The 231,323-nt window shown below is 37.9% G+C and overlaps 4 protein-coding genes and 1 long non-coding RNA gene across 13 annotated transcripts; 2 read left to right on the forward strand and 3 right to left on the reverse strand.

Annotated features, from left to right (window-relative positions):
- Nucleotides 1-2,070: 2,070 nt before the first annotated feature.
- Nucleotides 2,071-5,425, reverse strand: LOC125802273 (uncharacterized). Of its 4 annotated transcripts, XR_007439306.1 has the most exons (5): nucleotides 5,253-5,425; nucleotides 3,957-3,994; nucleotides 3,081-3,187; nucleotides 2,925-3,004; nucleotides 2,071-2,783 (listed from the first exon to the last, which is right to left on the reverse strand). It is a non-coding gene; the product is annotated as an uncharacterized LOC125802273 (long non-coding RNA). The 4 variants fall into 4 exon arrangements; XR_007439307.1 differs by lacking the exon at nucleotides 3,957-3,994; XR_007439304.1 differs by having other exon boundaries at nucleotides 2,925-3,187.
- Nucleotides 5,426-18,047: 12,622 nt separating this feature from the next.
- scn1lab (sodium channel, voltage-gated, type I like, alpha b) lies at nucleotides 18,048-103,471 on the reverse strand. Of its 5 annotated transcripts, none has more exons than XM_049479144.1 (27): nucleotides 103,236-103,471; nucleotides 82,732-83,054; nucleotides 81,716-81,834; nucleotides 81,520-81,609; nucleotides 80,295-80,423; nucleotides 76,786-76,877; nucleotides 71,271-71,504; nucleotides 68,405-68,468; nucleotides 68,084-68,225; nucleotides 66,523-66,729; nucleotides 63,621-63,905; nucleotides 61,939-62,280; nucleotides 59,485-59,614; nucleotides 58,964-59,202; nucleotides 57,037-57,210; nucleotides 55,268-55,624; nucleotides 53,519-54,010; nucleotides 47,056-47,188; nucleotides 41,477-41,631; nucleotides 39,343-39,516; nucleotides 29,841-29,963; nucleotides 26,298-26,570; nucleotides 24,784-24,837; nucleotides 24,032-24,169; nucleotides 22,872-22,976; nucleotides 22,313-22,583; nucleotides 18,048-22,177 (listed from the first exon to the last, which is right to left on the reverse strand). In XM_049479144.1, exons 2-27 carry the CDS (start codon nucleotides 82,999-83,001, stop codon nucleotides 20,979-20,981), a joined length of 5,991 nt encoding a protein of 1,996 aa, XP_049335101.1. In that variant the 5' UTR covers nucleotides 83,002-83,054; nucleotides 103,236-103,471; the 3' UTR covers nucleotides 18,048-20,978. The 5 variants fall into 5 exon arrangements, with proteins under 5 accessions (XP_049335101.1, XP_049335099.1, XP_015461200.3 ...); XM_049479142.1 differs by having other exon boundaries at nucleotides 61,924-62,280; XM_015605714.3 differs by lacking the exon at nucleotides 76,786-76,877 and adding an exon at nucleotides 77,131-77,222.
- An 8,755-nt stretch (nucleotides 103,472-112,226) lies between these two features.
- Nucleotides 112,227-136,597, forward strand: cobll1a (cordon-bleu WH2 repeat protein-like 1a). Of its 2 annotated transcripts, none has more exons than XM_049479681.1 (12): nucleotides 112,227-112,379; nucleotides 123,145-123,239; nucleotides 123,317-123,467; nucleotides 123,578-123,782; nucleotides 125,351-125,576; nucleotides 125,747-125,791; nucleotides 126,435-126,538; nucleotides 127,798-128,028; nucleotides 129,195-129,309; nucleotides 131,728-131,944; nucleotides 133,363-134,581; nucleotides 136,273-136,597. In XM_049479681.1, exons 3-12 carry the CDS (start codon nucleotides 123,379-123,381, stop codon nucleotides 136,294-136,296), a joined length of 2,475 nt encoding a protein of 824 aa, XP_049335638.1. In that variant the 5' UTR covers nucleotides 112,227-112,379; nucleotides 123,145-123,239; nucleotides 123,317-123,378; the 3' UTR covers nucleotides 136,297-136,597. The 2 variants fall into 2 exon arrangements, with proteins under 2 accessions (XP_049335638.1, XP_007248911.3); XM_007248849.4 differs by lacking the exon at nucleotides 112,227-112,379 and adding an exon at nucleotides 119,316-119,379 and having other exon boundaries at nucleotides 136,273-136,596.
- A 29,429-nt stretch (nucleotides 136,598-166,026) lies between these two features.
- Nucleotides 166,027-199,945, forward strand: LOC107197615 (fidgetin). The gene is made up of 3 exons (XM_022673475.2): nucleotides 166,027-166,232; nucleotides 169,999-170,021; nucleotides 198,044-199,945. Exons 1-3 carry the CDS (start codon nucleotides 166,225-166,227, stop codon nucleotides 199,231-199,233), a joined length of 1,221 nt encoding a protein of 406 aa, XP_022529196.2. The 5' UTR covers nucleotides 166,027-166,224; the 3' UTR covers nucleotides 199,234-199,945.
- Nucleotides 199,946-218,722: 18,777 nt separating this feature from the next.
- LOC103031295 (serine/threonine-protein kinase pim-1) lies at nucleotides 218,723-223,296 on the reverse strand. Its single transcript, XM_049479933.1, has 9 exons — nucleotides 222,762-223,296; nucleotides 222,288-222,401; nucleotides 221,779-221,892; nucleotides 221,204-221,298; nucleotides 221,047-221,097; nucleotides 220,550-220,922; nucleotides 219,705-219,881; nucleotides 219,358-219,458; nucleotides 218,723-219,128 (listed from the first exon to the last, which is right to left on the reverse strand). The coding sequence occupies exons 1-8, from the start codon at nucleotides 222,943-222,945 to the stop codon at nucleotides 219,364-219,366; spliced, it is 1,203 nt and encodes a 400-aa protein (XP_049335890.1). The 5' UTR covers nucleotides 222,946-223,296; the 3' UTR covers nucleotides 218,723-219,128; nucleotides 219,358-219,363.
- Nucleotides 223,297-231,323: the final 8,027 nt, after the last annotated feature.

Below are 231,323 nucleotides of genomic sequence, written 5' to 3' on the forward strand. Positions count from 1 at the left end.
AAATACCTGGATGTTGTGGTGGGTATTTCATGTTAGTTTAGTTTAATCTGATTTATATATATATCTGGTATCCAAATACCTGGTTGGTCTGGCGGGTATTTCATGTTAGTATAGTTTAATCTGATTTATATATATCTGGTATCCAAATACCTGGATGTTGTTGCGGGTATTTCATGTTAGTATAGTTTAATCTGATTTATATATATCTGGTATCCAAATACCTGGATGTTGTGGCGGGTATTTCATGTCAGTGTAGTTTAATCTGATTTATATATATCTGGTATCCAAATACCTGGATGTTGTGGCGGGTATTTCATGTTAGTATAGTTTAATCTGATTTATATATATCTGGTATCCAAATACCTGGATGTTGTGGCGGGTATTTCATGTCAGTGCAGTTTAATCTGATTTATATATATCTGGTATCCAAATACCTGGTTGGTCTGGCGGGTATTTCATGTGCAGGATATGTATCTTATATCGTTTTCATGTTCATGCACTCTATAGTGCTAATAACTTTATTCATATACCTCAATAGCCTGTGTTACTCATTGTACTGGTCCTGATATTCAGGGTACATTTACTCTGTTAGTTGTAAAATCTGTGTATTTTGTTTAAAACTGTGATTTTGTAGTAATCTATATTTATTTACTATGATTTTTCCCCAAATAAGTCATAAATCTTGTTATTGTTGAATTTCTTTGTGATAAATAAATGTATATATTTTTTTCTAGGTGGCGATCGTGTGAACAGTCAATCATGAAGATCCATCAGAACTTCTTCTGTACTGTCAAGAACATACTCCAGTGCCTTCTTGTCTTTTAGAGAAAAGTTGGTAAAATGTCCATGCAGTTTTTCCTCTTAATTCTGATACCAGCTCCACAGTAACCGAATACTAGTCTTTATTGCAAGTGAAAAACTTGCTGCATCCTAAACCTTAGACTGCAATGTACAGGGCCATCTCACAAAGTTACTATTTCAGTAATTCAGTTAAGAATGTGAAACTCGTATATTATAAAGATATATTACACACAAAGTGATCTATATTTTAAGCGTGTGAAATGAAAACCTAAAAATCAGTGAATCAGAAAATTAGAATATTATATAAGACCAATTGGTACTTTCTGCAGTTTGGGAAGTGTGCCAAGTCCTGCTGGAAAATGAAATCTGCATCTCCATAAAAGTTGTCAGCAGAGGGAAGCATGAAGTGCTGTAAGATTTTGGGGGGAAACAAAACTGCAATGACTTTAGACTTGATAATAAAACACAGTGGATCAACACCAGCAGATGACAGACATGTCTCTCCAACCATCACTGATCATCAGTAAATTTTACATTTTATTTGGAAATCAAGGGAGAGGAGTCTGGAGGAAGAGTGGAGAGACACACAGTCCAAGCTGCTTGAGGTCTAGTGTGAAGTTTCTACAATCAGTGATGGTTTGGGGCGACATGTCTGTCATCTGCTGGTGTTGATCAACTGTGTTTTATTATCAAGTCTAAAGTCAGTGCAGTTTTGTTTTCCCACAAAATATTACAACACTTCATGCTTCCCTCTGCTGACAACTTTTATGAAGATGAAGATTTCATTTTCCAGCAGGACTTGGCACACTGCCCACACTGCAGAAAGTACCAATTGGTTTTAAATAATATTCTAATTTTCTGATACACTGATTTTTGGGTTTTCATTGGCTGTAAGCTTCATAATCATCAACAATAAAATAAATAAATGCTTAAAATAGATCACTCTGTTTTAATACATCTATATAATATATGAGTTTCACATTTTTAACCGAATTACTAAAATAAAGTAACTTTTCAAAGATATTACAATTTTTTGAGGTGGCCCTGTACACTCTATAGCTAACTTCAAGTAATAATTTTTGTACACAGTACTTTTGATGTTTGATAGTGCACATGTAAAATGTTTAAAATAAAGTGTCTTTTTCTTTTAACTGGGTGAATAAAGTGACTATTTTTGCATAAGAGGTTGATTATCGTTGGTTAATATTTATATTGTGTAATATAGTAGAAAATAATGCAACATTCAATTTGAGACCACATTAGCCAAAATGTATATATTTTTTTTTTATTGGATATACTTTCATTGTTTTATATAATTATTTTTTCATGCATTAACTCTTTACACTGGGACTACAGTTATCCTGAGTCAGAACATAGTTTGCCTCTGTGTCAGATGTATGGGATTTAATACAATCAAGATATAAGGCATGAAAACAATGTTAACAATAAAAGTATGTTTATGAGCATATTGTTTCTAAACTCAAATAGCAAATGTATTAAATTCTGAAGTATACAAAAAGAGAACATTATATTGACCTAAATGTAGTTTCGTTGCGGAACATATTTTCCAGCTTTTTCTATCTAAAAAGGGCACAAAGTTCATTTACATTCTTTAGTCTCAGCAAGTGAGGGTTAGCATGTGCTGTGTCAAGTAAGTAGTTGAATTGGCAAACTGTAATTGATGGAAACTATAAAAGGTATTGTCTTTAAAAAAAATAAACAACCTCCGGTGAAAAAGTCTACAATAAAGTTATGACATACATTTTTAAGGTGTGTTTTTTTTAACATAAAATGAAAAAGAAGTCTGATTAGAGTTGTTGGAAAACAGTGGTAGCAATGACATTTAAAAGCAGGGTCAGCGGATGAGTTAGTTGGTAGGGGCTGTCTTATATCTTGCACAAAGGGCAAAGGAACTCCTCCTCTTCAGGTGAGTTTCCGACACATGAATGGTGGAACCACTTGTTGCATCAGTCACAGGCAATCTAAAAAATCAAGCAATAATTAAAACAATTAATAACATGTCAGATTTTAAATGTATGTTTTCTGACCTTATTTTTGCATTTAAAATCTGTGACAACCAAATAACTCATATATACAGAAACCAAAATTATCTTCATTTGTACCCATTTAGAAGCAGTAGCAGTGTCCACAGAATCCTGTGTAGTGGCTTCCCCACAGAGTCTGCAGACATCAGACAAATCTTCTGCAAAACAAAACATTTTTGCACACTTCAAATATAAAGTTCTTACTAATTACTTGTAAGAGTAACATGACTGTACCTGATTCCTGTAGACGTTTTACTGCAATCTCCTTTCTTGAGTTCTTTGACTGCATCTTCTGTGCTTGAAAAATGGAAATTCTGATCTTCCAGCATGCCTTCTGCAAACTAAAAACCATAAAGTGGTTAAGAAACCTATTTCTTTAAATTGGTATGGGGGGCATACTTATATTTTTAGATTATCAAACAAACTTTAATATCAGACAAAGCTAACCTAAACAAAGACAAATAGTTTTTTAAATTATGACCTCGATCAGTATAAAAAAAAGGTTACAAAGTAATTTGAGGGTTTGGAAATTTAGCAAACTACAGTGAATTATTCACAAATCAAACATGGAACAGTGGTGAACCATCGACAGAGTGACCAGTTGACACAACTTATTCCAAAAGGGCATGGACAACTCATCAACTTTTGCTTAAACATGCTAAATCTATGGTCATGGCAAAAAATGTTGCTGTCTTTTCTCTTTGAAAACGTAAAAATCACACAACTAAACTCTTACCACACAGTGAAAGACGTCATAGTTGCCCGCTTATGGCTCTCCAGAACAGTGTCAAGATCATATTGGTTTGACACAAATCCCGATAAGTGGGTATTGCTCATTGTGAGGAACGTAAACAAAATAATAATAAAAAATAAATAAAATTGAAACGTGATGTAAAATATTATATACAAACTCTCTAATTCACATTCCAAAAAACATCTGAAAGAGGCAATGATCAAAACCAAAGGCTTTGTATATAACCATGCAGATGGTAGTCATCATGACTCAAACATGTGTTGGGGTTGTGTCGTGTTGTTATAGAAAGTTGTGACACTGATGTGAAACATCAGAAAATGTGGATCTATAAAGTATTAAAAAGATTTAACTCTTACCCAAATCAACACCGCTTTGTTCGGCCATTAAGGAAATGCTTAATTTTAGGGAAGAAATAAAAATGAATAGAAAACATATACACAATATTTTATAATAGATATAATATATTACAAAATAGTACACAAACAAATTAACATCTTATCAGTTAATACCAATGCAGGTATTTGGATACCAGATATATATAAATCAGATTAAACTACACTAACATGAAATACCCGCCACAACATCCAGGTATTTGGATACCAGATATATATAAATCAGATTAAACTGCACTGACATGAAATACCCGCCAGACCAACCAGGTATTTGGATACCAGATATATATAAATCAGATTAAACTATACTAACATGAAATACCCGCCAGACCAACCAGGTATTTGGATACCAGATATATATAAATCAGATTTAACTATACTAACATGAAATACCCGCCACAACATCCAGGTATTTGGATACCAGATATATATAAAACAGGTTAAACTGCACTGACATGAAATACCCGCCAGACCAACCAGGTATTTGGATACCAGATATATATAAAACAGGTTAAACAGCACTGACATGAAATACCCGCCACAACATCCAGGTATTTGGATACCAGATATATATATAAATCAGATTAAACTAAACTAACATGAAATACCCGCCACAACATCCAGGTATTTGCATACCAGATATATATAAATCAGATTAAACTATACTAACATGAAATACCCGCCACAACATCCAGGTATTTGGATACCAGATATATATTAATCAGATTAAACTAAACTAACATGAAATACCCGCCAGACCAACCAGGTATTTGGATACCAGATATATATAAATCAGATTAAACTAAACTAACATGAAATACCCGCCACAACATCCAGGTATTTGGATACCAGATATATATAAATCAGATTAAACTGCACTGACATGAAATACCCGCCAGACCATCCAGGTATTTGGATACCAGATATATATAAATCAGATTAAACTGCACTGGCATGAAATCCCCCCAGACCAACCAGGTATGTAAGCAAGATACTAAACAGATATGGTCACCTCAATCGAACTAAATTAGGTGTAATTTAAGATTCAGATGCCCCACCACTGCTGTACATTCAATAATATTGTTCAGCAAAGCTAACTTTGGGGCGTTTTGGAGCTTTACATTGATAAATAAATGGAATTGAGCCTCAGATATTACACAGCAACATAAATAAACACTGTTCTTCCTAGATTTTAATAATTGTATTCGTTACGTGCATTTTTTATTTCACAAACAATGTGTTTTAAAGCTTATACTGTACCTTTCTTGCTCCAGCGGTTTCTTTTTTCGGCAGCAGATTCACACCGGCCTTTTGAATTGTGCGGGTTCCTCTCTGCGCATGCTCCTTGACCCTATTCAAGTCCCTCCCCTTACGACAACAGCCTTCCCACAACTCCGCCCCCAAAAATACGTCATGCACGAAACCCCTGGTTTTTAGTGAGAGCCACCTCTGGACAGCGAAAGAGCTAGCGCTTAGTGTGATTAGCAGCGAATGCTAATGCCGATCCAGTCTCGGTGCTGGAGAACTTCAGCGGAGTAGATTTACTGCTCCTTACAACCTGACAGGTAAAATTTATACATAAGGCACACCGGATTAAAAGGCGCACTAATAATTTTTTGGGAAAACGAAAGAATTTTAAGTGTACCTTATAGTGTAAAAAATACGGTAAACTAAAACTTGAGCACAGCACAACTGTGCATGTAACAGTTCTGTGGCTACCTGATCTGCAACCCATGGTCAGTTTATTTTGGTCAAAATTCTAGATCTTTAAAACTAACTGTGAAAAATGTATATGTTTAATTTAAGATTAGCAGCACCTTGGTTGCTCAGGTAACCTGGAAACGTGTCATAGCCAGAAAAAGTTTCCTAGAACCTACCAGACACTCTGTTTTTAAATGAATAAATTCAGATTTGCAGGAATGGTAGCAGAAGCACATTGATAGGAATTATTATAATATGTTTTCCTCTCCAGAACAGAAACACTACTACTTTTAATTTAAAAGAAAAAAAAATCTCATTGTCTGCTGCTTTAACCAGGCAGCACTGCGGACAGGGCCGCCGCTCTGCATACGCAGACAACGCAGCCAGCATTAGGCCTCAACCATTTTGCAGTTGCAGGGAGCCAAATTGACTGAGAATGAAATGTGTTGAAATTATGACATTATTAAATTTAAAACCCAATGTGAATTATTTATGATACGCTCATCTTTTTTGTCTTTAAACATTGCATGGGGCACCTACTCTACTACTTAAAAGCGGCACGTTATTATTTTTGTGCATAATATAATGCCCCCACCCCTATTGCCTGAAATGGCACGGCTCGGTTTGCTCTGTTGGTTGTTGCCAGATGTGACATTTTCCAGTCAAATAAATAATCAAAAAATGCATGGAGGCGCTAAATCTTGCGCATGTTTAACCATTTTTAAAGTGTATGTGGCCATTCTATACAAAAACTCGTCCAGTGCAATATTTGTGTAAGTTAAAAACTTAAAATAAAATAAACAAATAGGATGAAAAATCGTAACTTATCTGGCAACCTTAGTCCTAACTAAAGTAGCAACGCTACTTGAGTTTGGCAGGAGACAAGTTCACAGCGCGAAGTTGCTACTAAATGGTAATTCATCTATGAAGCGACGGTCTGAGTCTGGAGCTGAGAAGAAGAAAAAGAAGCAGAAAGATGAGGCCCATGCATCCCTTTCTGGTGAGTAACTTCGATGATAAAGGTTTAAATAGTTTTGATTACTTCATGTTCAGTGGTGTTGCCTGAGCTAGTTACGTTGGCTTTGCTGATTTGGTAGCTTTAAACGCTTAACTAGAAACTAATCTGGGTATTGCAAGGCACGTGGCACGTTTGCAAATAGTAGTAGTGTAGTTTGAAGATTTTTAGTGACTTTAATAAAAAATTAATAAACAGAGTAGCCTACCTATTGACTAATGCCGTCAGTGCACTATCCAAATGGTCTGTATGACAGCAGGATCAGACAGCTCTATAGATTTTGACAGGCTGATATAAATACACCACGAATATAAACGATAATTTCATAACCTTTAAGGCTGGCTTGTGTAAATGACGTGTCCACTGCTTAAAATAGACATGCATCGTTTCATTTATTATTTATACATTATAAATAGTACTCTTGTGCTGTTCTTCACTGTTATTGGCCTTACTTATAACGTTGTAAATATTCACAGTTACATGTGTAATTTTAATAAATAGTAAAATTTTGCGTAAACCTTTTGTGTTTGTGTGTGTGTGTGTTTTTTTTTTTTTTTGGGGGGGGGGGCCTCCCTGACCAGTTATGCTTAGGGCCTCCAAAACCTTAGCAGCGGCCCTGACTGCGGACATGCCAAAAAGACAAACAATAACAACAGTATACATTATTACAAATAAAAACATTGAAGCTGCTTCTAAAAAATAATCCATGTCTGGACATCATCAGAAATATATATTTTTCTTAGTTGAGATGTGTTGTCAGTAGCATGTTAATCTTCATTATAATCTTTAGTCTAAATAAAGAGTTTTAGGAAAATGAGGAGAAGGTAGGAGCATAGCAGGCTATAGTTAGCATGTTTAGCTTGGGACAATGCCTGCACTTTTCCTTTAAACTCTAACGCAGATGGCGAAATAGCAAAAGCTGTTTTTTTTTGTCATCAGGATTTTTTTGGAGGGAGGATGGAAAAAATGAGCCGGTCGCATTCTGCTGCACTTATTCATGCAAACCAGAGCGCAGAAAGAGGCTCAGTGAGGAAAGAAAATACACCATTCTCTACTTCATGTGGTTTAAAAACCTCTGTGGCCACGTTCTGCTCTGCAGTAGCCTAGCAGCTCTGAAACACGGCCTCGTCTCCACCACTAATTTCTGTGACCTATTTCCAGAGGATGGTATAGTAACCGGTTTTACCCACAGGATCATGCAATACGTGATATATACCCATACTGAGCATAACATTATGAACACCTCCTTTTTTTCAGCTCCACTGATCATATAGAACACACTGTAGTTCTCTAATTACAACATATAGTGCTTTATCATCCTCCTTTCACCCTGTTCTTCAATAATTAGGACCCCACTGGAGAGAACAGCTATTACACTAACACACCACCACCACCATACCAGTGTCACTGAAGGCTAAGAATGGCTCACCAGTAGAGGTGGGCGGATCGATCCAAATATCGATAATATCGATACCAACGCTGGTATTGGTATTGAGCAATACTTGTGTAAAAATATTGATATTCAAGCTTTTTTCTCTGCCGCACGCACTGACTGCTGCGCACGAGGATTCACCACAGTCTACTCTCTGGTCTCTTGTTGTTGCACATGCATCACATGGCTTAGCAAAGCCAGCCAAACCGCCACGCAGGTAGGCTCAGCCTGGCCCCGCCCACTCAGCGCTCTCCTCGACACGCCTCTACCTCAGTATGGAGTGAATTTTGTGCCAAAAGTTTTACACAAAAAAATAAAATCCGCAATCAAAATGTTAGGAATCAAAAGCAAAAATTATATGTTACAAATTCAAGAGAGAGAGAAAAAATATATAAAAAAAAAAAGAGAAAAAATATATAGCAAATATATATTTTTAAATATACTTGGTTATTTTATTATCCTTTGCAGTTATTTGAAAATTATTTCAGTTTGGTCTTTGCTTTTATTTTTGTGTTTTTGTGAAAAAGTATCTGCTGCTGTTGCTGTTTGCTGGAAGCTGCTGTTCACTCCGTGTTTGGAAGGACGCTTGAAGCTGGCGGGTGTTTGGGGGCGTGGTCAGTCTCAGACGAGGGTTCAGGGAACCCGCCAGTCCAGAACCAGCTGACCAATGGAGATTCAAGGGGAACCCCTTCTTCTAAGCCCCGCCCACCCGTGAAAACTGTGCCAAAACTCAGAAGCAAAAAACTGAAGCAGAAGCAAAAGAGGGATTCCAGAAGCAAAAGTCTTTAACAGAAAAATCCAAAAAAATCCACAGAAAATTCACAAAAACACAAAAATAAAAGCAAAGACCAAACTGAAATAATTTTCAAATAACTGCAAAGGATAATAAAATAACCAAGTATATTTAAAAATATATATTTGCTATATATTTTTTCTCTTTTGAATTTGTAACATACAATTTTTGCTTTTGATTCCTAACATTTTGATTGCGGATTTATTTTTTTTGTGTAAAACTTTTGGCACAAAATTCACTCCATACCTCAGGAGATTAGTGTTGAGTGATATTTTTTTACACTCTGTTTATTTAAGAAAAACTTGCATTTGAATTGCACTGAAAGGAAGACAATTCCTTATTTTTTATTGTTTTTCCAAATGACAATTCTATTAAAAAAAGAAACAAAGAAAGAAAGAACTAGAAAAGATGTCTAGTGAGGGGAGAATTTTTATTTTATTTTTTAATATTTTTTTACTTTATATTTAAACTTTGTTTTGTTACTGTTCCATTGTTTCTAAACAAAAAATGTGGATTGTGATACTAACGTATTTTGTTGTCACTTACAATGTTTGGTGAAATTATATCCTAGGTTTTTGGATCATTTGGATCTATAAAGCTTAAATATTAAAAAGTATCGGTATCAGTATCGATATCGGCAATACTGGCCCTGCGTTTACTTGGTATCGGATCGATACCAAAATTCCCGGTATCGCCCACCTCTACTCACCAGCCAATAATCAGTATGATTTTGCTATATATAGGTATATGTTTGAGTAAAATTAACATTGTTGTTTTATTCTATAAAATACGGACAACATTTCTCCCAAATTCCAAATAGAAATATTGTCATTTAGAGCATTTATTTGCAGAAAATGAGAAATGGATGAAAAACCAAAAAAGATGCAGAGCTTTCAGCTCTCAAATAATGCAAAGAAAACAAGATCATATTCATATTTAAGTTTTAAGAGTTCAGAAATCAATATGTGGTGGAATTACCCTGGTTTTTAATCACAGTTTTTATGCATCTTGGCATGTTCTCCTCCACCAGTCTTACACACTTTTTTTGGATAACTTTATTCCACTCCTGTTGCAAAAATTCAAGCAGTTCAGTTTGGTTTGATGGCTTGTTATCATCCATCTTCCTCTTGATTATTACATTCCAGAGATTTTCAATTTGGTAAAATCAAAGAAACTCAACATTTTTAATGTTCTCTTCATTTTTTCAGAGCTGTATATAAGAAATTGAAAATGTACTCTGTACATGATGGTCAGATGGGACCTATGTGGAATTAAGATGGACTGTATTGACTGATTGAGTCAATTTGGGAAGCCCAACTGAGCCCCAGTGACAATACCTGTATAAACCCATTCAGAACCCATGACCACCGAGAACCCAACAAACCCATGACCCACCTAGGAGCATGCTGGCTAGGAAACAAGCAGGCAAAGAGAAATGTCTCCCTCTTGTGGCCTCCTGTAACCAAACACACCCAGTATGAAACACACACACACAGTATAAAGTGTGAGTTATTGCAATAGTTGTCTAAAATTTGTAACAGTACATTTTACAAGATTCACTTTTAATGAATACAGTATTACAAGTATTAATTACTTTTTTAGATATGTTATACAGTTTTCTTGAATGTGGAGGGTGGGGTATATTGTCCACAGTGTTGCCTGGTTAAATAACACAAACATTCACTCATATATTCATATGTCCTCATATGAGGACATTACATTTCTGCTTCTCTGCACCATTATACTTTTTTTTTAAACTGTTGACCCTTTAGCCTCACGTGGAGACACTACCTGTACTATCTAGTGGTCAAATGACAAAATTACACTTAAGTGTTTGAAAACAAGATGTCGGGAATCCCAGTCAAACGTTTCTACAGCCAGTCCAGAGAGAAACATGGGAAAGGTAAAAAGTATCAGCAAATTTTAAGTATGAAGATAAAATTTAGTTTTTGGACTAATTGGGTCCTTCTGATCCTTCAAATGGCAAGAATACATTGTGAAATGTTAATATGAGGACATTGTTTTTTTCTTCCTTTACAAAGACAGTTAAGTTAAAAAGTTAAGTTTTTATACTTGTTAGGTCCTTCCAAATAGCTTGAAGAAATTAATAATGCACATATATATGCACATATATATGAGAACACATCCAAACAAGCAATTAAATAATAATAATTAAAATAAAATAAAATAAAAATAAAAGAGCAGTTAGGCATCCTCTGTAAACAGGAATGTAATGGTTTCCAGATCCTCCAAATTTTTTCTGATTTGTGGTTAAGGTCATGAGTCAATCTCTCAAGAGGGATAAGAGCAGAAATCTGTGTTATACACATGTCAGCCATGGGGACCTGGGGAGCAAGATGCTGAGATTTTTTTGCAAGAATAGTCAAAAAAGATTTGGTCTCTGTGTCAAAGTGTGTGACACAGTGTGATTAAGGAGACAGAAGATTAAGTTATATATCTTTAAAGTTATAAAGATGTTTTTTTTTTTAAATAGGCCTTTTTTACTATTCAATATGCATTTGATTATTTTCATAAAAATATCAAGCAATTTCCAAATACATGTTCAAATATTCCCTGTCATCTTGGGATAACCCTGCCCCTTTAAGAAAAAGATCTACAGCCTGGGAGAAAAATAAGAGGCCACTTGACGATGATGATGATAATGTTTTTCCTTGATTTTACCAAATTAAAATCCTCTGGAATATAATCAAAAGGAAGATGTATGATCAAAAGCCATCAAACCAAAATGAACTGCTTGAACCTTTGCAACCAGGAGTGGCATAAAGTTATTCAAAAGCAGCGTGTAAGACAACATGGAGGACAACATGCCAAGATGCATGAAACCAGGGTTGTTCCATCAAATATTAATTTCTGAACTCTTAAAACTTTATGAATATGAACTTGTTTTCTTTGCATTATTTGATCTGAAAGCTCTGCAGTGGTCTGGTTTTGTTCTTCAGCCACTAGAGGGCGTATGGGACCAACATCACTGTCTACAGTAATGTCTTGTTAATGCTTTTCGCCAGTGTTTTAACTATGCATGAGTGCAATTTATCACTGCACTAAGAGATCCTGCCTTTCTTTTAGCCAACAAATACACCCACCCTTTCTCTCTCTCTCTCTGTCTAACACACACACACACACACACACACACACACACACACACACACTTATCTTAGTCACCAGACCTGCTGGTGGAATAAAAACACCACTGCCTGAAAGCTTCTTTTAACCTGACCAAAAGATACACATGAACACAGAATAGCATGAATGGAGTGTGTGTGAGAGAGAGAGAGAGAGAGAGAGAGAGAGAGAGAAACAGAGATATTGATAAAAAGAGATCAAGATTGTGAAATAGAGAGACAGAAATAGAGGGTGTGAGAAAGAATATATATTGTTTGATATTTTTTATGAAATCATTTACATTCATACTGAATAGTGAAAGGCCTAATTTATTAAAAACATCTTTATAACTTTAAATATATATCATTTAAATGTTTGTTATTTAACCACTTATATATAAAAGTATTCACTTTAACCAGGCAACACTGTTCATTCAAAGTAAATATTGTAAAAAAAAGAGAGAGAAAGAGAGAGAGAGAGAGAGAGAGAGAGAGAGAGAGTATATATAACAACAATTGCAAACAGATATTTGTACATTTGTATATTGGTATAATTAGAAGAATTTCTACTTCCAAAATCAATACTAATCAACCTGTATTATACAATTATTTATCAATTGTGTAATATAATCTGGTGCAGTACATTCAATAGTAATATCAGTTGTTTACACACAATTCAGAAAGGCTTTGTTAGAAAGGTTACTGGGTAGAATTTTTAATCAAGCTCCGGTCCATTATTTCAGAACCTTTGAAATGAACCAATTGCAAATATGTCATTTTCTTATTTCTTATAAACACAATCATCTTCAGAACAGCTTTCAAAACACAATTTCAAGTACACAATAACTCCACAAGATTAGCCAACAATCTCTATACAGCTCGTCTGTACAGCTCTCTACAGGACGTCATTCAGACAGTTTCCCCTTTCTCACAGAGGACCCTCACAGAGGACGCAACAAACTTAATCATTTAAAAAACACTTCTGAAGGCTAATCTCATGTGTGTGAAAGACTCAAGTACTGATCCTTTTCTCTTTCTGTAGTTTTTGTGTTTGGTTGGTTTTTTATTAATATGTGACAGAATCAAATTTTTTTTATTTCTTTTTTGTTTATTCTGAGGAAAAATAATGCATATAAGCCCCTCTGGGTTTTTCACTTTTCCTGCACATACAATTTTCTCATTATGTACTTCACAGTTTGCTTCTTCTCTTCTTTTGTATTGTGTGCTAATAAACAAATAAAAGGGGGGAGGGGGGTAGATCAGGAGGTAAAGAGATGGAGAGGGAGGGGTAAAGCAAGAGAGGTAGAGAGAGAGAGAGGGAGAGATAGAATGTGTGATAGAGAAAGAGTGAGAGAGATAGAGAGTGTGAAAGATAGAGAGAGACTGAGAGAGGATGGTGTAGAGCAAGAGAGTTAGATAGAGTGAGAGAGAGAAAGAGAGAGAGAGAGGGGGTAGCATGTGAGAGGTAAAGAGAGCATAAGAGAGAGAATGTGTGATAAAGTGAGAGATATAGAGAGATAAGGGGAAGAGCGAGAGAGGCAGCGAGAAAGTGTGATAGAGACAGTGAGAGACGGATAGAAAGAAAGGGGTAGAGAAAGAGAGAGGTAAAAAGAGAGTGAGAGAGATGGAGTATGCAAGAGAAAGTGCGAGAGAGAGAGAGAGAGAGAGAGAGAGAAAGAGAGAGATGGGTGTTGGCTGGGAAACACTGCATTGAATTCTGGGTAGACGTTCTGTGAGACTGATCACCACAGCGCTGTGATGTCAGGTTGCTAGGCAACAGGAGAAGAGAATCTCCAGCAGGGTCACTCCTGATTACAGAGTGCTTCCATACACACACTCAGACACACACACACACACACACACAGAGAGTTAAAAACAGCTGAACTTTAGCTAAAGTTAGTACATGACATCACGGTGGGCTTGTTGATAATGTGGCCTGTGGTACTCCTCTGAATGAGTACCTGCTGTTAGAATATTGACCTAAAATCACCTCGCTGAGGCACCGCTGTGAGGACGTTTTTAGGAAACAGACAAGTCTAGTTTAGCTGGACCACAAATAGCAATAGGAATTGAATATACATTTTTCCATCGCTAATCCACTAAAACAATGTGATATCATCTTGTCAGAACTGATTTGTTTTTTATTTGTGCACATTGATTTTTATGTTGATTCCACATTGATTCAGTGCTATGTTTTTATATGTACAATACCAGTTAAAAGTGTAGACACGCCTTAAATTCAATTATTTTTCATTATTTAAAAATGTTCTTCTCAGGAACACCCGAAGGAAAGTAAGACCAGGATAACTTCATCAGAGTGACCAGCCTCAGAAGCCCCAGATATTAGCCCACTTAAATGCTTCAGAGATTTTTTTTTTTATGTTTAACACTTTTAAGTTACTACATGATATGTGCTCCTTCGCAGTCTGGATGACTTCAGTATGTATTGACAATGAATGAAAAAAGAAAAAAGAAAAACTTGGTACTTTATGCTTTGTATTAAACTTTACTTTAATTGTACATTAAATACAGCTCTGGAAAAAAATAAGAGGTCACTTCAGTTTCTCTGATTTTGCTATTTATAGGTATAGGTTTGAGTAAAATGAACATTGTTGTTTTATTCTATAAACTATGGACAAAATTCCTCCCAAATTCCATTATATTGTCTTTTAGAGCAGTCTAAAATCTTGGCATGTTCATGCATCTTGGCATGTTCTCCTCCAGCAGCACCACTTCTGGTGCAAAAATTTAAGCAGTTCAGCTTGATTTGGCGGCTGTAATTATCCATCTTCCTTTTGATTATATTCCAGAGGTTTTCAATTTGGAAAAATCAAAGGAACTAATCATTTTTAAGTGGTCTCTTATTTTTTCCAAAGCTGTATGTATAGTTTGTTTGTGTTGTACTCTTGTAAGGCTGTGTTTTAACGCAATGTTGATTCAAAGTCAGAATTTTCCTCGGATGCCAGAGCTGGGAATGACATCACACCCAAGTTGACTGTGTGCCGGTTAAACATTCAGTCATCTTTGTTAACATTGTCCCAGGTTAGCACTGCTAGTGATAGATAGATAGATAGATAGATAGATAGATAGATAGATAGATAGATAGATAGATAGATAGATAGATAGATAGATACTTTATTTATCCCAAAGGAAATTTAGGGTGATATCAGTCGATAACATACTATACAACGTTTTGTGCATCTAAACACAATGGAAATGCATCTACAGATAAAAACTGAACTGTGTGTACGACTGATTTAATGAGACACAAATAGATAGAAGCACTAATAAACTGCAGAGAACTTTTAAAGAGGATAAAACCCAGGTTTGTCAGACACCAGAGGGCGCTCCAGTGTGAGTCCAAAATAAATTGATTCATATGGACTTTTTGAGAAAATTTCTGAACCATTTTCATACATTTATACATCTCAACATGGAATAGTATGGAAGCCCATTCCCGCCACCTAAAAAAAATAAATAATCCAGCAAAATGTTTTTTTATTATTATTAAGTAAACTGCTATCTCAATATTTTGAGATACTAAGTCAATATTTTGAGATACTAAGTCAATATTTTGAGATACTAAGTCAATATTTTGAGATACTATCTCAATATTTTGAGATACTAAGTCAATATTTTGAGATACTAAGTCAATATTTTGAGATACTAAGTCAATATTTTGAGATACTATCTCAATATTTTGAGATACTAAGTCAATATTTTGAGATACTAAGTCAATATTTTGAGATACTAAGTCAATATTTTGAGATACTATCTCAATATTTTGAGATACTAGTAGGCTGTACAGAGACAGAAGCAGGTGAGACAAAGATGCAAAATGGATACCATCATTGAGGACTACTTCAGACGTGGATTCACAAATCATGAAATATTGGAACTTTTAGAGGAATCACACAATATCAAAATAAGCCTCCGGATCTTGGACGAGGCTGAAGTTAGCTTCTTATTCGCCAGTGTCTTATTCAGATTTCCGTTCCACCTTAAATGCTGGCTGAACATTCATGCGGCCGCCTGTAGATGTCGCATTTTAACAGTAAAAAACAGCATGTAAGCAAAGTGCTGTGAAAACGCTCTGAATAAAGGGGAGAACACAATGCGAGGGACAGAGTTTAACTCTGAGTGAAATATAATGTAAATAAAATTAAATATGAATTAAAACGTTATTGCTCTCACTTTTGGCCTAATTCCCAGGTCATTATCTACAGGTGGCCGCATGTATATTCAGCCAGCATTTAAGGTATCTCAAAATATTGACTTAGTATCTCAAAATATTGACTTAGTATCTCAAAATATTGAGATAGTATCTCAAAATATTGACTTAGTATCTCAAAATATTGACTTAGTATCTCAAAATATTGAGATAGTATCTCAAAATATTGACTTAGTATCTCAAAATATTGAGATAGCAATTTACTTAATAATAATAAAAAAAAATTGCTGGAGTATTTTTATTTTTTAGGTGGCGGGAATGGGCTTCCATAGAATAGAACCCGTTCCAGTACCAAAAAAATACTAGCTTTTACACTCCAATTACAAGCCTTTTAAACGTGTTGCTGCTGTTACTTAAGCATCAGCTCACCAATTAGTTACCTCACAGTACTCAGTAATGCTAGCAAATATACAGGCAAGTTTACTTTGATTTTGAAGCGAAAAACTTTATTCTACCTTCCACAATTTAGATTTTTAGCCACATACTTAGCTCAGTTAGAACAGATAATTTCCTTTTGTACTGTCCGGGTCAACCCGAGGGGCTAAACTGATTATATAGCATTCAGTCTAAACTGAATATATGCTAGCTGTGGCTAAACCAAATATGTACTAGCCTGTCTGTGGTAAACTGAATATATGCTATCCTGTCTGTGGTAAACTGAATATATGCTATCCTGTCTGTGGTAAACTGAATATATGCTATCCTGTCTGTGGTAAACTGAGTATGTACTAGCCTGTCTGTGGCTTAAACTGAATCTGTACTAGCCTGTCTGTGGTAAACTGAACATGTACTAGCCTGTCTGTGGCTAAACTAAATATGTACTAGCCTATCTGTGGCTAATCTGAACATGTACTAGCCTGTCTGTGGCTAAACTGCACATGTACTAGCCTGTCTGTGGCTAAACTAAATATGTACTAGCCTATCTGTGGCTAATCTGAACATGTACTAGCCTGTCTGTGGCTAAACTAAACATGTACTAGCCTGTCTGTGGATAAACTAAACATGTACTAGCCTGTCTGTGGTAAACTGAATATATGCTAGCTTGTCTGTGGTAAACTGAATATGTACTAGCCTGTCTGTTGTAAACTCTATATATGTACTAGTCTGTCTGTGGTAAACTGAATATGTACTAGTCTGTCTGTGGTAAACTGAATATGTACTAGTCTGTCTGTGGTAAACTGAATATGTACTAGTCTGTCTGTGGTAAACTGAATATGTACTAGCCTGTCTGTGGCTAAACTGCACATGTACTAGCCTGTCTGTGGCTAAACTGCACATGTACTAGCCTGTCTGTGGCTAAACTAAACATGTACTAGCCTGTCTGTGGATAAACTAAACATGTACTAGCCTGTCTGTCGTAAACTGAATATGTACTAGCCTGTCTGTCGTAAACTGAATATGTACTAGCCTTAAACTGTCTGTGGATAAATGGAATTGTTCAGTTTACCACAGACAGGCTTGAACAATTATGTTTAAGCACATATTCTAATTAACCACAGACAGGCTAGTACATGTTGAGTTAAACTGCTGAATTGAATACTGACTTCTTGTAGCCAGTGTGTGGATAAACTGAATTATGTACAAGTCTGTCTGTAACTAAAGTGACTTTTATGCTAACCAATCTGAGGCTAAATTAAGTAGCTCTCTAGCCTGTAGCTAAATGTGAACCTAGCTAAGTGTACTAAGTAACTCTTTTTGTGGCTAAATTGAGTAATATTCAACAATGTAAAAAAAGAAACACATTTCTTAGACATTCAAAGGTATTGGCTTCCCAAAATATGCTTTATTTTGGAAAACTACAGTGTACGTCTGAAACCTCTTTTCTCTGGTTCAAAGAAAAAAAAAGCATTTTGCACATTTTGAAAAAACAAAACAAAACCAAACGAACCCAAAAATAAGGTCACAGATATTCAACTCAGAATACATTTCGATGTAACAAAAACAAAGTATGCATTTCTCAGAGATAGAGATAAAAATCTTTCGGTACATTTTGGGGATCAGTGATAGAATATTGTGTGACAGATAGTGATGAGGAAATTAAGTATACTTTGGTACAAAAAATATGATCTTTATTCTTTTGGCTTTTTAAAATAATGTCACCATGTAGTTGGTTAGTATAGTGCATGCAGTTTACTACAACACTACGAATGAAATATGACCACCACTGATTGCTTCATAAATTTCATATTTACATTTAAAACCGGGACCTGACCCTCACACATACTGTAGCACTGTGCAAAAAATGTAAACAAAATCGGTTAATAAATAAAAGAAAATAAAAAGAAAAGAAAAACATGAGCTTTAAACTACTATTTACAATATAAACATTGAACAAGAGAATGGGAATAAAGCACATCAATGCTGGTCCCAGTACAGTCACATATATACTAGCTCTCTGTCTCACACACATATATACTATATATCTCTCTGTCTCTCTCTGTGCATACACTCACACACACCCTCACACACACACACACACTCACATAATATGGATAATATGCATCCAGATGGCAGTTTTAGTGGCATGTAAAAGTGCTCCTCTACAGTGTTGAGTACAGAGGTGAGATACAGAGTGCCAATATGTACATACAGATTCACCACCGGGTCACAAGTTCTAACAGAAGAGCTGATATCATCACTGCAATGTTTAAAACCAGCCGATACTGCTCTGCTCTGCTTTTTCCACGAGTTTCGAAACAACGAGATCGGTTGTTCTTTGAGCTGCAAGTTTTCCCACTAGCTGATAGGGGTGTAAGAAAACAGCGATACATCAAAGTATCGGAATATTGAGTTTCGCAATACTCTATCGATTTTAAAACACAGTATTGATTTTGAATTATTTGTTTATATGTAAAGATTGGTGCTTTATTTTGTGTTCAAACCCCGAGCACTAGAGGACAGCGTTGTAATCTGTTGTTAGATGCCTCTGTTATAGTTGCATAAATAGATACTTTTCTTTTACTTAGATTTTATAAACATGATTTTATACTATGACAGTTCTTTTTTTTCTAAAATGTGATTAAACATTCGCAATATATCGCATTTCTTACAGTATCGCCATATATTGCAATACATTGAATCGTATCCCCTATATCGTGATACATGTTGTATCATCTAGTTCCTGCCAATACACAGCCCTAGTAGTTGACCTGCATGGAATGCTCGTTTTTGGAAGCTATTTTCTCTTTCTTTCTTTCTTTTTTGATCTGATAAAAAACAAAGAGTCTAAGAGAGAGGTTTGAGAAGAAAGACATTCAATAAGGTTACATTACTGTTGTGGACTTTGGGTTCCCAGAAGCGATGCAGCACAGTACGCAGATCACATTAAGGACGGTAGAGAGAATTAGTACCATTTGAACACCCTCTTTGTAGCCGTTCTGATGATCTTTGTTACGATGATCTTTGGGGAACTCTGCCCAGGGATTTTGTTCGGCGTTTCACAGGAGTGGACATTCAGGCGTGAGTTCATTAGGTGAGTCTGCCAAACTTACGTTAACCAGGAGGGGGAGAGCATGTGGTGTTTTACTCCTAATCAACTCAGAATTATTTCCCATACGTAAAAGGTTGTTCTTTGAGGAGTCTCAACCACCATAGTGAGACATATTTACCTTGCTGACTCACTTGGTGAAAATACGTGAGATTTGAGCTTCCCTCGCTTACTCTAGAATCGACTGCTTGTTACACTTTTTGTTTTTTGTCTTTTCTTGTTTGTTTTTTTTGTGTTAAATAAGGCAGCGCAGCAATACATCTCTAGCTATGATTATGTAAAACATTCCCGCTATCCCAGAGGCAGCAAAACACCCGAACCTCAAAAAAAGCCTTGTGCTCACAACAAGGAGGCCATTCAACCTCAAGAGTGATTCAGAGACACAGACACACGATCCTGTAATTGAAATTTTTGTGTTCCACATGTTAACAGATGTCATTCATGTGTGATCTGTTAAAGATGGACCATCAGATGCCTTCTTTAGCTTCCGTTTCCCATATCCCTTTTCACGGACTTGCCCTTTGTAATGAAACAGTGCACACAATCAAACTCATGACTAGAAAATTTGACATGGTGTCAAGTTTAAAAAAACGAGCTAATGTAACAAAAATGTGCAGGTATATATAATAATAATAATCAGAAAGAAGAAGGACACCAGTGGTAGTGGCAGTACTAGCTACTGATGACCGCGTAACAGTTCCCTACAGTCCTCAGGATTGTTTCACAACACTCGAAATGAAAAGACAAACCCACACGCTCTGCACAAGCCAAGCCATTCCCTATAAGTCCTGTCCTTCTTAACAGTCACAGTCACACTCGTCAGTGTGCACGTCCACGTGTGTGTGCGTGGGAAACAGCGTGTGTGTGTGCACGTGAGAGCATGTGTGTGATCGAAATGTTAAGTGTTGAAGTCCTTGTGTTGTGAATGTGTTGTGCTCTACCTTCCCAACACAGACTTGGGGATCAGTCCGTCCCTGTGCACCCACACATCCTCCACCACACACAGCAATACGTATACGTACACACACACACACATCCAAGCACACGCTCTGTTTGGCATGGTCCCACCAAAACCTTGTAAGGAAGTCCACACACCATGTCTCCGATGGATCTGTAAACAGTGTCTCATTGAAACAGCGAAGTGTCCCTATTTGGTCCTTCCTTTCGTTTCTTTCTTCTGCTCAAATGCGGACCTTTTGAAGTCTTCATTTCTTCTTTCCACGTGCATTGTCTTTCGCATTGTCCTCCTTCTCACGCCTCTCCTTCTCATACTTGTCCTTCTCTGACTTTGCCACGCTGTTGTAGGAGGGCGGCGAGGCAGAGGATGGGGTCATGTCAGTCTTGTCCGACGCAGAATTTTCGTGGAATTTGCAGATCACGAGCACCTCTTTCTCGGCCGGCTGTTCGCCACCGTCCTTCAGCCTCTGCCGGTACATGTCCGAAGCTTTCTTTACGGTTAACCGGATTCGGTAGTGGCGAAAGGCTCTCTGTATGATGATGGCCGACATTTCCTCCTGCTTGCGGCGCAACGTGGTGGTGATGGGCTCATACGACACCTTAGAGGGATTGGAGGCCATGAAGCGCTCCTCCATCTGGCCACGCAGCGCATCCATCTCGCCCTCCTCCCCGAGGACCCGAAGGGTAAAGGCAAACAGGATGTCCAGGCAGTGGATGCGGTCACCGCTGACCATGGGCAAGTCCATGGCGATCAGCTGGATCTTGTTAGGCTTGGGTATGCGCAGCGGAGGGTCTAGAGAGTCGGCAAAGTCAGACAGCTTGTCATACTCCACAAACTGCGTGGCGTTGGGATCAAATCGCTCCCATACCTCATAGAACATCTCAAAGTCATCTTCACTCAGTGGTTCTGCACTCTCCTCAGTGGCGACGCTGAAGTTCTCCAGGATGACTGCGATGTACATGTTGACAACAATCAGAAAGCAGATGATGATATAGCTAACAAAGAAGAAGATGCCCACCGAGGGGTTGCCGCAGTCGCCGCGATACGAGTTGCCTGGGTGCTCTGTCTCGCTGTCGCAGTCAGGCTCACGCTTGTTCAGGATAGGCGCCAGCAGACCGTCCCAGCCGGCCGACGTAGTGATCTGGAAGAGGCACAGCATGGAGTTGCCGAACGTCTCGAAGTTGAACATGTCGTCGATGCCGGCCTCGTGCTTCACAAAGGCAAAGTTGGACATGCCGAAGATGGCATAGATGAACATGACCAGGAAGAGTAGGAGACCAATGTTGAAAAGAGCAGGAAGGGACATCATTAAGGCGAACAAGAGGGTACGGATGCCCTTGGCCCCCTTGATGAGACGGAGAATGCGGCCGATCCTAGCCAGACGGATGACTCGGAACAAGGTGGGTGATACAAAGTACTTCTCAATCACCTCCGAGAGGAACATACCTGTGAACAGAAGAAATGTTTTTTTTAAAAGTACGTTTTCATTATTTCTGTCATGCATGGTTTTAATAAAATTAGGAGAGATCCCTCCTATTATTTGAACCCATAATTAGAAATATTATCTTCTTAAGCACTTACCAACAATTGACAAAATCACAACCACAAAGTCAAACACGTTCCAGCCAACAGTGAAGAAGTAGTGTCGCAGGGAAACCATTTTGAGCACACATTCGCCAGTGAAGAGAACGATGAAGACCAGGTTAATCCAGTACAGGATATTGTCCATCTCTTTCGTCTGGTCATCTGTCTCCACCATCATTGTCACCATGTTTAGGCAGATCAGGATCATGATGATAATGTCAAAGGCTTGCTTGGTGATCAAATCAAAAATAAGGCCTTGGAACTTATTCTGGAAGAAAGTCAGACACAAAACATAAAGGCTTACCACCTACATTAACATTTAAAAGGCATTTAGCAGATTCTCTTATCCATAGCAACTTATAAAAGTGCTTCAGTCTTTACTGTTATATATTATTTTAGCATATTTTTCAGTGTTTTCTTCATATTGCCAATAATTTTTTTATTGCAAAAGTACCCTGAACTACCTTGATATTATTTTCTATATTATTTTACTTACATGGTTCACATATTTAACAAATTTGTTTTTAAAAGTCAATTAGAAATATAAGAAACATACCGTAGGTCTGGGGATGGGTTTCTGCGGTTTCTTTGAGCCTAGCTTCTTCATGGCATTGTAATACTTCTTCTGCTCTTCTGTCATGAAGATATCCTGACCTCCAAAGTAAAGGGCAAGAAAGAGAAACTGGTTACAACCAAGTCTGGTTATACTGCCCTCAGACCTTCCTGCTATTCACCTCTGAACTGGCAAATGTCAGTGTAGGAGAGCTCCCTCCACTGCAATATAGCAGAATTATCCTTTAGTATTCAGATTTTTTTCTATAAATAGAAAACTATGGTCTGTATATCTCCATATTTCTATTTTTTCACATTTTACATAATGTTCTCTAAAAATGCTTAAAAACATGAATGGTACACACAACAGCATTTGAAAATTAACAACTGATATACACAGTCACAATATTATGAGCAGCTCCTTGTTCCTACACTACCCTAATCAGTTAGGACACTTTATAGTTCTATAATCACAGATTGTAGTCCTGTATCTGTTTCTCTGCATACTTTATTATCCTCCTTTCACCCTGCTCTACAATAGTCAGGAACCCACAGGAGAGACCACCACAGAGCAGCTATTATTTGGGTGGTGGATCATGCACAGCAGTGCTGCTGGAGTTTTTAAACACATGAGTGTCTCAACAGATATCTGCATCATTGTTAAACACACATTACATGAGTTCATAAACAATATAATTTTCCTGTATTCAAAAGTCTCTGATATCTGAGCAGCATTAGATTATACGTGCAACATTTATATAATATAAATCTCTCTTCAGTTTCTCTCTCTGTCAGTTATGGAAGTTTTTGTTGGACACACTGTAAAAAAACTCTAGGTTGTTTGTCTAAAAATCTGTCTAAATTGTCTAAAATTGTTGCAAGGGAAAACCAGGGTTAAATTTGTATAATGTATGCTAGACCTAAGTTGACTTGTCTTAAAGAAAAAAAAAACATTTTGAATTAAAGCTCATGAAACATCCAAAATCAGTGTTAGTGGCATGTACAATGGTGATCCATGAGATCTGACCTATTTGATTTAAAAATGGTTTCAAACTAAATAATCTTATTAAAACTTTTATAAAGAACAATAATTTTAAGTGTACATGTAAATTGAGGTAAAATAGAGACTATAAACACCCCAACTAAGCCAGTCTAAACACTCATCTTTTTCTTCTGCTGGTTGAAGTTATCGATGATCACACCAATGAAGAGGTTGAGTGTGAAAAAGGAGCCAAAGATGATGAAGATCACGAAATACAGATACATGTAGAGGTTCACTTCATAGTCTGGCTGATCCTCTACCTGCAATGGGAACACATTTATATCAACATTTTTTAATTGATCTGCTTTGGCTTTTAATATTTAGTCACAATGCCACTGCATAATGTTGGCAGAAATGGCAGAAAACAACAACACAACACAAATTGTTCAGTCAGTATATCAATCTCAGCGCCGGGAGACTACAATGGTAGAATTGCTTGGCAGTGCTTACAGAATAGGAAAAAGAAATCGTTACATATTTCTGATATAATTATTCCTAAAATAAAGCTTCACGTACTCCCACCTAATCAGACCTGCCACAGGCAAAATATCAGTCTGACTGACTGCCCACAGAGTGTCAATAATTATCTAAAAATAGAGTTCAGGAATACAGCAAAATTTAGTCTCAGCTTAGTTTCTTAAAACTACTCAAAAACATCCAGCAAACCTCACCAAACCATCTTTCTAAAAGAACACAAAATGAGAAACAGAAAAGGTTCCTAATTGTTAAGGACAACTTTTTATTTCACTTAAAGACTTTTATCATGAAATCACAATACTCTTTTTAAAAGTCTATTTTTGTCATTGTAAGGTTATTTTCCAGAAGAAAAAAAAATCCTGAGAAAAGGATGTTTTATACTGCTAGAAAGACTTACATTCCGAGAGTCCACTGCTGCATACATGATGTCCATCCAGCCTTTAAATGTAGCCTGAATAATAAAAAGAGCCAATGTAAATAGTAATGTAGAACCATTTGGTCCATACTGTACTCTCTACCCATATGGATATTTGATAATAGTCAAAATAGTCAAATAAACACATATTGGCAACTCACTAAGAAAAAAACATATAGCTTGCTATCATACCATACAGATAAATCAATTTCCTTTTGTGGAGTTAGTTTGCTAATTCAGAGGGGTGTACTCTTGGTGGTTATCAAGTTATGGGTGTTAAAAAATCTTTACTCTGACTCTTCCACTAGACATGGTAAGAAAACTGATAGATTGACAATAATTTCTATCGAAACTCAAACACTCAAACAGCAAAATCAAACACGGCAGTTCTGCAAGATGGGTGTGAGATCAGATACAGTGCTGTGATTTCTCTTTGTCTTACATTGGAAAATATGCTACAAATATCCATGCGTGGCTTGATAAAGTGGTGAGAGAGACTACAGCAGCAGTAAACTGTATTTTGCACTAGGGCTGTGTATTAGAATGAACTTGGCAATTCTAAAATCTTAATAAAAGAAAAGTTTACTTTTTTTTATCCCATCAAAACAGTGGGATCTAACCACAAAGTACAACACTGTTATCTTATCTACTGGGTGAATGTTTGAGCACAACACTAAATGAACCCTGTCTGACACTAATCTTTACATGTAAACTAATAATGTAAATCAACACTGTGTTTCTGAATGTTAATACAGTATTGAAAAACACTGCAATAAAATGCAATATCGATATTTTTCTACACCCCTATTCAAACCCAGTTCAACTAGCATATTTTTCGAACTATAAGGCGCACTTAAAATCCTTTAATTTTCCGAAAAATCATCAGTGCGTCTTTTAATCCAGTGCAACTTATGTATGAATTTTACCAGTCAGGCTGTAATGAGCAGTGAAGGCACTCCACTGAAGTACAGCGTTATACAGGAGTTTCAGTTTAGTTCTCCAGAACCAGGGCTGGAAATCACTAGCGTTAGCTGCTAACCGTGCTAGCTCTTTCTTCATTCAGAGGGGAGTATATCGAACTGTAGGCTGCTGCTAACCCCGGCTAGCACTGCTGGAGCAGCTCTTTCGTCGTTTAGCCATATTATCGGCTTGTAGTCTGTGTGTTTACTGTGTTAAACGGTGTGCTTTATGTATGAAAATAGACCAGAAAATAGACGTTTATTGATAGTGTGCCTTACGATCTGGTGTGCCTTAGTCTGTAAAAAATATGGTATATGTGTCTCAGGCAGTTCTGTCTGTATGGAGGACCGTTATTGATGTTTTAGTCACTGAAATGCACTCTTTTTCTACATGATAGGTGTCATTGTCAGCTCATGGTTTTGTCTTTGCCTCCGGAAAAGAGCAAACAAGGTAAAATAAACTGCATGACCGGCTGAAAGTTAGGTCTCTGCTAAAATACATGCAAGTAAACACCAATGGGCAGAATATGTTCTTACCACTTGCAGCAGGGCCAGGTATCCAGCTCCCACATTGTCGAAGTTGATCTTGACGTTTTTCCAGCGAGCGCTCTCGTTGAGGGCCAAGCACTCTGATTTGTTGTTGACTTCACTAATGGGAAACATCTCGTCTGTGGTGCTGTTGACACAGTGGTAGTACTTGCCGGCGAACAGGTTGACGCCCATGATGCTGAAGATGAGCCAGAAGATCAGGCACACCAACAGCACGTTCATAATGGAGGGAATGGCGCCAAGCAGAGCATTTACCACAACCTGTGAGTGACACACATTTAAATCTTATTTACTGCACTCTTGAGAAATTTATTCACACCGGTTAGAAAGAGGTTAGCACTGCACTCAATCACTCAAACTGTATTATCATGATGTTAATAGAATAGGGGGCAATGATTGTTCACGTTTATTATTTAACATCATTACAGGAAATGAATGACAAGTAAGGGGAATCTAAGCTCACATATTCACAAGAAGCAGGTTTACTAATGACTGTACACTCTTAAAAACAATGGCGCTTTAAGATATATTCAGACATATGTAAGTGTGAAGAACGTTTACACCGATAATGAACCCCTACATCAGTGCTTACACCATTAAACCTTTAAAGCCTGTACTTCTTTTTCTCACCCTGAAGCCGCATTATTTACAAGTTACTGAATCGTTTATAACAGTTATTAAATCATTTATAACAGTTATTGATTCATTTATAACAGTTACTGAATCATTTACATCAGTTACTGAATCATTTATATAAGTTGGTGAATCACTTATAGTAGATACAGTACAATTTGTTTATTTAGATTCGGATTAATTTAAAGAAGTGAGTTAGTAATTAGTTAATTACTTATAGTAGACACAGACTGTTTTATAGCAGTTACTGATTTATTTATAGTTGATACTGAATCATTTGTAAAAAACACAAAACACTTTATAGCAGTAACCAAATCATTTAAAGTAGTTTTGGAAGTATTAACAGTAACTACCGTATCCATTATAGTGCCGACTCTGTTATAACAGCTACTAAATAATTTATATCAGTTATGAAATAATTTTAGTAGTTAGTGATTCACTTATAGTAAATACTGAATCATTTTGAGAAGTTATTGTATATTATATTAGGTTTGGGATTACTAACAGTATATAACATTTACAGTAGTTATTTATATTATATATTTAAATATTAATATAATATACAGAATTATTTGTAGTAGATTTCACATCATTTTATTACATTATTTATAGTAACTAATTAATTATTTACAGGTAATACACAGTGGCGTGAAAGATTTCTTTTTGCTTTTTTGTCATACTTTCGCACAGCACTGTACATGACTAAAATATAAAAAAATATATACAAAATTGAATTATTATGTCTTAAAATTAAACTCAGAATGAGTATTGGGTTTAAGATTCTTCACACTCACACATTTCCATCACAACCATGGTTCTTTAGGGAACCAAAAGTAGTCCTTCCATGGCAGCACTTAAAGCAGCTTTATTTTTAACAGTGTAAACAGCACAGAGGTTGAGATTAGTGAGCCTGTTTGAGAACGGGATAAACTGGTCACGTTAATTACACAGCACAGCCAGCGTCTATCCTCGTCTATACAGCAGCTGCTGGAGGGGCTAATGTCTGATGTTTGAGTTCAATAAACATTTCTATTGAGAAGCTGTTTGAGCTAATAAAATGGTGGGCACACAAAATAGAACCAAAACAAAAACCAAAAACCTTGTGGAGACACGATGATGTCACTACATTTGTTTACTGCAAATGAAAAAGACACATAACAGAGAAAGAAATTAAAGGTCAAAGGCACAATAACACAACATCACAACAAGCACCAGAAATCTACCAGAAAAGATTCAAGACTTTCACCACAAGAAACATAGAGAGCCATGCAGTCACTTACTGTAACCCCTTACAATATTACTGTACTCTATACACATTTCTGCTGTATAATATTAGACAGTAGATTTTAATAATTTAATATTATGACAAACTCTATGTTTCTAAACACACTGTCCATCTTGTCAGCTCTACTGACCATATAGGACACTCTGTACTTCTATAATTACAGACTGTAGTCCTGTATCTGTTTCTGTGCATTCTATATTATCCTCCTTTCACCTTGTTCTTCAGTGTTCACAACCCCACAGGAAAGATCACCACAGAGCAGCTATTATTTGGGTGGTGGGTCGTTACTCTCAGCACTGCAGTGACTGTACTGGCTAGTTAGTGTATGTTGTGCTAGTACAAGTGGAGCAGACACAGCTGTGCTGCTGGAGTTTTTAAACACTGTGTTCACTCACTCCCTGTCCTCCACTCTATTAGACACTCCTATCTAGCTGCTCCACCTTGCAGATTCAAAGTCGGAGACAGAAGCTCTGTATCTGTTGCTGCACAGTTTGTGTTGGTCAACCTCTACTCAGTCCTTAATTAGTACTTACAGGATGCTGCCCACAGAACGCTGTTCACACTGGGGTTGAGGGTATCAAAATTCAATAACAAACACCGACCAAAATGTTTTGGCACTACCAAGTACTTTGCATGAAACACGCAAAACGCTGTGCTAAAATCTCAGGCACGCTCTCTTCAACTTGCGCTGTCTCTATGACTAACTCGCTCTGTCTTTCTCTCACTTGCTCTCTTTTTCCTAAGAAATTATAATACAGTAAAAACTATCATCTGCTTGACCTTAACTACACCCCACTATTATTACTGACCCATAAAAAAATCATTATTATAATTAGTTTTTAAGTGACTGACATCACTAATATTATATAATTTAATTTTGTCAATGCAATGATGAGAAAGAACTAAAAATGCAATATGCACAGTAACAATATTTGTAGTTTAAGCACAAGCAATGTTTGCTCACTGTTTGTTCCAACAAGATTGAAAAAGATGGAGTCTCTCTTGATGACAGTATGAGAGTGAGATTATTCATGCACGCTGTTAAATTAATAGCTTGTTAAAGAATAATAATCATTTTTTGTATTTTTTGTTTATAATTTAGAAAAAGGTATTGAAAAAAGTATAGTTTGGGTATCGGAATTAATTTAAAGTGTTGTATTGAAAATTTTAAAACGATACCCAGTCCTAGTTCACACAGTGTCCAGAAGTGACACTGATGTTTTTAAAAACTCCAGCAGCACAGCTGTGTCTGATGGGAATCACCAGCTACTCAAATAATAGCTGCTCTGTGATGGTCTCTCCTGTGGGGTCCTGATCATTAAAGAACAGGCTGAACGGAATATAATAACAGTATACAGAGAAACAAAAGGACTACAGTCTGTAATTATAGAACTACAAAGTGATCCTATATGATCAGTGGAGCGGGGAGATTATATAATGTGTGTAGAAACAAGGAGGTGGTCAAAATATTGGCACTTGACTGTGTTACAAAAACTTTGCAAGTGGCATTGAGCTTCATTGGCTTGTGTCCTGTATACAATGGTATGCAGATTTTACTATGAATGAAATATCAAATCTGAAATCTCACAAGAAGCTCTCGTTTTCATACTCACCCTCATGCCCTCAAAACGTGACAGCGCTCTTAATGGTCTCAGAGCACGCAGGGTCCTCAGTGATTTAATGGCACTTAGCTCAGAGTAACCTAAAGCAGTTGCAACCAGACTGACCAAAGACACCTGAAAAAAAAAAAAAAAATCAGTAAAGACAAAATCAAACAAGGGCACACAATGAGAATAAGAGTTGGCAAAAGAAATGGTTAAATTATCAGAAGTTTTGAAAAATCTCCTTATTCTGTCCCGTCATTTCCTATAACCCACACACCCTGGCCTCAGTTCCAGCAGTGACTGCAAGTTCTGCAAATTAGGGCCAGATTCAACAGTGTCACTACAGATCAAACTGCAGTGACCCAATTGATTCACGGATGTGGAATGACTAGACTCTTAACACTTCAGCCTCCACATTTTTTTTTGTACTTCTTCTTAAAGATAAAGCTGCTACCAATGGTTTTTGAGCGATACCATAGAAGAACCTTTTAACTGGGGAAGAACCTTTATATCCAGTGAAAGTTTATTAAGGTAATGTTTAGACTGTGTAACCTTGCGGTCAGTTTTACCCCAACAATTTAAACCTCCAGATAATTAGTATGATTAAACATGTTAGCAAAGTTTATGTAAGGTATTTAATGTTTCCTTGTTAAATGAACAGTGGTTCTCACACTACTACAAATATTGTGGGTCTTATTTTGTTGATTGTAAAATCGCAGGTTATTGTCCAACACAAATGTGTGTGTACACAAATGTGTGTGAAATATTGTTATTTCTCATGTTTTACACAAATAAAACAGCCTGGCGCTGTTTAAGAACATCCTGTCAAAGAACATTAATGCGTACCTTTGTAACAACTTGCAATTCCTCAACAGACTTTTCCACTTTTATTACCTCTAAGTCCCAGAATGCATTTCTCATTTAAGTGTCTCAGCCAGCCAATTAGCATCTAATTGGTAGATCAGCTTCATCTGGGTTTTGATTTCATTCAGCTCTTTGTCTAGTTCCATGCATTACCTATTTTTGCTTCAACTGATATTGTCTTGCCCTTTTTTAGTTGTTTACCTGGGTGTTTCCTTGATGGTTATTTTGGTTTTGGCTCAAATGTTTTGGTTAGGTCTCTCTTTAATTTTTACTCTGCAAGCATCTCACGCCAGTCTTTGGCATTATACTTATATTAAACAATATATCATGTTAATTTTATGCTTACTTTATTGTTCTCATTACACTTACTGGAGCTGGGGTAGCGCTGCTACCTTTAGTTGGCTAGTGCTGCTAACCGGAAACGCTTTACTAACACAAATAAACAGTTTTTAGGAGAGAAAACTGTGTAGATTAACATCCAGCACTCTGACTCATAGACTGTGTATGGCTGGACAGAGCATTGTCTCTCAAATGTGAAGTCACCACAGGTCGGGCGTTCCCTGCTGTTTGGTTGCAGAAAGATGTGTAACCCCACCCATCCCCATAGGTTTCAATGGCAAAACAGACAACTTTCAATCACGTTTTTTTCCAATATACTGTAATTCTACCTCCATTATTTAAATGCAACAGCTAGTGTAACCTCTGCTTATATTGTAAAATTTTTATATCCCCACAGAATTCGTTTTTAAAACGTTATTCAGCTCTATTCAAAAAGGTGTGGTTATTGTAAAAGGGCTGGTTATGGGCGGGACCAATAACAGACTGTAAGCTCTGCTCCGCAGCCTGTGACCGCGAGGTACCCTCAGGGGCGGGTTTATTCAAATACTCAGGTTTCAGGATCACCAACATGGCGGAAGAATTTGGCTTCATTTTCATTAAATGAATGGGAACGGCAACACGGCGTCCAACTTTTTTACAGTCTCTGCTCTGACTTTAAAAGACATTTTTTTACAGTTTTGTTTATTTAGGTGCTTCCTCATTAGAAGAGAAACATGGCAACAACCTTGCTCACTTCGATGTAGCCATCCTTGCTAGTGTTGCATGATGCGCCTTATAATCTGCTGCACTTTATGTATGAAAAAAGACTTTCATTGACAGAGTGCCTTATAATCCGTTGTGCCTTATAGTCTGAAATATGGTAAATACGATTTCACATCCATTTCAGTTTGTTAAATTCAGAAGACAACAACCACAAATAGCCTTTACATTCTCTGACATATTTTCAGATCTGTACAGCAACAATTAGAATTCCTGGATGGAGTCAGGTGGTGCTTGGAGAGTGGGTGTTGGTGTCCCGGTGACAGGCTGGCACTCTCTGAACACTGAGGAGCACAGATCCTAATAGTGCAGTCCCGCACGCCCAGTGGCATGTGTGAATGAGGCGGGAATGAGTCACCAGTGAGTCAGCAGATAACACACAGCTACTGTCACTGTGCTTTTGAGCAGTGCATTTAACCCCATGTGGACTGGAGAGACTCTATTATGTTTCCCTGCCTGCAGTACACAATCATCAAATCAGTCAATCAGAAGTGCAGTGCATGATATTTGTACTGATACTGACCAGCAGCTTCAGCTAGTTGATGTTCACATCGACCTTTTGATTTTGAGGGTGTCAAGATCATTTATGCCAGACGTCTTAATTCTGGCTCAACTGCTTGGTTCACATACAGGATGAGTGCTACATGTGCCATCACCCAGGTTTCTGAGTGTAATATGGCAATCACACAAACCATATGTGCTAACACCCCAGTTGTTGAGTATAATATGTGAATTGGCCTGAGCTGCTTTGGCCAGCTCTCCATTGCAGAGTATAAACTACACTACCTGGCCAAAAAAATAATAATAATAAATAATTAAATAAAAATTGCCACCAAAATAAATAAAAATATTTTACTTTAGCTTTGATTGTGGTGCATTCACTGTTTCATTAAGCTTCTACAATGTTACAAGATTTATTTCAATCCAATGTTGCATTATTTTTTCACCAAGATCTTGCAGCACTGATTATGGTAGAGTCTGACCACTGCTCAAAGTCTTCTCCAGCACATCCCAAAGACTCTCAATGAGGTTAAGGTCTGGACTCTGTGGTGAACAATCCATGTGTGAAAATGTTGATCTCATGCTCCCTGAACCACTCTTTCACAATTCCAGCCCCATGAATTCTGGCATTTTCATCTTGGAATATGGCCGTGCCATCAGGGAAGAAAAAATCCATTGATGGAATAACCTGGTCTATATTCAGTATATTCAGGTAGTCAGCTGACCTCATTTTTTCAGCACATACTGTTGCTGAATCTAGACATGACGAACTGCAGCCCCAACCCCACATCATTTACTTAGTTAAATCCAGGTGGTGAGTTTTTTTGGCCTTGTTCCTAAGTCTCGGACAATGCTGTCATACATCACCCGAGTTTGGGCAAATTCTTGAACCTTTCTTTGGGATTGGTTTGAGTATTATTGAATTGTCAATAACATGGGTTTTTTTAGCAGAGTAGAATGTAGTGTTTATTCAGAATGGTGGAACAAAAAAAAAAAACAACATCCACTAAGCATCAGTTTTGCAGATGATGACAGATAACACAGTTAGAAGTTAAAACTGGATTCCACTTTTGTCAGCCAAGAACAGATACCAGAGGCTGCAGTAGGCACAGGATCACAAAACTGAAGAACCTTTACATCCAGTAAGCCACTATTTGGAAGACTGGGGTTCCATTCCCAGCTTAGGTGACTATGCTGCAATACATCAATAAGAGTCACTGGGCGAGATGCCAAACACCACACTGACCAACCTCTAAAACTAATAGCCTTGAAAGTCACTCTAGTTTAGGGAATCAGCAGACTGCAGTGGGCACAGGCTTATCAACAACACCAAACAAGACTGGAAAAACTATGTTCAGACTGCAGGAAAATTAGAGATAATTTAAATTAATTCTGTTGAATTGCATTGCTTGCTGTGGTTTCAAGCTTGACTCTTTTAGGACTCCTGCCCTCTGGATGTGATGAGGTCACTGTTTGTCATGTTGTGAGTAAAGCAAAAGAGACACTGAAATATGATTTTAGGGTCCAGAGTATATACATACTAGAGGCCGACCGATCGATCGGCCAGCCGATTTAATCGGCCGATTTTTGTTATTTTTTTATCAATCGGCATCGGCCGATTTTCTTATTTGGCCGCGCCGATTTTAATCCGGCACATCTGCGGGCAGCTACTTGGAACGCAGCGCAAGGTTTCAAGAGTGAGCAAGACTTTCAACGGGTAAGGCATCCATTTTTACAATCCAGTGTCCCAAAGTCTATATTTTCTCTCATGATTAGTAATCTGTGATGTTGCTTCATTTACTGAAAAAGAATAGAATTTCAACTGCATCGGTGTTGTAGCATTTCTCTCCAAACGAAACTATGCTTAGCGTTGATGGCAGGAGTGCATTTGGAATGCGCCCTGACTATGCAAGGCAAGCCCTATCTATAAGCTCTAGTATAAAATAACTGACGTCTCTTCTTCAGAAACGAAAATCTAAGTAAATAAAATCAAATTAACACTTGATATTTTCAGTATTTAAATTATTTTTAGACGAAATGAAAAAGGGCAGGACTAAAACTGTTTAAGGATATTCGCAGCATCAGCTGCGCTGAAATAATAATTACTGGTTAGTCAGGATTATTAGAGGACTGTACTTCTCCTTATATATAAATAAGCTTTATTGTAAACGAATTAATAAAACAAATAGTTTCTAAAATAATGGAGTTAAAATAAAACATCTCTTTTTCCTTCACTACAAACAGACATTAAATCATGCCGCCTCCTGCTGTTCTGCTGTAAAACTCACCCGTTTAAAGCGGTTTGCGCTGTTAGATATTAAATGAAACGATGAGCAGAATTTTCTGTTTTGTCGGGTTCTACTTTAGAACCCCCTCCAGACTTTTCTGATAAAAGCTCATTTTATCCTGAACCTATAAAGCCAGGCGGACACTGTGCGATTTTTTTAATCGGATGCGTTCTGGAGAGCTCAAACAGCACGTTTGAATCGTTTGTCGTGTATGAACAACGCCTGCGATTCATCTGCACACACTGTACGGTCCGACTGACCTGCTGCGACGGGGGAGCTTACACTGCACGTCTAAACGCAGCCCGTAGGCGGAGCTTTCTTTGCGTACAAACTCTCGCTTCAACACAACGCCTTGCAAAAGAAAGCGCTTAGCTTTGCTTATTTGTGCCCTGTTGTGCGCTGAAAGTCCACGGAAGAGACGTACATGGACTCGCAGGTGGCTGAGGCGACGTGGACTCTACGGGTTGTCCGTTTTACAGAAGGAGAGCGCATAGAAAAATGACTGCGTGTCAGGCTGCGAAAGAAACACCAGCAGCTTAAATAAAATAAAATAATTTTATTTTTTATTCTGTTTATTGTTTATGTAAAAACTGGTTTTGCAACACTGAATATTAAACAAGCAATCGGTTATTCACACTGGATAGGGACCCTCATTTACAGTGCCGCTGAGCATTAACAGTTTAAAAGGGATTAATAATATATATAAAAAATAGGAATAAAAACTGACATTTATTATAGACGAATAAAATATATACGTAAAAAAGGAAAAATAGGACCTTAAAAAAAGATCATAAAAATTGACATAAAAGGGAAAAAAATTATATCTTATGAAGATATATATTTAATGATTTGATTAATAAAAGAAGAAAAATAATTTAAATGAATAAATAAAAAATATAAAATATAAACTCATTAAAAATTTGTTTAAAATAACCCAGGCTTTCTGCAGAATAATCAAAGTTTCAGTTAGTTTCAGTTTCAAATCATGAAAACAGCTCACCAAAACCTCAAACTATTCTTTATATTTGACTATATTTACTTACAGGTCCTTTGCTTGTACTTACAGGCCCTTACTTATTTTTATTCAACTGAACTGAGTTCCTGTAGCCTCGCGCTGAATTCAGCTCCGCGCTGCGAAAGAGAGCGAGAGAGAGGCGCAGCGCATTTTGTCTGATTTATCTTGATTAATTATCAGTACATTTATTAGCTTTAGTAAGTTTAATAGCACTAATTTTACTACACTTCTCCGACGTTTATTTTAGAAGACAGAGGTTATTATGCGGGCAATGCCGCGCGCAATGCCACGCGCTGCGCTAAGCTGGCTTTGCGTGGCTAATATTCTGGAGCACTGGACGAGATTTTAATTAATAAATTAACATATTTATAATTTTAATAAATTTGCCCTGGCGAAAAGAAACGAATTATAAAATATAGCTTTATATTTCTGTGCATGTTTTAAGTTTTATATAATTGACGGGCAGCACCAGACGCTGACAATGTGCTTTATTTTTCAGATATAATAGCAAAGTGAAATAAAATAAATTTATGTTTGTCAAAGATATTTTCTCTTTTAATTTTTCTTTTCAAAAACTCCAGCTATTGACTGAGAATAAGCATCTGTTGAAATTCTTAAACAGCAGAATGCCTGTGTCTGCTATATTAAGCTATAAGTCTGTGTACCGAACATAAATATAAATCCTTATAACTGACAGAAATAAATATGACTAATAATTATTTATAGTTACTGTGCAGATTTTTGGAAAAACAGGTCGACGTTAAGAAATCGGCCCGCAAAACAGCTCACACTGTGAGACAAGCGACCAAAATTTCTGGCATGTCAGAAATCCCTGGTCGCGTCCGACTGCTCATTCGCAGCTCCTATGGGCAATTAATCGGACATCGCTTCCCCTCTCACACTGCACGACAAACGACGCACGATCAAGCTAAAATTCGGCCCGATCATGAAATTCAGTCGCATCCGACCAGATCGGGCTTAAAATCGGGCTAAAATCGCACAGTGTCCGCCTGGCTTAAAGTCCGCGCTCTTCAGCTTTCTCAACTCATTTTCCGCTCACGCACCGAACCTCCAGTACAGCTGATGAGACACGTTTCTCTGGCTAAGGAGCTCATTTGAAGAAGAAAAAAAAACAGATAAAGCTATATTTAAATTACAGCACCTGTCTGTTTTTGCATTATTTATAATTTTATTCTTAATTTAAACGTCACCCATTTTTGTAAAATAATAGCTGCAGCCCTAATGTGAACATTTTATAACATTGTCCTCCCATGTCCATTCGTTTTCAACTGCATGGAGTTGAAGAAGAAATGAGCTTTGCCGTTTTGGAGTAACTATCTAAAGTTGTCACATTATGGAAGTCTTCTTGCACTCTGTTAAACATATTAAAATGAATAATTAATAGACTAACAGACTGCAACAAGTCATACATTTGTTAATTAGTAGGCCCCTACAGTAAATTTTATATAATAGCCAACATAATATTTCTACTATAAACATGAATATATAGTGTATATAGAACATATGTTATATAATGAATAAAATAAAATGTTATGGATAATACAATCTAAATAAAATTAATATTTTTTTTATTAGTATAATAAATTAGTATATTTATTAGTATAATACGATAGCATATCGGCCCTAAAAATCGGTAGGTCACATCGGCCATCGGCTGACTCTGACCACTAATGATCGGTATCGGCATCGGCCTTAGAAAAACCCATATCGGTCGGTCTCTAATACATACTGAAGTGCATCGGTCAGGATTCATACACTTTTTATTTCCACGATTTTTCATGATTTTTTCATGCCTTGGCTGCAAATTTTCATGACCATACAATCTTTAAAAATCAATGCAGATATAGAAATAAAACATAAAATCCATGTCAAAACTGATTATTGTAAGCCTATATCTTACCTAAAATGTTTATTTAAACATGGTTAGACAAAAAAAAAATCTTTAAGAAATGCTGACACATATTCAATAATAAAATGTGTGTAAAATCCTGAGAGCTCTATTGTGTGCAGCTAAACTACTGAACTCTGGTTCTTAGACTTATATATGAAAACCTGAGCTCACTCTGTATTAGTGTATAGTGTACATTTTCCCCTTTCTTCTAATTTTAATATTTATCTTTTAATGTATACAATGAAAAAAGTGTTTGGTTGTTTCCCGAGATGAAAATACCTAGGCTGATCTCACAGTTTCCATGGCAGCAACAGCCTGGTGTTTAGCTAGCTAATTCTAGCTAGAGCTGTATTGCTTCTCCCATGTAGAAAAATCACATGTTTCTGCATATTTTGCACGCTTATGTCCTTGGGTCTCTGTCTTTTATGTGTCAGAATTAGGGGTGGGCGATATGGCCCTAAAATAATATCACGAGATTTCCTGGTATTTTTGCGATAACGATACTCTTGGCGATATGTAACAAAACACGTAATTAAAAAAATATATATTTCAAGAATACACTACTGCAACAAATTGAAAATTAAATTTTATTATTGCATATGATATGATATGGCACACCCCTAACTGAGATATTAAAAAAATATCAGAATATCAGATTTGTAACAGAATGTCATGATACTAATAATGCACTACAAATATTTTCATATATCCAGAATTAAAGTAAAAAAATGCTACTGGACAGATATATTCGGTCTCTAGTAGATATATATTGAGAAATAAGAAAAGTGTGAATTTTTCTTTGAATAAAAACAGCAAAAAAGTTGCACCCTGATGTGATAATTAGGGGTGGGTAATATGACACAATATTTCAGGGTATAATATCGTTCACGATATTTAAAAATGTTGGCAATATTATCGCATACGATACAATATGGAACACCCTTAGTCAGAATAAAGCCAGACAGCATTAAATCAGCATTTTTCTCTCACTGTGTGAATTTACATCCGGTTATAGTTTAAAGTGAAAGTCAGAGTAGGACTCCATGCAGCCAGCTAGCTATTGCAAAGAGATGCGATGGATTTGACCATTTAAATGATTTTTAAAATCAAAACAGTTTTTCTCAGTTGATTAGCAGAAACATTAAGATTTGTAGAGCCAATCTGCACGACTTTTTCAAATTTCCAAAACTTATCCAGGCCTGAAAATTGCTATTTTCAAATGACTTTTCCAAGTTTTTTTTATGACCATATGAACCCTGATCGATACACATACAGTTGTAATTGCACTTCAAAATAACTGCAAATGTGGTTTGGATCTGATTTACAAAAAATCTGATTTCCGGTTTCTGGCTATCCAGACTACCAAAAATTAATCTGGATAAAATCTAAACATGCCGATAATCAGTTTAAGATTGGCATACATATTTGCCTGCAAAGGGAGAGTGCTTGGTGTGTGTTAAACATTACGCATTCCAGTGTTCCTGTATGCACTAGGCAAACAAATGCTACCTTTCCTCTCAATTAAAATTCCTTCCAGTCCAAACAACACAACTAGCTGGAAAATCACCAACACAGAAGTAAACCTTTTAAATGCTTTAGAGTCTAGTAGAAATACCACTAGGTGTCCTTATCATTCATCTTTTTTAAACATCCTGCAAGACAGCACTCAAGCACAACCAATAAATGATGAAAATAAAAATAGTTAAACCTGGTGTTATTTGAAGAACATATCTTTGTACATGCTCTGTGCATTTAATAACTGTCTCAGAGCAGTTTTTATCCATGCCAAAAGTCTAAGTACACACACCAGTGAAAAGTGAAAAGGTTACATACATCTACAATGAGGAAGTCGAGCCAGCACCAGGCATTGGTGAAGTATTTGACGAAGCCATATGCCACCCATTTCAGCAACATCTCCAGGATGAAGATGTAGGTGAAGACTTTATCAGCATATTCCAGAACAGTCTTTATCGTCTTCCGCTGCTCTATGTAGATATCCTCAAATGCCTGCATAAACACACACACACACACAAAAATATAGAATAAAAATATGGCGGATTATATCAATATTTGTATCCTCAGGGTTTCTGCAGGAATGGGGAAATGTAAAACTTTTTATAGCACACAAAGAAAAAAATAAGACCACTTTCAAAATAACAAAATTGCAAAACACACACAACACCAACATTGGGTTTCAGTACAGTACACTTGTAATGCTGTATTTTCTGAACAATTGTATCGCTTGGAGTATATATATATATAACTTGCCTACAGTACTGTCTATGCCAGCTAAAAGCAAGTCATAAGAATTTCTGAAAAAATATATATAATATTTGGACAGTGACACAAACTTCATGATTTGGGCTCTGTATGCCACCACACTGGATCTGAAATGAAACAAATAAGATGGAACTTACGTGTAGACTTCCAGGTTTAATTCAAAGGGTTGAACAAAAATACCCTATGAAGCTTTTAGGAATTACAGCTTTATTTTTCTACAAAACCTCTTAATTTTAGGTGCTCAAAAGTAATTAAACAAATTAACTTTACCATAGATAAAATCCTTTGCAGGCAATGACTGACGTCTTGAACCCACTAACATCACCAAACACTGGGTTTCCTCCTTTATGATGCTTTGCCAGGCCTTTACTGCAGCTGTCTTCAGTTGTTGCTGGTTTGTGGGTCTTTCTAATTTTAGTTTTGTTTTAAGTGAGTGAAATGCTGCTCAATCCTGTTCCGATCTGGTGGTTGACCTGGCCACTGCAGAGAATTCCATTTCTATGCCTTAAAAAACTTGTGTTGTTTTTCCAGTACCTTTAGGGCTACTGTTCAGCTCCATCCAATCAGCCTTGCTGCATTTGGTTGAATCTGAGCAGAAAATAAATCCCTGTTCACTTCAGAATTCATCCTTCTGCTTCTATCTTCTGTCAAATCATCATGAAACACTAGTGACCCAGTGTCACTGAAAGCCATGCAACGCCCATCCACCACCATGTTTTACAGAGGATAGGGTGAGCTTTGTGTCGAGCCGTTCCAAACCTTCTCTATGCTTTCTCCTTCCCATCATTTCAGTACAGGCTGAACTTAGATTTATATATCCGAAGAACGCTGTTCCAGAAGTGGGCTGGTTTCTTTCGTTTTATTTTTTTTAAATATAAAGTCTAATCTGTCCTTTTTATTAATGATTTGAATTTTGTGGTGAACCCTCTGTATTTGCTCTCATTAAGTCTTGTGTTTATGGTAGACTGAGATGCTGAAACACCTAGTTCTGGAGAGTGTTCTTCACCTGGGTGGATGTTGTGAAGAGGAGGTTTTCTTCACCATGGAAAGAATTCTGTAATCCTTGTCTTATGTTGACGTCTAGGCCTGTTTGAGTTCACAAACTCATTACTGTGTTTTTTTTTTTTCTCCATAACGTTCCAAACTGTTGGTTTGGCCACTCTTATCATCTCCGCTGGATTTCACCTTATTTCAGGCTAATGTTGGTCTGTTTTTACTTCCATTGAGAATTCCTTTAACTGCACGCTGTGGATTCACAGCAACAGCTTCTAAATACAAATTCCACACTTGGAATCCTCTCCAGATCTTTTACCTGCTTAACGGATGATAGATTAATGAGGAAATAGCTTATGAAGCCCATAAAATAGCTTTTGAGATCATTTGTCCTTTACGTTTGAGCCTCTGAAATGAGAAGGCTTTTGTGAAAAATGTTTGTAATTCCTAAACATCTCATCTGACTTTTTTGTTCAAACTTCAAAATCTAAATCTGAAAGTCTACATTTCAATTTTATCTCATTTGTTTCATTTAAAATACATGCAGAGCCCAAATAAGTATGTTTTGGTCTAACTGTACATTGTTGGTGTGTTTGGGGTGAAACTGCATTGCATTAATGCACTGTGGTCTGAAGGTGTCCACTGCATAAACAGAATTTTATCTGCAATTATATATTATAAATGATGCTCTTACCAGAGCGCCACTGCTCAGGAGGATCATGAAGATGATGAAGGACTCAAACCAGTTGTGCTCGACGATGATGAAGCACGTCTTCCTCAGAGTCCACCAGCTCTTCCATTTTCCCTTCTCTATGTCCACCTGGCAACACTGAAACCTCATCACACAGCCTGCCACGGAGAGGGAGGAGGACATTACCAGAGAGAGATGGAGAGATAATGAGAGAGAGTGAAAGAGAGTGAGAAAGTGTTATAGTATTATAATTGTTATAAAGTGTTACTCCTAAAACTAGGGTGTCAAATTTAATCACATAAAGGACCATATTAAGAATCTGAAAAAAGACCAATATGAACTGAAGTGAAGAAAATTAAAACAGCATCAGAAAAATATAGATAGACCTTGAAATAAAACAGTATAATAACAACAGGCTACTTTAGCTACAGATACATGTTAAATATCCTATTTAAAAAATAGCTATTTGCTCGAACAAGACATTTATGACTTTCTAAGCTACTGAGACCCTTAGTCAGAATGTGCTGCACCGCATTCTCTGGATGGTCTTCGGTGTTCCCAGGGTGCTGTTTTTGTTTTTTTATTTCTTTGTTTCTTTTTTGTAAATAAATGTTACTCGCATTTGCTTCTGCTCTCCGCATTTTATGATGATCACAAGCCATGAAACCAAGCTGAACTGCTTGAATTTTTGCACCAGGAGTGGCATAAAGTTATCCAAAAGCAGTGTGTAAGACTGGTGGAGGAGAACATGCCAAGATGCATGAAAACTGTGATTAAAAACCAGGGTTCTTACACCAAATATTGATTTCTTAAGTCCTAAAACTTTATGAATATGAACGTGTTTTCTTTACATTATTTGAGGTCTGAAAGCTCTGCATCTTTTTTGTCATTTCAGGCATTTCTCATTTTCTGCAAATAAATGCTCTACATGACAATATTCTTATTTGGAATTTGGGAGAAATCTTGTCCGTAGTTTATAAAATAAAAAAACAATGTTTATTTAACTCAATCATAGCAAAATCAGAGAAAGTAAAGTGAAGTGGTCTTTTATTTTTTTTTCAGAGCAGTGTGTGTATATATATATATATATATATATATATATATATATATATATATATATATATATATATGATCAAAAAATAATAATAATCATAATATATATATATATATATATATATATATATATATATATATATATATATATATATATATATATTTAATAACACTCCATACGTTTTTTTAACAGCAGCAGCTAGCTTGGGGGGAAAAATAGGAACAGGAAATTAAATCATCAGGAAAAGGAAGTAAGGATAACACTGATATATATATAATGAACTCTGATATATATATAATAAACTCTGATATATATATATATATATATATATATATATATAATGAAAGCTGATATATATGTAATGAACGCTGATATATATATAATAAACTCTGATATATATGTAATGAACGCTGATATATATATAATAAACTCTGATATATATATAATAAACTCTGATATATATATATATAATGAACTCTGATATATATATCATGAAAGTGATATATATATAATGAAAGCGATATATATATAATGAACTCTGATATATATATATAATGAAAGCTGATATATATATAATGAAAGCTGATATATATATATAATGAAAGCTGATATATATATATATATATATATATATATATATATATATATATATATATATATATATATATAATGAACTCTGATATATATATAATGAAAGCTGATATATATATAATGAAAGCTGATATATATATAATGAAAGCTGATATATATATAATGAACGCTGGTAGACCGTCCCCGGCTCGGGGAAAGCAGCTCGTGGGCCGGAGCTTTTTTGCCACCTTCGCCCCCTGACACTTTAAAGCCAGTCCGAGGCCGGTCGCGCTGCACCTCCGTGGAAAGAATGAGCCGCGCTGCCTGCCGGTGGTCGGCCTCCCCTGCGCGAGGAGCTGCGGCCGGCTGAACCACAACGCCACCTTCAGTCTCTCAGGCTGACTGTGCGGACCACCCGTTTACCTCTTAAAGGGTCTTAACAGCTTTCATTATATATATCAGCTTTCATTATATATATATCAGCTTTCATTATATATATATATATATATATATATATATATCGCTTTCATTATATATATATATATATCACTTTCATTATATATATATCACTTTCATTATATATATATATATATCAGAGTTCATTATATATATATATATATATATATATATATATATATATATATCGCTTTTATTATATATATATCACTTTCATTATATATATATATCAGCTTTCATTATATATATATATCAGCTTTCATTATATATATATCGGCTTTTATTATATATATATCGGCTTTCATTATATATATATCGGCTTTCATTATATATATATCGGCTTTCATTATATATATATCGCTTTCATTATATATATATATCAGCTTTTATTATATATTTCCTGTTTGGCTTGCCATAATATATATATATATATATATATATATATATATATATATATATATATTATTTTTTTTTTTTATCACCAAATTTAAGTTGCTTAGCTGGCATCACTGGGTTGGAGCGAACACAATGATGTAGGGAATACTGGGGATTGTAGTGTAGCATTAATATATATTAATATAATTAATTAATTTTGGGTAAAGATTTAATCCTGTTCTAGATCCTATTCACCCCTCCACTCAATCAGCCTTCAAAGAGCATCACTCTGCTACTGAGCTAAAATTTGACTTAAAGAGAGGAAATCCTCTCTCTTCATGTAGTTCCAGCAGAATATAATGCTAATAATAAGTACCTAGTAGTAAATCTAATAACAGTACCTTCTGATTATGTAAGACCACTGACCCTTCATTAAATCACACACTTTCACATTCAGTTTTTGGGCACTATTGAGTATGTCAGCAATTTTTTCAGGATGCCCAAATTGTAAAGTAAAATTTAAACATAATTTTGAAGGTAGTCTACCCTACGTACACCACGTTAGGCATGTCACAATAACTATGTTATCAACTTAAATACCTCACCTAGATAACGTCCACTGTAGTTACTTGAAAGTTTGTTTACATGTGAATTAACTTCATTAACACATAGCCAGACGCACATGACTATTGCATCAATAATGGCATCTCTATTTATACACAGTAGACTGAGACAGGTACAGAAAAAGTATGCACCTCCCAGACTATTATTAATTACAAAATCATTGCTCTGTAAAAATATTGTGATTGTGACATCATGTGATATCATCAGAGTTTTTTAAGAACAAAAAAAAAAACAAGTTCATATTCATAAAGTTTTAAGAGTTCAGAAATCAATATTTGATGGAATAACCCTGGTCTCAGATCTGATTTTTCCTGGCTGTGTGAACGTGCCAAATCCTATTTTTCAAATAAAATTTGAGTCACTTTTATATGTGGTCCTAAATCAGAGAGGTATCTGATCTATGGACATGCAACATGAATGTGAATGGTAAATTCAGAATTTGTGTGTCTTTTTGCTTTTACGCATGCGCTACGTGCTTCTCTCTCGTACCCACACATCTCTTGGTGCAGCTGTAGCTGCAAAAACAGCAAAAGCAAACGCCTGGCCTTTTTCCACCTCCTCGACCTGAGCATGAAGTTCAGACCAGCTGTTTACTCTCCACCCCAGCAAAAGATGCTCCACATATGAGCTGCTAACACATTCATTTCACCTTTATAAAGCTATTAGACGTTTTTTTGTTGTTGGTGAAGAAGGCGATGTTTATAGACTTGTCAATGTGCGTATGTGAGGCGTTTCAGGAACAGATTCGTTCACATTACACACAGATACAGCTCACTTACATTTGAGAATGTGAGCCATCAAGACAGCCAAAAAATCGGATTTGCGCAATGTGGCTTTTAATGTGAACGTAGCCAAAGACAACACAAAAGGCTTAAAGATTATTCCTTGAAGAGCACAATGATTTTAATAACTTTTGAACTTTTCACGTTGCCTTGCTATTAGCATGCTGGCCAGTCTACAAACCTCACTTACAACAACATAACACAACTTACACAGGAGGAGTAAGAGCAGGAGTTTTTAAACACTAAATGTATAAGTCAAGCAATTAAAGCACACACATATGAAATGCACTTTGCTAATATATAACTGAAGCTCTGGCTGGGTTGTGGTGAATTTCTCTGCTTAACTCAGTTCACACTGAAGCTATTAATTATGGCATTCTTGGCCTCCTAATATACTGCAAGTGGAACCTAATGTCTGTTTTAATCTGAGGTGGCTGAGTAATCTGAGAAGCTTCTTGGGATTCTACTGACAGATACCAACCCCTTTATTCTTCTGATTCTTTTCTCCTCGTGACCTGCTCTCTAGCACACATGCACACACACAAATGAGGGGTGTGCCATATCTTACCATACACACTTGGTGAATTTCCTATATGTTTAAATAAGGAGATATTATACTGGAAACTGAAGGTCAAATTATTGGTAAAATCTAAAAAAAAAAAAAACGTTTTTTCATGAACAGGTTTTTTTTTTTTTTTACAGCAACTCCCTCACTAGCAAACTTACCGTCCTCTACTCTCAGCACTGGGGGTGGGCAATAAGGGCCTAAAATAATATCACAATATTTCATGGTATTTCCACGATAACGATACTCTTGGTAATATGAAAAAACACTAAATTAAATTTTATTATTGCATGCGCTATGGAATGCACATCCCTAACTGAGATATAAAAAAAATATATATATATTTTTTCAGATTTGTAACAAAAGTCATGATACTAATAATGCACTCCATATATCTCCATATATCCAGAATTAAAGTAAAATAAATTATACTGGACAGATATAATCTTTAGTCTCTAGAAGATATGCAATGGGAAATGAGAACAGTGTGATTTTTTCTTTTGCTAAAACAGCAGAACAGTAGTACCATGATGTGGCAGTTAGGGTGATATGGCATGATATTTCAGGATATAATATCGTTTACAGTATAAAAAAATGTTGGCAATATTATTGTGTGCGGTACGATATGGCACACTCCTACTCAGCACAACCAGTAAGATTAATGGCTCTTTTTTGTTGAAGGATGGGTTTCCATCCAAGCATTAAACAGGCATCATATTTAGAAATAACCAGAAATACCATTTATATTTCAGTAAGTCGCTGGTCTCCTCATCTCTTACGATAATATCAGTATTTTTAAAATTATAAAAAATCCATACAGTGACAATAGCACCATTATGTATTGAAAGCTGTCTATTTTGCATTTATTTTGCTATTTACTGTGAAGCTTCAAAGGTTTTTCTTCTATAATTGTTTATGCCTGCAGAGTATATGTATGCAGTCAATCTGTAAACATTACATTATTTTTTACATTCCTGTTTTTGTCTTAGCAAGCTACAGTTCTTTTCCCAAAATAGACAAAATTCTTATTTTTAATCAAACATTTTTCAATGTTGTCATAATGCTAGGAATATCATCATCATCATCACAAAAATATATTGTGATATAATTTTAGGGCCTTATTGCCCACCCTTAACCTTTACACACATTCACACACCTTCAGTAAAGCAGTCCTCCGGGTCCAGTGACTCTTCTGGTTCTAGCTCAACAGATTCAGCCCCCTCTCCAGGAGGTCGGATGTCCACCGTGCTCCCTTCAGATGAGCTGAGTACATTGTCCTCAGGAAGTTTCTACACACACACACGTGCATGCAGACAGCCACACAACAAGCAAAGACACACACACACACACACACACATAACACACGCACACACATACATAACACACGCACACACACACAAACATGATTAAAACCTCTGCAGCAAGTTCACAGGTGTCTTCAGGTTCTTGCACTTTCATTACCTCATGCAGTTTCAGTCAGATCATACAAAAGTACCTACGAGCCTGTGGATTTCTTGATTGATCGATCGATTGATTTGATCAGAAAGTTTTGTCTGATTGGTAGCCGAGCTTCAGCACGGGCTCATGGGTAATCTCACAGTCAGCTGTGGGTACGTTTGATGGGCCTTCATTCCTTCCTCATGCATTTTTTTTTTAATCAAGGTGCAATTTTTTTTTAAGTCATCCAAGCTCGTGATCTCGTCAACAAATGTTGAGTGCTTTAGAGTATTTTCATGTCCAGTTAAAAGAACCAAACCCACCTGTTTAGGCCCCGCCCTCCCGCAAACAATAAATTACTGCTAATGGATTATTCCATAGGGGATCAATTGCAATAATCCAGATTGTTATACAAACAGATTAGGCCATAGCCCCGCCCCACTGAGTGCATTTCCCTTTGATTGACATGAAAACACAGGGTGGAAATCCATTCCGATAAGCAGTGGTCAAGCTTTGGTCCGCCAAGTCGGAGTTTGAAGAGGAGGGGAGCCGCATTAGCAAATATCTAACACCAGGACCACACACCGAGTCTGAGACAGCATTCATTTTTCAAAAGAAAAACACATTATTTATTGAAAAAATAAAAAAAATACTAAAGAAAATCTGTATCAAAAATAATATAGCCATTTAGTCTTAATTAGTATGTCTTAAACTGAATGCCTACTGATTTGCTGGCCTTTTTTTTTTCTTTCAGTTTTATAAATGTAGTTTATCTCTCTAATTAATTAATGAATTATATGAATTATCTCTTATTGCGTCATAAAAAAATTAAGGATGCAAACCTACCGCCACCATGTTTTACAATTTAGGCCTACTGATGCCCACAATAATAAAGGCCCATATCATGACCTAAAATTGTAAAAATACTTGAGGTCTACAGCCTTTAGTCTTTATACAGCTAAGGCCCAACTATCAATGTGGCATGATGAGTTCACCAATAGCCTCTTTTAAACCTATTATATCTGCTGTGAGCCACAGGAGTGATGCAATGGTGGCAGAACGCAGTCAGTCTGCAGAGCAGCTGAATTTCTACAGCGTGGGCGTGACTGCAGCCGGATCGATGCGAAGGCCAGCCGGAGTGAAAACAATACGCACAAATGCTGTCTGAAACCGAGCGGCAGCGCTAGTTGCTGTGGTACCCAGCTAATGCGGCGCAGGGGAATGATGTAAGCATGCTGTGTGCAGATCTCAGAATGTTCCAGAATGTTCCAGGATGCTCTAAAATGTTCTAGCAATGTTCTCTCACAGCTCCAGAAGGTTTTTTTTGTTGTTAATATTACAATTATTCAGCAGGCCAATTCAAGCAGAGCTAATGTCATCAATCAGGTTTGGATTGGATTTGTGTTTTTTTTTGTTTCTTTTTCTTGCCAATTTTCTCCTTTTCTGAGGTATATACAGTATGCTTCACAGCAGCAAAACTGTTTGGGAAATGGTGGTTTCTTTGCGACTCTCCTGCCACCCCCTCTTTATGCCCTTTTTTTTATCGTTGCTCCAATTAGGGACAGCCGTCTACGACTTTCCGTTACATTTGAGCGAACGTCTTCGTTAGAGCAAGCTTAGGGAAAATAGGCAAATTCATCCAAAAGCAAGGTTAAACAAAAACACAACAGGTTTCAAATTGAAAAAGTCAATTTGCGCTCAAATCAGTAGCTTGATGAACGATTAGCTTGGTTTCAATCAGGGTTAAAATACCAAACCATTTGGCAACACAACAATACAAAGTAGAAATATCTACTGGAATTCCACCCCTACTGGAAGTGCATAGAATAACACTTAAATTTTAACTTAATCAGAATAACACAACCGCAGCATTAAATCAAAGTATGCCTCTATGATTGTTTTTAGGGATGTCCCAATCCAATCTAGGATTTTTTCATGAATTGCGTATCGGCTTTTAAATTTCCAATCCATTTTCGATCCTTAGTTTTGTACTAGCATACCCTCTAGCGTCCTCTAGGCACTATTAACAGACATGATTTTTTGCTGCAGCAGCGTTTCCTTATTGTTTTTAAACTATTCTAGACTGTGTTCATTTGTGACAATATTTCGGTGAACAAAATATGTATTTTTTCCAGTTAAAGGCAAAAACCAGTTCACCTTAACTACATCAGCATGTACACTGTGTACAATTTAACAGCAAAATTTTGCTGCTGCATCATTTAGGGGGGAATGGAGAATTTGAGGAAATGGACAACTTTAACTTTAGCTAAAAGCCTTGTAAACGTGATGTAAAGGGGTTTTACATGCACATTTTGTTTTTTTTTTGCCAATTTTAATATAATATAATAAAATAAAAACCTAAATTAAAAAAGGACATATATTGCACTTAGACCAAAATTAAAAAGTGTGAAGGAATAAATTATAATGTATTAAGCCACAAATCTGCTGGTTTATCAGTCGGCATTGGTGTTTAGTGACTGCAAACGACTGGCTTTTTTTCAAATAGTCCAATCATGGCACATAGGTTTTCAAAGACTGCTTTTAAAATTGTAAAATGCAGAGCCTCATTTTAAAAATGGCCTGAACTGCTCTACAAAAACTGTCTGGTGTGTTTGCTTTCCCAGGTGGATGTAGAGTTTACATCCATTACAGCCATGATAAAAAGACTGAAAATAGATTAGTTATCAATTGATACAGTCTACAACTAGGCTTAATCCCTGTCAATACCCAATATGTCAGAGAAAGACGTTTTAAAAGCACTCTTAAATAACATGTTTGTCTATTTTCTTCCATTCTGCTAGTTTGGTTGTACTCATGAAATGAAACAGAGTTAATCTATTTCATTATATTCATTTGAAATGTAATATTGTGGAAATGCTTCATTTTATCAGCAGGTGAACCACGCTTCTTTCTTCGGGTCTAAAACCAATTCTAAGGCCACAACCCAGTTGATAAGCATAATGCACCTATGTTATAAAAAGCAATGATTTTTTTGGGCGGGGCTCAGTTGTAAAATAGATTTTTAATCTCAGACACAAAGATTGAATCGGATCGGATTGGAACCAGCCATCAGTCTGACAGTATTAAAGTACTCAAATTGAATTGGGTGGGGCAGAAGAACTTGTTCAGGACATCCCTAATTGTTTTCAAAGCTAAGAGAAGCTCCAACACTACAAATAATTATCATAAAACCCTGTTGATACCAAACTGATCGTTGTGTTAACTGGTTAACACAGCTGCAGTGATATAGAGCAGCTTTCATCATTCCATTATGGACCATTTTGATGTCAAGATGCAACCAAACAAATATGTGCCATGGACTAACTCTACTGAGGCAAAGTCATTCCTCGTTCCTCACTCATTCACTCGCGCAGTCACCCTCATTCACTCTCGCGCTGTTTTTTATTTCTCACGCTCTCGTTCTCACACGCTCAACGCACAGTAAACTTGTTCAGCTTTGGATGCTCGATGGCTGACTGATCAAGTCCAAAATGATAAAAAAACTGAACAGAAAGGAAATCAAATCCGAACACAAAAGATAAAACATAAGGATGCTATAAGGATGCTCGATGAGTCTGAACTATAGATGGGATGGTAATGGTGATCTTGCTCATTCCGTATGATTGTTGATACTGCAAAGAAGCTCAGTGCTAAAACAGAAACACAAAGGAAACCCAAGGGAAAAGAAGAAGAACAAAAGAAAATGAATGAAACAAACGCTAACAGCTGACTCTCTCCAGTGCAGGGGCGGGGGGTTTCGAAGGGGATTAGGGGGAGGGCACAGGCATTGAAAGAAAAGAAAGGGCAATCCGTTCCAAAAGAGAGAGAGACAAATGTAAGAGAGAAAGAGAGAGATATATATATATATATGTAGAGAGAGAGATAGAGCGAGAGAAGAGTTTGGTTGGGTTTAGATGGTAGAGGCAGTCTTCATGGTTAGTGTGTGGGAAGAGGAAAGACTCTTACAGGGGTCTCTCAGAGAAAACCTGGGGTTCGTCTCTCATTACGCTGCAATAACAGGTCACACACAGAGAGATACACACTTCACAAAACATGGATAACAACGTCGGCAACTTCAAACACACCACCAGGAAAAGATTTACAAGGAGGAGAGAAAGGAGGTTAAGAACAGTCTGACAGCATTGCTTTCCTGAGTTATGTAAATGCACTGAGAAGATTAGAACACACACACACTCACTCATACACAAACACTCACACTAGGGCAGTACAATAAATAGTATTTTGAGTGTTTTCGCGATAATGATATTGTATTAATTTTCAAAAACATGCCATTGTTTTTTAATTATTAGTTTACATGTTAAAAATTGGTGTCAGACAGTGGTGTGTTTACTGTTGTGCTTAAACCCCGCCCACGAGATTGGGCTTGGATAAAAAGTAAAGTTTTATTCAGATTTTAATAACTCTTTTTATACTGTAACATAGTGCTGGGCGATATGAGAAAAATCATATATCACGATATGGAATTTTTTATATCACGATAACGATATATATCATGATATACCACATTTAAGTATGTTTTTAGTTATTCTTCGAAAAATATGAAAAAATAATATCGTTGCTTACTTTTTTACATCTTTATTTCAAAGTGACGTTAAACCCAACTTTCACAAATGAGAATTACTACCTTTTAGTGCAGCAATATATATGTATCAAATAAAAAAACAGATGAGATGAAATGCGCGTGTCCGTCAAATAACGTAAAGCAGAATAATGTCGCAAAACCACATTATGAAGCTTTTTTTGCGAAGATTACTTTATTATCACTTATATAAACCGAGTTTATGCAAAGTTGATCACGTCAATAAATTTCATCGTAGCCTACTTTATATATTTGCATGAATAATTGATGAAATTACTGTAGAAACATATCACACAGCACTACTATGACAACTGTTTTGTCTATTTATTTTAATATGACAAAATATATTGTGTTGCTTACATTATCTCAATATATAAAACAGTAACCCCTATGTCCTGACACGTATCATAATAAATAACACGTAATAAATAATAAGAGCAAACTCAAACTGCATTAGCTGTGTGCAGCAACAGATGGACTTCTTTACGCTGCAGACTGTGATCATGTGATACAATAAAGCTGGAGGCAGGGCGAGGTAAAGTTTTACAGTATACTATTATACAGGATTTTGTATGGATGATAAACTGTCTAAGAAATAATCGCCAATAGAAATATTATCATACTTTTCACAACATTTTATGCAACTGATACTAATACTAATAATATTAGAGCTGCGTAAGTGAACGCTCTCGCTTAACAACATCTCGGTTTGAGAAAAAGGAGGAGGAGGAGCTTAAATTTATTTCTTAAATTAAAATTTATGATCTTAATTTTTAATGTTTATTTATCGTGTTTTATATTAATATAACTGTATCCTACTATCAAATTGTTATATCTTTTTTTTTATGCCGTACACCCCGAACCCCTTGCACACACACTAATACGCACAGACACACGCACACACACGCACACACACACAGAGCAGACAAAATATGCATGCACATACACTTAAGCACACCCAATTTCACCCTGGGCAAGGATGCTGCATTTAGCAATTACTTCAGCAAGCTCACTCCATTCACAGCCTGGCCTGAATCACTCCGCCCTGCTCAGTTGGTTGTGAATAATAAACATTACTCTGTGCTGTGTGTGTGAGTCTGTGTAAGTGTGTGTTTATTGTGTGTGTGTGTGTTTGCTGGAGTGTTTATTCTGATATAATGAGAACACTTAGCAGCAACTGTACCTGCCACAAGGCCCAGAGGCCTGTCTTAACTAGCTCACTATGATCTGGGTCATAAGGCAGGCTTATGGTATCACATACACCCTCACTCACACACACACACACACACATATATTGACACACACACTCGCTCACACACAGAAACACAATGTGTATGTGTAATAGATGATGCAATGCCAACATGAGTCAAAGCAACTGGGCTGTATCTTACAGGAAAAAAGTTCCACATTAATCCACTATAAAAAACTTCAAACTTCAAAATATATCCTTTAAAATAACAATAAATCACACAATAAATCAACACTTCCTCTCCAAACACATCAATTACACATCAGTCATCGCCTACAAAGAAAACAAGAAATCCAGATGATATCTATACCAACATTTCCATCGCTTCCTTACCTCTTTGCTCCCCTCCACGTCAGACGAGTCGCTGCTAAAATCTTCTGTGTTCAGATTCTCAAAGTCCGACTCTCCCACCGCGATGGGCACGGTGACCGTGAGGCTGGGGTTGTGGATGAACGACATGTAGTCCCCCTCCTCGATGCCGTACTTTACATGCCCTTCCACCCCGTTTCCAGGGGAGACACAGTCCTCCTTAAGATAGTCCTTGCCCAGGTCGACAACCACCGGTGCGTGATTGGTCAGGCAGTTCTCTTTGCCGTCGCTGTGGAGGTCGTCCAGCGGCTTCTCCTCATCTAGAGCCCCTGGTTTGCGGCCTGCCAGGAAGATGCTCTGGAGGAACTGCCGCACGGCTGACTTGATCATGGCGATGCCTTTCTGGATGCGGCCCACGGCGATCTGCAGATTGTTCATCTCGCTGTCGTCGTCGGTGGCTGCCAAGTTGTCGGCGCTGAAAGAGCTCAGCAGCAAGGCCAGGAAGAGGTTCAGCACCTGAAAGGGAAAGCCAGATACCACACATGGACCTAATGGCAGCTTGAATGGCATCAGTCAATGATATCTGGACTGGAACATCAAAAAGTACCAAAAAGCACATTCAAAGCAAGGACTACTGTGTTCGCCCAGCAATTTCCCCGATTCTCTAATTTTAGCAATTTCAAATTCCCTCCCAGTTTCTACGACTTCGTCATCACACCATGCTTCCAGCATTGAGATCAGGCTAGCATTAGCTTCCACCATTAGTTTTAGATATTTAGATGCCATATTTTCCCTGCTACCAGATATAATCTGTCTAGTATCTTTATCATTTATAAACTTATCAGCCCTAACATTACCGGTAAAATTAAGAAAATGGATAACTTGGTTACAGTGGATTCTTTTGAAGGGGTAAGATTTACATGTATACAGCATGTGAACAGTCAGTTTGTAAAGCTGATGTTATGTGCTTGAAGTCAGAAAACATGGAAATGTGTTTTTAATATTAAGGCCTAGTAACCCTAGTAAAACTTAAATTTCCTTTATTAATGCTTGAACCTTTTTTCACACTATAAGGCGCACTTAAAATCATTTCCCAAAAATGGACAGTGCACCTTATAATCTGGTTTATGAATTTTACATCAGGTTGTAAGAAGCAGAAAAGCCACTCTGCTGAAGTACAGTGTTATAAAGGTGAAGCAACATTAGCATTAGCTGCTAACTGCAGTGCTAGCTCTTTCGCCGTTCAGATGTGTATATTGATCTGTAGTCTACATGTTTACTGTGTTAAAACAAGCTACTTGGGAAAAATCGCAAGCCGATAGCACCCTGGCTTACCGGAACACTCAGAGTTCCTCAGTGTAGCCCTGTCGGGCTGCATTTACTAGCGCTAAGCTCTGCTGCTAACCACGGCTAGCACCGCTGATCTAAGCTTACTGTTAATAAAGGGAAGTGCTTAACTTACACAAATAAACAGTTTTCATTAGAGAAATCTGTGTAGATCAGATGCAACACCCTTGTTTCTTACTATTGTTGCTTAAATTCACCTTTGATAATAATTCTGTGCACCTTATGTATGAAAATAGACCAGAAAATAGACGTTTATTGAAAGTGCACCTTCTAATACAATAAGCACCATAACATGCTCTTACTTATGCAGTACTTTTAGTGCTCTTCCCCCTTCAATCTAAAGACACTCAAAACTAAACACTGCACCAAAACAAAATTAAGACAAAAAGAAGGAGTGACAGACAGGGCTCAATGTACGGCTCTTACCACCAGGTTCCCGATCACCATGACCAGCATGAAGACGATGAGGCACATGGTCTGTCCGGCCACCTCCATGCAGTCCCACATGGTCTCGATCCACTCTCCACACAGCACACGGAACACGATCAGGAAGGAGTGGAAGAAGTCCACCATGTGCCAGCGCGGCAGCTCACAGTCCTCTGCGATCTTACACACACACTCACGATAGCTCTTCCCAAACAACTGCATGCCCACCACTGCGAAGATGAAGACGATGATGGCCAGGACCAGGGTCAGGTTACCCAGGGCACCCACTGAGTTTCCGATGATCTTGATCAGCATGTTCAGAGTGGGCCACGACTTGGCCAGCTTAAACACTCTCAGCTACAGAACAGAGGAACGAGGTGAGAGGAAAGACATTAGCATTAGCCTTAGCATTAGAAATGAGCTAATTAGCCTAATTAGCTAATTATACCTTTCATATATAACAGGGTATCTGCAGGTATGGGGAGATTTGTCCTTTTTTAAACATTTTAATTAAAGACATTTCCATTAACCCTTGTAAATGCCTTGTCCTGTATAAGGGCTACAAGTGTAGATAATACAAAACCCCTTTTCTCTGCAGTAAATAATGTTATTCATATTCTGAAAACTTTGAGGGCTTTGAAGACTCCTACAGACACTTGAAGAAGCTGCTTGATTTCTACTCTACTACACTTAATAATTCCAGATCAGTAACAGGAATCAACCCAAATCCTGCAGGTTTAAAAATAGACATAAAAACTAGACAAAAATAATGAAACTAAAGGTTTGGAGGACATGAACTGTTAGATTTGTATTCAGGACAATACTGATTTTAAAATGAAGTGCCAATTTTATGATTATTATTCACGCTATTTTTAAAGTTGCAGATTTACTTACATTTTTTAATATAATTTCTATTACAATTACAATTAGGATTTGCATTAACATTTAACATCAAACTGAAACCTTTTTATGTAATGCTTGAACACAAATCTTCAAAATGTAGGTGTATAATATCAGGCAGAAAATTGACAAAAATGCTGCCCTGTTTAGGGGATTAATCTGATTTATCACAACATAATTCTGAGATAGTGTAGTGTTTTTTTTAAACTTTATACTTTATACCTTTTTACTTATAAAATTATTATTATAATATCTAGGGGTAGATTTAATGCTTTAGAAATTTTAATTTTGTAATGTGCTGAGTTAAAGCTTAACATAGAGCTTTAGCACCAAACACAAGGAAGTTTTAAAGCAGGAAATAATCACTAGTGTAGCTGCATGCAACCTTCAACAAGACGAAAAAAAAGTGGCAACAGTTTGTGTTCATATTTGTGGAACAGAGAGAAAAGAAAGAGAGATTTAATCCATATTTCAGCATAAATAAAAAGAAATATACTTGACAGTAGCAAGGCCATTATAACATCGCTGAATGAAACCGCTAATGCATCACCAGGCTCTGTAAAAATAGGCCAAACTTGCTAATGTGATTCATTTGCAAAAATTCAAAAAGATGCTTTAACGTTTTCAAATAAATCACATTTATTACTGTGTAAGGTTGACAGATGCAATACCTTTCAGAGACAAAATGAATAACACTTGGTTCACTTTGGTCTGTCGTTAAGTTAAGTTATTTAATTTGAATATTAAACTTGGAAACTGTGTAATGCCACAGACAATAAATGCAATTTAAGATATTTTAAGACTAATTCATATATTATTTAAGATGACCTGTATAAGCAGTACATGCAAATCATCACCAATTTCCTCACCAATCGGAAGGACCTGAGCACAGAGAGACCCTCCACATTGGCCAGGCCCAGCTCCATCAAGCTTAAGCTCACAATGATGCCATCAAAGATGTTCCAGCCCTCCTGAAAATAGTAGTATGGGTCCAGCGCAATGACTTTCAGGCACATCTCAGCTGTGAAGATCCCTGTGAACACCTACAGAGATAGATAGATAAACTCCACTCAGAACCAGGCAGACACTTCAGTAATTGTACCTAGTAGGGTACCTTAAGTAGGTCAGATTATTCCATAAATATATATTATTTTTAATATTTTATTTGTATATGTTTTCATCTCCACTCCATGTAGCTGTTCTTTAAAACATTCTGTCATCTTGTTGCTGCTCAGTGCTGCACTGCTTCCTAGTATTTTTGTGTGTACTGCACCCAAAAACACAAGCTGTGTTCATTTCTGAAGACGCCTACTTGAACACTTAGTTAACACCAAGTATACCTATATTTTAAGAAGCTTAAACCTCTGCCTGGAAAAGAAATCTTCCAAAAGCTGTGACACTTTAGTTAAGAAGTTAAGTAGGTGTTATTCCCTTATTCCCTCCTCAGTTCCACCTTTCTGAGGTAAGAACATGGATTAATGGAAGTAGCACTGCAAGATATTGGAAAAAAACTGACAAATTGTAATAGAAATCTCTTATCCAACATACACAGCTCCTGAAAAAAATTAAGAGACTACAGTTTCTGAATCAGTTTCTCTGATTTTGCTATTTATAGGTTTGTGTTTGAGTAACATGAACATTGTTGTTTTATTCTATAAACCACAGACAACATTTCTCCCAAATTCCACATAAAAATAGTGTCATTTGGAGCATTTATTTGCAGAAAATGAGAAATGGCTGAAATAACAAAAAAGATGCAGAGCTTTCAGACCTCAAATAATGCAAAGAAAACACGTTCATATTCATAACGTTTTAAGAGTTCAGAAATCAATATTTGGTGGAATAACCCTGGTTTTTAATCACAGTTTTTATGCATCTTGGCATGTTCTCCTCCACCAGTCTTACACACTGCTTTTGGATACCTTTATGCCACTTCTGGTGCAGAAAACTAAGCTTGACTTGATGGCTTGTGATCATCCATCTTTCTCTTGATTATATTCCAGAGATTTTCAATTTGGTAAAATCAAAGAAACTTATTTTTGTTTTAAGTGGTCTCTTATTTTTTTCCAGAGCTGTATAGAGGCTTGTTAGTGCTAGTATACGTGTATCAGACACAGCGGTGCTGCTTAAGTTTTTAAACACCTCAGTGTCACTGCTGGACTAAGAATAATCCAACAACAGCATCCAGTGGGAGGCGCTCTGTGGGCAGCATCCTGTGACCCTTGATAAAAGACTAGAGGTTGACCGACATGAACTGTGCAGCAACAGATGAGCTTCTGTCTCTTCCAGCGAGGTAGAAGTGTCTGACAGAGTGGGGTTTAAAAACTCCACAAGCAATGATGTCTAAGCTCTCATGAACAAGGTGAAAGGAGGATAATAAAGTATGCAGTGGAAAGTAGTGGAACAGATACAGGACTACAGTCTGTAATTATAGAACTACGAAGTGTCATATATGGTGAGTGAAACTGAAACAATGAGGAGGTAATAATGTTATGTCGATTTGTGCATACTATGTTAATAAATACTAGATTAACCAAAATTTATCAATCAAACATATCATGTTATTAATAATGCATTCAGTGTACATAAAAAAAATATATATATATATATAAAGATATTTTGTTTTTGGAATATATGTAATAGAACATAAAAACTGTGCGAATTATCCTTTAGCATTATGTCACATAATATATGTTATTTATCTTATATGAAATTGTGCACATGCATGGTATAGATGCTAAAACTATATATTTTAAGCCCTTAATTGAAAGTGTGTAGCATCGGTTGGGCTCTCACCAGGTTTCCAACAGAGAGCACGTCGTTGAACTCTTTGGTCATGGGGTAGTGCTCCATGGCCATGAAGAGCGTGTTGAGGACGATGCAGATGGTGATGGCCAGGTCTACAAACGGGTCCATCACAATCATTTTCACAATGGTCTTCACCTTCAGCCACATCGGACAGCAGTTCCAGATTAGGAAGCTATTTGCGAATTTGTACCAGCAGGGTGGACACTTCTGTCTGGACTCCTCTAGCTCTGTATGGAGGTCAGAAACAGATACAGGACAGTCAGGATTCATTATAACGCAACACAGCCATCAGAACAGACAGCAAAACTCAGATATGAATATCTGTAACAGGAAAAGTGCACATGAGGAAAGTGTGTGAAGGTAAGTGTGAGAGATGTGCGACAGACAGTGTTTAAAGGTCATTGAGAGTCTTAGAATGGTATGAGTCAGCGGCTGTGGCGTGTGAATGTCCTTAGCTTGTGAGCCTGTCTGTGTATGTGTGTGTACGTGTGTGTGAGTGTGTGTCCTACCCTCCATGGTGTTTGTGAGAATACTGGCCACACTCATAGCTCTCTTTCTTGCCACTGTTTCATCCAAGTAGTCTGAGGTCTGATGTGACCCTGACCGCTTCTTCCGAGCTTCAGACTCTGTAGTTGTGCCCTTGAGACAACAGAAAACTCTTAATAATAATAATGATAAAACTGTAAATAATAAAATAAATTAATAAGATGTATTAATATAGCACCTCTAATACATTCAAAATGTAGCGCAAAATGCTGTAGATACAGGTGTAAACAGGTGAGCATAACACAACATTACAAAGAGGTTGAGGGGGGAGGGATTTTTGATTCTTGGATGTATCTCGATTCGGACATGAACGATTCTGAATCGATTCTCAAATGACGTTAAATATATCTAAGATGATGACGGGACACAAAAGATGACACTCAGAAGTGCAGAAGTGTAGCACCCTGGAACAACCCTGTTTGCTTTCAGCAGCTAAAGTACTTTATTTTATATATTAACCACTTTTAATATCACTATATTAGCTGCTGTTACACTTTTTTCTTCATTGTGAATTAAATGCTAAATGTTGTTTTTATACATTTCAAACAAATAATGCAAATTATTGTCATCCTTGTGATATTATTAACATTATTTTAAGGGAAATTGTTCAAATTTACTTGAACGTAAAGATCAGGTAAGCCACACTGGGAGCCCATTCCTGTTAGCATATAAAGTATTACAAAGCCTATTAAAACTGTAACTTTCTATTATATACTTTGCATTGTACATTATTCAATTGCTTATCAAACACAGATCAGCCACAACATTAAAACCAGCTCTGTATATACATTACACTGGTCAGCTACAACATTATAATCAAATTATAATCTTCTTTCTACTTTTCTTGTAGCTGGTTTTAATATTACCCTAAAACATTAATCCTAGATGTCTGTATTAATCATTTGATTAATTAAAATAACTATGCTTTTTTTTTTTCAAATAAATAGAAATAGTGTCCAAAAAGCATGTTAAATAGCAGAATTCATTATGGATCATTACAGATACTTTACTTTACAAGTACCAAGAAGTAATGTAATAAGGAAAATTAAGATGCATCAACAATCATTTTATAGTTACATCGCAGACCTCTGAATCATAATGGAATCATAAGGTGCCTAGAGATTCCCATCCCTAACATTAAATTGAAAAGAAACAAGACAATTAAGTAAATTAACAGGAGATTAGCATAATTAATAAGGTACATATTAAAAACATAAAAACAAGTAGTACAACCCAATAACATCAAGATTAACCAAAACAACAATAAACTAACAGAAAAAGCAGACTTTAATGGGGAATGCAGAATTAAATGGGGATAATTTAATGCTAAATTTCATAGCGCAAATGTAAGTTAATAAAAAGTAAATTAATAAAATACAGATTACCATATTTTTCGCACTATAAGGCGCGCTTAAATTTTTTTCATTTTCCCAAGAATCCTTAGGACTGAAAAAACCTTATGTATGAATTTTACCAGTCAGGATGTAAGGATCAGCTTTATACAGGCGTTTCAGTGAAGTTTCTTCAGCACCAAAGCTGTAGCAGTATTAGCATTAGCTGCTAACCGCAGTACTAGCTTTTTCGCCATTTAGAGGTGAGTATATCGGACTGTGGCCTGCATTTTTGCAGTTTTTAAACAAGATACATGGAACGAACTGCTAGCTGATAGCACCCTGGCTTACCGTGACACTTAGGGTTCCTGAGTGTAGCGCTGCCAGGTGGCATTTACTAGCGTTGTTGAAAATATTGGAAATCTCAGCTTACTGGAAGTAAACGGAAGCACTTTACTCACTGTTTTCTGTGTAGATTAACATCCATTGCTCTTTTGACTTTGAAAGAAAATGTTTTTTTTTTAAGAATTACAAAAAGTTTTGTTTACTTAGGCACTTCCCCCGGCTTCCTTATTAGAAGTAAAACATGGTGACAACCCTGTTCCTTACTATTGCTGTTACTTAAACTGTGTCTTATAATCCGGTGCGCTTTATTTATTAAAACAGACCAGAAAACAAACGTTCATTGATAGTGCGTCTTATTATATGTTGCGCCTTATAGTCTGTAAAATACAGTAATACAAATAAAAGAGATGATCAAGAAAGGCTGCTGATTAAAGGTGATAAATATATTAGCCCCAAAATAAACGTTGTAATTGTATTTAAGACAGTAACAAGGAGGACTGATAAATTTCTGTTTGTATTGCGTTCCAAATCTTTGGCATATAAAAACAGAAAGCTATTCTCCACTCTTTTTAAATGGTTCTCGTGGAGGATATCAGTCAGTAATCCAGAAATGTATAAAGGTATGTGACTAAATAATTCATTTCACTCAATTTATGTTGAAGAAAGACAGTAATATCAACATTTTAAACAATTCAGTGACCTCTGCATCAGATGTGTGAGACTCACTAATGTGAGTTGTACCTCGGGAAGCAATCGGCCAATTGGTGATGTAGGCACAGAGGTCCCGCCCACCAACGAAACCACTCCATTGCAGTCCACTGTGCAGTGCATCTTCCCATTGGCTGGCAGCATGATTCTGGGGGCGGCAAGGCTGCACTGACTGACGGTCGAGTTCCTCCTTTCGATGCGTCGTGGCACGAAGAGCGACCCTCGCCGACTGTCACTGTCCTCAAACGTACTGTGCTCATCATCTGCGAAGTCGTTTTCAGAGCCGAAGTCTCGCGCTCTACCGCGAAAGCTGAACAAACTCGCGCGACTGTTCCTCCTCGGAGAAAACAGAGAGCCCCGGATACTGAGAAGAGACTGAGAAAAGAGCGAGATAGAGACATTAACATTCAAAAATTATACAAACCCCACCTCCTCATTAATCAGCGCTAGCCCTATTACCCAACTTTCATCTCTTCAGCATCCTATAACTCCACTCCTAAATGCACCATTACAACAACCCATCACCTCACCGTCCACCCCATCTCCTCAACTCCCTATTAATCCACCTTCATCTTTTCAACATCCCATGAATCCACCCCATCTCCTATATGTACCATTACCCCACCTTATCACTGCAACATCCTATAACTCCACAACATCTCCTAAATGCACCATTGCTCCACCTCTATCTTCTCAAAACTCCATTACTGCACACCATTACCTCAAGGTCCTATAACTCCACTCCATCTCCTTAACACCCCAATACTCCACCTTCATCTCTTCAACATCCCATGACTCTACCCTATTTCCTAAATGCACCAGTACTCCACCCCATCACCTCAACATCCTATATCTTCACATCATCTCCTCAACACCCCAACACTCCACCCTAATCTCTACAACATCTGATGACTCTACCCATTTCCAAAACTCACCATTACTCTACCCCATTACCTTAGGATCACATAACTTCACCACATCTCCTCAACACCCCAATACTCCACCTTCACCTCTTTAACATCCTGTGACTGCACCTCTTCTCCTTACTGCACCATTACTCCACCCCATCAGCTTAAGGTCTTGTAACTCCACCTTATCTCCTCAACCCCCTAATACTGCACCTTCATCTCATCAACATTACATGAATCCACCCCATCTCCTAAATGCCCCTCTACTCTACCCCACCACTTCAAGGTCCTATAATTCCAACCCATCTCCTCAACACCCCATCACTCTACCTCTGTCTTTACAAAACCCAATTACTGCACCTCATTACCTACGCACCCCATTACTCCACCTTCATCTCATCAACATCCCATGAATCCACCTCATCTCCTCAACATCCCATGAATCCACCTCATCTTCTCAACACCCTATTACCCCACCTCTTTTCAAAACCCCATTACTACACCTAAGCACCCTATTACTCCACCCTCATCTCATCAATATCCCATGACTCTATTAATACTAAAGTAAATAAATATAGATAGTTTTATATTTTGATGATGACCTGAATTTCCTGCACACTATTGTCAGTGTAGAAAATCTAAAATCTCTCTCTTAAGTCTCTGACTAAACAAAAGAGACCTCTGATTATTATGTAATATTATGTAATTTTTCAGATGGATGATTATGAACAGTGCCCACCACCATCTGACATTCACAGTTCTAACTACGTTACCCATAATGCTACGGCAGCATGTTCCAAAAGTCACCTGATTTGGGGTGGAACACTTCTTCTCATAGGACAGCCTGTTGGCGTCGATGGAGAAACGGAACCCGGTCCGGCGGATGCTGTCCTCCGACTCTGACTTGTGGAACTTTTCCTGGTCGGCCTTCTCTTCTTCCTCCTCCTCCTCCCTCTGTTTTCTTTTCTTCCGCCTATTCCGCCGCTCCTTGGCACTCTTGGAGCTGAGTCTGGACCCCCCTGAGGAACTCTCCTCCGACAGCCCACCCCTCCCGCTGTACTCGCCGCTCTCTGTCGCCGCTGCCGCAGCAACCTGCCAGCCAACCACAGCACAGGCACCGTTGTCAGGGGCAACAAGGGCTAGACTTAGTTCAAGCTTGCATACCAGGAGCAGAAACAGGCAGACAGACAGACAGACAGACGGACACAAATATCGGCTTTAGGAGACACAGTGTGAGGAGAGCAAACAGAAAGAACGAATGCATGAATTCAGTGTGAATGCGTTCTCCTTTCCTCCCTCCATTAATGTTTTAACATCGTGTTCTCTCCTCTCTGACTCATGAGTCATGGTTTGGACTCTTTAGTGACATCATCGCTCCCTCGATAGACTGCAAGTGCCTCTCGGTGCCTCTGATGACCTTATTGTGAATACCCAATTTGACCTTTCTAAAAGAGGGCGGGACCGAGGAGAGAGGACGAGGTAAAGGGAAGAGGGAGAAGGGGGGATGGAGAAGAAGATGGACCAATGGTTACAGAAAAAAGTGAGAGTGAGGGTGAGGCTAATTAGGCTGAAGACTCTAGACAAAGCTTTGACATCTACTAATGTACTAATCTATACATCTGGTATGAATAACCTTAAGAACCTCAGAATTTGGACACACCTCTTCTCATTTAATTTGGATTTCTTTCTTTTTATGATTTTTACATTGTACATTCTCATATATTACACATTAAAACAAAGAAAGTGTTAAACAACCCATACAATGTTTCATACTTTATTTTCTTCTAAGAAGCAACATTTAGGTTTAATGACAGATTTGCACATTCTTGGTATTTTCTGAGTGGCTTCATGAAACGTTTTTCTCAGTGTCAGGAACTTCGCTTAAGCTCATCCCAAATCAACCATCTCAGTTGAGTTTAGGTCAGGGGATTTTGTTTACTATGTAATTCCATACGTGTCCCTTAATTTTAATTTTTTGACGTCTAATATTAATCTACAATGTAGAAAATAAATTGAATAAAGAAATAAAGATAAACAATGAACAATAAAGTGTGTCCAAACCTTTGACTGAAACTCAATATATACAGCTCTGGAAAAATATAAGAGACCACTTAAAATGATGAGTTTCTTTGATTTTACTAAATTGAAAATCTCTGGAATTTAATCAAGAGTAAGATGGATGATCACAAGCCATCAAACCAAACTGAACTGCTTGAATTTTTGCACCAGGAGTAAAGGCATAAAGTTATCCAAAAGCAGTGTGTAACACTGGTGGAGGAGAACATGCCAAGATGAATGAAAACTGTGATTAAAAACCAGGGTTATTCCACCAAATATTGATTTCTGAACTCTTTGCATTATTTGAGGTCTGAAAGCTCTGTATCTTTTTTGTTATTTTAGCCATTTCTCATTTTCTGCAAAAAATGAGACAATACATATGACAATATATTTGGAATTTGGGAGAAATGTTATCTGTAGTTTATGTAATAAAACAAGAAACTAAAGAGATCTCTCAATTCTCTTCACACACATACATCAGAGAAATCACTTGAAAGGAAGATATATGTTACCAGGAACAATTAACGATTATTGTAAGTGTGTAATTCTTGAGTAAAGCAACATGCTAGAGGTAAGTAGTGGTGTCCTGCGATAACGTAAAAAAAAAACTGCGAAATCAAGAATATTTGAGCTGCAAGGGATTAGGATAACACCATTAGGAACCTCTACAACTCCATGCTAAGACACACCAAATAAATATTTCCCATATCAGTCCATATTTTTTATAATTTATTGTTCCTTTTAACCTTTTTTTATCTTTATTACGAATAGCACTGCAAAGCCACACTTTCTACTAGGTAAATATATATTTATATATGCATATTAAAAACCACCATCTGACGTATTTAGCATTTCTGCCTCTTTCGCTGTGTTTACTCTTTGGAAGGAGACTCTCTCGCTCTTTTCTTTTTCGTTGTTATCTGCTTAGGTTTCCATGGTAACAGAGAGGAACGTTAGCCACACCAGTGAACAGAGCAACTCCAGAGAGGAAGGGCAGAAACAGGAAGATAAAAGAACAAGAAGAAAAGACAAACTAATGAACACAGATGATGTGTGGAAAACCGTGGCTGGGGTCATGAGCACGGGCACGTATGTGTAAATGTGAGTCAGTGGTGCATTCTGTCTATTATAAGCTTCATTTTAAGATAAGAATGCTTTAAAAATAATGTTTCCATCAAACTGACAATCAGTTCGCTTTCAACACTATCTTGTTTGGTCTGGACCTTCAGACTTTTCAATTTGGTCTGAACCAAAATAGCAGGTGGGAAAGACATGGTTTGGTTCGTTTGCAGTGTGAGAACACATATATGATTCAAAATTTAAGATCAGTTACAATATACAATATACAGTTACAATATACAATATATTCTGAATACCAGAAAATACAGCTACAAATGTTTTGGAGACCCTTTTGTCTAGCCATAACAATTTTAACCTTTTCTATATTGCTCTGCCTTTTATTCATACTATTTGTCTGGCTTTGTATATATTGAACACATCCTTTTGCTATATATGTGATCACAACTTTCACTCAGCCCCCACATTGTCCAAATTTGCTTAACATTTTAATTTTGGGTTAATGCAGCTAGCTAAATGGTCCTAATATGTGCAAGTTATAGTCTAACATCTGTGTCTGTACATGAATTTTAACCTGTGCCTCCTCCTGCTGCCGTTTGAGCTGCTCCAGCATGGCCTGGAACTCCTCCTCTTTCTGTTGCGCCTCCTCAATGGTAGCTTGGTTCTGCTCATCGTAAGCCATGGCCACCACAGCCAGAATCAGATTCACAAGGTAGAAAGAGCCTAGGAAAATCACCAGCACGAAGAACACCATGTAGGGCTTCCCAGCAGCTCGCAGGGTCTGAAACAGAGTACATTCAGAGTGTTCAAATACGCTCAGTTACATTATGCTTCAAGTCAAAAACTAAAACAGAGGATAAATAAGAGCTTTTATAAAGACAAACTGAACAAAAATAGAACTTACTGGTCAGGTTTTGACATAGCTCCTACTACTGCCTGTAGCTATGTGTTGCAGTTGCACAAGACTGATATACAACTGTACAAATCTAAGGTCTGGTAAAATTATCTTGTTAAACTAGAGATGAACATTTGACTCGTTTTGCTATATGATTAAAGCATGCAGAATAATATAACAACATGCTGAACGTGTTTCATTATTTAAAAATCAGAGTAGGTTGAATAGGTTGTTTTATTTGCTAAAAAATATAATTAGATAAGCACATAAATCATCTGATGGGCTGGTAAAAACATCAGTGTTAGCAGAGCCAGATCCAGTTTTGCAGAAAAACTACAGTTCTTACATCACTTCCTTCGTGCTGCATTTTAACTGCTCCCAAAAACATTATTTACTAAAATTAGTTTATGTAATTATTTACATAAAATACTTTCAGGAAACGCTGGACTTCCTTTTAAACACAAAAAATGTGTGTTTTTTTGGTATTTTCACATGTTTTCATTTTATGTCTTCTAAAAACAAAAAAATACCAGAAGGTTCATTGGAAATGTATACATAGGGTCTACGTAACCCCTTTAAAACAGATCACTTGCAGTTTATGACCTCTCCCTTATATATGTCTCCCTTATAAGAATTGGGGACTTGTGTGCATTATTTCTGGTTCTGTCCAACACTCTCAATTTACTGGAGGCAATTTACTTCTCATACACCAATACTGATAAAGAAAAGGCTACCCCTAATTTCAGATATTTTTATTTTACCATTTTCTTTTTTTTATTATTTCAAGCTCTCAAGCTATCATCATGGCAGAGCTGCAAATTTTTTACTGGGAAACCCACATGTACAAGTAATTGGACCCTAAATCTGAGTTAAACATTATTAAACATTACTACATTTAATAAGTCATTAAGGCACTTTGGCTAGCGGCTAATGCTAATACTGCTCCAGCCTCGGTGTTGGAAACTGAAACTCCTTTATAATGCTGTACTTCAGCAGAGTGACTTTAAAACCTGACTGGTAAAATTCATGCATAAAGTACACTGGATTATAGGACGCACTGACGATTTTGGGAAAATTCAAGGATTTTAGGTGCACCTTATAGTGAGAAAAATACGGTACTTCTCAAGGTCAATGTTGATATTTGACACTGATTTGATCGTTCTCTTTATGTCACTGGATTGAACAAAAATAAATAAAGAAAAAACTGCTAAAATATTTTAACTGTGGATAGACTACGCACCTGCTGGTAGAGATTCTCCCAGAAGTCCTGCGTCATGAGGCGGAAGAGGGAGAGGAAGGCCCAGCTGAAGGTGTCAAAGCTTGTGTAGCCGTAGTCAGGGTTCCGTCCGGCCTTTATGCACGTATAGCCTTCGGGACACTGCCTGCAGAGTCCAGGCAAGTGAGGAGACACTCTCAGCATGTAGTTCACAGCAGCACACAGATCACACAGAACTGCTACGTAATCAGTACGTGGGAAAATGACAGTCTGTTCCAGTTATCAAAGAGCACATTACAGCTAGTGGCTAAATGATGCGTGCGTTTATAGAGCTGGCATTCCTACCCTGCATCACTGGCGTTCCCACACAGCAAAGCATCCCTGCGGTTGGGGAGGTAATAATAATTACCTGTGGAGAGAACAAACAACAGAAGATAAAATAACAGAGCAAAGAACAGGGATGACGCCATGTTTGACACAGTCAGGGAATTTGTTCTTGGACTGAACGCTGTAGCTGACAGGGAGTGTATCTCTGTCCAAACTGAGTCTGGTCTTTGAACTACACTGACTATGAGCTGGCTCCCTGAAGCATAGAGACTACACACACACATCCTCTAAGCACACAGTGACTCATTTGACTTAGATCAGTGGTACACTCCACATGCCCCCGAGACCCTTCTCGTGTCACCACACATTAGAGTGTGACATATGTACACTAACTAACTCACTCACAAATAGGCACTCATTGCTGTGCAATAAAACATGTATCTCCAAAAACAGTAACTTTACATAGAAAGGGAAAAAAATATATAATTGAATACAATTCAATGTTAAAAGATTGCATTTAATGTTGCATTTCTATTAGTCTATTGATCGTGAAATGAACACACTTTGAAGGACTGTTGCTGTGTTCAAATGATTTAGTAACCTAGAAATCAACAAAAATGGAGATACATGTTTTTTCTAAACAGTGACAGGCACACAAAAATGTATATCACAGTAATTTTCAAGATTCTAATATATCTGTTTTACGGTATATCACTATATTTTTATTATTTTAATTTATTTATATATTTTTTTGCAATGACTGGGCTTTAATATATGTTTGAGACTTTGTGACTGTACTGTTAGAAATTCATATAATATAAAACACTAAGGTTTTAAATGAAGGCTTTGATTACTATTAGGTTACTTCGTCCCTCAAAATTACACAATATATGAAGAAATCAGACTTCATTAGAAGAAAGAACAGCTAAAGAATGCAAACAACAGACCTTAAAAAGAGATACTTTTTAAATAGTTCCAGAAATGCTTAATGTTTAAGTATTCAAAACAGATATTTCTCAAATGCTCTATTGCAGTTTGATTTAGTGTGCATTCAAATTATTCGTTACGCTACAGTATCAATATTTTTAAATGGGGTTATAGTTACTGCTGTTGAAGCTTTTTTGCACATCATATCCAGTGTTTTAGGTAGTTTTATCTCTTGTGCTTACGGTAATAAATGATTCTGCACCCAGGTGCAATTCTGGGCTCATCTGGGGGACAAGAGGAATGTTTTCATAGCTGTGGATTGATTGGATTGATTGATTGAAAGAATAATTGCTGTTTGCTGTTGTTTTTCTATTTTACTCTGATAAAAAAACACTCATAGCGTGAGGAACATCAGCAGGAGCTTCTCAGATAAAGTGCTGTTCTCATTTCTCTCCAGACGGGACAGAGCAAGACCAGAGTTTGACTCCACAGAGCTGAGCTTCGTTACTCTAGTGTGTTAGCTTGTTATGCTAACTGGCTAGCGTTAGTTAGCAAGTTGTACCAATATGCTTCTTTGGTGCTCCGGAGTGCCTCTAGTGGTATGGTGGTATGTAAAAAATGCATATCAGTTTTAATTTCTCTTTCAGTACACCGGATGAGCTGGTATGCTCTGAACTGTCCAGCACCAACACACAGGCATATGTAGATACTGTAAAGGTCCATAAATATTTGGACAGTGACACAATCTTCATAATTTTGGGCTCTGTATGCCACCACACTGGATTTGAAATGAATTAAGTGAAATATCCTATGAAGAATTCAGCAAGCATTTTTCTACAAAGCCTCCTTAATTCAAGGGCTCAAAAGTAATTGAACAAATGATCTCAAAAGCTATTTTATGGGCTCCATGGGCTATTCCCTTATTAATTAATTATCAGTTAAGCAGGTAAAATGTCTGGAGGTGATTTCAGGTATGGCATTAGCATTTGAATGCTGTTGCTGTGATCCACAACATGCAATTAACTTAACGCAGAAAGACTCACAAACCAGCAACAACTGTCTGGTACAGCATCATAAAAGAGAAAACCCAGTGTTTAATGATATCCATGGGTTACAGACTTCAGGCAGTCATGGCATGCAAAGAACAACAAATTGGTAGAAATTAACATTTTATTTATTGTAAAGTTCATTTGTCCAATTGTTTTTGAGCCCCTAAATTGATGAGGCTTTGTAGAAAAATGGTTGCCATTTCTAAACGCTATAGAATATTTTTGCTCAACTTTTGTTTCCAGCTTACTTTTAAAGTAATGCTTAATACAGATTCTTCCATTTGTTTTACTACATACCCTACTTAACTCCTTTCATATGTTCTTTAACTTGTGTACACCAAAAAAAATACAGTAAAACAACTGAATACCCATGTTTATTCTGAACAAACTGGTTTAGAGGTCTGGTACCAAACACAACCCTTATATAAAATCAGACTATTTCAGACTGGTCTCTCATGCTTGGAGTTCTGAGTTTAATTAAAATTTGGAGGCTTTCAAAATCAACTTAAAATAAATAATCACAAAGTGTTTTTTGAATGAATTTACCTTACCCAAGTTCTCATAACTGATTTTGTACAGCATAGACAGATGCACACATCTACTAATTTCAGAAAAGAGGCAGATGGTGGGCACACAAATGTACCAGCTAAGCATGAGACACGTTTCTCAAATGCACTATATTACCAAAAGGATATTAACAAAAAAGAACAAAGAAAAAAAAAGTTTTGAGATGTTTGAGTTGTGTGCTTAAACAATGCGAAGCCTGAACATTCCCAATAAAACCTTTGCAGGTAATTTTGTCGATATGTTTTTCAAAGCTTGGGATCCCCAAAACGATAGGTGAAGACACACATCCCTAGAGTAGTGATAAAGAAAGGGTCACAGGAAGTGATGTCACGGGCACTTACGGTCATCGAGGATGTACTCGGTCCAGTTAAAGGTACTATTATACAGATTCAGCTCCATGCTGTAGTTCTGTGTACCATTGGACTGCGGCCACCTAACACACTTCTGCCGCAGGTTCCCCATAAACAGCTGCAGGCCAATTAGTGCAAACACACTGAGGCAGAAGACAGTCAGGATCATCACATCCGACAGCTTCTTCACCGACTGGATGAGAGCGCCCACAATCGTCTTCAGGCCTGCAGGGACACGCCAGACGTCATGCACGCACATACACACATACTTATGCACAACAAACTCTCACACACAGGGCTAGTTTAGAAACCTTACTTTGGCTTTAAGCAATGTTTCACAGCCACTGTGTTGAGATTTAAGTATTCTATCAGAATATAGTTTTTTTTCCTATAAGTTTAATATTAAGACAACACTTCATTTTAGGAAACAATAATCAGTGATGTATTAAGGGCTTGTTTTTGTTAAATTAATCCTGAATTAGTTGTTTATAAATGTCTTTTTCATTATGAATTACACTATAATAAAAGGAGGTATGATTAGTTGGTATTAATGCACAATAAGCAGTCTACTATTCTAGGCAACAACTAGGCACAAATTATTAACTGCATTGTGATGCTTTGTTTGAAAGGTAGAAGCTACATGTTTATAATATGTACAGGTGCATCTCAATATACAATATGAAAATGTACAATATATGTTCTTAATTCTTGGTCGAGGATCCTTTTGCATGAATTATTGCAAAGATACGCCATGGCATGGAGCCGTTTAGTTTGTGGCATGGCTGAGGTGTTTTGGAAGCCCAGGTTGCATTGATAGTGGCATTCTTCTCATCTGCGATTTCGGGTCTGGTGTCTCTCATCTTCCTCTTGACAATACCACACAGCTTCTTTATGGAGTTTAGGTCAAGTGAGTTCACTGGCCAATCAAGCACAGTGATATCGTGGTTATTAAACCAGGTACTGGTATTTTTGGAAGTTGCTGATGTAGTTTCTGGGTTGTGAGCGGCTTGACACAAGAAAAGTGACAGTTGTAGCCCATGTCCTGGATATCGCTGTGTGTGGTGGCTCTTGAAGCAGCAGTTCACTTCTTTTGATTTCTGAGATACTTTTGGGTTTTCATTAACTGTTAGCCATAATCATCAAAATCAAAAGAAATAAACATTGAAATAGATCACTCTGTGTTTAATGAATATACATAATATGAGATTAACGTGACTGAATTATTGAAATAAATTTACTTTTTGATGATATTCCAATTTATTGAGATGCCTGTATATCAGTTATAGGCAATGTTACAAAATGACTTGCCTTAAGATGCAATAAGCTTTACAGGCTGTTAAAATAACTGACATAGTGCATCTAGATGAAACAAAAATCACTGAAAAACTGTGGTAGTTTTACCCTACTTTCTCATGGTTCAGAGAGGGCCGAAGAAACTCTGGCTTTCCTCCCAACATATAAGTTAGGAACAACTCAGTTTTGTGAGCCAGTTTTCATTTTAATAGCTTTTAATCCTTAAAAATATTTGATTTAGGCTTTATTAAACCAAGATAAACCAAGATTTTAACCATAAAATCACTGTTTAAAAAACACAGGATTGTTTTTATCACCCTGTAGTTGGCAGGGTTCTTGCACCATTTTAAAAGTCAAATGTAATGCTTTTTAAGACCTTTTTTTAGACTGCAATAACTATAATCTATTCATTTTCTTTGGTAGAAAATTATTTGTTGTATTGGAAATCAAAATTTAATGTATCTTACTCGCCGCTAACTTTACTTTGTTATCTTGCCGCTAATGTCAGCTAGCTTGCCGCGAATCTTAGTTCTCTTCACGGTAACATAGCTAACTCGTCGCTAATGTTATTATGTTAGCATGTTAGCTAGCTCAACGCTAACGTTACTACATTACATTACATTACATTTGGCAGACGCTTTTGTCCAAAGCGACAAAAGTTACTATACTATGTTAGCTAGCTCTTCTCTAACCTTAGTTCTCTCCCCAGTAATGTAGCTACATAACTCACTGCTAATGTTAGTATGTTAGCTTGCTCACTGCTAACGTTAGCTAGCTCTCCGCTAACCTTAGCTCTCTCCTCTGTAATGTAGCTACATAACTCACTGCTAATGTTACTATGTTAGCTAACTCACTGCTAACCTTAGCTCTGTCCTCAGTAATGTAGCTATATAACTTGCTGCTAATGTTACTATGTTAGCTAGCTCACTGCTAACGTTAGCTCTGTCCTCAGTAATGTAGCTATATAACTTGCTGCTAATGTTACTATGTTAGCTAGCTCACTGCTAACGTTAGCATGTGGCCTTTCCACAGGAATTAAACGCACAGTCTGAAAATGTAATATCCTACAGCTAATTTACAGTAAAATTAAAACAATTTAAGACCCTAAATACAAGGGTTTATTTTAAGACATTTTAAGACTTTTCAAGGACCAGCAGGAACCCTGGTAAGTGATGAGTAGAACCTCCCTTTACACAAACAACATTTCTTTAAGTATTAGTAAGTAATTATAGTTTTATCAACTTAAGAAACTCATAAAAATCAATCCTCATGAATCAAAAAAGCTATCATATATATATATATATATATATATATATATATATGATAGTCAGCTTTTTTGATTCATGAGGATTGATTTTTATATATTTTTATATATATTTAGATAATGTTTCTTAACAGGGTGGTAGCAAAGTGGTTATTGCGCATTATTACAACTTATAATGTAATTACGAGTGATTTTCACATAGCAGACCTCCTTAAACAAAGTGTTACATTTCATAATGAGTTAATTAATATATTTGTGTTCCTTAAAATAAAATGTTACCAATATAAAAAGTACTACACTTCAATATCTAACAGCAAATGTGTAAAAAAACATAAAACCTCAGGGGGCAATGTACCTAACAGGGATTAAGCTTAGTTTGGACTATGCAGCATTTTTCATTTAAAGAAAAATATTTTCAACTAGGCTTAATCCCTGTAGAGGAAACTGACCCCACATTTTTAAACTACATCAAATAAGCAAGTATCTGTTGAGTGGTACCGGAACATGATTCAATTTTGCATTTATGAAGCTGATGAATGTCATATGCGAGCATGCAGATTACTCAGTGTGGCTGTGTTATCCTGCTCTCCACTGCATGACTGGCACTGCGACACAGTCATGCAGTCATAGAATATGTTTAGTACATGAGCAGTTTAGTATCTGCTAGTGATGGTAATATGTGGCTGCAGTATTAGTGCATTAGACTGGCGAGTGCTTTGCGATGCTGCTGGTTAAAGACATTAAAGCATGCAGTGTTTGTGGCTGTGCATTCAATACAGCTGCATTTGTGTGCTTGTATGCGTCTGCAGGTACTGCATGGCTTGTGTGTGTGTGTGTGTGTGTGTGTATGAAGGGAGAAGCATAGTGTGTGGGCATGTGCAAATGTGCTGTGTGTGTGCTTCATGTGTGTGTGAGTGTGTGTGTCATGGCAAAGTCTTGCCATGCTTCACACTCACACAGCACCAAATAAAACAGACTGCCGACGGAGCGCATGCACACAGAACTCAAACAGCAGACAGACAAAAGAAGAGAAGAGAAGAGAAGAGAAGAGAAGAAAAGAGAAGATGTTAAAAGAAATGAAAGGAGAAGAAAAAATATGGGAAGAAAATAGAAGAGAAAAACATTAGAAGAGAGGAAATTAAAGAGAACAGAAGGGAAGAGAAGAGAAGAGAAAAAAGAAGAAATGAGAAGGGAAGGGAACAAGTAAAAGGAGTGGAGAGAAGAGAAAAAATGAGTAAAAAGAGGATAAATAAGAGAGAATAGAAGAGAATACAATGAAGAGAAGAAAACAAAAGAAACGAGAGGAAGAGGAGTAAAGAACAGTAAAAGACATAATACAGAAGAATGATTAAGTGAATCAAGTGAAAAGCACAAAACTGAAGGAAAAATAAATGAGTAAATATGAGAAAAATAATTTTAAGAAGTGTAAAGAACAGAAGTTAAAAGAAACGTGCAAAAAAGTAAAGTTAAAATATAAGAAGTGTAAAGAAAAAAAGCAAGAATTTTGAAAAAGAAAAATCAAAGTACAGTGTAAAAGATGTGTAAGATGTGAGTAGAGAAGTACAAAATCAGAAAAAGAGACAAGAACAGTAGAGGAGAAATGTAAAAGAAGAGAAAATATAAGTGAGAGTAGAAAAGAGAAACATAGAGAATAATATATTTTAGTGTTGTAGAGTAAAGAGGAGAAGAAATTAGTAGACAAGTGAAGAGAAGAAAAGATGAGAGTAGAGTAGTGTAGAATATAGAAATGTAAAGAAGAAAAGAGAATGGATAAAAGAAAAAAGGAAAGAGTGAAATAAAGTAAAGAACGGCAAAGTAACGCAGTGTAGAGTATAGTAATGTACAGTACAGTGTTGTAGACTAAAGCAGAATAGAGTATGTTAGAGTAATATTGAGTAAAAATAGAGAAAAGAATGGCAGAATAGAGAAGAGTAGTGTACAGTAGAGTATAGTAATTTATAGTATAGTAGAGTATAGTACAGTATTGTATAGTAGAGTAATGTAAAGTACAGTAATGTATAGTACAGTATTATAGAGTAGTGTATAGTACAGTAATTTATAGTACAGCATTGTCGAGTAGAGCTGAGTAAAGTAATATTGAGTGAAATAGAGTAAAGAATGGCAGAGTATTGTAGAATAGTGTACAGTACAGTAATTTATATTATAGTATTGCAGAGTAGAAAATAGTACAGTACTGTAGAGTAGTGTAGAGTATAGTAATGTACAGTACAGTACTGTAGAGAAGAGTAGTGTAAAGTAGAGAATAATATAGTAATGTATAGTATAATATTGCAGATTAGAGCAGAGCACAGCACAGTAGAGAAGAGTAAAGTAATGTTTAGTATAGACTGGTATAGGTTTGTAAAGTAGAGTAGTGTTTAGTAGGGAAGAATATAGTAATGTATAGTGTAATATTTTAAAGTATTGTAGAGCAGAGCAGTGTAAAGTAGTGAAGAGTCGTGTAGTGTATAGAAGAATGGAACAGAATAGATTGGAATGGAAAAGAGTAGAATGGAACAGAATAGAGTAGATTAGAGTAGAGTAGATTAGAGTAGAGTAGAGTAGAGTAGAGTAGAGTAGAGGGTAATAAAACTCCTCCAGGACATCACGCTGTAGCCTTTAGCAATGTCTCATGCAAAACAATAACACAAATCAAAACGGCCCGTCTATTCCCCAAGACAGGATCTGTGGGGAATAACAGGGCGGAGTCTAACAGAAGGAGTAAGGAACATTACAACGTGTGTTCTACAAAAGCCTGGAATCCTTCTTTCATCCCTTTTCTTTTTTTTTCCCCCATTGCTTTTCCGTGCGAATGGATTCCTGCTTTTCTCAGGCCGCTAGGAGCGACAGAATGAGAGAGAGAGGCCAGCGGAGGAGGGGATGGCGTGAGCGAGAGTTCGGATGGATAGAGAGGCAGCCTCTGGCCTGGAGCTGTGAGCTAGCTCTCACCTGGGATGACTGAAATAGTTTTGAGTGCTCGTAGAACCCTGAAGGTTCTCAGTGCAGAGACATTGCCCAGATCCACAAATTCAGTTACATATCTGTAAGGAGGGGAGGAGGAGGGGGGAGGGACAGGGTGGTGGTTGGGTGGGCAAAGGGGGTGGGATCAAACACACAAACACACACACACAGAACGTTAGGACAGGACAAAGGCAGCAAGAAGGGAAACGTCACGCACACGCACACACACGGACGCACACCTGACTGACACCTTGTGCTTGCGCATACACACACGTGCGCAATGAGGAGGCATGCGCACGCCTACACGCACACACACGCACGCACATCCCTTACCTGGGATAACTGAGATTGTTTTCAACGCTCTGAGCACTCTGAAAGTGCGGAGAGCTGACACATTGCCTAGGTTTACAAACTCAGTTACATACCTGTAGGATCAAATAAAGAGTTACCACAGAGCTCTCGCGCACTCTCACAAACTCACAAACTCTCACAAACATGCTGTATCTATGGCGTCACATCAATGTCAAAAGTCGGGGCGCAAAAACAACAGGTGAAAAAAATTAACCAGCGTGTGTGTGAATTAACTTCTCGTGAGCACAAATGTGAAACTCGCGGGTAAAAAAAAGGGAAGTTGTGTGCGCACTGAACAGAATATTCCTCTCGAGCTTAATTTTTCTCCTCTGGGGTGTTTTTTTTCCCCTCTCAAATTCACAGTTTTCCTCGCGCGCCATGCGAATTACCTGTGGCTGCAGTTATGAAAGGGGTGATTTTGACAGTTTGGGGGCGGGGTCAGGGTTGTCTCCCTCAGCGAATGCTATTGGCCGATATCTCCAGGGTTTGTGACGGACAGGCTACTAACAACAGCCGGAGGAGGACGGAGAAAGAAGGACTGGCTATGCTAACATCCAAGCAGGCAGACTAGGCACTATACCTGGGCTAACAGCGCCGGAGAGCGGGTTGTTTGGATGTTAGCATAGCCAGCTAGCTAACTCTCCTGACGTCCTTCTTTCCCCGCCCTCCTCTGGCTGTTGTGAGTAGGCGGTCCGTCACAAACTCTGGATATATCAGCCAATAGCATTCGCTGAGGGTCGCGACCCCGGCCCTACCCCCAAACTGTCCAAACCACCTCTTTCAAAACTTGAGCTCAAAAAACTCACTTGAGCAAAAACTGTAGCTGCAGTTAATGCGCATGGCGCGCAAGAAGAACTGTGAATTCTAAAGGGAAAAAAACACCCGAGCGGAGAAAAATGAAGCTCAAGAGCGATATTTTTTCAGAGCGCACACAATTCCCTTTTTTTGCTTGCTAGTTTCACATTTGTACTCATGAGAAGTTAATTTACACACGCAAAATGTTAAAACACAATTTTGTTCACCTGTTGTTTTTGCGCCTCCGACTTTGACCTTGATGTGACGCCATATGTATCACACCCTCACAAACTCTGACAAACTCTCACATACACACACACTCTCACTGCATGGGCATAGCTCACTTTACATCACTCGTTTCCATTACATGCTCTCAATTGGCATCAACATGGCATTGTTAAGACAGCACCTAGTGTACACACACACACACACACACACATAAACATAAACACATGCTAACTTGTATATACTAGAGGTCTGTTATTTCAGCTTTCAAGTCTGGAATATGCTGACTGTATGACATGTGCTCTCGCAATTTCTTTTTCTTGTCTTTTTCTTTTTAGTTTCTCTCTCGTGCTCAATCAGTCTCTCTCTATCTGTTCATGTCTGCTTCCCTTGGGCCCTATTTAAGCGAACTATAGTGCACCAGTCAACTGCAGATTGCGCAGCTTGATTTAGTAGCTTGATCTAGTGTGTCTGTGGTATCGTGAGGACGCAAAAAATGCACCTTGCGCAGCTCGAAACACGCAAAAGATTTGTACTAATTCTTTAATTTGAGTTCATTCGACGTTATTGATAGAGGGTAACATATTTTATGGGTGTAATTTACCTGATGTTAGTGTTTGTGTGTTTAAACCAGGCGCTCACATGTCCCAGGAATGGGTGGACCAAAGACCAAGTTCCCAGCAGCATTATAATTTTTTTGTTAGGACATTACCTGTTAAGGATTACCTGATTTTCCAATAATTTTCTGCCTTTTTATAAGATTATTCATGGTACCTTTTTTATTTTATGTGATGATGTATGTTGTAAAATTAAAGAAGGGTTCCAAAACTTGTCATATGGTGTTTACCCAATGTTTGTGATGGTGTTACTTATTTTAACGTTAGTGTTCTAGGGTTAATCATGGTTGTGTTTTGAGCGTAACGTGAAATAAATGAAGTGAGCCACTTGCCATTCCCTTGAAGAGTCAGGTGCGCTCTGACTTTGGCACATTCGTACCTTACCAGCAAGGCGCTTTGGCACATCTCAGCAGAGGATACTGACCTTCGTGTTATTTTATTCTTTATTCTGTATATTGTTGAGTTAAAAGTCAGGTTTGAGATCTGCAGCGTGTGTGTGTGTTTAACGAGCGGGGGTGTACACTGGCGCATGGTGCACCTATAGGAATGGACTCTGATGGTTAATTGTTGTCTGGGTTAATTTTAGTCAGTGGCGCACCTGTGTTTTCCGCCACCAAAATAGAAACACGCCAGAAATTTACCTTAACACACCTCTCTTTTAGACCACCACGCCCATCAGCGTAGATTTATTTCTAAACTCTGACAGTATTTTAACAGTGTGGGAGCAAGGTATGAAATAGACTGTTGAGGGGGTGTAAGATAGCAAAGAGCATCGCGATGCACCTTGCGCAAGACGTACGATAAAGCCTCATATGTCTCTCTCTCTCTCTCTCTCTTTTGCATGCACGTGCACACTTTATTTCCCTTTATCTGTTTCCCTCTCATGCTCTCTCATTATTTCCATGTCTCATCCTCTTCTACTCTTACTATTGGTCTCTCTTCCTATGTGTCTTTCTCTCTCTCTGTCTCTTTAACGCACTGCTTCTCTTGAACAGTTTAAGTAACTCTTGCACTCTATTGCTTTTCTGTGTCCCTCTCTCTTTCTATCTTTCCATGTGTCTCTCTTGCACAGTTTCTTAGCTTAGAATCAATATCACACACCCTGTTTTTATCTGTCTCCCTTGTGCTTATTGTCTATCTTTCTATCTTTCAGTGTCTCTCATTCTCTCACACTTTCATTATGGCTCTACCTCCCCATATACAGCCCTAATCAGGCTGGATGTTAAACTCACTGACTTACCCTAACTGCCCTTACAGACCTCACATACACACAACACACACACACACACACACTCATACACACATATATACAGTCAAATACATGTTTTCTTAATGCAACATAATAAGGAGTATTAATGTTCATCCACAATCTGTTCACAGAACAAAACATCTATCATCTATCATCAATCTCTACAATATTAATATTAATACTCTACAGTCACAGCAAGCACTACTCCTATTAATCCACAGCATGTGTAACACAGTAAGAGACATTCAGGGGACACGCACGCCATGACGATGACACTGAAGTCCAGCCAGTTCCAAGGGTCTCGCAGGAACGTGAAGTGCCCCACACAGAATCCCCGGGCTAGGATCTTAATCAGAGACTCAAACGTGTAAATCCCTGTGAATGTGTACCTGCAGGACAAGCACAAACATCTCTTATCCACACAGACACACAATCAAATGGAAATATTGACACAGCAGTTTATTACTGATAAGAAAGCTTGTTATTTAGTTATTAAGACCTATTAAAGCAATACATACCCTCTTGACTCCAGTAAAGCAATAAAGCAATTTACATTATATAACTGTTTCATTAGTAAACAAAAGTGTTTCTACACTCACTGTCCACTTCATCAGCTCCACTGATCACACAGGAGCACTATAAGTAGTTCTATAATTACCGTATTTTTGCACTATAAGGCGCATTATAAGGAACTGGGGTATTGCCCTGTTTTCCTACTAATTCAGCAGGTCTCACCGCTGCGTGGTGAAAAAATAAGTTGAGTAAAGCTGAGCTAAGAAACACTCGCCACTACACGGCGAAAGAGCTAGCGCAGATAGCAGCTAGTGCTAATGCTGCTCCAGCAGTGCTAGCCGGGGTTAGCAGCAGGCTACACCTGTGATCAGCTGAAGAGCTAGCACTATGCACGCTTAGCAGGTAAGCATGTACTAACGACAGTTAAAGGGCGACTTGAAACGTGTAAAAATCAATCAGCATGTCACTTGCTCTTGCCTTTAAGAGCCAGGTGTGTTCTTTGGTATTTTATCAGAGCAGCCCTTCTGCGATTCTCAGTAGAGGAAATTAACCCACGCATTCACGAGGCAAGCAAGTCATTTACGGGAACAGAATTTTTTTTTTATTGTTCATTCTGTTTATTATTGATGTAAAAGTTGGGTTTGTGCACTGCTGCATGTCCTTATGTGTGTGTAATGAGTGGATGGTGTACGTATGGTGTGCCTGGGTTGCCAAGATAGCAATGAACCTCTGAAGGTTGTAGTTTTCTGTTGCCAATATAGAAATACGGCGGATATTTCCAGACCAACACGCCCATTGGCGAAGATATATTCAAAAGCATCTTTGCTATTGGTGTGAAGGCATGAAAAAAGACTGTTGGCAGGGTGTAAGAATCTTGCGTAGGGTGTAAGATAGCACCCAAGTGGCCCAAATTTGCTCTATTCAATACAAACACACACAAACACATTATAAGTCCACTGATGACAGACTTACTCCACATTCTTAGCCCATTCTGGGGGGTTGCTGAGCGTCATGAAGGCGCAGTTGGTCAAAATGGTGCACATGATCACAAAACTGAACATCGTGAAGGGCAGTTAAGGACCACAAATCAAGATGACTTTCAATCAGAGCACACACACTTTTAGCATGACATCAAGCTACACGGTTAATATCACAGGCTGAAGGATATGAATGCACCAGCACTTTAATGGCGACTCTCCTCAGAGGGTTGAAGGCGCTGAGGAAGTAGAGGGCAGGCGTGGCGTTAAAGCGGAATATCGCCTTCCCACGATTCAATACTATAAAGGTCTGAAAAAGCAAGTGAGAAAAAACAAGCAGCATCAGTATCGGTTCTTTCTCTCTCTATACCTCCTTCTCTTAATCTGTTCTTCTTCTCCTTACCTACTTTATTCTCTCACTTCCCATTTACCTCTCTTCCTACAAACCTTCCCATTTACCTCTCTTCTACCTGTCCTTTTTTTATTTACATCATCCTCATACCTCTCCCTGCATCCCTTCACCCCATCATCCCTCTCTCTCCTCTTCCTTAATACCCCCTATCATTTTTTACTTTATTCTTCTTAATCTCCTCATTTAACTCCCTTTTCTTATATTTTTTAATTTCACTTTTTTCTCTCTGTTTTATTTTCTATTTTTATACATTTTCTTTTACATTTTATCCCCTTCTCTTGCTCTTCACATTCCATTCCACCTCCGCCTGGTTTTACATCTTCCACACTCGATTTCTACCTCTTTCTTTTAATTTAATTTACATCTCTTTCCCCAAATTTTCTCCTATCTACTTAACGCTTTTCTTCCTGATCTTTCTCTTTCTTTTTCTCCCTCTCTCTTTAACCCCCTATCTCAACCCTACTTACCTCTCAGAATCTATTCTCTTTTCCCTCATTTCGTCTATAATTCCCTTTTTTCTTCTTCTGTTCCTTTCACCTTTCATATATGAATGCATCTTCCTCTTGCATTCCTTATCTCTTTCCCTTCTTCCTCAGTCCCTACCTCACTCTTTCATGTACTCTTCTCTCAGTCCAGGCAGTTCCTCAGTTCCCAGTTCCTCTTTCGCCTTGTCTCCCTCTCTTAATCTACTCTTCTTTCTTCCTCCTTTTTTCATTCATGTGTCTCCACCCCCCTGTAGCTTCCTCCCTTTATCTCTCTATACGTCCCTCTCATCCACCTCCCCCTCTTTCCTACCGTCTGGTTCTGGTAATAGGGGTCCAGGTCCTCCAGAGGGACGGACACCAGGCCTGGCGGGATGTCCCCATAGATGAAAGGCAAGGATTTCCCCGCCTCCAGGTCGCTGTTGGGCTTGGGCCCATTCTCATCATCGTCGTCGCTGCGTCTCTCTCCTTTTGGACGACGGGCCGCCTCCTCTGCGATGCACCGCTCGATGGCAGCAAGGGATTCAGGAACGAAGCGCCGGAAGCTGTCAGGTCCGGGAGGAACAAGCAGCGTTGCAGCCATATTGACATCCTGCTCCTGCAGCCGGACCAGCTAGCCTACTGTCACACGGGGGGCTGATCAAAACACAGGAAAAAGAACAACAACACAGAAATTTAAAACTTATGTATATTCATTTATAAACAGTTTCACTCTTCAAATGATAACAGATATTACAGTTGTTTAAAAAAAACAATAGGCTGTATGTTAAACACACACCATGAAGAACTATTAGAGTACAAAAAAACTTCGGCAAATACATGAGCAATTCTCAACTGCGATTTAAAAAAAAATAAAAAACAAAAATGTTTTTTATTAGTGATATCAAATATGCAAACTAATGTTTCTGTTACCTTTATTTTCAAGGGAAAATCCTGTAAGCACAAAGATGTAAAGTTTGCATGAAACCAATATAAAAACAAAAGTTTAATTTAGCTATTTTTTAAGAAAAGCACACTGCTCCCTTCAACTTTACAAGCAGCCTTTATATTGAACAAGGTGCAAAAATAACCTCCCTCCTCCCTATATGTCTGGCAAAGTGTGACAAAATATAAAAATCACAATTCTTTAAAGGTTACTGACAGAAACACAAGCCCATCTACTTAGATCCCTCTGACAGCTTCTACATGTAAAGATTTACAACCTCCATAACCCCATTATAAAAATCAAATTAAAACAGTAATTTAAATTAACTAAATGAATTTGAATTAATTGCTTAATGTCTGCCAATATTAGAGTGGTGTCCTGGAAAGAAAATATCGATAATGTAATTGTCTTGACAAGATTAGTCATGCTGTGTTAAAAAATACATCATTAACCAAGTATGAGTAATGGAAAATGGGATCTAAAGATTTTAAAGATCTCATTTCATTGTTTTTCATTAATTTTGCGATGGTCTCTAGTACGAATCAATGCTCTGTAAGCCGGTGCTCAGGCAGGTTTAGGCTGGTTTACTTCGGTGGAATAGTGGACGGGGAAGTGCTACATGATTTCGGCTCTTCCTTACTTATGAATATTCATACCATTCAAAAGTCTTGCCTCTGATTGGCATACAGCAGTTTAATACTCCCTCCACTGATCTGCAGTGGACAGCTGCAAGGCGATGTGAGCAAGGCCATGATTCCTAATTTAAAAAGAGCAAGTACTAAATGCTTTCTAGTGAAATGACACCACACATATGCCTGCCATAGTATTGCTAAACACTTTATACTAAATATATACAAAAATACTTTTTGTTTTTAGTATACTCCCATTACACAATAGATATATTTGTGTGATATAACGAAACACACGCTTTAGGGGTGTAAAAAAATATTGTTTCACTTATGTATGGCTATATTATGTTTAAGATAATAAGATACTGCCTTGAAATTACATTTTTTATTACTTCATTTACCACAGTTCATATGGATGAGAGGAAATCCAACTGCATTACTGCATACTGAATCTCTATTGGTGTATTGTTTGTAGGTTACTCTAAACCTGTGTTAGGAAACCTAGAATACCAGCAAGGCAAGCTTTGGGTTTAGTAAATGAATTGGTACCATCGATCAGACTACCGTATTTTTTAGACTTTAAGACGTAATGGATTATAAGGTGCACTATTAATGAACGTCTATTTTCTGGTCTGTTTTCATACGTAAGGCACACCGGATTATAGATTAAGATCTACACAGATTTCTCTCCTGAAAACTGTTTATTTGGGTAAGTAAAGCACTTCCCTTTATTTACAGTAAGCTTAGAACTCCAAACGCTTAGCCAGCCCCGGTTAGCAGCGCTAGCTGGCCCTGCTTAGCAGCTCTAGCGAGCCTGAGTTAGAAGCGCTAGCCAGTCGTGGTTAGCGCTAGTAAATGCCGCCCGATAGTGGTAGACTGAGGAACCCAGAGTGTTTTGATAAGCTATGGACCAATCATTTAGCGTTTTGTCCCATGTAGCTTATTTTAACACAGTAAACACGCAGACTACAGTCTAATATACTCACTTCTAAACAGTGAAAGAGCTAGCGATGAGGTTAGCAGCTAATGCTAATACTGCCCCAGCCTCAGCGCTGAAGAAACTTTAGTAAAATTCCCTTAGAACAATGTACTTCAGCAGAGTGACTATACTGCTCCTTACAACCTCACTGGTATAATTCATACATAAGGCACACCATCCATTTTAGGGAAAATTAAAGGATTTTAAGTCCGCCTTATACTCTCTAATAAATTGATCTAATAAATTATGAACAGAATGCAATATATATGTCTTTTTTTACATATAAACAGCGTGTTACCACACACAACGCTGGCCCTGCAAGTTTACTGACCAGTGATTTATCTGCACTAAATCAGCTGCCCTGTTTTAAAGCACTTCTATCCAGGGCGATTTGTCGAGCCTGACAACCCTGTGCGACACGAAACCTCGGCCAAAGCGACAGGCAGGAATCAGGCCGTGCCCACTGAGGTGCCGTCATCAGCAAAACACAGAGAAATGATGGAATTTCTCCTGGCATCTTCTGCAGATCTAGAACTCTCCTGCACACCGTTCTCCACAAAACCATTCTTCCAGAAGACATACCATGATAATCTGTCATAACGTTATGCATGTATGCGCTCGTGTACGAGTGTTTAGGTCCATGTATTCTTCGCATAATTCAATAATCCAGGTCTATGTGTTTCACCAGAGCAGGCATGCTAGAAGATCATCCAGGCATAAACGACCCCTAACTCGGGGAACAATCCAGGAGATGTGTGTTTTCTTATTCACTCTACATCAACATACAGAGTGCACTAGGTGTGTGTATGTATATATATATATATATATATATATATATATATATATATATATATATATATATATATATATATATATATATATATAAGATCAGATTGAAAGAGAGCAGGGCTTTGTGATTCAGTAAAAAGTTGCCAGATTGACAAATATAACGCTTGCAGTGTCTAACATAACCGTCTCTACTATGCTAGTGCTGGTGAGAAATTACCCACCTACGGTTAGCAATCTTACTGAAGCCCAGTGATTACCTGTTCAGCCAAAAAAATGTATGGCTGCAGTACACTGTTTGTCTGCTGTTGTCTATACCTGGCAACCCAGAGTGTGGAAATGGGACTGATGGAATGACAGTGTTAAAGTTCACAGGCTAAAACCCACATAGATTACTGTGCAGTTCAAGTGAGATAATACTGTATGACAATATCTGTCGGTGCTTTACCTCAGCATCTTTCCCTAATAGACAATGAAACATCCTGATCATGTTATGAGCCACTACAGAAAATACAATCCATCACATATTTAAGATTAACAAGCAGCTCTCTTTAACTGTATTTCAGTTAATTAAAAGTGTAAAATATGAAAATCATTGCCACACAAAAGAGTTCTTTACAGGTTTCTCACAGAAGCAAATGTCTCTTTAATGAGATTGGCTCTGGCAGCTTCTATATGTACAGATGTACAATCTCCATTACATCACAACAAACCAGTGATTTGATTAACTTCTCAAGACTAAGAGAGGGAAAGAAAAAAAACAGAGAGAAGGAGAAGGAAAGGCCTTCATACACTGCGAGTGGACTGAGTAAATTACTGTTACATTATGTAGTAAATGAATTGCCGGAGTCATTCTAGAAAAAGAGGTTTGGCTTATACATTATACATGGATAAATGAGCTCAACAAAGTGCTCAGTCCCAATGGAAACACAGACAGCGCCTGCCAGACTGAGTATTTAATCCCTCTTACAGATTTTAGGTGTTTCTGGTTATCTGTTATCTATAATAGCTTTTCACGTTTTTCTGTATTCACAGATAAAAACAATCTCCACTGCCTTAAACTCTATTTTTCTGTGTGAATAGACAAGTGACTAAAATCACGTCCACATTCAATGCAGGAGGCCCCACAAGCATATCTCACAGGTCACTGCAGGTCAGTACGTCTCTTTAGCCTTAGTGTCATGGAACACACAACTAATGACTTTTGAGAACTCCATCGCCATGAACTCACTGGAGTTTGGACTTCAAATCTAACCCTGTTATTTAAGCCCCTCCAACAAATAACCATATCAACAATTTCTCCCTTTTGTAAGAAATTAGTAATTCCTTCTTTAAAAAAAAATAATAAAATGAGCTTTATTTGAATTTAGATTTCTTAATTTATGAAGGCACTTAAAATATAATAACTTGCAATAGTAAAGAAAATAACTTTCCATATATGACTATTTTTAGGAAGCCAGTCTTCCAGAAATGTGAAAACATGGAGCACACCCATACCTGTATACATTGTGAGATGTTATCGTGTGAGTTAAGCTGAGCACTGGCCAGCTTCTTTATTTTCGAAGTTTTGACATTTAACATTTCTCAATCTACTGTGTCACATGTACACCAGTAATGCTATGATTGTGACTGGCAGCATTTGGCTAGATTTGGTCTTGCGAACAGACAAGAGACTGTGGATGAAATTCTCGCAGGTCACTGCAGGTCATTACATCTCTATAGCCTCCATGGGACATGTGGGCAATAGTCACACTACTAATTTATGTTCCATGACCTTTGGCATGTCGTTGTATAATTATGGATCCCATTGATCTCACAAACTGAATAAGTGGTCAGTGGTACATAAGGTGGAACGAAATTGTGATCTCACGATCCAGTTTACACCCAAGAGATGCTGTTAAAATAGATAAAATAAGATAACAAAAAAAAATAACACAATAATCGTTGCAGCTCTAATCTGCAGATTATTTGACTACTAAAATAGTTGCAACCCTAGTCAATAATACTGACAGTCAGCTCTGCATATATTTAGAAGGGCAAGAAGTTACAGACTTTTCAGTAGACTTGAGCTCCTGTAACACTAATCAGTCCCACCTGATCTATTTATTGCTTGGTCAGTTAAATAGGGTGGGCTAGATTTGGGATGGAGGTGTAACCTTCAGGACGATAGCTCTCCAGGAGACCAGTTGATGGCAAAAGTCAGTTCACCTGCCCAGGTAAATGAGTGGATGGATGGATGGAAGGATAGATGGACAGATATATACTTTTTTGATCAAGAAGGAAATTTAAGTGCAAACATTAGCTTTTGATGATGACAGTATAATGGAGAGTATTTACTTTCAGTTTAATAGTTGACTATTTCTGCTATAATCACTCTTTCTGCCATCCTTTCTAGTACTGCATCATGTGAGCACAGCTCCAATACCAATGCCTGTTTTAACTCATCTGCCCAAGTCTGCACACCTGTGAATGTCACCCTGTTGTGCAGTCTTTGCCTTACCATAAGTTCCCATAGTGAATTAAATAATTACAGCTGGAACTAAAGCATTAAACTTTAAGCTTACATTAAGCTTAATCAAATGTATTTGTGTGAATTAAGTGAGTGAGCAGCCTTTACCTTTACCACTGTGTTCCTGTTCTCAGCACTTTTTAGTAACTTCAAGTTACAAATGATTACACGCCACTGAAATTCAAGTCAATGAATTTTTATAATTAACATTGCCAAATCGTTGCAGCTCTACTAGGAGTGCAACGAAGCATCTTGACACTATGAATTGCAATGGAAAAAAATTGACAATGGGCATTGTGAGAACAGCCAATTTCACAATCTGTTTATTATGCCACCTCAGGCAAGTAGCAATATTTAATTAGCAGAGGCCAGAATTCCACTCGTGCAGGCCAGAGAACCAGGGGGCGTAAGCAAAGGACGGAGGATGTCAGTCATTTTTGAATAAAGCCAATCACACAACTGCTTTCTGATGACTGTTTATTAAACCAATCAGCAGCCAGAATTACCTGCACATATATTTTGCTGCAGTTGACTAAAAGGGTTTGTCATAAAGTGGCACAGAGAATTTGACTGTAGTTCTGATGTCTGTAATGGAGTTACCAGCCAACATACAGACACAAACTTGAGCCCAGTCTGTTGTATTTCTTGGTTTGTGGGAGCTGGTGCCAAGCCTGGGATTTATGCATGCCCGCTCCACTTCCGAGCAGCTCTCAGCTTCTACAGATGGTATTTAGAGGGACGCCTTAAGAATAAAAAAATAAAAATTAAATCAGCAATACGAACAAAATAAGTTCAGTTAACTGATTTTGATTCATTCAGTGAACCAGCTTCATTTTGTCTGTGTGACAATATAAAAGATACACACAAACATACCTGATATCTAATCCTTCTATTAGACTCGCCTACTATTAAAATCGCACACACCCCTGGCATAACCCAAGAGTTTAATGCTAAGCCCCTCAGGAGGATAAATGTGGTGTGGTTCAGAAAGACAAACACTTAATATGCAGTACAGTGGGACTAGGGGAACAGACTTGGGAAATACGAGCCAACATATTTCTCATTGCTGACTGCATCCAAATGTTCTATTAAATCTTAATTATCGGTTGACAGAACTGGTTTCCAAAATATATCAGGCTTGTTTAGATGTTCCTTTGTAAATGTCTGATTTTGAATATTGTGGAGAAAATGCAGGAAGGGTTTTCTTCTGATGACTTTCCACGAAGGTCAATTAGTGCAGGTAGTCCTAAAGGTCTTTTTAGGGTTGCCCCCCCAAAAAGTCAACATGACAAAAGCTTACAAATTTGCACAGAATGTAGTTCTTAGATATACATTTTTAATATTCTACTGGTGCTAACTAGAGTGCCAGAAAGAAAATCCATGTGTTGGCTGTTTAAAGCTGAGGAAATGCTAATACAAGGAAGCTTAAGCAGAGTGGGTTTAAGGTTAGACAAGCAAAAAAATGTCTTTGAATAAGAATAAAGTGTGGAAGCTTTTTAAAGGAGAACTCCTGTGTAAAATTGGGGCATATTTTGTCAATAAATCGTTTTTTGACACCGCTATCCAGGCTCAAAGTAGCTCCACACTAGGGCTGCACGATATATCGTTTAAGTATCATCATCGGTTTGTGCGCATCAGGACAAAACTGGTAGAGTTGTGATTATTATAGGTGTCTTAAACACAGCTAGGTGTGAATAAAGGCACTGGCACTGGCTGCTATGCCAGGAGGCAGGCTATGTGGAGTCTATATATGTCAGTACAGTGATGGCGGCATCAGGAGCTGAAGCTAGCACTATGGGATGTAAACAGTGCTTTTAATAAGCTTATTGTGCACTTTAAAAGTTATTAATGCCTCGTGCCTGTATGACGGTGTAAAAAATCATTTATTGGGGCAAAATATGCTCTGAAGCGTCCGTTGTAAAGAGTGCTGTGCAAAAAGCACAACATTACTGGATCTCTGGATTTTTTATCTTGTTTTACTACACCAAAAGTCAATTTAACACCAATTTTACACTCATCATTAAACAACACTGAACATGGAAAGCCACTACAAAAAAGTCAAGAAGCACAGATAGTAAAATGTGCATCCTGCATCTTCTTCATTTACACACATCAGAGTCAAAGTCTCAAACTTTACTTCTACAAAATAATGTGGACAAACTTACTTACTTACAATTACACTTATATAGCGCACTTTTGCCACTCAAGGATGCTTACAATTACATTCTAAACACACTCAACAAACACCAGTGAAAAGCACCAACCAATTACGCACAGCATACTCTCAACCTAAAACAACCGTCCACCAGGCACAAAGGAACTGACCCAGCACAGAGTGCCAATCCACATCTGGGCATACAGTCACACACCAGGGTATCCAATTTTTTCTGGGCAATTGCGAGCATCCAATTGATATTAGGGAGGAAAAAAGAGTCCTCAGAGGAAACACATGCAGAGACAGGCAGAACATGGTAACTCCAAGCAGTTAGAGGCTAATTCTAATGCTACTCTAGCCTTGGTGCTGGAGAACTAAACTGAAACTGAGCGGAGTGGCTTTACTGCTCCTTACAACCTGGCTGGTGAAATATAAATTTCAAGTTGCACTGACAATTTTTGGTAAAATTATAAGGTTTTAAGTATATTTCTCATCCTTTTTCTTAGTGTTTGCCCAATTAAGTTTTAATAACCAGCTTGAACTAAGCTTGTGTCTAGTGGGATGTTACTTAGTATAGTAGGCTGATGATCACGCAGCAGCATCACAAGAGTCTTTGATGTACGTCACTCATAGGACCTCTCTGAGTCACTGTCCATTTAAGCACCAGATATACCCTGCAACACAACAGAGCAGCACTCACCTCTAATACCGTGCCCAGTGGCAGATACAGAACATACAGTATTCCTATGTGTGTGTGTGTTTGTGTGTGTGAGTGTATCAAATGGCATACTCCCCTTGTGTCTCTCCCAGTTCGGTGCCTCAGTGGCGCCCAAGCGGTGCAGCCTGTTCTCCGTTGAGAGCACAGTCACAAACACTCCCTCTCCCTTCCTCACCAGTCTTCAGCATGCAACCCCCCAAAAAGAGCCTAATCTCAAGAGAGCCATTACCCTAAAGCCTGCCAGCCAGCAGCACTGCAGCTCCCAGTGGTCTGACCACACCTCTACTAGACAGGGAGACGGCGACCGAGACTATCAAAAAGATTATCAAAAAGTATTTTTTATCCTTTCATTACTGCTTTATCTCTGCATTGGCTTCATCCCCACCCATTCTCATTTGCTTGCAACAAAACTCACATACAGTATTTTTTGCACTATAAGGTGCACATAAAATCCTTATTTTTTCCCAAAAATTATTACTTCGCCCTATAATCCGGTGCACCTTATGTATAAATTTTACCAGTCAGGTTGTAAGGAGCAGTAAAGCCACTCCACTGAAGTGCAGCTTTACAGTATAGTTCTATAGTTTAGTTCTCCAGCACCGAGAATTAAGACTGGATTAGTATTAGGATTAGCTGCTAACTGCACTATTTGTTAGCTCTTTTGCCGTTTAGAGGTGTGTATTACCGGCCTGTGGTCTCCTCCTAAACAAGCTATGTGGAACAATCCACGCTGTCAGGCTAGCCTTACTGGAAACCTGTAGAGCTTACTGTAGACAAACAAAAGTGCTTTACTCACCCAAATAAACAGTTTTCAGCAGAGAAATCTGTGTAGATTTACATCCAGCATTCATTTGACTTTAAAAATAATGCACTTTATAATCTGGTGCGCCTTGTGTATGAAAATAGACCAGAAAATAGACGTTTATTGATAGTGTGCCTTATATTTTGGTGCGCCTTACAGTGTGAAAAATACGGTATTTCCTTTCATAAATGGTACACTATCTTAATTACTTTTAAAATAAATACTTATGTATTGGGGCAATTTAGCCCAATATAAGCTGTGGTGAATTAAAAACACAGTTATAGAACACCAAAATAAAATAAAAAAATAGCTGTCATTGAACCCCTAGACAAAGACCTGCAAAGAATTTAGACGTGACAAAGGCCTTAAACTCTCCCTCTATATAGTGCACTACTACTGTTCCATATATAGTGTACTGCTTTGCAGTTTTGCCCCTGTGTCAATATTAGCAATACACAGAACAATGACTTATTTATTTTAAGTCATATTGCTTCTAACCATAGTTCTATCCATGCTGTATACAATGCAGGGAGTGAGGATAGATTCATCAGGGAGAGCCAACAAACAGCAGGTTTAAGTTCATTTTTACAGTCAACTCACATTAGTTAAATGAAATATAAAATTTCGTCTGAACAAAAGATCCAGTCTCAGTTTAGATGAACTGAACTATGCTTTTGTTCATTTGAGGCATTGAAACTGAACTTATAGATCAATTACATGACAGGAGACTATTATCACCCATTAAACATAAAAAGAAAAAAAGAAAAGCAGTGTTGTGCCGAAATGCGACTCCCCTTCACGAGTAGTCAAACAGCAGTATATGTACGAACGATTGTGCTGGTGATTCCTGTATCTACTGTAACTGTAGATTACCCTTATTTATGAACAGAAACTGAGAGAAACCTGCTGCACTCTAAGTGAGTCAGATTCTGGCAGATTCAGATTTCAGCTCATGTAGGTGATGTTAACAGGATGTAGCAAAGTTGTTAAGTGCGCTCTGTCACTTAACTGCAGTGTATTAACTGCAGCAAATCGGTATTTGCTCTGTGCTAAATCGGTTGCTATGTGTGAAAGGCTGCATGATGAGTGCTGATGCACTGCAGGTATAATATCTAGACCTGTGTGAGACTGGTGATAGGTTGAAAGGTGTCTTGACTGAAAGCAGGTCAAAGAAGTTTCACTAGGTTTTCCAAAAATCAATAGTCCAGCATGTCATGATATTAATTACATATAATCAGATTTGTGAACTGTTACACCCCAATAAAACAGTGTGTTTTTTATTGTGTCAAACAGGATTTGAATGTATAAAAAGTAATATTTAATTTTTATTTTATAAATATGTTTGTCTGCACTCAATTAAGGAACGTGACGCATTAAGACTGCTGAGCTTCCTACACAGCTGTCAATTTGTTAATTCATCCAGCATCAGGCTGGCAGTACAGTATTATTAGCCTACATTACAGAGCATCTACAGTCCCAGTCTAATCACGTTACAGAGCTCAGGTAATGCAGCATTACATGTCTTTCCCTGAGACATTTATTGGTACAGCAGCATGAGCTTGACTGGGAGCAAAACTGAAACTGAAAATTAGTGATGCACCGAAATGAAATGAAATGAAATGAAATGAAAAAGTTTGGCTGAAAGCTCAAGTGGTTTAGTAAATTAAATCTGTATGTATTTTTTGTTGTGCTTTAAAATATATATATATTTTTTATGAATATTTGTTAGCATCCCAGCAAACACACCAACAAAGCACAATACAGTGAATGCCTAGAACTGCAAAATTATTGTTACCATCACTTCAAATTTTTATAATTTTTTTAAAATAAAAACTCATTATAAAAAAGTCGCTACTACAAAACCCTGCTCAGAGTGTTTAAGCCTTGGTTGCTAACAGTCAGGTTATAAGCACGATGCTGGCAGATGCAGCAGCATGCTGGAGCAGTTTACTTGAACTGTTAACTGTTTCTCCCAGCTGGATTAATGTTACGTTTATGACAGACTGAGGTGTCTGTGCTCACAGGCTCAATCTTTACATGGTCTTGATGGTATAGAGAGCCCTGCTATCTGTTTTTGCCTTTTTGACTCCATTTTCTTAGGAGTCTTTGTGGACTCCAGTAAAGTGGCACTTTATACCAGAGGAAACTCTGCAATATGACCTTAAATAAATGAGACATTGTATGTTATAATTTGTTCAAAAGAAAGTCTTTTCACTTATTTAAAAAAATCTTTTTTGCCATAGTTGCCAAATATCTGGTGCATCCCTCAGTGCAATCTGTAAAAAAAGGGGTAACCACCCTGTTATTCCAAAGTTAGTTTGAACACCATGTTTTTCAACTCTGTCCTGCAATCCCTGTCACTGACTTAACTAATCATTTCAATATGTCTCTAAACTACAAGTTAATATGTATTACTATTATCGTTAATAATATTGTTGTTATTTTGCATGCACTATATGGACAAATGTGTAAGGATACATGCTTTTGAAATCAAGGGTATTAAAAATAGTTGACTTTCTACTTACTAATTGGAACTTTGTTGTTATGATCTGATTGCATTCAGCATTACCAGAATGTTGAAAAGTCACCCCTCCACCTTATCCCAAAAGTAATGGGTGGAGCTGGCATTAGGCATGATTTCAATAGGTTCATGGCAGTCTGCTCCAGAGAGTGCTAATCTATTATCAATAATTCCCTACAGGGACTAGACAAGCTGCGTGTGTGCATTTGCACACGTGTGTCAACAACTAGTACAACTAGAAGCAGCTCAATGCATTCGTTAAAAAGTGTGCCCTTAAACATTTGAAAATATAGTGTAAATCTGAATTGGTGAACATTTGTAAAGATTTAGGGGTTGTAGTTTAGTCTGTTGCTAATGGATTTTCTTGCAAATCTGAAAACAGCAAAAAGAAAAAGAAAAGAAAAAAAACTGTGCTGATGTTTAAATGAATCATTCCTTTCACGCTAATATTTGTCAACAACCACATGGAACTGAGTCAGATGTGTTTGTACAGTGTACATAGAGTGACATAAAGGGCTGTTTAATGTTTGTGCAACCCAACCCATCTACTGGGCGTGTTCTCCACCTCACTCACCATCATTGAGTTGTCACTTCCCTTAGGCTACCTTCTGTTAGGTGTATGTTTATAAAGCCCCCCAGCACTAAACTGTGGAGCAGTGGAGCTGTGTTCTCTGGAATGATGGAGCTCTATCGAATACTTTGATCATACCACGTCCTGACCTCACCAACACTCTCACAGAAATGCTCTAAAATCTAGTAGAAAGCCTTCACAGGAGGGTCAAGACCGTCTCAAACCAAAGCAAAAACAGGATAAATAGGGTCCTTTGAAATACGTTAATAGGGCAAATTATATAAAAGAAAATGTTTCCATTTTTTATAATTTTTTCTTTAAAATTCTTTTTTTAGCAGTTTTAAAAAGAAAATAGCAATTCCAGGAGGCTTCGAGTGGTCCAGAGGACTAAGGCGTTGCCACTATGATCAGGAACCATGAGAGAGCACAATTGGCCTTACTCTCTCTGGTTTGGGGCATCACTAGTGATAGGGGGGGACTTGTTACCTATTATTACCTATTAAATAAAAAAAATATTCTAGATGTTTTTAGAATTGTGTAAAATGTATATCAATGTAAGTGCACATCAGTAGTCTGGTTTTATTTATTAATTGTCTTCACCAGCTAGCCAGTTACACACACAATGTTGCATGTGCATGTACGTACTAGAAAAACAGAAGCATTTTAGAATTGTACTACAAGATAGTACTAAAGACACTAAAAGAACCCATCCAGTTTTTATAGATCTAATTCTGTGTTTTTCTATGCATAATCCTTGTTTATGTCTAAATTATGCTTTTATTCCTCAATTCTGATATTCTGTCTGTAATCTACACGTCTCTGAAATCATAAACTCTTTTTAATACTATAGAATTCAGAGATGTGTCATATATTAATTTTAGACAATGAACGAGCAGGGTTCAAACAATTCAGTCTATTTTGTGTACGGATAGACCTTCCCGGGACCAATCACACTTTTAACATATTCAAGCTTCTGACATTGCAGAGGCCTGCTGCTGTTTCTGTATTTTTTGAGTGCAACTGTTAGCATTTCAGATACCCCCACCACCCTCTGACCTATGCCCAAACCCATTTCACCTCTTGGCCCTACCACTTACCCATACACCCCTAAGAATTGGGACAACCCTTCAAGCACCCGATAAACTGCCGGGCTGATGTGACAGCAGTGGAGGGCTACAGTTCAGTAACCTAGCTGCTGGTTAACTAGTTAGACATGTCTTAATTCCTCTGTGACAGAGAGCTGATTCTCATACTCCTCAGTTTGAAGTGTGCTTCTGAAAAATCTCCGCATGAAGGGCTAACAAGCCCTATCCCCTCCCCCTACCCCTCTAACCTAACAAGAATCAGGACACCCCTACCCCTCCAACCTAACAAGAATAAGGACACCCCTACCCATCCAACCTAACAAAAATCGGGACACCTCTACGTATTAGGGCCAAGCGGTTCTCATTTGTGCCCCAACCCCTTGGAAAAGAGTAACAAGAGGAAACGTTTGAAATCCTCCCTGTAAGAAATAAGCAGCTTCTAACGGCGCTCTGTGAGACGAACCAGACTGCCAAGTCTGTTTTGTTGAAATTTAAGGCAACCTATCACTTTAAGAATAGGAGAAATAGGTATTTAAAATTCTTGTTCAAGTTGTTGCAGCAGCTTTGGATGACAGAATGTAGCTGCTGCACCAATTATGGTGGAGCAGGAAATATAGATGCCTAGCTACTGAGACATTCTACTCCCATTTTTTTTGCTTGTTATGAAGACAATGGCCATAATACATTGAAATTACAATAAACATTAAGATAATGCAATGTTTTTTTGGTATTTCCAAATAAAAAGTATTTTTGTTGCTTAAGCAGCAACCTTGCCAGTGATAACTCATAACGATGAGTAGACTGTGCCTTTAAAATATCCTAAGACCTTTGTTTGCCGTAACACTTCACTATACCCCTACATCCCTCTCTAACCCTAGAGATGAATGAGGAAAACAAAAGGGTAGAGCTAAGTGCTAGTGGCAAGGGGTGAAACGGGATTGGCCTTAATAAGCAATCCTGTGCCTCTCAACAACTATCAGGGAGAAGTCCACTTCAGAACATTTATATCTATGTGTTCCACAAAGATATTAAATTAATGTTTAATCTTCCTAATGTACTCCCCGAAGTCTATTGGTATTGGGATATACAATGATTGTTTATTGTTATCAGTATCTGGATTGAAAACCAAGATGAAACTACAACAAGAGTGCAGCACTATCCGGTTGTTCTTAGGGTCCTGGTGAGCTGTCACAGTGACGTTTACCAGCCACTGATTTAAAAACTCAACATTTATTCCAACATGCCTCCATTAAATGAAAATTCACCTGTTTAATTCTGAGGCAAAATAACAGGGTGTTAAATAGGCATGTAATGTATACATCAATAGGAACAAAAAAAATCATAAATCAATAAATCATATTGATTACATACAGGGTTCTTTCTCAATGTTCTTCAGCCTCTCTGTTGCGTTTAAAGACAGTGCTGTCCATGGTACTGAAATAACTGCAAGTGTTTATTTATTATGCTCTTTTATTTCTTGTAGACAAATTTAGGTAAGTGGTCACCAACACTGTTTCAGGAAATCTAATTTCCTGATAAATCTAGTTCCAATCTTGATCTGCCATACCTGTTCTAGCTAATTAACTTATTCAGAAGTCATTTAATTGGCTGGGTCAGATGTGTTAGGGAATCTCAGCAGACAGGTTTGTTTTTCTGTCAAAAAACCTGTTATGAACTATTTTACATGGTAGTGAGTTGATTATTTTTCACTGTTCCTTAATTGGAATATGAGAAGGTTATTTTTGCACCGTGTTCAATACAAATGTCACTTGAAAGTAGTGCTGGACGATATGGCCAAAATTTATATCACGATATATTCCTTAAATTTCGGTCGATACGATAAAATTTCGATATTGATATAAATACTTTGAAGGCCTCAGAAAACTGCTAAGAAGCCCTGCAATCCCTGCAGCACTGCAAATTTAAATTATTATATAACTGTGTATTTGCACTTTTTGTATTGCTGGCATCAGATACCCTCATTATATGCACATCTATCTATCTATCTATCTATCTATCTATCTATCTATCTATCTATCTATCTATCTATCTATCTATCTATCTATCTATCTAATGGAAATCTGTACCTACTACTGTCTGAAAATTTAATTTAAGACTTTGAAACCTCCTTTCACAAAAACTTTAATACTTTAGAAATAAAAGTAGTCAAAATAAATGAATGCTCAATATTATTTGCATATAGCAAAATAATAACATGACATCCCTGTCAAACATAAGCCTATATAACTATTACCAATAAAAAATAACTTTAAATTACAACAGAGGCCGAGCTTCTTATTCTTTGTGAACAAATTTAACAGATTAAAACGTGTTTCAACTAGGATATAGAATACAAGAAGCCTTTATATACATAAAAGCAACAAGATTTTCCCGTCAAATAAACAAACCTACAGGCTCTATCAACTATGAATAACTTAGTTACAACATAAGCTATAAAAGTGCTTCAGTCAGTATAAGAAAAATATTGTATGTAGTGGAGTTGCTTGAAGTGGTGGAACAGATTAGATGTATTAACATTACCGCTGCTGGTCGGCTGCACTCTCCGGCCAAATTTGCAGCAAAGCGGCAAGGGAGCGGACCCGCTGCCGGCCTCGAGGACCCGCGGCCGAGCGAGCGGACCCACGGCCGAGCGAGCGGGCCCACGGCCGAGCGAGCGGGCCCGCGGCCGGCCTCGAGGACCCGCGGCCGAGCGAGCGGACCCGCGGCCGACCGAATCGAGTCTACCTTAGCCTTGGATCCGCTCGTCCCGGCTCTGTTTGGCTCCAGCGCGAGACATATGTGCTGAGTAGCGAAGCGGACCCGAGCCTAGCCATTTTAACCTAGCCTTGCCTAGCCTAGCCTATTTGGCTACGTGCCTGTGTGGTTACGTCATCACGCACTGACGTAGCCCAGCTACGGGGGGCTGAATGTGTTGAGCTCTGGGGCGAGCTGACGCCAGTAAAAAACGCCTGTCCGTGATTCTAATACATATCGATATACCACAAAACTGATATCACCGTTATTGAAACATTTCTTATCGCGATAAATACCGATATCGAATTATTGTCCAGGCCTACTTGAAAGGTTGAATGGAGCTGCGTCCTATTTAAAAAAAAAAAATACTTTTGTTTTTACATTGATTTTATACAAGTTTAATTGTGCCTGCACAGTTCTGATCCCCTTATAGGTTGCATATTTGAAAGCTCTAAATGATGATTTGTATTTATATTTTGGCACATCTACAAATAAATCTGTTTTTACACCTGAAAGTTTTTTTTTAAGTTGTTATAGGATCTACAATGAAAATGAGAACCATATACTTATAAATTGGAAGAATACAGATATTTTATATTTTGAATAAAATAATTGACTAATTACCACAAATTTAAGGGGATGAACACACAAATAACAAACAACAGACCTAAAATACCTAACAGCATTACTGTATTTCACTGAAACTGCAGTGTGAAACCACACCTAACCAGACCAATTGTATACAATATATAAAAAAAAACATACAAACTTTCAGGTGTAAAAACAGCCAAACCCGGAGTGAGCAATTTCTTGCTTAACACACTTCAACACAATTCAACTCACCAGGCGAGTTGCCAGGTTTAGTAGATCTGTTCAGGAAAGTAAGGAAACTCCAGTACCTGTTTCCCACCCCTGATCTAAACACAAATGAGGACCATCAGACAGACCTAGTTCTAAAAATACACACCAAGATGATCACATAATCCTCAAAAAGATCCAAACACACATCTAGACAATGCCCTCACCATCCAGATCTAAAATAACAAACCAATCAGTCGTATAGTCCTTATAATCATCTAACTCCACATCTAGACGACCATGCAGTCCTCATAAAGATCTAAACACACATCTAAACAATGCCCTCATAATCAAGATCTAAAAATACAAACCAAAACAATCATATAGTGCTCATTAAAATCTAATTCCACATCTAGACGATCATACATTCCTCATGAAGATCTGAACACACATCTACATGATTTTTACAGCCCAGCTGGCCACCAACATCAATAGACGTTAATTTCACATAAACTGTTGGCCATGATATCAGATAACAAACATTTTATGTCTGAATAACGTCTGTTACGTACCTTGATGTGTGTTTTGTTCTTTATGAGGACTTCATTATAAAGATCTAAACACACTTTAGGACAACCATACAGTCCTCATAAAGATCTGAACACACATCTAGACAATCATAGAGCCCAGCTGGCCACCAACGTCAATAGACATTAATTTCAGGTTAAATGTTGTTCATGACGTCAGATGACAAACAATTTACGTCAGGATGACATCTAATACTGTTATATGCTTTGATGTGTGTTTAGATCTTTATGAGGACTTTCTTATAAAGATCTAAACACACTTTAGAACAATCATATAGTCCTCATAAACATTTAACTCCACATCTAGACGATCATACAGTCCTCATAAAAATCTAAATACACATCTAGATGATCATAGAGCCCAGCTGGCCATCAAGGTCAATAGACGTTAATTTCAGGTTGAATGTTGGTCATGACGTCAGATGAGTTTACATCAGGATAACGTCTAATACCGTTACGTGCCTTGATGTGTGTTTACATCTTTAAGGGGACTGCCTCGTAAAGATCTAAACACACTTAAGGACGATCATATATTCCTCATAAACATCTAACTACAAATCTAGACGATCATACAGTCCTCATAACGATCTAAACACACCCCTAAACGATCATGCAGTCCTCATAAAGATCTACATCAAGACGACCATACAGTCCCCCATAAAGATATGAAAAGGTCCATGTAGTCAATTTAATCTCGAAATAAACCCGTATGAACGTCATTCTGGAGAAAGGCCGTTTGGAGACCCTGTATGTATCACCAGCCCCCTCGTCCACAGACGCCATTAACTCAGTGTGATCATCTGTCTCAGGGTTAGGACGCGGACGCCTGAGGAACCGCTTCGTTTTTTTTTTTGGTGGACAAGGTCACTGGAGAGCGCACGTCACGACACACGCCGCGTGTACGAGCTCGTGGATGTTTGGAAACGATGGAAATGTGACTGTGCGTAATGTTTAGGAATATGTGTGTGTGTGTGGGGGGGGGGGGGGGGTTGAGGTTGTAGGGGTGAGTTTGGGAGGGTGCAGGTGAGAAGATGCCTACCTTCTGTAGCTACATCAGCGGCTTCATCAGCAGGAGCTGGCGCCATGTTGACGTCTAGGTCCGTTCACAGCCTCGAGCGCACCGAAATCTCGATACGAAAAGCGCACGGCGCGCGGACGGCTCCCTTCACGCGCGAACACGCACTGACTGATCCGTTAGCCCAACAGCCTCCCTCTCTAGAACCTGGCCAGACGCTGCCTGCCACGGTGCGCGCGGGGCGCGATGGAAGCGCGCGCTTTATAGGAGCGTTCACATTAATAAGAGAACGAATATACCAATAATTAGCTAAAGAAATAAACACAACAGCAACCTGAAGGGTTAACTGGTGTCTAAGCGACGACGAGCACGGCTCTGGGCGTGCCTTTTCTCCCTTCTACCAACACACACACATATATATGCGTATGCACAACACACACACAGGCACGGGCGCGCGCACGCAGGTTCGAGCTATACACGAATCCCCTTCAAAACGACGGTGCTGTCGCAGAATAAATACAACGTTCACAAAGTTAGCAAGCTATGTCATATTCAGTGTATAAGGTAATGTTTTTTTCCCAGGCTGCTGGGAAGGAGGAGGGTGTGGAGGGGGTGAGTAGGAGGAGGGGTGGGGAAGAGAGGGATGGAGGGAGGGAGGGATGAAGGTGGTGGGTTGGAGGAGGAGGAGGAGGGGGGGGTCTTCTCCGACGCATATTATCAATACGACGCCATGACAGAGGCCGCACACTTCCCAAAACCACCGACCAGAAGGACAAAAAACGCAGAACACTCGTTAGAAAGGCAAAAAGCTACATAGAAATAAAGCGTGAAGCACCCCGTTACACCTCATATCAACTGAGCCCAAACTCAATCACCGTCGCTACTGGCAACGGGATGGATGGATGGTTGAATGGATGGATGGATGGGTGGAAGGATGGAAAGGGAAGGAGAGAGGGAGGGAGGAGGGAAGGTGGGGTTAAACATGTCTGTTTTTATACCCTATCTATCTAGCTAACGCTAGAACACGTCAAATGGCTATTAGTATATACATTTTTACACACCTGTCAAAATCATTAGTGTCAAATGAGGCGGTGGCCGTTTTTAAACCCCTTTAACTAGCTAGCAGGGTTAGCTAAGCTAACTAACCTAGCTAGCTAATTCAGTCAAAAATGAGCTAACGTTCGATACCTAAACATGTCACTTACTAATCACTTACGGCAGCGACTAGATATTAACCAAATAGGAAATATACACACAACACTATTATAATAAAATAAAATAAATACAAAAATACAAAAAGGCACGTCAACATCCACCCTGTCACACCTCATATCAGCCAGATTTAATCATTCATGAATGAATGACTGCATTTAAAGAGGAGGATGGAAAGAGGAGGGAAGGTGGGGTTCAATATGTTATTAAAAATGTTATTATTCACCAATTATCTAAGGCTAGGTAACCTAACTAGCTAACAGGTTATTAAACATTAAAAAGGCACAACGTGTTCCAACGTGTGCTGTAAACTCTAACGTTAGCTAGGATAGCTAACCTAGCTGGCTAATAAGCTCTATAGACTACAACACAGCCCCCCTTCAACCCCCATCTGCCACCACCACATCAGGCTCATTATCCTCTGTTTGGTTGGCCCCTGTAGCTAGCAAACAAAACACACATCCAAAAATGAAGAGACAGGCGCTAAAAAACATGTGGGGAATGTATTTGTCTGTCATTGTTTTATGTATTTTTTTCACACCTGTCAAATCAGTTTAACTGGCTACTCGTTTTAAATCTCTTCAGTTAGCCAATTAATTAGCCAATAATTAGCTAGTTAAGTTAGCACTACTAACTAGCTACCTAGCTAAACATATGTGACTTGCTAGCTAAAAATAACTCTAAGCTACCTGTCGTGCCCATTTTCCACCGTTCTTCTCCATCCTTCCAGACCTTTCTGAACGTACCGCTGAAGGAGCCTCTCTCACTTACCATGGCCGAGCCTTGCTGACGGTCAGTCCCGGTTAGCTCGTCTCTCCTTGCTCCGCGTTCGTTTTTCCATACAGATAAAAAAAACACACACAATGGATTACATATGACGTTCCAACTGTTATTCCTGCTCCTCCGCGAACTTTCAGTTCAACCCTCAGCCGTCGTAGCTCACCAGCTCACCGCTCTCGCGCTGATGCGGGTGCTTCTTCCGGTTGTTTGGTGGCTGTGGTCGGTGGGAGGGACGCGCGCGCGTCTCCTCTGCGCGCCACCCGTTACATTAATATCCGAGAGCACGTGCAGCGCACGCTGCCTATTGCATAAACACGAAAATAGACATAACTGACATAAAATAGAGTATGTAACAGACAGAAAGGTATCTTATGTAGTCCAGCTTGGACACATGACCGACCTTCAATGTTAAAATGCGGTTCAAATGATGTCAGCTGTAGTTTTAATGTTGAAAATGGTAAAACAACGTTTACTGGTAACAGCAATGAACAAACATTGAATAAACGTTCGTGTTTGGGTGCATTAAATCTTTTAAAGCTGATGCTGAAAAAAAAAACTATTATTTAACATTTGGTATTGTGGTATAAAAACATAACATTGAATCAATGACAAACTGAAGTATTAGTCAGAATTTGGACCTTCTCACTACATGTTTTTCAATTATTTCTGTCTGTATTTATTTATTTATTTATTTATTCATTTAATTATTATTTATTTACATACTTTAAGGGACACATTAAAACAATTAAGGGACACCTAAAGTGTTTGGCCCCCACAATAGGATGAACTGGAGCTTAATAGCGTGAAGAAAAAGCAGCCAACTATTGTTCAGCACCTAAAGAAACTCCCTCACGACGCTGAGAAAACTAGGAGACTCTACCTCATGAAGACGCTGAGACGCAGAGCTGTCCTCAAAGCTACATGTGGCTACTTAGAAGAATCTAAAGTATAAAACAAAAAATGTTCCTGTATACCTTTAATATTCTTAATATTAAATTGTAAAAAAAATGTAAAAAATCACAAATAAAAAGAAAGAAAACACATTGAATGAGAAGATGTGTCTACAAACCTTTGACTTATACTGTAAATATAATTATTTTTATGAGTTAATTAGCATCCTATTTACTTTGATCATAAGACCAAATATTTTCATTACAAGATAAACATGGAATAACAACAAAACAGAAAGTTTGTAAACAACATTTAACACTTATCTCTACGTAGATCGTGAGGAAACCCTGCAGGAACATTACTGGAATGTTAGTTTGTGGACACGAAAAATAACATCTGAAGGCAAAGGTTATGTGTTGGTTATTCTAAAACCATAAGAGAACATTAGTTAGGTTTTATAGTTCCCGTAACATTCTGCACTGAGCTTTTTTAAATCGAAAATACAATATTGAAATGACGTTTTGGCAATATAGTTCCCTAAAAAAAAATGTTTGTGTTGGTTGGGGTGTTACCAAAATTTGTACTGTATCCCTGTAAACAGGGCGTGAGGAGGTGCAGTGGGTATACAGTGAGGATGCTCATTAGCTCATTGGCTGGTTCTGGTAGGTGAGGCTGTTTTACAGCGCGCGCTGTTGTACTTTCATCCGATTCATTAAGAAATAAGGAGCTGTGGGGCTTGAGGGGTTCAGATTCACCAGTAATGCTCGTTATCCGCGCTGATGAGCTTCATGCTGTCAGATACCCATAAACAGCACCTGAGGCATGGGAGAGGCGCGCGCGAGGTCACACGGGTGGAGCGCGGGCGCCCTCTATCGACCAAAGTAAAAAATAAAAATAAAAAAGAGCTAAAGCTAAAGGTCTCTCATGCGGGGTGGAAGGAGGGTGTTTAGAGGGACAGGGGGTGGAACAGAGAGAGAGGAGGGGGGGTGTGATAGAGATGGAGGAAGAGGGAAGGGAAGACAACAGGGTGAGAGAGAAAGAGAGGGAGGGAGTGATAGAGATGCAGGAAGAGGCGAGGGAGTACAACAGGGTGAAAGAGAGAGAGGGAGAGGTAGGAGAAAGGAGGGAGTGGTAGAGTGAAGGAAGAGAAGAGGGAGGACAACAGGGTGAGAAAGAAAGAAAGTGGTAGAGATGGAGGAAGAGGGGAGAGAGGATGACAGGGCGAGAGAGGTAGGTGGGAAGAGGAAGGGAGTGGTCGAGCTGGAGGAAGAGGGGAGGGAGGACAAGAGAAAGAGCAGTACAGAGAGGGGAAAAATAGAGGGAGAGAGGGAGTGCCAGAGAAAGAGGTAGGTGGAAAGAGGAAATGACAGGGTGAGAGAGAAAGAGAGAGGTAGGTGGGAAGAGGGAGGGAGTGGTAGAGTTCGGGAAAGAGGGGCGGGAGGACAACATGGGTGAGAGAGAAAGAAAGAGAGGTAGGTGGGAAAAGGGAGAGAGTGGTAGAAATTGAGGAAGCGGGAATGGAGGAGAACAGGGTGAGAGAGAGAGATGGAGGTGGGAAGAGGGAGGGAGTGGTAGAGATGGAGGAAGAGGGAAAGGGGGACAACAGAGTGAGAGAGAAAGAGAGGGAGAGCAAGGTGGGAAGAGGGAGGGAGTGGTAGAGATGGAGGAAGAGAGGAGGGAGGAAGACAGGGTGAGAGAGAAAGAGAGATGCAAGTTGGGAAGAGGGAGGGAGTGGTAGAGATGGAGGAAGAAGGAAGGGAGGACAACAGGGTGAGAAAGAGAGAGAGGGAGGTGGGAAGAGGGAGGGAGTGGTAGAGATGGAGGAAGAGGGGAGGGAGGACGACAGGGTGAGTGAGAAATAGAGAGGGAGTTGGGAGGGAATGATAGAGATGGAGGAAAAGGGGACACCAGGGTAAGAGAGAAAAAGAGAGAGGTTGAAAGAGAAGCAGGTGGATGTGTGTAAGAAAGATAGAGGTAGGGAGAGGAAGAAAGCGCAATACAGAGAAGGAGAAAAAGAGGAAATGGCAGAGACATAGAGGGGGAGTCACGACAACGGGGTGAGAGAAAGAAAGGAAGGCTTCGATGGACATAGAGAAAGCAACGGAGAGGTAGATATATGAAGGAAGAGGAAACAGTTAAGACATAAAGGGAAGAAAGATGGAGGACAACAGAGTAAGAGAATTGGAAAGAGGGAAGGGGTGGAAAGGGAGGGAGAACAACAGATTATGAGATAAAAAGAAAGAGAAAGTTTGGGAGAAGGAGAGACAGGGATAAAAAGGAGAACAGTAAGAACACTAAGAAAAGGAGGGAGGACAACAAGGTGAGAAAAAGAGAGAGAGATAGGGACAGAGTGAGGGAGGTAGTGGCAAAAGGGTGAGAGGAGGACGATATTGGGAGAGAGGGAGGGAGAAGTAGAAAAAGAGGAAGGAGCAACACAGAGACTGAAGAGAAGGTAAAGAGAGAGCAAGAGGGAGGACGAGAGGAGGAAGAGAGGAAGACAAGAGAAATTGGGACAGGAGGAGGGGGAGGTAGAGAGATGAAGAGAAAGAAAACGAGAGCATAACCACCGGTCTTCCTCCTGATTGGTCAAAATCCCAGCCAATGAAATGGTAGAATATTATTTAACCTTTTTTTAGGAGTATGAAATTAGATCTTCTGGATAGATATTACCACTAATCAAAAACAGACAGAGAGAGATAGAGAGAAAGAGAGAACTCTAGCTGAGGCCCGTTTCTGCCCCTCGCGCTGCCGCCCAGTCCGTCTGGGTGGGAGATCCTCGCGGGCTGAAGGGTTTAATGAGCGCAGCTCGCGCTCTGTCACAACCGGGCCTATGCGTCACGCATCACCGCCAGCCTCGCGGCCTCCACGCGCTCACCCGGAAGAATCGCTGTAATGTTAGTAAATCTGTGGGACTTTCCCACGTTTTTTTTCTTCAAACAGCGAGAATATGGAATTCCCAGCTTTTCATCACCATCACTGTAACCAGGCAGCACTAAAGAGCTGCGATACGTCTCCTAACACATCAGACCTTACAAAACTTTTAAGAGTTCAGAAATCAAAATTTGATGGAATAACCGTGGTTTTTACAGTTTTCATGCATCTTGGCATGTTCTCCTCCACCAGTCTTATACACTGCTTTTGGATAACTTTGAGCCACTCCTGCTGCAAAAATTAAAAAGTTTAAAAGTTATTTAGCTTGGTTTGATGATGATTGTGATCATCCATCTTCCTCTTGATATATATTGATATATTCCAGAGGTTTTCAATTAGAAAAAATCAAAGAAAAACTTAATCATTAAGCGGCCTCTTATTTTTGTTCCAGAGCTGTATATCACAATAAAGAACATTTTCTAGAAATGTATATACATTTATTTTAGCAAACAAAATAAATACACATTTATTCTATTTCTACATCTTAGATTACAATCAACAAGTAAAAATCTTTTCTATCTATCTTATATTTTATTATATTTCTCATTTAATGAAGAAATATTTTAACTGAAATAAAATTGTCAACAGCATATTTTATATCAGTGTTTCTCAATCCAGGTCCTGTGCCTCTCCCACCCTGCACATTGTGTGAAGGGGGGGGGGGCGGATGCAGGATAAGGACTGAGAAACACTCTATTATATGAAGAAAGTTAATGCAGGGACTCTTTACGGCGGCCGAGAAAGCCCAGCGCAGTGCAAATTGAAAAGCGCTGCAAAAGCACAAAACACATCCATCAAAATTACAACACAGGCGCTGCAAAAAGAAAAACGCGCTGCAAATAGAAAAACGCGCTGCAAATAGAACCACAACACGACGGAAGTGAGTCACAACACAACAGAATTTTCCCGGGGGACCTTAAAAGATGCTGTACCTACGGTGGCTGAGAAAGCCCAACGCAGTGCAAATTGAAAAGCGCTGCAAAAGCACAAAACACATCCATCAAAATTACAACACAGGCGCAGCAAATAGAAAAACGCGCTGCAAAAAGAAAAACGCGCTGCAAATAGAAAAACGCGCTGCAAATAGAACCACAACACAACGGAAGTGAGTCACAACACAACGGAATTTTCCCGGGGGACCTTAAAAGATACTGTACCAGCTAAGCTGCGTCTTCAGTAACGTCTCGGACTTCACTATGTGTACAAAGGACAATAAGTGGCAAACAAGGCGTTTTGTGAAGCAGAACTTTTAATAATATGCACACAACCGTGGTAATCACAGGTAATAAACATTACTTACTTTTCAGAAGCTTGTTTGCCGCTTATTGTCCTTTGTATACAGCTGGTACAGCATCTTTTAAGGTCCCCCGGGAAAATTCCGTTGTGACTCACTTCCGTTGTGTTGTGGTTCTATTTGCAGCGCGTTTTTCTATTTGCAGCGCGTTTTTCTTATTGCAGCGCGTTTTTCTATTTGCAGCGCGTTTTTCTATTTGCAGCGCGTTTTTCTATTTGCAGCGCGTTTTTCTTTTTGCAGCGCGTTTTTCTATTTGCTGCGCCTGTGTTGTAATTTTGATGGATGTGTTTTGTGCTTTTGCAGCGCTTTTCAATTTGCACTGCGTTGGGCTTTCTCGGCCACCGTATGTACCAGCTGTATACAAAGGACAATAAGTGGCAAACAAGCTTCTGAAAAGTAAGTTATGTTTATTACCTGTGATTACCACGGTTGTGTGCATATTATTAAAAGTTCTGCTTCACAAAACGCCTTGTTTGCCACTTATTGTCCTTTGTACACATAGTGAAGTCCGAGACGTTACTGAAGACGCAGCTTAGCTGGTACAGTATTTTTTAAGGTCCCCAGGGAAAATTCCGTTGTGTTGTGACTCACCTCCGTTGTGTTGTGGTTCTATTTGCAGCGCGTTTTTCTAGTTGCAGCGCGTTTTTCTATTTGCTGCGCCTGTGTTGTAATTTTGATGGATGTGTTTTGTGCTTTTGCAGCGCTTTTCAATTTGCACTGCGTTGGGCTTTCTCGGCCACCGTAACTCTTAGATTGAAATACGTGATAAGAAGTGTCCTATTTTCACTATCAAAGCACTTAAAGTAGCCACACTGTTACTCACTATTTAGCAATGTCTGTATGCTGCTTGTTAGGAGTTTAAACCTAAAATGGTATTTGCACTCACCCTGCACTTTACAGTTCAATGCAGTAAATAATATGTGTCTATGTGGTAATTCCACAAACACAGGTGTATGGTGAAGCCACAGACCAGTGTGGAGCTGATCGATCTCCTGTTTAGAGCAATTTTCACTTTTCACCTCACGTCACCAAGGCAACAAAAAAACTGTCAAATTTTTTAACAATAAAGATGATAGTACTAAACAAAACTAAACAAAAGATGTGTTTCTGTCGTCAAACAAATTATATCGTCATAGCCCTACTTTGGGATAATGTAGAGGCCTAAAAAGCTAGAAAGTATGTTGGACCAAAGCAGGTGCAACTGTAGATTTTTTACAAGACAAAGCAAAAGGGAAAGCACACTGGTTTATCGGCCCATGCCCACAGCACACAGAAGCCAAAAAAACACAGCTTAAAAGTCTCAGAGCATGACGCTACCACCATCATGTTTGACAGTTGGGATTGAATGGGTCTCTATATTTATCTGATGAAAAAGTGATATTACACCACCTGCTGACCAACTGTCAAAATGACTACAAGGACAAGTTCATTGATTGCCTAAATATGTAAGTGTAAATATGAACATTTATCTGCTGCCCAGTCGAGATGACTGAGTTACAGGGTACAGTATAAGACCCCTCCCACCTCCAAACTGTCTCTCTCTCTCTCTCTCTCTCTCTCTCTTGTCCTGTCTCACATACCACACACACTCTCTTTCTTAGTGTATTAGCACTGGCATGTGGTGGTACAAATTTTCATTAGAGTTTCTGTGCTAAATGCCCCTCTTCACCTTTCAGACATGTACACAACGCACTCCGACAGCCCAGGCAGGTAAATAAATGTACATCCAGAGGCTCATACAGATAAGCACAGACGCAGAGCGTGCACTTCCTATGTCGGGGTGAAAGCTATTTGGAGGATGTGAAAAATAAACAGTGAACGGCAGCAGCATAATAACCTGGAACCAGGAGCAGTGAGGTCATGCTATTGGCACGAATGGACACACACAACACAATGCAGAGTTTCCTTTGTGAACCTGATTGAAGAATATAGCATATGTGTGTGTGTGTGTGTGTGTGTGTGTGTGTGTGTGTGTGTGTTCCATCTTAAACTGGAAATATGGAGCAACTGAATCATAAGCACACCAAGGACACACAATCTTAGCAACATACATGCTTTAAAAACTCTCAATCTATTTTTTGCATTAATGCAGCATCTCATAAATGTACAAACACAACCTCATACCATGAAAGACCCTGGCTTTTGAACATGTTACCAATAAAAGGGGAGTTCATATACACAGGAATTGAGTAACCGCCCTTCCGTGTTGGGTAGAAAATAAGGTAAATTTATAAATACTATATTTAGCAATTTTACATATTACACATTAAATATTAATGTATGTGTAGATCTATTACAAATAAAGAAAAAAAAAACATTAAATGGAAAATACAAACAGTATTTTCTGGGAAACAGTGAATGGAAACACACTCACAAGCTCTGTTTAAGCAGTCTATGTAGTTGATGAGAGACTAATGGTAAGCTGATTACTAATCTCTTGTTTGGTTGGCTGCCAGATTGTTCTGGAGCTTCCAGGGTAGGAACACACATTTATCTTATGTCATAGAAAGAAACTGGAAATATAAAAATATACATAAATTCAACATACAAATATACAACATTTATAGTGCAACTAAAGTAACCTACAGACATGAAGACCTGAACCTTTTCCAGTTTGCCTAACTTTTGCTTTTAGCCTTTATAGCCTTGTCCATTTTCAGGCAAAGCAAAGGTTTTTTGTAAATTTAACCCCAAAAAGCATTCTCTAGAGGGCTGGGTGTATGTAAATGTTGGGAGCATAAATAGACTGTTACTATGGAAAAACAATTTATATATATATATATATATATATATATATATATATATATTTTTTTTTTTTTTTTTTTACTTTACACTAAAACAATGAGGTCAATGGCAACCCTACTTGGTAATAATAAAATTATGATATTATTATATTCATATTATTTATATACCAGGTATCTTTTATTCATTTTTAGATTTAGAAAACACAGATAATCCAACCTCATCAGAAAATAGCTTAACAAGAGTACTGGAAATGGGTATTTATCAGAATACTTTGCCATACTTAATTACATAATGACTGAAATATTTTGAATGCTCATCATATTTATAAGACTTTAGACTATGCAGACATCATAGTTTCACTCTTTATTTCCTGTCATTGCAAGGTGTACAATGACAGGGTGGAGAAATGAAGCAAAAATGGTCATTTGTGACAACCTCACCTAAATGAGTTTGACTAAGGATTGCAACCATTTGGAAATGTTACAATCAGTATGGAGAAAATATACAAAATATTAGGCAAAATTTATATTATGAACAGTGTGAAGTTTGTGATGTAACTAATATTAAAGGTTACTTTTTATTTAAAGGGGGAGTTGTCCAAAGGTAACAGGGTGGACAGGGAAATCATGGACATGTTAGAATAGCATGATATTTTTATATAAAAAATAGGTATTTAAATCAGTAAAAAGCCAACATTATTAACAGAAAACATATTAAAATATAATTATTTTAAAAAAAAGTTTTTGAGCAATGAAAAGAATTATTCAACATGGCAAAATCCCCTATATCAAAAAAACTGTATAAAATGTTCAAAGGGTATTTTAAAGTGAAGGTTAACATTCCTTTTTATTTGTAATAATGTATTTATTCAGAGTAAATATTGTTATTGTCTTGTTACACAGTGTTTGTATAAAATTTAAATAACTATGCTGTGACACAAAAGGCTCATTATATTGATATTGACCCAAATACTGACATTCGGAATGCAGGAATGTCTTTTGCTTAGTAACTAATGGTCCTAAATTAGAACTGTGCCAGAAACACACAAACACACTCCCTCACACAGGAAGCAGATCTGTTGATGTCACAGGACTGGGCAGGTCCATAAGGTACAGTCAGCTGCCTGCAAAGCAGGATTACCCAAACCCCTACTGCCCCTACTACACTCTCTCACTCTCTCCCTTTATCTGTTTCTCTTTTTTCTTTTCTCTATACTCACTCACTTTCTAACAGACTGGAAGAAAGAAATACTTTATAGAACACAGAAGAGGCAGGTAAGCACACAATTTTATTTTTTCAAGTCTTACATTAGTCTGCCAATTTATGTACTTTCCCACGCTTTGCGTAATGTGGGACGCATGTGTGTGTGTCACCTGGTAATGCTTTAATTAGCTAATCCTGTAGGGTTGATGTAACCAGCCTTCTTAAAGCTTTGGGTAAAGTAGATGAAGGCTGCAGAGTAATTCATGAATGGAAAAAAATTCCATTCTTTCTAAAAAAAAGTATTTTGTATTTCATATCTGATAAGTTAAAACTGTGTCAACGAGATTCTTTTATATTAAATTGAAAGCAGTAGTCTTCCTGATATGAAAGAGGACAAAATATTGCAATAATGGTTTTCGTGTGCTGGCACGACCATCCCTTTAATGTATAATATATATAGCTCTGGAAAAAAGACCACTTCAGTGTCTGAATCAATTTCCCTGATTTAGCTATTTATATGTATATGTTTGCGTAAAATGAACATTGTTGTTTTATTCTATAAACTACAGACAACATTTCTCCCAAATTCCAAATAAAAATATTGTCATTTAGAGCATTTATTTGCAGAGTTTAGAAATCAATATGGTGGAATAACCCTGGTTTTTAATCACAGTTTTCGTGCATATTGGCATGTTCTCCTCCACCAGTCTTACACAATGCTTTTGGATAAATTTATGCCACTCCTGGTGTAAAAATTCTAACAGTTCAGCTTGGTTTGATGGCTTGTGATAATCCATCCTTCTTTTGATTATATTCCAGAGATTTTCAATTTGATAAAATCAAAGAAACTAATTTTTAAGTGGTCTTTTTTATTTCATAAACAAAGTAATCTGGTAGTTTGGTTTAAAATAATTGCTATCTACATTGTGACAGTATTTTATAAATTAACAAAACAATAAAACAATTTTACACAGCAAATCATTTACTTATTTACATGATCTGTGCAATTACATATTCTCACCAGAGAGGTCTCTAAATCCCCTAAACGTAAAGACTGACACTTTAATAAGGAAATATACTGAAACTATACTAAAAAACAAAAAAAAATACTAATAACGAACTACAGCTTTAATCCTCACTTAAATCGTGTTTTTTTTTGTTAAAGATTTTTCATTGAAAGGAAAATATAATCTACGACTAGGCTAAATCCCTGTCTGGGAAACCGACCCCATAACTAAATGAATCCTAACAAAATATTACCCAAAATATTACATTGCATTAAATATAGGCCTATATCACTTAACCTAATGATGGCCTTAGTGTGAATAAAAAATAAATAAAATAAAACCGAACAATTTAACTTTTTTTGGTTTTACATCTCAGCAGTGTTTAGTTGAGTTTAAATGTTTTTTTAAGCTGTATTTTTTTCTATTGAGAACAAATGGACTGTAAAATATTTTATCAAAAAAGCTGAGGATAGATAGCATGCTTAGTTAAGCGCCAGGTGCGAGCTGCGCATGCTCAGAGCCGCCCGGGCGTGTGCGCGGTGTGTCCGACGGGCCGTGACTGTGCGCCGCTCCGCTGCGTTGGAAAAATAACGCCCAGCTGCGATAAACTCACCGATAATACACGCGGGGCTTCAGCAGCTGCGCGAGCGGATATGGCAAGCCAAATGGGTCAGAATTCGCCTGGGTCTGACGGCGCTTAAAGCGTGCGAAATACTTAAAAAACGCCGTCCAAAACGCCGTGCAGGGCTTACTTTTACGCCTTGGAACAAACGCGAGGCGCCGCCAGGCGTTTAAGAGCGTGTGGCGGCGCCAGGCGCTTACATAACGCCACCACGCGTTTTCATAACGCCTCCAGGCGTTCCATATGCAAAAACGGACAGAATATACATATCCCCTCCTTCTCCAAGCAGTTCAGCCCTCTGACTCTGTCAGGGAACTATATCTCCTGTTAAAATAAAAGCCCCCAAGTGCTTCAAATGTCTGCTGTGTTATTAGATGTGCTAGATTCATGTATTTCTGGCTAAACTGGGCTTTGCAAAATGTAGTCCCTGATTAAAACATAACAAAATGTAATCAAACGTACTTATTTTTTATCAACTCTTTCATTGCTGGCCTATTTAGTAATCATGTTTAATTTGTCTGATGCCGCAAGACCTGAGCCAGCCAACACACACACACACACACACACACACACTCTCTCTCGAAGGCATTGGGGATTTTAATAAAACGCGCAATACAGAGACCACCACAGCATACAGAATGAATGCATAAATGGAGAAATTAGGAAATCAACCGGACACACAAAATCCAGCAACACATTTAGCAGATCTGTGTAGAGATTCTATACGTTTTAGGGTCACTCTTAAAAAAATAAAAACTGTTCACTATGAGATCGTAATATTCCGAATCATTCAGTATTCAAGGTATTCCTTAATTAAATTGTTTTTGATCATGGTACATCCTTATATTATTTTTTGCTTTCTTACTTTTTAAATAAAAGCCCTTTTTGTATCGCTGCCGCTCAAACGGGCAGCGTGGGTCTAAAATGAGCCACATTCATTTTCTATGCTACTTCAAGTATGGCTGTGTGGTTCTATGATATATTTTAGCAACGCATTAATTCCGTCGTTCAGAATTTAATTGACGAATTTATGAATGAGTGTTTCTTTTGCACAAATCTTCATTTTCATTCTCCTTACACAGGTACACACACGGGTCAGACACAACGCACATGAATTTACCATTTCACAGCTCAGCACAGCTCCCTCAGTACTGTTTTACGATAACATCACCTTAGAAAATATTTGATGCCACTAGTGAAAGATAACTGTATATAATATTTGATTAGGATTAGGTTACCATTAGAGTGAGAATATTACCTGTCAGAAAGTTACAAGTACGTATTATTAGATGTTGACATATTCTATTTTAGTTAGCTTAATATACTGTAGTACTTTGTTAGGCCATTTACAGGGTGTGTTTATAATAATGTTCTTGGTGACAGTAACTGAAATATTTTATTAATTTAAAGAATAAACATTTTTAATAAAATACATAGTACAGTCTAATATAGGATAATGATAATAATAATAATAATAATAATAATAATAATAATAATAATAATAATAATAATATTGACATTATTTTGACATATTCTATTTTAGTTAGCATTCTGAATATTTTGTAGATTTTTTAAAAACTGCACACACACACACACACACTTTTATTATTACTATTATTATTATTAATATAATTTGATATTATTATTATTATTATTATTATTATATTGATATAATTATTATTATATTGAATTAATAAATTATTTAAACAAGCCCGGAGTGGCTAATCGGGAGGATTCCCGATGGGCCGGGGCGAGTTTGGGCCGGTTGGACGGAAAAAAATTATTTACCCTCACTTCTCTAATCTTATTCTTGCATTCATTGCCATTCAACTACGTATGCACTCTCTATTCGTCTGACAACACAGCCCCTACGTCGGGTTTAACCATCTGAGGGAATTCTCCTCTCCCAAATGTTTGAGTTGGTTGCGTCCACGAGTGGTCTTTTCTGAAGCGATCAAATTAAATGCAGCAACAGAATAGCACAAAGCGTCAGACGACTGTGATGGAGGGTAAAAAGAGGCCAGAGCCGAAAAGGCCAGATTAAAAAAAGAAAGAAGATGGAAGAAGAAGCAGCCAAATGTGCAAAATTAACAAACTTGTTTTCCAGAAGACAGACTTCAGCTGCAGCCGGTAAACAGAGATATGGAAATAATCTTGAATCGTCAGCTATTGGGCAACGTTTACAATGTCGATTTAGCGTAGTTTATTTTGTAGAGCCCAATACACATCATTAACCTCTTAACACGCCCTGGCCCGCCGACGGGCCAGAAATATGTCATAGTTAATATCTTTTTGTGTTTATGAATAATTATTTTTTTAATTGTAAAGCCTAGAATCTCTGCTTTTCAGTATCTAGCCTATTTAGCTGTATGTCCTTTCAGGAAATAAACATTTAGGGCGAAATATGCCTTGTTTATTAGAATTAAGATTTTGAATCTGGTAAAGCTTTATATTCTGTCTTTAAGCTACTGCTTTGAGGATTCACTATTTCATTTTGATCTTTTAGAATTCGTTAGATTATATTTCTTTTAGCATTTTGAGCTTAGTTTAGTTGGTTATTTTCCTATTTTACATCTATTTTTCTGTTTTTATTAAATGTTGTTATTAGCTTATTAGCTTCTAGCTTGTTAGCATACAGAACGTTTCCCTGGTCTTTTAAATGAATATTTATTTATTAATTATAATATAATATAATAGCTGTATCTAATTTTAAGCCAGACAGACACTGTGTGATTTTTTTAATCAGGTGCTGAGATCTCATTCGCATGTTTGAATGGTTTGTCCTGTAAACGCACCTGATATATGCTGACACTGTAGTCTGACTGGCAGACTGAGAGACTGAATGTCATGCAGCCCCAAAGCAATAGAATTAGCGCCAGATCCCCCCGAGCCGCGCACATATTAATCCACCTGCAGAGCTTCAAACGCGCAGATGAGCGCATCACTTTCCTCAGCTGGTCGGGCTCCAGGAAATAGTCTGTGATGTCATCTGTTTTTTAATACTATTTTAATTTTATATAAAGCTATTGCATGATAATCACCATATAGCTAAGTAACCAAGTCTTATTGTTAACGAAACTTCTCATTAACTGAAACGAATAAAAACGGTGATTAAAAGAAAAAAAACTAAAACGAACTGAAATTAGATTAAATACCCTCAGTTTCGTGTTTGTTAATTTATTTATAATTGATTTATATAAATGTGGTATATCATGATATATATCGTTATTGTGATATATATATATATATATATATATATATATATATATATATATATATATATATATATATATATATATATATATATATATAAAATATTTTCCCATATCGCCCAGCACTACTTTTAAGTCAAATTAATTACCTTTTAAATCTTTATTTGATTTAAATTGGAATTAAACGTGTTTAGGTGAAGGGTGTTCTGTTAACTTACCAACATATACTTGTACTTATATGTAATAAAAAGGCATTGTAAGATCTAGCTGCTGTTTTATTTATTCAAATTCCTGCTCCATGGAAAAAATGGGCTGGATTTGGGCACGAAACTCCCGGGCTGAAAAAAGGGCCCACTCCGGCCCTGAATTAAATGTTTTACCGTTTTTTTTTTGCGTAACCACCGCGGTAAATAAAGTGCGGGAAAAATTTAGTTTGCGCACTTAAACAAAGCGAAAATATTCTACTCTGCACGCATTATAAATATGTTTTGCATTTTTATTTAGGATTCAGGAAAAATATGATCGCTGTAGGACGCCTGCTCGTAAAAATGGGCACAATTGCTAAAGCGTGTTATTATTATTATTATTATTATTATTATTATTACTACTACTATTATTTACAAAATCCAAAAGATTTACAGATGTTTTGTTTGAATGTTCTACATAAAACGTTTATTATTGTTATTATTATTATTATTATTATTATTATTATTATTATTATTATTATCATTATCCTATATTAGACTGTACTATTTATTTTATTAAAAATGTTTATTCTTTAAATTAATAAAATATTTCAGTTACTGTCACCAAGAACATTATTATAAACACACCCTGTAGCTAAATGGCCTAACAAAGTACTACAGTATATTAAGCTAACTAAAATAGAATATGTCAACATCTAATAATAAGTACTTGTAACTTTCTGACAGGTAATATTCTCACTCTAATGGTAACCAAATCCTAATCAAATATTATATACAGTTATCTTTCACTAGTGGCATCAAATATTTTCTAAGGTGATGTTATCGTAAAACAGTACTGAGGGAGCTGTGCTGAGCTGTGAAATGGTAAATTCATGTGCGTTGTGTCTGACCCGTGTGTGTAAACCTGTGTAAGGAGAATGAAAATGAAGATTTGTGCAAAAGAAACACTCATTCATAAATTCGTCAATTAAATTCTGAACGACGGAATTAATGCGTTGCTAAAATATATCATAGAACCACACAGCCATACTTGAAGTAGCATAGAAAATGAATGTGGCTCATTTTAGACCCACGCTGCCCGTTTGAGCGGCAGCGATACAAAAAGGGCTTTTATTTAAAAAGTAAGAAAGCAAAAAATAATATAAGGATGTACCATGATCAAAAACAATTTAATTAAGGAATACCTTGAATACTGAATGATTCGGAATATTACGATCTCATAGTGAACAGTTTTTATTTTTTTAAGAGTGACCCTAAAACGTATAGAATCTCTACACAGATCTGCTAAATGTGTTGCTGGATTTTGTGTGTCCGGTTGATTTCCTAATTTCTCCATTTATGCATTCATTCTGTATGCTGTGGTGGTCTCTGTATTGCGCGTTTTATTAAAATCCCCAATGCCTTCGAGAGAGAGTGTGTGTGTGTGTGTGTGTGTGTGTTGGCTGGCTCAGGTCTTGCGGCATCAGACAAATTAAACATGATTACTAAATAGGCCAGCAATGAAAGAGTTGATAAAAAATAAGTACGTTTGATTACATTTTGTTATGTTTTAATCAGGGACTACATTTTGCAAAGCCCAGTTTAGCCAGAAATACATGAATCTAGCACATCTAATAACACAGCAGACATTTGAAGCACTTGGGGGCTTTTATTTTAACAGGAGATATAGTTCCCTGACAGAGTCAGAGGGCTGAACTGCTTGGAGAAGGAGGGGATATGTATATTCTGTCCGTTTTTGCATATGGAACGCCTGGAGGCGTTATGAAAACGCGTGGTGGCGTTATGTAAGCGCCTGGCGCCGCCACACGCTCTTAAACGCCTGGCGGCGCCTCGCGTTTGTTCCAAGGCGTAAAAGTAAGCCCTGCACGGCGTTTTGGACGGCGTTTTTTAAGTATTTCGCACGCTTTAAGCGCCGTCAGACCCAGGCGAATTCTGACCCATTTGGCTTGCCATAAGCGGACTCTACTGCTGCAGAGTTTGGCGTGGTCGAGTCCTGTGGGGGAAATGTTCACTTCTGTAAAGAGGTAACTAACCTCACACAGTCCACAGAGACTCAGAGCAAACACTACATTTCAAACTTAGCGCGGGGTTCAGACCCCAGTTTACAAAAACGTTTTAAAGGGGAGAGAGAGAGAGAGACAGATTAGTCTGATGCTCACTCCACCATACTTGTTCTGATGTAAATATGAGTACAAACACGTGACATCTAACTACATTATTCACAGCAGTGTTTTTGTCACATATAGGTTTTACAAGTATTGTAGTAGTTACTCACCTTAAGGCCAATAATGAAGTTAAAAAATGTCTAATCAAAAATTATTTCAACCAGTGTCTCTCAATCTGTGGTATGTTTCATTGGTGGTACACCATATAACCTCGGGAAATTGGCGGCATGCATAAAAATATTTAAGATTTAAAATCTCGCTATCAAGTTTTCATTCACAGTTTTCACAACATTACATTTGTTTCTCTTCAGTTTGTAACCCTGGTTCTGTATACAATTTAAAGGGAGCATATTATTCAAAACACACCTTTTTGCGAGTTTTTGTATGTCCACTTGGGTCTCTGCTGCTCCTCTAAACACTCTAGGCACATAACAAACAAACATCCATCTGTTTTTACTGTGAATCAGTTGAACGATTTCAGTGTCAGGAATCTATGAGCTGTTTGGATGGCTCCCTCATTGAAACGTCAGAATAAGAAATGTGCATAAAACCATGCTAGCACCACCTCTCACTCCTCAACCCCCTCCAGTGCTCTACCATCTAGATTAGTTGAACTATCTGCCAACATTTTGGTTATTTCGATTGAGAACTTTAGACAGTACTTAGCAGGATTACTCATCAGACTTTGTCTGTGGGAGGAATCTGTAGTTCTATAAACATTATCATCACAATAGTTTCTACATATGAATCAATTCTGAATCAGCAGACACACTCCATTGACCTGAAACAATAAGAAAACACCTACTATTCTAGCTCACAGACTGCAAAAACAGTAAAGCACAATACTGCTTGTAAAGGAGAATCAGTGGCAATATGGCATTTGTATGATAGATCTGGCCTAGTGTGTAAACTTGTGTGTGATACATATGTTCTGTAAAATTGGTATGTAAATAGGTATACTAAAAGATATTTTGATTGCGGGTGATAAATATAATCCTTCATAACTGGAAAGGTAGGGCTGCAACGATTAGTTGATATAATCGACAATGTCAATTATTTAATTTGTCGACTACAAATTTCATTGTCGAATAATTGCTCATTTGTAACAGTACCGCATTACACAAAGTGCTGAGGACAGAAGTGCAATGGGAGATGGGTTAATGGCTCCAAATGGCTCCAAAAGTGCCCAAACAGAACAGATTACACATTGACTTTTTAAATATCAGTACTTTCCACGTTTAAACGACATCTAGACATTTAAATGCCTTTAACTCTTATGTTCAGCTTTTTCTATCATTTTTAGAGATGGAGGACATGGCAGAAATTATTGATGACTAATTGAAAAATAATTATCAGATTAGTTGACTATCAAAATAATCATTAGTTTCAGCCCTAATGAAAGGCTTAGCTTGATGTACAGACTCACTGTTTCATATTATTGTAAAAAAAAAAAAACACTATAAATATTACATCAGACTTCATGCAGTAACATGCTTCATACGTTAAGTAAATAGTTTATTAAAAAAAAAATTTTTTGGCTTTTAAGTGTTTTAAAGTTATTTTAAAGGTTTAAAAATATCCTCTAGTAGATACTTGTCTCTTGACTGCAGTGGTGAACTTATAAGCAGACTCTTATCTGAAAGTGAAGGCTAATTAGTGGAGTTGGAGGGCTTAGGACTCTAGTTAGGACTAGACTTAAGTCCAGATCAGTGTGGTCCCTAGTGAAGGCTGCAGTGAAGATGCATAGCGAACATATGTTTTGTTGGAAACATGAGAATTGGGACACCATACAGGGCTTTGAATAATTCTTACTTTCTCTGGAATAAGATGTCAATAACATCTCAGTTGTAAAGGACTTGTTCTTTTTGCAGCATCAGATGATTCATGTCTGGTTCAATGCACAAGGAGAAGCGAGGAGGATATCTAATTTAACTCAGATATCTAATTCATTTTTTAGCTACAGGCTGAGAGAAAACTAAAGGTCAGTTTCAAATGCCATCCTCAGCCTTGCAGGCCTCTGTAAAGTCCACACATTGGTGACATAAATGACGTGCGGACCTGTAGGGCAAGAGTCCTCAAAGCCGCTCTGTTTAAATATGTGTCCTTGTTTTAGATTAACCAAAAGGTAGCATAATTATCTTAAAATAGCTATTTCAAATATTACACTAATAATTCTACAGTATATTGACCTAATATACAGTTTATAATATATTGTAATATTATATTATATATTATTGTATATTATATATTGTTTGTTGATGCTGCTGTTGGAATGTACACTGCTGTACACTGTAACTGCTGCAATATTTAAGGTGGAATGGAAAGTTAGAATTAGAAGCCAACTGCAGCCTTGTTTTAGGTGCTTACGCTAATTGGTCACCACTAAAATGCCACCACTTTTATCAGTTAAAATAAAGCTCTTTTTTTGTTTTGTTCATTAAAACAATGTTGCAAAAAGGCTATACACCGTTACATGATACACAATGTTCTGCTGTAAAATAATTTCATGCTGCAAACTGTTTTGTTACCTTCTGAGAGACGTGTGTGTTAATAGTGGCTACAGGAAGGTTCTGCTACAACAAAACTAAGGATTGGAACTGAATCCAGCTTTAAATGCCAATACTTAATTAATTTAAAAATGCCTTAATTGGCCCTAGGGGTGTACAATATGGACAAAAAATTAGATTTGCGATAAAGCTGTTGGATATCACAATATCCTTGTAAAAAAAGGGATAAATTAATGACATCACCCTCTCACTCTACCTCACTCTCCTTTGCTCTCTCTTGCTCTCTACCTCTTTTGCCACTCTCTTAGAATTAAGAATCAAGCGCTAGTAGTTAGCGGCTAATGCTAATGCTCCAGCTTTAGGGCAAATCTGGAAATCTAATCTCACTGTAAATAAATGGAAGCACTTTATTCACCCAAATAAACAATTGTCAGAAATCTGTGTAGATTAACATCCATCGCTATTTTGACTTGTCAGTTTTTTTTTTTTTATTACAGTTTTGTTTTCTTAGAATAGCTTAACTTTACTGGTTTACAGACATGCTGAATTAGAAGGAAAACATGGCGACACCCCTGTTCCTTACTAGTGTCGCATAAGGTGCTTTATAATCTGGTGCGCCATATGAATGAAAATAGACCAGAAAATAGACATTCATTCAGTTCGCCTTATAGTGCAAAAAAATACGGTAACTGTATCGATGTCCAAATAATTTGTTACTTAAAGAGAAACAGCATATTGTTGTGTGCATTTATTCCAGTTCTTCATATTGAATGGTACACACTGAAACTATCTAGTGCTACTTCTACCCCCCAGTATACAGGTATACAGTCAGTTGCATTGAAGTAAGGTTTTAAGGGAATAACTAAAAGGAAAAAGAGTTGTATTTTCATTTAGTTTTTTTTTCTGTTGCTAAATGTAATTGTAGCAGTTTCAACAGTTTCCAGTTTCAAGATGACATTTGCTTCAATTTGTTGTTTAATTACATTTATTAAAAAAAATCAATAAATGATAAACAGATGAAAAAAACAAACAGAAAAAAAGAAATCAGGGCTCTACACTTCTAAATGAGTCCATGTTGGTAGTTATTACTCAGCTCAGGGCTCTGGTTTATTAACAGGACATACAGTCACAGTGAGTCAGACTGCAGGGGAGGACCGGGACCAGGACCAGCTCAGCACCTCTGGCATTCTCATTCCCAGTCATCTTTAGCAGGTCAGTATAATCATTTCTGATGATCTGGAGATTTGAATACACAGTAAATAACAGATGCTTAACTTTTTCTCTAATAGGACACAAACGCAGGAAATTCCTGACCAGTCTCTCTCTGACACGGACTCAGTCTGACACACACATGGAGCAGGAGGAGCTGACTGAGAGAGAGCTGACCCTGACGGTGCAGCTTCCCAAAGGACAGGAGGGAGCAGTTGTGGTGCACGGCAGGTGAGGGAGATGGATGTGTGGGGAGAATGTGTTAATGAATCAGTAACCTGAATGGAATGCACAGACTGTGATAAAGGGTGTATTTGATATGTGTGTGTGTGTTTCTGCAGTAAACCAGTGATGGACCTGCTGGTCGCTCTGTGTGCTCAATACCACCTGAACCCTTCAGACCACATCATTGAGCTGATTTCCACCAATCAGAACCAGATCAAGTTTAAACCCAGTTCTCTGATTGGCTCCTTGGAAGCTGAGCGGGTTATACTGAAACCTAAAGGAGGTGATGACAGTCACAGGAGGGGATCGAATATTCCTGTGGTGAGCCTTGACAAATTGAGCCAATCACATTTTTTCGCATATGGTCTGCACCATACTGTATATCGTTTTAGCATTATCACCACAATGTGTGTATGTGCAGTAGTCACATCACAGGACGTGCAACGTTATGTAAGGCTAATTCAATCATATATGTTACACCACAACCCACTGTTTTTATTCTGTGTGTCATATCTATCATTATATATTTTGACTAGGCCTGTCAAATTAGCGCATTGATATCAATTAATTATTCACAGAAAATATAACATTACTGTAAAAATGAACGGCAATTAATCAGTCTGCTCGGTCCCATTTGGCCCATGCTAGTGTTCTGATCTTCTGGAGACCAGAGTAACATAGGCACATGATACACATCATATCAAACAGCAGAACTTGCAGAGATCTAACCATCACCGCATCATTCTGCTATCAAAAATCAGCAATTAATTATTCTCGAAAAACAGTTCGCATCAGGGCCTAAACACTTCAATTCTCCTGCTGAATTCGGCTGTTCTGAGGTCAGTGAACTATCCACATATCACATCAAACCTCTAAACCTACTAATCTAAACACCACAGTGAACCCCATTTGTTATTAAACATCAGCCAGTAACTCTGCTCGGAAAACAGTTAGTATAGCCAGTTAGCTAATAGCTATTATGGCAAATCTCCCATTTCGGGTGTTTATATTAAAAGTCCCCAGGCCAGGTGCATTAATGAAATATATATGCTAAAAATAATAACATCCAGTTTGCCCAGTTTATTTTTTTATTTGAACTTTTTTATTTCTGTTGGACTGTACTAAGTAAACTGTTGATTAATGTGAAGTGCTTTAAGTGTGGTTAGTGGCTAATGCTGCTCCAGCAGTGCTAGCCTGCAGCAGGCTACAGGATGATGATAATAGGGTTGCCACCTGTCCTGTAAAATACAGAGTGCTCCTTATTTTGCTATTAAATATTGCAACCCATATTGTACCAATATGCAAACAGATTTGGTCCTTTTCCATAAATGTCCATATATATAATATATATGTATATTTTTGTAACTATTTATTTATTTGATAGGAGTCTCTTAAATATTTGAAAGGTGGCAACCCTAGATGATGAAACTCACCTTCTAACAGCGAAAGAGCTAGAGATTTGTGTGGTTAGCGACTAATGCTAACTTTGCTACAGCAGTGGTAGCCAGAGTTAGCACCAGGCTACATGCTGATAATACTCTGAATGGCGAAAGAGCTAGAGCTTAGTGCGGTTAGCGGCTAATGCTAATACTGCTCCACTCTCGGTGCTGGAGAGATAAACTGAAGCTCCTGTATAATGCTGCACTTCAGTGGAGTGGCTTTACTGCTCCTTACAACATGGTAAAATTCTTATATAAGGCGCACCGGATTATAAGTTACACTGATGATTATTGGTTAAATTAAAGGATTTTAAGTGTGAGTGCAAAAAATGCAGTACTACATTTGTATTTTTCCTATACAGTATATAGCTCTAAATCAGAGGTGTTTTCAGACGTTTCTGATTTTTTTTATCTCTTTAAATCTCACCATTTAAAACTTCGACTTCCCAGCCCACAGTGCGCCTGATGATAAACTACAGGAAGTCCCACAAGGCTGTGGTGCGAGTCAATCCCAGGGTCCCGCTGGCTGAGATACTGCCTGCAGTGTGTGAAAAGTGTGAATTCGACCTAGACACCACAGTCTTATTGAGAGACAGTCAGGCAGAAGACCCGCTCGACCTTACCAAAACACTCAACGACTACGGCATCAGAGATCTGTATGCCAAAGACATGAAAGGTACTTATTCTACAGTACAGACAAAGACACAGTACTGTGCACAGATTACTGGTGAATTCCAGAGTGGCGGGAATTCTTTTCAGGCTTGGCTTTGTCAGTGCTGTCAACAGTTAATTGTTTTGCTTCCATCTCAATTGTTTGCACCTAATGGCCTTTCCATCCTGTTGCAGTTGTTTCGAATGCGCCAAGGGACCCATCAACACCCACCCATAATGGTACTCATTCACCCTCTGCCCATATATGTACATTTTTACAACACTGTCTACTTTAGAAGCACTTTGTAGTTCTATATTTAGAGTTCTTCTATTTCTTCTGTTTTATCCTGTTCTGCAATGGTTAGGACCGTACTAGACCACCACAGAGCAGGTAGTGTGTATATGTTAGCGTGTGGTGCTGGTATAAGTGAATCAGACACAGCAGTGCTGCTGGAGTCTTTAAACACCTCAGTATCACTGCTGGACAGAGTATAGTCCACCAAGAGTGAACTGTGTCTCTGACTGTACATCTACAATGTGGATCAGCTAGGTTGGACTGTCTAATAAAGTGTTTAAAAACTCCAGCCGCACTGCTGTGTCTGATCCACTCGTACAAACACAAAACACACTAACACCTCATACACCACCATGTCAGTGTCACTGCAGTGCTGAGAATGACCCACCACCTAAATTAAAGCTGCTCTGTGGAGTTCTGAGCATTGAAGAACAGGGTAAAAGGAGGATAATACAGTATCCTATATGATCAGAGGATCTGTATTAATGATTAAAGTATATGGTTTTATACAATAATATGCAGATTGCACTGTACAATAAATTGTCATTTAATTTCAGTACTAGAGTTAGCTGTTGTTCATTATTTCAGGTTGCGAGGAGGAAAAGTTGGTGATGATTGAGAAACGGCAGCATGAGAAAGAGAACAAAGGATTCCTCAGTTTATTCAGAAGAAGCAAGAAAACAGCTGAAGAGGTCTGTCAATCTGCCTTTCTGTCTGGAACAGTTAATGTGTTCCTGTCAAACTGTGAGGCTCTGCTTTAAATAAGAGGTTCATTATAAAGGAAAGTTCACTGTTAAACTCACTTACTGTGCCAGTCACTTTATTACTTAACTCTGCTTTAATTATCAGCCATATTTTTTTTTCTCTGAGACTATATTATATATGATTATTTAAAATAATTTAATCTTTTATAACTTGTTTTACAACAAGAACTATAACTATTAAAATTTTACTCCCTTTTTCTAGGTTATCTTTAATAGATCAGTTAATAGATGAGTTCCTTTTCTGTACATCTGTATTTTTTGCACTATAAGGCGCACCGTATTACAAGGTTCTATCAATTAATTAACTGGATTATAAGGTGCGTTTTAAGAGACACTATAAGGAACTTCTAATTCAGCATGTCTCACCGCTGGGTGGTGGTGGGGGGGTAGCTAACAAAGTTAAGTAAAGCTAGACTTAGTAAACAAAACTAATAAAAAATACTTTCTTTTAAAGTCAAACGAGCACTGGATGTTAATACACACATTTCTCCTAAAAACTGTATATTTGGGTAAGTAAAGCTTTAGATAATTTACGGTAAGTTAGATTCCCGAATTTCTCCAGCACTAAGCTGGAGCATTAGCATTAGTGGCTAACCGCTCCAGCAGTGCTAACTGAGTTTAGGAGCAGGCTACAGGCCGAAAATACTCACCTCTGAACAGGAAAATAACGAGTGCAGTTAGCAGGTAATGCTAATGCTACTCCGGCAGTGCTAGCCAGGGTTAGCAGCAGGCTACAGGCTGATAATAGTCACCTCTGAATGAGCAAATAGCGGTTAGCAGCTAATGCTACTCCAGCCCCGATGCTGGAGAATCAAACTGAAACTCCTGAATAACACTGCAATTAAAGGATTGTAAGTGCGCCTTATAGTGCGAAAAAACTCCCTCTCATTGTCTATGGTAGAGAAATGGACTCACCTGCTCATTTTTCTTTCTATTTATTCTTTATCTCTCACTGTTCTCACTCTTTAGTAAGATTTAAATCACTGGACACATATATAACTATATCAGATGGTCAAACTGTAAATGTAACCTCATTATACCATACTTGTACTGAAACATCCAAACTCAAATCAAACCATGCAAATCAAACCATGACCATTGTGTATCTTTACATCAGTAATTAGCTTTGTTTGTTGTTTCCTTTCATGCTCCAACTAATTGCTTGTTTCCATTGCTTTAACCAATAGGGTGGATCCAACCCCAGCAGTGCCCCCACCTCTCCTGCATGGAAAAAACAGCATGTGGTTAGTATGAGCTGTCTCAAGGCCAGCTCACCCACACCCATGCCAACCGCCGATATGCCCAAGAAGAGACGGGCACCGCAGCCTCCCAGCATGATGGGGTCCCAGAGCTTCCCCTGCGGACTGAACTCCAGCCAGTCCATCACTCTGCCAGCTGATGCAGCTGGTGGTAATCAGGTGTGTGTAAATGGGCAGAAAGTGATGGATGCCTGAGCATGAGAGAAGGCTGAGGGGGACCAGACATTATGGAGTGCAGAGTTAGGGCTGGGCTGAATGAGCTTTCACTGACTATCAGTGCTCGTTATTTAAAAATATAAAAAAACAATATATAAAAAAAATAAAATAATAATTCTTGCATGTGATGGTGCAAATGAATTGATATGAGTTATATACATACAGTTTTACATACTTACTGAGCATTTTTCTTATGCAGTATGTCAAAGCATTCCCAGACATGAGATTCCTTTGCCATTTTTACTCTTATAACTTTAATGGCTAATTGGAAAAGTCAGATTAGTCTATTGTTCTGTGAATAAAAGTAATTTGAATGCTTGTAATAAGCTGTTATGAATCTTTTGTTCAAAATTTCAGTTAATCGCCACAATAGCTTACTAAGTGACATGTGAGTTTCTTAGCAATTACTGGATAATTAGGTACTAAATACTTTATAGTAACAAAGTAACCTGTGAGTTTCATAGCAAATAATGGATAATTAGGCTCTAAATAATTTATAGTAACAAAATGACCTGTAAGTTTTATAGTGATTACTGGATAATTAATTACTAAATACTTTATGACATTACTCTAGAAGTGATGTGGTATAAGAGCATAATCTACCCACCCAGAGAGTGCAAGGCCAATTGTGCTCTCTCTGGGCTCCGGCTGCTGATGGCAGGTTGCATGACAGGGATTCGAACCAGCAATCTCTTGATCATAGTGGCAGTGCCTTAGTCCGCTGGACCAAGTCCACCTTATTATACATTTTTATTTCAAAACTACTAATTAATACTTGTTTCCATCTCATCTTGGTTGACATTCTGTTGTTTCTTGTTTTTTGCTTTTTTTTTTTATAAAAAATGAGATTTTTTATCTATATTTTCATGTGTGAGGTTTTTTTAACATCTCTTTTGCACATCCCAATTATAATTTGTGCTTTTTTTATTATTTTAAATGAGATGTTTGTTCAAAACAAAAACTTTAAAAAAGAGAATAAATACAGAAAGCAAAGAAATATTTAATAAATGTTATATTATTTATTATATTCATGCAATCCATAATATCATTATTTTTACAAATATGATCATTTTATTCATTATGGATTTACATGTTTGTTGTTTTTTCAGGGTGTGCTTACTCGCGTCTCTTCGACTGAATCATCCCTTAAGAGAACCAAGCGAAGAGCACCGCCCCCTCCGTGCACTAGCCCCTCTATACCAGACTCATGTGATAGTGACAAAGGTATGAGCCCTATATGAGCTTAATACCTTAATAAGGTATGAGCTTATCACACAGTTTCCGGTTTTATGTTGGTCATGCTGTGGTAAACTACCCAACAGTTAGCTTTAGAATAGCTTTAATATGTTATTAGTATCTGAATTTTATCCTGATAAGAATTTACCCTCATGCATTTACACTTTGATTAATACATTTGAAAGGTGCATTAGCTTTTGTCTCTAGTAATAAGTGCATTTATTTAAATACACTAAATTTTGATTTGTCAGGTTTATTGATTTCAGTAAGCATCAGCTTGCTCTTCTGATTTTTGTTTAGATGCCATCCTACCAGGAGGGGGTGCTTAGGAGACGGTGTGGCTCCCTCTCCTTCCTCTTCTCCTCTTTCGCTGCTCCTCTCTCGCTCTTCTGCTCACTGGTGATGGGCTGACCCTTCTTCTCCTCTTCTCGTCTCATCTTTGTCAGCCTTGTGTCACCTGTCGCACACAAAAAGCAGTAAACCAGCTGTTCTGGGATTGTCTGTGTTTTTAAGACCTCTGGCTCTGTGTTTTGTTGCTAAAAGGTGTTGTGAATGTATTTTTCTCTACTTTACTCTCTTAATGATTATTTTAATGATTTTATTGTTTAATCTGATGTTTGTTGTAATGAACTACAACAACCTACAAACCTGAAAAAAATATTTAAAAATTTTAAATATTTTAATTATTATCCAGTTTTAACACCATTTTAATTTAGGGCTCTGTACTCTCAATTACCCTCAGTTACCCTCTTTATACTGACTTGCTAAATGTCATAGGACAGGAACTTGTATTGTGTCCCATGACTTTTGCCATGTCTTATTGACGGTAAAGAACACTGCACTGAATATCTGTGTTTGTGGTCTCCAGCATTAAATATGGATGTTATTTCTGCTTTGCTTCAGTTGTTTGTCTGTTTGCATGGACAATTTTAGACAGACACCACCAGGCACCATCATTACCATCATTACCACTCACTGTGCTGTCCACTTTTGGTGGTAATAATAGCCTTTATTAAGGTTTTCCTGGGACACAGGTGACGCTGTGGATAAAGGAAAGTTAATTGTCTGCACAATTTTAGAAATAGACTGTCTCATCCATCTGTTCCCACTATCAGGTCTTAGTTTAACTCCCATAATTCATATCACCTTGCCATAAGCATTCTGGGCAGTGTTCAACCTTGCTTAAAAGTTAACACTTCACAACATAAAGTGCATGCAGGTGTGGACAATCCTAAGCTGTTTCCTGTAGTAGTGATTTATGATCCATTTCCATACTGCTGTCCTATGACTTTTGGCATGCCAGTGTAAAACGTGTGCCTTATTTTAACGATCACTTTTGCTTTCAAATAATTTTAACAGATCTGAATAAGCTGTAACATGCTTCTGTTCAGTAAAAGACAGATATTGTGCTATTATATTGAATATTTATAGTTGTTTTACTAATCTAGTCACAGTTACATCCTTTTTACATCGACCATTTTATACATTGTTTTAAGTTGTAAGTTGTTTAGGGGCCTCAGGCTTTATTTGTATTTATTTGTTTTCTGCTTTGTTTTTTTTGTCAGTTATGCTTTAAGCTACTGTATCTGCCGTGATGCTTTTTGTGCCAAATTGAGACCATGTTTATCTTCAACACCAACAGCAGATTGTAATAAAAATGCTTAGAACTAAGAGTTGTAAAGCTTGTTATTGGATGTTGGTTCATGAACTTGCCAACCTTGCTGAAAAACATTGCCTGGGCAGCACTGAAGCTGGTAAGGCTCTTTGGTTAAGCTATTTAGGTTTGGAGTTTCATGGTTTAGCTGTTCTGCAAGCAAGATCAACCTGACCTAGCTTGACAACCAGTATGATGTGTAACCAGTAAGCTTGCCCTGGCTGGTTGACCAGTATGAACAAGCCAGTCAAACAGCAAGACCCAGCTAATTGACCACCATGACTAAATTGATAGACCAGCCAGATCAAGTTGGCCAACCAACATAACAGAGTTGGATGACCAGCAAGACCAGACCGATTGACCAGCACAACCATGATAGTTGACCTAGAAGACTAAACTGGTCTACTAACCCAACTGGTAATAGCTAACTGGTCAGATGACCAACCACTCAATTAAACAGAGTGACCATGGTTGTGAATCTGCAAGTTCAGGCCATTCACCACGCATGACCGGCATGACCTAGCTGGTAAAGACCATGACCAGGTGTGACCAAAATCGAATACAGCATACATTATGCTGATTTAAGAGCTGCTTAACTTTCAAGCTTACCAGTGTACTTGACTAACAAAACAAGCTACCAGCAAAACCTGGTCCTAAACTGGATTTTTCAGCAGGGAGATCTCTTAAATAAATGAAAATAATAAAGAAAATGGATCATATGGAGATGGTGTCTTCACCTTTTTCTTTCTCAGAGAGATCCAATGTAGGAGCATATCATGACCTCACCTCTTTAGAGGAAGCTCCAGAAGAGGAGGATGTACAATCACATCTGTGTGACAGCTATTCCAACCAATCCAGTGATTTTACTGGCAGTTTGCCCACTCAGTCACCCTCTCTAATGACCGAGATCCTCTCTGAATTCATGGATTTAACGAAGGCAGAGAAACAGGATGATCTACTAATTTCCAGGTATAGTAATTATAACAGATATTAGTAGTTTATCCCAAATGGAGCATAACGAAACAAAGCAAAATGCAGTAAAAAAAAAAAAAAAACATTTTGTGTTAGCTGTGGTGCTTTCTGCTTAGAAAAAGCCAAGAAAATGAAGGAATATTGATGAAACCTTGGCTGAAAATAGTCAACAGCTTGAGGCGAATACACATTTACAGTGTTTTCTTTCTTTTTCTTTTAACATTGTAAATTTATTATTGAAGAAAAGATAAGAAGCTATACAGGAATGTATTCAGATGTATTTTGTAATCAAAAAGTGTTAAACAAAGCAGAGTGTTTAATACTTATAAGTATTTTTCACATTTTAAGGTGCACTGGAGCATTATGCAACTCTATTAAGGCACAGGGGTTCTGCCATGCTTTCCTTCTAATTCATGTTAAATTCAAACAAGCACTGGATGTTAATCGACAAAGATTTGTCGGGGGGGAGGGGGGGTGCAGCAGCATTACCATTATCAGCTAACCTTTTGCGCTAGCAGCACTTAGTGGCTAATACTGCCAGAGCACTACACTAAGGAACCGTAAGTGTTTGGGTAATCCAATGTGATATTAGCTGGGCGTTCGTCGATAATTCTTGCCTCTGTACAGCAAAAGAGCTAGCCGTTTGCGCAGTTTGTGGCTAAAGTTAATACTGCTCCAGCAGTGCTAGCCACAGTTAGCAGCAGGCTACAGACCGATAATACTCACCTCGGACCATAAAAAGTGCAAGCGGATAGCGGCTAATGCTAATGCTGCTCCAGCCCCAGTGCTGGAGAACTAACTGAGACTCCTGTATAACGCTGCACTTTAGATGAGTGGCTTTACTGCTCCTTATAACCTGACTGGTAAAATTCATACATAAGACACACTGACGATTTTTGGGAAAATGAAAGGATTTTAGTGCGTTATATTGTGTGAAACATATGGCAGCCACGTTTAGCTTTGATGACAGATTTGCAAATTCTTGCACATAGCTATAGTAGCTATATGTGTATTGGGGCTTTAGGAGAAGATCAGAGAAGTAAGGCTTGGATTATAGACTCCAAACACTATTTGATAATTTGATCATCTAACGACGTCATCAATCACCATCACCCTGAAATCAGATTACTTTTTGTGATTGTCGGGAAGATTGTCGGCCTCAAAATATGTCTGGTTATCCTGTAGTGTGGTCTGGGCATTTCCATTTTTCAGTGTAGAGAAGGACTGATAACAGATCAGGCCTCAGTCAATAACAGTAAATTAAGAAAGTTTACCTCCATGGCAGTTGCACCCTATAAACTTGTTTGAAACAGAAGACTGAGGAAATTGAGCAGCCACCTTCCTGGACTGGCTGGGCTGGTGTGTTATTCTCCCGCTGACTTGTTGTGCTCTTTCTATTTCTTTCCTCATTTTAGCACTGCCACGTATTTTCCTCCAGCAGAGGACAGTTCTCTGAGGTCTCCAGCCAGTGATCTGGATTCTAGTTCCATAGCACCACCTGGCTGCCAGCTATGGAGGAACTGCTCCCAGAGAGAAGGCCTCACCACCTTCACTGTGGTGCCCCGCAGAAGGCAGACGAGCCCAAAGCATTATGAGGTGCTCATCACTCTGGAAGCATCTCAGGCTAATGAAAAGATGGAGATTCCTGAGTGTATTACCAAAGATGATGAGACTCTGGAGTGGAAAAATACAGAGATGGAGAATTTAGTGTCAAAAGAGTTGAATGAAAATGAGACAAACACTCAAGAAAAAGGCAACAGTGAGGACCTAGAGGGTAGTGATGCTCAGCTGGGTATTCTAGAGTCCATAATAAAGGAATTTGACAATGTAAATCTGGACACAGACGTGGAAAAGCATCTTACAGAACAGATTGAAGACCCAATCCTAGTGGATGAAGAAGAGAAGGACTGGGTGGAAAAGTATAAAGAGAGGAGAAGGAAATTTCAAGGAAATGACAAGAAACCAGTCAATTTAGACAAATGGATGAAGGACTTTGAAGAAAAGTTAGGTTACACAGTTGAGGATGAGCCAAAGGAGGTGGACAATGGGTTTTCACCACCGCCACCACCAGCATGTTCTGTTTACTGGGAACAGGACATGAGTCTGAGAGGTATTGAAGATGGAACCGAGGGATTCAAGGCAGACAGAGAGGTAGAAGACAAAGATTCAAGCCTAGATGAAGATGAACCCTACCATGAGCCCATGGCCTACAAAGTCCTGGACCCATACCAGGATTTAAACCATTTCTCTAACCTCCATTCTTCTAAAGCCAGTCTTAACTTTGGTGCACCAGAAGTTCCACTTAGTCTTGAGTCACCAGACCATGTCCAATCTTCTTACAAGATTGATTCCTCCAACACTTTCCAACCTAATCCTGTGCTCTCCACTGTAGATTGTCCTCATAACCACCAAAACCACAGCACTGCTGACCCTCCTTCTCCAGCTCCAGTGTCTCTCTTTGCCTTGGCTGTTGCAAGGAGAGCTCAAACTCTCCAGAAATGGGGAGTGTCCTCTCAAGCGTCCTGCTCCCAGACCCAGCTAACTGGAGGGTTGTTCCCTCAAAGGTCCAGCCACTGTGTTCCACCTGCTCAAGCTGTGAGAGGACAGGTCTTTGTCTCCCCATTGACATATATTGTAAGTAATAGGTCTTGGTCAAGACCATTCTCACCACTGTAGGGGCACTGGCATGGTGGTGGTGTGTTAGTTTGTTTTGTGCTGGTACTGGAGGGGATCAGATACATCAGTGCTGCTGGAGTTCTTAAACACTGTGTCACTCACTCTCCACTGCCCTATCAGACACTCATACCTACAGAAGCTCATATATAGCTGCACAGTTAGTGTTGGTCATTCTCTAGTCCTTTATCAGTGGTCACAGGAAGCTGCTCACAGGATGTTGTTGGCTGAGTATTTCTGTTTAGTGGATTATTCTTAGTCCAGCAGTGACATTAAGGTGTTTAAAAACTCCAGCAGCACTGCTGTGTCTGATCCACTTGCACTAATATAACACACACTCACTCACTCACTCACTCACTCACTCACTCACTCACTCACTCACTCACTCACACACACACACACACACACACACACACACACACACACACACACACACACACACACACACACACACACACACACAAAAACACCAATACCATGCCAGTCACTGCTGTGCTGTGTTGGTTTTCCAATATCACAAGTACCTTTTAAATGTAGCATAATAAAGCATAGTAAAAACTTCTTGGTTATTTATGTCACAACTAAAAACACATTTAATGTGAACGGCTGGTCACTCCATCTGAAGTATATAAGCCTGCCTACTGAGAGTAAAGTGATAAATGCTGTTGTTTGGACCATTATTAGAAAGTTATTAGAGTGGTAATGTGTGCAGTTCCATTTGCCCCTTCATTGTTTAACAGAGGGAATTCAGGTAGAGAAATGTACAGTTAATCCATAACAGTTTTTCAGCCATATATGTACTGTTTAAATGTTCACGTTTGAGGTAAGACTGTGTGTGTGTGTGTGTTCAGAGTGTAAGTGTATTGACATCTGACAGTCAGTAGAGTGTCTGTTTGTGTCACATTTGTCCTGTATAGTTTATGGAAGTGGTTGGTTCCTTCCTCTAAGCACTTAAGTGTGTTTATGAGAAAGGAATGACCTGTGTGTCCACCTTTGATGCAGTTCATATCCTGTATACGTCAACTAAGAGGCAGTATCCTGAAGTGTGTGTGAATGTATGTGTGTGTGTTACACTACAGCATGACTGCTCGTGTTTTGGGCTGCTGTGGTGTGACATCAGTTCAGTTTTCATTTAGCATTTAGCTTAGAAGTAGCATTATTCTTATTCCAACTCTTAAACGATCTTGTAACTCAGAGGATCCACTGTTGTTCAGAAGTAAAACGTGCACAGAATAAATCATACAGGGTTCTGAACCTATTTACCACAGAATGTGTTAGAGGAGAGGTTTTGAAAAGCCCATTTATTCTGCCCCTTAAGAAATTCACCTCAAACCAGGAACCCCAAATATGGGCATATGAAGACTACAGAATGACACACGATTGCAGTGGTCTATATCACATCTGTGTTACGAATTTAAGCTTTAAAAATGTTAAATATACGTGTAATATCAGCCAGTGTAATATCTTTCTGAGAGCTTGCATCTGGTTCTTTTTCCTCCACAGTAAACAATACTCATTTTAATTCTCAGGAATTAGGAATTTCACCATTAATTAATTATGCATTAAATAATGTGTGCACACTACAAATGTAATTATGCTGATTATTTGTAATATTGGTGAAATGTTTAATTGGTGTGATTTTGTGTTCCCAGGCTGAAAATGGTGTGCGTGGCTGACCTACTGGAAAGAATATAAAGAACCCACTTTTGATGAAGCATCTTACTGTTATGTTGATGAGAAACCTCCTTAGGTCACTGCTTGTTTTTTGTTTGAATGATGGTGTGAATTTATTTTGATTATTAATATTTTTGCTGCCATTTGTTTTCATTTACTTACATTCTGAATGTAAGATTTTTTTTTTTTGTTTGAGTTTTAGCACCTCTCTTTTGGTAATTACAAGAATTCATGAAGTGCAGTGACTAAAGTTTCTTTTAGTAATTGAATATTATAGTTTTGTTTTCTGTGCATAAATAAATGTTGTGCATGAACATCCAAGAAAAAAGACTTTCATTGTAATACTGGTAATTTAGGCTACATTCACATTTGCAAAAGTCTCTGACTAAAATGTCTGTGACTAAAAAAAAGGCTATGACTTGTCTTTGAATGTGAGAGGGTGTTTATCTTTAGACTATTACAAGCTAACTAAGTTACCTAAAGCTAAGTAAAGCTTAACTAAAGCAAAGTAAACAAAACTGTAACGAAAAATACTTTCTTTTAAAGTCAAACGAGTGCTGTATGTTAATCTACACAGAATTGGTGCATTGGAGCATTAGCATTAGTGGCTAATTGCTAGCGGTTAGTGGCTAATGTCGCCTGAGAGAGCTACACTGAGAAACCCTGAGTGTTCCGTTAAGCCAAGGTGATATTATCCAGCGGGTCGTCCCACATTGCTTGTTTTAACATGGTAAACATGCAGGCAACAGGCTGATATACTCACCTCTGAACAACAAAAGAGCTAGCGTGGTTAGCGGCTAATGCTGCTCCAGCTAGCTGGGGTTAGCAGCAGGTTACAAGCCGATAATACTCACCTCGGAATGGGAAAATAGCGGTTAGCAGCTAATGCTAATACTGCTCCAGCCTCGGTGCTGGAGAACTAAACTGAAACTCCTGTTGAATGCTGTACTTCAGGCGAGTGGCTTTACTGCTCCTTACAAACTGATTGGTAAAACTCATACGCATATATAAGGCACACTACAGATTTTTGGGAAAATGGGAAAAAGGATTTTAAGTGCACCTTATAGTGTGAAAAAGTATTAATTTCACTACAGTTCTGCAAATATGGAGTGCATATTAGTATCATGACATTCTGGATCATTGACTTCTTTTACAAATCTGATGAAATTCTTGTATTTTTTTAATATCTCAGTGACATCACATTGTATGCAATAATAATTTTTTTATTTTGTTGCAGTAATGTCAAGGGTACCGTTGTCGCGAAAATACCATGAAATATTGTGATATTATTTTAGGGCCTTATCGCCCACCCCTAGTCTAGTGTACGGTTTACATAAAACACAGAAACAGTCCTGCCTTCTGGAGGATTCCATATTTTTGGTTGCATCGCAAGCTGTGGCCAGTGGATGGCAGCACTAGATTAAAATATTTTGCCGTGGTTGTGGGCTGTGGTGATTTACTGACAACAACATTCACTAATGATCACTGAAGATTTAATTAACTTCTACATTAACATCACACCTACTCATCTGAACCGGAGCCATCAAAGCCAGGCCTGAAGTCTTAAGCAGCTCATCCTTCACTCTTTTATTTCCTGTTATCTTGTCCAGTGTGTAATATTCTTTTGATCTTTTATATTCCTCTGCATTTCTGACCAGAACAGAAAACATTCTTCTTTCTCTGACTAACAGAAAACATATTCACCAGCACAGCACAATCAATACGTGACCCCAAGCTCAGAGAGAGGGAGAAAGAGAGAGAGAGAGAATCTGACATTGCCAGAGGACTTGTGTAACATAAAATGAAGAAAAGAAAAAAAGACATGAATCGATACGATGGCGACCTTTTTTGTCCTGCAGTTCTCCACCGCAGTCTAGTTATTCATGTGTTTGTGAGCTGGTTTGCGTGTGTGGAGGCCTGAGCTGGTGTGTTTGAGTTGGATGGAAGTTGAGTTGAGTATCAAAGGCTCTGAGTAAAGCCTTCTGTGTATTAACAAAGCTATTCCATTAGGGGGCAGCATCCCTCAGGAACGCTGCAGGGTACACGCACACGCACACAAACACTGCCCCGAGAACACATCTCACACACACACACCAAAGTTTCTATTGCTTAAGTTCTGAGCTCCAATAACTTGTGTAAAACTTTAACACACTACCAGAGAGGAAACAGACCGTTCTTTCAGGCTGGGATGAAGAACTAAAGAACACACAATTCATCTTTGTAGTTCTATTGTAAATACAGACTGTAATCCAGTATCTGTTTCTCTGCATACTTTACAGTGGTATGAAAAAGTTTGGGCACCCCTGATTATTTTTATGATTTTCCTTTATAAATCATTGGTTGTTTGGATCAGCAATTCCAATTAAAATAAATATATACATATAGCAGAATACAGTGATATTTAAGAAGTGAAATAAAGTTTATAGAATCTACAGAAAGTGTGCAATAATTCTTTAAAGTTAGGCAGGTGCATAAATTTGGGCACCCTTATCGTTGTAAATTTGGGTACCCTTGTCGATTTGAATAGATTTAGCACTAATTATTGGAACACAAAGTTTGTTTGGTAAGCTCATTTACCCTTGACCTACATAGACAGGTGAATCCAACTATAAGAAAAAGTTCAAGGGGCCGAATGCAAGTTTTTCTCCTCTTTGCATCTTCTCTGAAGAGTAGCAACATAGGAGCCTCAAAACAAAACTCTCAAATGACCTGAAAACAAAGATTGTTCAACATCATGGTTTAGAGGAAGGATACAAAAAGCCTAAATTTCAGAGATTTCAGCTGCAGTTTCCACTGTGAGGAACATCGTGAGGAAATGGAAGACCACAGGCACAGTTCTAGTTAAGATAAGCAGAGGAGAGAGAGTGTCTGTATGGGAGAGTGATGCAGAAGAAGAATTTTCTGAGTCGCTTGAGGTATGCTAAAGCTAAAGCATATTTGGACAAGCAAGCTTTGATTTGAAATAAGGTGCTGTGGACTAATGAAATTAAAGTTGAGTTATTTGGAGAGCGGTATGCAGGGTGGAAAAAGAACAGAATTTCAAGACAAACACTTCAAACGCTACCCAGAGTAAAATTTTGTGGTGGTTCCAGTGCAGGTCCTGTCTTGTTAAAGTCTAGTAATTCATCAATGCCCAAACGACACTACCCACAGGACAGTGCGCACACGATGCTGTCCAAAGGACACTGTCCAAAGGACTCTGCGCACAGGACGCTGCCCACAGGATACTGCCCACAGGATGCTGCGCACAGGACGCTGCCCACAGGATACTGCCCACAGGATGCTGCCCACAGGACACTGCGCACACGATGCTGTCCAAGGACACTACCCACAGGACACTGCACACAGGATACTGCCCACAGGACACTGCGCACACGATGCTGTCCAAGGACACTGCCCACAGGATACTGCTCACAGGATGCTGCCCACAGGACGCTGTCCAAAGGACTCTGCCCACAGGAGACGCTGCACAGGATGCTGCCCACAGAATGATGTCCAAAGGACACTGCCCACAGGACTCTGCCCACAGGACGCTGCCCACAGGACGCTGTCCAAAGGACACTGCCCATAGGAGGTTGCACACAGGATGCTGCCCACAGAAGGTTATGCACAGGACACTGCCCACAGGAGGCTTTCCACAGGATGCTGGCCACAGGACACTTCCCACTGATTGCTGATGACTGGATATTTCTGGTTTCTGCACTAAAAACTCCAGCAGCACTGCTGTGTCTAATTCACTTGTACCAGGGGAGTCCTAATGAGTGGGTTGGGTAACTGGCTGTGTAAATTGGGTAGAATATTGGATAAAAATTATAAATAAATAAAAATTTAAAAAACAGTTGAGATGGAAAGACGGTATAGAAAAGAAAATGGACAGATGCTGAATTACTTGTGATTTGTCATATTCACAGTGAAAAATACAATATTTGTACTATATCTCTCTGATGGGCAGACAGCGAAAATGTGAAGAAAACAGATTTTATTTTAGACCATGTTTGCAGCGAGAGGTTGTTTGCAAGGCTACAGTGGAGAGCCGAATGACTTCATCTTTTCTTTTGTTTTCTGCTCGCTGCTCGTTTTGATCTGTTCATCTTCGCTGCCCTCTCCAGCGTGTCCGTACACCCGGGCCTCCTCTGAGCCCGGACCTCCGCCGGGCCCCAGTCCTGCTGCTGAGAGGGCCGAGCTACTGAAAGCAGAAAGAAATAGCGCAGTGGAAAGATGATGCTTTGACCTGCGTGCATATTTATGGTGTAAGCGTGTTGGAAAATGTGTGAAAACTGGTGGATGGGCAGAAGAGAGATGGGTTTTGAGGTGCAGGAATGAATGCGGAGCTGTAATGTTATGAAGGCTCCAAAACACATCAGCAAGATCTCATGAAATTCATACATATCCCACAAAAACATACATCAAGAAATGTGTAACATTTTCACAATTTTTGCAACATAACTTGAAAGCTAACAATCAGTATACCTACACACATTTACTGTACACTCTTTTAAGACCCGTCACAATGATCAGACTTGCTGTTTGCAGGTTAAATTGAATTGCACTTTATTCAAAGTTGCTGAATGCCCATAAACTAAGTGAGTGTATATATATATATAGAGGTGGAAAGTAATGAATTACATTTACTCAAGTTACTGTAATTGAGTAGATTTTATGATTGTAATTTTTAAAGTAGTTTTTTAAATAGGTAATTTTACTTTTACTCAAGTACATTTTGACACAAGTAATTTACTATGCTATGAAAAAAAAAGAAATGGCACGGATGCTAGCGCGTGGAATAACGAGGCAATAACGTCCTCATGCAATGCAAAATGTGCCCTGCCAGACAGAGCTGTCAGCTTTCAAAACTTCTACATTAAACCTGAGAAAGCATGTGGTGTAAGTATTTTTATCATTAAACAATCTGCTTAAATGTTAAAAAAAAAACATGTAAATAGCAGTTAAAGCACCACAATGGCAGGTTAAAAAATAATAATGAATTGTAAAACTATAGTTTTTATAGTCACCTATATGACCATAACTTTTAACAGTAAAGAAAAAAATGGATCATAGAAACCTTTGTTCTATGGGCTGGTGTGAACAAATACTGCCTGATTATTATTATTATTTTACTTATTGGCCTTTACAATAATTCTATACAGACACACACACACACACACACACACACACACACACACATGAAATAAAACCGCTAGGAAAACAATACACCATCCCCCACTTTAAATATGATCCTTCATAAACAAAATAAGATATGCTATAAACATTACTTTTGTGGGACATATTGCGAATGTTTTTTTCTCCAAATTACTGCTTGATTTCTTTAGGTTAATCATAACAAAATAGCAGAATAAGGGTTAAAAAATGATTTCTGGGTAGAAATAAAAAAAAAATTGGTATTAGTACCGGGAAATCTAACTTTCTTCAATGTTGGAAACACTAGAGATGGAAAGACAGTTTAGAGGACAAAAGGAGATGAGTGGGGCTGTTTTGTCTTTGAATTTTTTTTTTTTACTTCAGAGGACAACTTTAATTCTTCTAACACATTATTGCTAATTTCAGTACATTGACAATCCCAAAATATTACATTCACATTTTAAATCAATGTGCACAACAGGGGGCGGGATTGGGAGGGGGGCACATTGAACACAACTACTTAATAGACAAGACAAGACATGACAAGAGAAAAGGGAGGACATATAACATATATATACAGTCAGACAAGACAAGTCGGCCTTGTCTTTGAAACTTAAGGCAAATTAATACTTCTGCGTAAAACCTACGCCGCAGCCTACACGTGTCTGGCGAGAGTGTGCTACCTTTAAACCACAAAGGAGGGAATTTGTGGGCGGGAATGTGAGGCCCGGCAAACCAATCACAGCTGTGGCTGTCTGTGTCACATAGTTATATTTCCAGGGAGGTGCACATTGAGCTACAGCGTAGGCTACGATGTAGGTTTGACGCAAAAGTATAAACTGGTCTTTATGTTGATGGGTGGAGCTACACACCATACTGAAACCAGCCAGCAGAGGCGCTAAACCTGTGGTAGTTTTATTTTGTACTTTTACACTTACTGGATAAACTGGGAATCCACTAAAAATCCACTCGGCTTCTGGTTGTTTAGACTGTGCAGTAAACTCAGTGAAGGGAGTCTGAGACACTAGATCTGAGAGAAGGAGGCAAGTCTACCAAATGAGTATCAAATATGGCTCCACTTCTGATTTCTACTGTGCAGGAATTTTTTGGCTTCATTTCAATAGAAAAAATGTCCATGTTGTTCTAGAGTTATCGTTTTTGAAACAGTACATTTTTTTATGATCCTCCAGTTGATATCAAACCACACCGAATAAATTAGTATAAAAGTGTTTGAAACAGTGGCGTCAGTTGATTATTGATTAATCATACTTTTTTATTCTTCATACTTAAGCGCTTAATAATGGATATTAAAATGTAAAAAAAAATAAAGAATTTTTTTTTATTTATTAATGACTGTCTCAACCCATTAAGGATCGGTGGGAGAAAGAACTGAGTATTGAAATTACAGAAGCCACTTGGTCAAAGATGATGAAGGGGATACATTCATCTTCGATATATATGAGACATAAAGTTATGCAGTTTAAACCCTTTCATCAAATGCACTCGACCAAATTAAGTTATCCCATTTAAGTTCCAACACTGATATAGTTTGTGACCTTTGCAAACAGACTAAGCTACTTTAACTAAGCTACTCTAATTCTAATTAATTCCCTGAACTTCTGAATCAGTTTCTCTGATTTTGCTATTTATAGGTTTATGTTTGAGTAAAATTAACATTGTTGTTTTACTCTATAAACTACTGACAATATTTCTTCCAAATTCCAATTAAAAATATTTAGAGCATTTATTTGCTGAAAATTAAAAATGATTGAAACAAAAAAAAAGATGCAGAGCTTTCAGACCTCAAATAATGCAAAGAAAACAAGTTCATATTTATAAAGTTTTAAGAATTCACTGTTTAATCACTGTTTTCATACATCTTGGCATGTTCTCCTCCACCAGTTTTACATACTGCTTTTGGATAACTTTATGCCACTCCTGGTGCAAAAAATCAAGCAGTTCAGCTTGGTTTGATGGCTTGTGATCATCCATCTTCCTCTTGATTATATTCCAGAGTTTTTTTATTTAGTAAAATCAAAGAATCTCATAATTTTTAAGTGGTCTCTTATTTTTTTTTCCAGCGCTGTATGTTTACTTTAGGTGAAATTTGGGTGTGCTGGACAAACAGTCGGGCAGTTTTCAGTAAAATGCATTTTCCAGTTATCTGAGATTGTATTTGAAATGTGAGTGTTTCTAAAGTAAGATACAGTTTAGAAACTGACCTCCCCTGGTCTCCACAGGGCACAGACCCACATCCCGGTTCAAAAAGGTCCTGTAGTCTTTTATAACTGCCAGCAGAAAATCAGTTCAGCTGCATCACACCCTCAGGTTACTGTGTGAATTATGAATGAGGCTTTTTAGCTTTATTTTACATTTAGATATGGGTTTGCTAGCTCGAATTTTGGCAAGCGTGAGCTGCTTGTGGATAGCCTGGATGATGAAGGCTACTGAACCACATCACTACTCTTAGCATTCAGATAAGTGTGCAGCAGTAAAGTAGTCCCAGGTGAATTTTAGATTGAATGTGTTTTTTTTTTTGTTTGTTCTGTTGTTAGCGTAAGATAGAAGCTCGGAGGCAGTTTGTTCTGTGACCCAGAAGAACTAGTGGAAGGTCATCTTTACACCGTATCTCACAATTCTCTCAAAAGCACCAAAAACATGTTGAAAATCTGGTAAATGTGAGGGCTCCACGGTGCACGAGAGATGTAAACCCAACACCAAGCTCTAAAAAGCAATTCTAAAGCTCAAATTAAGAGAACATTTAATTATGACTGAGGGAAGATTTGTGCTATTAGATATGATCCATAACGTTCCAGATATGCCTTCACTTTAGCTAGCAGGTAATTGTTTTAATCATAGATTACTATTATAAGAAAAATACATATTTAAATATATATACATTTTTATATTTATATGTTTGCTTTTTTGTCGTACTAATATTTTTCACATTATCAAACTTTAATATCAGACAAAGATAACCTGAGTAAATATAAAAAGCATTTTTTCAGAATTTCAGAATTTTATTAATTAAAGGAAGAAAAAAAACCTAATTAATCTAGCCCTGTGTGAAAAAGTGTTTGCCCTTCAAATCTAATAACTTGGTTGTGCCACCCTTAGCAGCAACAACTGCAATTAAGCTTTACTGATAACTGGCAATGAGTCTTTTACATCTCTGTGGAGGAATTTGTTCCACTATTCTTTACAGAATTGTTTAATTTTACAAAATGTTTTCCAGCATGAACCTCCTGTTTAAGATCATCCCACAGCATCTCAATCAGATTTTAACTAGTCCACTCTTAAATCCTCATTTTTTAAAGCCATTCAGAGGTGGGCTTGTTTGTGTGCTTTGGATCATTGTCCTGCTGCAGAACCCAAGTACACCTGAGCTTGAGGTCACAAACTGATTGCCAGACATTCTCTATCAGGATTGTCTGGTAAACAGCAGAATTCCTGGTTCCATCTACAGTATTACAGCAAGTTGTCCAGACTCTGAAGCAGCAAAGCAGCCCCAGACCATCAGACTATCAACACCATGTTTTACATTTACTATGATGTTTTTTTCTGAAATAATGTATTAGGTTTATGCCAGCTGTAACGGGACAAACACCTTCCAAAAAGTTCCACTTTTGCCATGTCAGTCCAAAGAATATTTACCCAAAGTCGTGGGGAATATCAAGAGTTTTTTTGGTAAATGTGAGATGGGCCGTTGTGTTATTTTTGTTCAGCAGTGTTTTTACCTTAACTGGGGTAAGTAAGACCTGCAGTTCTTTACAGTATATGTTGTTCTGGGTTACTTTGTGACCTCCTGGATGAATTGTCCATGTTCTTTTGGAATACTCCTGGCCACTTCTAGGAAGGTTCACCAGTGTTCCGCTTTTTCTCTAATTGTGAATAATTGTGAACTCTAACTGTTGGAATCTCAAAGCCTTAGAAATGACTTTGTAACCTTTTTTCAGACTGATAGATAATCAACGGTTTTGTTTTCTTGTTTGTTTTTTAATTCCTTTAGATCTCAGCATTATGTTTTTTAAACTTTTTTTATGGAACAGCACTACAGGAATGAAACTTGGATATAGCTTAGAGTAGTATGTGTACAGCTTAGATAGCAGAATAGATTTTCTCTCTTCTGAAAAAAACATAACAACACAACCATTAATGTTTAAATATCTGGCAACACAAGTGAGTATCTCTCATATAGGAGGTAAATCATGTCAAAAATAAAACTGAAATGAAAACACTAAAATGAAAATGCAAATAGCATTTTGCACTTTTTTTTTCCAAACATGTGTAAAAATATTATGACAAAATTTAAATTCTGTCAGTCATGCAGCCGATTGCAAGGACTAATAAATAAAAATGTTATTATTTCATTTTTATTTTATTTTTGACATTTATTAAGCAGTTCATCAAGAAAAGGTAAGGCCAAAGTGAAGCTTTTTATTTTTCTTTTCAAAATTAGCTTTTTCATTTAAGATTTGACTGTAAAAAACCTGTATGGTAATGAAAATTAAATGAAAAAACATTTTTAACTAAAATTTTATTTTTGTCACGTATGACCTGTGCTCAAGTGAAAAATTAAATTGCAAATGAAGTGATTTAATTTTGTTTTAAATTTTTGTCATAATATTTTCACAAAAAAGAACGTGCAAAACATTTTCATTTTAGTGTTTTCATATCAGTTTTATTTTGGCAGGATAATCTCAGAGTGAACATGTCTAAATTGTGCCCAAAGTGTCAATCTTTTGTGTGATCACCATTATTATCAAATGCTGCCTGTAACCTTCTTAAGGTTGAATCTGCAGATCCTCAAAGAGTTCTTTGCCATGAGGTGGCATGTTGAATATCCAGTGGCCAGTGTGAGAGAATTGTACCTAAAACACCAGTTTTAACAGTCTACTCCCTATTTATATTTGGAACCTTATAACTCTAGCATGTCACATGACACCGGGGAGGGACAATGGCACAATTGGGTACAAATAAGACAATTTGCACATGTTCACTGTGAGATGGTATTCACTTGTTGACAGCTATTTAGACATTAACGGCCATGATTATTATTTTTTTTTTCAGGAGACAGTAGATGTACACTGCTATACAAGCTGCACACTGATTAGTCTAAATTATTATTAATTACAGTTTCAATATTATAGTGCTGTTGTCCCATGAAAAGATATAATTAAACATTGGCAGAAATGTGAGGGGTGTACTCACTATTAAAAGATACTGTAAAAGGGGTTAAGACTGTTGTGTAACAGTAGTATGGTTTAGGAATTGGCCCATTTTACATCTCTTCAACTTATTTAAAGCTCCACTAGGTAGGATTGAGATTGTGTGCTCGTGGGCTCCCCCTACAGTTGTAGAGTGTAGAGTTTCAGGCCGATTAGTTTCTCTTTCTCGTTTTCTGGCTTTCACAGACATATTCGGTCTCTTTTCAGCTTCTGCCAGAGTGTCTGTATGTTAGTTTGTAAATAATGAACCAGTAGTCCTTGTAGAACTGTTAGATCTAAAGGAAAGCAGGTCGCAGTTCTCGCGAGCGTTGGTTGCGGCCGCCTCGGAAAACTTACAGAGTCTGGTTTGAGCTCAGAGGAGCTCCGGCACAGACATGAGAGCACAGCTAATCCTCCTATTACACCTCAATGCTGCGCTGCAGTTAGTTTAAAGCTGTAATTTTACTTCTTGAAAAAGATCAAAAATCAAGAAAATCTTACCTAGTGCTGCTTTAAGCTTGATTTCAAATCTCTTTATTCTACTACAAGCTGTATAATGGGCTGGATATGAAGTGTCGTGTCTGGATTTATTAGTATCTATATCAGTAAAACAGTGATACATCAACATGTTGTTATGATAAAAGACACGCTAGTTTTAGGCCGGTACTAGTCTGAACACAAAAACAGAACTATGAACTCGTGCGCGAGAGACGGAGTGAGTGACACCAGCACACTTAATATGCTTGTGATAAGATAGTGTTGTGAGATGGCGCTGGGTTAGGCGAGGGGAACGTCTGGCCTCCTCGCGGAACGCTGCCTTTTTCACCCCGCTCATCAGTATTCCGCCACGCGCCGCCGCGCACCTCGCGGCCACTGCGGCCGTATCAGCGCTCCCCCCTCGACACGCTGTGGCACGCACGCGCCCGGCCGGAGCGCCGCGCCGCACGCGCTCATGAATACTGATCCGCCAAAGCCCTAATTAACAATCAGAGCCAAGCTCATTTACATACAGCCTGTCTCAGACGGCACGCAGACTTCAGATGAAGTTGTCAGACAGGAATCTGCTTTTATCCCGCCTCGGTTTCAGAAGCTGAGGTGAGCCGTTAATTGGGCACTATACTAGTAAACCAACAAACACTGTACCACATGATTCACAGCGTTTATAATCAACGTTTAACGACCCTCATGCTGAACAATTAGATTCAGTTCAGACAGGCAGCTTAAATCTGATTGGTTGGCATGTCTGATATCAGCAGGATGTTTTAGTGCATCTCAAAAAATTAAATATCATTGAAAAGTTACTTGTGAAACTCATATATTATATAGATGTATTACACACAGAGTGATCTACTAAGTGTTTATTTATTTTATTGTTACAGCCAATGAAACCCCAAATTAGATTATTAATAATTAGATTATTATAGAAGACCAATTGGTACTTTTGGCAGTGTAGGCTGTGTGCCAAGTCCTGCTGGAAAATGAAATCCTCATTTTCATAAAAGTTGTCAGCAGAGGGAAGCATGAAGTGCTGTAAGATTTTCTGGGAAAACACTGCACTGATTTTTGGGTTTTTATTAGCTGTAAGCCATAATCATCAACAATAAATCAATAAATTAAATAAACACTTTAACTAGATCAATATGCATGTTTACAGATGTAAAGACATAATAACCTTGATTTTCCTGGTTGGGAGGTGAACTAGAAGCATTTACAATGTGAAATCTTTTAGTGTTATGCTAAAATAAATAATAAATAAAAATAAATGTGCAACATTAAAACAAATAAAACATAAAACAAATATAGTGCAACACTTTACCACTGCTTTATTACTACAACTGACTACTGCTATTACTACAGACTAGTTGTACATCAAATACATTTATAACATTGCTATCCAATGAAAAACATGTTTCTCCAAAACAGCAACAATACAGGAGAGAGATAAAACCTTATACCTTTCAATGTAAAAAGAGTTTATTTGGTAACGCTTTCTTTTACAGTACCCTAAGTTCTAGGTATTAACCAGGTAATAGTGAGGTACAAACTCGGAAGTATTAAGTAATTATTTTTGGTAACGAGATGGTAAGTACCAGGAAAGTCTTGCCTAATTACACTGAAATATCTAGGTATTAACCAGGTAATAGTGAGGTACAAACTCGGAAGTACTAAGTAATTATTTTGGGTAACGAGATGGTAAGTACCAGGAAAGTCTTGCCTAATTACACTGAAATGTCTAGGTATTAACCAGGTAATAATGAGGTACAAACTCGGAAGTACTAAGTAATTATTTTTGGTAACGAGACGGTAAGTACCAGGAAAGTCTTGCCTAATTACACTGAAATATCTAGGTATTAACCAGGTAATAGTGAGGTACAAACTCGGAAGTACTAAGTAATTATTTTGGGTAACAAGATGGTAAGCACCAGGACAGTCTTGCCTAATTACACTGAAATGGAACTAGGTAATAAACAGGTACATGGGTGGTACAAACTCTAAAGTACTAGGTAATTATGTTGGTTAACAAGATGGTAAGAACAAGGACAGTTCAATTTAATTACACTGAAATGTCTCACAGGTTCTAGGTAATAACCAGGTAAGTGTGAGGTACTAACCCCAGTAACATGATGATAAGTACCAATACAGTTTCCTTACACTGAAATATCTCGCAGGTTCTAGGTAATAACCAGGTAAGTGTGAGGTACTAACCCCAGTAACATGATGATAAGTACCAATACAGTTTCCTTACACTGAAATATCTCGCAGGTTCTAGGTAATAACCAGGTAAGTGTGAGGTACTAACCCCAGTAACATGATGATAAGTACCAATACAGTTTCCTTACACTGAAATATCTCGCAGGTTCTAGGTAATAACCAGGTAAGTGTGAGGTACTAACTCCAGTAACATGATGATAAGTACCAATACAGTTTCCTTACACTGAAATATCTCGCAGGTTCTAGGTAATAACCAGGTAAGTGTGAGGTACTAACCCCAGTAACATGATGATAAGTACCAATACTGTTCATTTTAATCAGTCTCTATTTATTTGATTTGAAAATAAAAGGTCAATACCTGATAACAGAGAAGAAATAGCTTATTTCTCTTTACTGAGTTCTTACCATTTAGTTCAACAAATAACCCTCTGTAGAACATCCTTCTGTAAGTACCATATAAAACACTGTGTAACTAACAGAACTTTCTGCTTAATAAAGGAGTAAATGGACTGTAAAAGAAAGCGGAGCTTATTTTTCTGGTTTTACTCAGTTCTTACCATGTAGTTCAACAAATAACCCTCTGTAGAACATCCTACTGTAAGTACCATATAAAACACTGTGTAACTAACAGAACTTTCTGCTTAATAAATGAGTAAAAGGACTGTAAAAGAAAGCAGAGCTTATTTCTCTGGTTTTACTCAGTTCTTACCGTGTAGTTCAACAAATAACCCTCTGTAGAACATCCTACTGTAAGTACCATGTAAAACACTGTGTAACTAACAGAACTTTCTGCTTAATAAAGGAGTAAAAGGACTGTAAAAGAAAGCAGAGCTTATTTCTCTGGTTTTACTCAGTTCTTACCATGTAGTTCAACAAATAACCCTCTGTAGAACATCCTACTGTAAGTACCATATAAAACACTGTGTAACTAACAGAACTTTCTGCTTAATAAATGAGTAAAAGGACTGTAAAAGAAAGCAGAGCTTATTTCTCTGGTTTTACTCAGTTCTTACCGTGTAGTTCAACAAATAACCCTCTGTAGAACATCCTACTGTAAGTACCATGTAAAACACTGTGTAACTAACAGAACTTTCTGCTTAATAAAGGAGTAAAAGGACTGTAAAAGAAAGCAGAGCTTATTTCTCTGGTTTTACTCAGTTCTTACCATGTAGTTCAACAAATAACCCTCTGTAGAACATCCTACTGTAAGTACCATGTAAAAACACTAACTGTTACACTCCCCAGGCGTGGGTTAGGCTATAACAGTTTGCGACCCCGGGTGAGCAGGGCCTAGATCAGCTGAATACAGGATACAGAGAAGACACAGTGAGACGGTGTTTCCAGTGAGTTCTCAGCTTAATCTCTTTATTTAACAACATACACAAACTAAACCACTTTTACTTTGGTCTCTTTTCTCTTTCTTTTGCAGTTTCACATACACATTGCATCTCATCTGCATTTTACATACATTCACAGAGAATCCTTTTTTTACTTTTTTTCAGTTAACAAAACTCTGTATATCACAGTACATATTACCTTTACTTTTTAATCAGCAAACCCTCTTAATACTGTTTCTACAAAAAAAAAAATATATATATATATATATGAATATAAAAATACTACTCTATATTAATACATTTACATATGCATACATATACCAATACTCAAACTTCTTTCATATTAACACACTACATTACCAAAAACACCTTTAACTTTTACTGAGCACACTAACTACATCTTAGTGCTTTTAAATCTCATTTTAAGCAGAGTTTCTAATATTTGTATCTGCATAGAGTGTATAGAATTGACCAAAGTATAAAACTTGAACAAAGTGTATAAAAACATGATTACTTAGAGAAACCTTAAACTGTAGCTTATCTAGCTGTAATAACTCATTATTGTGGTTGGCAGATGCTCTATATTTACTTTAACAAGGCCAAACTGGCTCTTAAAAAGAGAATAAAATTGACTTGACTTTTAATAAACATGTATTTAACTAACAGCGACTGCTAATGCTAGCGTAAATGTATAGAGAAACAATAGGAATGAAGGCGCGAAATTAGCCCGAGCTACTTTGAGAAACAGCGACACACGGGCACAATTACCGAGCGAAAATAGCTAAAACTAGAGCGCGAACACACGAGAGATAATTACAGGCTTAAACACGGTTATAGAGCGAAGTTAGCGACCGAAAGAGCGAGAGGAATAACAGCGCGGAGCCGGTAAGGCGCGCGGTTAGCGGGGGCAGTGGCTAATGCTAGTGGCAAAGGCAAGAGCGCCGGCCAGGCGCGCGGCTAGCGGGCCGCGGGAGTGAATGCTCCCCGATGCTGAGCGTCCACCAACACACAAGACCATAGCGGCTCATATTACACAGCAAAACCTTTTAACGAACATATACACTCAAATATCCCTCTTATAGTGCTTTGGAAACATTTATACTTGCACAGTTCCACATATTTCCCCACCTGGATACAGAGAAGACACGGTGTTCCCAGTGTGAGTTCTCAGCTGAATCTGAGACCCATCTCCTGTTGCTCACCTAAGCCACAGCCTAGCGCCCGCCCCCTGGCACTGCTCCCCCTACAGGACTGGATGTTTCACGTTTCACATACAAAAACCCATTCAGAAACCCAAAAGAATATATATTACATGGTACTTACAGAAAGTTGTGTCACATTTAAGTAGTTATTTTATATATATATATATATATATATATATATATATATATATTAAAATATATATAATAACTACTTAAATGTGACACAACTTTCTGTAAGTACCATGTAAAACACTGTGTAACTAACAGAACTTTCTGCTTAATAAAGGAGTAAAAGGACTGTAAAAGAGAGCAGAGCTTATTTCTCTGGTTTTACTCAGTTCTTACCATGTAGTTCAACAAATAAGCACTTCAAAAAGAACAACATACAACTTCAAAACAAAACAGAACTGTTTACTGTTTATTATTTATCTCTTTTTTGACACAACCAAGCATGCATTACTGAACTTATATATATACAATGAAAGCTGAGGACAGCTTTTATTGGGGTAAGCAGCTTGCGGGCAGGAGCTTGCCTTCGCCCCATTGACCCTTCCAAGCCACTTCAAATTTTCTATTTCTCTGATCTTACTATGTATAGGTACATGTTTGAGTAAAATGAACACTGTTATTTTATTCTATAAACTACTGACAACATTTCTCCCAAATACTAAATAAAAATATTGTAATTTAGAGCAGAAAATGAGAAATGGTCAAAATAATGAAAAAGATGCTTTAGTGCTTTCAGATCTCAAATAATGCAAACAAAAGCAGTTAATATTAATTTAGAAACAACTATAATAATGTTTTAAGATTTCAGAAATCAATATTTGGTAGTTTTAATAACCCTGATTTTTAAGCAGTTTTAATATATATATATAAGTTAAATATATATTTATATATATTTAACATGTAAGACCTTATTCTACAAATTATGTTTAAAAAGGGGGTAAATACACATATTCAACACTTTATTCTTATGGTATACTTTTTCACCCTTAAACCTTGTAACATGCTCTAATGTCTTTAAACATATGGCCAAGTATTCCATTCCTGTGCTGTCTTCCTAGTGAAGAATTCCACTCTATAAACCTTAAATTCATTTTTAGGGATTTCTCAGTCAAATAAATAGAGACTGATTAAAATGAACAGTATTGGTACTTATCATCATGTTACTGGGGTTAGTACCTCACACTTACCTGGTTATTACCTAGAACCTGCGAGATATTTCAGGGTAAGGAGACTGTATTGGTACTTATCATCATGTTACTGGAGTTAGTACCTCACACTTACCTGGTTATTACCTAGAACCTGTGAGATATTTCAGTGTAATTAAATTGAACTGTCTGGTTCTTACCATCTTGTTAACCAACATAATTACCTAGTACTTTGGACTTTGTACCACCCATGTACCTGTTTATTACCTAGTTCCATTTCAGTGTAATTAGGCAAGACTTTTCTGGTACTTACCACCTTGTTACCCAAAATAATTACTTAGTACTTCCGAGTTTGTACCTCACTATTACCTGATTAATACCTAGACGTTTCAGTGTAATTAGGCAAGACTTTCCTGGTACTTACCATCTTGTTACCAAAAATAATTACTTAGTACTTCCGAGTTTGTACCTCACTATTACCTAGTTAATACCTAGAACTTAGGGTACTGTAAAAGAAAGCGTTACCGTTTATTTCAGGTCATTTTGGAGAATTTTAATTGGTTCATTCATCAAAACATTTTGACACAGTGTAAGGGACAGTTTGTGTGTTCAGATATTGTAGTAAACAAAAAATAGGTAAAAATAAAGAGATACTTGTTTTTTATTGGACAGCGAAAATAAGCACTTCAAAAACTAGATTTTCATTTTTTTTTCAAGTATTTAAAACATAAATATACAACAACTCTTTTCATTGGAAGTGTAAAAAAGTATGAAAAATAAATAATTTAGTAAAATTTAATTAATTTAATAAAAAATATACAGTCCATACAATAATAATTTGATCGAATTTAGTAATATTAACCCCCTTTACAAATACATGAACAGTCTATACTTTTTATGGTAGGTTTAATTAAACGAAAGCAGAATATCAATATAAAATCCTGAAAAAAACACTAAATAAAATTAATCATTAAATAATTTAATCCTTTAAGAACTTTTGGTCAATTTAAGAGCTAAGAAAATCAGCAGGGGATCAAATAATTATTCTCCTCATTGTATACTTAATTCATAGCATTGAATACATTAATACATTAATAAAAAACACTGATATTTGACTTATTCAATCTGCATTATTGCCACGGCCATCAGCACTTTTTATATAAACCTTTGGGCCACTTTATTGATAGCATCTCTTTATTTAGCTCCACTGATTATATAAGATAGTCCAAAAAGATCATTTTAGGTTAATTTTTCTTTTTATTTTATATAGCAAAAATGAGTGGGTTTAAGAATCAAAGTCAAAAAGTCAAGTCAATCCTAAACCATCAAAAAGAATCAATGACCAGAGTCATCCAATAATTCCAAACGACTGAAAATGTGAGCAACCTAGAATAAGATGATCTGCAGCACCATCCATGAGTGCACAGAATTTCACCAACATCATGAAAAATGGTTAAAAGTGCAGACCCTTGTTTTGTGCCATAGACCCAAGAAATGGCTACTACATTCACACAGCACTGACAAGTTGAAAACTTGTGGAAAACACACAAATACCCGTCAATACCAGTTTTTTTACGCTTCTTAAATTCAGTGTTTTTTTATTAGTTTACAATGTTTTGTAGTGTAGATTAATACTAAAATCTTCCAAACTATGAAGAACATAAAAGTGTTCAACAAACCATAACATGTTTTATATTTTAGATTCTTCAAAGTAGCACCTCTTGCTTAGCTGACAGTTTTGCACATCTTCCCATTTTCTTAGTCAGCTTTATGAGGTAGAATCACCTGGAATGGATTCAGTTAACAGCTGTGCTGAACTTGTCAAGAGTTTATTACTTGAATTTCTTGTCTCTTAATGTGTTTAAGAGCATCAGTTAAAAAGTTGTGAAGAGGTAGAGTTGGTATACAGTGAATAGCTATATTTGAATAATATTCTAGTCCATACTATGGCAAGACATACTCAACTAAATAAAGAAAAAATACTTTAAGAACTCAAACATTTGAAAATCTTTTAAAGTATCCTCAAGTGCAATCACAAAGAACATTAAATATGTTATGATTAAACTGGCTCTCATCAGGACTACCCCTGGAAAGAAAGATGGGCACAGGATAAGTTAATCAGAGGGTCATACACGAAAATCCAGCAGAGAAGGGGGCAACGCAAAAAAGTAGTCAGAAATACAAAATAGATCAGCAACAAAAATAGACAATAGAGGTAAAGGTAGGTAAAATCGGTAGTCAGAAAATAAAAACAAGTCGATAACAAAGGAACCGCCTTGTAGAAGAACTAGATAACTGGGCTTAATTCTCGGCAAGGGACAGAGCAAACAGAAGGGTATTTATACAAGATTGGCCAGGTGAAAACAATGAATAACTGGGGGAGTGGGAACTCTGTAGCCTCACGTGATCAGCAGAGTCAGGGAAGTCCGGTGTGAGTGCATGCTGGGAATTGGAGTCTTTGAGTAGTTCAGAGTCCAGAGCAGGTATACTGACAGCGTCAGAACTGATAGTTTTGGTTTAATGTGATTCTTATGTGTTCCTTCATAGACTGGATGACTTTAGTATTCATTTACAATAAAATAAAATAAAATCATTCAGTAAAAGGTTTGTGAGCATGTATTCCACATTCTGCTGATTCCATGTTCATGAGCCACTGTTTTTACTGCTAGTGATAGCTAGGGGTGGGAAATATTATATCGTATACAGTATATCGTGACACAGAAATATCATGATATTAAAAATCCATATCGTGATAATAGAGATGTTCTGTCTTAAAAGTAGTCTATTATTTACTGTGAAGCTTTAGGTGTATTTATTGTATAATTGTTTTTGTTTGCAGTTTATATGCATGAAAATATTCTGCAATATTTACTTATGCTATATTATTTATTTTGCCACATTATGATTATACTGTTATACTATTATACTATATTCCTGAAATTAATTAATTATTTTTCTGTTGTCAAAAATACCCTGAAATATCGTGATATTATTTTAGAGTCATATCGCCCACCCCTAGTGAGAGCACAGTGTAGAGCTGTGTGGTACAGCAGGTTTAAAAAGTTGAGATTGTATTTTCTGAGCACAGGACGAAAAAATAATTCTCACAAAAAATGATTTCTTTCTCACAAAAATCTTTAACATGTTTGTTTTGTTTTTATTATTTGACTAAAAGTGTAACATAAGAAGGGTACACAAACTTTTCACCCCATTTGTTCCTGTGTGGAAATAATCTGTAAATGTCGGTTGCTATGGAGAATACATGTCTGAGCGAAAAGTTCTGGACATGGAGCGGCATTGTGTCCATATCTCCAAACTTGTGGGAAACATTAGCTGGCAAAAATTCAGCAGAAAAATAAGAATAGCTCTTTTTTGCAGTTGCAGTTACCGGTAAGGGCTTGGTCTAACAGCAGCAGTTTTACACTCAACCTGACCTTTCCAACGGTCCAAAAATGTCAGTTGGGCTTTGAGGCCCCTGAGCTGAGCCCCTCTTTAACTCCGCCTCTCACAATCTCTGACATTTCCTCTGATGTCACCAACATTCTAACCCCCACAATGCCGAGCGGGTGGCCTCTCCTCTCTGGCCTCGGGGGGTGAGGGAAGCGGGAGCGCTCCGGGCTGTGTATGGGTGCGTGAAAAAACAGGACGAGGGGGTTTTAAGAAGGCCATGAAATCAAATCGATACATTTTGAAAAGCCTGTCATTCACTTTTTCCTTCTTTACATCATTTCCCCTTTCAGCATGAGGGGATTAGCACATGTGTGGGAATATTCTTTACCAGATACACCAATTACCCATTTTAGTAGTTTCACTGATAAAATGCACATCAAACTGAGCTAAATTGAGTTAAATGTCTGGTGCTAAAATGGTCTAAAATGCTAGGTTTTAATCTACCCTGTGCAAGACACATCACGAATGCTCGTTACAAATTTACACCCTATTTTCATGCCATGCACCTGCGTCAGTTAAATACCAACGGTGCTTCTGAATCTATCTACACTGATGGGCATAAGGGTCTGAAAGTGAGCAGTGTTCAGGTAAATTTCTGCCATATTGCTATATTGGCAATGGAAAACACAGGTGTGTCACTGTCTGATTAGAACCCTGACAACAGTCACCAGTCAGATGTTCATTGCTATCTTGGCAATGAAGGTAGGCTGCGTGCGTTCAACACACACACACGGGGACATGCAGCAGCACACATAAACTTTTATGTCAACAATACAGATTAAATTAAATAAATTAACATTGCTGTTCCCATAAATGACCTGCTTGTGCACCTTCACAGCGTGAACAAGCAAATCAGTCTCCTCTGCTGAGAAGTGCAGAAGCACTGCACCGTTAAAATACCAATCCCCCAAGTTAGAATGCACCTGACTATTAAAGGGAATGGCAGAACACACCCATGATTAATTAAGAGAATTAATACATCCCTTTTGTGATTTTTGAGCCATGCAAGACATACTTTTTGAGTCCTCACAATACCAAACACACATATTAAATGTCCTAAATGAAGCTGTGCGGTTGATGGCTCATCTATAGATTTGATATAATCTGTAAGTCGGATAAAATGTTCTCTTGTTTAATTTAGACTATCTAGTTAGGGAACAATTTGACAAAATTGCATTGTAATATGTATGAAACTCTGAAATACTGATAGCTAGTTAGCTAGCTGTTATCATTCATAGCCAGCTATACTGAAACTGCTAACAAAACATGTTATATTAATTGCTTTTTAATTCATATTTTGATGTACTATATTGGATACTTTGGCATTGTAAGCAACACTAACATGTTAGTCATGTAGCTCCTTTGAAACACTTCCTGTGGTTTTACTTGCTTGTTGTCTGTGCATTGTGCAATGTTTTTTGGTTGCACAATTTGCCCAGCTTTCAAGTGCACAACATGGCAAATGTAGCACTTGTGCAATGTCTGCAGCTGTTTGCTTTCCCTATAATTACGTCACATTTTTTGCTGAAATCAAGAAAACGTTGTCTCTGCAAAAGGTTTGCTAAGTTTTTTTTTTTTTTTTATTTGTGTTGTTTTGGTATGAGTGGATCAGACACAGCAGTGCTGCTGGAGTTTTTAAACACCTCAGTGTCACTGCTGAAGAATGAGAATCTAAAGCAGTGGTCGGCAATAGGCGGCCCGCAGGCCAGATGTGGCCCGCAAGCATGAAACATCTGGCCCATGAGGTTGTTTGAACTATAATGAACGATAATAAAAAGCAAGCTTTTGTTGGCATTCCTCACGTCTCTGCGTGACTTAAAGTTCCACCTGTTCTCATTTTTCTGCCCGTTTTTGGGCTCCCTATCTCTTTATGAGGGCGTTTTTTTTCCGGCTGTGTCCCAATTCGCTAGCCGGGGCAGCGATAGTGTATTTAACTGTGACCCTGATGACACGGGTTCAATCCCGTGTGAGGAGCGATGTGTTTATATATATATATTTTTCCTTTCTTCACCTGCTTTGAGATCAGCTGTTCTGCAATTGGATTCAACAACCCTCTGGGCTGGAGAGCTACTAATCTCTAACACTCCATCTCATTACACTTCATTTTCCAAAACAGATTTTTTTTTTGTGTCCCACCATGTAATGGCTTGGAAAATATCTGGCCCATGGCCAAACTTAATTGCCGACCCCTGATCTAGAGGATGAACAACACAAACTGTTCAGCGACAGATACAGAGCTTCTGTCTGTGGCTTTACATCTACAAGGTGGAGAAGCTAGGTAGGAGTATCTAATAGAGTGAACAGTGAGTGAACACAGTGTTTAAGAACTCCTGATTCTGATTCACTGCCAATACCACTACAGTGCTAAGAATGACTCCTGTGAGGTCCTGGTCATTGTAGAACAGGGTGAAATAGAAGGACCAAAGTCTGTATTTTAGAACTATAACATGTTCTATATGCTTATTGTAGGTAAAAAAATGGGTAATGTGTGTAGAAATGTGGAAACATGGAAAGAAGGTGATCATAATGTTATGTTTGATTGGTGTATGTGTGTATGTGCATGTGTGTAAGGAAAAGACTAATTAAAAACGATTCAAAATGTCAAGTAGATATAGTGTCCCCCTTCATTCCACCTATTCTCTCCCGCAGTTCTCCCTCTGTTTCCTCCTCGCCACCACCTGACACCCGGGGCAGCGTTCCGCTCACTAATGCGCAGAAATATTCATGATTTATGCTAAACTTGAGCCTCTCATGCAAAGCGATGAACAGAGAAAGAGAGATGAGTGGATGAGTAATTAGTCGAATCAGAACGGGAGGATCCTTGGAGCTTCTGTTATATTAAATGGTTCCAGTGTCGTTCTTCTCTTTGCGAAGGCACCTGGTGAAGGTCCTGCACTGAAAGGTATTGGGTGGTCCGTGTAGGTGGATGTGATGTGGACGTGTATAGGAACGAGTGTTTGGTCTCAGACTCACCTTCTGTATTCCAGCGCTGGGGATTCATCAGTGAATAGGCTTTGAGACCCAGGCTTTGGCTGGTGAACTGGCCTTCAAGGCTAGAAGTGCTTATGAAGGTTTGTGAAATGCCAGCATGAAAAAACACAAAACACACAAAGTAAAAGTGGTTTATACAGTAAAGTATTAAACCACAGATCAGAAAAAGTTGGGACAAAATGGAAAATGCAAGGTAAATTGATTTTTTTTGTCTGCTCAGCCTTATTATTATTTTTTTATATATATCCAATTCAGCATTTCATTCAGGTTGGATCAAGGTTAGATCTTGTTTTCACCACAAAAAAACTGCTCCAGAGTTTGTTTGGGACTAGACCAAAACCAGTGCAGCTCTCTTGTTCATTCTTTCGCCAATCACAAGTTATCCCAGGCAATCAGAAATATCTGTTTTGCTTATTAGAAACTTTTATAAATGAGTGAATGAATAGGTCTAACAGTATTTCTAATAAAGAAGTGTTTGATGATTTTAAATAGTAAAGAAAGTGTATTAATATCAGGCCCAATCCTATTTCACCCTATGTCCCTACCATTTAGCTCCACCCCTCTGTTTTGATGGTTCACCTCTAGGACTAAGGTGTCTAGGTTCTTGTTGGGATGGCCAACAAATGGCCAACAAACTAAGATTTTTCAGAGACAAAACACAAAACTGAGGGTTATGAGGTCATATAAAAAAAAAAACATATGTAGTGTTTTCTTTGTTAAAAAATATGATAAAATGCAAGAAATATACCTGAACATACCTCAGTTCCAGACCACCATGCTCATCAGTGTAGATATATTGACAAGCTCTGTTCCTATGTAAGCGCAGATGCAGACGCAAGGCTGCAAGAATGTTTGCGGGGTATAAGATAGCAAGGAGCATCGTAACATGCCTTGCACAGGGTGTAAGATAGTGCCCTTTAATGACATCAATATGGTCTTTGATGTCAAGCTCTACATTACAGAGTTACTACATTTACCATTACCACTTAAATATTTACTGTGCAAAACAGAAGCCTGATGTTAACAGACTATTAAGGATTATATTTTCAGTAGTAAATGATAACATGATCAGGATGTATCATCAGATATTAAGGAAACATGCTGAGTGAAAGCGCTGGCAGCTCTTGTCAGCAGCACTTCAGCCACGTTCCTATTTGGACTGTGCAGTACGTCATGGTATCTGTGTTTGTTTTGTCCTCTGACTCCACCTGCTGCTCATTCCAAAATTTTAACTCCACCCCTGAGGTGGCCAATACACAACAGTGAGTGGTGCTGCAGCATGGAAGCTAGCAAGCGGGCTGGTTCAGATGAAACCTTAGCTAATACACAGCCTAAAAACCTTGACATGTCTCAAAAAGCCTCAGTGACCAATGAAGGAATAAAACAAGAGTACATATTGGCAGTGAGTTTGGAAGTTTCTCTGCCTCTCCTACCAGCAGCACCTGACCAGTCTTCACTGGCTTCGCTTGACAGCAGTGAGGGCAGGTCAAAACTGAGATCTAGATCAGGCTGCAACAAGATAAAATGGTAGGCTACTCAAATATAGATGTGTATGGTATCTGCTACACACTATGCAGTTATATTACTAGGACCTGCAGAGTAGTAACTCCAACTCTAGGGTGTGTATTTTTGGAGCAGTGGGATTTTTTTCGTTATAACAGGCTCGTTTTAGGCTAACGCAGACAGCAGTGCTTTAAGCTAGGTTAGCTAACTACGCGTGAAGTTCACATGAGTCGGTTCATGATGTGAAAACAATAAAAACAACACCAAACATATTCATTAGCTGATTAACTTATAGAGTATGACTTGTCGTTACTTGCTATGGTAGAAGTTACTGAACTCATCTTGCACTGGATTGTGTAGATTCAGCCTGCATAACTTGGCAACCCGAGTGAGCTTTACATCTGGGGAGGGGTGGTTGAGCAGACAACTCTCTGTGGAATTTTGAAATTGAACTGCTGTAGCTATTTCACACGCTCGCTCTCATTTCCTACTGAATGCTCCTTTAACAATGTCCACAGGTACAAATTAGGGATACAAATTAGTAATGGGATTGGGCCCTGAAATGTACTTATGGGATCTAGTCCCTTATGGATCCCTGAGAACCATAGACTCCAGTGCTGTTGCTGACTCTGCACTCCGCTGGTCTTTCTGCATTAGAGAAGGTTTATAAGAAGAGCCGTATGCTGGTGGGCTTTCAGCAGTGCTTTGAGTCAAAAGATGAATCTTAAGACCAACTCTGCTTTTAAATGCAAAAAGTACCAGAGTCACCGGGTTTCTGTGGGATGATGGGGGATGAATAAATGCTGTTTAAACGTGTGCTATAGGTCAACACTTGCATGCAGCAGGTTGAGTGTAAGCTGTAGGTCAACAGTGGAATCTTTACACACAGCGCGACGGCTCTCGCTTAGAACAGGACAGGTGAAAGCATCAAGTTACTATAGTTACTGCAGAAAAACAGGACAGTACAGCAGGTTTGTGGAGTTGAGTGTTTTCAGTAGGAATGGATGCAGTTCTGCACTTTGGGTCAATAGTTGAAAAAACACAATTAACATCATGTAAAATATCAATCATGATTTGTTTCTCTCTGCAATTTAAACTGAAATAACCAGTCAATTTTGACTCCGAATGGTCTGGCCATAGATAGCCCTCATCCACCAAAAGAACTTTGGTTCTGGAACTGGTTCAGTTCAGGCTGACAAGAAACTTGGTGCTTTTTTTGAACCAGCTTTGTTTGCACCAGTTTTATAACAGATTTTTGTTGGTAGAAAAGTGCCAAACCCATCACGTACACCCTGCTCACAAGACGCTGGCCTATTATCAGTTCCTTGCATTAGAAAAAACAATGCAGGAGGAATAGGAAGTCTTACAAACATTTTTCTTCTCACAATTCACCCTTCATGCTGTACCACTCTGATGACATATTAACAGTATTTCTGTACTAATCCAATTAACATAATACCACCGCTCTGTTATGCTCTGATTTCAGGCTTTTAATTATTATTGCTGTAGTCCTAACTACATCTCTTGCAGGTCCTACACCAGTCTTTAACCTGAAATGAACCCTGTCTTAAAGTTCTGTTACCTCGTTATTCCACCCCTAAAGAATCACTGCTGCTGTACATTTTACCATCTTCTCACTGGCCCTATTTTTCTTTACTTTGACATAAAGGTCCATGAATTCCAAATTTGATCTGGCCATTCAAACAGAGCTGTATTGCTGCAAATCAACAAGGAACAACAATACAATAGACAACATAAGGTGCATATGCAACATAGAGTTAAAAGACTACAATAAACCCAATAAATACAGCAGACATGAGACAATTTAACAGACAGGCCAGTGCAAACTATATGTGTGTGGTGTAGATAAGATGCAGAGATATGCAACATACTGTAACATTATGGTAGAGAATATATAGTTCTTATAGAATGAGCAGCAATTATTTCTGAGTTTAGTCCCTGTGTGAATGTGGGTGTTTGGTGGTGGGGGTTCGGCTCCGTCTCTGCGTATTGAGGAATCTGACTGCCTGATGGAAGAAGCTTTTCCAGAGTCTGGTAGTGGAGGCTCGGATGCTCCTCTAGCTTCTGCCTGATGGCATCAGAGCGAAGAGTCCTTGTGAGGGATGGGTGGGGTCTGGCTTTGCTAATGCAGCATGTGGTGTAGATCTCGGTAATGGAGGGGACAGAGACTCAGATGATCTTCTCAGCTGATCTGCTATAAGGTATTGCGAGCTGAGATGTTGCAGCTCCCAAAGCAGATGGTAATGCAGGTGGTCAAGATGCTTTTTACAGTCCCTATGTATCTACTCTCCGCAGGAAGCAGAGGTGCTGCTGGGCTTTCTTGGTTATGATGCCGGTGTTAAGGGTCCAGGTAAGGTTGGTGTTCTTCAGAATTTCCACAGCAGACTTGTTGATGTTCAGTGGGTGTTGGGTAACCTGGTGCTCTCCTGACTGAATGTGGTATCTCAGTCAGGAAATCCAGGACCCAGTTTTAGAGGGAAAAGTTTAGGCCCAACAAGGTCAATTTTTGTATCAGATGCTGAGGGATGATGGTGTTGAATGCTAAACTGAAGATAATGAACAGCATTCGAGCAAAAGCAGTCGTTGTTTCCTGGTTGGTGAGATCCAGGTTGAGTGCGGTTGAGATGGCATTGTCTGTTGATCGGTTTGGATGATATGCAAACTGCAGTGGGTCCAGTGAGGAGGGGAGCGTTTTTTGTGTGCCTTATGACCAGCTTCTCAAAGCACTTTATGATGATGGGAGTAAGTGCAATGGGACGGTAGTCATTGAGGCAGGACACTTGGGAGTTCCTTGGCACAGAGAAACAATGGTGGTGGCCTTGAAGCACTTTGACACAATAGTAGTGCTTAGAGAGATGCTGAAAATGTCTGTGAGAACATCTGCAACTGTTCTGCACATTCTCTGAGCACTCTGCCACGATTGCTGTCTGGTCTTGGGGCTTTCCATGGGTTGACTCTGTGTACAACAGCTGAGAACAGGATGTTTGGTTGTCCTTGCTGTTGTGTAGTTCTGTCCTTTGAACCATGCTCAGAAGGTCCCCTGGAAGGGAGGCATCACTATTAAAAGCAGTTGGAGTTATCTTATAGTTTGTGATGTCCTGGAGGCCCTGCCACATGTGCTGCGTGTCAGCAGTGTCCTGGAAATGGTTGTGGATCTTCTTTGCATAGGTGTGCTTTGCCTGTCTGGTGCCCCGGGAAAGCTTGGCTCTGGCTGTTCTGAGGCCAGTCTTGTCCCCTGAATTGAATGAACCTTGTCCCAGGTTCTCAGCAGCACACGCACCTCTGCAGTCATCCATGGCTTCTGGTTGGGGTGTGTTGTGATTATCTTGGAGACAGTAACATTATCAGTACACTTGCTGATGTAGACAGTCACTGATTCTGTATACTCCTCTAAGTTAATGGATTCACCCGATTTTGCAGTCAGTGTGCGCAGAACAGTCCAGGAGAACATTGATGTCTCCTGGAGGCCAGTTTGTCACTTGCTTCTGTTCTGATTTGGCACATCTGATGACCAGTCTGTATGCTGGGATGAGCATCACAGAGATGTGATGCCCTGCATGCACCTACAATGTTTGTGTAAACAAGTTTCAGCATGTAGGGCCTATGGGTTGCAAAGTCCACATGTTGGTAACAGTTGGGCAGCAGAGTTAGTTCAAGTTACTGTGGTTGAAGTCTCCTGCAACCATAAACAGTCCATCGATTCTGAAGGTTACTGATGGTACTGTACAGCTTGCTCAGAGCAGTGTCAGCAAAGTCCAACAGAGGTAAGCGGTAGCTGGAAACCAGTGTAACGTTTTTACACCATTTAGTGTTCATGTAAACACACAGGCCTCCTTCATGTGTGTAATTCAGACAGCTCAGAATTAAGTTTCAATGGTTTCTACTAGTGCTGGGCAGTATACGGGTTCATACAGTATACCGTAGGGGAATTTAGAACCGGCATGCATTTTTCTCATACTGCACTTGTCTCATACTGTAGAACAGCGGTGCCAAAAAAGCACGCTGGGACAGCTCGCTAGAAAACGCTAGCCAGTTAGCATAATAAGTTTATGCACGGAAGGCTCAGCAATTTATACTTCTGCGTCAAACCTGCTAATGAGGTCTTATTCCTTCATATGTTGTGTAATTTTGTGGGACAAAGCAAACCCAATAGTAATCATAACCTTCATTTAAAGTCTCAGTTTTTATATTATATTTACTCCTTACAGTACAATCAGTCACAAACTTATATAAAAGCCCAATCATTCCAAAATATTTAAATAAATAAATAAATAAATAATAATTAAAAAAAACGTGATATACCGTAAAAACCATCAGAATCTTGAATAATACTGTGATATACTGTGTCATACCGCCCAGCACTAGTTTCTACTTACTAAAACAACGTCGAGTTTAAATCAGACTCGGGCTCAAAATGACAGTTTATGGGGCGGGCAGGTCAGGCTTTGACAGAATGTGCACAGGCTCGGGTAGGGTCGGACTGGATTTTTTGGGATCGATCTAAACTCTACTGTCCAGTGTTTAAACTGGAGTGAGAGAAACTAGCTGAGAGAATAAGGGGAAAATAAATGATGCGATTTCATTGCCTTATTATAAGCACATGCCCTGTAAAATGCACACTGAATTTTGAGAAGCTTTACACTGTTAGATACTTAAATTAGACCAGATGATAAAGAATGTTCATAGTAGTTTGTGTGTCTGATTTGAGTCTAAATGATTCTTTTTATTTTGATTTGACACAATCACCCCTCCTGGGAACTCTCCTCAATTTCATGTACAGTCCGTGTTTTGTTTAAAGGGGAGTGGTGGGGCTGGGCTCGTTGGTTAGATTAAAGAGGAAATTATAGAGTTAGTGAAAAATAAGAAAAAGAGAAAGAGAGAAAAGGGGAAGAGCGATGTAAAGGTAGGACAAAACAGACAGAGAGAGAAAGAGAGAGGGAAAGAGAGAGATTGGGAGTTTGCAGTGGAGCCTGTGCGCGTGCGCAGTGCGCCCCCCTCCCCTTGGCTCCCCAGTCGCGAGCACCGTGCTGAGTGAGCGCGTGTGGAAATTCCAACATGGCAGTGGGCGCGCGCCCTCTCCCCCGCGCTCCCGCGCACTCGGACGGGCTTCGGAGAGCGAGCGCGCTGCACTAAACATCAGCCTGAAGCTCGAGCGCTATTCCTCATCCTGCTCCTCGCGCGCAGCCGCACGCCGCCGACGCGCGCGCTCCCCGCATGAACAGGTAAGAGTTTCTTTCTCTCGCGCGGAGGGAGAGCTGACCGCTGACGGAGAGAGGGAAGGAGGGAGGGCCGGGGCGGCGCGCGGACACTCGGACACTCGGACACGCGCTCCGCAGTGAGAGAGAGAGGGAGTGAATGAAGGGAGAGAGATAGAGAGAGAGAGGTGGACTGAGACCAGAGAGCACGAGCGCTGTCGCTGTTATTATTCACAGCGCGCGAGCTTTTCACACAGTTTAGAGTTTAAAAACAAAGTAGCAGCGAAAACTAAAATCATAATACAGCCGAAACCGGCAATCTGCGGGTTCAAGCACGACCCTCCACTATCATCATCATCATCAATACTAGAACATCTAGGCTAATGATGATAAAGCGCAATAAGGTCTTAACCAGTTTTAGGCTAATGAACACAGAGTGGACAAAGGGTAGGTAGAAGGTAATCATAGTTATATATCGTGAACTTCCTAAAATAATCGCCTAAACCGTTTTTTTAGTTTTTCAGGAAACACACAAAAAACATGACAGTTTTTTGGCTATTTAAAAATTAGCAGTAGATTAATAGGATAGTTTATCATACAGTCAAGCAGTAGAACCAACCAGAAACAATCCTAATTCAACATTTACAAAATATTGATTAAAAAGACAAAAGCAGTTAATATTTTCATATTTTAACAGCCACAAATTGTAGAGCATTTATAGCTAGCTTTATGGATTTAGCTATTTTGCAGACTAAAAATGCCAATAATAAAAGCCAATAATTTGATTAAACAACTATGCAGTATTTATAGCCTATATGCTTTATTAATAAGAAGTAAACTTTACATTATAGTAAAATTCTCATCTCTTACCAGTTGGGGTGGACAAGCCCTGAATTATGGAAATCCGTACAGTGAAGGTAGCCACCATCTTGGAAAGCTATTTAAATTGCCTAAGTCCCATTTTATTTTTGATTTAAGCATAATAAATTAGCTATAGTCACACTCCTGACATTCAGGCTATTATCCTAAAGGACTAGAATATAACGATCTGATCAGCTGAGGGTGTAGGAGATTTTACCACAAGTGGCCGGGCAACATCATGAGGAGATGATTTAGGGAAAAAAGTCAGTTTTGCCCAAAAATGTTTTAGGAAGTTGTGTGCAATACAACTTTGTATGCAATGTATGCATCCACTCTGTCATGCACACAGGGTGGACAATGACGGTGGACAATTTTAGCAAAAAATGGCATTTGATGAAAACGTGGTTGACGTGGAGTTCATGATGACTTTGTTCTGTTTAAAAGACAAAAAGATTTAGATTTTCAAAATGTATTTTATTTACCTTGATATTTTACCACACCAGAGTGAACAGCTTAAGTTTTAATTCGGCTAAATTAGAGCTGAGCAGTAAATCATTATTTATTCATATCATAATAAACGTTCATAACGTATTGACAGTATGCTTCTTTACGAATATCAAGGACATCATCAGATATATGCTTAAAGAACACTGAATCAACTGTACATTTATTTACAGAGTGTAAAGAATTCAGTGTAATTACACAAGATGCATGAGTATTTGAATAGCAGAATCTGACTTTTGCTCATTTTGTCTATAAATCAATAAATATCATGATATATTAGTTTTACCATATCACCCAGCACCCTCAGCGTGTGATGAAGTACACCACAGAAAGTGGCTGGATATACTGTTCATATTAATATCAGACATACATTGTATCGACCGAAAGAGATATATTGCGATATAGATTTTACCCATATTGTCCAGCCCTTGGCTAAATATGGAGACAGTATAAGAAAAATACAGTATAAAATTACTATCAACATTAACACCTGAACATGCATCAAGTGTATTAAGTCGTTTGAAAAAAAAAAAAAAACAGTGTGAAGGTTGTGATGTCACTGATGTCAAAGGTTACTTTTTACTTAAAGGGGCGCAGTTATCCAATGATTACAGATGGGACAGGGAATTCTTGGAAACTTGAAAACACAGTATCTACTGTATATAAATATTCAAAAGAAAATTGTGATTTTTAACAACTTAAAAAAAATTATTAACCAGGCATTACATGACAAAAACCCACCCTCACACAAAAGAAAACTGTATTAAATATACAACATTCTCTAAAATAAAGGTTAACTAACAGTCTTCTATATTTGTAATCATGTTGAAAAAACTGTATTTTTACATTGTTACCTCTGTTATTTTTTTTGATGCATGTTCATATTCATTTCATGCTTATGTGTTATAACATGTTTATACTTTATTTACTTGAACTTATTTTATTAGTTTATTGTTGATATTGTTTTTGTGTTTGCTTATTTTTTTGTATTGGGTTTAGCATATATTGTATTATATTATATATTGTATAGCTAGCAACATAGGACCTGTGTCCTGTCCTGCTTGTAAAATATTTAATTTTATTTGATTTGTAATTCAAAACATTTAAACAAATAAACTTATCTGCGACAAATATTTTTCAAAAAATAGTATGTACACTAACCAGATATAACGTTAAATCTTTCTGTCTAGTATTGTGGTCCCTCTAGTTCCACCCAAACAGTTCTGACCTGTTGAGGCGTGAACTCAACAAGACCTCAGAAGGTGTTCAGTGACATTTTGACTAAAGACTAATGTTATAGCAGATCCTGTAAATGGTGATGTGGGCGGGCACTTTTGGTAGATACTGACCACTGAAAACTGAGAAAACCCCACAAGACCTGCCTGATGTTGCTGGAGATGTTCTGACCCAGTCGTCTAGAACATCATGTTATTTCAGTTCTTGTCAAAGTGTCTCAGATTCTTATTCTTTCTCTTATTCTTTAAGAACTGTGACAAAGAGCCACTGGAACCAGATCATCAATGTTATATACTTTCCCAGGCAGTGTTTTTAATGGTTTAGCTGATCAGTGAATGTGTGTGTGATGACTTATTAACCATTTATTTAATGTTTATTTAGTATTTTAATTTAAATGATCCCGTGAATAAAGCTAATTTGAATTGAATAAAAGAGAAAGAGAGAGAGAGATGGAGGTTTAGAAGGACAAAGAGAGCTTTAGAGAACTACAGTAGTATTGAAGTGTGGCCTTGTTGTCCTTTATCTCCTTCTCTCTTCTTTTTTAATAACTCTATCTCTCTTCTCTCTTTGTCTGCCACTCACCATCTCTCTCTCCCCTTTTTCTACATCTTTTCTTTTTTTTCTTCTCTCATGCTTTGTTCTGCAGGTGTGCTTCTCCATCTTTCTTTTTCCCTTTTATTTGTCCATCTATCTCCCACTTTCTCATACCTTTTGTTCTGTTAATTTATCTTTCTTTTTTCTTACTTTCTTTCTTTTTCTTTCTCTCTTCAGTTCTTTCTCATATTGAGTGTTGATTCAACACTATACAATCACTTTCCCTCTACCACTCTATAATTCTGTCTGTTTTTAAAATCTCTCTTTCCTTCTTGCTCGCCTTTCTTTTTGTTTCTCAACATCTCTCACTCTTTTTTCAAACTCTGTTTTCTGTTATTTCATTTTCCACTATTTTGTTCTCTTGTGTCTTTTCCTTCCTTTTCTTTCCCAATTATTCCCTCATCTTTAACTCTAATTCTTTCTCTAACTCGCTAGCCCCTTTTTATCTTTCTCTCCATCTTTCTCTCTCTTTCTTTCTTTTTCATTCGTCATTCATTTAAAGTGTGTGAGAGATAGTGTGTTTGACAGAAATGTTGTGCTTGCTCTGATCTGATTTCTTTTTTCTGTCTCTTTCTTTCTCTGTCCATCTCCTGTGTAGCGACATGATGAGCAGCGTATATGGTAGGTGTGTGTGTGTGTGTGTGTGTGATTTGTTTGTGTGTGTTCTTCATTGCCCACTCGTTGCTGGCAGCTCTGCATGTTGGGAGTGCTGTAAGAGGGGCTGCGTGTTGTGTAGTGGTGATAGTGTGTAGTGTGTTAAGTGGTGTGTGTGTGTGTGTGTGTGAGTGTGTGTGTGATATAGTGTAAGTTTGGGGGAATCGGGGGCCACATGCTGCCCACTGGATTGCGGTCACTTTACTCACACTTGTTTTTTCTCTGGATCTAATTTCTTGTCATGTCCAATATTTTATTCATAGTGTGAGCGAGCCTGTGTGTGTGTGTGTGTGTGTGTGGGTCCGGGTTGGGGCTCTGATGGTGTTTTTCTGGGCGATGGATGGGAGGTTATGGAGCTCAATCATGTAGTGCAGGCGGAGAGATGGAATGAAGGCGGAGGGATGAAGCGAGAGATCCACAGAATTTGGATGATAACAGCTTCACTAATATTCAAACCTCTCTCTACCTCTCTCTCTCTTCTCCTCTCTCCCTCTGGCACTCTATCCATCTTTTTACTGTATCTGTCTCTCTCTCTCTCACCCTGTGTGTCTTTCTCTCCTTGGTTCTTGGTATTTCTATCACTCTTTCTCTGTAGTTCCTTATCTTTCTCAATCTTTCTTATCTTTCTCAATCTTTCTTATCTTTCTCAATCTCTCTAAACTTTCTGTCACTCTACCTCTATGTATCCAGCCTTTCTCCCTCTATCACTCTGTCTGTTGCTAACACTGTTTCTGTGGTTCCTTCACCCCCCTTCTCCATATCTTGCTCTATCCTCATTATACATAATGTTTTCTTATTATCTCTTCTTTTTGTTCGTCATGCTTTCTCCCTCATTCTCTTCTTCTTTTATCTTATATCTGTTTCTGCCTCTCTTTTCTTTTCTGTCTGTCGATCCCAATCTACCTCTCTCTTTTGCCCTGTTCTCTCTTTCTCTGTAGCTCTTTGCTATTTCTGTTTCTCTCGTTTTATCTATCTCTCGCGTTTTTATCTTCTAGTGCCATTACCTCTCTCTGTATCTCTTGTTCTCTGCCTCTTTATACTGTACCTGTCTCTCTTTCACTGTTTCTCTCTCTCTCTCTCTCTCTCTCTCTCTCTCTCTCTCTCTCTCACCCTCTGTATGATTCTACCTGCCTCTCTCTTTCTCCCTCATTTTCCCTATTAGTTACTTCACCTCTATCTCCTGCTCTGTCCCTCCTTCCTTTGTGGGTCTCTCGCTTCTTTCTCTTTATTGTTTTTCTCTTTTTCTATCAGTTTTCCTCTTTCATTTTCTCTCTCTTTCTCTCTCTCAGTCTTTTCTCTTTCTCCATCAGTCTACCTCATTCATTCTCTCTCTCTCTCTCTCTCTCTCTCTCTCTCTCTCAATCTTTTCTTTCTCTTTCTCTATCAGTCTACCTTATTCTTTTTCTCTTACGGTCTCTCTCTCACAATCTTTTATTTTTCTTTCTCTATCAGTCTACCTCATTTATTCATTCTTTCTCTCTCAATCTTTTATTTCTCTTTTTCTATCAGTCTACCTTATTCACTATCTCTTAATATTTTCTCTTTCTCTATCAGTCTACCTCATTCATTCTCAATTCTCTTTCTCTATCAGTCTACCTCATTCTTTTTGTCTGACGCTCTCTTTCAATCTTTTATTTCTCTTTCTCTATCAGTCTACCCTCATTCATCCTTTCTTTCTATCTCTCTCTCTCTTGTCTCTCAATCTTTTATTTCTCTAGCAGACTTTCTCATTCATTCTCTCTCTCTCTCAATCTTTTATTTCTCTCTTTGTAGCAGTGTTCCTCATTTATTCTTTCTCTCTCAATATTTTATTTCACTTTCTCTATCAGTCTCTCTCTTTTTCACTCAACCTGTCTCACCCCATTTCTCTCTGTAGTTACTTTACCTCTCCTACTGTCTCTCTCTCTCTATCTCTCTCTCTCTCTCTCTCTCTGTGAGTGTGTGATGAGAGAGGGATATATATGCAGAGCAGATTGCTTTGCTGGGTGGTGTTTAGCTCTGAGCTCGGGGTCGGAGTTTCACAGATGGTGTTGGAGGGAAATTGCAATCCTTCCAGCAATGTTCATCACGCCAACCAGACAGCCGAGCCCAGAGAAGCTGCAGCCACATGGACGCTGCAGAGAGCAGCAAGTAGATGACCGTTCAGGATGTGCTCTACATGTGGAGCTCTGTTAAACCACCTGATGATGTCTGGGTGCTCTGGTGGGCTCTTCTGAACAGTTCAAGAAAGTGATGATCCCCATTTCTGCTGTTTATTACTTTATAACACATGAATTGGATCCTGGCAGTTGTTTTTTTCTTTTGTGTCAAAATTTCATATTCGTTGGACCAATAGAAACACTTCAAAACTACTTTAAATAAAATATTTTTACCTTGACTTCGATCTAAAGTTAAAAAAGATTTTTTTTGTACAGTTTTAAATGACAAAGTATTAAGACACTTTTCAAGAATCAGTATACTGAGATTCCCCCTGGCAGAATCTCAATTTTAAAAAAATGCATTAAAATGGTAATTCTCTTTCTATAAGGATTCCATTCTGAAGATATGAGGGTGTAAAACAGCTGATCTAGTGAAATTGTCCACATTGATCATTAGTTTGATTTGTAACAAGTCTTTGCTACATTCAGAGTAATCATGTATTACTACTTGATAGTTTTTATTTAGCATTACATCAATTTGAAGTTGTTTTTTATAGTTTTTGCTTGAATACTGTAAAGATTCAGTGCATGACCCAGAACAAAAGGAAATCGTGGAGTTTATGTAGATCTGTGGAAACAAGGCACACCTGTGGAAGATAACGAGGGGGCAGGGTAACAAAGGCACAGGTGATAACACTGATGACAGGGCGTGGCTAAGGCAGGGCCTAGGACAGAGACAAGGCAACAACAAAACAGGGCCATGTGCTTCAAGAACAAATGTGGAAGAAATTATAGAGGCTGGGAAATGACAGAAACAGGCAGGGAGAAAAGCAAGACAGGAACAGGAAGCACAAAAAAGGAAGAAAAACAAGACAGACAGGGCTAAGGTGTGACAGATACAGTTATCTGATGTTGGGTTTAATCAGTTGTGAGTTAATATGTTCGTACAGTATGGCCTTACCTGAGACTTCTCTCAAGTCTCTGCAATTCCTCTAAGATTGATAATGCACTCTTTTTTTGGCCCAGCTTATCCCAGAGTCGTTTGAAAATTTGAATAAGTTTGACTACATAAAGTCATAAATAGAAACTACAGTGTAAGAAACAGCTGTAAATTTGCTCTAATTTTGGTACTCTTGGTAATATTATTCTGTTATTATAAAAAATCTGTCTCTAAAATTAAAATCCATTGTAAATTAACAGCCAGTTTTAACAGTGTTTGTAACATTTAATTTAGTGTTTAGCTGATCAAGATTGATATCAATATCTCCACAGAACGTTCATATCAATCCAGCCTTGGCTGAGACTTTTCATATCTGGAATTCTGAAATTTAGCTAGATTTTTGGACACATATGCACACACTCACCCCCACCCACACACACATACACACCCACACACACACACACATAAACTGAGTAAGCACTTCTCTGCACTGTGCACTATGGAGACCACCAGCTGGGTCAGTTCTGGGGTCACTGAATTGAATTCATGAATTTGTCCTCAGAGCTGAATAGGAATGAACCTGTGTCTCTTTGTTGGGGTCAAACTCTGCAAAACAATGCAACTGTGTGTGTGTGTGTGTGTGTGTGTGTGTGTGTGGTGTAATTTGGAGGTGAAGTGAGGGCTTTCTTGAGATTTCTCTCTAGAAGAACAAGCAACTCCCAACGATTCACACATTCTTATTTTCTGCTCCCTGTTTTCTCTCAGTGTCTCTTAACCTCTCTCTTTCTCTCTCTCACTCTCTGAAGTGAGCTCTCAGAATGGCATTCAGTTTATCTCAGATGTGTTCATCATTTCCATATGAGCCAAAAATATTATTTAACATGTATAGAACAATATTTTATTAATGTGGAAAATGGAAATTAAGTGCTTCACTAATTGTAGAAATGACAATCTATGTCTGTTTGAACAGGTTTAATCATAAGGATATTTACACTTCATTTGAACAAAGAGATAAAAATTAATATGACTAAATGTTTTTTAAATATTTATAAAATGTAAGTATATGTACATTAGTTGGAAGTTAGAAATCACGGATTTCGAACAATTCTGAGATTTTTGTTAACCCCCTGTCAAAGGTCTCAGAGAGTTCTTTGAATCTGGTCATGGTGATCGACTCACTTCCACAGTTAAGATCACACCAAACTCATGTCTGAAGCAGTGTTCATTTCATTAACGAAAACTTTGACAAAAAAAAAAAAACATTTGTTGATTACCTATTTTTCATGACAAAAACGTCACTGGGGAAAGGACGCACACCAAATGACAAAAGAACTTTTTTCGGGTATTTTATTCTGATTTAGTTGAATTTAAAACAATAAAAATAAAATTAATACACTGTAAAACCCTAACTTAGAACACAGTACAGTATTTGGTAGTGGCACTAATTACAGAAAATAGATAAATAACATTAATACCACATAAATACCATTAACAGAGCTCTTTTTATATTTGTTTTTAAGCTCACCTCGATTTACTCAGCTTTACTCAACAAGACTTGAGCATTTCATCAAGAGAACTTGGACAAACAGCTTCTGTAACCCAGAAAAATACAAGGCTTGACCACGAGGAGCACACTACCCCACAGAAACAATGCCATCTGCCCGCATCTCTTATTTCATTAGGATGGCTCTGGATGGATCCTAAAATGGAGCACCACCATTCACTGCAGCTTGAGCCTCCTTCTCTACCATGCTCTTAGCTCCTCCCTTTCCTCTCTCAGGGTGACAACACTTCTGATTGTGTTTCTTAAAGTTACAGACACACATTTTAAAGGTGTATTCTCAATTCACCACCTGGCTACATAAGTAAACAAGAATTATGAATTTGATTGACTGTTGTTTAATGAATGACAACTAAACGAAAATGTCAAAGACTGACAATGGGAAAATTATTTGTAATAATTAAAAAATTAAAAAATCTGACTAGTGATTGCAACAAATAACTCTAACATTTCAAATCTGCCAATAAAACGTACATTTGTTTTAATTCAATATACGTTTTCTAAAATCTAAAACAGTAAGTATTTTAGGAATTGAATTCACTAAAACTAGACTAAAGTGTTGTTTGCTTTGGTCGCCTAAAACTAGACTAAAACTAATACTAATTAAGTGACTGAAGTGTGACTAAAACTATTACATATTTTAGTTAATAGACTAAAACTAAATCAAAATCACATGTCAGAATTAACACTCTAAATATCTCTAGACATTTAAAAAATAGTATCCTATCCACAGCATAATGCCATTTTTGTGTTTGAGGCAGCAGCAGTATGTGGACGAGCATTGTCCTGTTGGAATTGCACATCGGAGCTTGTGTAAATATTTCCCATGCCCGTCTAAATGTCTAATCATTATTGTTTCTGGTAACTTTTATCTTGCTTCTGAATAGCATTGCAATCTGTGACTTTCCACTATGTGATGAGTTTTTATTACACCAACTAGGGTTCCGCTCTTGCTATTGTTAAACCAAACTTTCAGTAATATATAGAAACCTTTTTGTAAACAATGAACCACCCCTGACAGTAGTCTTGCGCTCTGGTTCTGGATGTCATTGGCTCTGATTATGGTCAGATAATGAATATGTGATGACGCATCACTGCGTCCTGCTGGGTGCAGAGCTTACTTATGTGGGTGTTTTTTTTTTTTTTTTTTTTTTTTTAAGGTGTTGTTGAGATATGGTTGGATGGAGGTTGAGAATTTTTGGAAACGCTAGAATTAGCGTGGACAGGAACTGGGTGGTCAGAGTATCTTCAGAATGATCTGATGATATGTGTGGATGAAGCTTCAGTCACTTCTATCTCTCTCCTCTCTTCCTCAATATCTCCTCCCCCAAACCAGCAGCCGGCAGAGCTGACTTTACCTTCCGTCTAAATATTAGGAAATCCACACAGCTATATTTATCATCATACACATACAAATTCAGCTTAGAGTGTTAGACCATCTCTGGCTCTCTGCATGCGCTACAGAATACTGCTAATGACCTCTTATTTGCGTGGTTGCACCTTTAATTTTCTTCAATTAGTTGATTAATCTAATAATCTAACAACTGATTTAGCAATTATTTAAAGAGGTTATTGTGTATGTGTGCTCCCCAATTAAAACAATACAAGCATAATAATTAGATCTGTTACAATAACTGTTTTTGTTTGGATGACATGTTGTCCTAGAAATAATTGCTCTAAACTGTATTATTGTTATTTTAAGCCATTTTATGGCAGGGATATACTGATAATATAATAGCATATATGCATTACCAAATGACACTAAATAAAATGAAAAGTTGTAGCACTTTATTTTAGGAGTGCAATGTTCTAAAGTTCAACACCACAGTTAGTATAGTCTATACAAAGCCATCTAAGTGAAAAAACCTTTAATACAGCTCTGGAAATTGCTAAAATAACAAAAAGATGCAGAGCTTTCAGACTTCAAATAATGCAAATAAATCATGTTCATATTCATAAAGTTTTAAGAGTTCAAAAATCTATATTCGGTGGAGTTGGTATTCCATATGGGCCCTATCATTACAGCCCTTAACCCTAACTAGGCCCCGTGTGCAGTGTACCCATGTTTAACCCCTCCTGCTGCAATCACTGACCCTGATCACTGATATCTATATATGGGGTCAACATTGAGATAGTGGGCTACCAATACAGGCCCCACATGAGCATGTGATCTGGGTGACTGGTCAGTTGCTACCACTGTAACCATATAATCAGTGCTATTCATTTTAACCATCAGTGTCTCTAATGTTATGGTTCTGTTCTTAATATTTCTCTTACACCTTTCTAGATTGCTCTATTTACAGATTGTCCCCCATTTCCCCTAAAACACACACACACACACACACACACACAAATTGACACGTACACTCAATTTTCTACGACATCACACTCTCGTCACACTTCACACTTTCTACACACACACACACACACACACACTGTCAGTTTTTAATCCCTTTCCCTCCAGACGGCCGCTGTATCTCTGGTGCAGAACTGTCAGCGCTGATTGAGACATTTAATACGTTAACGACCTATTAAAGGTGCGTGTCGGCGTCAGGCCGTGCGATCAGATCTGGACGGCTCGCCGTGTTCTCCGCTTTGTGGCCGCAAATTAACGCGGCGCTCTTCTAATTAAGAGAGCGAAATGGCGCGCGCAGCTCAATTGGTCATCGACATGCGAGACGCTCGCCTGTCGATTAGAGCAACAGAGGAAAGTGATTTAAAACCTGGCTACAATTTTGTTTCCGACACATTCAAAATAATCTCCTGGAGTGGGGGATGGGGTGAGGAGAGAAAACACAAAGAGCTTAAAGACTTTGAGTCCTATTTTATAGGCGATCTATAGGCGAGGTATCAACCACGCAGCTTGATTTAGGGTGTGTCAGTGTGTGTTTAAAATCGTAAGGATGCAAAAACACGGCTTCTGTGGCTGGAAACAACTGTACTAATTCGTAATTAATACTTAATTAAACATGGGTGTGTTTTGGCCGGAACATTAAATAAACCAAACAGCTTGTCACTTTCCATTACCTTTAAGAGCCAAGTGCGCTCTGACTTTGGCGTGTTGCTATTCTAACAGTGCAGCACTTCTGATGAATGGATGGATGGATACATTATAGATCCTAAAGAAACTTTATTAGCCAGCAACAGTTACAGAATACAACACAAAAGCACAAACAGAAATAATAAGGGTGATACAATATAATAAAAAAGAAGCAAGTAAAGGTGCAGTGAGAAAATTAAAACTATTATAAGAGATCCTTCATTCCGAGAGCCATCAGACTCTTTAACTCCTCCCATCAGGGACGGGATGCTGCTGCTGACTGAGTTTAACCCAGTCACACCATATGGACATTATTCAACCACTTTAATTCTTAATTCTTTACACTTTACATCACTCATGATTGGGTGTTCACATATTCACTTCTCAAAACTATTATGTAACGTATGCATACTTATATTTCTATTTCTATGGCACATCAGTCATTTTTATAATCAATGTCATTGCACCTTGCACTTGGGTCTGTTAATTATTTAATGAATATTAGCAACATCTACTGCACTGCTCCGTTTACAGATAGATCTTTACCTTGTATGGGAAGTTTTTTCTTATGTATTTTTTATTCTTCTGTGTTTTAATTTATGTTTGAATATGTTTCTTATTGTGTTGTGTTGTTGCTGCTGGATGCCTAAATTTCCTTTGGGATAAATGAAGTATCTATTTATCTATTTATCTATCTATCTATACAAGGATATATAAATAAAACAATATAAAAACTATAAAAAGTATGAAGGTAACCTGAATGTAAATAGGAGGTAGTGCAGTAGTACTAAATAAAAGGAGGTATCATCAGCATATACACTAAAAAACCTGAAAAATAAAAAGCCGTCCAAGTATTGTATTGAGTAGAATGTAAAAGTGTCCCGGAGTGCAGATGTACATGTTGTACAGTAAGAGAAAAAAACAACATCCAGTTTATTACAGGAGGCATTAACTTACTTGGCATAAAAAGTATTGACTTGTTGGTTTTTATTTTGTTCTTATAGGTATTTGAATGATATTGTTTTAATCAAAATTAGGATCTGTATTGTGATATAAGATTTTGGACCATATTGATAGGAACCGCTGTACATAATTTAGCAAAAATGCAAACTGTTTCCGTGTTTATCAACATCTATAATAAGCCACCACTCATCCACCAGTTTAAAAGCTAGATACAGTTTCAGCAACCACATATTTCCCACTACTGGCACATTATTCTAAGTAATATATGGGCCACCAGTAAATAGCATGAATAATGTGGTTCAGTCCACATTAATGCTGCTATCAGGGCCCACTTTTTACACCATAATCACTTTTCAAGATGCTTACCCATTCTAAAACCACCACTCCTCAAATGCCACTCCCCAGGTTTGCTGTTCATTATGAAAAATGCCACAGTTCCATATAGAACCACAATAACTCAAATAACCCAATGAAATACATCTCTCTAAATCTCTAAATAACAACCTAATACCTATTTAAAACATGCCAAATAAAACCTCTTTATTTAGCTTTGGTTTCTCTCTCTATGCTGAAACCTCCATGTGAATGTCTCTCTGACTCTGTGAATGGCTCATTCATATTAAAGCAGAGTTAAAGGGGTTCCACACAGCACTTCCAACAAAGCCCACCAATCCCACACAACAGCCAGACTGTTCACACCAGATTTCATGTTTTCTCTCTCCTCTTTCTCTCATACACACACACACACACACACACATTAATCTCTCACACACCAGCTATACTCAGACTGAAAGTGAGTGTAGGCTTGTAAAAGTTCTCAGTCAAAAGCACTTTTGTGATGTGGAAGGTTTGTGACGGTTTGGCCGTTGTTTTACTGTGCAGTTGAAATGATCCCGAGTTGCTAAAAGAAAAGGACAAAAAAAAACGAAACAAAAGTTAAATCACACGAAAGAGAACAGCATATATCTATATTGAGTGGCACGAAAAAGTATTTGCCCCCTTACAGATTTCTTTTGTGTTTGCATTTTTGTCATACTTACATTTTTCAGATTATCAAACAAACTTTAATATCAGACAAAGATAACCTAAGTAAATTTAAAAAGATTTCATTTATTAAGGGAAAAAAACTATCCAAACCAATCTAGCTCTGCGGTCCCCTATAAATGAACTGTGGTTAATCACACTTTTTAAAAGCTGAGTTCAATTTTACTAACCAAAACCAGGCCTTACTACTGCCAGACCTGTAGAATCAAGAAATCACTTTAATAGAATCTGTCTGATAACATGAAGCAGCTAAAAGATCTCAAAAAGCAACACATTATGCCCCGAAAACGAAGTCATTGACATCTACCAGTCTGGAAAAGGTTACAAAATCATTTCTAAGGCTTTGTGCTTCCAGGAGTAAACACGAGGTAACCGCACGGCCTCCATCCACATGGTTGGGCACGTGCTTGTAAACCCGCATGTCGAAAGCTGTGCACCTCAGTCCAGCACAAAGCCTGTTACTGTTGTTTTGCTGTTTTCCTTGGGTTTTGAGTGCTTGGCGCTGACTCAGCTCTTGATTGGTCCGGATGGAGGGTGGGGGTGGGGGGTTTTGGGGGGGGGGGGGGGGGACTGGTGACGTCATGGGCCCTGCACTGTTTAATATCACGATAGATATAGTCGAAAAAAGAGCATTTGCAGTGTAATTTTTTTTCAATATTGTGCTGCCCTAATTCCTAGTTCTGTTGAAATCTAAAACTAAAGACCTCATATGTGGACATTTTTTCTCAGAAACTAATCCATGTAAAAAGATAATTCTTTGTTTTTACACTAATCAGGTGCCAGTTAGCACAACTAGTAAAGAGAAATAATAAGATCAAGCCATGCAAGAGGTTGGGTCTTATATTCAGTAGGGGTGTAGGAAAAAATTGATTAGAGCTCGAATTGCGCTTTTAACATTGAATGATTCAGAAAAATTTTACTGTACCACAGAGCTTTTTAACTGCAGCACGGAGCTCATACTGTCTCACGGAGCTCACCTACTGTCCTGCAGAACTCTTTAACTGTCCTGCGGAGCTCTTTAACTGTTAAAGAGCTCCGCAGGACAGTAGATGAACTCCTGAGTACAGTTAAAAAGCTCCTCGGTAAAGCTAAAAAGCTCCGTGTGACAGTAGGTGATTGTCACGATGTTTGTTGTTGCGCCGCTTAAGTATGGAGGATGAAGAATCGGATGAAGAATTCTGAATCGAATTGTGGGATTCCCAAAGATTCACAGCCCTAATATTCAGGATATATCAGTGTGACATAAAGAGAGAATCTGTCCATGTAGATGAAAAGATGTAGAAGAAGATCTTTAGTGCTCAGTCATTGAACTGTAGTGTGAAACCAAACCTTACCGGATTAAATGTACAGAATGTAACAAACACATGAACCTTGAGTGCAGACTCTGGTCCAGACAGTCACTGTTTTCACTGACTGTGCTCTGATGTATCAGGAGCTCAGTGGTGACCGACAAAAGGAGAGTTTGTCCTTTTTATGTGGAGTTACGCTCTACACCCATCAGGCATTATTTGATGTCATTGTTCATGGGGAGTGTGTCTCTGGTGTAGTGTGTGTAGTAAGCGATTGTGGCGTATGGTGTGTGTGTGTGTGTGTGTAACATGTCTGGATCCTCCTGTTAAAGGCTTTATCTGATTTAGTGTTGCGCTGCTGGCGACAGTAATGGGTGTTTAATTACTCAATAAAAGCGTTTTATAGATTCAGCAGAGCATGTGTGTGTGTGTGTGTATGTGTGTGTGTGGATGCCTGTATTGATTTAGCTGGTAGAGGAACTGGAGATTTCACAAAGGAGAAGAGAGCCTGGTCGTCTGTCGATGCTGTTTTTTTTAATACTCGCTTACATGCATCATACACACACACTTGCAGGTGTGATTTTTGCTACAGGTTTTTATTTTTATATATATTTAATACAAGATAAATTGTAGACTTTGTTTGGATCGCCTACCATTTATAAACAATTCATCTAAAAGGTTAACTGTAACAGACTTAAAGGCTAAAACAAATCCAAAGCCCTGTTCAGATAGGATTAGTTTTACCTTGGGAGGTAGAGTAATGTTTGTAAAATGTACAATCTGTGGATCCTTAAAAAGTCAAAAAGGGGACATATCATATCTCTTTTTACTGGTTAAGAATAGGTTTTAGGTTAGAATAGGTTTTTGGGCTATACAAAACATCCTCATGAAGCTCTTTGCACAACAGAAGCCTCTGATAGAAGGTACAGATCCCTCAGTCAGACGAAGTCTGCTGGTTATTCCTGCTATGTATTCCTGTCCACCGTTCTCAAAAGAAAAGCTTTTTTGTAATGTTTATAGGGTCAGTTGAGACCCAAGTGTAAATACTAAAACCCACAAAAAGTTAGTTTTGCATAATATATCACTTTTAAAAAGGGTTACATACGATGCAAAAACAATTATATAAAAAAATACCCTTTAAACGTCATAGTAAATAGCAAAACAAAAATAATACAAAGACAAAAATTGACAGTTTTCAAGATAGAATTGTGTGCTATTATCATGATTTTTTTTGCAAAAATAGTGGTGATATAAAACTGATAATTTATGTTTGTTTGAAATATTGATTTGTCAGAAAATCGAGGAATCACATCTTGATCACAAGCTTACTGTAAAGTTTGTAAATATAGTGTTGGTTATGTGTGCCTTTTGCTTTTGTGTGTTAAAAAGCTTGCAGATACCCCAAAATACTCTCTCTATCTCTCTCTCACACACACACACACACACACACACACACACACACACACACACACACACACACACGCGCGCGCCCGTTGGATCTGTGCTGTTATTGGAATCTGAATTAAGGAAAATAAACTAAAGCATGTCAGTAAAAAAACAAGTGAGAAAATAGGTCTTTTTTCACTTTTAAGGATAATGAAACATCCTTCTCTAGAGAAGTGGAGAACATTGCTTTAGGAAATAGGGACTGTGTGTGTGTGTGTGTGTGTATGTGTGTGTGTGATGAGTCTTCCCTAGAGGACTGGAGGTTAGGGGCTATATTGGAACAACAGAAAGGCATTCTCCCAAGCACCCACACACACATACACACACTCTATCTTTCTCACTTGTGCGTGCACCCTCACGCGCACACACACACACACACACACATACCCTGGGTCAGCAGGTTTGGAGATAATGGGATTGTCATGGCTGTTGTGTAGGAACAGAACAGAAAGTTATAGATTGAGAACTTTGTGGCGACAGCGAATTTCAGCGAGCTGCAGACTCGGGGAAAAAAAATCACCACTTAAACTCAGTGCCCACTAACAACTGACCAACAGACCGCCTCTCCTCCACACACACACTCACACACTCAGCTCCAGAGCTAGCAGCACGTAGAGGAGGGAAACTGCATCACTGTGTTTTGTGGTGAATCATTTGTTTCTTTTTTGGATGGTTGGAATTAGATCTGACAATATTTTATCCCAGAAATATTTGCAATAAACAGTATTATTCTCATTCTCATTTCGCTGATATAAATATAATATAAAATAATGCAATTAATATTTAATGCAATTGCACCGTTTTAAAGCACAATCTAATTATTAAGAATATTTAGAAACTGCAGTTGGAACATTTCTTAAAACCACACATATATATAAAAGTCAATCATACTAGTTTATTCACTTTAATGTTTTTTTTTAGTAAAAAATAAATAAATAAATAAATTGATGCTATATTGAGACAAGCAAAAGTAATAAAATAATGTCCATATATTGTACAATAAATAAAAAAATCACATTTAGAATCACTTATTGAAGAGTTAATACCAGAGGTACACTACTCATATATAGCACTTCTAAATCCTCTTGTGGAAGCTCCCCAGGTTTATTTTTTTTTGTATCTAGTACCTGATTTAAACTTTTATGTAATGTTTTTTTGTATTTTTTTGGGGTGTGTTGTTTTGTTCTCATGGTGTGTTTATAGGCATGAATATTAATTATAATCCAGACAGTGTATCTTTATACTTCAATCATTTGATACAAATTTACTAAACACTTCTGTTTGGCGGAAACCAAGTACTTGTGGGGGAATAAAAAGAAAATCTTGTGGAAAAATCATTGTAATACTAGGCCTAATCATAATAACCACGAATTTATTTATTTTTTTATTTTTGTTTATTTTTATCCCATTTTCCTCAATTTACAAGGTCAAAGACCCAACCAGGAGGGTGAAAACTAGCTCATGTATCGGAGGAGGCATGTGCTAGTCTTCACCCTTCTGGTGTTGGGGCATCACTAGTGATAGGGATAAGGAGTCACCCGTCGGCTTTTTTCCGACTCCTGCTGATGATGCAGCATTGCCGAGTAGCGTCACAGCGGAGGAGGAAAGCGCGGCGACTCGGTTCCGATACATCAGCTCACAGACGTCTCGTGCTGATCAACATCACCCTTTCTGGAGAGAGCAAGGCCAATTGTGCTCTCTCGGGGCTCCGGCAGCTGATGGCAAGCTACATGAACAGGATTCGGACCTGAGCGATCTTCTGATCATAGTGGCCGGCAGCGCTTAGCCTGCTGGACCACTTGGAGCCTAATAATCTCATAATTAAAATTAAAATATGTAAAGCATGTTATTAGATACAAGCAATACAAAAGCAACCTATCAGCACAGCAGAGCCAGGGGAGAAGCTGTTCGTGCTTCTCCTGCAGAGACTGAAGTGGAATTGAAATGAGCTAACAGCTCAATAAACATAATTTAACCAGGTCTAATAAACAAATATACACTAGACAGAACAGTGTCAAATTTTGTAAATGCAGACCTTCACGCTTGTATATATAAAATAAACCTTCATGGGTGGGTTGGGTTGAGTGTAGAGTCATCTCTCATTGAGTGAATCTATTCACAAATCAAGTGCAGATTTGAATCAGTGATTTAAAACATTGTTTACAAGCCCATGCGTTTGTGTGTACAGCCACAGAGAAACTCAAGATACGAACTGAGAACTGAGAAGTAAAGCAGTAATCAAACAAAATTACTGTGAAAGAAACTTTGAAGGAGCGTTTATTATTGAGTGTTTTCCACAATTAATTAATTACAGAGTTTTTAGAAACAGTAGGATTTCTTTCTAGCTCTACAGGGGTTGGACAATTAAACTGAAACACCTGGTTTTAGACCACAATAATTTATTGTCCCGACACACAGTTCTGGTGGAAACAGAAGAGTTGAGGTGCACATTGAGTTCTGCCGTGATTTGAGCAGCCGTGATTTTATGTTTTTTTGGATACAATCCGGGTTAGCACCCGAAAATCCTTTCAGACAGCTTCCTCTTACAGCGTCCACAGTTAATCCTGTTGGATGTGGTTGGTCCTTCTTGGTGGTATGCTGACATTACCCTGGATACCGTGGCTCTTGATACATCATAAAGACTTGCTGTCTTAGTCACAGATGCGCCAGCAAGATGTGCTCCAATAATTTGTCCTCTTTTGAACTCTGGAATGTCACCCATAATATTGTGTGCATTGAAATATTTTGAGCAAAACTGTGCTCTTACCCTGCTAATTGAACCTTCACACTCTGCTCTTTGTGTTGATGTATTGAGGCATTCTTGAGTTACTAAGCCGAGAAAACGACAAGGTGCGATTTTAGTTTTACATGTCCTCCTCCAGCTTTGAATAAATTTGTTGTGCTGCTTCCGGTTGAAGCAACCGTTTTCAAACACATCTTGTTTGGTCTGTGTCCGTGGCTGTAAAACCGAACTCTGTGTGGTGTGTGTGTGTGTGTGTGTGTAGGGAAAGTTTGCGGCAAAAGATTTATTCTAAAATATGGGAGCTAAGGTTGTGAAAGTTAAAACTAAGAAAAAAATGATTTTCATAACAACACATCGTCCTTAACTGTAAATTCAAATTAATCGATAAAATTGATTTATCGCCCAGCTCTACTATGTAATGTATTTTTATTGAATTAATATTACTTTCTAGACATCAGTTTTCACTTTAAGATTAAAGAGCGTTTTTTTTTTTTATTATTGTCAAAAAAATCCAAATTATATTGAGCATAATTCCCTTTATAAAAGTAATAAAAAGGAAAACACCAAAGGGGTGTATACTTTTTATAGGCACCATTTGCATCAGCAGATATTTTATATCATTATCAGACCACAAGCTCTGTATCTCAACTTTTTTACACATTTAAATCCTGTAAATTCAGTGCATTTTTCAGTGCTGGAAAGCTATCTGTAGCTGTCTCAGCTCGCTGAAGAGTCTTCATCATGTAGAAGAGTGGAGTCTAAAAGACAGATCTTTATCTTTATTTAGGCTCATCCTGAAGAGCTCTTCTTTCCCCTTGTGGAGTGTCTGACGATTGACTGGCGCGAGCGTCTGAGACGAGTGTCTGATGTTGCTTCTGGATGTGAGATTTTATTTTAAAGCAGCATGCGTTAATCAGATGACAGGAGTGTGCTAGTGTTGTGTTTGGCTCATTTTTTTTTTTTTTTAAGGATGTGACGTTAGTTAGACATCGCTGTTTCATTTAGTCTTAAATGCTGCTTCTCGCTCCCTTTCATACCTCATTTACGGGTTATCCAGAATTAATTACTGCTGTCACGCTGTCAGCTTTGGCACATATGGAGGTGAACAAAAGGTGTTTTGCCAAAGCGCTGAAAAGCACGCTTTATCTCAGAGTCTAGAGATGTTTCAGCTTTAGAACTTTATCTGACTTATGAAAGTGATCTAATTTCATCAAACATTTGTTGCACCCAGAAGGAAGTGTGAGATTGCAGTGATATTCAGAGTGGAGATAAAGGTTACCAGAAACAATACAATATTCAAAATGTGCTATCCTATGCAGCTTAAGGCCAAATCCCATTTCACCCCTTGGCCCTACCCCTTATCCCTACCCCTTCAAGTGTAAGTGTAAGTGGGAAATCCTCCCTCTAAGAATTGGGACAACACTTTAAGCACCCAATACATCATCAAGAGCGCTAAAGGTTAGTAACCTAGCTGCAGGTTAACTATTTAACTTAATGGCTTTATTGTATGTCTTCAGGAAGGTGGGAGATGGTGCAGAAATGAATTATCATTGTCCATTCCTTGATTCCTCTCTAATGAGGAGGTGAAATTAGCTTTGATTAGCTTCTATTGTATTTTATTTTTCCGTTCCGCTTTAAATGCTGAAGCCCCTGCTGTCTTTTGCACCATTTAAGGTGGAACGGGAAAGTTAGCTATCTAGCTAGCTACTGAGACAAACTACTAGCTATCTTTTTTATGCTTGTTTTGGAAAATTCGTCTATAAAACTTTGAAACTACGAATTAAACTATGGTAATATAGTGATAATCATCACATTTTTAACAAGGAAAATACTTACATTAACCTACATTTTTGCGTTTCTTTGGTCGCTTGTTCTGCCATCTTACCAGTAATTCTCATACCCCTCAGTTTAAAGTGTCCCTTCCCTTAACCTACCCCTTCAGCCTAACACAAATCAGGACACGCCTACCCCTTGGTGTGTATGCGTAAAACAGAGGGGTATTGGTAAGTGGTAGAGCCAAGTGGTGAAATGGGATTGGGTCTAAATATTCACACAGATTCCTGCAGATTTTGTGGCAGGGGTGGAGTATTAACACTGCGTCACATAGCAAGATTAAATAAATCAGTTAAATAAGTGATACTTTTGCATGGGCTGGCCATGGCATAGTATAGCATCTGTGTCTTCAAGGCAGGGTCTTGAGTTGGGCCGTGTGTCGTTTTAAAATATTCAGTACCGATATAATATATATTTTAAATTGTAGACTGTGACCATGAGAGACTCCATTATTTTAGATCTTGTTGGAATGAAAACAGTGAGTATTATTTTGGTGCTTTAATAAGAACAAAAGCAACAGCACTACTTATTTGTACCTATTTATAATCATGATTAGTTTTTTTTTAAATGCTGTATTTCCCTGTATTTTGAGAGGGGGGACAGTAATAATAGTGTAGTGTGGTTTAGAGTCAGAGGAAAAGAGAGAGAGCGCATCACAGCAGTGTTGTATGGATGAATCAGACTTTAGACCACTTCAACATGTTTATATCACTGTTCACGTTTCTGTGCACGCTCTCTGCTTTGGTGTGCGCCGTCACGAAGAACAAGTGCAATTATTCACAGTTAATTACAGAATATTGTTGTGAATAATCTGATTAAATTTTTAATCGATTGAGACCACTAGTGCGAATACATTCAGTGTATCACAATTTTACCTGCTATTGTACATTTTTTTCATGCTCAAGGTAAGGCAGCAGTTTCAGAGTCTGTGCTGAAGAGAAAGTGGCGGTTTAGATGGATTCACTCAGCAATGAAAACGTTTGGTTGAAGGCCAAATACCAAACACAGTTTTCTCAGTTTTTTTAAATGAATTTTGCCACATTTTTTCCCGTTTCTGCGTTCACAAAGAGCGCCCCAGACTCCATGCGTGTTGCCATTTGATTGCATCATCAAAAACAATTGTTCTGTATAAATTATTGTTATTGAAGTAGAAATGAAGTAGAAATGTGCTGGCTGCAATGATGGTGCAACATCTTGACTTAACAACTCTCAGGTTGCTAGATGCACCATATATATATGTTTGTGTGTGTATATATATATATGTATATATATATACATATATATATATACAGTCATATGAAAAAGTTTGGGCACCCCTATTAATCTTAATCATTTTTAGTTCTAAATATTTGGGTGTTTGCAACAGCCATTTCAGTTTGATATATCTAATAACTGATGGACACAGTAATATTCCAGGATTGAAATGAGGTTTTTTGTACTAACAGAAAATGTGCAATATGCATTAAAACAAAATTTGACCGGTGCAAAAGTATGGGCACCCTTATCATTTTATTGATTTGAATACTCCTAACTATTTTATACTGACTTACTGAAGCCCAAAATTGGTTTGGTAACCTCATTGAGCTTTGAACTTCATAGCCAGGTGTATCCAATCATGAGAAAAGGTATTTAAGGTGGCCAATTGCAAGTTGTTCTCCTATTTGAATCTCCTCTGAAGAGTGGCATCATGGGCTCATCAAAACAACTCTCAAATGATCTAAAAACAAAGATTGTTCAACATAGTTGTTCAGGGGAAGGATACAAAAAGTTGTCTCAGAGATTTAACCTGTCGGTTTCCACTGTGAGGAACATAGTAAGGAAATGGAAGACCACGGGGACAGTTCTTTTTAAGCCCAGAAGTGGCAGGCCAAGAAAAATATCAGAAAGGCAGAGAAGAAGAATGGTGAGAACAGTCAAGGACAATCCACAGACCACCTCCAAAGAGCTGCAGCATCATCTTGCTGCAGATGGTGTCACTGTGCATCGGTCAACAATACAGCGCACTTTGCACAAGGAGAAGCTGTATGGGAGAGTGATACGAAAGAAACCATTTCTGCAAGCATGCCACAAACAGAGTCACCTGAGGTGTGCTTTCGCATCACTCTCTTAGACAGCTTCTCCTTGTGCAAAGTGCGCTGTATTGTTGACCCATGTATTGTTAATGTCTGTTACAACCCAAGTTGGCTCGTTGTTAAAAATGGTTGCAACAAAGGGAACAGAAGGGAAGTGAGGAGACCAGACCAGAATTAGATGTTTCACAATCAGTGATTTATTTTAAAACTGCCAAACATCAACTTAAAACAATACCAAGGCCTAAGAGTCTTAAGGCCTAAGAGGAGCCAACGGTGACGGTGCCAAAGGAAAGAAAGAAACAAAACATAAACTTAATCTAAACTATTTATCCTAAACAAAAGAACAAAATAAAATCTACTACTTAAACTAACAACATAAGTACAAAAGAAGCACCCGCCTGCTAACCTAATGTATCTATACACAAAGACAGCTACATGATGGAAATGTATAAGGCGCCTTAACCTTACCTGTTGGACTCCTCAAATTGGTATAAGTTTGTATGGCACAAACAGGACTGAAAGATATTCCCTAAGGAATGACTACAAAAGCAAACACTCAAAATAAAGCATATGGCAGTGATAGTAGTAATGAAGGTGGTAGTGAAGGTAGCAGGGGAACTAGAAGCACACACAGTAGGCCCCACTTCCTGTGTGAGCTCTAGCCGCCATCTTGGTGGTGACTGCAGGTTTTTATAGCCCATGGCTCCTCCCATGAAGGTCAGGTGGACTGCAACCTGCAGAGAAACATGAAAAAAACACACACACAGAGAGGGAGAGCACACAGAACATATCCAGCACCCTAGGGCTAGACTTGCACGTAACAATGTCTCAGCTCGGTTGCGAGGATTTCTAAAATTCGAACTTAGTTTGATGAGAAAAAAAATCTCATGGAAGAGGAGCAGGAAAAGCGCAGGTCTGTGTGTGTGCGAGCGTACGTGTGCGCGCATGTGTGTGTGTGCGCGCGTGCGTGCATTCGCATGTGTGTGAGAGAGAGATACAGAGAGAAATAGAGAGAGAGAAACGAACACTCTGACCGGGTCTGAGCTGGAAGTTCAACATACTGTATCCAAAATGATATTTGCTGATGATTTATTGTGTGTCAGGAAAAGATCAAGAGATGCTGAAAGCAATAATACATTTTTTTATAGGTTTAAAGTTATACCGCTATAGTTATAAATATGTGTATTAGCATCTTAAAAAATGTTTGTTAACCCTTTGGAGTTTTTCTGCATAAATGTGTCATAAAATGTGATCTGATCTTCTTCATCTAGAACAAGCGACGTGACAAATATAAAGTGTCCAAAATAATAACACAAAAAAGGTTTACAATAATTCATGTCTTCGTTGAGAACAACCATAACTTGGTTGTATAATAAAAAAGCCTTTTAATCCGGTGCACTTTATTATATCAGTCAGGTTGTGAGGAGCAGTAAAGTCACTCTGCTGAAGTGCAGCGTTATACAGGAGTTTTAGTGAAGTTTCTCTCCAGCACCGAAGCTTGAGCAGTATTAGCATTAGCCGCTAACCGCTATTTCCACGTTCAGAGGTGAGTATATTGGACTGTAGTCTGCATGTTTACTGCATTAAAACAAGCTACATGGAACGAACCGCTAGCTCATAGCACCCTGGCTTACCGGAACACTCAGGGATTCTCAGTGTAGTGCTGTTGGGCTGCATTTACTAGCACTAACTGCTAACTGCACTGTTGAAAATATTGGAAATCTAAGCTTACTGTAAATAAACGGAAGCGCTTTACTCACCCAAATAAACAGTTTTCAGGAGAAATCAATGTAGATTAACATCCAGCACTCGTTTGACTTTAGATTAAAAGACTAAAAGTTTTTTTTTTTTTTTACAGTTTTACAGTTTTGTTTACTTAGCTTAGCTTTACTTAACTTTGTTAGCTACCCCCCACAACCACCCAGCGGCAAGACCTGCTAAATTAGAATTTCCTTATAGTGTTCCTTATAGTTTTACATCCAGCACTTGTATATTCACTCCGAAAAAAAAAGATAATTAGAGGCAAGTGTTAGCATACCTGCAGTATTGTTAGTTTGGAGGTGTGGACTAGAGCTAATTAGATTGATTTGACTGATAAAAACAACTCAAGCTTTTTGAGTTTGCTCCACACAAGAAATATATGTGTATGCCATGCTGCGCCAAAAAGAGCTTTCAGAGGATCAGAGATCAAGAAATGTTGTTCATTTACATAAAGCTGGAAAGAGTTACAAATGGAAACAGTTTGGAACTGAGGCCAAGTCAGAGCGCAGATCTCAGATGCTACAGATTGACTTGAAAAGGGCTGTACACTTGAGGCATCCAAGAAATATAACAGAGCTAAAGCAGTTCTGTAGGGAACAATAGAATAAAATTCCTCCTGAATGATGAACAGTTCTGATCCACAGATACAGGAAGTGTCTGGTTGAGGTTATGCTGCTGATTTCAAAGGTTCTCTTGCTTTTATCAATACAACTAAAGTGTTGAATGACTGTGTTTAATACAGAGTAAAAACAACAATTAAAAGAAAAAAAATATTTTGGTGCTGTTATTTTAGGCACATTATGTTTGTCAATATTCCTTGGCCTGGATAAAGATAAAATCATATTTTATGACATATTTATGCAGAAAATCAGGAAATTCCACAAGGTTAACATAGTTTTTTCCTGACACTGTGTAATATTGGTAGGGGTGGGAGAAATTTACATTTTCAGATTGATCTCAGTTCACATTGTGCTGAAACTCAAAAACAGATAAGAAAACAAAGTTATTGTCAGTCTGGAAAATGTTACTTTCTAAGTCACTTGTGATATCTATTATGGAACACATGGTGAACCTTCCCAGGAGTGGCCGACCTACTGAAATTATTCCAAAAAGGGCATAGACAACTCATCCAGGAGGTCCCAAAAGAACCCAGAACAAAAAAAAAGAAGAAACAACATTTATCCTAGATTTTTCTATTAATCATTTGATTAATTGAAATTACTATGCTTTTTCAGGTAAATAGAAATAGTGTTAAAGAGCCTGTTAAATAGCAGGATTTTATGGATTATTACAGACACTTTACTTTAAAAGTACCAAGTAGTCATGCAATGAGGAAAAATAAATCCTGCATAGAAGAAAAACATGCATCAAGATTATTTCGATAAGTGTTTAATAATCACATCACAAACCTCTGAATCATAATCAAATTGAATTTTAAGGTGCCTAAGGATTCCCACCCCTAAATATCAGATATCGACATCGGACCAGAACTCCCACATCAGTGAATCCCTATATCTGACAGTGGTTCATTACATTATTAAAGAAAAAGTATAATTAATGGACCAATAAAAATAGTTCAAAAGTACCTGGAATAAATCATTTACATTTACTTGCACTAAGAGCTAATACGGTTGCTGTAAAGTTGCCTTTTTGAAGATACAAGTTGTTTGCATAAGAGCGTTAATATGTGTGACCCCTGGCGCCGAGTGGTCCAGTGGTCTAAATCAGGACATCGCTGGTTCGAATCCTGGTCATGTAGCTTGCCATCAGCAGCCAGAGTCTAAGAGAGCATCATTTGCCTTTGCTTTCTCTGGGTGAGTAGATGGCGCTCTCTCCCCCATCACTCCAAAGGGTGATGTCGCTCAGCACAAAGCGTCTATGAGCTGATGTATCTACTCGGGAACGCTGCATCAGCAGCAGTTCAAAAAGAGACGGTTGTTTACTTCACATGTGTTGCAGGAGGCATGTGCTAGTCTTCACCCTTCTGGTGTTGGGGCATCATAAATGATGCTGGATATACAGCTGAATAGGTGGGACAAGTGGCCTTGCTATATTGGGAAAAAATAGAAAACAAATGTAAAATAAATAATAAAAATAAAAACTATGACCACATGTCCTGACAAGGTATAAAAACAAATCGGTGTGTATGTATGCAAGTCTGTGCGCTGTGTCTCATCTGGTGCGGAGTTCCTCTGGGAGTGTAACGTGACCTCAGGGTGTGCGTATCGATCACAGGGATTTGTAGCTTGATAGAACTGAATGTAATTAGTGGGGTTTTTAAATTGGGATAGATAGCAGATGTAAATGCAGCTCGCTGCGTCTGAATCGATAGTTATCTGTGGAAAAGTAGAGTTTTCCTAACAAACAGTGCAGAGCGTCCGACCTCTCCAGGTCATCTCCGTCATGAATCACCAAAGACTAAATAAATGGAAACAGCAGACAAACAAATCTGTCAATATCTTAAAGTAATTATGTACAAGCCCTGTTTATCATTAAATATGGAAGAGCCCTCGCTGCGTATTTGTTAGAGCAGAGGGATTTAAATGGAGAAGCTTATTAAAGCAAAACTAAGAAAATAATAAATTAAACAGGATGGCAAACTTACAATACTTTACCATGAAGTCATTCTCAGGATAGGTGCCCCCTTTCTGAGGACAAAATCAGTTCACAGGATCGAACACTGTCTTGTTTTAGATTCTTCCTCCCCTCTTACTTTTCCTCCCCTCAGTCTTCCTTCCCTTCCACTCTTCCTTTCCGTCTCTCTTCCTTCCCTTCCACCCTTCTTACCATCTCACTCTTCCTCTCTGTCTTACTCTTCTTATCATCTCACTCTTCCTCTCCGTCTTACTCTTCTTACCATCTCACTCTTCCTCTCTGTCTTACTCTTCTTATCATCTCACTCTTCCTCTCCGTCTTACTCTTCTTACCATCTCACTCTTCCTCTCCGTCTTACTCTTCTTATCATCTCACTCTTCCTCTCCTCAAACTTTTCTCCCCTCTCACTCTTCCTCTCCTCTTTTCCTCCCCTCTCAGTCACCTTCCCTCCTACTTTTCTTACCATCTCACTTTTCCTACCATCTCACTTTTCCTACCATCTCACTCTTCCTCTCCGTCTTACTCTTCTTATCATCTCACTCTTCCTCTCCTCAAACTTTTCTCCCCTCTCACTCTTCCTCTCCTCTTTTCCTCCCCTCTCAGTCACCTTCCCTCCTACTTTTCTTACCATCTCACTTTTCCTACCATCTCACTTTTCCTACCATCTCACTCTTCCTACCATCTCACTCTTCCTCTCTGTCTTATTTGTATTTCCCTCCCACTCTTCCTACCAACTCACTCTTTCTCCCATATCACTTTTTCTCCCCTCTCACTCTTCCTCTCCTCTTTTCCTCCCCTCTCAGTCATCTTCCCTCCTACTTTTCTTACCATCTCACTTTTCCTACCATCTCACTCTTCCTCTCTGTCTCAATCGTATTTCCCTCCTACTCTTCCTACCAACTCACTCTCTCCCATATCACTTTTTCTCCCCTCTCACTCTTCCTCTCCTCTCTTTCTCCCCTCTTACTCTTTCTTTCCATCTCACTCTTCCTTCCTTCCCTCCCACTCTTCTTACCATCTCACTCATCCTACCATCTCACTCTTTCTCCGATATCACTTTTTCTCCCCTCTCACTCTTCCTCTCTTCTGACTTCTCCTCCACTCTCAGTCTTCCTTCCCTCTCTCTTTTTCCTCCTATTTTAGGCTTTATTTCCTCTCACCATTCCTCCCCTCTTAGTCTTTCTTCCCTCTTACCTTTCCGCTGCTCTGTCTTTCTTCCCTCTGTTTTCCTTCCCTTCTACCTTTCCTTCCTTTTTCAGTCTTCCTTCCCTCTTACTTTCCTCCCCTCTCAGTCTTCCTCTCTCTCTCTTCCATCTCACTCTTGCTTCCCTCTCACCTTTCCTCTTCCTCTCATTCGTACCTTCCCTCTTGCACTGTCTCACTTTGCAGTGTCTTCCTCTGTGGTTGTAATTTTTTTATAGTGCTTAATACCTAATTGAAGTGGCAACAGTTAATCATTGAGGTGTTTGGTCAGGTTAAACATATATTGGCCAGTTAGCTCATGTTCAGTGAATTGTGTGTTACACTTCCAAGCAATCTCTGATGTGGTTTTGTGTGTGTGTGTGTGTGCAGCCCTCAGTATGGCCTTTCTGAGCCGCAGTGTTGTCCCAACAGGCAGTGGTTCTATGGACGAGAACACTCCCATGACTGATCTAATTGGCTGAAATGGCTTCATGAAAAAGGAAATCTGTTCGGTGCTCTCTCGCCCGCTCTCGTTCTCTCTCCCCCATATGGTGTGTCGTATAAAAGCCCTTTGTATTCATGATCTGAAATCTTTTTATCTGTGTTAGAGTGTGTGTGTGTGTGTGTGTGTGAATAAGCAGAAAATGGTGGAGATACATTATGTGCTGGGGACTGGAGACAGCTGTTGTCGGCTACAGTTGCTAATGCAGAGAGCGACAATATTGATCGTTCGTTATTACAGTACCGCGAAATATTATGCTCCCTTATGGTGTGTGAGTGCGTGTGTGTGGGTGCGCATGTGTGTATGCATGTGCAGCTGTATGTGTGTGTGTGTGTGAGTGAGAAAGCGTGTGTTTGTGTAACCTGAGATTTCTTGATTACATTAAAGAGCTTTCATTTGATCCACTTGAGATGAAGCCGTCTGCTGTATCTGTGTATCAAACTTCAGTGATATCATCATTAGCAGTGTTTTTCTGCTCTATCTCTGAGTGTGTGGGTTTGAATGCGTGCGCGTGTGATGTGAGCTGCCTCCATACAAATTAGTCAAACGGCTGCTCTGCTCAACAACATCACCAAATAAATGAATAAAACATTGGAGAACTTGGTTACAGAGTTTTTTCCTCCGGAGAAAATCTATAATTATAATTTTTTTTTTGTTTGTTTGTTAGAAAACTTTTACAATTAAAAGTTAAAAGACTGATATTGTGTTCTATTCTATGTATTTCTTTTATATGTTTTATATATATATTTTGACATAGTTCAATTAAGCGTTTTTTTCTCCCCAATTTACACGCCCAATTACCCAACCCACTCATTACTCATTACATCACTTGTGATGCCCCAAAACAAAGAAGGTATAGACTAGCACATGTCTCTTCTGATAGATGGGAAGTCAGCCACCGGCTATTTTATAAGTGCTACTGATGCAGCATTGCTAAGTAGCATCACAGCGCACTCAGAGGAAAGTGCAGCGACTCGGTTCCGATACATCAGCTCACAGACGCCTAGTGCTGGCGGACATCACCTTTTGGAGTGATGTGGGGAGAGAGCGCGATCTAACCACCCAGAGAGAGCAAGGCCAATTGTGCTCTCTCAGGGCTCCGGTAGCCTAATTACTTGAATTTCTTGTCTCTTAATGTAGAGTTGGCATACAGTGCTTAGCCCTATTTGAATAATATTTTAATCCATTTTTTGGCAAAAACTACTCTAATAAGTAAAGAAAATAAATACTTTAAGAAATGAAGGTCAGTCAGTCTAAAAATTTTCAAAAAATTGAAACTTTTTTAATGAAACTGTCTCTCATCAGGACGGCCCCAGGAAAGGAAGACCAAATGTGACCTGTGTGGTACAGTCTCAGAAACCACAGTTTTTTTATTTGTTTAACACTTTTAAGTTACTGCATGATTCCTTATGTGTTCCTTCATATAATGGATGACTTCAGTGTTAATTAACAATGTAGGCCCAAATAAAAAAAAGAAAAACATTGAATGAGAAGGTGTGTCCAAACTTTTAACTGGTTTCTTACATTTTATCTAATTTACTCCCTATTGTCCAAAACCAATTACCTAATCAACTTATTAGGAATCTTACTTTCACTCGTGATGCTCCCAAACTAGGAGCACACGTCTCCTCTGATACATGTGAAGTCATACTCTGCCTTTTTATCAACTGCAAGGGTAGCCAACATGCTCTGAGGAAAGCGCAGAATCCCAAGCTCCAGTACTTCAGCATACAGATGCCTGTGCTGACCAAGATTACATTAGGAGTGATGAGGGGAGAGAGCATGGCCAACTGTGCTTTTTTTCTCCAGACTCTAGCTGCTGATGGCAAGCAGCATGACTTGGGATTTTAACTGGAAATCTTTAGATCATAGTGACGGCACCTTAGTTCGTTGGACCAGTCTGATTCTAATAACGGTGTTGTACTTTCCTGCATTGGCCATCACAGAATTTAAAGGGGCGCTCACACAGTTTGTTGTTTCGTTCAATTTATAACCACTTATTTTCCGAGGGCCCCAGGTCAGATCGGGGCCTTAGGCAATTGATTGGTTCGCTTACCTTCTTGCAAAGGGCCTGTTGTACATTTATATAATAATACTTATAATGAAATTAGAATAATTAGGGAAGTGCATTTCATGTGCATCTTAAGTGGTTTCCACTTCCATAGAGTTACTAGGCTGTTGCTATATGGTCACTAGGATGAAACTGCTATGTATATTTTTAGGTGGATGCTAGTTTGTTTATAGGTGGTTGCTATTGTATTCATTTGGTTGGTTGGGGCCCAACAGTGATATCAAACCCACACTATTCTGATTAAACACCCACTGAACCAACCTTGCCCCAAGTATGGTAGAGTATGGCAATTAGCTTGTAGTAATGGGTGGGTTATTTTTGATATACAGTAAAGGCCAAAAGTTTGGACACACCTTCTCTTTTTCAATGTGTTTTCTTTATTTTCATGACTATTTACATTGTAGATTCTCACTGAAGCATCAAAACTATGAATGAACACATGTGGATTTATGTACTTAACAAAATAAAATATATTCTAGTTTCTTCAAAAAAGCCACCCTTTGCTCTGATTACTGCTTTGCACACTCTTTAGTGAGAATCTACAATGTAAATAGTCATGAAAATACAAAAAACGCATTGAATGAGAAGGTGTGTCCAAACTTTTGGCCTGTACTGTATATATTGTATATTAGGCATAATTAAGCCTAATTTAAGTCACTGCACAAATAAAATAAACAATTTCAGTTGCTATATACTGCACTCTGAATCATCTTATTATTGTGATCTTATATTACTTTATATGTATTACTTATATCTTGATTGAAAAAATCTGATTATGTGCATTGTCTTTGTTTATCTTTGACTTTTAGGCATAACAATGCAGTGGACCCCTGAGCAGCCGCAGTGGGCGGAGCAGCACTATGACATCACCTCCACCACGCGCTCACCAGCGCACAAGTTTGAAGCTTTCCGGAGTCCGAGACTGACAAGTTCATCTTCCGCCCGGGTGTACCAGCACACCTGGGCCAACGACGACATTTCTGCCCTCACTGCCTCCAACCTGCTGAAAAGGTACGCGGAGCGATACTCCATTTTGGACCTACCCTGTGAGGGTGGACTAATGAGTTACCCAGAACCTCCCCTGTCTGCAGGCGTTAATGGAACCGGTGTCATTAGCGGAGCTCCGCCCCTCCTTAATGGACGAAAACTGGAGGTGGAGCCTTGGCTGGAGGGCGTGTACCCACCACTGGGCTGCATTTCCGAGCTGGTCCCCAAAGCGCCGTTGAGCGTGTCGGACATCTCGGCAAGCGTATGTAGCTCACCTGTGGAGCCCAGCTTCTCCAGCAGCAGCTGCAGTAGTCAAACCAGCGCCCAGGAGTACAGCAGTGCTCTGTACACCGCCCCCTACCTGCAGTCTGTGGGATCTTACAACGGTCCGCTTCTCCACCCTGTTGCCTCACATCCTAATTTGGTACCAGCCTATAGTGCCAACACTTCGCCCAGCCTGCCTACTTACGGTTACCCGAATGCAGGTTTTCCATCCCAAAGCAGTCTGTCGCAGAGTTACAGCCCACCATCAGCCACACCTTTACCAACGTCCAGCATGAGTGGATACTCTTACCCAACCCCCAGTCTCGCACCAGTGGCTCCCAGTGCTTCAGATAACTCCCCCAGTTCCAGCAGCCTCGGCAAAGCTTATTACCAAGTCGGTCAGGGTGATATGCGAGCGTTTGATGAATTTGGCTTCAGTGGTACTGCAGACTCTGACAGCCAGTCCGCAAGCAGTCCCCTGTACAGACCACCAGGGGGCGAAGAAAGGCACAACAGAAATGGGTTCGACCAGTCGTCAACCAGCACTGCACCACTGCCCTTCAAACCAGCCAATCACAGCGACTCACTCAGAAGTCTCGAGTCTCTCACTGCAACTATGGGCGAGCCCACCAGTGCCGCGCCTGGACCGTGCTTCACCGCCACTTCCTGTTCAGCCGCGTTGTCTAATGCATACTCCCCGGTCTCGTCGCACACACACCTCTGCTTGGACACACACACTCCCTGCTGAGTCTGCACTGCTGTTCGTCCTCTTCCGAGGAGCAGTGGAAAAAGTATGAGCTGTGTGGATGTTTGTGGTCGGTTTTGGCTATGCGGAGGTGCAGTGGCGCCCCCTGCTGTTCTGGAGTGTGGTGCTGATGAGCAGAGCAACGGAAAAGAAAAGCGTTCTGGGGTGAAGAAATCTGGACGTGAACCCCGAACTCCCGCCCCTGCAGTGGTCCCTGCGATTAGAACGGGCTGTACAGTGAGACTCAGCTGAGCTCCTGGAGTGGAGTGACAAGACTGAGCATGCTCAGTGCTGAACAAAGATGCCAGTATGTTGCTCCCTCTTCTGGACTTCTACAAAATCCTCTCTGAAGCACAAATATACAAACACATGGTTGCCAGTTTATTAAGTAGACTTACTGTAGCTTGTACTTGTACTTTCACTCACTGTGCAATCTACAGGTGAAAACTATCATATGGGTTTGTTTAGTAGATGCAGTGCATTTACAGGCGGATTATCTGTTGTTATTATTAAAAAGGCTCTTAAACTGAAAAAAAAAACACTCCTTACATTTACATTACCTTATTTTACAGACTATAAGGTGCACCATGTTATAAGGTGCACTATCAATGAACGTCTATTTTATGGTCTATTTTCATACATAAGGTGCATTTTAAGCAACAAAAGTAAGTAAAAAGGGTGTCGCCATGTTGTTAATCCACACAGATTTCTCTCCTGAAAACAGTTTATTTGGGTGAGTAAAGGTTAGCAGCGCTTAGCGCTAGTAAATGTCGCTCGACAGCACTACACCGAGAAACCGAGTGTTCCAGTAACCCAGGGCGCTATCAGCTAGCGGCTCGTTCCATGTATCTTTCTTTAACACGATAAACACCCAGGCTACAGTCCAATAATACTCAACTCTGAACAGTGAAAGAGCTATCGCCTAGCATGGTTAGCGGCTAACGCTAATACTGCTCCAGCCTCAGTGCTGGAGAAACTTTACAGAAACTCCTGTATAATGCAGTGGAGAGGCTTTACTGCTATTTACAGCCTGACTTGTAGAATTCATACATAAGGAGCACTAGATTATAGGGCACACTAATGATTTTTGGGAAAAGGACTTTAAGTGCACCTTATAGTGCGAAAAATACGGTACTCTCGACAACAAATACACACCATAATCTGTACCAGCTAAAAAGTACAAAAGAAAACCCAACAGCTCTTTTGCTTCTTCATTTACAATGAAATTGAAATGATTTTGTTACATTAGTAAGATAAACCAAAAGCTCACTGTTGTAACAGTGCTTTGGGTTTATTAATATACTGGTCAATATCTATATAACCTGCTTTTTGTGTCGCAGCATAGTGGTTACGTTTCATACAAACATTATGTAACAGTACATTTATTTTAGTTTATTCTGAATGATCACATTCATTCAAATAAAGAGGAATGTTATTCTTAACATGAATTTGGGAGTTTTGCCATGTCCAAACTGTTGAAGTTGAATTCTTTATTTAAGTGCTTATTTAAAAGTTATATATTTTTAAGGTTTTTAATATTGTTTTGTTTTTGTTTAGCTATTTACACAAAAATATCAAGCTATTTAAACGTGTCCAAGAACTTTAGAAAATCTAAATGTATCTTCAAAACAAAAGAACATCACCATAAATAAAAGTTTAACATGCCTGTAACTCGAGGTCAACCAAATTTTTATCCAATTCCATTTTTTTCTAATATTGCCCACCCGTGTGGTGCTGCTTGCCATGACAAATGAAAGTGAAAAAAAAAATGTGATTGGGATGGAAAACATATTTTTTTTGTATTGTCTGAAGTCTTACAAATATAATAAATAGCCTACAGACTACTAAAGTATTTTTTTATGTTATAAAAGCAAAAAGGCACAGTATTCAGATAATGACCGATAAAGCTGATCCAGCTCTAAAACAAAAATACAAGCAACAAAAATCAAGATTCAAAACCAAAGCGCAGTCCAAAAGAGAAAACAAGGATTTATCAAAAACATGGCCAGACAATGGAGCAGACAAATATCACCAAAGAATGCTCAGGATGCAACAGAGAAAGTTGGCAATACTTTGCAAAGTGTGATAGAAACTTCCAGAAGGTCAGACATCATTGCAGCACTCCACCAATCTGGGCGTAAACCAAAATGTACATCTTAATTTCATCAGACCTGAGAATCTTATTTGTCACAGTAGGAAATTCAATAAAAATGTTTGCATATTTTGCTGTAATTAATTATTTTTTTTTCTTTTAAATACTGACAAATTTAATTTGTAAAGTTAAATAAAAGTATCAGTATAAGATCATCACAATGGGATTTTATTTATATTCAAATATGTTTTAAACACAGACTGAGTGACAGGGAGGGGAGAATGCAGAAATAATCAATATTTAGTTCATATTTTAATATACATAAAATTAAATTGAAGCCATATTGAGAACATAGACACCCACAGCAGATCAGATTCCAAACAGCAAAAATCACTCGAGCCATTTCCGGGCAAAATACCACACGCTGAGTGGCATGAGCCTGACTCCGGTTTGAATCAAGGTCTGATTCTTGCCCAAATACTTGACTCGCATCTTGGCCAACACCCAGATTTCCCAAATACAATATGACAACTGGCACAATCTGCATGTGCCAAATCTCTTGCTTTTTTTCTTTGAATTTTTCAATAGTGAAAAAAAAACAGTATCAATATTTAGTTCATATTTTAATATACATAAAAGTAGTATGTAAAAAAAAGTACAGCAGGACTTCATTAAGTCAGGATAAGTCGACTAAAGAGCACCAATGAATAGGTAAGATAGGGAAACTGCAAACAATTGCAGTATTGCAAATTAAATATATGAATTTCAGCTGTTGCTAAAAGGACTTTGGGGCCAAAACGGGTTAAATGATTAATGTGTTATTTTTTAACACACAGGTTCCCAAAATAGGGATTTTGTGTAGTGTTTTTACTGGGGAGATGCTTCTGTCCGGTCAAGCTGCCATAAAGGTCAGACTAGTGAAATACTACAATGATGATTGACCTCCTGGGAGTTTCTCTTATATGCACACAGGATCTTTGGAGTTCTTGATCATCTTTCTTACTGAAACCATTCTTTTCTAATCACTTAGTTTGATGGTGGAGCTCTATGAAGAGTCCTGTTTGTTTTTAAATTATGAAGCTGCTATGTTTTTGTATATTCTTCAGATCTGATCTCCACACAGATCTGTCTCTGAGATCTACAGCCACTCTGAACTCTTCGCGAATCAATCATAATGTCAAACAAATGAACAGGATAAACGCATTGAATATATGTTTGTTGTATGTGTTAAAATGCCCTTACAGGTACAAGACAGGTGTACCTAATAAACTGGCAATTCAGTGTGTACTGGGTGTGAAGTGGGACCGTGAAGGCCCTACCTACAGAACCTCTGGGTTCTACATCAAGAAAAAAGAAACGGATGGACAGATCAGCACACACTCATGAGAGGATATTGAATAGTGGAGAATGGCAAAGTCTGAGAAGTGAAGAAGAAATAAAGTGATTGGTACAGATTATACTGTAGCTTCTACTGAAGCTGGGGGGCAGTGAGGAGCACATGATCAGATGCAGTTTATCCATTACAGTCCTGGAGTGACCATGAACTGCGCCGTTTACACAGATAGCAAAAATCACTCTGGCCATTTTGAGGCAGACTACCACACATGCCAAACCTGACTAACAGTGACCCGACTCCGGGTTTAAATCTAGGCCAAATTCTAGTCCAAATGCTTGTTCACATCTGGGCCAGGTGTTGCATGTTTGCCGAGTATAATGTGGGTATTGTCCCGAGCTGCTTTTTGCTAATACTTTCTTTGTAGAAAAAAAAGAATCGACCAAAGTCTCTTGAGCCAACTCTCCAGTTTAAACCATATTCAGCCCAATTTCACCTGCCGAATGCCGAGTCTCAGTCACTGCTGCCATACATCAGTAAAGCTTGGGCGTGGCCGAAACAAAAAAAATATTTAAAAATATTTTTTTGTAAATTGTATATTATAACACTGAACATTTTTAACATCCCAGCAGACATACCATCAAAGCACAATGCAGTGTTTCTGCTACACAGCTATGTTTTGCAGTGGTGGCCCGCTGATGCTGCTTCAGAACTTAAAAGGAGAATTCTGGGGCGCTGACATTTAAAAGAACTTTGAAGGTGCTTAGATAGTTTATTAAAAACACTGTTTATACCCACAGTAGTTTGAACAAGTTCTCTGGGAGCCACCATCTTGAAATTAATTAATGATTGAAACAAGTCGACTGATGAGCATGAGCAACAAGGGGGAGGTAGGGGAACAGAGTGCATAAATAAATGTATAAATTCCAGCTATTGCTGAAAATATTTCTATAAAAATGGATTTCAATAGAATTAATTAATCTGCATATCACCGTAGAGATGGTGATTTCTAAAAATAGCAATTTCTTGGCATGGAAAAGGCTATGCCCCTATCACTTGCACTATAAGTCTGTTGGGAGCATCTGCTTAAAGCACTGTATTTCAGAATGCTAGGGGTGAATGGAGGTGGGCTATCCAACAAAAGTTTGTACTCATTATCATGTTTTACTAAACCCCAAGTCCATTTCACACCAGATTTCTCCTTTCTCCTTGAAACACATGCGGCAAAGTGCTCCACAGCATTCTGACAGCACTGCATTAAATTAAAGCCATACTGAGACCATAGACACCCACAGCAGATCAGATTTCAAACAGCAAAAATCACTCGGGTCATTTGAGGGCAAAATACCACACGCTGAGTGGCATGAGCCGGTTTGAATCTAGGTCTGATTCTAGCCCAAATGCTTGACTCGCATCTTGGCCAACACCAACGCCAAATACAATATGACAACTGGCACAATCTGCATGTGCCAAATCTCTTGCTTTTTTTCTTTGAATTTTTCAATAGTGAAAAAATAGCTAAATTTTATGAAAATGTGTAAAAAAAAATACATGTTCGGTATTTGTGTTTTGGCCAAGCATTTCATTTTGTTCAGTTTTAGCCAAGCTCGATCTCAGCTGATGTATGGCAGCATTGACATCCCACCAAATGTAAAATGACAATCGCCTCAAGCCACGTGTGCCAAATCCCAAGCTGCTGAGTATAGTATGGGAATCGGTCGGAGACGCATGTCTCAAATCTCCAATTGCTAAGTATAATATGGCAATCAGGCTGAGCTGCATGTGCCAGCACCCCGACTGCTGAATATACTATGTCAGTTGGGCTGGTGCTCCATGCGCCAGAACCCCGGTTCCTGAGTATAATATGGCAATCGGGCTGGTGCTGCATGCGCCGGCACCCCGGTTGCTCAGGATACTTTTGCAGTTGGGCTGGTGCTGCATGCCCCGGCACCCCGGTTGCTAAGCATAATAAGCCACTCGGGCTGAGCCACTTTTGGCCAAATCTTGGTTGTCAAATTACCACATCATCTGAGCTTGGGCAGATTCTTAATGCTATCTGGGATGAGACTTGCAAACACTGCAGTGCAATTTAGATTTAATTGTTCAGTCTAAATTTTTTGTGTTTTCACTAATTTATTGCCATTTTTATCCAAATATTTCAAGTGCTGAACATTCCTAGTTAACACAGCAGTTTTAACTCACATGTCAGGGGCTGATGTAAGACTGTAGAGTTAAATCAGTTGTGTTTAGTCGAGCTATGTTAAACGATGCGCTGCATGAGTCTCCAAGGTGTAGTGATGGACTAAAAGCATCCTTGATCATGCTCCCAGCCTGCCGAGTGCATCTACTCAATCTACTGGATGTGTGTGTGTGTGTGTGAGTGTCTGTGTATGATGTTTTGTGTGGGTCATTAACTCTAAAATCAGATTCACTGTTGCCACAGGAGACATGACATCCTCTAACCACTCAGATAGCTACATAATTCCCTCAAATGTGTGTGTGTGGCGTGTGCGTATGTGTGTGTTGTGGTGTGTGATTGTGTGTGTCAGAGAGAAAGAGAGAGAGAGAACCTCAGGAAAGTATAATTGTAAATTTGTACAGTGCCTCAGATTGTTGTGGTGAGGGTCCGTCCGCTAGTGTTTCGTTAAGGCTTTGTGTATATCTAAAAATAGTACCACATTTATGTACCTCAAGCAAGTAGTGCAAATGGAGCTGTTTCATTGAATGTACAAAGATATTATAGAGTTGCTACAAAAATGACAAGTGTTTGCTTCCTTATTTATCTGACACACTCCCCCGATTTGCTCTGATAATGTTCAAAACACTGACAGTCACAGTAAATAAAATTTGCTGTTTTTTTACTGCAGGTTTGAACAGTTCTGAGGATGAAGGGAACCCGTTCTGGTGACTTTTCCACACTATCATACAAGTTCAGCACAGAACGTTTAAAAACCAGGCTGGGCCCAGTTTTATTAGCATGGTCAGCTACAAAACCGCTCTGTGGGAGGGCTTATGAAGTGAGGGACATGTCTATTGGCTAGCCTGGCTAAGTTTTCTATTTTGAATGAGACTGGACAGATCTGATAACTGGGTTGTCAGTAACTGAGTAACTGAGTAATTGGTCTATCGGATCTGCACCACAAAAAGGTATTTTAATAGCCATTGACCCTACTGTGAAAATATTAGGCAGCCAATATAACATATACAGTATACCACTCTGAAGTTAGAAAAAACTTGAACATATTAGGCACCATAATGCCTAATGCCAGGCGTGGGCTGGGGGGGTGGAATTGTTGAGGAATCGTTAATGAGTCCGGGTGGTGATCCTGCTCTCCAAACCATCACTGATCATCAGTACATTTTACATTTCATTTACACAGTTCAAGCTGCTTGAGGTCTAGTGTGAAGTTTCAATCACACAATCAGTGATGGTTTGGAGAGTCATGTCATCTGCTGGTGTTGATCCACTGTGTTTTATTATCAAGTCCAAAATCAGTGCAGTTTTTTCCCACAAAATCTTACCGCACTTCATGCTTCCCTCTGCTGACAACTTTTGTGGAGATGCAGATTTCATTTTCCAGCAGGATTTGCACACTTCCAAAAGTACCAGTTGGTCTTATATAATATTAACCTTTTCTGAGGAACTGATTTTTGGGTTTTCATCAACAATATAATATATAACTACTTAAAATAGATCACCCTGTGTGTAACACATCTATATAATATATAAGTTTCACCAAAGAATGTAACCTTTGACTTTAGTGACATCACAACTTTTATACTTTTTGTTTTTTTCAAGATACTGCATGTTCAGCAATTAATAGTTCAACTATATTACTATGATATTAATAATATATAATATATATAATATATTACTTTTATCGGTTAAAGCTTAAGCTCTGCACCCTGTCATTGTGGGGACACATGGATGATGAGAAATAAGCAGTAAAAACTGTAAAGTGATTAAGCTGGAAAATATATTATGATATATGATATTGATGTAGTCTGAAGTCCTATAGACATAATAAATAGTCAAATAGGCACAGTATTCTGATAACAACACATTAGTCCTGTGGGTAGGTGCCTCTATTACAGTAGTATTTTCAGCACCTGATGTTTTTTAGTTATTGTATGAAGAGAACGCTGTCCCTACTAATCGACTGTATGCGGCTGATCTGACAGATTGAGGCAGGGAATGATGGAGTAATCCTTTAAAGGTGTTCACGTCCTTATTACACACTTATACTGTCACTCCGTCTCTCAGCAGCTCAGTGACAGTAATGGAGGAGGATACCCTGGCCGTTTAATGAGTTTTGTCATTTGTCAGTGTTGTTAATGGGAATGCAATATTTCTGGGCTTTATGTTTTCGCAGGAGTTTGATGGATTCATTGTGGAGCTGATGGTGTGAATGTGGGAGGAGGAGTCGCTCAGATCACTCACTGCAGAAATCGGTGCTTTCATTCAGCTCCAATTATTTCCACACCTTCTCCGGTTCTTGCTTTCATTTTCTTTCACCTTTTCCATTTTTTTCATGTTTGAGTCTGTATGTTCTGGGCAGTTAGAGATCTCTCTGGTGAGAATGTATAATAGGGCTGCAACAATTAGTCGACATAGGCGACAAATTAAAATTTCCTAATTTCTTTGTAGAGCTACTTTTAATTTGTAAAAATAAAAGCCATAGCCAATTCACATTCTGTAATAAACTATGATACATAGCCTTACATTACAGTCCCTTCTAAAAGTACTGAAACAGGGAGGCGAATTCCTTATTTCTGCTGTAGACTGAAAACATCTGGGTTTGACGTTAAAAAAATAATATGAGACAAAAAATCAACATTGCAGCTTTAATTTCCAGTTATCCCCCCCCCCCATTTTTCTTGCCAGCAAAGATAACGGAACATGTGACTGTCAGGTGTGTTTTTTTGCCCAGGTTCTGTTACATCAATTATTTAAACCAAAAATAGTGCTGAATGTCTAAGTGCTCAGTTTCTGGTTTGGGTTTTATCTGTGCAGGCTGTGCATTTATAGTTAGAGGAGTAACCAACATTAAAACCAGACAGCTGTCTATGGGTGAAAAAGAAGCAGCTGTGAAGCTGAAAGAAGATGGAAAATCAATGAGAGCCATTGAACAAATTTTGGTAAAAGCCAGAACAGCTGTTTGGAATATCCTGAAGAAGAAAGTCATCACTGGTGTACTAAGTAACAGAGGCTAAACAGGTAGACCAAGGGAAACCACAGTAGAAGATGAAAGAGAAGTGTGTGCTGTGATTAAAGACCCTAAAATAACTTTTAGCGACATGAGCCACAACCTCCAGAGGGAAGGAGAGAAGGTATCACAATCTAATGTTCACAGAAGATTTCAGATTTCATGCACAAATATATGTAGGCTTTAACAGAAGATGCAAACCACTAATTAGCAAGAATATTAGGAAGGCCAGGCTGGAATTTGTCAAAAAATACAGAGATAACCCTCAGAAGGTTTTATGGACTGATGAAACAAAGTTTAATCTTTACCAATGTGATGGAAAGACTTACATTTGGAGAAGGAAAGGAATCACTTATGATCCTAAACATACCAGCTCATCTGTGAAACACAGTAGAGGTAGTGTCATGATTTGGGCTGCCATGGCTTCTTCGGAGACAAGCTTATTAACCTTCATTGATGATGTCACGCTTGTGCAGTATTGCAATGAACTCAGAAGTGTACAGAAACATTTTGGTTTTCAGTTTAAAGAAAGATGCAACTAAACAAATTTGTAAATCCTTCATTATGCAGCAAGAAAATGACCCAAAAACACATCATTCAGGGTTCATCAGGGGCAAGAAGTGGAAGGTTTTAGACTGGCCTAGTCAATGGCCAGACATAAACCTTATAGAGCATGCATTTTACCAGCTACAGAGGAGACTGAAGGGAGTAACCCCCCAAAACAAACACCAACTGAAAGAGGCTGCCTGGAAAAGCATCTCATAAGAAGAAGGCAAACGTGGGTCACAAGCTTGATGCAGTTATTGCAAGCAAAGTATTTATAACAACATATTAAGTCTGATTTATTTTATTCGTTTTTAATACTGTTCCAGTACTTTTGCTTACAAGAAAATTGGGAGGGTTCAGACAAAAAGTGCTATTTTCTTATCTGTGTATCAGATCCAGATGTAAATAACTGGAAATAAAAGCTAAAATGTTGATCTTATGTTTCATATCTTTTAATATCAAACCCAAATGTCTTCAGCCTATGGCAAAAATAAGGGGATTGGCTTCACTGTTAAAATACCTTTGGAGAATAGTGTGTATAGACTTCTGCAGCTTACTATCCTGCAACTTAATGCTTAATTCTGAGTTACAGTACCAATCAAAAATGTGGACACCTTCTCATTTAATGTTTTCATTATTATTTTTCTCCCTACATTGTAAATTAATGCTGTCATTCCGATTACAAAGGAACACATAAGGAATCATAAGGAAGTAAATTAAAAGTGTTAAACCAAAATACTAAATTTTACTATGGGCTTATTTTTGTGGCTCTTATCTGGAGTGCTGTTAACTTGCAGTTTCTAAAGCTGTTAACTCTAATAAACGTATCCTGTGTAATAAAGGTAACCCATGGTCTTCCTTTCTAAGGGTGTTCCTGATGAGAGCCAGTTTTATCATAAAGTTTTGGGACAGTGAAACAGAAGTCCTGCCTATAGGAATTGCATGGCATTGCAGGAATAATCTGACTAATCGACTATTTAAAAAAGTATCGTCCTTCAAGTAGTAGACCACCAAAATATTATTAGTTGCAAACCTATTGTGCAAAAGTACTTTTAAAACATGCATTGTTTTGCATTGTCCTTTCAAAGCAGATGAATCTGCCGATTTTAGAGCGTTTTTCCCTTTACCCTGCCATGACTCTTCAGTTAAAATTCTGCACTTATTCGGTTTAATAATGTGTGAATCAGCAGAGTAAGACTGAATTTATACTGATCTGATACCTCCATGTTTGTAGTAGGTTTTGTATAAGCACCATTAGCAGTGCCGTAGATGATATCAAGCCAGACAAACTCCCAGAAAGACCTACCAGACCACTCTATTTATACAATGAATATATAAGGCTCTTAGGGATCGTTGCAGAAACACACTGACACCATTTATTAGAATGTTTTTTTCTCCTCTTCACTCAGGAACACTACTGCTTTCAATTTAAAAGAAGAAAAAAAACATACTGCTGCTTTAAGACGACATCTTGTTCTTTCCTTCTTTCTTTCTTTTTTCTTCACCTCCTCTCTTTATCTTTCTGTCTGCACAACAATTAAAGTGTGCAAAGTGATAATCCTCCATAAGTACCCTTAAATGGACAGCCTATGCAAATGAGGGGGAAAAATGCACAAAGCCAGAAGAAGGAAAAGAAAAACATGAATAAATTATGCAAATAACAAAGAGGATTTGACCATTTGAAAGCATAATGTCTCTGTAATAAGCCCACTGTTTCTTTTTCATTTTACTATGCGGTTATTAGTGACTGTCTCTCTCTCTCACTCTATTTCTCTCTCTCTCTCTCTCTGATGGGTTTGACATGGGGTGAATGAGTAAATGCCAGAGCTTTGCAGGAGCGTTCCTGGACGATGGTACATTTGCAGAGTAATTATGCGATGCACAGTATAGGAATGCCATTTAATTAGTCTGTGTGTGTGTGTGTGTGTGTGTGTACATAGTGAACTCGACTCACAGAGGATACACATTTAGGTGTGAATTATACCAAACTGTTTCAAACAGACTTTTTAGCAATTCACACAGGAATGCATATATGCTACAGAGTAACTGTCAGTATAAGTCTATGCCCCAATCCTTTTTTATTATTTATTTATTTTAAATTTTATTCCTTTTTTGGAAGGCAAATTACTGGAAGGCCACCCACTCTCTTACGACACCAAAGACACACCGATACGCACTTAATCAAGCTGCGTGATGTGCAATTGACCTGTTTTTAGAGCACTAAAATAGGGCCCTTAGACTTAAATCAGATAGAGTACAGGTGTGTTACTTTCATTTGAAACTTATTTTCAGCAGATAAGAAGATAAAACTGCCTCCGTCCCCCTAAAAAGGGCTAGCGACGCTTCTGATTATTGTCATTCCAAATACAAGTCCAGAACCATGGTGGAACCTGGAACATACAGTACAATATAGACAACATAAAGTGCAGACATGCAGCAAATTGTACAACATAGAACTGGAACACTAAAATAAATACAGTAAATACAATAAATATAGCACGCAATGAGACTTCAAGATGAATTTAACAGACAGTGCAGTACTGACATACTACAGCCTTAATGGGTGTGGTGTGGATAAGGTGCAGAGATATGTAACAGGCTATAACATATAAGTCATACATTTTCACAGCAGTTACTGAGATAGAGAACATAGGACATAGGACTTAGTATGTTCTCTACCTCAGTAACTGCTGTGCTCATGCTGGGGGAGGGGGTCGTATTTTAGTCAGGGGGTGCTGCATGGCGTGCACACGTAACAGAAATTATTATTAGGGATAATCACATTCAAATACAAAGTAATAATTTTGAGAGCTTGATGTTTATAATTTAAAAATAAAAAATACTAAAAACACAACCTGTTTTTTTTTTTTTGTCGATTTTTAGTTTACTACATAATTTGAACAGACAAACTGTCCATTACACTGTGCCAAAATTTCTTGGTGAACGGACCAATAGAAACTCTTCAAAATGACCTGAAATAAACTATTTTTACATTGACTTCCATTGAAAGTTTACAAGGTTTTTTCTCTTTCCTGTAAAGTTGCAGTTTTGGAGATTTTTTTTTGGAGTTTTTTTTTATTGGACAGCGGCGATATATACTATTTTAAATTTATTAATTCTATTATAGTTTATTATCTTATTTTTTTGTTAATAACTCTTTATTTACGTTTGGGGAAGAAGGTGATTATAACAATAGAGAACAAAACAGAAAAGGGCAGTGAAATAATACATTACATAAGATTCCTGATAAGACCAATAACTGAGGGCCAGTTTCTTATTGTTTTCTATGATGCACCGAGGAATCTAGCACAGGATTTGTCATGAATTGCAATATATAGTACATTCCACATTCCGGCATCACATAACGGAAGAGCAGGATTAAACCAAGCTTGGAGAATTGTCTTTTTTGCTGCTGTTAAAGCACCTAAAAGAAGTCTGGGATGAGGAAGCTGGAGCTGCAGTATAGAGTCATCGATGAAAAGAAAGAGTGTTGGGGAAGAAGAAACGGGAAGGTCTAGAGCTGTTAGCACAGAAGCTACTTTACACCAGAACTTATAAATAACGGGACATTCCCAGAACATATGCATTACTGTGCCGATTGATGATTTGATTATTAGCACAGAGGAGAGAGTGAGGATTAGGTGCAAGCTTCATTTGGTATCTTTTTAGAGGTGTGGTGTAAATTCTATGAATTAACTTTTAAAGTGTTCCCAACTGATGTGCAAGATTCTTTCACGAAGAAAACATGTTGTCTCAAATCCTGTTACAGTTAGGTGGATTGTTTAGCTGCAGCTCCCTCTCCCAAGTTGCAGATACAGCAGGCTTCTGTGGGATTTGGAAGCACAGGAGATTATACAGATTAGATACCGTCCGGCTGCCTCAGAGATTCTGATCTTATTTTAATGTAGTTTTATTATATTTTGTCTCTTTTCTCCTTAACATACATAAAAATCCAATAACAGATCAATAGCTAGCTAGATAATATTCCCATTCTGAAAAAAAAAAAAAAAAAAAACATACCGAATAGCTAACTGTAGCTCCCTGAGGAATTAGTAGAGGACTCCAATAAATAATTGCCCCCTCTTTGAGGAGAAAGAATGGCCTAAATGTAACTAGGAGCTCCACTTCACCTTATATTCCCTTATATATGTTGCATAAATAAATAAATAAATAAATACATTCATATTTATCAAATCTGAAGTGTCTTGGTTTGCCTTACAGAACATCAAAGCCTCCAACTGAAGTCTTAGTTCATTCTTTTCTTACAAGTGAGTACACACACGTTCTCTCTCACACACACTCGCTCTCACACACACGCTCTCTCTCTCTCTCTCACACACACACACACACACACTACACCAGCCAACCAGCCATTAGTTGTCACTATTCAGTGAATGCTCTGTAATTGGAATCAGCATGTTTTGGTATTTGTTTTTGACCTCTAGTTTGTTTTCTTTCTCATGTCTTTAAAAGCTTCTGTAGGTGCAGCTGAGAATGCTCTGAATTCATCAGAAACACCTTAAAAACAGCAGCATCTTCTCAGCATAACCAACAAGACCCCAGAACGGTCCACCACCAGAAACATCTATGATACAAGAGCATGCACTGGGTCAAAAACTGACCACATGTCATGGGACAGCAGTCTGTAAATTCATCATGAGGCATTACATCATGGGACAACTTGGGAACAGCCACACCTATACAAGTTTTAAGGTGTTATCTTGTGATTACAGTTTTTACAGTTGCTAATATGCTTTTGTCCAATCTGTATCCACATTTTTTTTAATTCTGAATACGCTTAAATCAACGTCTGTCTTTTGTGGACTATACTGTTCATACAATTCATGTTGCTATCACACAATAAACATGCTTAACCTTAGAAAGCTAACGCCGGTTTGTGTGTTTAAATCAGGCCCTTACATGTCCCAGCAATAGGTGGACCAAAGACCAACTTCCAAGGAACATTATTATTTTTGTTAGGACATTACCTGTTAAGGATTACCTGATTTTCTAATACTTTTTCTGTTTTTTTTTTTCAGGGTCATTCATGGTACCTTTTTTATTTTATGTGATGTTGTATGTTGTAAAATTAAAGAAGTGTTCCAAAACTTGTCATACAGTGTGATGCCGTTACTAATTTTAACGTTAGTGTTCTAGGGTTAAATTTTATTATTAAACAAGATTACTCACTAACACAATTCTGGATCTTTCTGAGCTTATTTACAATTGCTATAACTACAACTACTGCTACTACTACAATTGATATAACTATATGCTTCTGCAACAACAGCAGATGTAAATATACAACCCCTGGCAAAAAGTATGGAATCACCAGTCTTGGATGAGCACTCCTTCAGACATTTCATTCTGTAAAACAAACTCTGATCAAAAACATGATACAATAATAAGGTCATTCCAAAGTGCAACTTGTTGACTTTCAGGAACACTCAAAGAAATGAAGAAAAAACATTGTGGAAGTCAGTGAATGTTACTTTTATTGACCAACCACAGGGAAAAAAATATGGAATCACTCAATTCTGAGGAAAAAAGTATGGAATCATGAAAAACAGATAAACAAAAGATGATTCAAAATACATCACTAGTATTTAGTTGCACCACCTTTGGCTTTTATAATGGCTTTCAGTCTCTGAGGCATGGACTTGATGAGTGACAAACAGTATTCTGCATCAATTTGGTGCCAACTCTCTTTGATAGCAGTTGCCAGATCAGCTTTGCAGGTCGGAGCCTTCTTGTGGACCATTTTTTTCAATTTCCACCACAGGTTTTCAATTGGGTTGAGATCTGGACTATTTGCAGGCCATGACATCGACTGAATGTGTCTTTCTCCAAGGAATGCCTTCACTGTTTTTGCCCTATGGCACGATGCATTGTCATCTTGGAAAATTATTTCATTATCTCCAAACATCTGTTCAATTGAAGGGATGAGAAAACTGTCCAAAATGTCAATGTAAACTTGTGCATTGATAGAAGAATTAACCACAGTCATTTCCCCAGTGCCTTTGCCTGACATGCAGCCCCATATCATCAAGGACTGTGGAAATTTGGTTGTTTTCTTCAGGCAGGCCTCTTCATAAATCTCACTGGAACGGCACCAAACAAAAGTTCCAGCATCATCACCTTGTCCAATGCAGATTCTTGACTCATCACTGAAGATAACTTTCATCCAGTCATCCACAGTCCATGATTGCCTCTCCTTAGCCCACTGCAGTCTTGTTCTTTTATGTTTAGGTGTCAATGATGGTTTTCTTTTAGTTTTCCTGTATTGAAATCCCATTTCCTTTAGACGATTTCTTACGGTTCTGTCACATACATTGGCTCCACCTTCTTCCCATTTATGCTTCATCTGTTTAGTTGTACTTTTTCGGTTTTCAAGACAAATGGCCTTAAGTTGCTTGTCTTGACGCTTTGATGTCTTTCTCGGTCTACCAGTACGCTTGGCTTTAACAACCATTCCATGCTGTTTGTATTTGGTCCATATCTTGGATACAGCTGACTGTGAACAGCCCACATCTTTAGCAACCATGCGTGAAGAGTTACCTTCTTCAAGAAGTTTCACAATCCTCTCTTTTTTTTCAAGAGACATTTCTCTTGTTGGAGCCATGGTTCTTGCCACTCTAATTCGTCCAGCAGCCCTCCAAGGTGTCATGACTGCAGGTGTTTTTAACTGCAGACTAACGAGCAGATCTAATCTGAGGCAGGTGTCCATTTAGGGAAAGGAAATTGACTGGGTGTGTCCTTATTTTCTACCTTCAATTTGAGTGATTCCATACTTTTTTCCTCAGAATTGAGTGATTCCATATTTTTTTCCCTGTGGTTGGTCAATAAAAGTAACATTCACTGACTTCCACAATGTTTTTTCTTCATTTCTTTGAGTGTTCCTGAAAGCCAACAAGTTGCACTTTGGAATGACCTTATTATTGTATCATGTTTTTGATCTGAGTTTGTTTTACAGAATGAAATGTCTGAAGGAGTGCTCATCCAAGACTGGTGATTCCATACTTTTTGCCAGGGGTTGTATTATAGTTAATACACTATTTTAAGATTACAGATTATTAATGATAAATAAAAGGCTTAATTATAATAAGCCAACCCCAGCTGGATCTAGATGTTAGCATTAGACATAATGCTATCAGCGACATGGACTGAGTGTGGCCAGTGTAGCTATTGGAGCACACAGAGAGAGAAAATATGTCTGGATGGGGGGAAATTAATAGTCAAGGAAGAAGGACAAGGGAGCGGAAGAGTTGGGTCAGGATAAAAGAAAGGAACAAAAGTGTAAAAAGCTTTTGTGCAGAAAATCAACTATTCGGTTCATTGTATGAGGTGGGTATGTTGCTGTATTTAAAGTTTAAAAAAAGTATCTAAAGTACTGGTAAACGCTTCTTAGCAGTAGGAGTAGAAAGTACAGATAATTGAGGGGAAATGTCTACTTAAGTACGTAACAAAGTATTTGTTCTTTATTTGACACTTCTGGAAAGAAATAGTTCTGCCAGGATAAAAGTGAAGGAGAGGAGTAAGAATGTGTGGCGGTGTTCAAATAAGAGTAAGGATTATTATTGTATTTGTGTATTTTAATTTTGCACGTATAGGTTTGCACATATTATTATGTTTATAATGACATTTTTGTAGAGTTTGGCAACAATTTCATTTTCCTGTTTTTTTTTACTGAATGACTGTAACAGACTATTTTGTGTCCACACTATAGTTCTATATAATAAATATCACTCAATTACTTGATGTGATGCTGTTCCTGTAATGTCACTAGCTTTTATTATTTTGACAGTGGTTGCACAGTGATTGACTATACTTACCTCTCGAACAGAGAACATGCGTTAGTGTTTTAAAAAGAATTAGTTGATGTGGATCCAGGTTTTTGTGTTGTGACAACAAAATGTGCTTTTGTGCAGGAAATCAACAATTCTGTAAATTGTATGAGGTGGGTGAGTTGCTGTATTTAGAGTTTAGAAAATGTGTCTGAAGTACTGTGTGATAACTTAGGCTACCCCATCCTATCACCAGTACATCAAAGACATTTCTATCTTTAACACACACAGCAAAAACACCAGTGTTGAATTTAAAGAGTTACCTACTTCAGAGTTGTGTAGGTTTGATTTCAGAGTTGCTCTACATGTTCTCTGCACTGGTAATGTTAAAATCTGACTGAAGTGGTTGTTAAAGGTTAGTGTTGTTAGTAAATATTTCTCTCTCAGAGTTTAATTAGTTTAGGCTTCTCCCACACTCTGCCACAGCCTGACAGAAGGAGTGGGAAGCCATTTTCTTGTGTGGTTTAAAGCCCAATAAGGTAATAAAATCATTTGATAGAATATTCTGTTGTTAAAATATATTTTAGCAAGTGTACAGTGGCTAGACAAGCACCAGGCATAGTAAATATATTGTATGTGACCCTTTTTTGTTGAAATACTAGCTATTATCTGTCTAACTAGCATTAGCTAGCTTAGCTTTTCAGTGAGGCACCATTTTCAAGTATAATAAATTAAACTGTCCATTTTAAGTTAACCCAACTAACGTTAGCAGAATTGTTGTAAACCACTCTTTTTATATATGTTTTAATTAAATAACAAATAAAATGTAGCTGTGAAGCTATAATTGTTTTTTTTTTTAATTTCCCATTCCACCTTAAATGTAATCTGGCTAGCTAACTAGCTAGCTAGTTAGTTTAGCTTTTCTGTCCGGTGCAATTTTTGAAGTAAATTAAGTTGTAACACATAAAGCTGGCACTATAATTGTTCTTCATTTATTAACAAATAAAATATAGCTGTAAGGCTAAACTCTTTTTTTTTAATGTAATTTGGCTGTCTATCTAGGTTAGGTTAATTAGCTAGGTTAGCTAGTCAGCTAACTAACTAACCAGCTTTCAAACATCACACTAAAGGATCAGTGTCATGTTTTATACCACTGTGGTTGTACCATGTGTTCTAACATAAAATAAAGAGTTGTAAAATAAAAACAACATGAATTGATCTGTTAAACTTTGGGCTGAAATCAGGTGAAAATAATATTTTGAAATGTAGTAGGGGTGAAGGATAATTAATCTGATTAGGGTAAGTTAGTGGCTTGCAAAAGTATTCATGCCCCTTAAACTTTTTTGCATTTTATCAGCTTTTGATTTAGTCTTGCACACCTTATGTGAAAATGTTAGGTCTCTTTCTGAAAGTAGTACTAGTAAGGGTAGAACTACCTGCACTTCCTGTCGTGAAATTTTGGGACTGTTGGAGACTTCTGCGTCTTGTGACTTGCTCTTGAGCTGAACGTGTAGAACAGCTTGAACTGGCCATGTTGAAATACAGTACTATAGACTGTAGTGGTTTATTATAGTATAAATACAGTACTATATCCTGTAGTGGTTTATTATAGTGTAAATACAGTACTATAGGCTGTAGTGGTTTATTATAGTGTAAATACAGTACTATATCCTGTAGTGGTTTATTATAGTGTAAATACAGTACTATAGACTGTGTTGGTTTATTATAGTGTAAATACAGTACTATATCCTGTAGTGGTTTATTATAGTATAAATACAGTACTATAGGCTGTAGTTGTTTATTATAGTGTAAATACAGTACTATAGGCTGTAGTGGTTTATTATAGTGTAAATACAGTACTATAGGCTGTAGTGGTTTATTATAGTGTAAATACAGTACTATAGCCTGTAGTGGTTTAATATAGTGTAAATACAGTACTATAGGCTGTAGTTGTTTATTATAGTGTAAATACAGTACTATAGGCTGTAGTGGTTTATTATAGTGTAAATACAGTACTATAGGCTGTAGTTGTTTATTATAGTGTAAATACAGTACTATAGGCTGTAGTGGTTTATTATAGTGTAAATACAGTACTATAGGCTGTAGTTGTTTATTATAGTGTAAATACAGTACTATAGGCTGTAGTTGTTTATTATAGTGTAAATACAGTACTATAGGCTGTAGTGGTTTATTATAGTGTAAATACAGTACTATAGACTGTAGTGGTTTATTATAGTGTAAATACAGTACTATAGGCTGTAGTTGTTTATTATAGTGTAAATACAGTACTATAGACTGTAGTGGTTTATTATAGTGTAAATACAGTACTATAGGCTGTAGTGGTTTATTATAGTATTAATACAGTACTGAATGCTGTAGTGGTTTGTTAAAGTATAAATACTATAGTACTATAGACTATACTGCAATACATTTCTAATGCCTATAATACTAAATACAGTACTATAGGCTGTAATTGTTTATGTATAGATATGTAACATGATGTTAAAAATAAACAGGCATAAGAGAGCTGCATGGTTTTAATGTTTATTTTCTGGGTCTTCATGAAATAGGCCCTCCTGAGTGGTTGTCTCCATTTTCCTTTCAAGTTGTTTCCTCTACACTAAAGCATTGACTGATCCGTGTCCGAGCCTCTTTAGAGTAAGCCCAATGGCGACAGTGGCAAGGAAAAACTCCCTCAAGTCAAGAGGAAGAAACCTTAGGAGGAACCAAGACTCCAAAGGGGAACCCATCCTCCTCTGGTCGACAACGGATAAGTCAACTTCTACACATCCCATTTCTTCTACACCTCGAGGACAGTGTCCTTTCTGGCTTATACACTAATGTTTACACTTCATACTAAACTATACACTCATTGGCTTTGTAAATGCTGTTGTGGTTTCCTTCAGCATGTCATTGTAGGGATCTCTTTTCATAACCTAAAACACAAAACAAAGAATATGCAGTAGGTACAGGTACCCCCCTGAAAATTTGCAATACTAAAAATATATATATTTTACTTTATTTTTCTAAAATGTTTTAAGCCGTGTACTAACATCTCAATTTCTTATTCTTTGTCAGCTATTGTAAAGTAAAAATATGTTTTAAGTTTAACTGATTGTTCTTTTTAGCATTTTTTTTTTTCATTTTCTTTCTTCCCTGACTTACCTGATCCTAGACATGAAACCAGTTGTGATGCAAGATCTGTTCAAAACAGGGCCTCCAGTTTGGCCTGGGCTGCAGACACCTCATGATCAGATCGCAGCATTCTATGTAGGGTGATGGGATTGGGTGAGAGAGAGAGAGATGCTTCAGTATGTAATTCTGACCTGCAATTCTGATCTCTATGACCTGCTATGAACTGCAGTTATTCAGCTTTGACTTTTGTAAATTCTTTCCAGCTACAGATTTGACTCCTGATTTTTGTTTCTTTACACTAAGATATGAGTTTGGAAGGAGGACAGACTCATTGTCTGTTTTGTTCTTGATCATCAGGATGTTACTATTTATCTTACCATGAGATAGGCCTTTTCTGATGCATCTAAGGCCCCCACAGATTTCCCAATCGTTTCTAAAGGGGAAGAATCCACAAACCATCCTGTACAGTAGGACTCCAAGAGACCAGACTGTTGCAGGCTTAGCATGGTACCTCCCCTCTATCAGATGTTCTGGGGGGCAGTAAATCCGGGTGCCTGAGAAAAAGAAAGAAGCAGAGCTGAGCACAGAACACAATTTCTATGTTCTACAGAACACTGTAAAAGCATTCCTTGTCAATGAAGGTTTGTAAAATTTATATGGACTCACTGTGGAAAAAGATTAAAGATTACAGTGTTAGAGAGTTTTTAGGCCTTTTTGCAAATTATCGCTGTCAGGGGCCAATAGGAAATATGTTTTTTCCTATGTGTTTTTGCCTGGTGTTTAGTCACAATTAAGTAGTAAACATGGGAAACATCTAACCAATCTAACCAAACGTTTTACAATGTAACATAATGATATGACTGTAACAAACACAACTAGCAATTGGTTTCAATGCACATTGATGCCCTTTTTGTTGATTTTTAGTTTACTACATGATTTAAACTCACAAACTGTCATTTACAATGTGTCAACATTTCTTGCTGAATGGACGAATAGAAATAAACAGAAATAAATCACTTTGTCCAGTGACTTCTATTGTGAGTTAAGAAGGTTTATCTCTCTTCTGTAAAGCTGTTGTTTTGGATATATATGTGTTTTTCATTGGACAGCGACAATATTTAACAACTAAGTGGCTACATGACACTATGGTCCTCTTAGGATCATATTTTATAGGTTATGTATGAATTTTATAGTGAATTTAAAGCCCTAAACTCCATCATACCTGCAAAAGAATTGTATCCAGTAGACTTCACCCAATCACCACAGCCAAAGTCAATCAGCTTCAGCTCCAAGGTTCGGGGGTTGATGAGAAAGTTCTCCAGTTTGATGTCCCGGTGAAAGACACCTCGCTCGTGGCATGTTCTCACTGCCTGCACTGCCTGCAACATGATGCTTTTGGCTGTGCGTTCATTAAGTGAACCTCCACAACGGTGTATGAAGACGTTCAAGTCCATGCAACACGGAGGGCGCTCAACAATTAAAATGAAGCGCTTGGGCTCATCAAACCACTCCACCAGTTGGATTATGTTTCTGACGGGTGGATTGCTCATCCTCATCATCATAGCCACTTCATAAGGCACAATCCTGCCTGCAGGCTGCAAGAGGACATGAAAAGCAAGATTAGTCAATAAGAAATGACAATGTGACATTCGATTCTGTGTTATTATTACTAAATGGTGTTCCGTTTGAAAGTAGAATCTGGGTTTTAGGTGCACTTACATCCCGGATACACTTTTCATATCTCTGCTTCATGACACATTTAATCGCCACCTGCACACAAAGACAATATCATATTTATATGATTATTTTTTTAATCTGAGTATTAAAAAGAGGAAAGTATGAGATAATAAAGTTATGGACGTGTTGAGTCAAAAACCTCTAGGCCATCGGAAATGCGGGTTCCAGCGAAGACAGCTCCAAAACCTCCTTGACCCAGTTTGCACCCAGTAATGTACCGAGAAGCAAAGGTGTCTGTGGAAAACATATTATACATAGTATTAATTAAACAACAACAGAAAAAAAGTTTCTTGTAAAATTTACAGTAAGTTAACATCAAAAAAGTTGTCAGTAAAGGAGTGTAAAATTACAGTAATTTACTGTGAAGGAAGAAGATTATACCATATTAATGTATAAAAAGTATAGTTAATAATTTAATGTAAACACATTTTAGAGAAAGTTTTGAAATAAACAGATACATTATAAAACTGTATTTATTTCTTTACAGTAACTCTACATCACTTTAATGTTTGGGGGTCTTTAGTTTAGCCATTCACTTTAAATGCTGACAATAGAAAAAATAGTAATTTGCTCTAACATCCTACAACACTGTGGCCATATAGGTGACCATTGTAAATTAGCCATGATAGACAAGAGTCTAACAATAAGTTAGGGGTGGGGACATAACTATTATGCAAGAAAATAATATCAGGGGCCAACTAAACATGAACTAACCTGGTTTGGGGGCGTCTGTCTGAATCTGTCTCTCAGGACAGGTTTCTTCAGTCTTCCTTTTCTTATACACCTGGGCCTCAGTATTAGGAAGATCCCTAACTTTTCGTTCCTCCCCTGCAGATTTAGATAGATAGATAGATAGATAGATAGATAGATAGATAGATAGATAGATAGATAGATAGATGTTGTGAAATTTACCTAAATTAAATATGGATCATTTAAGTAATTGCAGATGATTTATGATGGAATTAAATTAAAACTCACTGTGATTCATGGGGTTAGTAAATATACCACAATTTAATTGAGAAAAATTAACTTACTGCAAAGTTACTCTTTTATAATAGAGAAAATACTAACTTGCTCTTACATCCTACAACACTGTGGCCAGATAGGTGACCATTGTAAAGTAGCCATGATAGACAAAAGTCCACACTGGTGGTGAGTTTCGGGTGGGGAAATACCTATTATGCAAGAAAACATTATCAGGGGCCAACTGACCATGAACTAACCTGGTTTGGGGGCGTCTCTCTGAATCTGTCTCTCAGGACAAGTTTCTTCGATCTTCCTTTTCCTAGATGCCTGGGCTTCAGTATTGAGAAGCTCTCTTATTCTTATTTCTTTCCCTGCAGATTAAAATAGATAGATAGATAGATAGATAGATAGATAGATAGATAGATAGATAGATAGATAGATAGATAGATAGATAGATAGATGGAATTAAGTTAAAAATGACTGTGATTCATGGGGTAAGTAAATATACTTTATAATATAAGTCAGTTGTGTAATATTTTAAATAGTTAAATAATTAAATAGTTACTCCTTTGCAATAAAGAAAATAGTAACTTGCTCTTACATCCTACAACACTGTGGCCAGATAGGTGACATTATACAGTAGCCCTGATAGAAAAAAAGTCTAATGGTGACTTAGGGGTGAGGGCACACCTATTATGCAAGAAAATAATATTAGGCGTCAATGAACTAACCTGGCTTGAGGGTGTTTCTCTGCCACTCTCTCCACCTCCTTCTGTCAAGCCAGTTCTCTTCTGCCTTCCATTTCTTAACTACCTGAGCTTCAGTATTGGGAAGATATTTTTCTCCCTCTAAAACCGGCTGGTTAGCCTCTCCACAGCTCTTTCTCTTTTCTCCTCTAGCTCCACAGTTATCCATTATTGCTTCACTATCAGAATCTGAAGTCACTCTCTTTACACTGGATTCTCACGGATAGCAGCTGCACTGTTGTGATGCTTCTCTCTCAGTGACCTAAGACAGAATGTCAGAATTAGGAGCTCAGGAAGCTCCTGTATAGAACTCTTCCAGTGTGACATCACACTAAGAGGGTTCTACTCGGTTGTCACGGTGATGTTTAGAATTTGTGTATGGCCATGTGCACTTACTTTATTTACATTTAAACCAGAGAGATGGTTTGGGAGATGATTAAACCCAGAATACTTTTTGTGACCCTCACCTAAAGGGTTAAGATGAGGGTAATTTACCATTTTCTCTACTGTAGACAACTTGCTGAAAACTAAGGGCCCCAAAACTTGTAGTATGTGGGGTTATTGTAAAGCATAATTACAGTATTATAATGCATTTGTTTATGCCAAAACTTACTTTAAAAAAAAGCTGTAATACATTGTAATTAGTTTACGGTAAATTATTACTCTTATTGTATAGTAACATGCTGTAATTGTTTTCACAGTCAATTACTGTAATTTTACAATCATTTACTTGCCAATAACTTGCTGTAAAATGTACAAACAGCCTTTAGTACTGTTTTTTTATTATTATAAACAACTACAGCCTGTAGTACTATTTGTTTTACAATATTATAATAAACAACTACAGCCTTTAGTACTGTTTTTATATTATATTAAACAAGCCTATAGTACTGTGTTTATATTCTAATAAACCACTACAGCCTATAGAACTATATTTATACTATAGTAAACCACTACAGCCTATAGTGCTGTGTTTTTACTATAGTACCCTTTTGTCTTTTAATAAACTGCAAGTCAAGAAACAAAAACTGACACAAATTTTTAGCTTAGAAATGCAATGAACAAGACCATCTATCAACATACATCATTTCTTAAGCAAAATAAAGTTTCTCCTTTAATCTTGAGGCTGAATGACTCCACGCTTTGCTCGATTTCCCACCACGCAGAACTCACACGGATGGCTATTGGACTAAATAAATGTTGTTTAATTAATTCTACCTTTAAAATAATATTTTTAGTTTTAGGTCTATTTTATAATTCTTACACTTAAAATAATATATATGTATTTTTTAATATATATATTTTATAATTCTTCCTTTCAAATATTATATTCCTAGCTGGCACACAACCGCCCTTTAACGTTAAAATGTGGTTGAAATATGACTAAAGTAATGTATGTTGTTGTTTCAACGTTGAAACAACGTTGAATCAACTTTTAATGTTCAATGGTTGTGCTAACATTGAAATTGTAACGCTGAATCAACATAATGTCCTCAACCTTCTGCCTTTTAAATCAGCCTTTTACATTTCATTACCATATAATTTCTAAAAACAGCTGTATGGAGGAATGAAACAGTGTTTAACTTCTATTTGCAGTAACTGCTTTTTTAATTTAACATCATGTTCATGTTCTAATAGTTTTACTGTTTTAGTGTTTTTGAGATCAGATGCTGAATCAGACTGGTAGTGGTGGGTAACTTTCTTTATACTCAGCTTTACTGCAGTGATGCTACACTCTGTTAACCATAGGATTTTCTCATTTTAGTGAGCTATGGTTTATTAAAGGATGAACATATGACGTTAAACAATGTTGCTATATCAATGTTGATTCACTTTTCAAAATCAACGTTGATTCAATGTTTAGTCAACGTTGAAATGCCAGCTGGGTTTAGTTTTAAGTCTATTTTATAATTCTCTCTTTCAAATAATATACTTCATTTTAAGTCAATATTATAATTCTCCCTTTCAAATAATACATTTCATTTAAAGTCTATTTTATAACTCCCCTTTCAAATATTTCGTTTTAAGTCTATTTTATAATTCTCCCTTTGCAAATATTTTTAGTTCTAACTTAATTTTATAATTCTGCCTTTTTAAACAATGTATTTCGATTTAGGTGTATTTTATAAGTCTGCCTTTCAAATAATATTTCCAGTATTAAGGGTATTTTATAATTCTTCCTTTAAAATTTTATTTTTAGTTTTAAGTCTATTTTATAATTCTTCCTTTCAAATAATATATTTCATTTTCAATCTATTTTATAATACTCCCATTCAAATAATATATTTTGTTTTATATAAAATATAAACCCGACCCGACCCAAGCCCGTACACGTTCTGCCCGAGCCCGAATCGACCCGTTTTCTTTGTTAATTGTGGTGGCAACAAGCTTATAGCTTGTTGTGGCCGCGATTAGCAGCGCCGCTCAGAAAATGTCTTAATTCACATCTAATTCACATTAAATTCACCTTCACATTACACAAACAGCATCAGCAGCACAGACACAATCAAAACAGCTGGCACGGCGGCCTAAACAACGTTAAATAACTCACCCATCAGGGAATTACTTGAAAACGAAGTCCATTCTCCTGTCCTTTTGGATGAAGTGGTTGATGGCAGGGTCATGCAACTGATCCTTTGCTTTTAAACCCATTTTAAACAGTTCTTTCTTAATGGAAATCAAGGCCAAACTGTTAACTTTTTATTAAAAGTTAAACGGCTTGGATAACAAATTCGCAGCTCTGTCCTCCTCTATAGCGGTACTTAGGGTTGCCAACTTTTCGAAAACGAAATAAGGGATGGGGGGGCTATGATTATAAATAAATAAATAAATAAATAAATATATATATATATATATATATATATATATATATATATATATATATATATATATATATATATATATATAACCTATTCAATGAATTATATAACTCCAAACCATGATATATATAACACTGTATGCTAAGTTTGTTGAAAAAAATATGTGCAGACACTTTTAGTATTAGACTAATTCGAACCACATGTATAATATACAGTACTGTGCAAATGTTTAAGGCACCAAAGTAAATTACACTAATCCATTTATCTCAGCAATATGAGTGTTTTACCTGGAAAAAAGCACCACATATGATTTGGACAGATGCAATAAACATAAATACAGTAAAACATAACAAGAAATTCTCATTTTTAACCAAGTATGCTGTATCTTGTGAGCCGAGCTGAAGAACAAAGTGTGGTTCCAGAATTCTCCTTGAAGCCCTCGGCAGCTCCCCTGATTTACCACATTTACCAAACCAGGTGTTCACATGATGAGAAATAACTCTATTAAACTCAGATGGGGAGAGATTAGGAGATGTTTTAAGGAGAAAAATGCTGTAAAAGCTCTGCTTTTTGTAAAATTGCTGTTTGTATTTATTGTATTTTTATAGTTGAGCTATTAAAAACTTACTTCACAGATAAGAAGCTTTTTCTTTACTGAAATTCCCACATGTGCCTAAAACTTTTGCAAAGTACTGTGTGTTTGGTTTAGAAATATATTGTTCATAACAGAAATATTTTGGCATAATAATATATTTAGAATAATAAATGCTTTCAAATGAGCTTTGATATTAATGTGAATTTAATACCATATCAGCTTCTGGAGATGCCTGTCGCACAGGGAACCTGGACACCGCTCCCTCTCCCTGTATTCTCCTCCTCAGCCTCTCGTTTCTCTCCTGCTGCGTGCTGTTCATCTCGGTACGTTAGCACTGGTCTGCGTTCTAAATCGTTCCAATCACAGGAATAGTGCACTATATTGTGTGTTAACCAGTGGTAAATAGTGCACTGTTTCTGCAATAGGAAGGGAGTGATTTAGAACGCAGTTACAGCCACCACGCTGCCTCCCCTCTGCTTGGAGAACAGCCACTCCTGAACAGAGGCTGCGCTTCTGATTGGTTGTGAGTCTCCGTGTCATGGCTGTTCTCCAGCAGAGGGGGGCAGCGCCGCACGGTGTCTCTCTCTCAAACAAATCACCCGCCCTAATGACTAGCCTCAGAAATACGGGACAAAGCGTGTCCCGGATCAATTCAATACGGGACGCGTATTTTACTGCCCAAATACAGGACGATTCCGGATTTTACGGGACGGTTGGCAACTCTAGCGGTAGTGCTAGCTTCGGCTTCCATCTTGATTCAACAAACTAGCTAAGGCTGGCTAGGTTAGCTATTTCTCTCGCTAGCATCGCCACAGGAGGCAGAAATGATCATACGGTTAAGCCCGCCCACTTAGTGGAAAGATATTATTGGTCAAATTTACTGTCATTTGACACCGGCATGGCGCTGAATTACACCTGCCTGGCCCTCTGTAAATTAACAACGGGCCCACCGACCTTCAGCAGAGTCATCACAGTCCCGATAGGGGGAGACAACAGCTCCACTTTTGAACCCCTCACGTCCCAACACAAATTGAATAGACAAGTTTGAATAATTAGCTTATATTTTTGTAATTGTTTAGATGCTGATTGCCAACTATAAGTAGATTTATTTTTTATGTTTCTAGCTAACTAGAAAATTCCTATGACTAGATATTGGTCACTTTTCCCTAATTTTCCCTAAATTAAAAGATTGGGACAGTGGCATGGCCACTCTGCTTCTGCTTATGCATCTGCTTCCACCTCGAATGGGTGCCATTTCTGTCCCCAGGAAATTATTTGTATAAATGTGGACCCAAAATAACTTTAAAGTACATTTTATTATTAAACATAGTGTCTTATACATTGACCTTAATGCAAAAGATATGTAATTAAAAACATTAATTAAAAATACTTAGAATTTTTGTTACCAGTCCCCACTCTCTAATTATAAATTTTATCATGAAATATAAAATAATAAAATCCTTCAGAGATGTATTTTTCCCATCTATGCTTTAAAAATATATTTTTACTAATAAATACATAATATTTTAATTAAAATACACATTTTATTTGTGTCCCTGGGTTTCACTCAGTCCTGTTACTGTAACATATCACCCCATCTAAAACATTCTACAAGTCGCATCTACAACAGGAAGTGATATCAGTTGGTTCTTCTGAAGATCATGGGAAGACCAAAATGTCCCTCATTTGTTTTTCTGTATATTTGATCTTACTGTAACTATGACTGAGGGGATCAATCTCAACACTCATTCCTGTTACCTAAATTAAATCAATTACATTTACATTTACATTAATTAATTTATTACATTTTGGGAAAATCACTAGAACAGGGATGAGTGATGAGTTCCAATAACAGGAGTGAGTGCCAGTGACAGGAATAAGTTGCAATAACAGGAGTGAGTTCCAGTAACAGGAGTGAAATCAAAGGAATTAGTGGACTTGCTTTTAAACATGCTTTTTAAATGTCACATGAGTTTTGGTAACAGGACTGAGAAAAATATAACCTTAACCATAAATCTTCAGCTTAACTTAATTAGTTAAAGCTGCCTGAGATTGACCAGTACATGTTTTAATTTAGACACAGCAGAGTTATAAAAAGGGTTATAAAAAATAAGTTTAGTTTGAAAGAGTTACAACAAGCAAATGGCACCCATTGGGTGGATTGGCCCCTATGTTTGGCCTCAAGCTCTTTATCACAGCTACATGCTCTTCTTGGTGGAATCTCATAGCACGTTTGCAAGCACAGTTTGGGTCGGATGTTTGTGTCTTTGTCTGATTGTTCGATGCGACGTGAGGAAGCTGTTGACTGTTGTATTTTTACCTGAGAGGCAGATTTCTAAAGAGCTTTATTCAACACTTACATTTAACTCATCTAAAGTTCACCTACCGGCGAGGCTCTCGGTGCGAAGCTTCAAACACGTATATATATAAAAAACTGACTGTGATCTGAATACCAATTTAAGCAGAGTTCTCTTTGTTGGCGCTCTAATAATATCTGTCGTTCTCATCCCCCTCTCTTCTCTCGTCCTCGGCCTCCTTTCACAGCTTCTCTGTTTGATGACGCTCTTTGTGCTGCTGATCTTCAGTGTTGGCAGATTTCGTCTGATTTTAGATTAACTGACTCCTCTTTGTGCTTTCTCTCTCTCTCTCTCTCTCTCTCTCTCTCTCTCTCTTTCTCGCTCTCTCTCTCTACACATATATCTTGTGCAAACACTGGACAGGAACTAGTATTGTGTCCCATGACTTTTGCCATGCCCAATAGAATCTAAAGAACACTGCACTGATCTGTGGGATATGCATGAGGGGTGTCCTGCATTAAATGCGGATGTGATTTCTTCCAAATTCGCTTGTCTTCTAACAGACAATTCACTGTGCTGTCCACCATGGGTGGTAATGCCCTCTTTTATGGTGTGTTCCTGATACACATATGACCAGTGTTGGGCACGTTACTTTCAAAAAATAAATAGTTACTAGTTACTTCTCCAAAAAAGTAACTGAGTTACTAACTGAGTTATTTCCCTATAAAAGTAACTGGTTACCAGTAAAAGTAACTATTGCGTTACTATTGCGTGACGTTTTTTTTAAATTCAAATTAAGCAACAGATGTAATCAATTATAAGTTTTAGATTTTTAAATCAACCTCACTGTGATCTATTGTTCTACAAATGCGTTTTCAGCTTCTCCTCCTTGGTTGAAAGGCAGCTGTTCTGTGTGTGTGAGGCTCGTATCAAACACAGCGGAACTGTTTTGCCGGAGGGCGGGGCTGTGCTCATGCAGCGGCTCTCTCTGATGAATAGGATGCACTGTGCTGGTGGACGGGGAGAGGATGCGTCTTTCTTGCAGCGCGCCACACTAACACTAAAATTTCATTTTAAGTCGTGGCCACAAAATATTGTTCTGCCGGCCGCGAGTTTGAGATCCCTGATTTAAAGTGCTCACTACAGAATACTGTCTCCCTCTGAGGATGAGTATGCAGACACCTAGAGTGTGCTTCACGGCCCCCTGGTGGTCCGCGGCCCCCCGGTTGAGAAACCCTAGTTTATCTCATCCTCCGCTCCCTTGTGACTCACACACACACACACACTTGCGCCTTTGTCTGTATGCGCGAAGATAAAAAAAAAAGTTCATAGAGCTGCTAAAGTAACGTGCAGTTACGGGGTGTCGAAAATGGTAACGGCGTCATAGTTACAGTCAGAGTAATTAGTTAGATTACTCCTTGCTGAAAAAAGTAACGGCGCTAGTAACACCGTTTATTTCAACACCGTTACTCCCATCACTGCATATGACACTGTGAGTTAAGGAATGTTAAATAATTGCAAAAACAGGCCTCACTCGAACGCAAATAATTTGAATAGTTCACATCATCTTGCCATTATCCCACTGTCTAACTTTACCCACAAGATAACACCTCACTACTTATGCAGGTGTGGTCATTTCCATGCTGCCCCCTGTGGTAACAATTCATAAACAATTTAAATACTGCTGTCTTTCTCTCTTATAATTACTCCCCCTCTCTCTCTCTCTCTCTCTCTGTCGATCTCTCGCTCTTCCTATGTCTCACCCTCATTTTCTTTCACCTACAACTCCACAATTCACAGTTTCTCATCTGAGAACAAGAAAAGAGTGAGTGTGTGTGTGTGTGTTTGAAGCACAAGTCTGATGTCTTTGAGGATGTCAGATATCTTTGAAATTCTAACAAGCTTGTGAAAACATCAGATACTCAAGACATGAAAACCAAAAGAAACTTCCAGCAATACATCCAGCATTTCTTCCACTTTGATGTCCATCTGATACATCAGCTAACAAACACCTTTGCTGACTGTATGATACAATTACAATTTATTGTATTGGTTTATTTTATGATATATTAGTGATACACAGCAACAAATAAGTATTTTCATTAGGGCTGTCAATGTTAAAGCATTAACGCACAAAAACGAGATTAATTTGGAATCAGTAACGTTTTTTTATATGTTTTTAACACAAGTTAACCCTTGTATGCTAACTCTTGGTTGATTTTCACACACACGATTTTTTCATGTGATTTTCATTGTGTTGCTGCTGTCTGAGCTGCATGGGACTTTGGTTAGCTTCAGGACATTATTTGATGTTATTTGTGTTATGGTTGATTCCCTCCTCCCATCTATGTTTTTTTCTAGAGGCACGCGTTCAGGTGATTTCATCCAAATTTTATCGGTGTAATTTACCTGTTGTTAGTGTTTGTGTGTTTAAATCAGGCGCTCACATGTCCCAGGAATGGTTGGACCAATGACCAAGTTCCCAGCGTGCTTTATTTTTTTTGTTAGGACATTACCTGTTAAGGATTACCTGATATTCTGTGGCGTTGCCTGGGTATCTAAAGATCCAGGGATTTTTTTTTACATATATTTTTTAAGCATCCTGCATAACATGTAGTTTTTAGATTTTATGGATTTTAAAAGTGTGCTTTAATTCAGCATGGTTAATTGTTGCTGTCTTATTAAAATCATTAAAAAAACTCTCATTGCATGTGACAGAAAATGAAAATGACAAAATCTAAAAACATTTAAAAAAAACATCAATAGCTTTCAAGGCTTAGAGTTTCTCTAGTTTCCGCAGCATTTTATGTAACAATGTAATTTATTCCTAATTTCT

Source organism: Astyanax mexicanus, chromosome 5 (assembly GCF_023375975.1).
Source record: "Astyanax mexicanus isolate ESR-SI-001 chromosome 5, AstMex3_surface, whole genome shotgun sequence".
Classification (NCBI taxonomy): domain Eukaryota; kingdom Metazoa; phylum Chordata; class Actinopteri; order Characiformes; family Acestrorhamphidae; genus Astyanax; species Astyanax mexicanus.

Excerpts from the sequence above, each read along its gene's own strand:
- LOC107197615 (XM_022673475.2), top strand. Across the intron at positions 170,022-198,043 it reads CATGATGAGCAGCGTATATG|GCATAACAATGCAGTGGACC; the intron begins GTAGGTGTGTGT and ends TTTGACTTTTAG.
- scn1lab (XM_049479142.1), bottom strand. The coding sequence starts at position 83,001 with ATGGCTGCAACGCTGCTTGTTCCTCCCGGACCTGACAGCTTCCGGCGC. Across the intron at positions 80,424-81,519 it reads GAATGGGCTAAGAATGTGGA|GTACACATTCACAGGGATTT; the intron begins GTAAGTCTGTCA and ends CTTGTCCTGCAG. Across the intron at positions 41,632-47,055 it reads GGAGGACTGCTTTACTGAAG|GCTGTGTGATGAGGTTTCAG; the intron begins GTGTGTGAATGT and ends TCTCCGTGGCAG.
- LOC103031295 (XM_049479933.1), bottom strand. The coding sequence starts at position 222,945 with ATGGATAACTGTGGAGCTAGAGGAGAAAAGAGAAAGAGCTGTGGAGAG. Across the intron at positions 220,923-221,046 it reads ATGAAAAGTGTATCCGGGAT|CCTGCAGGCAGGATTGTGCC; the intron begins GTAAGTGCACCT and ends GTCCTCTTGCAG. Across the intron at positions 219,459-219,704 it reads CAGAAAAGGCCTATCTCATG|AATGCTGCGATCTGATCATG; the intron begins GTAAGATAAATA and ends CACCCTACATAG.
- cobll1a (XM_007248849.4), top strand. The coding sequence starts at position 119,360 with ATGTTCACTTCTGTAAAGAG. Across the intron at positions 119,380-123,144 it reads ATGTTCACTTCTGTAAAGAG|GACATACAGTCACAGTGAGT; the intron begins GTAACTAACCTC and ends GTTTATTAACAG. Across the intron at positions 123,240-123,316 it reads TTCCCAGTCATCTTTAGCAG|GACACAAACGCAGGAAATTC; the intron begins GTCAGTATAATC and ends TTTCTCTAATAG.